This window comes from Passer montanus, unplaced genomic scaffold (assembly GCF_014805655.1).
Source record: "Passer montanus isolate IOZ18808 unplaced genomic scaffold, ASM1480565v1 scaffold27, whole genome shotgun sequence".
NCBI classification, from domain to species: domain Eukaryota; kingdom Metazoa; phylum Chordata; class Aves; order Passeriformes; family Passeridae; genus Passer; species Passer montanus.
Window position 1 is genome coordinate 5,806,044 of NW_024367372.1, and position 233,732 is coordinate 6,039,775.

General features: G+C 43.0%; 5 protein-coding genes across 13 annotated transcripts; 2 read left to right on the forward strand and 3 right to left on the reverse strand.

Moving 5' to 3' along the window:
* Positions 1-3,385: 3,385 nt before the first annotated feature.
* On the reverse strand, positions 3,386-8,095 carry LOC120503878 (atherin-like). The gene is made up of 2 exons (XM_039712912.1): positions 7,881-8,095; positions 3,386-3,682 (listed from the first exon to the last, which is right to left on the reverse strand). Exons 1-2 carry the CDS (start codon positions 8,093-8,095, stop codon positions 3,604-3,606), a joined length of 294 nt encoding a protein of 97 aa, XP_039568846.1. The 3' UTR covers positions 3,386-3,603.
* SLC25A29 (solute carrier family 25 member 29) lies at positions 7,932-17,319 on the forward strand. 2 transcript variants are annotated; one of them, XM_039712590.1, is made up of 5 exons: positions 8,030-8,127; positions 9,677-9,720; positions 11,704-11,738; positions 14,243-14,326; positions 14,956-17,319. In XM_039712590.1, exon 5 carries the CDS (start codon positions 14,989-14,991, stop codon positions 15,697-15,699), a length of 711 nt encoding a protein of 236 aa, XP_039568524.1. In that variant the 5' UTR covers positions 8,030-8,127; positions 9,677-9,720; positions 11,704-11,738; positions 14,243-14,326; positions 14,956-14,988; the 3' UTR covers positions 15,700-17,319. The 2 variants fall into 2 exon arrangements, with proteins under 2 accessions (XP_039568522.1, XP_039568524.1); XM_039712588.1 differs by lacking the exon at positions 11,704-11,738 and having other exon boundaries at positions 7,932-8,127.
* Positions 17,320-23,834: 6,515 nt separating this feature from the next.
* Positions 23,835-50,140, reverse strand: YY1 (YY1 transcription factor). The gene is made up of 5 exons (XM_039712441.1): positions 49,064-50,140; positions 39,991-40,153; positions 30,613-30,673; positions 27,991-28,149; positions 23,835-26,864 (listed from the first exon to the last, which is right to left on the reverse strand). The coding sequence occupies exons 1-5, from the start codon at positions 49,758-49,760 to the stop codon at positions 26,682-26,684; spliced, it is 1,263 nt and encodes a 420-aa protein (XP_039568375.1). The 5' UTR covers positions 49,761-50,140; the 3' UTR covers positions 23,835-26,681.
* A 7,753-nt stretch (positions 50,141-57,893) lies between these two features.
* Positions 57,894-78,592, forward strand: DEGS2 (delta 4-desaturase, sphingolipid 2). Of its 3 annotated transcripts, none has more exons than XM_039712751.1 (3): positions 57,894-57,940; positions 69,717-70,459; positions 76,301-78,592. In XM_039712751.1, the coding sequence occupies exons 2-3, from the start codon at positions 69,743-69,745 to the stop codon at positions 76,442-76,444; spliced, it is 861 nt and encodes a 286-aa protein (XP_039568685.1). In that variant the 5' UTR covers positions 57,894-57,940; positions 69,717-69,742; the 3' UTR covers positions 76,445-78,592. The 3 variants fall into 3 exon arrangements, with proteins under 3 accessions (XP_039568685.1, XP_039568684.1, XP_039568686.1); XM_039712750.1 differs by lacking the exon at positions 57,894-57,940 and adding an exon at positions 60,969-61,101; XM_039712752.1 differs by lacking the exon at positions 57,894-57,940 and adding an exon at positions 61,613-61,658.
* Positions 78,593-81,577: 2,985 nt separating this feature from the next.
* EVL (Enah/Vasp-like) lies at positions 81,578-199,848 on the reverse strand. 6 transcript variants are annotated; one of them, XM_039712745.1, is made up of 14 exons: positions 199,515-199,848; positions 149,484-149,652; positions 142,428-142,605; positions 99,749-99,812; positions 96,644-96,705; positions 92,374-92,603; positions 91,600-91,721; positions 89,390-89,450; positions 87,376-87,442; positions 86,035-86,101; positions 85,868-85,930; positions 83,634-83,700; positions 83,199-83,256; positions 81,578-82,183 (listed from the first exon to the last, which is right to left on the reverse strand). In XM_039712745.1, the coding sequence occupies exons 2-14, from the start codon at positions 149,616-149,618 to the stop codon at positions 82,146-82,148; spliced, it is 1,212 nt and encodes a 403-aa protein (XP_039568679.1). In that variant the 5' UTR covers positions 149,619-149,652; positions 199,515-199,848; the 3' UTR covers positions 81,578-82,145. The 6 variants fall into 6 exon arrangements, with proteins under 6 accessions (XP_039568679.1, XP_039568677.1, XP_039568678.1 ...); XM_039712743.1 differs by lacking the exon at positions 199,515-199,848 and adding an exon at positions 199,048-199,242; XM_039712744.1 differs by lacking the exon at positions 199,515-199,848 and adding an exon at positions 158,107-158,253.
* Between the last annotated feature and the right edge of the window lie 33,884 nt (positions 199,849-233,732).

Consider the following 233,732-nt stretch of genomic DNA (forward strand, 5'->3'; position numbering starts at 1 on the left):
AGCCTCTGATACCCATCCTAACATGATCAATACTAATTCAGGGATCTCTGCCACCAATCTTTGCAAGCAGTGTGCACTGTCCTAGTGCAGCTATAGACCCATTTCAGCATCAGCTGTTCAGTCCTATGTTGCCTCCAACATTAACCTGACTTTTTCCATTGTCCCAACCAGGAGAAAAATTAAAATCTAAGCCAGAAGTTTCCACAGCTTTTTCAGGAGCACTCTCAACCTTAACAAAGAGTACTCAAATAGCAGTACTAACAGTACCAGGCTCTGAGTATCATAGGAAGTGCACAGTCTCACTTATCACCTGCCTTATTTGTTCAGCAGCCACAGGAGTGTCCACTTGCCAGAGTTAATAGGAAGTTTCTTTACAAGCACAGTGGTCATCCTGCCAAGCCTGTTCTCTCAGTTTACAAGAAATGGGTGTCTTTACTATAAGGCTGTTGCAACAGCTACATTCCATGTAACAATTGGAAGCCCACAAATGACCCAGCAGGAAGCTGCCTTGAAGACAGACCAACATATTAAAAAATTGTCCAGACATAAACCTTAGTGCCTACTCTGTTAAACAGCTTAGCATAGGTTTAGATTTAGCTGGACACCTTGTCTCCCAGTCACTGACTTTGCATGTGAATACAACTTGTGCCAGAGGATTTTAAAAACGTGATGTTGAAAGTATATTTTTATACCTTCTGGCAGTGAAAAGCCTTTAGCCTCATAGAAAGGTTCCTGTAAGAACAGGGTAACTTAAAACAAAGCCATAAGGCAGGAAAAGGAGGTTGTTCTCCTAGTTCTGCCTCCTGTTCCCCTGGGCTAAATCAGTATTACCAGTTTCCTTATCTATAAAATAGGCATAATTGCACATTTTTACCTCACAGAAACAGCCTGAGGCTTAGGTTATACTGTCTGCAAATTCAGGCTGGAAAAATGCTATAAAGATGCCAGTTACTGAGTTTTTATCTTCCTTTCCTGAATGATTTCCCAACAGTTTTTGCTCAGTGTGACCAATCACAAGTGTATTTGCTGAGTGACTGAGTATAACCTGCAGAGGAAAGATGGGTAAAGCTGCTGGGCTGGTAGGTAGTTTTTAGCTCAGGTGACTGGACTCAGTGCCCACTCTTTTATCTCAGCATGCCTCTTTGTGGTCCCTGGCATCTTCTCACTGTGATGCTAAATAGCAGCTGGGTTCTGCTGGAGACCTGCTCTCAGTACCTCTGGTGGCATGGGCATGCAGAGTCTTCTGGCCTTCTCCAAGGAAGGCCAGCAGCTAAGAAACCTGCTCCACCTGCAGCAAATATAAGAGAACATAGTCCTTGCAATACTTCAAGTACTTTGGACTCAGGTCCTTGCCCAAACACACATTAAAAAATGTAATTATAATTTCTTAGCCATCATAGTATTGTCACAGGCCAGAGACAAAGACGGGACCTGTGGTAAGAGGAGACAAGACTCAGCATGGGCTTGTGTGGGTCTACCCTCTCTGAGACTTCTTGCTGACTAGAAAAATGACAGAAAAGGAGAAAACTCAGCAGTTTAGTTTAAAAAAGCCCCCAAAGTATGTGTGATATTTGAAAACAAAGACAATGCCAAGGAAAAGACTTTGGAGTAATGCCTATAGGCAGCTTTTTCTGGTTTTTTGGTCTGTTCATTTCTCATCTGCTTCCAGGGAAGCACCCAGGGGTTTGCTGTGGTTTTGTATTTCAAACAAAGCACAAGACAACTGACTATGAACAGGGATAGATTCCTCCTCAGAATGAACAAAAATGTTGTGGACTGTTTAGTGTGCAGTTATGATTCTTTCTCTTCTACAACACACCAGTAACCCAAACTAATCCACACACACATGCAGCAGAGGCTGAGACAAACAGCAGAAGGTGCATGTCAGAACTTGGCCAATTCTGCTTAAACTGGAGAGGGGCAGGCTTTCCAGAGGGTATGTGTTCCCAGTAATAAAAATATCTCCATTTCACCAGGATAAAGCATGGAAAATTTGAGCTAGACCAAACTTTTCAGGGAACCTTACAACTTAGAGCATTCTAAGCCACTCCTGTCCCCCAGCACCTCTGCCTCTGCTTCTCACAAGCTCAGCATTTCAGGTATCAGCCAAGGCAGTTGTTTATCTGCCATGATTTCCCCGGGAACAAAAGAGGTCTCACATGCTGGGACCCTGACCAGGACCATTTGGAGGATCACAAAGCCCCTAGCCATCAGCAGATCTGGAGGCAAGGCAGCTCAGTTTCAGCAGCACCCAGCTCTTGTACAACTGCATCAGTTACATTTCATGCTTTGAAGCACCACTCTTATCAAGGGATTCTATCAGGTTGGGAAGTTTCAACATGATATACAGTACCTTTGAAGCCAGTGGGATAATGACGTCAGAGAATACCCCAAAACCACCCAAGGTCATAAAGTTAATGGATAATAAAGGCATCCAGTCCCCTGAGAATAATGCCTTAGCTGCTCTGCCTTCAAGTACAGCTGCATCAAGAGGTGCTGGAGTATCCCCCTAATCTGACTCAATAACATAACATTGAGTGGGATGATGCAAGCAACAAGTAGGACAGCAAACACAAGAATGTGTAGGAAAACAAAGAAAATGGACCTGGAAAATAGACAAGGAAAATGAATCCACACAAAGGTACCCAGTGAATTCACCTGGGGAAGATTATTTTTCAGACAAAGGGGTGCTTCTATACAGCAGCTTGGTGCCTGCTTGTTTCCTGTGTACAATGTGTCCCCATGTTTCTCCCATTTCACCATTTGGATTTATTTGTCTCTGCTTTAAATGCCAGCCATTCTGTAAAGCACTCAATCATCAAGTCTGGTTGTGCAGCTTCTGGGAAATGCAAGGTTTTTCTTCAAAGCAGTTTGCTGCTATAAATGCAATGTTCACATTGCACATGGTCTGAGTGCCACCCATGTTCACATAACATGGGGCACACAGAGAGAGCTGCTGCCCCACGGAGACTCTGAAGAGTGATTCAGGGAACCAAAGAAGGTGCTAGGAAGAAGCTCAAAATCCAGACACAGCTCAAAATAGAAAGAGAAACTGATGCATTTTTCTGGGTAACATGATGACAGCTGAAGCTGTGATGATGCAGCAGTTAACCTTAGAGGTTAAGGAAGGGTCTGAGGGCCCAAGGCTGTGTGAAAGAGAATTCCCATGCAAGGTGGTCCCAGAGCTGGCCAAGCCTCAGCAAAGCTCTGGGGAGCAAAGGGAACATTCCCTCATCCACCACCCTCCACATTGTAGTGGGACCTTTCTGCTGGGATGTGGCCAATTGTTGATGCCAAATTCACAAGCAAACAGAAAGATTTTGTAACACCAGAGTCAACAATGTATATTTTATTGCATGCCACTGCCACCAGAATTTCCACGAGTTCATCACAACTCCACATTTTTGTTCCTTTCCTACTTCATTGTGCCCCACTGTTTCATGCTATACTTACCTGCAGTGTTTATTCTGTCACACTGCTTGCTCTCTGCCTTTTCCTGTTCCATTCCCTAGTTTCCTGACCCCTTGAGCAGGTTTCAGTTTGGTGGCACCTTCTCACAGATTTCCCCTGTGTGCCATTGAGGACAGCAGACAGCCAACAGGGTCACTTCTTGCCAGAGGAATGAGGAGAAATTTCCTCTGCTATCTCACCCTTCCAGCATCCTCTGCAAAGCCTCTTCCGCCTAAAAGACAAAGGGACAAAGGTAAGAGGTTTTTTGAGGCTTAACTTGGATTTTGTTATAACCTTTTCTGTCAGACACACAGCAGTGCAGCTGCTGTACATGCTGGTAGACTCTATGTGTTTCCCAAGTTGCTCTGGGCTCTTTCTTTTCTGCCTGCTTTATTTGAGGGGCCCACGTTTGGCCATGCAGCGGGGAAGCTCAGTGCTCCCAAAGAAGAAGAAAGCAGGAAAAGCACAACCCCTCACTCTAGCTCTCCAGGGGAGGCATCCCAGCAGTAAGTTGTTTTGGAACAGCCTCAGCAGAATGAGAAGGAAGGCAGGCACAGATGAGCCTGATCCATGGAGCCTGAAGGGCACAAGGGTCCCAACAGGCATCTGAGTCACACTCTGAGCCAGAGGCATTGCACAGCAACAAAGCAGACACAAGATCAGACACAGCTTCTGAAAAAACTAGGAAAACAGGCTGAGGAAAGAAGAGAACCATTAAATCTGGTTTCCTTCAGTGTCAGGCTAGCTGTCCTCTCCAAAACCATATCTATACTGCACACATATGGCCCTGAATGAATATTCAAAATACTCCCCAGCTGTAAGAGCTCTAACACTTCCTTCCATTTATCACACAAATACAAAAATCTCTATTGACTCACTGTCCCAGCCACACACAACACTAATAAACTCATCCACATTTACACAGCACTGCCTCACAAGTGTAACTTGAACTGAAAACAAAACAAAACCCCAAGAAAGAAAAAACGAACAGAAGACAAAGTCCCCAGCGGGACTGAAGCCATGCTCATGCCTTAGTGAACCAGCCCTGGACATCTCAGACTTTGTACCAGTGAGCCCTTGATGTTCTCTGCACTAGCACATAAAGTGACTGCCACCCCTCTGAAGTGCTCCAATGGGGTTCAGTAGCATTGAATAAAACACTCTGTAAAATTAAATAAAGCTTATTAGGAACAGCTCAAGCATACAGGAACAAGACAGGCCTTGGGAGATTGCAGCAACCTGGGAGGGGCTGCACAAACACCAACAGCAGGATTAGAATTCAAGTGATCTTGACAAACTGGAAATACAATCTGGAAAAAGCAATTTAGCATGAACAGCTAGGAATGACTACAGAAAAAAACCTGGGAACATTGTGGCACACAGCTGATCTACCAGAAGGGACCTGGAGCACATCATGTGTCACAGGCTGCCATAAGTGAACAATACCATATCATGTTATGTTATATGTTATGTCATGATATGTTTTGTGTTATGTCTCTTGTGAATGTCTGATCTCATATTCATATTCAGTGAGCAAGAGTGTTGTCTGTAAATACCCAGGGTAATCTGCCAGAGCTCACTCAGCAAGGCCTTAGGGCTTGGTTCAAGGAACTCCAGCTGAAGAAAGAGGGACTAAGAAGATTCAGAGATCAGAAGATAATTATTAATATAATTCAGAGAAGAAAAGACTAAGACTGAAACCATCTTCAGATAACCTAGAAGTGCCCTCAAAGAGAGAGGAAATGTTTTTCCTGACCACTGTGAGCAAACATTAGAATTACAAAACCACTTCTGCTAGAGAATTCCTCTGAGGCAGATTGCTTGGGAGATCAGAGGATTTGAATAACAGATTAAAAATGGGAACCTTTTAGGCAAAGCTGATCCTTCCAAGCCTTGTGCTACAAGACAGAGACCTATAACCTCTGGATTTTCACCTACAAAATTCTGCACATGGTTATAGCTTCCCCCATGGATCCAGGGTATACATGTCACAGAAACTCACTTCCACTTATACTTGAACAAAATGCTTAAGGAAAAAGGACTGGTCAGGGATTTCTGTCTGGTCTCAAGTACTGTCTGTAGATGTGAGCTCAGTAAAACCTCAGGCTCCTGTTAGGAGGTGGGTGATAGAGCAGGAGTGGGCAACTCCCAAAGCCATTGATGCTGTGTCAGAGGACAGGACCAGCCCATCTACCTGCTCCCCAGTGCCAGCTGGGCATCCCCAGGTAGGGCAGGCATCCCCTCATTCCCAGAATGAGGGAACTCAAAGCATCCTAGAGACACCTTGGTGCTTGATTCGATTTGATGGTAGTGCCAGCTGGGCATCTCCAGGTAGGGCAGGCAGGTGAATGAGAGAACTCAAAGCATCCTAGAGACACCTTGGTGCTTGATTCGATTTGATGGGTTTTAGAGATGGGAAGGAATGAGGATTGGTTTGGAAGACATGGGTAATGTCAGAGATTCATTGAATGTTTTGCATTTAAATCTTGTCTGTTTATTAATTGTAATGATAGTCCAAGAGCTGCTTAATCTGGGACAGAGTCTCATTTTTTTTTTCTTCTACTACTAGTTTCGGACCTCTTTGAAAGCATCCTTGTCTTTGTTCATTTGTTTGTGTGCTTTCTTTGCACAGAAGGCAAAAGCTGGATTGATTTTCAATGTGTTATTCCACTGCAAGATTTTATTGATTTTTTATGGAGCTGCTTCACCTAAAAAAATCCTGCCATACCATGGAAAGTAATTAAAAAAAAAAAAAGAACTAAATCCACTTATCTGCTTTTCCATTCTGCTTCTGGAATTTACCCTCTAAAATTAATTTAGACTGTGCAGGCCCTGAAGAAGATCCTGTTACTCTAAGCAAAGCTGGAATAGGCTACTTATTGTTCTAGGCCACTGGTATTCCCCTTTCTCAGACATTGCCTGCAGAAATAACGAGCAGCTTAAACAGGGCTCCCTTTTCAAATTGTCAACAGCTTGAGTTCCCCATTTAAGCACTCTGGCATCAGGGCACCCTGAAGCCAGGCAATGTTAGCAGGAAAGCAGAATTAATGCAGAACAAGAAAAGCCTGCGGGGAGGGAGAGGCCCCGTGTGCAGGGTGAGGTGCAGCAGTGCTGTGTAACACTGAGACCCAGGGCTCTGCAAAGCCCCATGGGCAGCAGGCCGCTCCTTTGTGGATCTGACCCCCAAAGACAGGGTCTCTCATTCCCACACTTCCCATTGTGCCATGGGGTCAGCATTTGGCACAAGGCCCATATCTGCTGGTGCAGCCCTTCCTCCCCTCTCTGGGACAATATTCTGGGGGAAGAGTCTGGTAACAGAATCATAGAATGGTTTGGGTTGGAAGGGACCTCAAAAACCATCCAGTTCCACCCCCTCTGCCATGGGCAGGGACACACACCTCTCACTAGAACTGGTGGTTTGAAGAGCCATTCAATTTGGCCCTGAACACTTCCAGGGATGGGGCACCCACAGTTTCTCTGACAACATGCTCCAGAGCACTGCCAGCAGGTTGAGGAGGGTGATCCTGCCCCTCTACCCAGCCCTGGAGTGCTGTGTCCTGCTCTGGGCTGCTCAGTACAAGAAGGACATGGAGCTCCAGGGGTGAGTCAGCAAAGGGCAGTGAAGTTGATCCAGAACAGGAACACATCTCTCAGGCTGATGGAGCTGGGCCTGCTCAGCTTGAGAAGAAACCACTGAGAAGGGACTCGGTCAATGTCTCTGAGCATCTGAAGGGAGGGTGTCAAGAGGATGGACCCAGGCTCTTATTGGTGGTGCTGAGCAAGAGACAACGGGCAGAAATTGATGCACAGGAAGTTCTACCTGAACATGAAAACTCCTTTACTGTGCAGTGATTGCAGACCAGAACAGATTTCCTGGAAACGGCCTGGAGTTTCCCCTCAGCGAAGGTATTCAAGAAAGCATCTGGATGCAATCCTATGCCACGTGCTCTGGGGTGACCCTGCTTAAGCAGGAAGGTTGGACAGGATGACCCACTGTGGTCCCTTCCAGCCCAAGCTGCCCTGTGAAGGTCTCACTGGAGCTTCTCTTCTCCAGGCTGAACAGCTCTGACTCTCCCTGCCCTTCCTCGTAAGAAGTCTGGCAGGCATTTTACCCCTGTTAAAAGGGGACACCCTCTCCAAAGGCCTCATGCTATCAGCTCCTCAGGCTTTCCAGCCACAAGCACCCAGGGACACCCCTCCTGGGAAGCAAGGCCCCCCAGGACAGCCTCCCCGGGCACCCAAAACAGCTGAGGAGCTACTGATGCTCCACGAGAGGGAAGCTCTACTCCCTCCACCCTCCAACCACCACCTCCCCAGCCTCCCAATTTATTTTTTTTTTCCCAGCCTTTCCTTCTGGTTCATTACGCAGCCGTAGCAGAGAAAGAAGTGACAGGTTGAAGGCGGGGGGGAAAGGGAGGCGCCGGAGGTACCTCGGCATTCCCGGCGCCGGCATCTCCATCACGCCCCTCGCCGGGAGCCGCCCCCGCGCTGCCGCCAGTGCTGGGGGCGGCCTGGGGGGAGTTGTCCCTCGGCCCCCGCCCCCGGAGGCGCGGCCCGGCCCCTCGCACGGGTAGAAAGGGCCGGGCGGGGGCTGCGCGCCCGCAGAGCGCGGAGCGGCGGCGCGCAGGGCCCGCGGTGCCGGCATGGCTCTGGATTTCCTGGCGGGATGCGTTGGCGGTGAGCGGAAAAAAATAATCGTTAAAATATGGTGGGGAAGGGGGAGGAAAAAGGGAAAGGAAAGAGAAGGAGAGGGGGGTGAGAAGAAAAGAATAGTTAAAAAAAAAAAACCAAAAAAAAAAAAAAAACCAAAAAAAAAAAAAGCAGAAAAATAGCTAAAAAAGGAAAAGGGGAGAAACGTAAGAAGGTAGGAAATAGAGAAGAGGCGTAGAAGGGGAAAGAGCGAAACGCTTTTAAAATGCGGAAGAAAGGCCGGCAGGTCGGCGGGCAGGGCTGGGCCGGCGCTGTTATTTTGGGAGCCGAGGATGGTGCCGGGCCGAGCCGTGCCGGGCCGAGCCGGGCGGGGAAGATCTCGGGGTGCGCTCCGAGCCCTCCGCGGCCGTGCCCGAGGGGCTGGGAGGAGCGGGGGATGGGGGCAGGGATGGGGATGGGGGTCTGGGCGAGCACAGGGACAGCGGGAAGGTCGGGAACCCCGAGCTGAGCACAGCGACCCCGGGCAGCTTTAAGATGGAGAGGGGCGAACACGGACACGCGTCCCCGCGCGGCTGCGGCCGGCCTGCCTGCCCCTGCTATATTTAGCGGTTATTGAATTGTGCTCAGGAGACTGATTCTCGCGTCTTTTCGGGCATTTGCCCTTGCTGTTTTTCTCGCCAACCTGGCAACCATGGTTTAAAATTCCTTTTTCCAGCGTCTCTCTGATTTCGTCCTGGCGCTCCTTGCCCTGCCAGGGTTCCCCCGGGATCGGCCCCCGCTGGCCTTTCCGTGCCGAGCACAGTGCACATTGCTGTTTGTCTCTCTTGGCCCGTGTTGCTGGCCTTAAACAAGCGGGGCTGCAGCATCCAGGGGCAGGCCCTGTGCTGCTGCCCGGGACAGGGAGGGCAGCTCCGCTCCAGGGACGTGGGAAGGAGCGCGGACGGTGCCAGCGGTCACTGGGGATTGCTGGGTCACCCTGCAGGGCCAGGGCACTCACTGCTCCGGCCTGTGTGTGCAAAACCCCGCGTTCAGACTGGTGTAACTAACAGGCCTGCATGTGGCTTCTAAAATGTCCTTTGATGCTAGAATGAAGCAAAGGTTTTCAGTAATATGTGATCCCTCTGCAGGTGCTGTTGGAAAGGCTGTAGGCAGAGAGCATTAATGCTCTGCTGCCTTCAGAGATGTTCACGTGTTTTCTGTGCCTGCACAGAGCTGTATGTACATGAAATATTGTGTTTTAGAGGAAACCTGCATTTTCTGCCCGCTGGATTTGCCTTGAGCTGAGGCCAGGAGTCATGGCTGCACATTCCATATGGTGTGGCAGGTCTGTAGTCACACAGCCCAACCCCTGCCTGGGGCTCAGAGCCTTCCTGGGAAGCACAAAGGCACCTGGTACTGGCCTGGAGGTTCTAAATTGTAGATCTCCTATCTCCTGACTTGGTAGGATGCTCTTTAGCTGGTTTGCCAACCATGGTGTGCACTCACACCTCAGGCTGGTGGTCCTGCTTGGGCTACTGCAGCCCCAGACCCAGGAAGGAACTCCAGAGTAATAACCGTGGCATTTATTGCATTTCAGGTGCTGCTGGTGTGCTGGTGGGACACCCCTTTGACACTGTTAAGGTGGGTTGATTATGAAATATATTCACCTCTAAGTAGAAAACTTAGTTTCTCCAAGCAGTGGGGGAGGAAGAAAAAAATCCCCAGACACTGTGGGAGTGTAAATCTGTGTGGGAAAGCTTGGAGCAAGCCTCCACAAATACTGCTTTAGATTCTTCAATCTCCAGCTCTTCAAAAGTGAAAACTTAGTAACATAAACCTTGGCCTTAAACTGCAAATTTAGTACAGTAACAATGTGGTATTTGGAAATACAACTTTGCATTGAACTAAATTTTGTTCTAAGCTTGCTTCTCTGCAGCTGTTCAACACTAACTGCTGAAACTGCCTCTCCCTGCATTTGTAACTCAAACCCACTTTGTTAGACTGTTGGAAGATTGGTGTTTTGTTTTCCCCTCAAGCTCTGCTATTACTCTTTAATTTGTAGCATAGGTGGAAATCAATAAAAATCCACACTATGGAGCTTGTCTGGAGGCTGTTTCCTCCAAGTATTATTATATATTTTTATAACTTTCCAACTTAAAATTGGTTTCCTGATGGTTAGTTGTGTGTGTTACATACACTTCAGCTACTATAAACACAGGATTTGAGAGCTCCTGGAGGGTCCCCCAGCCAGGGCTCTCAGAAGTCCAAGCCCATTTTTCAGAACAGAATGACAATTAGTCATCTTTTGGCAGCCTTATCCCAAATCTTGCACTGCAGAATGGAAGGGATATCAGTGCATTCCCTGCTAAAGTAATACATCAGGTCACTTGACTGCAGCAGACAGCATGCCACGTAGTAGATCTATCTTTGGAATACCTTTACCTTGCTGAATTTAGATATGCAAATGCTGAGGGCCCCATCACATTCTGTATCCTAGAGCATGGTTAATTCACTACAGAATTCCTGAGTTAGTGGATATTGATCCTCCTTGCAAGCTTGCAGTGCAAGCTGATAAAACAGTAAAATCTGTCTTTCTGTTGCTCAGAATGTGGTACATTTGACAGTTAAATAATTCAGCTGAATTCTAGAATATATTTTCAGGCATAGCATCATCCAGACTTGCACAATTTTTATTATGGTGGTACAGGGCCAGCTGTCTCTTTATCTCCCGTCCTGCCAAGTTTTTCATGCTTAACTGAAGGTGATCAGTCATTTCATTGAATCCAGTAAAAGTGCTAAAATTCTATGCTCAGACTAAAGGTAACCATGTTTGGGTTTTAGTTGGTGGTTTGTTTGTTTTTTGTTTTTTGGTTTTTTTTAACTGGAACAGCTTCTGTTGCATGAAGCTGAACATTTAACTGTAAAAACTGAAGCTCCCATGCTGGTTTCAGCAGATGTATCATTGCAAAATAGATGTATCAGCCTGGGAAAAAAGCATCTCAATTCACAATACAGCAAATAATTTCTTTCTAAATGTTTTTTGAAATCCAGTGTGACACATTATATTTTCATATCCTTTAGAAGGTATTGTACATGTTTATCTCTATTTTGTTAAAACAAATACTAATGTTTGTATTATTAGCTGGCATAGCCACCAGTGTATGTGGAAAAACTAACCACCCTTTAAGGGAAAAAAAAAAGACATTGCATAACTTGTGTATGTATATGTGTTAATTCTTAACTTTTTATTGTTCTGCAGTGTTTAAAGGGCTAGCTGGTAGTCACCTTAGACTGTGCATTTTTAATATAACTGAACAATGGGAAAGCTCTGCTTTGATAAGCCAAAGTTTTAAGTCTGCCTTGGCATTTAAGCTCTTTTGGGTTTTTTCTGGCTGGTGCTCGTGTTTCACAGAGCTGGGAGGGGGATGGTGGGACACACAGGGAGACCTTAAGCTGGTGAAGTCACCCTGCAAAACCTGCAGCTGAGCTGATCTCAGAACTGGCAAACTCTTTATCCCTGGTTTGTTGATGTAATGTATAAAATTGCTTTTTTGCTTTTAACTGCCTTTACTTTCTGAGCTAGGGGCTGTCTTCATTAACAGCAAAAGTGTTACTTTGTTGTAGATGACAGATAAGCCTCATCACGGGAGAGTTACCTAGTAAGTATAGCCCAGGTGAACACTTCTGTTTCTCTCAGTCTTAATTTATTCCCAAATGTATTAGTTCAAGTAAAGAACTGAAAGACTTATGAAGCTTTTTCCCTTTTTAATTTTAAACTGATGTGTCCCTCTTCTACAGCTATGGCATGGAGGGAGCGGGGTTTAAATATCCCTTTTTTTTTAAATGTAGTTTTATTCTGAACCCTCTTTCTGCTGTGCATTTCTGGCTGTATACCCTCCCACACACAGTGCCTCTAAAACCAAATCTCAGGCACACTGCTCTTGAGGTCTTATCCAGTACATATTCCCGGATGATGTTTTCATTGCTCAAATACTTTTGAAGTCACTGATTTCCCACATTATTAAATGCTTGGACTGTTTTGATGTAGTGCTTTGGCTTTCTTTATTTAGTCTTGAGTGCCTTTATGCAAGTCTTTAGTGATGTGAAATTACTGGGTGTTCTTACTGGACCTAAAATGTTAGTAACAATATTTTCCCATAAGAAGGAAGCTAGAATACTGGGCAATGAAGGGAGCAGGTGGATGAACTTTGCACATGATTCATCTTTCCTGTAGTTATACACACTAGAGAGCTTACTGAATATGCCATTAATATGCATGAAAATGCAAGTTTCAGGTGCACTCATTGCTGTGGCAGTCTGCTGATGTGGGTACCCGTGTGTGACCAGCACTGTGCTCAAGAGAAAGAGAATTTTAATTCTTAGACCTGAGGAGTCAATGCTCCAAATATTCTACCCTACAGTAAAGCTTAATTGGTTAATATATCATAAATTATTTAGACAAAAGTAGAGGGAGCTGTGTACCACTAGGAAACTCAGCCCATAGATATGGCTAATTCTAAACTATTGAACACAAGCAGAAAAGATAAAGTAAGAAGGTTTCTAAGCTCCAAAGCCCTTAATGTGTGGAAGTCACAGACAAGGTTTGAAACAGTAACAGTAAATTCTACGTGGAGTAAAACCTTTGTTTGTGCAATTGTGACAGCTTGTTAAGATTTGCCTTTGCTTGTGGACCTGCTTCTTTAACAGTTTTGACAGTCTCTCTACCCCCAAAAGTCACTTGAAGTGACAGAGGAATTATTTTCTTTGAATCCTACTGTAAGCCTGCTTTTAATGCTGAGATGTTGCAAGACCCAAGGTGATCTCAGCCTCCCACCATGGCTAGCATACACTAATGTACATACTGAAACAACAGTGAAAACTAAAGTTCTGATTTACAAAGCATGGAATAACCTGTTGGAGGAAAACCACTAAAACTGTCAATTTCTTTTTGCTTTGAAGGAAGTTAACCTGAATATAGGATTCTGACAAACCACCTCCATAAATTGTTTTCTAGACACACAGATGACAGGTCTTTCATTGCTGTGGTGGTGGTTTTTATTACTTTAGGCAACCATGAAAAAAATAAGTTCAGGAATCTTTACATAGATGTAAATTTTTTTCTTTGGCTCTGAGAGACTGAAGTTTTTTGGCCTGGAGTTTGCTGCCCTGCAGCAGCATTACATGGTTGATAAGCTTCTTTTCTGAAGATCATTGCAGCCCTCCATGCAGGAGATCAAACACAGATTTATAACTTCATCAATCCAGAAAAATCAACTAAGCTCATTGCTGAGTGTAGAGCTTTGCCTGAGCTAGGTAGAACTGAGACTCTTTTAAAGTGTGCTGAGGGCAAATAAGCATGAAAAAACAGAAGTGAAATTTTCCATTTTAGGTTAAAAAGCATCCAGACAAGGGATCTCCTAAGACAAACAGCTACAATACCATTTATCTCTCCAGCAGAGCATACTGTTTCAGTTTTGGAAAGGTTAATTGATTGCTAACATCTAAAGGCTTGAAGCAGCTACACCCTCACCAATTGCTTGCATTCAGCAGGCTAAAAAACTAAAATAGACTAAAATTTAAAAGGACAAATGGCTTTTTAGTCCTTCCCTTATGCAAAGACAGACATCTTAAGAGTCACTGCCCAGCTACCCTCTGGAAAAAAAAAATCAGATCTCAATGAATGGGCCCCAATCTGGCATTTAGAAACACTATGGGTATTGTAGAAAGTTTCCATCCCTTTAAAATTATTCTAATCTCATGCTTGACTTGCAAATAGTTTTTTTAATTAAATTGTCTCAGGTTTGCACAGGTATTCCTTAGTGAGAATAGCTGCTATTCTTGGCAGCTAAAGAAAGTCCCTATTGTAGCCTGTACTGGAAAGCATCTGTTTGAAATTCTAGATGTCAATGTACCTTTCCACTAATTGGTTTGCTAATAGTTACAGGAAGTTAATGATCCTCTTCCCCTCATCTTTTCACTCCCCAACTTAATTCAAAACACACAAAATTTTTCAAATTATTGTGCCACACATGGCATTCCAGTGTCCAGCCCGTGCTCTTGCATATGCATTGCTATAGAAAATCTTCACATAGGTACAAGACAGTAGCTTACCCTTTAGGCTCTTCCTGATGTACAAATTGGTATCTCACACAACTTTTTATAGGTTCGTCTGCAAGTTCAAAATGTAGAGAAACCTCTCTACCGTGGGACTTTCCATTGCTTTCAGTCCATCATAAAGCAAGAATCTGTAAGTACAAAATTATTGCTTTGTGTATTTTTTTTTTTAAATCTTTGTGTATTTTGGCTCAGGAGGGTGGGAAAGCTGTTAAAAACAAAGCTGACAAATGTTGAAGATCAAGAGATAAAGCATGCTCTGAATCTCCACTCACTGCAGGGCAGATATTGTAGTCAGAACTTTGCCAGAAACTTTGGGAAGAAGATCACTAAGTCAGAAGATGGTATTTTGAGACTAACTTTTTCAATAAAATAAGAAGTTATTTAAATAACTAGTTTTCTGAGAATCTAAGCAATGAGTGCAGAAATTGGTGAAGTGTTTTTGCTACTGCTGAAACTTTAGGACCATTGTTAAAAAGCTGACTTTAGGCTTTAAGTAAGCTACTTAAAAAGAAAAGGTATAAAATTTGCCAGAAAACTTATGTCTGGGTGGAGCAAGATTATTTTCTGAATGTCTTCAACTGTATTTTTGTACTGCTAAATTGCTTAGATGTTTGTGTCCTGGGCAAAGATTAAATTCTTATTACAAAACAAGGTGGTTCTGATGGGGTACAAGGGAGAGCTAGAAAGGCTGTGCTCTGCAGTTTGAGGAGGTTATCCACACCACTGCTAAAAAGGGTTTTTCCTCCCTTCTTCCATTAGGCTTTTGGACTCTATAAAGGTATTGGGTCACCAATGATGGGACTGACGTTCATTAACGCGCTGGTGTTCGGTGTGCAAGGAAACACCCTTCGTGCCCTGGGCAAAGACACTCCTCTCAACCAGTTCCTTGCAGGGTCAGCAGCAGGAGCCATCCAGTGCATCATCTGCTGTCCCATGGAGCTGGCAAAGACAAGGATGCAGCTTCAAGGAACAGGAGAATATAAACTAAAAACGAAGAACTACAAAAATTCTCTGGACTGTTTGATCAAAATCTATCAAAAGGAAGGGCTGAGGGGCATCAACAGGGGCATGGTCTCTACCTTCATAAGAGAAACCCCGAGCTTTGGCTTCTACTTCCTGACCTATGACTGCATGACTCGGTATTTAGGCTGTGAAGCTGAAGACAGTTACGTTATTCCCAAGCTGCTGTTTTCTGGAGGGATGTCGGGCATCGTCTCGTGGCTCTCCACCTATCCCATGGATGTGATCAAATCGCGGCTGCAGGCCGACGGCGTCGGGGGCGTCACGCAGTACAGCGGCATCCTGGACTGTGTCCGCAAGAGCTACCGGGAGGAAGGCTGGAGGGTGTTCACCAGAGGTCTCACTTCCACCCTTCTCCGTGCTTTTCCTGTCAATGCAGCTACCTTTGCTACTGTCACCGTGTTCCTAATGTACATGAAGTCAGAAGACAACCTTCCCGAATGCGAGCCGGGTCCGGTAATCCATCAGCCTTCCAGTTTGTGAACCTTCTCTTTGTTCTCCTCTTCCAAAGCCCAGCTGGTTGGGTTTTGTGAAACTTGAACACTTGACCCACACAGGTAGTGTAGATTTATGCTATCTGTATAAAGAATTCCTAAATGTATCCAATTAGGATTTCATCTCACTACTTGTATAAACAGCATCTTGCCTTATTCAGGAGTCCACATCTAGTAGTATTCAAGTTAGAGGGGGACCTGCCTTTAGAAAGTTGCTGTTGTGGCTCCAGAAAAGGCTCTGGAGAGTGTTCTAGCACCAGAAATCGAGTTTTCTTTCACTCAGGTTCTGAATGACGGAGTTGAGTTGAATGCAGAAATGTTTTCATGAAAGAAATACTCATTTTGAATGTGACAGGAGTAAGTGTACTCCTCTAAGGTGAAGAAGGGGGAAGAAGTTTAGTGGTGGAGGCATTTTGCAGGTAACCCTGAACTGTAAAGGTATGGACTAGCATTCAGCTAGTCCTGTGTTTTAGTTTCCCTTTGCTTTTATATGTCAATGGTTTTAGTAGCAACTTTGTTCATACTGATTTGTAAAAAACAAACGAATTTGTACCTAAGTTACTCCCTGACCTTTCAGCTTTGAATAAATATCTTAAGCACAAAGTTAGCATCTGCACTCAAATGCACTTGTTCTTTAAATCTCAAGGCTTGTAAGGATTTAGGGAAACTCAAATCTAGTAGGACTGGTGTTGTTTGCCCTTACCTCTTTCTCATTTGGTGGTGCACAGACTGCATTGAGTAGTTCAGTCCAGTGGACTTTGTTCTCTGAAGTTAATGCAACTTTGCACCACTTCTCCCAACATGCTCCATAGCAGCCAGTGATGTACAGAAGTCAAAGTCCTGCCTGTGGTATTGCACAAAATGTTTGTGAGTGCAATGTTAGCTTAGCAGCTTGAAGTATCTTAGAAATACATACATATTTAGGACTGGAGGTTTCATACCTTTCCAGAAAAAAGGGGTGTAAGTGTCCAAAATGGTTGCTGTTCAATACACTTGCATTACGAATTTAAACAATACTGATTTTATGTATTTAGTTACAGTGCTACTGGAAAGGAGACTGGAAAGGGTTTTAGAGAATTTTCTTGTTACGTTAATCTGCTGTATTTTTGTTACCAGTCTGTTGAAGAAGAGTTGAATTAGCCAAAGAGCTATGAACAGTTATTTAAGATTTGAGCTAAAAGCTACACACATTTGGCACAAAGAGCCAGGAGGGAGGACTATGTGTGTGTTAGCGATGTTTTAAAACATATCAAACTAGTTCATTAAGTACAACTTGTTACACTTTTGGTTGGGACAAGTGCAATATGTGTTTAATATATCTATGAATTTTCTAAAGAAGCGTTATTTCATAGCATTTTGCACTGTAACAAAATATGCTGGAGACACCTGTAAAATTGGTATGTCTTTTTATACCTTGAAGGTATGGTGGATGTTTTAGTGCCTACTTGCACTGAGATTCAAATTGAATGTTAAATCTGTCTACTAAGCTGCATATGCACAACAAATCACAGCAAAGACCATTTACACCTTTGTACAGGAGTATGTCAATCCTTGTATATATATTGAGGGAATAAATTTTTTTTTAAATTTTCCCTTTGATTGTTTGAAATTTGGTGGTTTGTTTTTTTTTTTTTTTTGTTTTACTCAGATGTTTCTTTGTGTTCAGTTAAGCTTGCATGAGGATGGGGTTTCTGTTTTTTGCCGGGGAAAACTTGTTCTGTATTGTATTCTGCCTTGTGTGTACCACTGGGAAGGGCAGGGCCTTGCTCTGGCTTAAGCTCCACCAAAGAAAGGAAGTGCCTGACCTCACCTCTTTAAACTGACCTTTCCTCTTCTGAAAGAACAATCCTGCTTTCAGAGCCAAAGAGCTGCCCCTATGCCTAGGCACTTCCTCTTCTGCATTTATTTGCTTTCATCTGTGCTGATCAGCACCAAGGCTGCACAACTGGGGAAGACAAGTCTTGGGTCCATGCAGGGTCACATCCAAATCAGGAACCAGATGTCCATAACTTCTCTGGGCAACGTGTTCCAGCACCTCACCACTCTCACAGTAAAGAATCTTTCCCAATACCTAATCCCCATCTACTCTCAGTTTGAAACTGTTACCCCTTATTACTCCACACCCTTGTAAAAAGTTCTCCCCATTCCCTGTAAGTCCCCTTTAGGTACTGGAGAGTGTCCCCAGAGCCTTCTCCTCTCCAGCCCTCTGATCTTTGCGTCCCTCCTCTGGACACACTCCAGTGGGTTCATGTCCTCCTCTTCAGAGGTTATTTCAGGTACTGGCTCCACTAATTAATCTTAAAGGGCAGATACATGTGGCTGACACCAAACCCTGTCAAGCATCAGTTTCCTGGCTCAGAAAACAGCAAGGCCACCACCTCTCCACCTGACCGTGGCCAGGGTCAGTTCCAGTCAAGTACCTTTTGTTCTCTCAGCAGGAACAACAACTATGGTCAACACTGAACTATGGAACAGAAACAAATACCTGGAATAAGCAAACAGTGTCTCCTCAGAAGACTAATATCATTAAAACAGAAAAAGGCTATATAATGTTTTACTTGCAGTGCTTACTAAAGCATTCTTTCCAGAAATTCATCCATCTGGAACTTAAATAATCAGGAGCAGACACTGGATATTACTCAACAAGCCTGAGAAGAGGCTAAAGTCAGCTTTCAGCCTAGTCTGATGTCACTTGCTTGAAATCCACGTGACTTCTAGCTATTAAATCAAGCTAGACAATAGCCTCAGCATTTTATATCATGATACAGTTCTTTTTCCTGATCGATTTCTGAGCTGTGAGCCATTTCAGACAGAACTAAGTCCTGCCTTCCCAGATCCCCATTTCCACACCATTATCAAGCAATTCCCAAATAACTGAAGGGATTAAGAAGGTAAAAATCACTGAAAATGAAACTCACTATCAAGTCACTCTGCCCTGTTCTTAAACTAGATGTCATACCCAACATGTCCAACTAGGAAAAGAGGGGGGGAAAGTACCCATGTACACTACTGCTTAATTGAGTTACTACAGTAGAACTAGTGTGAAATCTATATATCAGGTCTGTAACATGTCGAGATTTTTGTCCTCCCTGCCTTGTCTTTGCATATCTGCAGTGATAGGACAAGGGGTAATGGCCTTTAGCTGAAAGAGGACAGGAAGAAATTAGGAAGAAATTCTTCCCTGTGAGGGCAGTGAGGCCCTGGCACAGGTTGCCCAGAGAAGCTGTGGGTGCCCATCCCTGGAAGTGTCCAAGGCCAGGCTGGATAGGGGTCTGAGCAACCTGGTCTAGTGAAAAGTGTCCCTGACCATGGCAGGGGGTGTTGGAATTAGATGATCTTTAAGCTTCCTTCCAACCCAGACCTGGGATTCTATGATAAAGCTTTTCATACGGTTGAGGTCAAGGGGTAGCAAGAGATTCAAGGGATGAAAACCTGTCCATTGCAGGTGCAGCACTGGCAGCATACTGGGGTGGTTGAGGTCAAGGGGTAGCTAGACTCAAGGGATGAAAACCTGCCCATTGCAGGTGCAGCACTGGCAGCATACTGGGGAAAAGACTAAGACACAAATGTTAACATTGACCTCGCAAAGAAAAGAGGTGTTTGTTCTTTGAAATTAAATGTATTTATTATTATGCTGGACAACAGGTGTCAACAGTTTAATGTTAGCTGCTGTTAGCCCGACTTTTAATCCATGGATAGTAAAAGAACAATTTAAAACCCAGAAGTGTGCCAAACACTATTAGATTAGGAGAATGTGCAGTTAAACTCCTCTTCTGCCACAAAAACTGGCAGAAAAAATAGAAGCTTACCCAAGCCAACATGCCCTATCAAACATCACAGCCATGGAGACAGAAGGATCTGAGGGACTCTGGGAGGCACAGCAAGAGAGCAGGGAAGCAGAGAACTTGCTGGGCCGAACCTAAGGGAGACAGCCTTTGATATCAAGGGGAAGCTAATTGTGCTTTACATGTTCAGGAATTTAGGCCTGTCCAGGGGAGACAAGCAGAGGAAAATGAGCCATTTTCATCTTCCCAGTGCAACTGGTTTGCAATTTTTGTATTAGTGTTGTCCTCACAAACTGCAAAAGTGGTTATCACCATGAGAAAAAAATGACATAATATGCACAATAATACATAAGAGAAACAGTAAAAGCTTTTCTACTTATAGTTTATTACTCATTTTTAACTGAGTTGACCTAGAAAGTGATTTTGAGCTGTACAGGTTTATGAATAAATAAACTGAAATCAAGGCAAGGTCTGCAGTGTACACTAATGCCCTATAGATTGATATAAATGGAAGAATGTCAAGTTCTAATGTTCACAAAATATTCTTAGGGTCTATAAAGTGTAACAACTAACACAGTCAAATTGCTTAGTTGTCATTCACTATTATAATTTATTATGACTGTTTTTCTTACTGAAAGAAGCACACTGCATTTTTATTGACAGTAAAATAGACTTGTACTATTTTAGCCACATCCATGTGTCAATAAAATACTAAAATCATAATGAAGCCTGACCTCAAGGTCTGCACCATTTCCTACTATATATCAGAAAGAAAGAAGTGTTGCTCAAGTAATTTGACTTGGCCAGATTAAAGGTGGTATGAAATAAACAGAATATTCTTCTAGGATCTGATCTATTTTCTTAAGCAGGGATTTACGGTAGATCAGGAATACTTCAGTGCTGCAATCAACCAGGCCATACACCTTCTTCCTTGAGAACTGAGGTATTTTCACTTAGGAAGAATCTATGAGAGGTGCTTTTCAAACAGGTCAGTAATGAAGTTCAAACTTTTTAAGTGCAGTTAAAGGAAGTAAATGTAATCATTACTTCTACCCTTAAGTTAATCCAGGCAGTTACCTGCTTCTCTGCCAGTTCTTAACTGAGAGACTGGACACATTTTCATTTCACACTGGAAAAAACTGAGATTAAATCCCCTGTCCCTAACCTATGCAGGAGGATAAAATAAAAACAAGCAACCAACCACACAAGAGGAAAACCTAAAGACCTCTTGTATGTATTACTCCTTACAATCAATTTTCAAACCAGAAACATTTGTACGCCCTTTGAAGCTGTGGGAGTCACTGGATTCATATAAATCCATTGGAGGTTCAGTCAAAGCATCAGGTAAGACTGAAAACTGAAGGATTCTATATCAAAAGGCCAAATTTTGTGTTTTGCTGAGAAAAAAATACATGTGTTGAAAAATGGGTCAAAGCATAAGCTGCATGATGCCCCATGCGTGAGGCAGTCAAAACCTTTGTAAGCCAAAATTGGCATGGGCAAGGTCAGTGAGGTCCTTGGCAAGTCCACCTTGCAGCTCTGAAGGACACCTGACTTTGTGAGCCCTTAAATCAAAACACTAAGCCACAGTTTTCCACAGATTTGTCTTGCAACCAGTTCCTGAGATGAGCTTTAGCCAAATGGCATTAGGACCCATCTGGTCAGTAAGGCCTTTTGTGTATGGATTTGCCACTGTTTAACAAGCAGTACATATTATGCCACAGGCTTCAGATGCTCTATCATTTATCTCAAAAATATTAGTTATTGACATTCTTCTGAAATACTTTCTGTGGGGCAGCTCCAGGGAGGAAAACAAGTTACTTGAGATCTCTGATGCTCTGGAGAGCAGCAATGCAGGACTGCAAAGAAACGTGGATGCTGTTGTGCAGTCTCTGCAATGGCCTTGCACACATTATGAGCAGCAACAGACTGAAGCAAAGGCACAAACTGCCTCAGAAGAGCTTGGACTTTTCAGGATGCCTCTGCTGGAGAGAAGCAGTGATGTTTTACAGGTCCAGCAGTTAACCAAAACAACCACTCACAGCTGAAAGCACAATCATTAACAACACTCATCACTGGATTTCCACATTACTCTCTATTTAATATTTGATGAATGTATGTATATATAACCCATGTCATACCCAACAATTTTTATTTATAGTCTTTTATTTTCAATGCCTTGCTGGTGCTTTTAATGAATGCACACGTAAACTCAGGACTCTCAGAAATCAGCACACAATTGTAATTCTTATTCTTCTCAGTGGTGTGTGGGCAATTTGCTCTTTGACACTGGCACGCTGCAAGTCTGTCAAGGTCCACTGAATGCCACAGGACACACACTGGACCTCGCAGGGGCACCCTGACACTGCCATTCTGTCTGCTGTGCAAACAGGCAATCCACTGCCATCTCCTGGCAAACTGCTGCCCGGGAGCTCCTGAACCGAAACAAAGCACTGACACAGATGCCAGCTGACACCAGAGCGATTGCAGAGGAATCACACTTAAACCTAAAACATCACTTAGAGAGTGGTGGCAAAAGAAGCACACATAAATCCTGCAAGGACGCCACAGACTCTCCATCCCTTTCTCTCCCTCCCAAAATTCACCAACATTAGGACAGAACTTCAGGCTTGCTGCCGAGGAGAGCTCCCAGCAGACACAGGAACCTGGTGAGAACAGCAGCTCACAAGAGTATCATGTCCAGACCATGACACACAACAGAAGCTGTGGTACCCAACCAGCACCCAGGCTTAGAGCTTTTCTCTTAGAAAAAGTAACACAAGACTTGGAGAACCCTAAAACGGAAATTGTCTAAAACCCAGTTGCTCTAACGAATCTTATTCATTTACCTAGAGCAAAACAGTGTTTTTTCTGCCACTTTAGGGGAAACCAGGACCTGAAAAATTCACTTTAACTCTTATACAGAATCTGATGTGCTTGCCCCAAAGGAAATTCAACACTTTCCAGGCAATTTCCAGTGAAAAGGACTGAAAAAAATTCTTAAGTTAAACTGCCTTAATAATATAAGATCATTGAGAGTATACATAAAAGCTGGTTTGCTTTAGGCAAAGGGAATGAAGTTGAAAAAGTACCACTGATTCAATTAACTTACAAAATTAAACCAGTAGCCACCCAGGTGACATTTCAGCATTGCTGTAAAACCATCAACACACTCTTGCAACTTGACAGTAGAGCAATTAATATTATTAAACTGAATATTGAAATACAAGCACATACAGTCCTGCTCTGCTTCATGCCTACCTTTACAGATCATTGTGCAGTTGTTTCTGCTCCTTGTGTCCAGCAGCAGGGTTGCACTCCCTCTGCTCTACTTCACTTTCCCATTCTTCTGCCCTGGGACTCTTCCCAAGGAAAGTGCTACTTTTTAAAGTATTCCATTTACACAGCCAGGAACAAGAATACTGAATATTTTTATTCCTGCCTGCAAAATTCACACCCAATATTCAGTTTTGAAATCCACCCCAGATTCCCCTTGGTAGACTTAGTTGCTCCAGGAACATGAGTGCAGTAAAGCTCAATGCTGACACAAACATGCTTTACTCCTCTCTTCACACCATGATTACACAGCAGATTTTAGAAGGTGCTGTACAGATGAAAAACTTATTCTGAAATGCCATTATTATAGATGGCACAATGTAGACAAACATTATATACCAACCAATGCCAGTAGCAGCTGCCACTTGACTGATTAAGACTTTCCAGACAGATTTGCCTAGCAGCCCTCATGAAAATTCCAGATTTTCTCAAATTTCTCCAAGGTATTAAGGAAACACTTGGAAGGATGATATTCAGCACATACTGTCCTCAAGTTCACACATCTTAAATTGAATAGAAAAACCAACCAGCCCCAGTTTTTCCAAGGCATACTGACAAAATATCCCATGAGCTATGTAATGAGCACGTGGAAACACTTGTTATTATCACAGCCATGACACTTTGAAGGGATTCACTTCCTTCAAACATTTTAAAGCCTCAATATTTTTGCCATTTCTGGTAATTATTGGATCTCTTGCTTTTTACCAACTGTGGAAATAGCAGAGAGAAAGGATCTCCACCTACCTTTACAACTAAATTATTGTTGACAAGCTGTTGTTGTGTTTAGTATTTGGCTTTGTTGATTGACAATTTGCAGCCACTACAGGGAAAAGTCAAAATGCACTACACTCAATTCCACAGTGACCCTCTTCAATCAGGAGAGAACTAGAATTCAGAGGTCCTGGCATGCTGTTTCACTAAGGATTTATTCTCTTAGCATTTCAAATCTAAATCTGAAGTCCTCCTACAACCTTTTCAAGAAACACTCCACAAATAATTAGTATTTAAGTTGTTTGTTTTGCATTTACTGACAGACCATAAATAGATAAAGAAAAGTCTCGTCAGTTCTACCATTAAAGCTGGTCTGAGTTTGCCCCCTTTCATTCTGACAGCAGCAGAACCAAACAAGGTATATGTGCAATCAAATCAGCAGTAGAACATGTGGAATGAGTAAACATGGAAATTTTTTGCCAGTTTTAAACCCACATTTCTATCACCCCTCATCTTCTCCTCCCCTTACCTGAACTTGCTCACAAATTGGTGGTGCAATGCAGGAACTCAACAGCACGCTGGGAATGGTGGTTTCAAAGTCAGCTCTGTGGCTATTCTCAAATCCTGTAATTTCTTCACTGAAAAACCTTGAGGAAAACTCTGGAATCAATGAAGCAGGATGTTTTAAAAGCAAGGTGTGCCAATTAGACTTTAAAAGCTTAAACAAGTTACAGCAGGTGCTCAATGGTTGTATTTATTCATACCCAGTACGGAATTAGGTACTTACAAAGCAAGACCTTTCAAGCTACTGAGTGCTGCTACTTACACTCAGGAGTATGTTGAGTGCTACTGATTTGAGGCCTAGATGGAAATGTCTCTGTAATCAGATGCAACAGAACCAGAGGCAATAACTGTTACAGTTCCCAGTTGGTCCTCAAATCAATATTAACATAGCTTACTCTCAAATGTATGTTCAAAGTAACACAGTTCAGTCGCTAATGTATGTTCAAGGATGAAGTACTGACACCTTGCAATTCAATAAATGATTTTATGACACGGGAAAGCAAACTACTGTGTAAGCCTAACACCATCACAGATACTGCTTAAGAAAAAATATAAGGTCAATTAGAACTAGACTGAATTAATTTTATTTCCTTCCAAAAAGAATAGACACTAATTTAACTGTATACAGAATTTAATTTAACTATAACTATACAAGTTTCAGTATATTGTCCTGTTCAAAAACTGCTTATATATAAAAGAAAAAATACTGCCAAAATTCTAACGCATACTTTACAATTAAATGTCCCAACTTTCTTTCTACTCCTAATAACCTCAGACTAGAGTTGCAGTGTTCAGATTAACTTATGTATGGATGAAAATTCCCTTGGTCTTAAGTGCAGTTTCTTTATTACCCATGTTTTTGCCACTACCACCAACACTGGACTCAAAATTCTAAGTTTTACAGTATTAGCAATGAAAACGTTGATGAACCTTTTAAGAACAGAATTCAGAAAAAGATTAACAACACTTTTTACTGCATTAAAATATGTTACATGCCTCTAAAAAATAACTTATGCATTTCTCTGCATTTTCTTCTGTTTATTAATCTGTCACATTTTACTATAGTATCTGCTAAGTTTTCTTTGAACACTTGAACAAATGAGAAGTAACCACTCTTAGTTAGACCATCAAAACTCAACTCCATCTAGTTCTCTTAGAACTTCAAGTTCTTGTTTTGAAACAAAAGGTGTCCAATAAGGTTCCAAGAATTTTTATCATTACACTCAAGCAAGTTAGCCAAAAGAAGAAACAGTTTCTTTTTTTCCTGGTATGATCAGCCAAACCCTAGCATTCCTCCACTTTCTATTGTTACTGCATTTAAACTGCCAACATCCCTTACCTTGACTAAAAAAAGGTTTCCATTTAGTTATTTCCTGTACTGTTTTACCTAGTTGCTGTCCAGGCACACAGAACACTCCCCACTACACTGCCAAGTCTCCAAATCCATCATTCCAGTTAATGGAAGTCTAGGTCACTCAAAACCAGAATTACAGTCAGCAATTCTGTTTAGATATACCACCTGATGTGGTATTAACTGCATCGCAAATCACTGTAATTGAATGCAAAGTAAAGGAAACTTGAGTTTATTTAGCTTCCAATTTCTGGGAGGTCAAGAGGAACTAGAACTGCTCTGGACAACAAAAGAAAGTTGACTGCGCTTACAGATCATTTTCTGCCAGATTCTTTCTTTAGGACCACTGTTTTATTGTTGTCCTTTCTATTACATGGGGGATGTACATATTATCAGGTGTTAATAAACGGTCAGTGCCTGTACAATACATTCTACAACTGAGCACCACTTTCCGTAACTGAACAGGCAAAGAAATTACACTGAACATCAGCATCTGGCAGTATTTCTCCAAAAAAAGTGACTAAAATGGGTTTAAATTGATTAACACTATTAAATCACATCTAATATTTGATACTACATGATTTCATTACAGCTATACGATACAATTATACAAAATGTGTTAACATCAAAGAATACAACCAAAATTAAGATAGCAAACAAAACCTATATAACTTTTCTTTCTTTACAGGAAAATACTTTTGAAGTATGCATGTAACTGCCCATTCTTTTAAAGAAAATCTACCGCAAGCAAGTTATCAACCTCCAGAAAATCACACATAGCATTACTACGCATATCCCCAAAAAGTGTACAATATGCACACTTGGAAAATACAAAATTAAAAAAAATTGTAAGCAACAGGTGAGCTTCATATTTATAAGAATGTGAAAAGAAGTCCAATTTTAGCACTGTTGTATAAAGAATTGTCTTTTCTGATGCAAGTTCGTGAGCTGACCCGTCCGGTTGGGGCCACACTTTACAAAACACCGTGTTCTTGAAACGCGGCTACAGACCAAGGTGGATCATCTTAGCAATGTCACCTTCAAGTTTTCTGTGTGGTTTTTTTTTGCTTTTTATTTACTACTTATCAAAACACGTCCTTTAGTTTTGTAGGGTCCTTTTTTTTTAAAATTCTTTCCTAGAAACAATATACAAAGGGGAGCGTATTTCTTTCCAATTGATTTTCCTGTAAGATGCTTTGAGTTCGAGAACGTTCTCCTCAACTTTCACTGGTTGTTTTTGGCCTTAGCGTGTGTTAAGATGTGAGATTTCAGGTTGGTTGATTGCGCAAACTTCTTATTGCAGCCGTCAAACGGGCAAACGTAGGGCCTGTCGCCAGTGTGAATTCGCACGTGTGTGCGTAAATTGAAGTCCAGTGAAAAACGCTTTCCACATCCTTCAAATGTACACTGTTGGAAGGAAAAGAAGCACTCTGTTAGCTAGTGGAACTCATCTGCGTCATGGAGCAGAAAAACAGTCTTCTCTAAATCACTAGACTGCTAAACATGAAGCCAGAGGCTGAAAATTGTTATGGGTGAAGCTGTGGGGAACCCCTGTGAACTGCACTACAAACTGCAAGACTTCAGGATGTAGTATATATCCAATAGCATATGTTTTCAAAGAGGGAAATAAATGACCTCCAGCTTGCAAGCAAGCACTTCTACTAAAGACACCTCCTCTGCATGTACCTACACTGTATGACAAAACAGAAACAGGATTTCACACCCGAACTTCCCCCTTTGAGTGATGATTTGCAAAGACTTTCTCATTTTACCTGCTTTACTTTTAAGACGGGCTTGACGTTTAGTGCTTGACAGCACATTTAGTGTTACTTTGATTTACCACACAGAATATTCAGTATTCTGTACGCAATATGCAGTATTCTGTATTCAATATTCAGTATTCATCCAAGTGAATGCCTGAGGACTGAAAATCAAGTTTCTGAAATAATTTATTGTTGATTATTTTAGAAAAGACCCACATATCTTAAGTATGTTCTGGGGAACACATATGTGCTGAAGACTAAGAATAACTTTAAAGATTTACAGGGAGTATGATATGAAGAAGGCAGGGGACCTCTGGTGGCAGACGCCCACGTGAATCAATATAAATGGAAAGAGATTCAGTGACTTCATCATTTTGTTGAAAACTGATTAACAAACCCTACTGAAAATTAGTACTCTGAGGTAACTACCTGAACAAGCAGCCCCAAGTTTCAGTTGTCCACAGGCACTAAGCTGAAAAGATGATGAGGATAGACATTTTCTTACTTCTCTAGTAACTGCAGACCTCATTTTTAAAGAGGGCAACTTTACATCATCTTTTGAAAGGTATCTCCCACGTACACTCAATTTGCCAATTTCTAAGAGCAGTCCATGTAAATAATTATATGACAGCCTAATCAACTCAAGGGCGCTCCCAGTTTGTCAGGTGCCTCATCTGATTTTAGAAGAGCCCTAGTATGCCCAAGTCCTGAGGAAGCCAGGGTACAGCTAGGGTCTGCAGTGTTCCCAGGGAGGTGGTGGCCAGCAGTACCTGAAAGGGTTTCTCTCCGGTGTGAACTAGCTGATGCCGCTTTAGTTTCGAGCTCTCCACAAAGGCCTTGCCACATTCTGCACATACGTGTACTCGAGGGCCGTGAGTGTGCAGATGCTTCCTCATGGCAGAGTTGTCCCTGAACATCTTTGTGCAGCCCTTAAAAAGAACAGTGAAACTCAATTAGTAGATAAGCTAGTTCTCATAAAGAAGGTTTTATCTGCTACAGTACAAGCATTTTAAATGCTTTTATATCCTCAATACTTTCTTAATAGTTGGCCCTGAAAAGAACAGCCCTTACATTTACTTCTTAAAAAGCAATACAAGAAAAACTAATCATTTGAAAAGCTGACAAAATAAAACCTAAACCCAATCCCAAACCCTTTCCTCATTCAGTATTATGAACCATGTGCAGTCAAATGAATAACAGGACAGTCTTATGGAGAAGATGCAGACTCTGACAGAAGCAAACGAAAAAAAAAACCAAATAAAAGCACTTAACAGGTTTCAGAGGAAAAAAGCAAACACAAAACAAAAGTCCAACCAAAAAAACAAAAGACAGAAGGAGAGTTCATGGATACCTATGGTGTACTCTTCGAAGTGCTATACTCCGAGAACTACAGTACTACAATATATTAGTCTCTAATACACCACAGATCATTCCCTAATATCTACTGGTATGTACACCATCTCCCAACATTCTGTCCTCTTCCTTCTCTGTCCTTCCCATTTCTGAGAAAAAAAATGGAGCAAGAGGGTTTCCAGCATGTAACAACTTACAGGAACTACCTTGTCCAAACTGGCAGCACAGCCTGACCACTACCCCCTTGAGACAGAGAGTGCCACTGCTGCTGCAGATTAAACCTACAAAGTGATACTGGGCAGCAGAATACAGCACGAGCTAGTCACAGCTCAATCCAAAAGCAGAAGACACATTAATTCAGGTACAGCACAAATAGTCTTAACCTGGGGGTCAACCCTGCATTGACAGAGGAATACCACTTTTGATTTCAGAGTATATTTAAGCCAGCAGTGACTTGAGGCTCCATTTACCTAATCTTTCTACATTTTTTTTCACTTCTTAGTGACAATCAACAAATATCTATCATGTTTTATAAATGTCTTCCTCAAGGTTCAAAATCCCTCATAAAATCCTATTCATAATCATAAACCCTATCTGTACTACTAGTGATGCTGTTTAAACTTTTATATATATAACACTAGTCTGCCAACACCCCTGTGTTATGTTAAAATTTAACAGTACCTAAAGGACTGTAAAACTGCTAATCTTAAATTCTGCAGGCTTTTTTTTCATTTCCTACACAAATACATTTAAATAAACTTTGTTTCTTACAAAAAAGGTGAAATGTCACTTTCAGGAGTTCTCTCTTCAGGCACTAGGACCTCTTTGGCTGATTTTGAAGTGTTGTGCCATTCGCTGCACAAAGCAGAAGTGGGTGGGGCAAAGCAGTGCCAAAGTAAACAGACCATCAACTTTTTTTGCCTTTATTTCTAAGTTCCTTCTTGCCTCTGAGGGAAGCAGGTGCAGCTACAATATTTTTCTTTTGTTAAACTGAATTAAATAATAAATGCATAAAGCCAACAAGCACTACAAGATAGAAAATGGAAGGATAGAACATTCTTTCCCCCCCCCATTTAGATGAAGTTGAGGCTATGAAAAAGTAAATCAAAGAAATGAAGGTAACATTCCTCAGTATAGTAAAAAATAACTGTTCCTGTATCTCTGCATACTGTATTACAAAAAAACATGACACTTTCAGAATGTGGAGAATTGGAAATCAATATAAGCACAAAGAGGAATTCAGAATTTATATGAATTCAGAAAATTCCTTATACCAGAAAGTAGCCTTCTATTCATGCTCTCTAATAGATAATTCTAATAGCTATCTGCCCTGATTATTTGCTTAGGCTCACACTTATCTAGACCAGAAGTCAGCAAGATTGTGTTTGTCTTTTTTAGTCACAGACTAAAATCAGCTAAAAGAAGCACTACAAAAGCTGGATAATGCAGTAAAGCCACAGGCTACCAATCTAGGTGACTGGCAACATTTATTCAAGACAGAAGCTTCCTTGCTACCAGAGGGTCAGAATCGTATCTCAAGGATGCCTGCCTCTCTCTTTCATGATGATGCACTTTCCAGCTCTGTGGAATGAAATTCAGAGTGTTCCAATAAAGCTGACTTTGGCATCTGCACCATAAATTGCTGATTCCTGATCTAGACTCCAAATCTGTCATAGTTTCCAAGCAGAGGATATATAGATCTTAGGAACGTACTTTGAACAGCTTTCAGAACATTCTTTCAAGTATGTATTCTTGGGTGTCGGGAAATCACAACAGTAAAACCAGCATGTTAGGGACTGTGCATCATGGTTACCAGAAGATTAGGGATGCACTAACCTTAAGACAAGGAATGGGAATAATATATTATTCAGTGAAAGGTTTTAAAGGAAGCCTCTAGAGAATGACAACTAAAATACATTTAACTGAGTGTATAGTATTAACAGTAAGATATTTTAGTTATTCATTCTCAAGAGAAAACATCAATACAAAATTCTGATCTACAAATTACTATCTACTCAGAAGCTGAGCACTTCACTTACTTTGTGAGGACAAGCTATCGTTCGTGGAGCATCATCTTCTTTAATTTTTCTTGGTTTCATTCTTAAAGAAAACAAAAAACACAAGTAGAAACACATTAGTAGACAGCTCTTCTCCCCAAAAGTGCCTACATAATGAGCATATTTTATCCCCCAGTATTACATGTGTCAATGGTACTCACTTTAACATTTTCAAAACCTTCATAAAAATATTACCAGTATAATTCAGCATTTGGAATGCTCTGCTTTCCAGAAAGACCTCTCAAATACAGAATAAGACATTTAATACCATCTTCTTAATCCTCTGAATATGTGGAAATTGAGATTTTTTTCCCTCCTGACATATGCTAATTGCAATTAGGAGGTTTTGTTTGAAAACTCCATTTGTGCTGTGCCAGTACCCATGTGACCTATTTAGCTTCACTTCCTCTCCATCCGTGCAGTAGGACATGAAGGAGTATAGGTTCAATCATTCTACAGTATTTCCATCACACAAGACTTCCAAAGAAAACTCTACAGAAGCAGGAAAGCAGAATCAGGTAGGTTGTGGAATCTACACAGACAACACAGACATCCATTTCAACCACAGAAATGCTAATTACTCTTACTTTAAGGCATTGTGCACACAGATTCCATTCTTGGCAACTGACAAGAAGTCACCAATTTACCCCGGGTCACTGACAAGGATCTTCATTATTTTATGGGTGCCACTAACCTCCCTTGCTACATAAGGAGCCCAGCAAATTATTGCTAGTATGTGTTAGGTTTATTTTACATACAGTAAGACTCTGTACAAAACAATCCTGAACAGTGTTATAACAACCATCTGTCAGAAGAGCCAGATGTGATTCTAGGGATCTGCATTGCACTTTCAGCTGTCTTTATTTCTCTAACTTGTGGTGCTGTGTTCAAACAATTAAAAAGAAAAGGTTTATTTCCATCTAACTATAGCAGTAGGTGGGTGTAAATAAAGGGACCTCCGTGCAGCTGAGATTCCCTCAGGTGAGCAATGAGATTTGGCACATCCCCAAACCTTGCTGTGGAAGCAGAGCTGGTGTGCTCATGAGGGTTACTGAACTGCTTTTCCTGGCAATAGAGCACATGGCAGTTCTGTGTGACAAGGTGCCTACATATCATATCTGAAAGTTAATCCACAGGTTTGGTGGTGTTCCCTAGCCTCAAATAGAAGGAGTAGCTTGACATCAACAAACTAACTGGAATTATCTGAATTCCAGTTCTGGTACACACTCTTCTTAATGTTAAGAAGGAAAAGTGTCTGTTGCTATCCATGACAGTTTTAATCCTCATGAGTTCTGTTTCTGGAAACTGATATAAAATAAGGTTGGGGGAAGAGATTTCCAAGCAATGCATATATATGTACTTTTTTACATCCCTTTTTATTAATTTATATGAAAATAGCTAAACAGCAACTCTTAAACACTCAAAAACTTCCCAAGAGCTGTAGGGAAAATAAACTAAAATGCCTCCATTCTAACCACAAATGCAATTGGTTTCTGCAAGCAGAGTGCAGACTTCTTTGGTACTGTCACACTCTTACGGCTGAAATCTGCTTTCACCTTCTTCCTTCACATGGACTGCTGAGAGCAGTGAAAAAACTCCCTAAGAAGTCCTGAAGACCCAGGAAAATCATCTTACACTGCCAGTGGAGTGACATGTGACAGACAAGTCTCCCATGGCTCTGGCAACCATCACTGGTCCTGACTCTGAGTCCTTTTCAGTACTGCAGATGTAGCACAGTTCAAGTGATCATCTACAGACTAAAGCACTTGACAGCCACTTCACAGACAACACTAAACCCCAAGGATTTAGAGGCTGCTTTTGCTCTTTTTTTAAGTGGGCACTTGGGAAACTCTTGCTTGCCTCAGCATCTCCAGACTACACTTGGCAGGTACAGAGCTATCCTGAAGAACACTACAGTCTCCTGCAGGGTTACAAACACATTTACAGATATTAACAGTGGCTTGCAAATGGGTGTAAGGTGTTTGTGTTGACAAAGCTCCTCTTGTGCACCACAACCAGCAGTACAACTAAGATTTCATCAACTTAAGGGCAGAAACATTCGGAATACAGCAAACTACATCTGTTCCTGTACAGCAGTCTCCTCATTATCTTAATTTTCACACAACTATCTTTTCCAAGACTACAGAATAACTCAGTTGACCTTACTGATTAGACTTGTGCTGTTTTTAGTTTACATAGTCTCTTTGAGTAAAGTAGTAAAATACCTGACTCCAAACAAGTTACTGGGATTAACTGACTGACTGCATTCTCCAGTGAGGTCCAGACTCAATAGTACCACAGGTACTGAGGCTGTAGGAAAACACACACACACAAAAGCTGTCTTTACAGGACCCCTACAGAAAGCTTTCAATTACCTTTAGGATGGGATTCTCCTTATTATGCCTCTGTGATTTCAAGAAACAGGAAAAGGGACAGAAATGAGCAATTGTTAAAATGGTCACAGAAGAATGATTTGACAAGATGGGACAGGAGAGAACAGTGTGTCATGATTTAATTCCATTAGAGAACAAACATCCTGAGGAGACAAAGCTGGTGCCAAAACTACCTCCTTCTAATTCAATCAACCTGTTAAATGTTGGCTGAGTCATCCTCCAGCCCCCAAAAAAATGAAGCAAAAAAAAAAATTTCCTAGGTCTGAGATCTGTGTCCCTGACATGATCGGATGAGTAAAACCACTATTGTTCCAAAGTCTTAACTGGCCACCTGTAAAGGGAGTGACTAGACCAAGAGAACTGCTAACAAGAGATGTGGCAAATACCTTTAGTGGGTAGTGTCTGCATTTTCAAGCTTTGTGTTAAATTCTCTTCCTGGCTCTTGTATCTTACCTCCGATATTACCTCACTCTCTGAGAAAGAAATGCTGCAACAGTGTCATCTCTAACAGGCTGCTGAGGTAGAGTGAGAAGGAAAATACCCTGGGCCAGTGCAGGAAGGAAGCCTGAGGAACCAATTCCAGGTGAACTGGATGGTCAGACACGGGACAGACTGCAGCATCAACACACACCTTACATGTTTCAGTTCAGTGTCTGAGCGGGCAGAGAACATGAGTGTCCAACCAGGTCTTTTTAATGTTCAGGCTTTGTTTATAAATTAAGCAGCATCAGCCCAGTAGTATACTTGAACATTTGGATACAAATGACAAAAAGGTTCAGTTAAAAAATGAGCAATTTTACATCTTCTCGCTCTTCATGGAAGCACAGCAAGTTAAGCCTAAAATGTGGAAGAAGACTCTGCTTATGCACAGGGTTCCACAGATAACCAGGATTATCAACAAAACAGCAGCAGTCAATGCAAAAGAAGAGATGTTAAATAGAGTTCAGGTTGTATCTCAGTGCCACAGGCAGGAGGAAGCTGGTGGGCCCTTTGTACACCTGGATTAAAGGCATGAGGGAATGAACACCACAGGCACAGCTATCGTAGATCACTGTGTCAAAAAATGTCATCCTGCTCACAAAGCTGCAGAAGCCGTATGGACAATCCCTCAGAGAAGAATTTTAAGACTTACATATTCAAATGTACTAGAAAAAAAATGTTTTGGTCTTACTTTAAAATTAACTTTCTGCAAAAGGAGACCAGACTAGAAACAGTACCGTTGATCTTAATTACACTGGTGCAGGTAGCTCATTCTGGTGGTGGTCAGACTTTTGGCTCCCACCCAGTAGAGCATCTCTACCAGCTCCATCCAAGTTTTCTTAGCCTGAAATATTAATCAAAAACAACACTCTAACAAATATCACTATTTAACACAACTACAGACACACGCATTAATACTGGGGCGGAACTTCAGAAACAGCTGCCTTTGCAGAAAGTCAATTTACATGGCAAGACCAAAATCTTCATTTCTGCTGTGAGTTTACATGCGTTGCACCTAGGAGAGACAACTGCAAATCAATTAACTGTGACAATCAGGAAAGGTACCTTGTACCTTTTGGATCAAGTCACTGGGACACTGCAGTTAAAGGCTATGTCTTAACTTGCACTAGGGGAGTAGAGGGAAGGAATGGGCGACAGCAGAGGAAGCAGGAATGCATGCAACCCAATAGCTTTACAGAATGAGCTGCATAAAAGCACAGTCCCTTGTCCATGCATAAGGAAAACTGAGTGAAATCACACATATTAAACCACTCAGTTTCTAAAAATAAAGAAAACAATATTGTCACTGTGCTGTATCTGAAAATTAAATCTAACTACTTCCTTTCATCTACACAGCTGAACTGAGAGTACTTCACCCTAAGAGAACCTTAATCCCCATCCCAAATCCCTGTTCAGAACCTACAGACTTGTCAACTGATGTAATTTTTAGAGTCAGCCATAGAAATGGTGTTAAAGCTGGGAAGAAAGGAAATATAATTCAAATAACAGTATAGAATTTCCCCCTTGCTCCATAATCTCCCTTTTTTAGCCACTGCTAAGGAGTTTTGTGTTCTCAGCTCCCTTCTGCTCCCTCTATACCTAAGGTTAATCTTAATAGCTTTACTCTTTCTCTCTCAGGCAACTCCTTTAACACATCCTAGAGTTCTCTCATGACCAGCAATGATATTCACCTGTGATGGCCACCCCTCTCCACCTCCCCAGTCAGAGGTGGAGGAAATTATTCCCTCTCAATAGTGTTACAGGCACTGCTGAGGAGCTCCCCTCATTCTGCCATTCCCCTTACAGTGCCCTGCTGAGCAGAACCAAGTTGAGTGTCACAGCCCTGTGCTACTGCAAGAGTTTATTTGTGCTGAACTACTCCTGGAACTGGCTAGACTGGCTTTTGGATAAACAAGATGAAAGGGGAGTGGCACAAGGTGTCCTAGGAATCTATCTACATTCAACCCAAGAACAGCCAGTGTCTTACCTGCTTCAGTCACAGTTAAGAAGAAAACTGCCATAAGAAGTTCTTTCACTCCATGATTCTGCTACTAGGTTTGTCCCAGTTATGAGGAATATCTCATGTGTAAACAGGGACACTGACCTGTGCCGTGGGGCACAGAGCAGGAGGTGTCCCCTTCCCTAGAAGAATACTGGGTAAAGCAATTGCCATTTTACTGCCCTTTAAGCTTCTCTGTAACAAGAACAAAACCAACACAAAAGCATACACCTTATAAAGAGGCCTAAGTCGTAAATCTGGATGACCAGAAGGCTTTGTCGCTTCTAAAAAGGGTGTCCTATTTCAAACTAATGCAGTTTCCTCTCTTTTGTTTTCTACAGGTTTGGAAAGCAGATAGAAAGGAAGGCAGTTCTCACAATGGCTCTCCTTCAGAAAATACACCAAGATCAGCAAAAAAAAAAACAAAACACAAAGAATAAAGTTTTTACCACCAGGACCCATTACTGTGCCAATTTCCCAGCTACAGGATATTCCTTCTTATTTCTTTGTTTTACTGATGCCTGTGTTCTGCTGTCTCAGCCTGTTCAGTCATGTGTTTGGAAGACAAGAGGGAGGGAGGGGGCAACCAGGGATATCCTTTTTGGTGGGTTGCTTTGAGGGAATTTGCCATATGCACATTATAGAAATATCCCTACTACCTTCCTAAGTTTTCATTACCAAACAGCTATGATTTCTTCACAGCTAACTACTGAGCTATCATCAACTTACATTTGGACAAAGCATTTTATTCCACTTGAAGGGATTCCCAGTTTCCCAGTCAAAGGTATCAAATGAAAATATGGTGATTTATTAGGTTTTGTCCTTCTGAGCCGATCATTCACAATTAACATTTCCCATTTTGGTATGACTGCAAGAGAATTCCACCTTTTTCTTTTTTATTGTGTTTTCAGAGCATGCTAGAGAAAATTCAACAGAAGAAAGTAATCTGCAAAAAGTGATAAACTTCCAGCCATGTGTAACTTTTGGTCATTCATCTACACATTACTGAACATGTCGATGTTCTGACACAGCCTATTTATTCACAGTGTTTTCAATGGAATCATAGAATGCATAAAAAGCTTTTCCAGGAAAAACTGTCAGAGTTCCAGTTAAAGGATTCAGATTCCTGCTACATGACTCAATGACATATGCTCTAAACCAGGCAGTGAAGGACAACTGCATTGCAAGAGACACTGCAAGCGCTCACTCTGTGAGAGCCACCAAGCTCTGAGCGCTGGTGGCACTGCAGCTGCTCAATTACCACAGTTCTGAATTATTTTTTAAAGGCCTGCAGAGCTACAAACAACTTCAAACATCAGGTTTGTCCCTGCATTACCTTTCACTAACTAGATCATGATCAGAATACCAGAACCTTGCTCAAAATCTACTACCACTAGAATTCAAGCTTTTTCTGTTTAAGCTTAGCCTCAGAACTTTGTTCCTAATAATCAATGCAAGTATTTAAAATCAATTTATCCTTAATCAAAATAAGTTGCATTTGTGATAAACAGGGGATGTAGCCTGGTTCAGAGGAGGTAATTTCTACAAATGTATGGTGAGAATCCTTCCTGCTTTAATGAAAACCAAAAAGCAACCCTACATAACTTTCTCTCAGCTACACACAATGCACTTAGCATACAGTTTTACTAGCCAGTTCACACTTCCTTAAATGTGGACAGTCACAATTCTTTTTTTCAAATAATCTAAATACAAATTTGTAATTCAAAACCTTACAGGCATGTGAAGCCACTTAAGTTTAGAAGCAATTTTCAACTTCATGTGGTGCTAAAAGTTTTCAGAATACAGCTACTAAAAATTTTTAGCTTCTGAACTGTAAAGCAATGAGCAATGTTTGGCAATCTCACAGAACTTTATACTAAACAAACACATTCTTTTAGCATGAAAAACTGTACTCCTTGAACCTCCAAAGCCAATTCCGGCCATGTAAACCCAATTTTTTCTTCCAGCTTGCCATGCAAAGTTCCTAGTGATACTGCACACAGCAAGGTCAATAAGTCAACTGAACAGTAGTCTGAATCCATCTTATTAGTTAAGGAGTCCCTTCAACACAAGAGGACAAGACCTTAACAAGAAATATTCAAATTCTAACACACCCTCAGAAAAATAAACAAACACAATAATTTAAGACATAATATACAACTGTAAGGCAAGAGTAAAAGTTTGACAGTCACCGATTCTGACCAAGAAATCAAATAACTTTTCTTAGAAAATGCATTAAATTCTCATGCATCTACAGTTAAGCTATGAGAACAATTCTTCCCAGGTTTTGAGAAACTTGGGGATATTACTAAAGGTGATATCCACGCAAGGTGCTTCCTCTACCACCACACATTCATCTTCTGACTGAAATGGATTACATTTTATCTGCTGTGAGAAAAGAGGCTGTACACATAAAACTGAATCTTTCCACTACATGCTACAAATTCCAGCTCTGGAACTTCCTAGAACATTCTGAAATACTATAAATATAGAAAAGTAATAATTTTGAAATGTTGCCAGCAGCCACTATTTTCTCAATAGAAACCTAACTAAAACATTCCACAATATTCAGAAATATGCAGACACATCTGATAGAAGCAGCCTGGTCATTTCAAGAACCCCAAATCCTGACAACCATTTCAAATATTCAACTCAATCTGAAGAAAAAATATTCAGTATTTGCATGGAGAATACCCAGCAAGAAACTATTTCTGCTTCCTAACAAAAGAGAGCTATTCAGTACTTCAGTGTCTAATAATACTATGTACACTCAAGAGTATCACTTAAACATTTGCTTTCAAAAAAATTTTATTAACTCCTCAGCAGGTCCCAGAGAACATTACAGTAACTTTGATAAATGATAGTAAAACATAAAGACTATCAATAGGTAGAACCATCCATCACTTCAGATAAAACCCTGTTTTCAGCTATTTATAATGTGCTTTTATACATTTCCAGATCAGACAGTCTGAAGCAGGACGCAAGCCCTACAGAACTATTTTACCAGGAGCCCTCAAAACTCATAGTTCAATGGCTTCAGTGAAAGTAATTGTGGGATGAGGCCGTGCTGTTATTCCTGCAGCACAAACACACTACAGAGTAACAGGACAAAACTTGTAAAAAGCAGCAAGATCAAAAAGGTGAAACTGGAATAAATGCAAATGTCACTATAGGATACGAAACAACACAATGCGGACTTGCTGCTCTTTTCAGGGTAAAAAGGGGAAATTTATTTTCTGACTCCAACATTTATAGATTTCCAAGTGACAGTGGACTGGAGGGTGAAAGTGCCACCTCTCCAATGACACTGGACAAACCAACAGTCCATCAAATTTCTCCTCCTCCATAAAAGAATGCAAAACAATAAGTTATTTACAGAAGTGTGTGAGAAAGTTCGTTACAAGAATGTAAACATCAGAAGGCTTACAAAAACTTTAAAAATCAGAGAGACATGCAAACACTGAACGCCAAGATCCAGCTAACCAAGAAGCCAGACCATCTAGCAACTACCTGGAAAAAGGTACAGTCTCTCACATGACAACATGTCATCCTTACTACCTAGCAGAGAGGCAGTGTACCTTTTTCTCGGTAGTTACTAGTTGTACCAGTCCACCTGCTCTGAGCATCAGAACCGCGCACCCACGCTCTAAAGAACAGCCAGCTGCTACAAAAAGGAAAATGAATGTGGCTTTACAGGTGTTTTGCTTTCATGTTGGGAAAACGCGGCAGTGTCAGGCAGAGGCAGCCTGCGGCCGTGCCCAGAGCGGAGGCACGGCACGGCACGGCACGGCACGGAGCGGGGCCGAGCCCGGGCCCGCGGCTGCCCCCTGCTGGCCACGGTGCAGCGGAGCCGGGCCCGGCACAGCCCCCGCCCCGCCCGAGCCACGGCAGCACCGCCGGAAAGGAAAAGTCACCTTGGCACCCAGGGCAGCCTAGTGATAGCAAACGAGCGACAAAGTGCGTGATTTCAGATCTTCAGCTTAAGGAGCAGGTGAAAAAGAACAGGAAGTGGAGTTGCCAACTGAATCCTGTAGATTTACTAATTTGTACTGAACAACCCCAAGGCAGCATTTCACTTATCGGATCTTTAGGTGCTCAGGAATTTAAGGCTACTCACATTAAAGAAATATTCTGTCATGTAAAATCACAGAATTGTTAGGCTTGGAAGGGACCTCTAAAGACCATCTAGTCCAATCCCAAGGCAGGGTTACCTGGAGCAATGAGTGATGCAGTCTATCAATTAATGCATTTAGGTCCTGTCTTACCTAATGGAACTGGAGACTGGAAGACACTGAATAACTCAGTGCTGAATATAAAACCCTGTTATTTTAGTTCAGAACACAGTGGCTGATGCTGTGTTAAATCCCTTGTTTTAGAAGATAATTAAATGGAATTATAAACCATAGTAAATATACCGTTTTGCCTAACAGTTTCATAATTAAACCAGTGAAAATAACACCATTTTAAAGCTCCTTTCTTCCTACTTACCTAGCAAATTCAGCCAGTTGCTTGGGATCTGAGAGGTCAATGCCAGGTATTCCACCAGGAGGAAGTTTCTTCCCTGTCATGTATTCTGAGTAATCTGGAGGAGAATTCTCTCCAATGATCTGCTCTTCCACCACTGTTTCATGGTCAATATCCTTTTTATCATCTGAAATACAAAAAATACTGAATTCAGTACATACTAAAGATCAAAACAGCATACAATTATTAGGCTACATCTGAATACAAATTCACTATTGCTGCACATTGAAAAGAATACACTGCACTTCCAGATTTCCACACTAATTGTCAAGAGCAAAAAGACACCCATACAGTTACAGCCTGAAGAACACAAAGAACACAGTGGGTGAGGAAAAAAAGCAGAAACTGCATATCTACTTTAAGCACAAACAAATATAGAAATTAGTAGAACAATCCTATAAATGTTGGCTGCCCTTGAAAGATAATGTACTTTTCCTGAAACAATGCCTAAATATTGATTTCCTTAACCTCTTCAGGACTAATCTTCACTATACCCACACTGATACTCAGCAGCAGTCCCTAACTTTACAAGCCTATCAGAAGAGCAGCACTTACCCTAAGATGTCAGGACTACTGATCTTTACTTCAGAGTCTTCAGACTTCCCTAACTTCCAACAGAAGTGTCAGAGAGACAAGAAATTAAAAAATAACTGCTGATAGGCTTCAGTACCTGCCTGTAAAATTGAGTTTTTCTCAAAGACTTGCAGACAGATCTCAAAGAAAGCAAATAACTCAAACTCATGTGTCTCTCTCCCAAGGGGGCTTCTTCCTTCTGTGGCAAAGGCCAGCCTGAACTCTTTCCCACTCCACTATGTAAACAGCAGACTGGGATTATTCAAAGCTTTGATCTGCAAGCCAGTTAAGATACTCTTGTTTGCTCTAGAGCTCCTCCTATGAATTTGTGCTCAAGGACTGCAGTGAAATCAGGTGGAAGACCTGCTGTTGCTGTCTACTCACGTTCATACCTTAGAAAACACTGTACCATGCATTCTATCTCCTCTTGCTATTTTATAACAGAAACTGAGAGACACAAAAATGAGAGAACAGAAACATCCATCTATGTTCCTCACTGCAGTGTTCACAGCAGCAGAAAGGAAGACACAGCACCTACCCTGTTTTCCACCCTCAAATACACCTGGGACAACAGATGTATATATGGCTGTAACTACTCAGCTCAATGTAATACAACTTGACAGTACTTCTCCTACTACGTGTATGGAGAGAAGATTCTGGAAATTGTTTTATACACAAGAGGCTACACAAAAATAACAGGAAGTTTTATTTTACATATATTGTTTAAGCAGTGGAAACACAAGGTGATAGGACAGAAATAGTATTTCACCAACAAATAAAAAAAAGATAGGAAAACATAAGGCAGAAAACAAAAGACAAAATGTTTCGGGATTTTTCCCCTAAACAGGAACACAGGAAATAAAATTAGTCATTACTCAGTAACTTAGGCTAGGGAAGAGAGAACAAGGCAAACAAATAAAAGAAATATACCAGAAACAAATTTCTATTCCATTTGTAATGCCTGCTTTTAATGTTTGCCACCAAGCTATTTCTAGAAATGTTACTGCTAGTTTGAGGTTTAATCTGATCTACCAGATCAAATAGCAGTTCATGTATATTCCATGGTGAAAGAGGAAAACAGACTCCAACGCTGCAAAGACAGAAGTGTAAATAAGAAAATACTATCTGCAGCATTATACTCAAACCACAAAACTGATTATTGACCTTTTTAGTTGCCCACTCACCACCACACAACCTTTCAGATCCTACCAGTGCTTTAAAAAAACAATTGAATTCACCTTAAGCGAAGATTATATGTTAAGTTTTACAGCAATTGAAGGAGTTACCAATTCAAGTCAATAAGCCTCTAGTTTGGCAACAATTTGTTCTAACAGAAACGTGAAAAAAGACTGGGAGCTCAGAATGACACAGAATTGTTGCAAAGCTAAACGTGACACCTTCTCTGTGCTTAGACTAGAATGAGATCAGCTGCCCTCAGTGTGGCCATTTCAACATCTACCTAGAATGTCATCAAACAGTCAAACTGCACATTCATAACACACTCAAGTTTTCATTTCCTGCCTCACATCAGATGAGTCAACTAGGAAATTCTGTATACATTCTTAAAGATCATCTTTCTTTCTCCAGCACAAAGGTTTGCTATTCCACAGTGCTTTCTTGCTATTTGAGGACCAAACTGAAAGCCAGCCTTCAGTGGCTTTACCTCCCAAAAGCCTGCCAACAGAAGTCAATTCCACAGCTATATAATTCCACAGACTACTGGAGCAAAACACAAAAATAGAATAAAACATAAGAAAAATGATTGTTTAGTATATTAACAGTTATATGAAAATAAAAAACCCACTACATTTTCCTATAACAAAAAACTCCATCTCTACAGCAGCACACACTTCCAAAAACAAATTTAAACCAAAACAATAAAATACAAAACAGTTAACCTGAAGTGTAATGTTAGGCTGGTACTTCTGCAAATGTAGCAGCAGACTTCAGTACCTCTTTAGTATCATGACCATCCTGTGACATTATCAAGTCATTGGGGAAACAAAACAAAAACACACAAAAGACCCCCCCACACTTTTGGAGGAAGTCTGGAAATTGAAAAATTTTACCAATGTCCTCTATACACAAATTTACTTTATTTGTGATGGCCTATCAACCTGGACTAGGCAGCTCAAAGTCTGGAGGGTAAAGTGCAAGCAAACTTTCACTCGGGCTGATCTGATCATTCTCACTGCAAGCTGGACAAGTTAACTGTTTGTTGTTTTTTGCGTTCAAGCAAGTCCTAATGCCCACTACAAGCAAATTACCTCCCCCTTTTCCTCTCATGAAGCACCAGAGAATCAAACATACTGCCTCCGAAGCAAAGCAAAACACAACACAGACACAACCCTGAAATTGCAGTGACACCTCTGGATGCCACCCATGTGAGTTATATACAGACAGAACCACAGAGCCAGTCAGGTAAAGGAAATGAAGTACTATATATACTGTCTGATCTACTTTGTTTTGTCCCTTAAAACCATGTGAGACTAGAGCAGACTCAAATATAAAGCATTCAGCTGTAGCACTATTCTTCCAGATCCAATGCAGCTTTCTGACTGAACTTGAAACACAATTTTAATGGCCTCCCCCTACATTCTTCTATGCCAACTTGCATTAAGGCAGATACTTAGTCTAAACTGGGTTGTTCTATTCTCGGACATACCGTAACACACCTTCATGTTCAGTGTCCTTCCACATGCACATCCCTCACTGCTCCCTAAATACGGGCAATTATACATCTTGAACCAGACCCACTTAGGCCCTTCATAGCAAGTATGTCAAACATTTTTCTACTAAGATCACTGGAAGTTCAGTGTTTAGCCAGATGTGTCTTGTGACTACTGGTGAAACAACCTGAAGTTTTAAGAGAACCAAGCCCAATTATTGAATGAAGTAGGAAGAACCAAGATGACTGGAATGAAACTAGTAACTCCATGCAACAAATCAATAACAAAACATGGCAGAATCTGCTTCCCAATACTTTACTGATCACATCTTGCTCCTATGCTACAATTTCTCCATCTCTTACAGCCCTTCTATTACACAGAAAAATCCACCCACCTTGGAATCCCATTATTTTGTGCATTTCTTGAGTTGCACCTGACAAATCTGGAACTCCCCAGCTTGCTAAGATGACCCTCAACTCTCAACCCAAGAAACTCTGTCATTATTTTTTCCTCAGTTTTATTCTTGATTTTCCTTGTTATTCTTGATTTCATCTAAATTGCCAAATCTCTGAGCCATCCTCCTCCTCTATTACTGAGCAGGGAGAACGCACTGTTGTTCAATCAGTTTTCATCTGAGGAAAACAGAGTGCAAAAGAGAACTTTCGAGATACACCTGGTAGCAAAGCAATGACACCTGATCCTACAGCTTCCTCCTCGAGGCACCAAATTAAAAGACATTCTACTTAGCCACTAAAAGGATGAACATTTAAGCTTAAAATATGATCACACATTTTAAAATTTAAGTTAAACACATTTGCTTTTAGGAACAGCTGAAAAGCAATTACAGGATAAAGGATGTATTCGGCAGCTGTGCAGTACCAAGGCTCTGTGGTAACAGCTTGGTTATTGCTACCACATTGCAATCTCCTCAGGCAAATTAGTTCATTGGTCATGTTTGGAAGCAAAGAACTGTAATTAGCTTGTTAAATAATACAGTTATTTAGCAGACACTTCTGAATGTTAAAATTCCATTTTGCACAGTATGTCATTTTTTAACCTAAACGGCTGCTAGGTTACTTTCCTTCTGACGTGCCTTGCACACAGATGGAGAACAGGTTCTTCTTTCCCTGTGTCACCCATCTCTTATTTCACACCACTGAGACGTGAACTGACAAAACCAGTGCATATATCAACAGTCATCATCTGACTCCAGCACTTCTGAGACTGTGCTGAAGCACTGTGACCTTCTGAATGGTCAGCACAGGAGTGACTCGAGTGCCCCAGGGAAGGAACCAACAGCAGTTTAGAGGATTGTAGTCTGAAGGTGGGCTAAGAAGCAAATTAACTGAGTCATTTTAGATGGTGAACCACATTTGTGTATTTCACTTTCAAAACTGAAAATACATTTAAAACAAACGCAGAGAACAGTCTACCTTATCACTGGAAAAAATGTCAGGGCAGATTCAATACTTAAAACAGAAGCCTGTATCATTGTCTTAATCGGAGTCAGAAACAGACCGTCATCTTAATATTTTAAACTGGAGAATCACTTTCTGCCTTAATTACAGCAAACTCTGTAAGAAGCTCATTACCTATCTGACATTGCAAAGCATTTTGGCCATCCCTGATACAGCCCCACAACTGAACTAAGTGACTCATCTATCATTTATACTACATAAGACAACTGGTCAGACAGCAGATGGTTATTTTTCTCACCCCTGCAGTCTGATGAAGTAAAATAAAAACCTTTCTATTTTTTGAGTCATTGAAAGTTCAAGAGATTTTGAAGAACCTTCTAGAAACCCAATATGAACTCCCAAACTTCCAAATAAGGATCCACAGCACAGGTTTCCTGTATTATGGAAAATAATTTCCAAAAGATACATGTAACTTCTGTGTCTTTGTCTTTCCCATCTAGGGATGGGACTTGAGCAGTTTAACATCTGTGGGCAATATTTGGTTGTGCTACTTCAGCCCTTAGTTTGCAGACTATGCTTACAATAACAGTTTAAGCCAACACCTATTTCAGGTTTGGAAGCTTGACAGAATCATTACCTAGAAGATGTAGTTACACTAATCCATTTTTTCATCTTTGAATTTAAGCCTCAATTGCTTGAAATTTCCAGCATTTGGTGCAACCAGCATTTAAGCACCACCTTCCCAAATGTTCCTGCATGCAAGAATCAGTTTTGCAAGCACCATCTGACAAAGTGATTTCTCACGATCCTTCCCCTCCCCCTTCACTATTGTGCACCCAACCTGGAAAATCTCACTAAAGACAACGATTCAAGCTGAATGCAGCAAAGGTACAAACAAATTCCACTTGATAAGAACATTTTTTCTAGTACAAACTGGGGCGTCTCACTTGGACTAGATGCAATTTATGTAATTTTCTGATACATATATTTGATATAAAGTAAACACACTACGAGAATGTGATTGAACTATCCACCATATGCCCTCTTCAACCCTTTCAGAAATACACCTTCATTCACTTCTTACTTCCACGAACACATGAATAAAGACAAATAATTGTATTCTTAAGAACTGAAATTAGATCTGAACTAGAACAAGGCACTCATGTTTCAAACTAAACACTTTAATCATGGGTCACAAGTTTGATATCACCATAGATACCAAGGTGATAAGAGAAGTTATGCGAAGTCAAAATTGTTGCCAACAACAGTACTGCAATTTCTGAGAAACCACATAACAAGACAAGAATTAAGTAGCCCCCTTTAGTCACATTGCTATATATTTCACAGATTATTTCTACACATTTCAAGAGGCGCTACAAGACATGTTATACTCATTTATGGAAAAAGATTTATGATTGGTTAAATTTAGTACCACCCCTGTACAAGCCAATGTAGTAGCACCAGCAAACAGTAACAAGGAATTAATTCACATTGTCTTCCCACACTGTGGTGAGCCAAGTAGCCTTCTTCCCAATTCAAAATCCCATGCACAGCAATATAGGGCTCATTGTTTTGTCTTGATGCATGGCCTTATTTATCACTTGTCTTTTGATTAACTTTTCACTTAGCTTTTAAAACAGTCAACTGAATCAGCATGCAAGCAAATCTTTAATTATGTCAAAATATAGATTCAAACCTACTACATTCCTTCAAAATAAAGTAGTTTGATTCTTCAGGGAAACTTTACAACTACACTTTTGCAAGCCAGTGATTCCAGGTTTTTTGGGCCTTTATTTAGTTTGAGGTTTTTGGAGGAGGGTACTCAGGTCGGGGTTTTTTTGGGTTTGGGTGTATACCCCTCTGCCTCAAGTTTTGGTTCTTTTTTGACTTCTCTGACAACAATTCAGCCTCTGATGTTTCAGGAAAAAAAGGCAAAATAATTTTAAATTTTTTTTTTTAATAGAGGAAAAAAAATACCCAGCATTTGACCACATAAGCCCCCTTTAAATAAATAAAGTGCATATGACAGTGAAAGAGCCTGTCCAATATTCTCAGTAAAACTTCACAACACTCTCAACTGAGCAGGTTATTACCAAGGCTGTTTGAAGCTGGCAGGTGGTGTCTGCATGCGCAAAGAGAGGGGAACTCAAACTTTTCCCCCATATATTTGATTTTGCTTTTAGAACAGCATTTTTTGGCAAGTCACGTCAGACTAGGTATTCTTTATTCTTCTGCATCGTGGATATAATTGAGTTAAATGTAGCAATGTACTGTCCAGTAAATTATAAGTGGGTATCATTGCTACTGAGCTCCACGGTCATGCTCCTAAACAAGAAAACCACCAAAATCAATAAGGCTACCTTTGATATAAAAGCTGTGTATGTGGGAAGACAAGCAAATTTATTGATTATACACATGCTTCACTTTGGCCAAGTAATAATTAGCATGCAGTCCTAAGGAAGCATCCTATCAGGCACTCTGAATTTCCGAGTGCAAATGCATGCTAGAAATTGTCAATTGATCTCAGCGAGGTCCTGCATCCTGCCAGCTCATGAGTCATGCAGCCACTTGCATTCAGCGACCTCCAGCCGCTTCCACAAGCCAGCAGACCATATTAGTTTCTATTATCTTTTATCTTTCTTGGATGGTCAGTTCTAATAAAACTACTAGCAAGGGAGTTTATTCCGTTTCATACAGTGATACAGAAGCACAGAGAACACCATCCTAAACAGTATATGGAAAACTCTTCAGCAAGAAGAACTTCAATCAAACTCATTGGGTTGTCAACTCACATGCCAATACTGTCAGATAACTCTGTGAAACTTGCTAAAGTAGTCACCTGTATTTAAAACAACAGCAAAAATCCATACCACTGTGCTTTCTATCTTTATAGGCAGGAGAACTCAGCTGTCCAATACACCTTCCCTTCTACACCGTCCTTTCTACACAACTTCTAGCCATGTGCAAGCATCACAGAGTACAAACATTTTCGAGTACATCAAAAGCTTCAAGAGTATCTCTATCTTACTAGACCCCTTCTAAAAAATTCGAAAGAGCACAAAAATTATGATATGCAAGACAGATTACCAACTTACTATTCAAAAAACACCCATCAATTTAAATATTACGTGAACTGTATTATCTGACCTCTTTTTTTTCACGTTTATGTAACTTATGGACAGAACTCTATTTTTTACAAAAATTATTGCCGGTAGCAATGCTCTGTAATAAAAAAAAAAAAAAATAAAGTGGGTAGGGCATGTGCATGTCAGCTTTACTCCAAGCCCCATAGATACTAAATACCTTCACAAGATTTTACTGCCTTTAAAAGACACTCCTACACACACAAAAAAAAATCCTCAAAAAACCAGAATCTCCCACGACAAGGTCTCCCTGTGCCTACTTAAAAAGCTTATTTAAAGCTCCAGACCTAGCCGAGGAAAAGCCCGACGGTTTCCGAGCGCCAGCCAGGAATTGCCCCTTTCCTCGCGCGGCTCCCAGGGACGGAGGCCAGCTCCGGGGCCGCCCCTCCCGGCCGTCACCCCCGGCACCCCTCGGGCTCTGGAGGGCCGCTTGTTTGCGGCCGCCCCCTCCGAGCCGGCGGGAGGCGCGGGCAGCCCCGCGGGGGCGAGGAGCCGCTTCCCCTCGCCGGCACGGCGGGCTCCGGGCGGGGAGGCCCCACCCACCGCAGCGGGCCGGGGCCGGGGCCGGGCGGCCCCCGGAGGGACCGCACACGGTATTTCGGGGTTCGCCGTCCCCGGGCCGGGGAGCCGCGGGCTCGGGGCGGGCGAGTTTTCGCTCGCACATCGCGGTCACGGCCCGGCGCACACGCCTCACCCGCGGCCGCGGGGCGGGAGCGGCACGGCAGGCAGGGAGCCGGGGAGGGGCGGCGGGACGGGACACGGGGGAGAAGGAGGACAGAGGGCGGCGGCGGCCGGGGGAGGGGAGGGAGGGAGTGCGAGGGGCAGGCGCGGAGCGGGCCCCGCGGGGAGCGGCGGCGGGGCGGGGACGGGGGGAGCGCGGGGAGGTTCGCCCCGCACCCCGCCTCCCCCTGCTGCAGAAACTACGCCATTGCGGCCTGGCCCGGGAGCCGGCGGCGCTGCCGCCCGCCCGCGCACCCCCCGCCGCCGCCATCTTGGCGGCCGCCGCCATGTTTGCCTCCTTCCCCCCGCCGCGGCCGGGCAGGAGCGGCGGCGGCAGCGCAGACCCCGCCATCTTTTCGGGGAGCCGCCATACTTGCCCTGGCGATGAACATGGCGGCGCCCATCGCACACATCAAAACATGGCCTCCCTTCAAAACAAAACTGTCCCGGCCGCACCGCGCGGCCGCCGGCGGGGCCCGCGGCCCAGGGAGGGAGGGGTCCGCAGCACACTTACCCGAGGCCCACATGGTGACCGAGAACTCCCCCTCCAGGGTCTTGATCTGCACCTGCTTCTGCTCCCATTTCCTGCCGCCGCCGCCCTCGGCCCCGCCGCCGCCTCCCCCGCTCAGGTAACTCTTCTTGCTGCTCTTCTTGCCGCTGCCGCCCTTCTTAACGCGGCCTCCTCCGCCGGCCGAGGAGGAGCCGCCGCCTCCGCTCTTGCTGCCAGCGGCGGCCACAGTGACCAGGGTCTGCTCGATGTACTCGTCATCCCCGGCGGGGGCCGGCACGGGGATGAGGATCTGGTCCTCGAACCCGTCGTCGGCCCGCAGTCCGTCCGAGTCGTCTCCCCCCACCACCTCCTCGCGGGTCTGCACCAGGATCACCTCCTGGTGGTGGTGGTGCAGGTGGAGCTGCCCCCCGCCGCCGCCGGCCGCGCCGCCGCCCGCCCCGCTGGGGTCCCCGTCCGACACCAGCGGCTGCAGCGCGATCATGGGCTGGTGGTGGTGGTAGTGATGGGGCGGGTGGTGCGGGCCGCACTCCTCGCAGCACTCATCCTCCTCCTCCTCCTCCTCGTCCTCCTCGCCACCCACCACGGTGGTCTCGATGGTCTCCACCGGGATGGTCTCCACCTCGATCTCGTGCAGCTCCACGATCTCGGCCGGCATCTCTGAGCCGTCCGTGGCAATGTACAGGGTGTCTCCCGAGGCCATGGCGGGGCGAGGGGAGGCAAACAGAGCTCCGCGGGCGGCGAGGGGGCTCCGGTCCGCTCCCCTCGGCGGATGGTGGGGCTCGAGCTCCTTTCGCCTGCCCTCCTTCTCCTCCTCCTCCCCCTTCCACACAAACACCAGCGCCTCGCAGCCAGCGACAGGCAGGGAGGAGGGAGGGAGGGAGGGAGGCAGCACCGCCAAATCCCGGCCGCGCTCCCTCGCGAGACTTCCGCCGCTGCCGCCGAGACGGACCCCAGCCCCGGAGGCCGCTGCCGCCGGACTCGCCCCCCCCGCCGCCAGGCGGCCAATGGCAGCGCCCGCCGCGCCCAGGCGAGAGAAGCGGCCAACGGGGGCGCGCCGTGCCGCAGCGCCCCGCCCCCTCTGCCCGCCCCGTCCTATCACGGGGCGCTGCGAGCGCGGGGCGCACCTCCCTCCCGAGCCTGGGACGGATGGACGGGCGGGCGCCGAGCTGCGGCCGAGCCTTGGGACGTCTGAATGCTACAGTTGAGCTGTTACCGGCACGGGGGAGTTTTCCCCTCTCCTCCCTTTTTTCCTTCTGGAAAGCCCTTTGGAGCGGGGAGTGCTCCCCGCGGCGCCGCTTTCCCGCAGCCGTGCATGGCGGTGCGCACAGACGCGCCGGGGGCTTGCGGAGCGCCGGCTCCCGGTGCCGCCCCCAGCCCGGCCATCAGCGGCCGAGTGCACGAGCTCGCGTGCCGGGAAACAGCGTTAAAATAAGTGAAGCGTTGCAGGTCAATCACCGCACAAAATTCCGCTATCCCCTCATTTAAGCCATCCAGTGTTGGCATTTGCCTTAATTATTAACACATCTCTCCGTCCCCGAACTGCGTTGCTCCCCAGAACCTTTCCAACAGCAGCACAACAAACAGTTCGTGCCTTGCAAACGCAGCAGCCCGGCGCTCCAGTCGCACTCCGCTTCCTTCCCCTTCTGCCAGCTGCTGCAGGACATCCCTTCCTTACCCCGTCATGGATCTGCCGCGTGCAGAGCTGCCGAGGGAAAAGTAACACTCGTGAGTGTGTTGCGTTTGGTTATTCGCTTTGTCGGGGGTCGGGCGTAAATCAGGAGCCGAATTTTCGAAGAAGCAGCTGCCCGTCTTGATGTGACCTAGCAGATGTTAAGGGTCTGAGATGAGGAGCTGTGGACTAAATAATCTGAATAATTATAAATGTTGTCTACAGGTAGCCAGAAGTCCTTCAAAGGGACTGTGTTAGCTTCAGTCAGACGTTAACGTGCTGGTGGCTCTACAAGTATGTACATTTTTTTTAAAAAAAGGACGTTTTGGATTATACAAAGTAAATTAGTACCATCGAAGGTGAGGGTTTTTAAAACAAGCCTCACAGGCTTTCTGTACTCAGGGCAAGATTATCTCCTCTTTCTCACTCATTTTTTCCCAGCTGTTATATCACTTTTCTGTCCCCTTGTTAACTACATGTTAAATACAAGTGATTTGCCTCATAAGTATTTCAACGGCTGCTGCAAATATTCACTCCATTTTAACCTTCACTTTTCAGTACAGCATTGCTTTGTTTGCTCATATCCCAAATTGCCACCATATAAAAACTGATAAAAGGTTCCTGCTAATAAATACTTTTTTCTTTTGCCTTATCATCAAGTGTTCTCCAAGTCAGTCTAGTCCAAGTCTCAAGACACCAGTACTGAGCTTTGCCCTAATGATGAGATTAGGAAATACTTTCCTATTAACTATTGGAAATAGTTAATTTACTTTCAGAGATCTGGAATTTCCTTCTCTCCAGTCATGCTCAGCACTCCCAGTTTAACAAACTACAAGACATAGTTTATCATGGCAAAATTCTCACAAACTGAAAGGCTGTTTTTAGATCCTGTAAAGAGATTTCCAGGACTCTACATATAAATCTGCCTCTCTGTTTATAGCAGGAAGGACAAGTGTACCAGCGTGGGAAAAATGGTTCTGTAGCTTTTAAGAACAAGATTTCAAAATTAGTATGAAGTCTCTGTACTCCCTCCATAAAAGTTACATGTAATTAAAAAAAAAAAAATAAAGTGAGTCGTTTTGAGGTACTTTTCTATTTTTTTAGGAGAAATACATCACCCAGTTATACTTTCTATTCTAAGCCTGCATTCAGAAAATATTATAAATAATATAATATATGTCACCTACATGTTAGACATGCACTCATTTCTGCTCTTAAATTCCCATTTGAGTTGACAGTGGCATCAGAGCAAGTGGGACTGGGCCTGAGTGGATTATTTTGGGTGAAGGGTTTTGGTTTTTTTTTTGGTGTTAGTGTAAATGAGCTTTGTCAAATACAAGAACAAAGTCACAAGTTTCTCTTGTTTATAGAGATAAACATTTTTGTTCAGGTCAGCGATAATAGTTAAATAATCTTGCACAACCTTGTTTCATTTTTGTGGTTTTCTTTTTTTTTACTGCAAGCAATTACATAATTTCAGAAAAGGCATTTTCAAGTTTGTAAGTATCACAACCACCTCATTTTCAATTGCGTTCTCTTTATCCTGAATGAGATGATTTGCTTAACTTACGTTATTTTCCATTAACAGCTGGACAAGAAACCACAGCAACAAGGAAAAATAAAGACCTGAAAGCTGCTGAGTGAAAAGGTGTTAAAAAGAAAACTTTGTCCCCTATCCAAATAGCAGCAGAATTTATCCCCTTAATAATCTCTTATCATCTTGCCCTATGCTCCCCATGCTCAGAACTCCAGTTTGTTTCCTAGACACATTTGAAAAGCAAGGCATAAAAAGGTTTAATTTAAAAAATGTAAAGCATCCATTGGAAATAAAAGTTATTTTTAAGCATCGTGTTTCGGAATATATATTCTTATATTCTGTTATATTGTTATATTCTGTAAGCTCTAGATGCCTCAGATTTAGCTGTTTTATTGTGGCAGAGGGAGAGGGTGAGGGTATTTTTCCCTGCTTTCTTCCCTGAAATCTGCTGCAGGATATTGTAGTCCACCACCAGTCTGCAGAAACCAGATTTCCACTTTTCACATGCACACACCCACCAGCACTGTTTTATCTCCACTCTCTGTTCTTGCCACTGCAAAATTCCTGGTAATAGTTTCAGGTGCCAAGCACACCTGACTGAAAGAACAAAATGTCATGGGTTTTCTCCTGACAAAGCCAGCTTCTGCTCTCCTCACAGCCTTCCTTTCTTTTGGATTGAACTGACTCACACACCTGCTTTTCTTAGCACCAGAATGTGCAGGGAAAACCTCAGGATTCAAAGAGATGTCAACTTCAAAGCCAGCACAAACAGTGTAGTAGTTCTGTACAGAAAACGTTTGGACAGGTTAGAAAGCTACAGGTTACTGAGAAGTCACCTCTTTTCTTTTTGCTGCAGTGTTGTAAAAAAAGTAGTGCCATCCACATTTACCTGAGCCAGTACCATGCACAGGAAAAGGAAGGCAAGAGAATAAAGGAGAGGAAGGAAAAAGAAGATGCATGCTCTCAAAGACATTTTTTACACCTCTGAACTTCCTTCCTTCAGCTTTTACATATACTTGGCATGAAGTACTACAGAAGATTGTGTCTGCTGGGTTCTCCTTTTAGGGTGAAGAGGTACATCCATGTCCGAAGTAGAAAGTTCTGCAGGCAGGTTACTGCTGCCATGTGCACTGATGGCATACAAGGATAATTTGAAAAATCATGTTTTGTTTCAATTAACCCCAAAGAATACTCAGCTGAATGAGAGACATTGACTTTCTCAGTTTCACAGGATCACAGAAGAGCAGAGCTGAGATTGCAAGGGATTTCTAGACAAATTCTAGTCCAAGCCCCAGCTCAAAAATGGGGTCAAATAGAGCAAATTGTTCTGAGCATGTTCAGCCAAGCTTTGAACATCTCCAATAATAGTGACTCCACAGGCTCTCTGGCCATGTTGGACTGAAAGAAGCTCTTAAGTTTAATGAAAACTTTGTATATTGCCAGTTTGTGCCTGTAGCCTCATGTTCTTTCACTGGGCACCACTAGAACATGGATAATTTTTTCTTTTTAATTTAATTTAATTTTTTGTAATTTTATTTTGCAATTCCTGGAATGCTTAAAGCATTTGTTAAATGCAGACTACCTGCAGAGAAATCAGCAGTGCTGCTCATAGCACAAGAAGATATAGGGTGCTTGAGGCATTCCAGCGCCCTGTTTGGGAGAACTCTTACAACCCATCTCAGATAAACTTAGCATATCTCTCTATATATAAATATGTAATATACACCATATATATGATCAGCAGATAATGGTCAGTACTCAACATCATTAGCCACTCAATCAATATTATGCTTTTGCTCTTGTGTAATTTTTTTCTTGTGGTGAACTAGTTTGCAGCTTCCAGAAGCACAGTTATCACTGCTGTGCAGTCCAACTTTGTGTATAGTATCTGGTTGTGTGATATTTATATGAAGAGCTGTTTCTTGTTTCATACTGCAGAACTAATTGACCCTTAGCTGCATCTAACCCAAACTAGGTAGCTCTTCTTTTGAAAATAATTGCTTGGCAAGTACAGAAGTCTGCTGTATTTTAAGAAAAGAAAGGTCACAAAAACCAAGTTAATCTTTCACAAAGTAGAAGTGAATTAACAAAATCAATGCTTGTTTTCTAAATATTGAAATGATTTTTTTGTGGTTATTTTTTTATTCTTATTCCTGCCATCTTCATTTCACACCAAAACAAAGGGAAGATATTTGAAGTGTGAAACTTGTGAAATAAGTGAGGTTTTCACAGCCAGCATCTACAGCCTTCTCTCTTGCCTCTAGCAGGGTTAACACACCCTTTTCCTGATTTGTTTACCCAGCCTTTCAAATTCACTGGTTTGGAAAATTCTGATATCCTATTTTTCCTTCTCTTTCTCACACAAATTATTCATCTAACGTTTAAGAAAAAAGAAAGATTACCCCTCCCATTGTAAGCCAACACCAATCACTAAACTGATAATACTTACATATCTAGTTGAATATGTGGCTTGGATAGCTTTTCAGACATTTCACACTCTTTTGTAAAGAAGACCTGATAGAAAGTCACTTACTGGAGGAAAAGAAAATCAGTAGTTGATAATAAAGGGTACTCTTGCTAACACTTCTTAAAGACTTATCAAGGACTAATGAATAAGTTCTGCCAATTCAAGATAGCAGGTTTTCCTTGTTATCTTCATCTAGAATGGCCTATTAACCCATTTAAACAGGAGAAGTCTTGAAGAGAAAAAAACCCCACAACCTAACATGCCTGGCTTTATGGCCCACTAGGTTCTGCTACAAATGTCATTGTCTTCTCTCCTCAGATTGCTAATTAAACATGAGGGAAATACCTGATCCCAATTTGTGTATGGACTCCTACAAAACACATTTAAAGCTTCAATATGAGCATAAGGTTCTGCTTGCTAACCATGATTCGAAACAGGCAGTGAACTCTGTGTGCACCTCTTTTCTGTGTTTCTGGTACTTTTAATAATTATTGTTTTCTTTTCTGTATCACGTCCTACTACAGATTCCCCTCTTAGTAGCAAACCAAGCAGGTAACAAAGCTACATCAATTAATTTACTGAGATTTATAGTGCTGTCCTACATTTATGGTTTTGAGGCTGAACTCAATGAGGAAAGATTTTCTCTCATCAGTCATCTTGCAGAGTGATGGAGAGAGGGTTTGGAATGCTAGCATTCCAAACTAATTTCTAAGTTATGGTCATTAATCACCCCAGTTTCATTAAACAGGTTTTTGTTGTAGGGACAAAATCATATAATTAGTTTTTCTTGCCATATGAAAGGATACATGAATCAGTGGGACTAATCCTCACTCCAGAAACGTTTAGTCCTTTAATTATAAATGAAAAATACAAATAATTGTTATGGAGTTTTTAACCTGATGATAATAAATTAAGTTTTTGTGCTCCATTCCTGTTTTCATGGTTGAGGGTATGAAACTACCCTTCCAAAAATCCTCATCTTCATGATGAAGTCATATTACACCAACATAGGATGTGTGCGGACATAGGAATAGTCCGTATCTTGCAAATTGTAGGCAACACAAAAAGCAGAAATTTCTGGGGAGGGAATACCTATTAGTTGAACCAGCATGGTACGATTTCACTCCTGCCAGCACAGGCAATGTGTGTGAACGTGTGTCCTAACTGCTCACACTGCTCCCTGGGGCCAGGGAGCGAATCTGCAGCTCCTGTTCGTGCTGATTGTCCTGCAAATAGCTGGGCTTCCTTTCTCTCCTCCTGCATATGCATCCCCTTGGGTTACAGACCCGGTGCTGCAAAGTGTCAGCTCTCGGCTTCTACTGAAGTCATCAGATAGATCCCATAGCATTAAGGAACATGTAGCCCTAGAGTTAATATTACGTTTTAAACGAAAAATAGATTGAAATTAGCAAGGCTAAATAAAAATAAATAAATAAGGTATAAAATGCTACAAGGAAAGCCCAAGGGCAGGGGTTTTTTGTTTGGTGTTTGTTTTGTTTTGCTTTTTTTTTTTTAACCAACTTAGCTAGGTTTCCATGAGGAAATAGATATTGTGACTCGACTGACAGTTTGCTAAACTGTGAGCAAAACCTTATACTCTTTAGGTATGGGCAAAGCTGAACAATGGTTTTTCTACTGTGCTTCTACTAGAAGGATTTGTAACTCATCGGAAGAAAGGCTGTAATTTTACTTTGTGAATTTATAGTCAAACCCTAGTCCATCTTGAAGGGTCTATATGTGTTGCTACAATATAAATGCTAACTCAAAATATTTCTTAAAAATAAAAATAGACTGTATGACATAATCTTGGGAATTCAGTGCAGTTTGTTATCAAAGTTGTTCTCCAACTGTTCCCTGGAGAGGCAATCCTTCCTACACATCCACACTACATAACACACTCAGCGAGACATTTTCAAGTGTTTTTTTCTTCCTCTACTCAAAGTTTAGTCTCTGACTTCAAGAGGCTGAACAAGTACCCCTCTTAACCCCGTGTCACTGCTATTGTCAGAAGTGAGCTCAGCAGCACTGAGATGAAAGGTTTTTCGTGCATCAGGTTGAAACCTGAGTATCGGGAAATACGTTTGGGAAAGCAGATCTGCGAGGGGGAGCTGCAGTGCAGAGAGCAGCGGCGTCCAGCAGGGTGAGCTTCCAGAAAAGATTGGCATCCGTGGTTACAGGGGAAGAGGGGAAGAAAAGTTTTCTTCAAGGACCCACGTTCTCTCATAATTCTGACAACTTGTCCACAGTGAACCCCTTAAGTTCTCATATTTGGATAGAAGATTACAAACGTTGTGCTGCTTTTTGTGTTTTAAATTTTTGCTGTAGAATAGAAGCCTAGTTCCCACACTCCACTCAGGAGTTCCTGTCAGGATGATTGTAAAGTTTCGTGAAATGCCCGAGATTGCAGGGATGGTGGCATAAGCTATCCATGGGGGAAGTACTTATGGTGTGTGACAGCAAATTCGTCTTGTGAGAGAAAGCAATTGCAAATCCTTTGGACAACAACATAGACCACTCCGTGGAATAAATTACTTCGTAGAAAGATTACGATTCTTTAGAAAGGCCAAAAAAAAAAAATGCATCACGAGAAAAAAAAATTGTCTAGAAGTGGAAATTGTTTCCACGTGAGCCGCCCGCCCGGGATCGCTGCGGGCCCCGCTGCCGCAGCCGGGGCCAGCCGAGCCCTGGCCGCAGCGAAGAACCCTTGGAGCCCCTCGGCCCGCAGCCACCCCCGCCCCAGCTCCTCCTAAGGCTCCTCAGCGCCTCGGTTTGCTCAGTTCAACTCTACCACACATAACCCAATGGAAAGAGAAATCCAGGATGAGCCCGGGGAGGGTCAGCGCAGGTGGGATGGGAAAACAAGCAAGGCAAACTGGCAAATGGTTTCTCCTGGGCTTGCTTCGGTGTGGGTGTGTGCTGGCGTGGCTCATCTACAAACTATGCTGCCTATGAAAATTTGACTTTGTTCAAGAAAGTACGTCACGCTGTAAATGTTGACAGTAGTTGCATCAGGTCAGAGTGATACCCAAGTCAAAATGACAGCAAAATTTTCAATAAAAAAGCAAATATTGTGGCTATGTTTTCTTCTGGTAATGAAAGAAGGTCCTGTATGCAAATAGAGAAAGTAGGCATTGCAGTAACTGAAAATACAAATCTGTCCTGGGACATGGAGCTCTTACTTCTGAGGAGAAAACAATTTATTTAGAGGTAAAATTCCCAAACAACTTTATTTTAGTTCCTGAACAGCAACTTTAACAAAGGTTAGTTGTTGGCAACCACAAGAAGAGGAGTTAAGACCTGCACACCAGGGCAGAAATAATATACCTCAAACTCCCAAGGCTGGCAGTAGTCACTAGAAGATGTATATAGGTCTTCCTGCTGTATTTACTCTGTCACCTGTCCTTTCCATGAGCAAAAGGAAGTAACTGGGTTGTATAGCAGAAATGCATTCATGTTGGGAAGCCAGCTGATGGATAAGCACCTTTGGGTGAGGAAGAGTGAGTCTGTCTGAATGTGTGCAGCTGTGGACCAGTATGTCTTGCTTCAGAGCTGTAAATCGCAGACCATGTCCTCAGTGGAGCAAAGGACTTGTCTTTTTTACCCTGGGATGCTGGAGATTAGTGTGATGTGTACTTAAAACTATGTAAACTAGATATTTTGATGGTACCTTGCACAGAGTCACCAGTTGTGCTCTTCCTCCTGAGTGTGTTAAGAATTTCCCTCAGCTAGGCTTCTCAGTAGTTCCCAGAAATCCCAAACAAGTATGGGAAATTAAATGAGAAAGGGGAGGCTACAGCTGAGAGAACCCAACCGTGTGGAGCACATTTGAACTGTGTAAAGTGTAGTGACTTTGTGAATCTGTGGAGTTCACAGTCATTACACTATCCACTAAAAGGGCTATTATTGCTAGTGCCACTAATACCCCCTCCCTCCCTTTTCTATTGTGCATTATTTTACTAGGATGCTGTAAAACGAAGGATGCCAAGTGGTCAGAACTGGGTAATACTTTTGCTAATTCTAGAAGACAATCTAAAGCTGGTGTTTCTTGTTTGTCTGGCGTCCACAATTACTCTTGAATTAGTATTATTTGTTTGGCTTTTTGTAGAAATATAAAGCATGGAATTCTGTTCTCAAAACCAGATGCCAACTCACTGGAGACAGAAAAGTTTTCTGTTCTTCTTATGTGGTCAGGCTGAGTCTGTAGTAATGAGCTACATGAAGGAGATGCTGTTTGCCTACAAAGGAGATATTAAGTTTCCATGTGTAACTTAGCATAATGCAATAGCACTATCCTATTGGACAAGCCTTGGGGTGAAGTAATATTTGTTTTCTTTGTAACTGCATGGACTGCCCCACTAATTTCTTTTTTAGTCACCTTCAGCGCACCTGAGCAGGAAGTGACAGAAGGGTGTCATCACATTTAGTGTCTTTGGCTTCTCCACGGGTACTGTCAACACACCAAAACATTTGAGCCAATTAAAGGTTTAGGCTGAGATACTGATGCATCTGCTCTCTGAACAATCCATTTATTCTGGAAACATGCAATAACTTTAACTGGGATTAACAGTCTCTTATCTGGGTTGGACCCTGCAACTTCCTGGGCAAGCACCAAACTTGTGCTGGAGCAATAGTGAGGAAACCATTGTACTTGCAGAGAGCTGAGCTGTAACAGCAAAATGGTTAAACTCCTGCTCCTGCTGCAGGTAAAACTGTTTCACTTTACACCACAGCCCTTCCACTGAACCTGCTTTGCGCCTTTCATTATTCAAGGATTTATGTTTTAAGCTGGAACAGAGCATCCAAAGGAGGGTAACAAAGACAATGAAGGGCCTTGAGGGGAACATGGTTGGGCTGGAACAGGCTCCCCAGGGAAGTGGTCAAAGCACCAAGCCTGACAGAGTTCAAGTGTTTGGACAATGTTCTTAAGCTCATCGTGAGACTCTTGTGGGTGGTGCTGTGCAGGGCCAGAAGCTGGACTCGATGGTCCTGTGTGTCCCTTCCAACTCAACTTCTGTGAGTCTGTGATTTAGACAGGGACAAAACCCCCTAACTCTCAAAAACACCTCCTAAAGTTTCCTAGCAGTCAAGCGTCGGGGTTTTGGGTTCATGCGTTGTTTCATTGTTGGTGGTTTTTAGCCCTTGGTGTCACTGTTCTACCAAGACATCTTAAATAGTTCCATTAGGCTAATATAAGAGGTGATAGTTTGTAGGCAAAAATTCTTGCTGAAAACTATGTAGATCTCATATTTTCAAGACTGTTTTTTTGTCCCTTTTCCCTTCCACCTGTAATAGGCATTTTTAAGGGTAGGATGGAATGGGGGGTTCTAGAGACTTTCATATTGAAACAGAATGAAACAAAACTGGAGCTGATCCACATGTGATGTTGTTGGAAGGACTAATGGGGCTGGGTATAATGAGTGAAGATGGACAGGAGGTCAGGTATGGACTTGCAAAAGAATATAGTGGGAACAAGGGCAGCACCTTAATTTTGGGTTTTGTGTGTGGAAACAGCACTGTGTAACGTGTAACTCTGTGAATCAGAGAGGCTAAAGAGGTACATAAGGTTACCTTAGTTTTCAGGTTAGCAAGTCCTTTGCCTGGTTTTGTTACCAAGGTAGCAGTGTGATTTCCTGCTGCTCCAGCAGGGACAGTACCTGGGAAATGGGCTGCAGACTACCAGGAGTGAAGTGTTATGCAGCCAAGGGCAGGATTCTGCCGGGATAGCTCACGAAGATTGTCAGAGCGCCAAGGAAATGTATGTCAAAATGTATGTCAGTCGTTGGTCGCCTTTGCACTGTTCTAGGTCTTCCACCCCTGGGAGGAGCTCACTCAACTGGGTTTTGCCCTAATCCACGGTTCTGCTTAGGGCTGTCTCTGGATTCATGGCGTTTGGAATACCTTTGCTTACCAAAAGCTGTGCCTGGAAGTGCCCGGGGACCTGCGGCGCTGGAGTTCCCCTTGTGCCCTGGAGCCGCCCGCGGCAGCGATGGGTGTAGGGGCTGTGCCGAGCCCCGGTGCTGGCAGCAGCAGACGGGATCCCCGCTGTCCTGCCAGCACGCACCTCTCCTGGCTGTCTCCGAGGTCCCTGCGGCACGGCGAGCCTCGGCCGCCCGTCCCCTGTCCCGAGTCAGCCCCGAGGCACCCTCATCCCGGCGGGGCTGTGCCGCTCCCCCGGTGCTGCCCGCGGAGCTGTCCCGGTGCGCGGCGGGGCGGGGGCGGCGGAGGAGCCGCCCCTCCGCGGGCGCGGAGCTATAAGGACAGCGCGGCGCGGGGCGCAGCCGGCGCCATGGGGAACTGTGTCACCCGCGACGACTTCGAGTGGGTCTACACGGAGCAGCCCCACACGCAGCGCAGGAAGGAGATCCTGGGTACGGCGGGGAGTCCGGGAGCGGCCGCGGCGGCTCGGGCAGCCGGGCTGGGCTGGGCTGCGCTCCGGGACGGGGCGGGGGGTCCGCGCCGGGACCGCCGGTGTCGGTGCGGCTCGGGCTGGTGGCCAGGCTGCGGAGAGCGAGTGCCGCAGCCCGGTGGGCTCTTGGGTGTGTCCCCCGAGGAGTGCAGCGCTCCCAACTCTCTGCCTTCTGGGGATGCCGCGGCCGAATCGAGCCCGGCTGTGCCGAGCCGGGTCACCGGGCGGCAGCGGCGACGGGGCGGCACGGGCTGTGCCCAGCGCCCGCCTGTCCCGGGCTGTGCCCAGCGCCCGCCTGTCCCGGGCTGTGCCCGGCTGTGCCCAGCGCCCGCCTGTCCCGGGCTGTGCCGCCGCCGTCGGGGGTGCTGGCGGGCGGCGGCCCCGCGGGTGTGCCCCGGGCTCGGAGCCCTCCCGCGGGCACGTGTCCCCGGCGCCTCGGTGGTGCAGGAAAGTGACCGGGCATGCGGGTCCGATCTGCTGGAGGACAATGGCAAGTCCCCGCTGCTTGTCGGGGACAAGGTACACTCCGGTATTTTCCTGCCGTACACGCAGCGTTCAGCTGCTCACGGGAGTGTGGTGGGTCGGGAGGCTTATTTTTGTGCGGGGTTTGGGCTGTTCTGGAGATCGTTTTCGAGAATAACTGATAATTCAGAATTGTCACAGGGTACTGTTGCGCATCTCCTAAAAAGACATTTTCAACTTTTTATTGATCAAAAGATTTTTGTTTTTTCTCCTCTTTTCATTTTGGTTGGGTTGGTCGTTTTTCTTTTTTCCCCCTAAAGAGTAGGATAAAGTTTTTACTTTATAACTTTTAATAACGAGTTTTTACTTTATAGCTTTAGAGCTGTTATAAAAAGCAGTGGAGCTTCTGACTGAGCTGCTGCACAAGTTATATGCTAATTAGGTGCAGTTTTTTAACTCCCCCACAATCTTACAGATTAATCCAGGATTAATCTAAATTACAAAAACATTTCCGGTATAGTTGCAGTGGTGGAATATCCACGTCCAGGTTTGAATTACATCCATGAAAGTAATAATTATTTTACTATGTAATCATGATAGTCAAATTACATCAGTATAGCAAATGATGCTTCTTGGTGTTGTGCTCCTCATCCCTTCAGCCAAGGGGACTACATTTTGGTGAGCTAAGGGTGGGAGAGTGTATGGTGGGTCTCTGCCCTTGCTGCTCATTTGTAGTTTTGGTTGTGCTGTGGAATGGGGAGTGCAAACCACGATGAAGCCGTAAGGAGGCACTTGGACTCCCTTGTTGCAGCAAACTCTTTTTAGGACTCTTCAGTGGCACACTTGCAGAGGTTTTGCCCACCCCCTCTTTAAGAACAAGCAATTGGAATCAAGGTCCATCTCCTTTACAGCTTCCTCTGCCCCAGATGTGGGAGTGGAAGGAAGGATAGAGAGAAATACAACATGGAAAGAGAGACATGAATGGTCTCTCTCTCATAAGGCAGAATGGATTATAAAGCTAGTGTCACAAATACCAAAATGCTACCAAAAGTTACTGAAACTATCATAATATATCACACAAGATTTGTGTAATGATCCTCACTCTATTATGCAAAGCCTAAGGTCACCTAGTATTCAGAGTATATAGTTACTAAAGTGTTTAGTGTCTGCTAAGCTGGAGTACACAGTAAGAATCTTAAATACATATGAACAAATATCTATATAAAACCATGCATTTTACATTTTTGTGTACAACAATGCCTTGGGGACAGCATTCCTGCTGGTAAAGGAACTATTTCCTTCCCAATAGGTTAATGATTTAGTTGCTAAGCACTGAAACTTGATTGTTCTCTGGGCTCCAGCTTTTTAAAATGGTCTCTCTCAGGCATGACTATTTGGATTTAAATACAAATGGAAATTATCTGTTAGGGGGGAAAAAAAAGGCCGACTGACAAACACATAAGGCATTTCTTTCTACACAAGTGGTATTTCCTGGGCTGTTGTCCCAATATGTTCCTATAGGGCATCTGACAGGTAAAAAAAGTTCATCACAAATTTGTTTGTCCTGGTTTAAGTGTTTGTAGCCCAGATGTCTGTAAGGTTTTTGTAGTCAGTGTCTGTGTTTGAATGACAGCTCCCTGAGTCCAGTCTCCTTACCATGGGCAGGGACATCCTTTGCTAGCTCAGGATGCTCAGAGCCCCATCCAACCTGTCCTTGAACGCTTCCAGGGATGGGCCATCACAGCTTCTCTGGGCAACTGGTTCCAGTTGAGCTGCAGAGCTGTGAGCAGTGTTTGTCAGCTGGGCTGGCTGCAAACTGGCTTTGTGCAGGACACTGCTGCACTAGATGAGGCTTGCCATTCCTAAAGGCTATAATTATACCAGCAAATAGATCAACATTTTGCACAAGGGAGAGGAGATATTTTCTCTCTTATCTCTTTGTAGTATGTAGGTATTAAAATGTAGCTTGTGCTTAGTACTGTCTGTGTGCAACTGCTTCTGACTTAGAGAGGAGATCTCCTGCCAAGCTGGCACTTGGGCCCTGATCACGTTATACGTGTTCCTGAACACGTTATTCACGCTTTTCAGTTTATGAAATGGAATTGTTTCATTGCTATTCTCTCCCTGTCTTGTTTATGAAAAGCCTGTTACTGCCTTGTGTCAGGACTGGGATTTGTGTAATGCTGCAGTAAGCTCTGTTAGGGAAAGATCTGGTTAAAACCTTCCTGATGGAAAAGTTTGTTCATCTATATCTGCTTAATCTTTCTGTATAGTTACAAAAATGCAATTAGGGGGAGATACTAGAGAGGGCATCTAGTAGAAATAGGATTTATACCTTTTGTCAGTAAAGATTTCTTGGACTGAAAGACTTTGAGAAACTGTGCTCTTGCTCAGTGGGAAGTGTTGACAGCTTTTGACTCTTGACAGATGGAAAAAATCATTGCTTAAATGCAGGTAACACCATAATCCTACAATGTGTGGTCATTTCACCTGCAAACAAGTTCCCAAATGCAAGCAATGAACAAGGTGTTGTGACATGGGAAGAGTGAGATCATATTTGTGCCATAAGCTGGATCTAACTTTATAAAATTACTGTAAGTTAGACAGAAAATATCTTGTCTCACAGGATCCTTAGGAAAGCACTTGCTTGCTGCTGAGGATGAGAGCTGAACCAATGTTGCTCAGGATAGACCAGAAACATCTGAATATGATCTAACATACAAGAATGCTTAATAGTTATTTAATTAGTTTTATGGTTAGTTATTTTGGAGTGGAGATGGTGCAAGTGTTTTGTATGTACTTTATTCTGTAGGAAGGCTGGGATGTTAGCTCATGGGGATAGGTAAAACAAACTTAAAAAGCCAAAATCCATTTTATTTTAGCATTTAGCTGATCTGAGTATAGCTTCCATCTCTGCTCTCTTATTTAGAGATTAATCTGCTATTTCTTCCAGCTGTCTCTTTTGTTGCCTTTTTAAACCTCACTTTTATGAAAATTCTGATAAGTTGTACCTACTGAAATATGCAATATATGATGTCCCTAGGTTAAATCAAAGCTCTGAAGTACACGTGCTTCTGGTGAAGAAAGGATGTTTGCCCTTCATGCTGCAGTGCGTGGGCACAGTGCTGCCCCTGAGTGTGAACATCCTCTGATGGGCACCCAGGAGAGCTGCTGTGCCTGTGCTCATGCAACTTCCCTGTGGGCATCACCTTTGAAATAAATCACATGGCCAGAAAGTGACTGATTTAGGCATTTGTGGTCTTCCATGGGAAATGTATTAAGTACAACCCAAGGCTTCAGCATAGTCCATATTGCAGATTTTTGTTTCAGAAGGAGCTGGAAGCCTTCTTTCCTACATTCCTACATCCTTTTACTCTGAACCAGCTAATAAACAAATGTAAGCAAACAGGTCACAGGTGCTGACATAGTGATGTGCTGACATCATCCACCTCTGCTGACACTGGCAGTGGCACCACTGTGGTACTTTCCCTCTGGTGGCCACTCCTGGGTGGCCCACTGCCCTTGGACCTGCTAGTACATTTAGAAGCTTGTGGGTGACAAATACAAGACACCTGTCCGTGCACAGTGGACATATAAAACTTCAGTGTAATTAACTGGGCCAAAAGTTTCTTATTATTTTGTGTACTGGAGGGGCTTTTTCACAGGAGACTCTGAAAAACCAGAAGCTGTTGTCATGCATATTGTCCTCTGTGTATCCTGCCCGTGTCTTGACTCATGCATTATTTGAATTAATAATGGAATAATAATAGAATAATAATAATAGAATAATGTAATATATTGAGTACCAGGTACATAATCAATTAGATCAGGTTGTTCAGAGCCCCAGACAACCCAGCTTTTCCAGGGATGAGGCATCTGCAACCTCTCTGGGCAACCTGTGATAGTGTTTCACCACCCTCTTTGTAAAAAATTTCTTCCTTATGTCTAGATTAAATGTCTCCTCTTTTAGTTTGGAAGTATTACCCCTTAACCTATCACAACAAGCCCTAATAGACAGTCAGTCCCCATCATTCCATTAAACACCCATTAGATGTTGAAAGGCAATAAGGTCTTCCTAAAGCATATTCCTCTCCAGGCTGACCAGCCTCAATTCTGAGCTCTCTTAGCCTTTCCTTACTGGAGAGGTGCTCCAGCTCTCTTACAATTGTCAGCCCTCCTCTGGACTTGCTTCAGCTTGTCCATGTCATTCACGGGGGACTTGGGTGTGCTGTGCTTTTATAAGCAGGTTTTTGAGCTGAGGTGCTACAAGGCAAAACACTGTAATGTCAGTAAACCGTCTTCTTTTGTTTTGTGTATTTATTTGGTACACATACCAGCTCCAGCATAGGACATGGAGTAATAAAGCTTACATTCTGTGCCTGGTGTCTCTTTTATCCGTTTTGGCAGGGACTCATAATCAATAAAATGCAGTCCAGGACAGCAGTATCACAGATTTTTTTTTTCCTACTTCCCTTTAACAAACATTTTAAGTGCCTTATGCTGAGCAGTACATCCACATTGACTGTATCAGTATGCTGCACCTGGAGTGAAAAGAAAGGAAAATTAAGAAATTAAATTTCTTCTCCTTTTACTGCTAGTCTCTTATTGATGTGGGCAAGGGCTGCTGGTCCTTTAAACCTCCATCACCACTGTCTCTGTGGGCAGCTCCTGCTCTTGTTCACTTTCAAATCCCATGTGTACCAAAATATGCAAGTGTGAAGTATGTGGTGTCACATCAATGAGAAATTGTGTCTAGTGCCATCATTGGGACTTGCCTGAGATATCTCAAGGACAGGATGAGTAGGACAGAGGATAAGTGAGAGTTCAGAACAAGTATTTGCTGTCTCTTGAGGAGGAGGAACAACAGCCAATGGCCTGTCCAGGAACAATTGCTCCAGCCCTGGCTGAGGATCACTGTAGGGCTGTGGTGAGTGCTCTTGGATCTCCAGAGAGAAGCATCAACAGAACAAAATACACAGTCAGATTAATTTGTCAGTTTAGGCACTTGGCGAGTGAGACCTGCCTCTCAAAGGACATGTAGAACTGTGGAGTCATCTCTGTGAAAAGTTAATTCAGTAAATGGGTTGTTTCAGAATTGTGAACCTTTCTGAAAATATACTTGCATTTGTTCTCTCTTGACTTGTAAGAGTGGGGAATGCTGTCTCACCACTGTGGAGCAGAGAGATTGTGGGGCTCTCTGGGCAGAGTTACTAACTATATTTACCTACTGTACTAAAGTGCCTGTGCTGCTTTGGCAGTGTGCTGACCTTGGAGACAGAAGAGTCATCCTTGTGCACTGCTGTACATCTACACCAGTGTCCCCACCCTCTCACAGCAGGACAGTGGCTCAGTCTGGACAACTGGAAGCAGCACACATGGATAACCCATCTGCTGGCCTGAGCTAGCAGACTTCCCCAGTGAGCTGGAGGCTGGAAGATGTGCTGTGCAAACACCAGAGCAGCTGGGTCTCTCCTGTTCTCATTGGATTATAAAGGGCAGAACTTGGTCCCATGCAGTCACATAACTGTAGGTGTTGTGTCCTGTCCTGTGTTGTGTGTCCATGCCTTCATTCACTGCCCAAGCCATGGTTTCTCTGTGAGGAGAAACCTGAATTTTTCCATGCCATGGTTCAGGATGGCTTTATCAGTATTAATGATAAACAGCCATAGTATTGTGGTTTGACTAGTATGCAAAAATTTACTGTTGGAGTTAATCATGTGTTGAATTTAATATTAAACCCTGGCAAGTTACTTAATAGCCGTCACCTGTGGTAAGTGCAACCTGCCTGCATTGCTGCTTGCAGAAACTGTTGCTGCCATTTGGCAACTGCTCTGGAACCTTTTAAATGGAATCTGCAGTCCTTGTTGGCTGCCACAGAAAGAAATAGGTCAAAAACTTCCATTATTTTCAAATGACAGTATGAAGCGTTTCTCATCCCATTAAAATATTGTTGTTGTTTTGTTTTGGTTTGGGTTTTTTTTTGTGTTTTTTTGTTTGTTTGGGGTTTTTTTTTTTGTTTTTTTTTTTTTTTTGGGTTTTTTTTTTTTTTTTTTTTTTTTTTTTTTTGGTAGCGGGGAGCCAGTGTGGCCTTAATTTGACCAGGCTGAGGGGCAGATTTGGTTGTTTTACATTTCATCTCCTGGTGACTGCAGTGACTTATCTCTACCAGCCGTCTGATGTGACAACATTTGAAGTGGCTTGACTTATCAAAGCATTTTCTGGCTTTTGTACAGATGACCCTAAGAAAGAGATTAAGCTACATAAAACTGCGTGCCTGTAACAGTCTTTCTGACCAGGCTGTTATATTCTTGTACTTTAGAATAAACTTTGCATAAGCAGCACTGTGTGTAAAACTAAAGCACCTATTCTGCTACTAGAGAACAACTTTTGATGTGTTAACTTTATTGGTGTGAAAAATATAATTTAAAGAATAGTGAAAACAGCAACAAAAAACAAACAAGCAAAACAAAAAACCCCCTGGAGTTTCTGGAGATTTTTGTCAAAATATTTGTCTGATTTTAGAAAGAGATGAACTTTCACTACAGCTTTCCAGCACTTAGAAAATCTCTCTCTTGCCTGAATACTTCACATGTCGACCTTGACCTCCTTATCCTCAGAAGATTTGAGTATATCTCCTTTGTCCTCATCTTCTACAGCACTTTTCTAATCTTTGTAATCTCTAATTTCTGTCAAGATGGGCTGAAGTTGGCCAAGAGGCTCAAGGGTTGTTGGAATGGTTGCAGAGCATGACCACATTAACCTGCTTCTTTAAGTAGCACTTCATCTTTTTGAGTTTCTGCAAACTTCTCAGAGTTCACTTCTACAAAAACCTTCTCTGCATCCCACACTCAGTATCTGCCACTGCTTTCAAGGTCACATAAATTACATGTATGGTCTCCAGCCTTTGTTTATAGTAGACACAGCTGCATAGATGCAGATCATTGTAACCTGATTTTATTGCATTGGTATTATACTGTGACAGTCAGATGATGTTTACTTTACTATTCATAAAATGGACCCATGAAACTCACAGGGACACTGTGTAACCTCAGGGTTCAGAATGAGTGGCTTCTTATGCACTTATCTGTGTAAGCTGCAATTAGTGAGAAATGCAAAGTATGAGTTAAAGGAGGGAGGTCAGTACGTGGCCAAGAGCCATAAGGCAGCAGAAGGAATCATGTGCAAGTTAATACTGGAAGTGAGAAGTGTGGATTTGCAAAGGGGAGATGTGAATCAGTGAACAGCACCCAGAGGATCAGCTGCACTCTGTATTTTATTTTCTTTTTAAAGGACAGATGAATGGCTGGTGAGACTGAAGATCAATAAGCTAGTCCTGGCCTGACATGACTCAGACTTGCAGGCCTAGCCCAGGTGTCTGTTGTACTGCAGTGTTTGTGAGGTCTCATGAAGCTGTTGTGTGATAATCTGTGTGGCTTTTATGCCTGCTTTTGGTATGTGACATGGGAACAGAGAAAAATTTGCCATGCTGTACAAAATCCTGATAATATTACTGACTTTACTGTGATGTTACTATGTGTGAAGAGTTGTACCTGTTGTGAGCACTGGTAAACACTCAAATAATTAGGAATTTTTTTAAAATGCTGTGTTTGTCATCTAACCACAGAGCAAAACCTGGTGAGCCTGTTGCTCAGCTCTCTCCTCTGCTTGTGTGTTTGAAACAGCAGTGTGAAAAGGGCTACAAAGAAGGCAGTTGTATCCCTTTAGTGGAAAATAACATCTGAGCAAAATACAAAAGGACATAAAAGACTTAAAAACATGACAGAAGGTGTTTCTTAGAACTTAAGTCCTGTAGGATTTGGCATATTACTCCTCATCACTGTGAAGCAATACTCATTGTGGGAAAGGCACATTATGCCACAGAGGGACCATCAGGGTATTTTTTTTAGATGTCTATATTTCACAATATTAGTCACAATGGGACATGATGCTGGAACTAGTAAAACTTTCACCATAGTGGCAACCCTACTTTGAAATTAACATTTTATAAAACCAGGGCCTCAAACATAGTGCAATAAAACCAGAGAGTCACAGAGGTGATTGTGTTCACCTAATTATGATCTAACCAAGGTTTTTTTTCTGCATTTTTCCCTTTAGCAAAGTATCCAGAGATCAAGACCCTGATGGGACCAGATCCACATTTAAAATGGATTGTATCTGGAATGGTTCTCATGCAGCTTCTGGCGTGCTACCTGGTGAAAGACTTGTCTTGGAAATGGATTTTCTTCTGGGCTTATGCTTTTGGGGGTTGCATCAACCATTCCCTGACCCTGGCCATCCATGATATTTCACACAATGTGGCCTTTGGGAACAAGCAGGCCAAGTGGAACCGGTGGTTTGCAATCTTTGCCAACTTGCCCATTGGCGTCCCCTATTCCGCCTCCTTCAAGAAATACCACATTGACCATCACCGGTACCTGGGAGGGGACAGCTTGGATGTGGACATTCCCACAGACTTTGAGGGCTGGTTTTTCTGCACACCGCTTCGGAAGCTGCTGTGGCTGTTCCTCCAGCCTCTGTTCTACAGTCTGAGACCACTGTATGTGAACCCCAAAGCAATCACACGGATGGAAATTCTTAATGCTTTCGTCCAGTTTTCCATAGACCTCATAATTTACTACCTGTGGGGGCTCAAACCTGTTATTTACTTAATAGCAGGGAGTATTCTTTGCTTGGGTTTTCATCCCATTTCTGGGCACTTCATAGCAGAACACTACATGTTCCTAAAAGGGTATGAGACATACTCTTATTACGGACCTCTGAACTGGCTCACCTTCAATGTAGGCTACCACATGGAGCACCATGACTTCCCCAGCATTCCTGGCTGCAGATTGCCCATGGTAAGTACAGCATGAGCATGAGTGAATTGGATTTTTATGAAAGCTGCTAAACTGTGTCAAAGAAAACACTCCAAATCATAGCAACTGAGTTTAAGAAAAAAAAGGGGGAAAAAAGAGAACAGCTTTTTGGATTTGTTTCTAATTAATTGTAAGCCAGAGATTGAGAGAAATGGCTGTCAGACTGCTGTAGTATTTGGTTTATTTGATGCAAACTACAATATCTGATCCTCAGAGGGCTTGAGGAATCCCTTTTACATGATAAAATCCTCCAACAAGGCTTTAAATGTCTGGATTTACATCCTTCAGCCACTAAGTTTTGACTCTGAAAGTTTGAAGACCCATCTAAAGGCAGGCAGGTGGCAATTGCTATTTTAAATTTGTCTAATGATCAATCTGCTAACTACATTTCTTGATTAACATCAAAGAAAATTTTTCTGGTTTTGAGATGACATAATTTTTGGGGCATGTTTCAGCCTGACACAGGTAGCACTGGAAAATAAAGCCGCACTCTCTGAGACTCTTTTAGCTCTCCTGCCCCACCCACAGAAACTGAGGAGGCCTGACCTGTCATTGGGAAAGCACTGTGGCTTTCCTCCTTTGAAAGGCAAACCCCTTTTTGTTTTTGTTTTATCAGTTGTGGGAATCAAATTTGCAAAGCCCAGGTGTCTAGGAATGGTTTTCCATCTCCCTCCAGGTGTGTAGCTGCTCTTGTGTGTTTTTATGCAAGGGCTCCTCAGCAGGTGCTCGCAGAGTTAGAGGTACGTGACTTCCAAGGATTACTCCTACATACAAGTTCTCTGATGTAACAGGAAGGAAACCTCTTTCTGTGGCCTGATGCAAAGTGTGGAACTGCTGCTCAATATCCATATGAGGTGGAGGCAGAGCCTGAGGCTCAGGAGCTGTGACCTCCCCACCACTACTGACACCAAGTGCAACTTCTGTGATGGCATACCCGGGGAAGCCCTGCTCTATGGGCTCATGTTCTCCATCACAGACACACTCCCTGAGAGAAGATTCAAATAAACGGGAGATTTTCTTGTGTAGAAGAGTGTGGGAAGCCTCTCTGTAGCCTGCAATTGTGTTTCAATCACTCCTTTGCTGCTGGACGTCTGTCCTGGAGACTCTGCCTGCTCCTGGTCCAGAGGAGCTGGTGCAGCAGTCCTCACTTGGATATAAGCTCTCCTGTGAAGCACTCCCATCACTGATACACCTGATAGCTCAGCGGGGAAGTGCATGTGCTTGGCTTTAGTTTCAAATGTTCAAACTTGTTAGATGGGCTCAGATACTTAGATTACCAAAATGAAAATAGGAGAGAAGGAGGTTAGCTCAGTATCCTGCACAAGGGAGGTGAGTGACTAATTGAACTTGCTGGGACTGTTGCTCCAGCCTTGACTGAGACCTGAAAAGCTCTTCTCCACCCACACCACAAATAGTTCAGCCTAATTCCTTCAGGCAGTGCAGCAGCTGAAGTGTCTGCCCTCCTGCATAAAGAGGATGGAGTTATTAGCTGAATTTCATGGCCATGTGTTCATGTGTGTTTTGCTCTTTGGCAACTGAGACTTGCCCTGCTGGTGGAGGAGAGCAGGCTTGTCAGTCACTGTTGCCTGACAGAACTATATGAAAGACTTGGAGTCTGATGAGAGATCAATTACAAATGAAAATGCTATTAAAAAGAATTCTATTTTAAAAATTTCTATTTTCTTTGGCAAAACAGTTCCCATAGAAAATCCTTTGACCATTAAAACAAATTGGTTACTCTTTTCTGCAAAATGAGAAAAAAAATCTCTGCCCCTCTGATGAAAAAAGATAAGGAAACAGATCCTCTCTGATTAACTTTAGATCTTGAACTTCATAGCAGGTTAGAAACCGCATCTTGCTCTACTTTGCTTAACCTCCTGACAAATTCTTCATTTAGCAAAGATCTTTTTTTTTTCAGATTTAGTCTCAGATGCTTGAACTTCTAATAGCTGCATTGTGTAATACGGATGATCTCTCAGTGAGACTATTTTTATTTTTAATTATTGGCAAATAGAAATGGAGTAAAGATCTCTCTCTTTAAAGATCTATCCTGCATGATTGAGATCAGGAGAGAAATAGGATTTGAGAATAACTGGATCTTAATCTTGGAAAGTAACTAGCTTTTCAGCTTGCTTATCAGGAAAGTAAATTCAGCGTTTTCCTTTGTTACAGGTGTGTCATTCAGAACGTTCTGAGTAATGTGTTTGCCACTGGAAAGACCTTTACCCTAGGACTGTGACAGATTTGAAAGAGGAAGAATTAGGCTGTGCTCATAAGCTTATGGATATTAAAGATGAATGACATGGGTGTGCAGTAAGAACTTGTCCCACTAGTATAATGAGAGATTACACAAGAGACCATGAAATTTAACTTTGCAATGAAGGCCCTGCTCTAAGAAAAACCCCTGTAGACTTAAGAATAGATTTGTCTTTGAATGAAGTCTTACAACTATAAAATATTGCATTGTTTACCAAATGAGTAAAGAGATCCATTCTTCATTGTCTGGAGGACAGAGTATACTTATGGAGAGAGGAGGTTGGAGAAGAAGGAGGAACTCTATTAGAAGCTGCAATAAAAGCAGCAGCGTTACCAGGGGCAAACTAGTTACTCATTAAGCTTGTGGGAAAAGGAAAAGACATGGTATGAAACCAGATTTATTAGACAGACAAGACTGGAAAACATGGTAGATGTGCTGGTTTTGAATTGCAGATTTCATTAACCCTATGGTGGCCAGGAGGGCTAGTTCCAGTGCCCACCATCCTGTGGTGGGGATGTGGGACTATAGAGGGAACTTCTAGTAATAAACCTTTGAGCATTCTAAATGTAATTTTGCAGCTTTGTGTCGTAAGGATCTCTAGTTTCTGTATAGCCCCAGGACAAAGAGTGTGTAACAGCCATGCTGAAATACTAGGCTGCGTTTAGCTTTTGTACCTATCAGATATAAAGAGTATGAGTAGGGTCCTGTCACTGTGCTCCACAACCACAGAACCAGAACAAAAGTTTCAGTCCAAAAGATGTAATTTCTTGCCCTGCCACCTTGACCTACTTGAAGAAAAGCCTCAATATACCATGTGCCAAGTTCCTAGTAATGATCCTGCAGACTTTGCAATCTTTTGTTATCCTTCCATGATAACAGAATCTCAGAATGGGTGAGGTTCAGCCTCTCTGCTCAAACAGGGTTATTCTGGAGCAGCTGGCACAGGATTGTGTCCAGATGGTTCTTGGATATCCCTGGTGAGGGAGACTCTGCACCCTCTCTGGGCAGCCTGTTCCTGTGCTCAGTGACTGCACAGTAAAGAAGTTCTTCCTCATGTTTGGGTGGAACTTCCTGTGCATCAGTTTCTGCCTGTTGCACCTTATCCTATTGCTTGGTAGCCCTGAGAAGTGCCTGGATCCATTCTTTTGACACGCACCCTCCAGATACTTAAAGACATTTCTCGGGATTCCATAGAAAAATCTTTCAGAAGTCCCCCCCTCTAACTGCATTCATTAAATTTTCTCTTTCCTCTGTTCCTTATTGCAGTGTCACCTTCCCCTCTCCATATTTTCTGTCCATCTGATACAGTTGACCTGCCCAGTGACCTTGCAGTGGTGCAAGTGGTGCCTGCCTTCCTGCACAAAATGCTGGAAAAGCAAAAAAGGTTGCAAAAGCTATTGCTTGCAAAAGCTATTGGGCTGAACATAGGCAGGCTGTTTATTGGCCTCTTCTCTGGGCTGTTTTTACTCCTTTGTCACTACTACTTTTCCTTTGGAGCCAGAGGACGCAGCCTGAGAGATTTCTCCTAGGAGCTGAGTTGGTTTCTGTGAATCTCCAGCCATCTACTTCCATGTGCAAGGGGCAATATAGGAAAACTTCCTGAAGCTCTTGTAGTGGTCAGAATATAACATGGTCAAGTGCTCTGCAGGATGATGTAACTACTTAAGAAAATGTGGTTTGGTTCAGAGGGCAAGAAATAGATGGGGCTCTGGGAAAGAGTGGAATGGTAGACTTGCCACATGAACTTGAGTAGTGTAGATGAGGGCTGAACTACAGTTGAAAGGCAGAATTCAGGAAGAATTTCTAAAATGGAGGGAAGGTCTAGGCAGTTGTGTGCTAGGAAATGACCATGTCATATCTAGAGCGAAGCTTTTGAAGCTGGGTGTTTGAGCCCCCCTTTGTGTTTGCATCAGGCCTCATGAGTAACCTTCATTCAAGGGAGCTTACTGTGGAAATAGTCCTCCCTCTCATCCTCCGGTTATTCCAATTACCCAGCTGGCAAAAGGGAGGATACACTACCTAGATTAAATTATTTCTGACTGGGGTTACAGAAGGAGCAGAGAACCAAATCTGCATCTCCAGAGATCTTGGAAAGCTGTAAATCACCTCTCTTCCTTTCTTCTTTGTTAATGACTATTAACAAATATCTCTAAGGAGAAATCCTGATATTGTCTGAATATCATTGAAAATTAACTACTTTGAAGTACAAACTATTGTTTTAAAGCATGATAGAGAAAATAATTATGAACTTGGAGGTATTCAGTGAAAGACAGAATACAGTCAAACCTGAACTGAATCTCCAGCACAGCACTACCATGCCAGGAGCACAAGGAGTGTGTAAGGGACAGAGGTACAGAGGTAAAAGATCTTAATGACTCTTGTACATTATCCAACCTACTTCACAGAGAAGTGTCTGCTAGGAAGCTGAATTAATGGGGTAATTAGCAGGGAGCCATACTAGTTTATAATTTAACTTTCACTGGAATTCTTACCTTTTCACAAGCAGTCAAATGCTGTGCTAAGGTTGCCCCATTATACCTCGGGTGGTGATGAGACCCTCTTCCTGCATGAAGATTTCTGTGAAACCCTTTCTCTCTTCACTGGAAGTCTGCAATGTGCTCAGTGTAGCTGGCTTTAAAATTCTGCGGGGTTTAAAAGAGAGAAGTCATGTTGTCTAGCAAGACAAACTACTCTATTCTAGAGCTTTGTTTGTCTAGGAGGTGGAGCTGCAATAAAATCATGCCCAAGCAGTTATGTGCAAGTGTATTATAGTTAACAGATTCTGCTGCTGCATAAATGTGTTCAAAAAGCGAAGCATCTAGCTGGAGGAGGAATAATAACAGATAAGTTGGGAATCCTCAGTCCCCTGAACCTGCCAGCTTTGAAACCTCTTTGTCCTCTGGTTCTGGCCTAACTCCCCAATGATGCACAATGCTTCTCTGATGGCAACAGTCTTAAGACTTTGGGAATTGTAGCAGGGATGAAATTTTACTAGACTTGTGACCTAATAATGAATCTCACAGTATTTTTAATATCAGACTGAGGAGAACAGACCACCCCTGTGATTTTCTTTGCCTGCTGAAGGAACTCATCTCTTGTATTTGCATCATGGTAGCAGAATGCAGGGTAGAAAACAAAGCGTAGGCAAGGCTGTGTCTGTCATTTTCTCAGTTGTTAATCCTCTCTTACCCAGAACCCTCAACAGAAGAATATTACAAGTGGCAAACAGGGCTTTAAATATAGTGTGCTGGAGTCTTGGCAATTGATAAAGTGGATAAAGTATCTCATCATTGTGGAGATCCCACCACCTCTGAAATGAGACAAAATAGTTCTGACTGAAGGCAGCAATCCATCACCTTTCAAATTATGACACTGTAAGGCAAGACTTACATCAGAAATCTGTTAAGAAGTATCTAATACATTTAAGCACATCTCATTTGGCTGAACTTCAGAAGCTCACAAGCAATAACAAGTAACTTCAGGTAATGGCTGTGCTATCAGATCCGAATGTGAAGGTTGAAACACACCTGACTCTGTGCAGCTCATTCTCTCTCTTCTTCTTCCAGGTGAAGAAGATTGCAGCAGAATATTATGATAACCTCCCACATCACCAGTCCTGGATTCGAGTTCTGTGGGACTTTGTTTTTGATGACACTCTTGGTCCTTATTCAAGGGTTAAGAGACTGTGCAAGCTGGCAAAGGAAAGCTAACGGGGTAGCTCTTCCTGCTTCAGTGGTGTGTGTTTGTTCATTCCCATGACTTCAGTTTTCTGCAGACATAGAAGGATCTTTGTGTGTACTGAATTAAAGTTGGTGCATGCTGCTTATGCCAAGAGGATGGGTGTGAAAATGGAGCAATTTTAGACAACTGATGCTTTTTAATAAAGGATATTTGTATATGCAACCCTCAGAACCTAGATTAGAGTGAACTATGATTAGGTGAACATTTAGTCTAGGCTTAGAATTAACTTTCTGGGACACATGTGCCTAAGCCTAAGTTTTAGCTTTATCTGTGAGAGGAATGTTTGTTGTGTGTTATGTGTGAGCATGTGTGTGTGCATAGCTCAAGACTGGTTTCTCTTGGTGCCAGATTGGAAGTAGATGCTCTGTGTGCACAGGACTGTGGAAGCAGGGAAGGCTGGCATGCAGAAGTAAATGATACTCTCTGGAGAACACAAGGGTGCTTTCAGCTCAATGTCTTGTCTAATTAATATCTTCTGATAATTGCTAATAGCAGAAATTTTATATATGCAATGGAATATGTTTATATTTTTGTACGTCTGTAACATTATTTGTAGTTGCTGTTTGATCTTTATTCCAGAGCTTTGTCTAAACCTTTTTTGAATGAATTTCCATTCTTAGGCTATAATGCTATTGTTAACTGACAGATCTGAACTCTGGCAAGGAAAAATCCTTTTTTTAGTCTTCCACCTAGTTCCTGATCATCAGCATGGATGTGCCTTTGAGGAACTGGGTGGTCCTTTCTTACTCACATTTTCAACAGTATTCATAACTTCATGTATCTCACCTTTTTTCCCCACTGTAAGTCCTCTGGAGAAAGGACAGGTTCTAGTTTTAATTTTTCCTTGCCAAAATTATTAGCATTCCTGGTCACCTTTCTTGGTCTCCTCTATATTACACCCCTTTCTGTACATGGGAGTTAGGAGTATGTGTCAGTGAAGACATGGAGATGTCTTCATCTTCATGGTGGTATTTTTTCCTAACTGCTTTCAGAATAATGGCAATTTTTTTCTTTTGTCATATAAGGGGCACAACTTGTCATTTGGGAAGCACATGATACTCCAGCTATGTAAAATTGCCACTGATGGTGTTAAGGGGATGTACCTGGAACATGGAGATGGGGTTGTTTCTCTCTCTGTATCTCTTGGTGCTATTGACATTAACCTTCATCTCTCATTTCTACCCACTGGCATACTAAAATCTTACTGCCTGTCCTCTCCTGTTATAAACTTCTGGCTATCCTCAATATTTCTATATCATCAAAAACCTTAATCAACATAACCTTTTTCCAAGCAGCACAATATCTTGGGAGTCAGGAATTCCGATGCCATCTAGTAAATTCCCTCTAACATGAAAGCTGGCAAAATATTTCTGTCCTTACAAAGTGGTTAATAGAGAGAAATTATATATTTATATATAATTGCTGTGTAGCCCTCTAACAGTTTAGGTTTTTTCTTCTGGAAATCCATGGCTGTAACAAAGAAAAAGTTACTGTGCAGCCTCATTGGTCCCTCAGAGTATTAGACCTGGGAAGCCTGATTTCCTCACTAAACATGATTTTGTTCCTTCCTTCAACAGCACTAGATCCAGTGAGCCAGTCTGTCTGTTCACTAGGCAGGTGTGCTAACCTGCAGCCATTTGGGTTCCTCCTTCATTTCCCCATTCTCCATTTTTCTCACGCATGTGATTTTGGCAGTTGGGTAAATAAATACCCAGGCTTGCTCAGCAGATAAAGATCCTTTTTAATACAGGGGCTGAGCACCAGTTTGTTCACCAATACTGTTTTGTGCTTTTGGATAAAAAGAGCAAGAATGAGGCTTCTTCCAGCACTTCAGCCTTTACTGATTCCTCAGTGATGAACATACTTAAGACATTATATCTGAATTATTAAAGCTGCTTTTCTCCCAAAGGAAGAGGTGCTGGTGTGGGAACTTCCATTATCTTTGTATCAGTGCTCATGTCAGGAAATTTCAGGTTTTTATTAATTTACTTCAGATTTGCTGGCACTCTGATCACATATTCAATTTCCTGTGTCTTTAGCAGTTGTTCCTCAACTCTCTTGTCCAACTTAATAAGTTAATATAAAAACCACAATAAAGATTATGCTATCTTCCTCAATATGACTATTGTCCTTATCCTTTTGATGAGTGACCTTATGCTGTAAGGTTATTGTAAGTCATGCTTACTCAGCTGTTTCACGATCTGGTCACCCACCTGCTGTGCACTACTAACCTAGCCTGACACAGAGGCTGTGGTGTAACTGAGCCAACCAAAATTGTCAGCTGCTTCTTCGCCTGCCTCCCATCAGTATTTCCATCATGGTCCCAACTTGCTCAGCCTGGGCAGCCCCACATTCCTCCTGCTCAGCACTGTCCATCTCAGCAGGAACTGGCTGGAAGCCTGCAGTGCCTGCAGATGAGCAATGTGAGCCGAGTTCCAGTGTGTGGGGTGCTGCTGGAGAAGGCTGTGATCCTGTTCTCTCCACAGACACTTTTCTTTGCCAGTGATGTTGGCAGAAGGGGGTTTTTCATAACCACAGGGCATATGGGTCTGGGTTAAAAGTGTGTTAGAGCTATGTACAGTTTTATTCCCTTTCCTTAAAACTTGATCCAGATTTCCTGCATTGTTTGGGCACACTAAGGCTCTGGCAAATAGCTGTATGAGAGGAAGGATTGGAGAGTGATGTCCCCTGAGATTTCTGCTATGTAAGATGCCTATGGCCTGTTGCAGTGGCTCAACAAGCCCAGGATGAAAGGATACCCTTTTCTGCAGAGACAGCTGGCAAACTGAATTACTCTCTGGGAGGAGAGAATCCTTGGGTAGTGCCACTACTGGAAATAAGCCACCTTGCACATCCCTGTCACTGGAGCTGATGGCTGGGAACTGGCACAATGCTAGTGATGCCAGGACTGCTCCCCTGCCAAGCTTCACCTTCTTCCCCACACACTTTGCTCTCACTATAAAGTGTCCCTGGGCAAACTTCAGCTTATTATGTCGTAATTATATGAGACCTGCAAATGTAATTGAAGAAAGAAAGAAAATCCCATTTACAGCATGTGGCTGATGTTAACCCAGGGGCATGCCATACCCAGGCTGTACAACATGGTTATTACTGACCTTAGGCAGAATGCCACATTCCAAGAAAAAACATGAACCATGCCAGGCACCAACCTCCAGAACCTTAATTAGGATTACAGGACAGTTTCACAAAACAGATGTGATCTTGAAAAGCAGCAGTTTTGAACAGTACTTGCCATTATCAGGTATGCCATTAAATGGGTTTATAATGAGGAAATGCATGAGCTACTGTAAGAGATTAGAATGCAACAGAGCATTCTAATCTTTGCTGTTACTGATGTTTGTCCGGGTTGTTCCTACTGGGATGGCTCCTTCTTTTGGTCCTGGGATTGTTGCAATGTGGTGCACATCAGTGTATGCTTGCTTTAGTTCCAATGTGGAAATCTTTATCTTGCTCTTTAACCTCTCTCTTGCCTTCAGCTGGCATTAAACAGCTAACAAACACCAGTCTCAGTCTGGAGCTCACTGTTGCAGTAAACTCAGATTTCTCCCATTTCTCCCATACTTAATCTATAGTATGCCCAGACTGTGAAAACACTCATTTGTAAAAGGCATTTGGGTTGCTTTGAAGAGTGCTGAAGAACACCCCAAAACAAAACAGGTAACATTTTACAGCTGACTGCCAAACAGGACCCATGCTGCCTCCACTGCTGGGTCTCCTGCAGCAGGTTGGCTGTCCCTCCTGCCTGCTCCACCAGCAAGGGGACAATCACAGGCTCTCCTGAGCTGCTGCATCAGGCTCTGATCCTAAAAGCAGTCCTCAGGGCCTGGCTCTTAAAATAAAATCTTTATGGAAGCCTGAAGAAATGAAGGGAACTTGGAAAATACTTGACAGATTTCAATAGTGGAACTCCAATCCCTTGCTTTTGGACAAGGTTACCAGAAGATGGTACCAAGGAGACTGCCATGTAATGCTTGAACCAGACTAAGTCAAACTGAGATTCCCAACATTGCTATTGATGCCTCAGGTTTTAGCTTTTATATTTTTCAGGTTCTGTACTGCTTTAGTACAGAGCTTCATATTAAGGAATAGCAAGTTCTCTTCATAGAGTAGGGAGACAAAACAATTGCTTCTCTAGCTGGGGATCAAGGACAACCAATCCAAATTTCAGGCCCAAGGCATAAACAACAGCGGAATGAAGAGAGAAAAGTGAGAAGGATGGGACTTCATAACCTAAAACTATAATTGGACAATTAACTCCAATATGCAAATGGACCAGAACTTATAAAAGTGAGAGACCTTGTGGCCAGTCATCCATTTTTGGAACCATTTTGGGTTCATCTTGGGTGTAGCCCTGGTTGGGCTCTTGTACTGCCCAAGGTGTATCCATTGAGGCCTTTTAATAAATACCTCCTTTATTCTTTAACTCTGTTTAGCCTCTGTTCTAGGTCAGCCTTGACAAGGCATCACTCTGGTGGGAAGAATGGCTGTAAAGGAAACAATTTCATGGTATGGATGATATGACTGGCTATGCACTGTTAAGTGTTCAGTGTCCTGTACCAGTAAAGCTCAAGACCTGCACACCATTAACAAATTACTCTCCTTAAGTCCCTAGTCAGCAGTGCTGTGCCTGGGATTTCAGTTTGCATCTACCTAATACCTTTTCTGCATAAACACCTCCCTTTCATTCCTGCAAATCTGCACGAGTGCAAATGATGGGACCTGTGTATTTTTCAGTGACAGCAGGAGATGTGGTGGGACAGACAGTGGTGGCCTGAGAAGAGATTTAAGCCACTGTCCTTCACTCTCTTTGGCAAAACATTGCTGAGGTTGTGGCAGGCTGACTGCAGGACGTGGTGCTTGGGCAGCCTGTGAGAGGGCTGGGCAGGTGAGGCCACGTGTGCCCGTGAGAGAAGGCAGGGCTGCTGCACTGCACCAGCCACACGGCACTCCAGCTCTCTCCTCGTGCTCTGCAGTGCAGGAGGCAGAGCTGCCACCCTGACTGAATGAGTCTCAGTCACCTTCCTCTTACCACCAAGTGACACAGGAACTGAAGGGACAAATGAAACAAAGAAAGGCAGGGCCGTGTGGACAATAAACAGTTTATTACCAATATGAACACAGATACTGTGATGCACTGACGTACCATTTTTTAATATTGTGATAACTCTGAGACAAAGAACTTGTTGGCTGACAGCTAAACATGTCTCTTTCTTCTGGTGATGCCTCAATACATTTCTGTTGGCAAAGGATCTTCATTTACATTGCAGACTACTAGTAAAATTACTTTGAAGTCATCTATCAAAAGCAAATGGTTCACGTGTGTTCTTATCTACTACTAAAAAGAAAGGTAATACATTTAAATAAGCAATACAAAATACAAAAAAGGCTGACAAATCCAATGTGCAGTGTCAGATGAAATCTAAAAAATCCAGAAATTTAAAATTTAATAATCTTTAGATTAAGACTTGTAAAATGAAGCGAATCCAAGGCAGCAGCAAGCTTCAAAGTGTGCTGAGTCTGCTAATAAAAAGGGTGTAAGAACAAAGACAGTGCCGGTGTCCTCTCTCACCATCTTGCATGACCTTGGTACACTTAGAAATGATCCAATCTTCCTAGCATTCTTAGTACCGTCCAAATGCTTTGCAATCATTATGTTGTACTGATTCTACTCAACTCCTGCCGTATGGCTGGAAAACCAAACCAGAGAGTTAGTGCATAATGGTACATCCAGTGGGGTGGAAATCGCTAAGTGCAGAGGCTGCAGAAAGTACACGCTGCTAAAAGGATGAGTGGAGGGTAAAAGGATGAGTAAGGGTAAGCAGTCAGCTGCTGGCTTGCAAACTGCAGTACTACTGTGAGAAGTTGCATCTGTGGTGTATGTGAATGCCTCGTTTTGCACTGGAATGAACTAGGGAGGCTCTGAGGGCCAAGCTGCTGGGACAGTAGCGTATGGACAAGGGTCTCTCCAACTGCAAACTGCCTCGGAGGTTTGTGAGCACACACATCTAGGGCAAGGGCACAGGGAATGGATTTTAGCTGTTTTACAGTCTCCTCTTTTTCCCTTTCCCTGCGAATCTAAGATGGGGTGTGGATGTGCATCTTCCTATGCCCTAATGTGGCCTTCAGATGGGAATTTTGCCGTGCATTTCAACAATGGCCCTGAAAAATACCCTCAGCTGCAAACTGCAGAGCAGTCGGTACAGCTGCTGTACTTTTCAATATATTATAACAATATGGGGCTATTTGGAAAGCTGTAATCGAGTGAAAGTCTGAAATAACTCTTCAAGCATAGAAAACCTACAGAAGATTTTGGGAAGGATTTCCAATTAGCTTCCTTTGTCTCCTCCTCATCCTGGACCCGTGTGGCCAGCAAGTTACAAGTGATTTCACGCTTGCTGATTGTGATAAATTGATGTGCCATGGGCTACAGGCAGGCCCTTTCTCACCCTCCCACCTGTGAGAAACACCAGCCAGCAAATTTCTCATAGGCTGGTGGCAAAAATGCTCATCAACAGCATAATAAAGGATGTAAGTGCAGTGTTAGCTCAGATAAGGTAGATGCTTGTTCTTCAAATGTGTGTATAAATCAGAGCTGTTCACAGAAGTCTGAAAACACCAGGGAACTCTCTGCAGTTCCTATCATCTTATCTATGGAAAATTAGTCATAAAGATGAGAAAAATAATAATTTTTCTCTTTCTTACCATCAATTATCTCCTCTTTCACTTTGTGTAACTCTCTTACAACTTCCTCCAATATTTCCTGATGAGACAAAACACAAGTCAGCTGCTCAGAATTTCCTTCTAACGGGTGGAAGAAAATGCAAGTTTAACATGGTTGTGCTTGTCCCCCACCTCCATTGCTGGTCAGAGCCTAGCACTGCTAACAGCTACGTCTGCACTCCCAGGCACGGATGCAGAGGATGCTGGCATATTTACTTGCACATTTCTGTGCAGACAAAATGATGAAATAGCAGTGAGATTGTGCTCTCTTGCTGCTCACCAGCTAGCCCTTCCCTAGGCACCTAGTTATAGAGGAAATCAGAAGACTGAACAGCCATTTTGCTTGTACAGCGCATGCATGGGGGAAAATGGGTAGCTTGCCAAACCTCTAAAAGTGCCAAGGACATTTTCACTCACCTGTTTCATTCGATCAAAATCTAAGGCATCCATAGCCACATCATTGCTGCTGCTCACTGGCTTCATCCTTGAGAAATGGAAGAAAAGCATAAAAAAATCAGTCAGTTTCCTGCAATGTGCACTAAGCTGCACCCACCTGATGGTGTGGATGAAATCGACCCCACAGCAGAAGCACCTGTGTTCAAGGGCTGGACAGGAGGTTCCCTGTTGTGCTGCTCAGGAATATTTGGCAGCCAGAGAGCAGCACTGCTCCTGTATGCACAACCTGACTCAAAGATGCTGTGAATTTTTGGTTTTTTTTGGTGTTGGGAATCTCACTGATTTCAGATCAGAAAATGCTGAGGGGATAAAGCCTGTTGAACACTATGTTTTATTACAGCATTTGCAATTTGCAAGCTACATGTCTGGTTTTCTCTCACAGCCCCTCCTCTGTACAGCAGCCCTGTCCTGGCAATCTAGGCTTTCACTGGGTGCTGAAGTAATAGTAGGTTACAGCTTAGAAAAATATTATTGGGAAAATAATAACCCACTAATCGTTTCCTTGGAAGACTTCAATGAGTCAAGTGTGGCTTGTTGATAGTGCTATGTATCACAGTCATTTTTTTATTGACTCAGAAACAAAACCAGTGTGGCCTTAATGGCTAGTGCACCCAAGTGTTATCAGTCTTTCTGCATGGTATTAGTCAGTGGGCTGAGCCATGATGACATCTGATAAAATAAATTAAGGAACTAGAAGATGTTTGCTTTTGTCTTTTAATCAGTAACTCCAAAACATTTTAAAAATGTATGGCTAACAAAGGTTTCAAATACTTTGCGATCATCTTTAACCCAGACTGGGGGCTGGTGGAGATGCTGCTGCTCCTGAGGGTTGCTTGGTCTTGCAACCCTTCCTTGGGAAATCTTGACGTTTGTCCTACCATCTCACAGGTAACAGAGTTAAGAAAGATCCAAATGCCATCAAACTGATCAGGAATGGAAAAAGGTCACCACAAAGAGTGTTAGAAACCTGCCCTGCTTCCCGCACAGAAGTCTTCCAAGCAAGCACTACTACTACTGAGCACTACTCCAGGTGCTAAATTTGGAAACCATTTTTTCCCTGAAAAAAAAAAAACTGAACTCCTCCTCCTGGGATGCAATGCCATTATAAAAGATAGCTACTGAAATGTGATGGCTGCTTTAAATAGCCCATGTTCCATTCCCATTTCCAAAGAGGAAGAATGGTCTTTTTCTATTTATTTGAAGCTCATGTATTTCCTAGAATCAGCATGTTTCACTGGTTTTAGGAGAGCTGGCAAAACTATATTTTGCTATAGTAACACTGATGCATCCCTCTGAATGTTTGGTTACAGCATTTTAAACAGAGCAGCAAGTATGTGCAGATAGTTGCCATTGGCAACTTAGCTCTCTCCAGACTATCAGCACTGTTGTATACCTAACAATGTAAAATAAGTGACATCTCTTTGCAGTAAATACTAAACATTTGTAAGCCTGTGTTCTACCTCCTTATTCAGCTTATCCATCCATCTCAGTGTCAGTAACACCAGGTGGTCCTGGACCAGCACGGGAAGCAAGCCTCTCTAGCTGTCCAACATCAAACTTTGTCTCTGTGATTAAAAACACGGGTGCTCATCCTGAAGCTTGGCTATTCAAACTGTTAGGTTTCTTGGCTTCTGACACCTGCTGGTTTCTGTACCCCACGTGTCTGAAAGATCTGTCTGTGGTGGGGCTTTTTTACATCTTGGTTCTATTACCAAGTTTCACTCTCCTTTCTTATGCACCCACTCTGGTTGCATGGGTAGAATAATAACTTCCTTATCCCAGCTGCAAGCTCTTCAGATCATTTCTGCTTTTGCTTTTTAATTTCTGCAGAGGTTGAGCACTGAAAGCTTCACCTATTGGCAGGGTCACCATGAACCTGCTGTAGCAAGATGGTCCAAAATGTGATTTCCACATGGCACAGCACTGCCAGACCCGTGTCTCTGACTCACACACACATGGATGGTTTAAGTGCTGGTGCCAGCGTGATTAACATCTGTAATGGCCAAGTGAGCAGGGGGCTGCTTCCAGGGAACAAAGCTCTGACATGACACCTTCACACTTGGTGCATCGACAGACGAAGCAGATTGCAAGCGAATGGGTAAAAGATGCGGCAGAAGACGAACACTAGTGCTGAATGATGGGATGAGCCAAAGGACAAGCCAAGACACTTAAGAAGCCAGGCAGTTAGCCAGTACCTAGAAGACACGTGGGATTGTGTGGGGCTCTTAGCTTCACAGCTCTTCGCCACTGATGGGTTTCTACAGCAATGGAATGAAACGAGACATGAGTCGTGCGCGTGCCACAGGGACAGCGTGACCATCCCGCCTGCTGGCCAGCCCCAGGGACACCCCATGCAGCTCACCTAGAAAGTAATGAAGATACAGGCTTCTCAACAGAATTGCTCCTTTCCCATGGCTTCTTCCCAGAGTCTGAAAAGCAAACATGAAAAGTTAGTTTATTATTTTTGCTCTAAAAATAAAAACATCCTCAAGTTGATTGTCTTATACAGCTGCTTTCTCTCAGTGAGGATGAGGGACTTAGGAGAAGAACTAGGAAAATGAGATTGCTGAATGAGTGCATTTGCCTACATTATTGGGAAAGCATTAGCAAAAATCTGCTTAGTGATCCCTTTAATTAGGGACCACATAGTTAAACAATACTAAAAAGAAATGGAACTGGAACAGTAGGAGGAAAAGCATAAATAATTTCTATTAGGAAATACAGGCTAATTGCTGCAAGGCTTACTTTATTCAGCACAATATTTATTTATATTTTAAACTAGTCTTAGTATTTTTGTCTGCATAGTTGGCAGAAAATGTGGGTGTATGTAAAAAAGGACAGTAAGAGCCCACTATGCAAATCTTCACAGAGAATTTATTTAATGTTGTGTGCACTAACTCACAGAACATTCCCAAAAAGGTGTACTACATAACCCTTGTTGCTGAAAGTGCTTCCTATCATCCCTGTCTCCTAAAATGAACTATTGCAGAGATTTAACAAACCTATATACAAGGATTTGCTCCTCTGTGAGGTCCTAAAAAGCCTTTTAAAAGAATTACAGGCACTCCCAGGAAATCTCTAGATCTCATTTACATACACCTTTCTCCTGGCTTCCTCCCCTTCCCTTGCAAAGCACACAAGTCATGGCTTTGTTCCAAAAGGAAGCTGGAATGGTTAAATAGTCATTCCCTTGGGAGAGATTTCACTCAGTATGTGTAAAAGCCAAGACTGACACAGGGATGAATGTGAGTGCTTGCTGCTCTTCTACTCAGATCTTCCTAATTAATTTTAGGAAAAACAATTTAATCTGGGAACTCTCAGGATCAGCCTTATTGCAACAAACTAATAGAAGTTTGACATCCAAACCCCAGCTGTATAGATCAGGACATCTACACTACAAAAAGTAAAAAAATACAGCTTTTTTCTCTTAAAAGAGAATGTAATATTGAAGACACAGATCCTCAGCTACATGTCTAACTAAACTGTCTTGCAATTTTCTTGACTGTGAAGCATATAAAAGTCATAATTTCATGCTGAATACAGTTTTTAAAACCACAGGTGTTTGGGAATTTTTGTTAGTTACTGTAGATTTATGTTAGCTTCTGCACTCAGAAGTAGGACAATGAACCCAGAGTCTAAAGGTGGTGGAGAAGTCTCAATTAAGAAGACAGCTACAATGCCAGCAGTTCAATTTAATTAATACCTGATGAATTTTGCTGCTGCTGGGCAGAGCCTCGTGTACTGGTTGAAGGAGAGGTGCTAGCATCATCCTACAAAGAGAAAAACAGGACATTACTGAGTTTTAGGGATGAAGTGCAGAGTCCTCTTCTACTCTGGAGGCAGCTGCAGCACATGTGGTACAAAAGCAAGTTTCCTCCCTGTCCAACAGGCACTGTTGCCAAGGTATGGGCTCAAGGCCATTTAAACTTTAACTTTCTCACACTGGATGGAAAAATCCATCCTTTTTATTTTAGTTAATGTGGACACCTTTTCATGATTACACTCAATCACTATTATCTCTATATACCAAATCAGGTGAAATGACTCTAAAGTGCTGTTGCCTAAATAAAAACCATCCACTTCCCAAATTTAGAAACTCTATGAGATGTGGAAACTGAGCCACTTAAAGGAACATCCCACTCTTTCACCCTAAAACAGAGAGAGGAGAGAGAAGTTCAGGCACTAACAGAATGTAACTAAATAGTACTCCTCTTAAGTAAAAGACTAAACACTTAATCAGAGATTTGGACTCTTATCTCAGATTTATGTGTGAGAGATCATTAACCATTAATCCATACACTTGGCAAGACAATATTATCTACAAACCATCAAAACATACTCAGGTAAAGCATCAGCTCTGCGCTGGAAAATGGAATTGCACCCAGTTTGAAAGAACAGGAAATGTACTCAAGACACAAATTTAACAGCTGCTCTCTAAAACACTTTTCTAAACAGATCAGTGCTATTGAAAAGTTTGATTGGGGATATAAACTAATGTAGACTTTCAGCAAGAGAGAATAAGGGACAGAAAGCAGAGGCTGGCAGGTTAGAAGCTAAATGGTGCCTTTCATCTCCAAGTGTATGGTTCAAAACCACCTTTGGGGCAAGATTAAGAGCAATGGTTGCATAGCGGGCTCAACAGGCAAATCCCATGCTTGAAGCATGCCCCAGACAACATGCAGAAAATAGCTGCTTTTCTCCCTAAACAGTGAAAAGTGCTTATTCCTGCTCTTCCTACAAACCTTTTTGTTTGGGGCAAGACCTAGATTGTTTTAATGGACTTCCTACTGAACAGCTCTGTCTTTGGAGAGAACATCTCCATGCAGGCGATACGAGGCACACCGAATGCTTTATGACCTTGCAGCTGTGGCAGAAAGCCTTCACAAGGGTACTGCTAGCAACAGCAATGCTGGATGAGCAGCAGCCTGGAAAAGCACCACACTGGAAAGGTCACAGTGCAAATCCTGCCCTCTCCTAAAACAGAAAAGATCTTCCACACTTTACCAGTTCAACAAGTAAAAAAGTGTTTTCATCTGCATGTTGGACTCAAAATTGTTGCATCGAGTTCAGTCTACAGACTGAGTCAAATAAAACCACTTCTATAAATGCTTTTGTGGAGAAGAAATTAATCAAAGTTCCCCAAAGTTGTCCAAATTCTATTTCAGTTTAGTGTATCTATCATGGTCACATATTTTGACTCCTGCATTATCTAATGGTTAATGCACCATTTTCCCTTCTTCCACCAGGCACGTTCTCTGTGCACTCTGGGATATCTGAAGTGAGCTGATTCTTGCTTTTCATGGAGGTTGGCAATCCAAATTTACATTGCAGGGCTGATGGTCCACTTCAGCTTAGCTCAAGCCTCAAATATAAAACAAGAAACATGAACTTTATTTCAAGTTTACTTGCCAGAAGATTCAATGCACCTTCTTACAGGCAAAAATCTCCTGTTCCCTACAATATTTGGATTAGACCATGAAACAGAGCTCATTAACATGGTTTAGACAACACCTTCCTGTGAATAAAGCAGCTGTTCTTGTTTATAGGGTGCTGTTCCCAGGAGAGGTGGGAGCAGTTACATTCATCTTTGGATCAAATGTGCACACCCATCTCTGGATCAGCACAGCTTGGTATTGCCTGCCAGACAGTGAATGAGCACAGGGCTTTGGCTTACAAGGAATCTGCAAGAGCACAGCAGGGAGGAGTGTTTCACTTACGTTTTGGCTTTCCTCTTCCTTCTTGTCACCTGGCTTGTCTGACTGTGACGCTGCTTTCCTCCTTTGCAAAGGAACAGGAGATAGGACACAGTCAACCCTCTAGAAACAATCCTCATGGGAAGACAAGATTCAGCCTAGAGTGGGAGTTACTATTTATTTAGCTCATCCCAGGGAACATAACAATGGCTGGATGTGTTTGGTTGTGTAGTGCTGGGGTGGAGGTGAAGAATCCAGATCCCAGTGATACAACTCAGGGAGAGGGGCAAAATTATGAGGTGGTGTTTAACAGAGAAATGCAGGGTGTGGAGCATAAAGAAGTGTGATGAAACAGAAGGAGGAAGCAAAGCTGGGTATGAAACTGGGTGAGAAAAGGATGGCTTCTCTCAAGGATTCAAGAAGTCCTGAGTCCTACACAGGAGGAACAACTCGCCCCTAATCAGGGGCTTCTGAGGACCAACCCTGCCCACAGCAGCTGGCTCAGGTGGGTATTGCAGTGGTGACATTGCTCTCAGCCAGCTCCAGTGTCAGTTTGTCACCTGTCCTATATCCCACCCATCCTATATCCCACATCCCTGATCCTGCACAGAGAAAGGGCTATAGCAGTGCTCCCACATGATGGGAAAACTGTCAAAAAAGCCCTTCAAGCCAGGTTCACCCTCTCTGGGAGAGATTGGGCACCATTTCTGCTCAGCCAAGACCCCTTCTTTCCTCCAGGGTGGGAAAGCTCTGGCTGGAGACCAGGAATCAGGAAACCAGCCCACCCACCTGGTTTTCAAGTGCCTTTGGAGAACAACAGGAGATTATTGTTGTCTCAAAATCACTTCAAAGGCAACAGAGCTCCTGAGCCTTGTAGTCGCAGGACCAGCAGTGTTGGTGCTACCTGCAGAAGCTGAGTGAGGATCTGAGAACCACACTCGTTTCTGCTTCCCAAGGAGGGCCAAACCTCTCTGAGAATTAAGTGGCAAAGAGCTGTAATTCATCCACGGGGAAACTGGACATGATAGTAAACAAAGCTGTTGGTTGTTTATTTTTGAAAAAATAATGCTAAATCTTACTAGGCATTAGCCAAACTGGATGATGCAAAGAAAACCAAATTCTTGATTTTTAAGCGCTATTTAGGTTTTAAACATTACTCCAGTGGGCCAGGTGCTGAGGCTCTAGAAATCCAATTTCCCATTTTAGACCATTAGGGGATCTGCAGCTCAAGTCTCCACATGGACTTTGGTTGTGCTGAACTTTACCCTTATCCACCTGTAAACACTTCCCCTAGCAGATGTTTTTTTAAACACCAATCTGACAGGTTTTTCATTTAGTCTTGGTCCTGAAGTGAACAAAATTCAACTCTGGAAAAAACATCTCACTAAGAAAGGCTTTTGAGAAAAGCCTCACTGGATACACAACTTGGAGGATTTGATGAAAATTTGACGAAAAACCAAACAAACTAAGCAGTATGTGTTTGTAGGACACAGTGCTCTGTGGGAATTATTTCCAGATATTTAATTGCATTAATGATTTTACTAAATCAGTAATAATTTTTTGGTCTTTCTCTAATATTTACTTGATTTTTCTAAAAAAAAAGTTGTAATTATTATAAATCCAGTTAGGGAAGGTTATTCTTGATGTAGAGCAGGCCAAGAACCCGTAAAATCTATAAGAGCTGTCCAGGTATTTTAATTCTGAAAAGAAAGAAAATTATCTATTTGCTACTTTATTCTGCTGGGAACTTCTTAGAGTGTTGTACATTTATTTACTACTTTTCGAAGGATTTCACAAGGATTTTCAAAGAATCCACAGCCCATGTTCAGAATTGCTTCTGAAATGAACAGGACGTGGAGGAAAGTTAAAATCAGACCTTTTGAGTTGAGAACTGTCTTTATACTAAGACAACATTATATAAAAACTCCATCTCTGTGCACCCTACAACGCTTCATTATTTTATTCATCCTTTTCTTTCGCTATTTGCAAGTTAAAAACATTTAAATCTAAAAATATAGCATCTTACACTAGGAAATGGCAGCTGATTTTTCCAATGCAACACCTTTCACATTAAAACACCTTTCACATTAAAAGTTGGGCAATACTGGTGACCAACATCTGCAGAACCTGTCAAATTGCAAGGAAACACCCACTGCTAACCACAAAAATGACAGTGCCTTGTTCCACAATTTGCTGCAGATCTCATGGGGCTTACTTGAGATGTAAGTACAAACCTTTTTGCCAGTAATTTATTCATTTCTTCCATTAGTCCTCCTCCTCCTCCTCCACTACTTGTTCGATTGGCATCGCTCTTAGAGACCCCACTGGGGCTGGACCCTCCTGAACCATCTTCTGGCTTAAGAGAGAAATCAAGATTGGAATTAATGAAAGGTTTGCTTTACAACCACGCCTTTAATGATTATTTTTCCCAAGTGTGATCACAATCACAGTGATCACAATCACAGCCCAAAACCAGAGATAGGATGTGTTCTGCCTTGGGCAGATGACCGACAGGAATATTATTATAACCATGGCAGATCTGGGTGACACAAATATACAGGCAAATGATTAAAAACCCACAGCGTTGCTTGTTCATAATTATTTTTATGCATGGTTAAGCAACCCTTACCTAAGTGGGCAGCTACTGACCAGAGCTAAACAGTCGACACTGTTTTTTTCTGTAAGTATAGTGTAGTTTTAACCACTGAAAACAGGTGAATACACTAATGCATAGTACAATGGTGGACTATGTGGAAGTAGTGAAATCCTGGCAATGTGAGAAGTCACAGCCATTTGCTAACTCATGTTCTGAAGAGAATAAACTCTACCCAACATTTCCTGCTCAGCTTTATTTGCACCACAAAATCGCATTTAAAGGTTCGCCCAATGTTCAGCTGAGGCACGTTTCACCATGTTTCGCTCTGGGTTTGCAGACCATCGCACCAAGCTGTGCCAGGCTTTGCCTGCAGCAAAGAGCCCACGGGGGAGTCCCAGTGCCACCTCCTTACCCGCTGGACTCTCCTTAGTTTGGCACCAGCCAGAGCTGCTGCGAGCCCTGACACTGACCCATCTTCGGCGCCAGCCCCCTGGCCCGCGCCAGCCGGCAGCGGGGGCGGCGGCGGGGGAGCCGCTCCCATGGGAGGTGGAGGGACTGGGGGGGGTGGCGGAGGTGGGGGCCCCCCAGATGAAGCAGGGATCACAGCAGCACCACTGGGGTGGCCAGGTGGAAGTGCTGGGCCTGAAATGCAGAGAACAGGAGTTAGATGTGAAGCACGATGTCCTCCAGCCCACAGACAAAGTCAGGTTCCCACTCCCAACGCCACGGCCTGACTCCAGGACAAGTGGCTGATGCAAGGGAGCACCATGCACGTGAAGAAGTGCTTGTACCAATGGTCAGCCAGCTACAGTTGTGTCCTCCTGAGAGACCCTGTCACTGACAGTCTTCTCCCTCCTCTTCTCTCTGGCTGGGCTAGTGTTTCATTCTGCGTCAGAACATAAACGCTTCCCAGTTCATAAGTGGCATATTCTCCTGCTTCTCCCACAGCTTTCTATATGGAGATAATAAACTCCACAGATTTTGGCTGACATCAGTTTTTCAGGGGAATTGTGGGCTACAGTGCCACATCCTCCTTTCTGTCATGCAGAAGGTGTGTGGCCTCAGCCAGTTTTGCAGAATAACCAGGGCAGACTCCAGCTCCAAGTACCCCGAGCTTCTGCAAAGCTCCTCTCAGCCCGTTGGAAGGGCTGATGGTGCTAACTCCATTGCAGAGTTTCACCTGTCTGTAACAGGTCAGCTGAAAAAATACACCCTCCCAAGGGTATTTCCCCGTGTACACTGTCAGAACAGGCTGCTCTTGGTATGTATTCACAGCTTCAGTTGTTCAGTAAGTGTTACTTTGAAAGACAGGTGGGATTTGACTGAGAAATATTTGGAAACCATATTTAACATTAACAGGTTGTTTTTCTCCTTATCTAGGTTTTCTTATAATATTGCCTGATTTCTGTGGTTACTTCTGCCATTATTTTACACTCCCAATTCCATTCTTGAAATGAACCATAGCTGCTATTAGAAATACTTTAAACATTTCAAGCCCTCTTTCGTTCATGAACATAATAGTTAGTAATTCATTGTGGGTACATTTAATTGTAATTGCAAAACTACACCCACCTAATTAGAGGGCAGCCTCAGGCAAAAATTGAACTGAGTCAAAATAATGGAGTGATGTGAGTTTAAAATAACTGTATTGAACTAAGTGGATTTCAAGGACTTACATCAGCTGAAGGACTGAGCCTCCAGTGGTTACAGTAATACTTTTATCAGAAAGTAAAAGGAAATGTCTTAGTTTTCTTCCTTTTCCAGGCACACCACTTTAGCATTATATGTGGTTATAAACCTGAATAGATCCAAGTCACAAAACATATGCTCTGAATTGCAAATAGGCACTGCTTGCAAATTGTTCTCACTCCACAGGCTTTATTTTAGATAGGCATGAGAAATCAAGACCATATACAAAGTGGCCAGACCCAAGCCCTTGATCTGCCTCCAATGAGGAAGGTTTGCTGGAATAGTTAGAGTGACAAGCCCATAACTATACACTCAGTGAATACCAGGAACAAAGTTCTTGAATTAAATAAATTGCACAACTGCAGGGAATTCTGGGTATCTTAAACAAAATCCATGTTCTGTGTTTCACTGGTAACAGAAATACCACTTAACAAAAAGAGTAAAAATCACAACCTCTACCAGTATTCCTACACAGACAAGAAACCTACCACAGACCTGGCCTCCTGCTTCAGAAGAGCCCATCTGCTATCTTTGGACCAGCTGAAAACAGGTTCTATATGAAGGTCTTTGAAACAATTTGACTCTGCTGAATGACAAAAATCTTGGTCTGGATAATACAGTAGGAATATGCATTGCAACAACCCAGCTACGGGGTCCTGGTTCTGTAATTGTTACTTTTTGCCTGGTTCCTGGACCAGACCGGAGTGATTTTGATATTTTTCCATCCCAGTTTCAGAAATCACATAGAGCAGCAGTAGCTCAGTAGCCTTGGGTCTCTCAGCCCGTTTTCTACTGGTCAGGGGCAGTGCCAACCAGGCTTTTCGACCAGGTGACAGCTGAGGCTTTACACAGGTCACAACTCATTCAAAATCAGTACTTACTCAAGTGGGCAATGGCTGATGATGTCATGTAAGGAGGGGTCCTCCTGGGCATAGCCACCTCAGACACAGCAGCGTGAGGGGGAGGCAATGGAAGACAGTGTGACATGGGCTGGCACCACTGCTGTGCAGGACAAGGTGACAAATGGGAGGATGGGGAGGCAGCCTGGCCAGAGGAGCTGGGGGGGCTGGCGATGGTGGGCAGCGGGGAGCAGGGTGCAGCTCCTAGGTGTGGAAAGAAGGACCCATCCACACTTTTCACCTGGGTTCCTAAAGCAATTTGTTCTTCAGGGTGGCCGTTCAGGGGTACGTTTGCTGAGGTCTCCCACCCTGCTTTATCTGTGGGTGCCTTGACCCTGTCAGGTGGGACAGGAATCACGGGCAGGATGGTGGGACCACGTGGCTGCAGGACGTCACCTCTCTGCAGAGATGGGGCATTTGTGGCAGAGGGAGAAGAAGACTGAGGAGAGCCAGAAAGAGAAGAACCCCTGAGAGGCTGGTGAGAGGGAAAGTGGGAAGGATGGAGAGGTGGTGGAGACAGCGAGGTTCTCCTGATGCCTGGCATGACAGTCCTGCCATTTGGGCAGGGTGGAGGGGAGGAACCTGGGGCTGTGGGCAGCTCAGAGGCCGAGTGCCTGTGCAGGAACTGCGGGGACTCTCTGGCTCTCTGATGGGCCAGCAAAGGGGAAGGACCAGCGGGCTCAGGGACAACGGGTGCTGAAGAGACAGCGCTGGCTTGGGGTAGTGGGGGGAGCACAACACCAGAGGCAGGAGCACCGCAGTTGCTAGAGGCAGGAGGAGGAGACTGGGGATGAGAGGGGGGAGAGCATATGCTTGGTTGAAGGGTGGAAACTAAAATAACAGAAAAGACAAAAGAATAAGGTGGGTACGCAGGAAGGAACGAAACCAAGGCAAAGTGGAACGGAGGAAAAGGAACCGTGAAGTAAACGCAAACAGAAACTCAAACAAAGCCAAGAGGAGATGGTGCAGGCACCAGCTTGGGGATTTCCAGCCCTCAGCAGAACTGGAGGGGTGTGCAGAGCAGAACCCTGGCAGCATGGGATAGGCTGCATGCTCTGGTGCCAGTGAGGCTCCTCCAAACCCCACGTGAATCTGAGTCAGGATCACGAGCATCACCTTTGCACCAGGGACAGGTGCAAGGGACATGCTGAACACAGAGGTGGCCGTCTTGTATGCAGAGAGGGAACAGCCAGCAGCCCCTAGGAGCCATATCCCATTCCTTGTGGATGCCAAGGCAGGATTTTGGCTAAGTTCCCTATACAGAACAGCACACTAACCTCTGCTGAAACAAGAGTCCCGCTCTTTCTGTCACCAAAGGCACATGTGTGTGTCTCAGCTGGTTTCTAGTCAAAAGGTTTCACAGCTGAGGAAAAACATTTTCCTTATGTGGCCAGATTAACTGAAAAAACTTGCCCAAATCCAAAGCCCAAACACAAGATGGCCATCTTGGTTTGCTTGCTCTGCCTCCTTTCAAAGAGGCAAAGCCATACTTCGTAGCTATATACTATTCCTGTCATCTCTTCTCTCAGTTTAGTGCAACTTAATATGCTATAGAAGATTTCTGTAAGCTCATTAAATATATATATATTTTCCATTAAGTTCACAGAAGACTTCATGATCACAAAATCCCCAGTGAAGAGCATCTAGAGCTGTATCTTCCCCTGTGCTGTAGTTTGTTTTGTGCAGCAGAGCAATGGGGAGTTCCTGAGCACATCCAGCACATCAATCCCTTCGTGCTGACATCCCCTGGAGTCACTTTCGTGCTGGCTGTGCTTCCTGCTCTCCTCAGGGGTGTGCAAGAAGCATGGCCAGGACCCCTTGGTACACCTAAAATTCCCCTCAGCTGTACAAGTTTTGCCAAGTGCAAAACGTCCCTAGCTCCACCTGCGTGCCTCAGACCTGAGCTCCTGCAAAACAACACAACCATGCCCAAACACACGTGTGTCTCTAACTGAAAATCTAATCTTTAAAATGTAACTGTAACTATAACCACTTTTAGCAGTCTAGCTTTTGTACAGCACCCCAAAAACCCCAACAACAGCAAGAGGAGACAGTCAGGGAGAGCAGACTGTATCTGCTTGATTTGATACATGCCTGTGGTAGAGGTTCTTCTTTCCAGAGATTCCTGGCGCTGTTGCTGTTGCTCCATCACTTGTCTAAAACAGCAATGAAAAAACCCTTGGTCATTAGGTATTCCTTATAATTTTGAGTAAAAGCTTTGTACCCTGAGAAGCACTGTGTGTCTGGGGAGAGAGCTGATCCCGTGAGATGGAGGTGGGTCTGATTTCACTGCCCTGGCTGCAGTAGTGCCAGTTCACACATTGGGAAGCTTAACCAGGACATAGCCCTGCATGCACTGGACACTGCAGGGGTTGCTTGATCCATTTAAGATAAATGGATCCTCAGTGGCTCTGCACAAGGAACAGGCAGTGCCCAATGCCCAGGAGAGCACAGTAAACATGCATGCTGTTAACCTGCAGTGTGTGAGCATTGCAAGTAAAGAGTAAAGGCCATCCCACATAAAATCACAGAATCACATATTGGATAAGGCTGGAAGGGAGGACTGGAGGCCATCTGATTGAACCTCCCTGCTCAAGAAGGATCCTCTGAAGGATACAATCCACAGGATTATGTCCAGACAGCTTTTGAATATCTCCAGAGAAGGAAATATTCAAAATGACACAGTCCAGAACCTTTTATGGATAGGGAGTCCAAAGCACTTGTAGAATATTAGCATATTAGAATGAAAATAGAGCAAAGCTTCATCTGTGTTTTGGTGCTGACTGCACAAAGCCTCTGTTGTCCAGGTGCACATCCAAGCCCGTTTTGGCACTGGCCAGCCCAGCACAGCTGTCCCTGTGGCTGCAGCAGCACCAGCACCCTGTGCTGCCCCTGCAAGCCCCGACCTCAGCTCTGCCCTCTGCTCTGCCGGCACCTTCCCAGGAGCTGCCAGTGCCCGCCTGGAGCCCGGCAGGGAGAGGCCGGGGACAGCTCTGCAGGGATGTGCAGTTCCAAGGGCCCATCAGCAGAGTCTGCTCTTGCACGCTGGACCGCTCCTGCGGGAAGGGATGTCCCTGACCCCTGCCACAAACCCACCCTCACCTGGCTCCTCCTGAAAAGCCTGACAGCTAAAAACCAGACTGCTTGCCAGGCTTCTTGGCGAGTGCATGGATATGGACTAAAGATTTCAACAATGTTGAAACACAATTCTGAATTTACCTTGCTGAAGCATTTGGTAATAAAGTTCATTACTATTTTCCTCCACAGTTTCTAGGTTGAATTGGCCCTAATTAATTTCATTTATCTTTAGACCAGTCTTCACAGCGCTGTTTTCTCTTTTCTCAACAGCTTTACTTCATGGCCTGTACAGTAAAGCAAGCTCAACTCTAAGCAACATTTCTATTTTGACTCCTTGCACAGTATTTTAAGACACCTCCCTGTTACATCTTTACTTGTACTTTCCAGAGTCTGCAATGCCGAGCAATTCTATCTTATTTATATACCAACAGAAGCTTCCAAAATAAAAAATAGTCCATAAAAATAAAGTTATATTATGTGGAATATAAAGAATATTTTAATTTGCAAAACAAATTTTCCGTGTTTCACATCTAGTTCAATATATGGTAAAGGAAAATACATGATTGTGCTATGGAGGGATCAATCCTAAAGTGGTTTTATGTTCAGAACATGCAATCCATGCAATTTCTAGAATATTGCAGGTTTCTGAGAAAATTATCGTATGTGCAAAGGTGAATGACTTTTGAGAAAGTCATAGTTGATTCAACTGGTGTCATTTAAGCTATGACACTCTAGACCAAATAAATAGAAATCTTTACTTCAATACATACCTTAACTCTTTCTTGATTGTTATGGATGCAACAGCATCAATTGCACTGCTAAAATTTCAATTGTTAACACATGTAGTAAGAATTTCCTGAGCATACTGTCCCCTACCTTAGCTTAGCATTTATTAGCAAAATTTGATGATGAAGACAACTTGATACATATATTTTCCTGATTAAACCTGGGGGAAATTCTAGGTTTATTTAGAGAACCAACCTGGAAAATTCCAGTCAGAAAGAACAGGAAAGAAATATGGGTCAAACATCCCCAAATCATTAGAGCTGCTGCAGAACAGATTGAGGTGCAGGGTGCAAAAATCCAAAAGAGGGGTTAGCCACTGCCACTTGAAGTCACTGGGGTTCACACCAGCCCTTTCTGCCCTTGGTCAGAAGCAGTTTATGTGTGCCAAATGCACCCTCCCACACATGCTAAAAGGAGAAGTTCTTAAAGTCTTAGGAAGTCAAATTTATTCCAGTTGAACTAAATAAAGACTGGGATTGGCACAAGGCTACTTAAGGAGTATGCAAGGGGAAAAATACAAGAGAGGACAAATTACACTCTGACTTAAAAAGATATTCTTTAAACATTTGTGTAAAGATCTCTAAAAAACCTTTTAAACAGACAAATTTGCAGGGTAGATACCATAACTAAATTTCCTTCCTGCTTACAAGATGTTAAAAAAAACCCCTAGGCTTAAAATTGGGTCTGCTCTATGCTTAAAGAATGCATCAGCATAATTAAAGCTGAAAGTCCTCTAGTGCAGATGCAGTAATATCTAACTGCATCTACTGGCATATCTTATTCTACTCCAGTAGAGCAAAAGGAGCTTTCCTAGGGCCATGTGCCCTGTAGCAGTCAAATAATACCTACCCAAAGGGCTTTTACCATCTCTAAACAAAAAAAGAATAAATAATTTTTTTTATTCTACCACAGTTAAGCTGTGTGAGCTTGCGTGAGCAAGGGCTCTCTGACCTTTGCGATAGCTCTGCTATACCAAAGTAAATCTCAGGTGAAATATCATTACTGCTGACCCAGTCATGGGTAAATCCCTACTAAATCTCAGGTCCTTCTCAGCTATTCATAAAGGTACAGGAAACTAGTTTCCCTATACTTTCTTTATAGTTTTTGGAGGCAGGAAGACTCCTGACTACCTACCTAGCAGAGTTTACCTAGAGTGTGAACTTTGGCTCACCTTCACCCTTTAACAGTCATTACAGAATCATTAACAATCATTAGAAAACATTCAGAACCAATTTAAAATATGTATAAGCAAAAAGAACAGTGCTTACTGGTGAACAAGGACTGCATGTTCATCCAAGTTACAAGCTAGAACTCTGCCACAGCTGATTCACTCACCTTCTCTGTGCTTCCATCTCATCTGGAGATGGACCATTCTGGATCTGGCGCTGGGCAGCTGGACCTACAGAAAAAAATGAGAAGATGCTATTAAGAAAGAAAGCAAATGTGTCTGACTGAAAAAACAGTGCCACTCAGATTGTACCTCCACCTTACTATGACAGATAAACCTCAAGCTTTATTGTCTTCTCTTTGCTTCATTATTATTTTTTGCTCTTTTTCTTCATATTAGACAAATCGTTGACTCCTGTACATTTTTATTGCCACTGGGAGAATCCCGGGGCTAAATGTGGGAGCAGATTTGTCCAGAAACTTGGCACCACGGTTGCTGTAGATTACACTAATCCCTTGGTGATGTGAAGGCCTGCAGTTTTGCAAAAGTTGTCCTGCAGAAGGACAGCCCATTGCACTGGGATGCATTTTTAGCTTTGACATGGTTCAGCTCTATCCTTCAAGTATTGTTCTGTGCTTGCACAGAAATTCAACTGCCTCGCTGAGTCTGGGAGCACACATTGTGCTAACTTGTGCTGCTCTGATGCTGAGCTGGCATCAAAAGCTGCCTGATGGAAGGTGCAAAGAGATGCAAAATTAGACAAGACTTTTACAGAGGTGACTTTTTACAGTGCTGTGGTCTTCTGTTTCTGGGGGATCCACATCAAGCTGAGCTTTCACTGGCATCCACCAACAAAAGCTGACTATGCATGTGATCATTTAAGTCTCCTCACTTGATTGATCATTTAATCTCTGTTCTCAGACTTTTAATCAAGGACACTGACACTACATGCCATTTTCAGAAAGAAACAATTATTCTGAAAATAAAAATAACTATTGGTAACAATAATGGTCTTGCATTTATTACAAGGACTGTTCCATTCATTTGAGGAGGTGGGGTTCAACTGTGATTAAACAGATAAGACTTCTATTAAATCCAACAGCAATTTTACTGACAAACTGAGAAGGATGTCAGTTATGTGCAAGAAATCATTATGCCTACCTTATTTTTTAATTTTCAAATGTAAAACATCCTGCTTTTAAAAGTTATCCAACAAGAGCAAATCAGAATTAAACACTTACAAACCTAAATATGTCACTCTCAAATAGTTAAGCATATTTATCTCTGTATTCTTTATGTATTACTGCCAGGCTGAATGCTATCTGAAAACCAATTAAGAAAATATGAGAACAGGAAAGATGGCAGAAATGCATTGTAGTTAGAAATTCCAGAGCATTGACTGATCCTGAGGAATCCGTGCATATTTTTAAATGTGTTTAAGGACTAACATTTGAAGTAAGGTACACAGAACCTTCTGAAAACCAGGCCTGTGTATTCTAATTTTGGGTCTCCCAAAAATGAAGCCAGTGACAACCACTAAGCCAAAAGCTCTGACATTTAAAAATATCCTATGATTGGACATGAAGACAGTTCACTTTAATGACTCATGACAACATAGTGCTGTTTATCATAGGTCTTTGGCAAACTATTACAGACAGAAATGCCACATTTAGTAAAGATCACACGAAATGATGAACGTGGGGAAGCTGGTGATTGTTTTGGGAAGCGAGCCTCAGGGAAAAACTTAGCAAATATTTGGGAACCACCCAGCAGGCAGCTCACGTGAAAGGAGTTTAAGGTGTAGCAAGGAAACCACACGTGAGGCAGGCAGGGACAGCTGTCAGCCTGCTCAGGGGCACGGAAGGCAGGGATTAATTTCATGCTCGATTCTGTACATGCATGCTCTGCCGTGCACGTCCAGCAGACAGCTGTGAGGCTGAGGGGGTTTCAGTTCAATTGGAATTCTAGGCTTAATTCCCCTCCACATTTTTCGGTATTTCTCAGACAGAAGCAGACATGAACAGTGAGTGCTCTTGGTGATGCCACCCTCATTCGAAGATGCTTCTCTAGGTGTGCTGTGAGCTGCCTCTGACCCTGCCAGCCTTTGGGAACAGCCTCACAGAGAAGAGCATTTCTCAGCACAGTGACCAGAAGAGTTTTGCTGCTGACCCGTTTGCAGCTTCACAGCTGCTGGGAGCCACAATTTTAGCAACTAATTAAGGCAGGAGATACTCTGCGAATGTCTGTGTTTCCTCGCTTCGTTGCTTTGCAATAATTAACCACGCTTTTATAGAAGCATCTTGTGATTCAGCTGAAGGCAGATTTTGGGAGCACACAGATGTTTTCCGTGTTTATTTTTTCTCCTCCTACTCAACCACCCCAGCAGCCACTCTGCCCTTCCCAGCTGGCCCTGCAGACAGCCAGGGGGAACTCCTGGCACAGGGCACTGCTTTGTGCTGGGTGTGGAGCTTCCCATGTGCCGGCGGCTGCTCCTGCACTGCTGCGCAGAGATGTCCACGTCTGGAGCCAGCCAAAAACCAGAACAAAGCTGTCCCTGAAGGAAAACCCATGCTCTAGCTTCCACTCGTGCCAGGAAGGCACGGACTCACAGTAACAATGCCATCCTTTCTCTCCTGCTGGACAAGCTTCAAGCAATGTTTCTTTTCCCTCTTTTACTTTGGCTACAAGTGCAAGCAGCACTCACTGCATACCCTTAGAAAAAAGTATCAAACTCGTTTATTTCTCTGAGCAACCGGTATTTTGTGCTTCTTCAGTACTGCAGGTCCAATCTACTAAGACACTTTCATTCATTATACAGAATGGAAGCAGCCCCCGCTTGGGGCTTTTGCATCTCCTACAGCCTCCATGGTGCTTATGGACCAGTGTGGTGACAGCGGTGGGCTAAGGAAAGGGTCCAGAGTCAGAGCTGAATTAGAAATATATATGAGCTTTCAATTCATGATAATGAAAATTTTTGTTTTACATATGATGAAAACATGATGATTTCATGCAAAAAATACAAAGCCCCAAAACCACAAACAAACAAATTAACACACACAAACCCCCATCAGATTATGGGAGGAAAAGAGGTGCCAGAGAGACACACAGCTCTTCCTCATTGTTTGATGATTCCAACATATACTTGGATTGTGGGAGACTCTGGTTCAGCCATTAGGTCTGATCTGTCATTGTTTATATTCTGACAATGTGACATAAACTGCTTATCCTGACAAGAACAGAAGAAATCTTTCCAGATTACAACTTTCTGCAAAACTTTTATTTCCAACAGCAATATCTTTCAAATAAATTGGCACTTTCTGTCAGAAAACCCCAACATATCACTTGTTGAAAGCATTTCTGACTGATGCTAATCCCATCGTCCCTGTTCAGGTACAGCCTGGGCTGGTGTGCCCACGCTGGGACTCAGCGGGGCAGGGTATTTTTTGGGTTCACCGTGACCCCTTCTCTTTCCCCTGTGCACCTGGAGCTCTTTGCTCCCGGCGGTGCTGCTGCCCCACTGCCAGCAGGCCAGCCCCACACTGAGGTGACATCCCTGGGGGCTGTGACATCCCTGGCTGCTGTCCCCGCTTCGGGCAGAGCGGGAAGCGCTCTGTGTCCCCACCGGCCGCCACTTCCCCATTCACAGCCTGCCTGTAATTTTAGCTCCCTTGCCGCTGTTGGGCAATCCCGCTGCTGCTGCAGAGCCTCTGTCAGCACTTCGACACCTGCCCTGCCCCGGGGGCCCCAGCCTGGTGGGCACTGCCCGGGCAGGAGGTGTCCTGGCACAGCCACACTGCAGTGGGGACAGCAGCGCTGGTGACCGGCCGTGCTGCTGACACTCCCTTAAACTCATTAGTAGAGACAATTATCCTGGACAAAGCGCTCATCTAATTAGCCTAGATAAAGCCCGTAGATAAAGCAGGGTGTCTCCACTCGGGCCCAAGTGAGTGCGGCCGGAGCTGATGACACGGCAGGTCGGGCTGACCTAACTTTCCATGGCGAGCTGAAGGACTGAGGACCGGGATCACGGCTCCCTGCAGCTGGGCAGAGCCACGGGGCCACCATGGTGTTAAAAACCAGAGCACGCTGCGGGCGCTAAAGTGATTTCAGCATTTATTATTATAAAAAGGCCTAAAGCGAGGGGCCCCGCGGGCCAGCAGGAGCGCTCCCGTCGAGGATGCTGCAGTGCTGGGTCTTCTCAGCAGCGATGTCCCCGATGGAACGGCACGGGTCCAGTGGGTCAGACGTCCCTTTTTACCCTGTCTTTTGTCCCTTTGGATTGGTTTCTTTTTGGATCCTTCATTTTTATGAAGGTTTAAGGCTTGACTGACCCAGGACAGTTCTGTCAGTGGGTCAGACGCCCCTTTTTAGCCTGTCTTTTGTCCCTTTGGGTTGGTTTCTTTTTGGATCCTTCATTTGTATGAAGGTTTAAGGCTTGACTGACCCAGGACAGTTCTGTCCAGGCTGGCTCCTTTCGCTTGGGGCGATGAACTTTGCTTAGGTGTGTTGAGTACCGTACTTCTTATAACGACCATTTTAACCCCTTTTACCATAACCAAACTATCAGTACATGCTTAACTATTATCAACTACTTTACAACAGTTTCTAACCTATTTTTCACAATGGCACTCCTGTGACAGGGGGCTGGGACCCCACAGGTCCTGCTCCTGCCTTGTTTGGTTTGATGAGCAGCAGCACCACAGCAGAGAGAGGAGCACACCCCACGAAGGGAGTACAGTGTCACAAAGAATGCTTTCAGGCAGTTTGTCTCACTCCAGTTAAACATTAACTTGAAATAGAGTTTCAAAGAGTGTTACTCACAGGCTGGGCGCCTCAACAGCATTTTAACAGAGTACATTAAATACCTTCTATAACATCATTTACACATGGACCAAACTTCTCCTCTGAGAACTGCAAAGAACTTTATCAGCCTTAATTAAGCTATGAGGCAGAAGTGACTTGATTACACCCAGGCCGTGTCTGCGCAAATAAAATTTGGTTGCATCAATTTACCTACAGGTGAGATTTGCTACTGACACAGTCAAAATTATGTAAAAGGTCACCTAAGGCATTCTTATTCTGATGCAGACCAAATTTGGTGTGACCTGAGGCAAGTAGAGTGCAGGAAAGGAGTATTTCCAACTCTGTGCCAGAAAACCTTCTCTAACCTCTCTTCCTTGTTCCTTGGTGACCAACAGTGCTGTAAGTCTGTGGCAGAGCAAAGTAAAACACATCTTCTTAAAATCATCCCCAGCAACGCTTTACATAACCTGAGTTTACCTTATATCACACTGGACAAGGAGCAGTGTCTATCAGGTACCAACTCTCAGCTGAATTCTAGAAATTCCTGTCTTAGAAGCTATTAAAAGCACCATTCCCAAGATTGCAACTGCTTTGCTTTTATCTTTTACTTCGAGATTACTTTAATCTAACATGAAACAGGCCCTGCTTAAAGTGAAGTAAGGGTGTGAGCACAGGGGGTCTGTATGAAGTCTGTTAATTTGAACTAAAAACTGATTTAACATTCAATGCTGAAACTTTCTGATGCAGATAAGATTTAAGGACAGCGACAGAGCTGGAAAAACAAGCCTTGTATTTAACATGGGAATGCCCTGCCCTTGCATTAGTTCACACCTCTTCAAAGACATATGTACAGGTGCTTATGCTGTGCAAAGTCCTTTTCTTCCTGTGTTTTTTTTAGCAAAAATCAACAGATGGAATTGCAAGGGTCCCCACATGCAGAACCACACAGCTGTGCACGTGCACTGAGCAGGATGGAAGACATGAGAGCCAGAGGGGAGTTACCAAACAAAAAGACTGTGCAAAGATCCAGTGCTAAAAGATTATTAGAAAGAAGTAATCTTCAATTCACCAGAAGTGCTACTGAGCACACCAATATGAAACTTTTGACTCAAATGCTAAACCTGGTAATTCCATTATTTTGCATAAAATATGATGGCACTTGTTTGATCCTCACTGTTCATTCATCATGGCACTGGCACAGCATTTGGTAGTTTTTCATGCTTGTGTCTTCTTTTTTTCCTCCTGCACACAATACAGATGAGACAGTGCTAGAGCAGCTCCTGCTGCAAGCAGCTCCACTCTGACAGCAGGGGTCACAATAAATATGTAAAGGACATGGCTTGGCTGCATTTATCTCAGCACCACTGCCTCAGCTCAGCAGCACAGCTTGGGTTTCCTCTCAGATAAGAAACAGCACAACCAGCTTTAAACAAGATTTAAAAATACACACAGGTGACTGTGCAAACAGGAAACCTTCCACAGTGAGATGGCTCCATGGCCATTTGGGTCAGCATCTCCCCAAAATGCAGCCTGCAGTGGTGGGAATGCATCCCCATAGTTAGGGCAAGCAACAGGGACGGGAGCCCATGTGTTCTGCTATGGGACTCCCTGTATTTTATCTGGTGACTGATCAACATAAAATCGAAGAACTGTGCAAGAACTGGAAATTATTTTCCTCTCAGCAGCTCAGCTCTAACAGGAAGCCCAAAACACACACTGATCTAGAATAGCACGAGATTTTTGCAGCAGGGGAAGATGAGCAAGGAAAGCTGCAGTTCTGCTTGGGCAGGGGAAGTGGCTGAACCTTGGTTCCTCATTTCCCAAGGAAGTGTTTTGAGCACCTGATCTTGGGGATGGCAGCCCAAGGGAAGGAGATGGCTACACACCCAACTGGATCAGCCCAGTGCTGCTGACCTGTGCAGCGCTGCCTCTCCAAGAACCAGAGAGAAATTCTGGCAAGGTGAATGCAGGAAACCTCTGTGAGGTCAGAAAAAAATGGACCTTGAGCATCCCAGGGGGGTTCTGTTTACTGAGCTGAGTGCTGAGCAAAAGAGAACTAATTCAGCAACGGCTTGATTATGCATTGCTGCTATGGAGGTGGGCAAGGCAGCCACCTGCCAGGCAGCTCCAGCTGGGGACTGCCAGCACCTCCCTCCTTGGCAGGGCTGACGCAGGGCTCTGATGCATTTAGAGAAGCAGCCTTGTTTCCACAGGCAGTTTCACGATAAGTTGGATCCCATTCACAGGCATCCAACTTAATTGATGACCAATGCTTTTGTTAGGGGAGCTGCCTCTGGCTCTGAGAAAAATGTTATGTGCATAGAAAAGTATAGGAAGAGTAATTTTACTTTTTTATCATTACAAAAAGGGGGAAAAAAAGAAAAAAGGAAGGACATCATTGAATTTCTAAGGGTGTAATTTCAATATTGGTGGCTTTATAAAGACGCTCAGGGAAGATGATGGAAGATGTCATCAATCAGTGCCAGAAGTAAAAAAGTAATCTATAAAATTCAGGACCATAGATTATCTTAAAAAAATAAAAGAAAGTAAATTAACCCCACAGTTACTAGTAGCAAGTAAACAAGCCCCAAGTACTTCTGTTCCCTCCTTTTCTTGATTGTTCTTCAGAATGTGCATCAAGCCTATTTTCCTGAACATCCAGGATTGAAACTTTCAATAAAGGTGAAGATTATCTCATAATCTTTCCCTCTAGGCAGTACTGGAGCTTTAAGAAAAACACCAAATACCATCAGAATCTCATTAAAATCAAGAGCACAGGCCTTCCTGAGAAGCTCCCCCACCACTGCAAGGGCATTCAGTCATTGGATGTTCCAAAGAAGCTTAGAGTGGAAATCAAAACACACCGTCTAAAGATATGGTTTATATTGCAAAGACACTTTCCTGAATTTGGTTTTAGTGAGGACATGAATTGTTTCACTCCAGTATCAGTGTCCCAGCAGAGACAGGGACACTGCAATGGTGGCCTTGTGCTCTGCAGCAGGAGTGTTGCTGAGCTCAGAAAGCACTTTCCCTTGGATGTCTCAAGCCCCACACATCTGTACTGTGAAATAAAAGCTATCTGCTTTTACCTAAGTGCGACTCTGTGTGTTTCTGCACCCAAGTGCATATACCTGTTCATACTCACTTCACACTTACATTTCTTTATGCCAAACAAAAAGCAGGGATTTGATTTTTCTTCTTTTTTTGATAAAATGAATTTTTGAAGATTTTCTGACGTCACTTTGGAAAATTTCTGAAGGGGAAAAGAAGCCAGCCACTAGCGTGGACAGCAGTTCAATCAACTGGTATTTACACACATTGCTAGTCAAAAATCATCTCTGGTTTTGCTACACACATTGCTAGTCAAAAATCATCTCTGGTTTTGCTTAACTATAGGATTTATGACACATTAGATCAGAATATATATATATATGTACACACACACACCCACTGCAGCCTGGTGTAGCACTCAAGGCACCAAGAGCAGCATGGGCTATTGTTGGCCTATCTCCATATACAGCCTTGCAAGGCAAGACTCTCTATTTTCAAGCGTCTCCTTCCTGTCTCCCTATTGGTAGGACAGCAAAACCCTTCAGGAAAGTCTTTTCCACCACGTGGAGAACAGCAGGGCCTATACATGCATTCAAACACTATGCACACATAGAAAACACCATATTATAAACACACAGTTTGCATGTAGTTAAGATCCAGACAAGATTCATTTTACCAAGATTTAACTCCCACCACTGCTCTAAGGCAAGATATTAAAAACACACAGTTTGCATCTAGTTCCTGGTTAAGATCCAGACAAGATTCATTTTACCAAGATTTAACTCCCACCACTGCTGCTCTAAGGCAACTATGATGGGTACCTGTACCTGGGTAAGAGCACTGGACAGAAGAGGACTTTTCTACAAAACAAAACTAAATGGAGATATATATTGGAAGTTATGAAAAAAAACCAAAACAACCCAACCCAACAAAGCACATGAAAAAATAGTACTAGAAATAGGCAGGATTCCTTGATAATTAAGATGCAGTCTCAAATAAATTCAAGAGATAAAATATTCAAATACAGCACCTGATCCCATTCACACACCCAAAGCCAAGCTTAAGGGAAGCAAAAGTCCCACTAACTAGGGAGACCCAGAGTAAGCCCACTGATCTCTGCAAATCCTCATTTCCAGAAGAGCTAACAGGAACTGACAGTCACAGGTAGGTAGGTCACTATGGAGAAAAAAAATGGGCAAATATCCCATTAATTATAACAGGTATAAGATGCTGCGCTTTTTAATATCTGTTTTTTAAAAACCATTATTTATTCTATGAATACAGATGCTGTTCACTAGGAAGTAAAAGCAGAAGCAGCCCAACACATTGATTCAGCAGTCGCACATTCTTGCTGCAATGACCTCTCCTGATTTAACAGCCCTAACTAATGCCCGCATCTCCCCAACCTAATGGCTCATTTCTCACTAATATTATCTCAGCCTCCTACTGCCTGCCTGCCTGAATTAAAAGCAAATTAAAGACAAACCATCCATCAGTGAGCTACAACTGTAAGTGGCTTCCCAGCACAACAGGATGGCACAGACCATCTCCATGCGAAAACGAGCACCCCTTCCCCCTTCCCGCAGGAGCACGGCATGCAGCGGGGAGGTTTCCATCACCTACAAGACATTCGGCACAGGATGATGCAGTCACAGTGGCAGAGGCAGAAGCAGTGCCAAATCCATTCCCTGCTGACCATAGTATGGCCGCAGCCCGCTGAGCGCACTCCCGGGCACCCTCCGCATGCCCGCCCCGACCGGCTTTCACCAGGTGTAATCGATCCCCTCTGCAGCAGCACAGCGCGCCCGGCCGCTTAAATATTTAATTGGACCCTTTTCCTCACCTATCACAACACTTCGGGGTGTTTGAAGCCTTCATTGTCTGGACTTTCACGTAATGTTGTGAAAGAAATAAATTGTGTTTTCTGCCTCCTGCCCCAGTCAGACCTCCCTGTGTCCACCTACATGCAAGCAATTACAATAAAGGTGAAGTGTGAATAAACAGAAAGTTCAGTTGTTTTGGGGAAAAAAATGGCTTCTGTTGAACATGAAGGATCAAGTTCACTGGCAGCTTCTGAAGTCAAAGGGGTTCAGTGATAAATGTTGAGCACTAATCTTAAAATGTAAGTGTGAACAAGATGGCTCCAGAGATATGTATATGTGGCCTAAAATCCCCATCTACTATTAATATTCTCTTCATCATCCCATCCTATCTGATCTCCTCTGATCAAAATACTTCACCCTTTTTACTTTGCCTGCTAATCACTTTCCTCTTCTATATTTAAGCGTGGCAGGTCTTCCAGAGGCAATCCAGTTGAAGTTAATGGAGAGTTTGTATGAGGAGACCAAACAGATAATTTATTCACTCTCTACCTCTGCCTTACCACCTTTGATCCATTTCTTTCCCTTCTCCTTGCCTTTGCATTATTCTGTCTGCTGGGGACTTCACACAGCCTAATGCTCTACTCCTCAAGCAAATTCATAGCTGGTTTAGGGGATATATCTCCACAGCTTCAGTGACACTACTCTGATGTAGATCAATTGGTATTTTGACCCACTGAACACAGCAGCTAAGTATTTTATCTAATACCTGACTTTTAGAATATGCTGAATAACAAGTTTTTATAACTGTAAGTTACCTATGGTTACACCAGGTGAAACCCAGGTGGATCTGACTTTTAGAATATGCTGAATAAAAAGTCTAAGTTTTTATAACTGTAAGTTACCTATGGTTACACCAGGTGAAACCCAGGTGGAGCAAGTTCATAATTAGCAATGTGTCAGAGCCACTCCTATCCTTCTCAGGCAATAATTACTCATCATAACTGAGGAGTTACTCACTCTCTGTACCTGCCTCCCACAACATTCTCAGAAAGACTGATATGTAGATACTCTAATAGCAAAGCTGCTTATCATATGTTTTCTAATGCTTGCTGCTATGAATTATTTATGTCCCATTTTGAGTCTACAATATCAATACCTCTCAGGTATTCCCCACTATCAGATGGAGCACAACAAGCATTAACCAATCAATATCTGAGACAGCAAAAAAACTCTGTTAATAGCAAACTATCTTTTTCACTGTGGCACACAGATGGTGCAAACTCTACCTGTATGTGCTCATTGTTTTCTGCTTGCTGGTTTATAAAGCCAATACTGGCACTCCAGAAACAGGAATATTAAATTCAAACCTGAGTGTAAATTCAGGGTCTCACAGGCATAAATGCCAATGGTTTTGTGTAATTACATTCTGAGAATGTAAGAAGATTCAGGAATATATTTAATTGAACGAAAATGCATTAAAATTGTAAAATTGCAGGGCATGTTTTATATTCAGGACTCCAGTTTTCATAGAGAACACAGTATCATCAAACTATTTCATTCTCAGTTTTGAGGGCACTTCAAATCCTTTTTGTTCTCCTGTGCTTTCTTCCTGTATCTTACACTGAAGGACTGAAGGGAAGCATCCGGCTGATGTAAAATATCAGCTAAGCTCTCCAAAGTGTTCACTTATTCTGCAATACCATTGGAATCCCCTGCTCTCTCAAAAGGAAACTATTACACAAATGTAGGCAATTTAAAACACTGTATCAAACTGATGACAGAATCTGTAAACCCAGAGATGTACAACTTAATTCTGTCCTAAAAACACATCTAACTCTTTCAGTGACTTGTTTGGCTGAGACTATGTTACCCCATATTTTCTTTATTATTTTCTTACACACTTATCTCTGACACAGTGAGGTTGTGGTTTCTACAGGGCTAAATATGGTAATGACTAATAAAAAAGCCAAAAAACATCCTTCAAGGCCAAACAGCATCTCAGAGACTCTCAAACTGATTTTACAGATTAACAAATTCCTACAGATCCTTGGGCAGACTTACCACCTGCACAGCAAACTCCCTGCCAACAGTCTGCCATGGAGCCAGAAAACCAGTGAGTGGGTGTGATAACTCCTGCTTCCACCCCAGCCACACCCTCCCCCAAAATTTCAATAGCTCATTCAAACACAACCTGGGGCAGCACAGCCAGGGCCACCACGTGACTGAGTAAATGGCAGAGCAGGAGCTCATATGGATTGGGAACAGGTTCTCTCAGAGACTCCACCACCTCTTCTGATTCTGAAATAAGGACTGGTCTCCACAATCCCACCAGCAAGAGAGTGACTCCTTTTAAGTGGAAATAGCAGCATGGGCCATAGGAAAAAATAATTAAAGACCCTGAGAAGGCAGTTGCCCCAGACAGTATGACATGAGCCACCACCTCTGCTTCTATTTTGGATAAACAAAGTTATTACTTGCTGGACACTATCAGTGTTGGTCCAAGTTTGGGGGAGGGAAAAATCTGATATGGCCAAAACCATTGTAAAAATACTAATACCTGTACTGGGATTCCTAAATTGTGGTACATGTGCCACGAGCTGCATGCAAGTCATTTTAAAGGGATGCTCTATCGTGCAGCTCTGGGCATAACCCCACCCCCCCCAGAAATCTTGTCATTTCTTATTTGCATTACTTGACCCTCACAAAGGTTACAGCCCAGCTTGCCTGTGGCAGCACAGATGATTCCTGAAAGAGCAGCATTTTCAGATGCTGTGCACCTAAAGAGATTTTAAGTAACAATTCAATTGACCACCTCTTACTTCTGTGTATAAAAACCCTTGACCTCAATTTGAGCATGAAGCAATACCAGCTGGCTGGAAGGCAAGCACTCCCTGAACAAACTGCTCCTCTAATCCTTGCAACAGGAAATCAATTGTGAAAATTGCATTTTGACAAATATAAATCATTACTGACAAAAAGGTGGACAAATCCCTCTTGATGTCCAGCACTTACCTGGTGCAGCAGCCCGCTGGAAGAAGTGCTAGAAAAATTCTTCTTTTTTAAACAGAAGTTGGAAAACACTAATTCCACAATGTGCAGCAGTGAAAATAAAGGGCAGCTCTGATCCTGCAAGTGGTAGCAGGCAGGCAGGTGACTCTCCTACATGAAGCCTTTTGCAGGAAGGCTGTAATTATCTGGTTGAGCACCTACTGATTGTATCTGGAGACTGTGTGCGTACGAGCCAATATGCAGCTGATACAACTCATGTCATTTTACTTTCTGTACATTTTGTCCTTAATTGAAAAGGGTGCTTTCCTTTTCTATTCCTAATATCTATTATCCATGCTTGAGAAGGCACTTAACAGCACATTAGACAGCTAAGAACCCAGAGGCCGTGCCAAAACTGAAATAACACTATGAAATGAATTGAGTGCTTGGTTTCATTTTAGTAGTGTCTTTATCAACTGGCAGCCTGAGAAGGTTTGTACTTTAGAGAATTCTGGAAAACACTCAAGAAGGAGAACAATGAGCTTTTAAGTTCCTCAGCCAGACAAAATATATTAAAAAAGCCATTCTCATGTCATTGACCATATCTTTGTTGTTCTTAAGATGGAAACTCGTTTCTGTTGTTAAGAGTCAGTGTCAGATGTTTTGTTACACCTGTAAAAGCTGTTTATACTGAACCAGCCTTAATTTTTTTATATTGCCCTTCTCTGCTCTCAACCTCCATTTCCACCATCAGCTCCAAAGGACTCCTGGGTACCGTGCCAAGGAGAGCTGAAGTGTTTCCCACTAGTACAGGATGCTTTTGGGAAGGTTGCTATTCCACAGGCAATGCAGCCACACACCTTAGCAATTAGGCTGGGGTATGACTGTATGGAGCAGATTTAAGACTGGAGAGAAATCAGCCTGCTCATCTGCACTTTGTCTCTCTGGAGCTGCTCCCTGCACAGAGGCTTGGCTCAGTCCATGCCAATCCTGGACACTTGAGCTGATGGATCCTCTCCCAAATTTCAGTAGCTGCAGTGCAGGCACAACTCAGCAAGACCAACCTGGGAATACAGCACATTACCTTCAGTTCTTGTGTGGACAGCCCAAATTCAGGTGCCTGAATCAAGACTCACCCATGGGAGTGAGAAGACTCACCTGGCACAGCATCTATTTCAGAACTAGCCCCTAACACATTTCCAGTTACAAACCATTTAAAATGGGATGCAAGACTGAAGGTTTCTGCCAAGAAATAGAGAGCAAGAAGCATTCCAGGCAAATGCAAGTCTCACAGGCTAAGCCCAGAAAAACCCTGTCAACTCAAGTAAAAATTACAATTACCAGAAAATTACCTGCATTAGAGCATCTTATACTGATGCCATCCATTCTCTAGTAATATGCTCTGATTAAATCATGTCAGTGTTTGTAGTACTAAATTAAACAATATTTAGAAGACATGCTTACACTTTGCATATCTTTTCTTTGCAGGGCACTGCTAAGAGCAAAATAGCTGCACAGATGAAGGAAAGAGGAAGGCTGGTAAGCCATTTCTCATGACAGTTGCCCCACTTATAAGTTATTTAAGCTGCTGTCTGCCAGTAGCCTGTAGTATGTATAATAACAATTAAATAGTCACTAATAACATACCTATATTACAGTATGTTGCTTCTAAATTGCCTTCTGTGAAAAAAAATCAATCAATTTAACTGATGGGGAAATTTGAAGTCTGCTACACTGCTATTAGAATAATTTGGTATAAAGGAAGTGCAGGCATGCATTTGATACTTCTCAGAGGGCTTGACTTTAATTAATTTATACTTTCAATTGATTGCGGTTCACTTGAAAATGCATTCTGTTCCCTGAGAATATGAACAGGCACTTCTTGGGAAACCATGATGAACTTCTCTGATGCAGAAAGCCTGAGACCCAAGAAAAAGCCTCAAAATCCTGTAAAGAGGCTAGCAGGCACAATTCAAAGTACTTCAGCTTTGCAAACTTCTAGTTGCAACACCTCCCTCCTCAGTTATCAGCACCAGTCTAAGAGAGGGGTGGATCCTCCCTGGCCGTCTGTCTCTCCACTGACTGCAGGAGAAGCCTGGGTGAGACTCAGTCCTATAAATAAAGCTGGGATGAGCCCAGTCCTAAGAGACTAAGCCAAAGAGAGACTTATCCAAATTGCCCACAGATTCAGGGGGGGTTTGGAAAACCCAGTACCACTGCAGCTTGGCTCAGCACCCTGCTCACTGCTGTGACTCACGCTGGGTGTGCCAGAAAAGCCTTGCAGGGAGCACAATGGGAAATGCTCCTTGCAGTGAGTAACAGACACCTGTCAGGCTCCTGACTTTCCATAATGGGACCTCTCCTATAAATCAAACAGGCTTTCCCCTTCCCTATTCATCCCCCAGAATGAGGAGTGGAGGTTTATTCATCACTGAGTTTGGTGAGCAGCTTTCTGTCCTATTATCTGTCTCATTATTGAAAGGAGGCTGGCGAGGTAAATGGTTGTGAGACAACTGTGACACAGAGCACGTATCTTTTCTACCAGTATAGAGGCAAAGGACTTCCCAGAATGAGAGTTAAAAATAGCTGGTTTGCCTTAGAGGGTGTATTCACTTTGAAACACACAAAACAAGTCTAAGCTGCCACCTCTAATATGACAGGCACCTTTAGCAGCCTGCTCTCTGCCAAAATACCTAAATCCCAGCTCTTTTTTCTCCTTAAATTTTTTACCATTTCAAATTGTAGATGCTTTTCAGAATGTTATGAGAAGCTTTGGTGGAGAGAGGGCAGATGCAACCTTCTAAGTTACATTAAACCCAACGTCTTTTTTCAGACCCAAAATTATCTTCAAGGTTATTTCTTAAAATCTGCTGCAGTCCTGCCTTTATTTCCACATTTATTATACCAGTGGTGTTTCAGCTCCCCAGCATCCTCCTTTAGCCCTGCTCAGTGCCTGTCTCCCAGGTGGATTGGAGGCTGGCCACATTGCACCAAGGGCTGAGATGGCTGGACAGTCTGGTTTGGGGATCAGCATCAGCAAGGCAGCTTGATGCTTTCAGAGCAAGGTGTATCCTTTCAAACACAGTATTTTTTTTTGCCAGTGATGGTAATGAGCCAGTTGGGCAAACACACCTGGGGAAGTTTGTACCTCTGTCACATGAAGTTATTACATCAAGACAGTGGCTTTCTAAAGTATGCCTGCACTTGGTAAAGGATTTGTGCTCAGAATACCAAAGCCTTGAATGCAGAAGTTACAGTGGCTTTAATGATCTCTTCTGACTCTAAAATTCTAGGAATCCAACATCATTGCTTATGGCCTTCTTTACACCAAAGATCTGCTTGACTCTTCTGGGAATACATTAAAGCTTAAAAGCTTGCCAAGCTGAGAAAATAACCATAATATTTCCAGCTGTTTTTCCCAGAATGTTACATTAACATGTAACATAACCCTTCCCCTGGCCCTGAGCAAGCCTTGCCACTTTTCTTTCAAGCAGCTTGACAAAGGAGCACGATTGGACTGCTCCTCTTTATGGCTTTTTAAGGGCTCCCCTCTCCCAGTAAGTTTGCTCTCAGTTATTGCCAAGCCACCAAAAGATTTGGGAAGGTTTCCTTGCTGTTCCCTGATACAAGTCTGGAAGACAGCACCACAATTCACACTGATGACCAAGCAGAGCCTGCCAGCAGATTTAAGCAATAGCCTAAATAAGAACCACTCGGAACGTCATTCACCATAAAGCTGAAAAACTAGCAATGTCCCACACTTCTCCTGCATGCTGAAGTGACAAACACAGGCAGGGCTTGCTGTCCAGCTGCCAAGGATGGGACCTGGCTGAACACCCCCTCCCCAGCTGGGCACCCAAGAAACGTGAGCAATTCTGCGCCGTGCTGATGAAGTTCTTAAGTGTCACCCGAGCTGAACTGCAAAACACGGCTGCCTGCCCTAGTTATCAAATGACCTGAAATTCAGCACGATCATCTGCCATAACAGCTGCTTCCCTGACAATGAGAGAAGCTCCTGCCTGGCTGCTGAAGCAGAGCCAGCAGCAGGAGCCCAGGACCCAGCACACACAGCCTCCCACACCAAGATGCTGCTCCCACCCCCCTGCATGGCACGGCCTCAAAATGTCTTGTGTGCTTCGAATTCTGCACGCTGACTCCTTCCTCTGCAGATTTATTTTGCATCTGTATCATTAAAAAGAGATTTCACAGACCTGGTACTTCAAAGAGGGGGAAAATAATGAAACATCCTTCCCAAGGAATTAAAATGAAGGTAAGGTTGGATGTTGTCAGTTTTCTTTCTTTCTACTTAGGGTGCTGCATAAATAATACACAGCACCAGCAAATTACTTCTTTTTACAGTAGCAACCTATATAGGAACCAAACACGAAAATGATTGTACAAGTAAGACTTAAGTGCTCAATACAGGCAAAGTTAGGGAGCTACATAATTTTGACAGATGTTATTAAGATTTTTTTAGAAATGACTTGTGCTCAAACACTCATACTTTTTGAAGCTACTTTGATGTACACCAAAATATATTTTTCTATTCCACTGTCAAAAAAATCCTAATAATATATTAATAAAATTTTAGCTTTATTAATGTGAAAGTTAATATTAATGATATTTACTGCTCCTTAATAATAAAAATAGCAGAATTAAATGTTTATAGTATATCTTAAGATAATTGCTTTTGTACTTCTTCCCCAATTAGAAATGAAGAGTGAAAGTTGTTATTGAAGACCAGCCCCTCAGCTGGAACCCAAATGTTACTCCATTGAACCCAATGGACATAATTTCCTGTAAATTAGATCTTGAAGATGATGTTTTCTGTGTAGATCTGTCCTCTTGGCTAAATACATTTTCCTATTCCCTAGCTGAAATGGGAAATGAGGACTGCACATGTTCATAGTGCTCAAGCTCAGTCCTAGAAAGTCCAACAGGTTCACACTGCTAATGTTGTGCCTAAGAAGCATCTGTCTGACTTTCACACATGTAACTGGTTGTAGCTGTTGCTAGAGCTCATATGTGCATGAGCAGGAACAAAGTTTGGACTGAACATATGCCTTATTCCCTGTGTTTACTTCAAGGTAGGCTCCAGAATCCTTTCTGTAAGTGTGAATACAACCATGAATATTTGATTAGGGACACACGGAAAGAATCTGAAATCATATGGCACCAAGGATTTAGCTGAAGTATGCAAGAACAAGCAAAGTAGCTAATGTTAAATGTATGCTTCTCTTTTTCTTGTTCTGCAGCCTTGTCTGTACATCAATGTGAATTAAACAAATTGAAACCCCACACTGAGCAGCATCAAATCTAATTGCAGTGCAAAATGTTTCCCTAATGAATTTCAGTTTTCATATTTTCTCTTATAAGTAGTGCTATTGAATAAAAGCAATTTACTAATATATATGGATATATGTGGGTATATAGGGCTAATTACTATTAAGTCAGTTATTTTGGCCAATTTATGAGAGAAGACTATAAAAATAAACATTTTTATCTGTTTCAATTTCACTTGTGGGAAACTGTCACTAATGCCTTGATTTTATTTTTTGTTGCTGTTTGCTAAGTGCTGACAAATGCTGACTGGAGTTACTCCCATCCCAGACAGATTCTAATCTAGGCAAGTAACTCTCCATCTCCTAATGATGAGATCCCCTTAGTGAGGCAGGGACACCCTTCAGCCTTACTCCACTAGCCCAGATCTCCCATCAGCCTGATGGGGAGGAAGAGGAGCACTGCCAACCCCAAGCCTTGCAGTGTCCTGAGCCTTGATCTGAGAGACAAACACACAAAATACACCACGGATGGCTCAGTGAAAACAAAAAACCAGGAGCCTTCCCACTGGGACTGGCTGAGTGCTTTTGCAGCCAGAGCAGAATTCCTGTCTCTATCAAAATCTTTGCTTTTATCTGATGAAAGAATGCAGTGCTTAACACACCTTTTTAATGGTCATGTGGCTGCCTGATTTGGGATGATAGGCTTCAAGTGAAGGTGGACCCAATTCTGCAAAGTGCTGAGCTCTGCACAAGAGATGCCAGCTCGCAGCCTCTCCTGGCATTACAAAGAGCCAAGAGCACATTCCTGATGTGTGTTCAAGTCAGCACCTCCTGTATCAGTTCCCCCACATGTCCTCCTTGCCATTCAGCTTAATTCTAGCTGGAATTTTTCTAATATCTGGAGGATGCTCCTCAAGAGTGTTTTCTTAAGCCCCTCTTTCACTCATTAGCTGTGCCAGAGCAGGGGCAGGACAATTGATATTGGACAATTTGAAGTATCCTGAAGATTTATATTATATTTGCATCTTCTTGGGCCATTTTCTAGACCCTTTCTTTCATAGATGAAGCCAAATCAGCATAATTTTGCCTTAGAAAAATTTTTAAAGGCTTTTTTAGGCTGACAATAATAATACCACTAAGTTTATTATAAAGCTTCCTGCAGCAAAATCTTATTCAGCCACACGCAATCTTAAAAATGTTGCTCTGAGAACTACAGACAGACTTCTTGGGAAATGCCAGAGGAGGTGTTTGGTTTTCAGCTGTAATGCAACAGACAGTTAATTAAATGCTTTGCTAATAATAGTATCCTGTGCATGAGGAGATAAGCTCAATTACTTACTGGGTTTAAGTGGAGTTTTGCAGACATGTTGGCATATTCCTGGTAGCTAAACCAATTTTTTTAGCAATGCAATTCACTCTCCTTTCTATTTCTCTAGTTTAGATGTATCATTAATGAACATAAAATGTCACTGATGGAAAGAAATAAACAAATCTGACATTTCTTAGCTAAAGCTCCATTACTATATAAAAAATAACCATCAACTCAATACAATAATGTCAGACACTTATCACAGAAAAACCTCAAGAGAAGTAAATGGAAATCCTCTACTGACTTCAGGCAAAATTAGACAAAATCTAGGATTGTTGTCATCAAAATACATTTGCAGTCTGCATGTAATCCATGGACCAAACAATGCTGTGAAATTCAGTACTTTCAGCACATAATCATCAACACTTTTACAGTGAGCAGGAAAAATGGAATGCTCTTTGCTTCCCAGATTCTTTGGGAAATACACAGTTTTCCCAGTGTCACAACTCTTCTTAGATTAAGATATTGGACTTTTTACTCTTCACACTCCATACTCTCAGCACAGCAGTGACTTGGAGCTAGAGTACACAGCCAAAATTAAAAGCAAATTTATTGTTTATGGAGCAATAATGCCATTTGTTTCATCTCCTTAGAGCATGCCTACCCAATGAGCAGGGCCTGTAAGAGAACTATTGACACAGTGCCATGATCAAGGGACGGGATTCTTCCCCTGTACTCTGCCTTTCTGAGATTCCAGCTGGAATACTGTGTCCAGCCCTGGAGCACATGGAAAACATGGACCTGTTGGAGTGAGTCCAGAGGAAGGCCCAAAGATGATCAGAGGGCAGGAGCATTTGTCCAAGAAAGAGTTTGGGAGAGTTGGGGCTGTTCAGCCTGGAGAAGAGAAGGCTCTGGGGAGACTTTTTAGCACCTTCTAAAGTGAGCCTTCGAAAAAGAGGGATTTTTTACAAGGGCATGTAGTGATGGGACAAGGGGAAGGGCTTTAAAATGAAGGAGGGTAAGTTTAGATTAGCTATTAGGAGGACATTCTTTACTGTGAGGGTGATGAAGCAGTGGCACAGGTTGCCCAGTGGATGCTCCATCCCTGGAAGTGTTCAAGGCCAGGCTGGATGGGGCTCCAAACCACCTGGTCTAGGGGAAGGTGTCCCTGCCCATGGCAGGAGGGTTGGAACTGGGTGATCTTTAAAGTCCGCTTCAACCAAAATCATTTTATGATTTTATAATTTTATAATTCTGTGATCCACTGGAGGGTGAGGAAGAGAACTGAAGGCTGCAAATGGCACATGAGGAAGGGGCTGGGGGAGCTGGATCTTGTTTGGCTCAGAGCAAGGAAGGCTGAGGACCAATCTCACTGCAGCACCAACACCCAACTGGTTCATGATGGGAAAGGCACCCTGGAACAAGGGTCTGGTCACATAGAGAGGTTTCCATCCTTGGTGGATCAAGGCACAGAGCAACCAGACCAAATTTTGAATTTAGCCCTGCTTTAAATAGGTGCTTGGACTAGATGTTCTCCAGAGGTCCCTAAATAACTCTGCCTGAAGACACTGGGGAAATTAAGGAAGCAGGTATCACTGTCCACAGCATATGGAGAGCAAATAAAGGAACTTCATCTGACCATGGTTTTTATTGCAAAACGACTTCTCTATTAATGGCATGGGGTCCACTAAGCAGCTTCTAGATCTTAATTAAGGTCATTATTTCAAAGATAATGTACATTTAATACTTAAGTATACGTAATAATCTCCTAAGTGCTTGTCTGAATTTGAACTCTGCTGTAACAGATGACCTTGTATGAAACAAGGAACCAAAAAGCAGAAGAAGGGTGCTGACTTAATATTAAAATTCCCCACAGCACCAAGCCTCTAAAAGACACAACACTATTCTACACACCACAGCGAAATACTCCAAGCCAAAAGATTTAGGTTCCTTTAATAATAAATAATTTTATGAGATTGTGAGAACTCAGGAACTTTGGCCTTGAACACTGCAAAATCCAAAATTTCCAAGTAAGGTTAAGTGAGCTAAATGATGACAACTCCTCCAGTGCTACTGTACTTGTTCTGTGTCAAGGAAGAGCTGTTCTAAGTTGTGATTTCTCTTGTAATTAAAAGTGGGGGGGTTGGTACAGACATGGGCTTGTGTTTCAAAAAAACACTTGTATTTGGAAAGCAAAAGAAAAATGCAGAGCTAAAATTGATGGTGGTAAGAGAAAGAAAAGAGAGACTGAAAAACCAAAACAGCCATTGGCTTAATGGAACTTGACTTTGAGCTGCATAAATAAACACAGCTAGAGCTTCTTGCAGAATTTAGGAAAATGCCCTGAGCACATGAAATGTGGCGGTTACCGTAGAAATTTACATACAGTCACACATCAGACAAATCCTGAAACTCTTTTCCAGTTTAAACTCCCAGTTGAAAGCACAGGATCAGGTACAAAGAACAAACCTCTCATCCACTCTGGTTGAGACATTATTCATGTCACTCCACAGGGGTCAGCTCATGCCCTGTGATGAGTGACCACCCTCCACAGCACAGGGCTTTGCACTCTGGGAGCAGCTGGCTGCTCCACACCTCTGTTTTGCCTGTTAAAAATGTCTGTGCATGGGGAGTAGTACAGAGCAAACCTCCTTCCTCTACGGGATGTGACTGAATAAAACACAGAGCTGCTCCTTCTACCCCTGCCACCAGGTGCATGGCACCCTGGTGATGCACAGCAGCTCCTGTGAACCTGAGTGCTGCACTGCTATCTCCAGGAGCCAGCACTGCTCACTGCATCAGCCACCTGGCATGGCAAGACCAACTGCTGGTGCTTTGTGCCCACCTGGATGCCCAGAGTGCCCAGCCTTGTCTGGGGGCCAGGTGTGACCAGCCACGAGCATCCCTGCCCAAAGAGGTGTGTACCAGGTCTGACTGGCATGGGGCTGATTTTCTTCACAGCATCTCATAGCATGGGGTGACACTGTCTGAAACAGTGATGCTTAACACACCAAAATGTGTTATACTCCTTTCCAATTCCCTAAAATAGGAAAGATTAGGGAAAACTAGGAATATTAGAAAAAGGGCAGAAGCTGGGGAGCAGCTGCCAGGCTGAAATGGTAGAGGGACCTTCTTGCCTTGCATCACTCCCCTTGCATGTCCTCCCAGCTGGCTGTGGGTAACACTGCTGCCTGTTTGGAGGTGAACTGAGGATGAGGTAAGCACGTGCCTGCTCATGGAAGTGACACAGGCTCTGGGGCCAAGAATGGTGACAGCCAAGGCAGCAGGCATCCATCACCTCCACTAGCAGGTGATGATGCTCCCCTGGTTTGGGTTGTGTGGGAGCCTGCCTGGATGTGTCACTGGCATTGCTGGAGCCCAGGCAGCTCAGCCCTCAACCCCCCAAGCAGCCCTGCAAGAGCTCAGAGAGGGTGCGTGCGAAAGACTCTGACTCAGGGACAACAAAAGAAGAAAGAGTCGATACATCTGGACATGCTCTGAAAGGATGAAAAGGCAAAAAAAAGAAAAAAGAATATGCTGTTCTCAGGTCTGTGGCCAGAGGGAAAGTAAGGAGTAAAATGTTGAATGAGTCGTGGCTCTCAGCTGCCAGAGCCATTAACAGGGAGAGAACAGGATGGGTGAGGGGTTGTGCTGGAGAGAGCGCCTGGGTGCTGCAGATGGGGACTGCGGCTGCACTCAGCTCTCTCTCAAGGGCATCCTTCCTGGAGGTTCTTCCTTCCTGGTGGATAAACACGCTGCACAGAGCTGTCATGCTGGAGCTTGACATCCTGAAGAATAAACAAAGGTGCCTTTGACTGGAGATGGGAATGACAAGAAATATCGAGTGACAAGGAAAGGCAGAATCAGAAGTTCCCTTGATGATAAAGGTCTCTCCCTGTCAGAGATCACACTCTCCTCAGCAACACCAACAACTGCTGAGGCTACAATTTCACTTTCAATAAAATACTTTCATTGAAAGTGAAAGTGTGCAGGAGTGTGCTGTACAGACCTGCTGAAGACAAGGCTTGTCTCCTTCCTGCCCTGGGGGTTTAGGAAATTTGGGACAAAAGTCGGCACCTCAGTGAGTCCTCTCCAGCCTCCTGATGCCAACACTTTGTTTCTGCACTGCAGTACTGCAGTGCCACTTGGGATCCTACCTGGACAAGCAGACACGCACATGCTCAAACACAAACCTCTGAGCCATCACTTTTGACAGCTGGACTGGTCATGGCCAAGCACCATCAGCTGCAGGGAACAGACAGAACTGGTGCATTGTAACAGCAGACCTGCAGGGATCATTCTATTGTGTACCCACTGTAACACCTGAAAATAATTAATTTTCAGAATATGGGTATGTGAAAGACTTTGTGCTGCTTCTGTGCCAATGCACAAGGTGTTCTGTCAGACTTTCTCCACCTGCCATCTCTTAGTGTCCTAAAAAATGATGAAATGAAAACAGGAATTATTTTTTTTCATCAGGATCTTTACAGTTCACAAGGATTTTTCTAGTATCACTTAGCAAATTAAATTATACTTCCTTCTCCCCCAAGTCCTCCTCCAAGTGTGAATTTTAAATAAATCTTGGCAGAATAATAAATCTATTTAAATGTTGTAATTTTTTCTGAAACATCTAGTGTTTCGTGCAGAGCTTTTACGATGATTGAACTGAAAGACTGGAAACCAAAACCTATCCTTTCCTCATAGAAAAGGTTTGATTTGGACCAGCTGCATACATTTCTGCTTCCGGACTAGCTGGTGTACTTTGCTTATGTTTTCCACAAGAAATAAAAAAATAAAAATCAATTGCAACAATGAGAAATCAGGACAACCCACAGGGCAGGCACTTTGGTCTCCCTTCTGAGACCAACAGAGACAGATTTTTGGATGTACACTCTGGACCAGCCAGGGGCAGACAGAGAGCCAGTACTCACAGGCTCCAAAAAGGGCAGACAGGTTTTGAAGGACATGGAACACTTTTCACTCCCTGAGGCAGCACAAAGTGCTGAGCTGCTCAGGCCTTCTCAAATGGCTGCACAGCCATCACTTGCTCACTCCTGTCTGGACTTCTGTCCATCTGGAATGAGAGCAAGGAAACTAAGGACAAAAAAGCACGGAAAGTGCCCCATCCTCCTGCTATCCCCTCAGCAGCTCGTCACTCCATCCCATAAAACCTGACACACACTTAACCAATACTCTATACATGACTGAGCTTGCTTTACATGGTTCCATGGACTAAAGATCCCCACTTCTCCAGAGAGCACCAGGAGACAAAATGCTGCTGGAGCCCACAGCAGGTCTGCTGTCTGCTTGCTACAAAAACATAATATCCTAATAAACCAATTATTAAATCCAACTTGCCCCATTAAACTTGCAATATGCACTTGTTCTAAGATGGCACAACAAACCACCACCAATCCTCTTTGCTGAAATATGCCATCCCTTGTGTCTGGATCTTCTCAGGAGAGGAAAAAAAGAGAAATAAGCATAAATCTCACACTTTACAACTGGAAAATAAAACAAAATATAGATGCAATTGCAGATCTGCCTTCTTTTATGGTGAAATTCATTTTCTAATGGCTCTGTGAATCTCTTCACGTAGCTCAACTGCCAGAGAAAGGTGGAGGTGACCAGACAGGTCAGCTGAGTTAGCAAGCAGAGAAAGCCTCTCATGCAAGAAGCTTTAACACAGGTCATTCAGAAGAAAAACTTGCATGCTATAATCATCCCACATTCTACTCTCTTCAGTGGGAATAGATTGTATTTTATAAACATCTCAACAGACTGGGCTTCCACCAAGTGTGTAAATCAGAGGTGACCACACAGCACAAATACATTGTGCCAAGGCCATGGAAGAGAAGCAGACCTGTGAGAGTAATAATAAACAGCAACTGAGTCACACATGAAAAAAAAAATTGTAATTTTATTTCTGGCCACAGTGCAACTACTCAGAATTAAAATTAGCTAACTTCTTCTGGATGTACAATTATTTTATCCCACTGTGGTCCCTTCCAACCTTATCTATTCTGTGGTTCTGTCCTCCTGTGATTCCCTCTTTCAATCCACCCAGTGAAAGTACTGATATGTGCTTTAGTAACCATAACCATGTAGCTGTCTAATTAATAGTTATCATTACTACATTTAAAAATTAATAGTTTAAAGATATAAGCAGCAGAGGGCTACATGCAGTTATTTTTATTTTGAAAACATGGCACTGGAAAAGCCAGACCAGCTGTCCAAGGCAGGACTCAGTAGCACTGAGGGCTTTGTAAGCACCATTATTCACATGATTGTTTTACTTGCAGAGAGTACTTTGGCTGATGGCAGCCCAGATCACCCCTTCCAGAAGATGCAGCTGAGCCAGCTGGACTGGCATTTTATAAAAAGCTTCCTAAGGGGAATGTGGAGAGAAGCATTGACTTAAGCAATCAGACACAGTGTTCAAATGAGATTCTGGGGAAAAGCTGGCATCTAAACATAGAGCCACTGAATCCCAGTGTGACCAGGGACATCCCATGGCATGAAGAACACTCTGGGAAAAGAGTGGGATCTCACCTCAAATCTGTCACAAAACTTCACATCTCCTGAGGCTGATTTGCATCTCTGCTCACACAGCAACAATGCACCCAAGCTCCCCTGACCACAAATCCAGGGATCAGGCAGATCACAGCCCGAGGCAGGAGATGGCTTTACCCACAGCCCATGTCACTTCTGCCTGGCACCACAGTGTGAATCACACCTGTCTGCTCTCAAAGATTTGCTAAGCAGAGCTTGAAATACCAACGTGACGCATAAAACTACTCAGTTTCAATATTAAATACCACTTTGCAAGGGGTGGTACCTCTTGAAAGTTAGGAAAGTGCCCATCCCACTCAGGGAATGGGCATAGGGGTATGGCAAAGAGTGGAGGGTCCCACAGGAGCAGCTACACCAAAACCAGAACACAGAGGCTCTTTTGAACCTCTCACCCAGGTCAGATGTCCTTTGCAGCAATACTTACTTAGCTGGTGAGATGTGAAAGGTTTATTAACTCTTCACCTATTTCAGCAAAGCAGTTCTGAGGTCCAGGTGTGGAGATGTCTCTGAACAGTAGGATGGGCTGCTGGTGTCACTCCCTCACCACTGACACCAGCTGGGCAGGTATTTACTTTTTAACATTTAGGCCAAAGTAATACAGGTTCACATCACAAAGAGAGAGGAGATTGTAACGTGTAGTACTAAAAAATTGTAATAGAACCCTTTTAAACCTAGGGCACCAGGGGCACCAAATATTCACACCTGCTGTAGTAACATGACATATTATTAAAACACATTATCAGAGACAAGCATTACTTTGTATTTAATAACTGGTTTGCTTTTTTCACTATATTCTAATACATAAATATAAATGCACATGCTGAGCAGCTTTTGTCAAAACCTGTTTGCTTTTGGATGTGATCCTTTTAAAAAATTTTAAAAATGAACAATCTTTTGCAATCTTGGCATGAACAATTCTGTAGAAGTGTTTTAATATACATATATAATTCCAGATATATGCTGGGCTACACTGGAAGAGAATAATTATGATAAGGTTTCTTCTCTGTATCTCCAGGCTTACTAGCTTAATGTTACTTTTTCTCAATATCTGGTGAAGGCTGCCTTGCTACATCCCTCTCACAAATACTCATGGTAGCAGCACACCTCCTCCCAGGATCAAATATATATATATATATATATAGCAAGGGTAGGAGACCAGGCAAGAGCAATTCAGTGGAAGAATTGAGGCATGGAATACCTTTAAGACAGTTGTTCTATTTTTAATCAATCATCTTAGCTGAGATGAAAAAGTGTGAAAGCAATCATGAATAACACCTCAAGGAAATTCGGGGGAACAGACTCGCAATATTATGAAAAAGTGATACACTGACACTTTAAATAGAGATGTTATGAAGTAGCAGGGTCACAGCAGTCTCTTACTGTCATCAGTCACAACCAAAACAGCCCTGACCATGTTCATAAATCCTACAGTATCTAACATTTAGTGATATGGGAGTGTTTTATCTCCTTTTCTGACTTGCACGTTTTCCTGGTGAGAGCTAACTTCTCACTGAAATACCATGAAGCCCATTTCATACCATCAGTACATCCCATTACCCTCTGGCTGAACATTATTTTCACATTTTAATAATTCTTCTCGATGTGATGTCCAACAACTGAAAATCCACTTCCTTCACAGAAATTTCCTTTCCTTACCAAAGTATTGCATGAAATAGCTTTTCCCTCAAAATGCTTCCTCAGAAAATCCTGCTGCAGAAGAGGAGGCTGAACGGGGCACAGAGCAGGAGAGGGTCTCCATCCTGCAGAGCAGCACCTGTACCTGGCACTCAGTGCTCCCAGTTAATGCTGGGAGAAGTTGCATGGAGGGGCTGTGGATGCCCCATCATGGGAAGTGCTCAGGTCAGGCTGAATGGTGCTTGAGGAAACTGAGCTAGGGAAAGGTCACAGAATCACAGAACCATTTAGGATGGAAAAGTGGCTTCAGTTGGGATAATTTTCGTCCTCGTACCTGGTGAAGTGCTGTGGCATTCATATTCTCTGAAAAAATTCCTTTGCTTGGGATTTTTCTCTTGGGAAGCTGAGAGGCCTCAAGCAAAAAGGGAAACAATTTTTATCTCATTTTTTTTTCTTTGTTTTGTTCATGTGGAATGTGTTTGAAGATTGTTTACTCACAGGTGACTGTTTCATTGGATTCTGGAGTAAGTTGTTTTAGCTCTTTAGCCAATTGGTGCCAAGCTGTGTCGGGACTCTGGAAAGAGTCACAAGTTTTTATTATTATCTTTTTAGCATTCAGTAAGTATCTTTCCTGTATTTTTTAGTATAGTATAGTATTTTTTAATATATTATAATACTATAAAATAATAAATTAACCTTCTGAAAACATGGAGTCAGATGTATCATTCCTCCCTGCCACAGAGTTCCCTGCAAATACAATAAAGCGCTGTGTTTTGGATTCAATATGACAATAATGTGGATAACACAAATGCTTTGGCTGTTGCTGAGCAGTGCTCACCCTAACTCAAGGACTTTTCAGTTTCCTCTGCTCTGCCAGTGTGGAGATGCTCAAGAAGCCAGGAGGGAGCACAGCCAGGCCAGCTGACCCAAACTGGCCAAAGGGATATTCCACAGCATAATGTGTTGTGATCAGTACATAAACTGCTGGAGCTGGACTGGGAGGGGCTGATAATGGCTGGAGGATGACTTCCCAGAGTTCCTTCATACCCAAGCTGTGATTCTATGAATAAAATTAGTGTATGTGTATGTTTGTATATTGTGTTGGTGTTCTGCAGATTTTCAGGAAGGAATACACCAACATTTTCTGCACTCCTGGTGTGGGTGATCATTTTGCAGAGGGCTGGTGTGCTAGTTCCAGCTGCAATTGAGGTAATTTTCTTCACAGTAGTTAGTATGGGGCTATATTTCAGATTTGTGCTGGAAATTGTGTTGCTAATACAGGAATGTTTTAGTTGTTGCTGAGCAGTGCTCACACAAAGCCCCTCACCCCACCCCACCAGGCTGGGGGTGCACAAGGGGAGGGGACACAGCTGGCACAGCTGGCCCAAGGGATGCTCCACACCACCTGGTGTCATGCTCACCAACAAAACCAGGGGGAAGGTTGGCCAGGGGCTGCTGCTGGAGCACTGGCCAGGCATCACCCCAGTTGGTGAGCAATTGTTTTCATTTGCATCACTCTTTCTTGTGTTTTATTTCTCTCTCTGCTTCCTCTTTCCCTTCATTACCTTTTTTTTTTGTTTTGTTTTGAGAGACAGCTCTGATCATGACTGCAGTGATGGGGTGGCATGGGAAGCTGGATCCACACAACCCTGAGACAGGGGACATGAAGCACCGTTCCCTGAGGGGACCAGTAACATTAAAGGATGGGCAGCTCTGCTTTGTCTTACCAATTGTAAATTTTATTCCCTATGCAGTCAGAAATGACCTTTAATTTCTTTGAAATAAAAATCTGTGCAAATATGGTGAGTAATTTGCATACACAGTGTGATATCTATTTTTATATCAATTCCAAATATGAAAGGATATTAATGTATTGGAGTGGGCACTTCCATCTGATAATATAAAACTTCACTACAATTCAGCACAGAAATCCATCAGAAAATCTCATAACTCTCAAAACTGCTATCTGTGTTTAATTCACACAGGGCATGGCATAAAGCCTTAATCTGACATGCAAATGAACATAAATCCCTGCATAATACTCTCTCTGCACAATCACCATTGTAAATGTGCCCTCATCTTTAGTACCCCACAATGAAGATCTATTCTGACAAGACAAAGCCCTGCTGATAACTTCTGGAAGTCAGTTAATGAAAGACTTTAATGAAAGTCAGGGTCATGACAAAAGGCTTTTTCCCTCTGCAAGGCATTTCAAGCCCACAAGGTGCAGCTGTTAGCTCTCTTCTGGAGACAGTTTCATGCCAAGGATTCCTGGCTATTAGACTGGCCACAGCCCTCTGATTTTGGGGATTTAATTATTATCCCGTGACCTGCGTGTCCTGTACATGGAGCTCTATAAAAACACAGCAACTGATTGGTTCCCAAAGCATCTCCTTTCAGAACTGTATCTCCTGTGAGAACACACCATCCCAAAACAGCTGGTTTGAGGGAGAGGAGTTGGTTGTTGTTCATATTGGTTTGGTTTACTTTTTGTTTGGTTGGTTTGTTTGGGTTTTTTGTTTTATTTTGGGATTTTTTTAAAATTTTTTTTGTGCTGTGCACAAAGAAGCCAGCAGACATTATGCTTCACCCTTACCAGCAGGTCAAATTTTGGGTTTGCTCTTTTTTGAATTTTAAGTCATTGACAACATGACCAGAACACTTAAGTAAAAGCTCTGGAAGACCATCCACTACTGACAGGGACAAAAAAAGGTTCATTTAACTTCGCTCCAGCCAACCACCCCTGTTGATAAATCCACTGCAGAGGACAAAGCCTGAACAACTTGGGCCATGGAGGAAGGAACCCCAGAGACTACAAGAGCTCATCCTTGAGTGCTCTCATATTAACAGGAACTTGCAGGAGGGGAAAACATGCTTCAGCTGAAAAAATGTACAAAACTAAGATTAGACTGTAACTTCTGTAGGCACTGAGCTCAGTGAGAAGGCTGAAACGTGGTGATGAAAGCCCAGTGAAAAACATTTCAAAATCTCCAAGCAATATTAAACTGAAGAAATAAAACCACGTAATCTTAAGGCACATATGTATGGAAGATATAATGACTTTCTCAGTGTTGCAGAACAATTAAAATGAAACCCAAAAATCAGCTGATTAGCACAAAAGATACTTTCAGAATCATGTGATATGATAAAAACCCCAAATATCCAACTGTATCTATTTCTCACGTAATATGAGAAAATACCAGTTTAATTTATGTAGTGTGAAAGCTGACAATATGTTCTGCAGTTTTGTTTAAATAGCTAATGTTCTCACATTAGCTGTAAATGAATTTTGACACTAAAAATAAATGTAATAAAAATAATGTGAAATCCAATAATTCAAGATGCTGCTGACCAGGACTCATAGCTGCGTTACTGTTCCTAGTGCAGACATGAAAAATTAACTTTGGTTGAATTTTCGTGTTTAATTTAAAAATTTAGTTTAAAAACAATGTCTGACTTTGCACAGAAATGTATGGAGGTTTGATTCTGATTAAAAGATATTACTTTTATTTAAAAATGTCACATTTTCTCTCATCTTTAAAAATAAAACATCTTTTTACAGTTTTGTAATTTGCCATGAATTTGAGCTTCAAAATGGAAACACAAAAGTATGTTTAGCTTGAATTTCTCTGTATTCTGAATCAGAAAGCTGGGGCTTTGTCATTGCCTTCATGATAACCAAATATGGTCATTTACATGATGTGCATTTGAAAACAAAAAGTGAAACAAAATGTAATTTCAGAACGAAAGATACATACTTCATCTTCTCAGGAAGGTAGAAAGTTCAATTTTGATTTTAGTAAAATAAAAACTACAACCGAATGTAACACATTTCTGGAGGAAAAAAAAAAATTGGTTTCCACTAAAAGAACCTTGAAAACCCTTGGTGTGGACCTCCCAGTGAGCTCCCCAGGCTCGAGGCACTTCAGGAGCGCTCCAGAGGAAAAGCCCAGTGTGTGTGTGTCTGGTGTGTGATCGAACTTCAGAAGCTGCAGAGGCACTACAGTGTGTGTGGCAGTGTGAGCAGTGCTGCCTGCAAAGCAGAGCAGCTGCAGCTCCTGCACCTCAGCCCCCACTGGGGCACCTTTGCAGCACCACAAGGACACAGCTCTCCTCGCTGAGGTTTCTGCAATGGTTTCTCACTGTGAAATAGTTTCCCTGCCTGCTGACCAAAGCTCCTGCCCCCAGCTCAACAGCTCTGTCTGCCTCTACAATGTTCTGCACCATTTGCAGTGTCAGGGAAAACATTATTTAAAAATACTGTGGTGCTGAAAGGTCTGGCTGCAATATAATGTGATGCAAGACATGAAGTATATACAGCAGGACCCTTGTTGGGCAATTTCTGGACACACCAGTAAACTCTTAATAAGCAAAAAGAGGTGATTTGGGGGGGCACTCACAGGCTGATGAGGTAATGTAAAGCCACCCAGGGGCAATCTCCCCATAAGAAAATCATTGCAATAGCAGTAAAAACCCCACAGTTACTCTGTGCTCTCACAGGAATGTTACAGCACAGACCAAAAAAAAAAATCAAATGCCAGCTCATGTGAAGAGCCAAATATCTATTTTCAAGCTTTAGCTCTGAAGCTGAAATATCATATTTAGAATAATCAGAAAGGTCAGAGAGATGAGAAATAAAACAATCAGCAGGAAGCATAAGGCACATTTCTCTTTGGATCCTCACCTCTGTTACACTTTTCAAAATCCCTCTTCCTTCCACAAACTAGGGATAAATTACTCATTCATCTGAGTCAGGAGTTCTCTTGCTGACTCTGCCAGAACCAAGCTTTCACTTGGTGCCTTCTGCCTCCACTGCAGATCCAGAAACTTGTCCACACTCCTGGGCCATGCATCTCCAGAGCCTCTGGTTCCCTGCATCCCTGCACCTTTCCATCCCTGATCGAGGGTGCCCCTCCTGCTGCACTCTGCATGGTAACTCTTGCCAGCTTTTGCATTAGATGTGCCACCCTTGTTAGCCATCACCAGCCCTTAGTGCTTTGGCAGGCTCCAGAGGACACTGAAAGGCTCTTTCTTTTTGCCCAAGTTCAGTGAGCCCTGCTGTTTTGCTGATTCAAAGTGTTTTCTTTTGCATTTAGTAAGGATCCTGTAAGATCTGCTGGCAAAGCATCTTGAGAAGTGAAACTGCAATGTAAGTATTTGTAAATGATGCAGGGGAACCTGGGGACCCAGATTCAAACGTGCAGAGTCATTTCCATTGTGGATACCAACGGTAAGCGAAAAAAAGAAAAAGCAAATACTCCATAATCTAAAATGCCTTAGAAGGGATATCCATTAAATTTCAGGACAATCCATATTCAAACGGATTTCTGACAATGGATTTCTGATCCAACCTTTTGAACGTCCTCCTGCTCCTGTGTGCAGAGCACCAGAGCAGCACACAGGTACCTGCAGCCGTGCTCCTCAGCTTGCCACGCTGCAGGAAACGCACCATTTCTTGACAAGAACGAGCAATGCATGCTTAGCAAGCTCAAGAAGTCAAAAGAAGTGATAACCTCAGTGACTTTGACCCCAAGTTTATTATTAAAGGTGTGAAAAAAGCCAAAATACTCTCCAGTTCACCTCTCCCAGTGTGTTGGATGGCACAGCTGATGTTCAGGCAGCTTCCCAGGCACTGCTCTAACCACCAGAGGGAGTTCCTGGAAACCAGCACTGGAGAAAGCAGAGTTAAAATTCATGTTTTCTACAGAGATCTCCGGAATACTAATCAAGACCAACAGATAAAGCAATCCATGCAAATCTGATTGACGGTGATTGCTTGGCAGGGTTTGGCTTTTTTGTCAGCAGAGGTGGAGCAGAATTTCAAAGGCACCATCAGGACCTGAATCATGCTGTGTCCTCCTCAGCTGTGCAGCTGAGCACGTACAAGGGCAAAGGCTGGACGCTTGGAGGAGTGAAATCACCTCTTAGGAGATTGCTTCCTTCCTGAACTGCAGTATGGCCCCACGCTGCTCCATTCTATCACTCAGTTTGCTCCCTGCTGCGTGGCAGGGACTGTGCAGCTTGTTGGGCCAGCAGCCAGCAGCACAGGACTACAGCCATCCACCTCCAGGTGAGCCCTCCTCGCCCCAAAATGCACAATTATTGTCAACTAGCTGCCTAGCATTTAAATGGATGAAGTTCAGTTAAATGAATCCCATTTTCAGCTGTGTTGCTTCATTAGAATTAACTGGAGGAATCACGAGTCATTGCCACAAGGCTCTGGGATTCTGCTTCCACCACAACCTAGAGCTTTCGAGTCCCCGACTTGGTGAAAAATAAGATGCTGGATGGCCACAGAGAGTCACCTAAGAAGGCCATTAGCAGACTTTGTGTGAGCTGCCCAGGGATTACCAGGCAGCAGGAGAAGCTGCTCTACATGCTTTGCTGGGAGCAGCATATGGCGATTCACTTGGAATTAAGCAGACTTTCCCCTCAGCTGAGCTGCTGCCCGAGAGGGTTCCAGAGTCTGCCCCACCTCCCCAGCTGCACCACTGGCTGTCCCTGCACAGTCCCCTGGTCCTAAGCACTGCTTTGACCACAAACACCTTTTTAGTGAGTGCTGTTTGCACACTGAACTATGGCACATAATGACAGCATCGTTGCAAAAAAGAAATTCAAAACGCTAACAATTTTATCAGTGAAAAATCCTCTTAGCCCAGCAATTTATTTCTGACTTCAATCTATATGTGTGAATATCTTTCTAAATTAATTTATGGTGAATTTATCTAAATTCACTTATGGTGAACACTCACTGGTATAAAAAAAAAAAAAAAAAAAGCATGCAAAAAGCCCATCTGTTTGCAGAGCTCAGGCAGTCAGAAAAGTGAAAATCTGATGTGCACTGCTCATGTGAACACACATATGGACATGAACAATACACATGTCTTCCTGGGAGTTCTCATTAACTGTCCCAAGGAAATCCACAGAACATCACTAAAAATACACCTTATGCACATTAGTTTTCAGGTCCCTAATTTATTATTGTTAAACCAGAGGTTTAAGTATCCTTATAGTTACTAATTAATTACACCATAATTAGAAATCATTATTTCATTAATTAGAAAGTTCGGAAGAAGGTGATAGTAAAATTGTCAGGGACCAAAGAACAGTTCTTAGCATCAATCATTTACAGTCAGTGATGACAAAGAAAGGGAGAATGGGATGACTTTTGCCTTTAGGGACACCTAGTACATAACTGACTGTACCAAGAGCCTCTGTTACTGTTTCTTGAGTGCACAGACATCCCAGCTCAGGTACAAAACCCAGTGCCATAGATGCTTACAGTTCTACTCCCATTGACAGGAAAATCATGGTCACACAATTACTAACTGCTAGGAGTGGGATCACAGCTAGGGGAGTAGATAAGTTACTGTGCAGAGACAAACTATTATAGAGTCTGGCTCTTAGCTGAGAATACAGAAAGTCTATTAAATAAAAAGAAGCAACTAAGGCCTTTGAGCAAATTGATCTAGAGGAAATTGTCCCTGTCTATGGCAGGGGGCTGGAACGAGGTGATCTTTAAGGTCCCTTCTAATCCAAAAAATTCTATAAATGGTCTCCAAATGAACACTTGCCAAAATCTGGCCTATACTGCTTGCACAGAAATTACTGGACTTGTTAAATTATGATAATGAATTTTTTGCCTAAGCTAATATATTCTTCTGCCACTGACTATACTCTAGTGAAAAAGCCAAAGTGAATCTTCTGTCACTGAGCTCTGGGAACTTTTCCAGTTTGCACTAGACTCAGAAAAATGGGGGTTTGAATGCTATGGTGCAAGGGAATCTTGCTAGCACAAGTCGAAGTGTGCAAGTCTCTATTAAATCTCTCAACAATTTTTTTTCCCACACAGTTTCCTTCCTGAAGTGGCTTTGATTTAGTGCAGAAGAGTTCAGCACAGCAAAAAGCATCAGCAAAGAGGCTCAAGAGCCTTTAGGTTTATAATGCTCTTCAGAGAACAGAGGCACCTTTTGCTGCTGCAGACGTTGGACAGCGGCTCCGGCTCTGAGCGCGGTACAATGGAGTCCTGCAGGAAAGTGGCTGAGAGGCACACAGGCAACATGTCATGGGTCTTTATTTGCATAACACTGTGAGAGCACTTCAGTGCCCTGGAAAACTTTCTGCCGTGGATTCCTATCATCTGGGGGACTGAAAAACTGAGTTGAAAAAATGCCTATTTCTATAGAGCAGAATAATTCAATAACGGTTTGATACTTCCTGACAGAGGAATAATGGCAATGATATTTACAGTTCTAGCACTGAAAGGAATCTGCAAGCCCAGTTTATCTATTCACCAGCAAATCAATTCACCTCCTGTGCTCCATACAGCTGGAGCCAAGCTAATACAAAAGATTAACCAGTTTTACTCACTGCTTCTCCTGCCTGGGCCAACTTCTAGTTCTGGTTTGAAACATGTTTCTCTTAATGTGAAGTGTACCCAGGTTCCTAGAAGTTGGTTAGAATCTAATAATGCAAGAGTTGTGGGCTCCATCCCTGTATGGGCCATTCCCTTCAGAGTTGGACTCGATGATCCTTGTGAGCCCTTTCCAACTCTGATCCTGTGAAATGTCATATATTCAATTAGGAAGTCCAGTTTAACCTGAGGAGAGGGCACCTGAGCAGTTGGCAGGCAGTGGAAGACTGCAGGCCAGTGCCTGTTATTCCAGGAGAAGTTTGGTTATTTTGGAAAGATGGGCAGAGGCCTTGTATGAGGACTGTCATCCCCCTCAGCAGAGGAAGAAGTTGTTTTGGGAATTAAACACAATGAGTGGTCCTGTGGCTGAGCTGATATTTTACAGCTGGGGTCACAAGGGACTCCTGCCCTCACAGACTTTCACTGCCTGCTGCAGGAAAATAAATTCCCATCAAGTTTGCTGGGTAACAGCTCATCCCTGTCCAACTGGCAAAGGAAGGATTTTATTCCTATAGTAAGCAATATAAGAAAAGAGTCTGTATGTCACGTGGACTTTTCTGGAACAGTTTCAGTGATAAAGCAATGCAGCAGATTAAAGGAAAAAGCTCATCATCTTATTTGAATTTTCCCTCCCTCTTCATTGACTTACAAAGCACAGCAATTTAGATCAGAAACCCCCCTATCTGCACAACATTTCTGAGTGACTAAAGTTGATACTGAAACTGGTGTAGGCATGAGTCTGGAAACATTGTGAAATTTCTTTCTGTAAACCTTTTTCTGGTGTTTTTGAAAGATGTCAGTCAGAAAACAGTTATTCTCCTGGGAAAACTTTTGGGGGTTTTTGTGGTTTCCTTTTTCTTTCTTTTTTTTTTTTTTTGTATTTGTATTTTGTATTTTATTGTTTTGGGTTTTTTTTTTTATTTTTCACATGCACCAAATTAACCATTGCCTGCAGGCTGCTAGGCTAGTTTGGCTAGCCCTAGGTGTCTGACCACATGGATCATATTTACACTAGTGAGTCCAAAAGTTTGTTGTTTACAAGTACTCTATGCCTAGATTAGCAATAGGAACAATGTCTGCAATTACTTGATTGAAAGACCTGCCGCAGAATCCATGCTCATGGTTCTGCAAATGTCTCTGCCATCTGAAGTTACACACATCTTTAAATGTTATTAGCACTCTGAAAAGTAAAATTTGCACAGAGTACACCATCTTAGGGCTTTACAGTCTGCACCAACACACCTGACAGTGTGGGAAATGAGTCCACAGAGCAGCATGCAAAGCACCTTGCATGGAGCATGGATCTCTTTACCCCAGCACAGTTTTGGAACCAGCTGGCTGCAAGTGACCATTGTGTTCTGTGGTGGGTCCCTTCATTATTGATGAGTTATTTTATGTATTATGCAGTGCTGTAATGAAGATGAAGTCTTTTGTCTTCCCACGCTGTGTCCTCTGTGGTGCTGGGAAGTCTTGGAGCAATATTATCAAGTAAAATAGACACTGCTTTGTAGAAGATGAATTTAGATGACTGAATTTCCCAGAAGTTATACTTTACTGCCACTGAAAAACTGAGGGATGCAGGATTAGCTGTCAAAATGTTAATGAAAAAATTAACTGAATACAACATTAGAAAAAAATATAAAAAACCCTGTGTACACTTTTGTCTGAAATCCAGTGCAACATAATCTTCACACATTCTTCACTGACAGAAACCTTGCAAATACTTAGGGCATCTAACTAGGAGAGAGAATGTATAGTACATTCTGACCCTTTATCTGCTATTTGATGAATCAAAGCTTTATTCTTTTATTTCTCCAAAAGTTTTTCAAGGAACTTCCTCCCAGCAATAGAGACATGTCATCACTTCTGAAGGGATAAAAGCAGAATGACTGAAGGAATGGAAAAAGATACCAAACTCACAAGAACTTAATAAAATCAAGGAGAAATAATCCACAGGTTATTAAGATCTTCTAACCAGAGGAAGAGGAGTGAGGAGCAATCCTTCTGACTACCAAAACATCTTCCCTGCAGAGGCAAGGCTGGCTCTGTGAAGCTGCAGGCACAGGGCTGAACTCTGCACCCTCCATGACCTATATCTGTATTGTGTGGTCTCTAAGACACTTAGAACAAGAAAATGGCTTTCTTACAAGGAATAAATAAAGAAATAAATCACTATTCATCTTCTTCAAACCTCTCTCCTATTTCAAGCTTTCCTCCAAATTCTCTGTTCTTAGTCAGATAAGGCAGCTGACCTCTAACTATGATTAACTCTGCAATGAGCTTTCTGCATAAGGCATTTCAGCATGTGGTGTTTACATTTAGAAATGGAATTTTCATACATTCTAAGTGAACAATAACTATCTAAGTCCCCAGGGCACAGACATCAAAAGAAAAGCAGAAGTTCACAATACATTATATTCACTATGTCATAGGCAGCATTTACCAGCAGCACAGATCAGAGTCTTAATTCTTTTCCATGAGAAGAAGTCTTTAAGCTATGGAAGCCCAAGATGCCCTCAGAGCTGGTCATGCCAAGCCACAAAGCTGAACCACTGTCCCCTGATGCAACATGGGAACAGGTGTTGCCAGCAACCAGCTGGGACTCAATGTCTGAAGCAAGGAAACAAAGAAAGAAAAAGATAAAGAATCACTTTGCCCATCCCCAGAAAATGGGGGAACAAGGAAGGAGAGAAAACAGTCTCATTCCCTCTCCCCAGAAGTGTAAGCACCCACTGGGAGAAGCACTGAATTCCCTTTTCTCATCCCCAGAAAATTGGGGAACAAGGAAGGAGAGAAAATAGCGTCACTCCCTCTCTCCCAGAAGTGTAAGCACCCACTGGGAGAAGCACTGAGAGTACAGCTCCATTAAGCCCTGCAGAAAGTTACCTTCATTACAGGCACCACTGGCTTTCCTACAAAATTATGGCAGGGAAGAACTTGCCCATTTTAGCTTACTGGTGTTCTCACGTTATGTCCTGCTCCAATAACCATGCTGCCCTGCCACCAGTGATTGCATTTGGCAAATCTAAGAGGATGTAAGCCCTGAAAAACATGAAACATCAAACAGCCTGTGGGCAGAATCTGTGTAAAATTCTTCCACAGTCTCCTGAGGCAGGAAGGGGTGATGCTCTGCCCCCAGTGAAACCTGGCTGCAGATGACAAAGCAAGCTGGTGACACATTCCATTGTACCAGGTAACTTATGCCAGCGAAAGGTCTGACTTCTCAAAGTGGACAGCCACGAAAGAAAAACAATTAAATGGCAAGTTGTTTGTCATATTAATGGTCTTACTAAACGACACCATTAAAGCACTGTAAGCAAGAGATTGGTAATGAGCAAGTCAGCGTTATCGTTTGCTCTCATTTTGCAGGCTGGCTCAGGACCAACATTTCTCCTTTTGTTTGTAAGGGAGAACAGATTAAAGAGATGTATAAGGAAATCAAATTAATTAGGCACATAAATAACCTGGCAGGTAAACAACTGTGATTCAGTGAGGTAGCTGTCAACCTCTAAAGGAAGGATGGTGCATATTTGTAATATTTTGGTTTTAGTCCCATTTTATCTGATTTTGGATTACCCCTAACCCAACCATCAGCATCCTTACAAAGCACAAGAGTGAGCCAGGTCTGTGTTCACCTCCTTCAAGGCTTGCTTTTCCCACCCTGGGGACGTGCACTGGGAGAATGGCCCACCACAGCACTGAGAAGATGAACACCTGTAGGGTGGCCAGCCATGCCATGGGTAAGAGTATGTGTACATCCACTGCAGAAACACAACCAGACAGACAGTTTAGGCTGTGGCTTTCCTCCCAACTTTTGCAAACTCTGGGGTGTCACACTCCTGGGAAGACACCTGCCCCAACACTGATCTTGGCAGGTAACCTGGGTAAATACAGTCTGGCTGTAGGATCTGATTCAGCCCATTTAGCCTTTGGCATTTAACAAAGAACTTGGTTTAGTTTTCACTCATGTCCCACACGCAGTCAGAACAGAGAGATCAGTGCTTGTGGTTGTTCTTGGGCATTGCAGTTTCTCTCGTGAAGAAGAGGGACAGTACAGCAATTCCCATCACTAGCTCGTAACTGTGTGTTCATTTGAAGTGACTCAGTCATTTGAAATCATCACTACCTAAAAATTATTTCCAACTTCCCTAAAAATAGACTGCTACCATTTTTTCAAACTAATTCAGCTTGATGCACCATTCAAAACCCCACACCAGTAATTTGTGCCAAGACCAGCTATTTTCCCACATGTAAGAGTACCCTGACTCCACAACTGCTGAAGACATGATGCAGTCTCACATCTACTGCTGTCGTCTACCATGATTAATTTTAGTTTATGGAAGTGGGTGGTAGAAAGAAGGGAGAAGCAGCCATGGAAGCCAGAATCTATTCAATTTTGGGAGGATCAGCAGTACGCAATGTAATAATGTCTCAGTGGGGAATAGGGGAAAAAACTAAACTTTAGAAACAGCACGTGCCAAGCAGTGCACACAGCATATTCCAACTTCAGAACAGCAGATAGGGTTAGCTGCCCTGTGAATGGGGCAGAGGGAGCCTCTGTTTCACCCTGTGGTTTTGGTTGAGCTTTTTATGAGTGTATGAGCAGTTCTGGGTATACAAATGCACCCCTTAAGCTGCCATCCATCTGCTTAAGCACACGGGCAACTTTAATACATGGATGCATAGATATAATAAATATGTTTTTTCCCTAATGATTTTTCCATATGAAAAAAGCAGACCCTAATGCAGCATGCAGGCAGCAGAAGGGATGGAGTATGCAAGAAGTGGCAGTGCCTGAAAATATATATGGATATATGTGTTTGTGTGAATTCCTATTCACATTAATTCATGCCCACAAAAGCTTAACGGCTATAGAAGCCAGGAAGAGCAGATATGAAAAAACATTTTATACTTTATATCCATTATGTACTTTTGCTGTCAATCTGCATGCTGAGATCACTGCAGCAACAGGAAAACTTATGATGATATAAAAAGCTTCATTCTAATCCATTATCAATATGTAGCTAATATTAAAGAGAAATACCTCTGCAAATAAATTTCATAATTTAAAAACAATGAAAAACTAGTGTTTCTGGAATTTGTTTCATAGACTCAGAGGTTTTTTAAAAAAAGCTGAAAATCCCTTTAATCAAAATTTCAGTTTTTCACAAGTTCAGCTGTAAAGAATGGAACAACTGGCAATCTTTGAAACTTCTAACACTTTATGTATGAGACAAAAAGGGTTGCTGAAGACTGAATGTTTCTCAGACCATTCTTTTTTGTCCAGAAAATAAAATTTCTTATCTGTAACCGAATTAATGTCTTTGAATATGACAACTACAAATTTTAAATATAAGCTCTTCAGTATGGACTGGATTTCAAACCTGCAAAGAACACTTTTGGTGTGCTAAGGAAATTAATTTAAAAATACCCCCAAAAAAATCAAAAGGCAAATTTTTGCTGGCTATATATGCATAAACTTCTCAGAAACTTAATAGGCTTTTCAAGTGCTCAAAAATACTTTCTTAAACATACCTGTTGTTCATTGCTAGGTGTAGCTAACATAATTTAAGGCAGTTTCTTGTATTTTAGCCTATGAGCAATAAATTCTTACTCTGAGACTTGTGTTTCCACAAGGAACCTCCCTGAAGCAAACTCAAAATCCTGCAAAAACCTCACTCCCCTTGACGTGAAGAGACAGATGGGAAAAAAAAGCCCAACCCAAATTTAAGGGCTTTTGGAAGAAAGGCAGACTCATCACAACCAATCACTATACCCAAATCATAGCCAAAGTACCCAAACTTGGAGGTCTAAAAGGGCTGGTCACATCTGAGCACACAAAGAGCTCTGTACTCTTCAGACTTTCATGAGTTTAGGACTCGTGAATCTTGGCCAGATTTCCTCATGAAATCTCTTGCTGTGGCACAGCTACAGCTGAAAATGTTCAAGATGAAGAAAGCAGAATTAAGTCCTCAGTACTTCTAAATATAGCCAAGAGTTAGAAATATGTCTTGATTTTTGATGAGTTATGCATTTGCCAGAACACAAATAATAGACCAGAAACAGCAAAATAAAAAATCTGAACTCTTATATTACAAGTACACCTTTTAGTAAGATATGTTTGTGTATTGAAGGTTGTCAGGAGACAATCTCCCTCTGAAGAGCTGCTGTCCATCACCAGTGATCACTGCAGTGAAACCTGGATGGCAACACGTGCTGCAAACCTTGACTCATTGTGTTTGCAAAAGGAAAATAGGGCTGTAGTGTGTGTTTTTGCCGGAACAAAAATAAAAGACACCACACAAGGAGTGCTCTGTTCCCAGCCCAGGAGCTGCAGAGAGGTCATAAGCCTGTAACTGAGGGCAGTGCTTCATCCAGATACCACAAACCAGAAACTGGTTTCCACAGAGAAACCAGGACTTTATTTTGGCCCCGGTTCAAGCTAATGCAATGACAAATTCACAGAACAGCAAACTCCACCACAAAGTTCTTTTACAGTCAGCACAGTATTCAATAACCAAGGTGCCCCACACTCCTCTTTTGGAAAGCTGATCCACAAGAGCCAATGCCTGAAGCTGGCCCAACGCACTGGAAATACCAGCTCTGAGTCCTATCCTATCAGGTTTTGCTAATTTTACTCTAGCTTCTGTTTACTTAAAGTTTTATTCTGCCATCTCCTATGTAAAACAACATATATACAGATCCACATAAATCAGTGGGGCTACCTGCCTGCTGAGGCATTCCCAAATACCTGTTGATCTCCTATGGTGAGTAAAGACATCATGAGAAATGAGCAGAAAGGGAAATAAAATCTGAAAATGTGCAATTCATACCACAGCAAATGCTGATCTAAAGGCTAAGGTTTTTTATTATCACATGTGTTATAATGGCATAATATCCAATACAACTGCACCAGGTGATTGGTAACCAGCATGTTATATGGTCACAGATTAAGAGAGATTAATTTACCTCCATCTTGTGAGTTCATGATATTCAGAGCAAACAGCATTGCATTGGAGAACGTGGTAGCCTCTTCTTTGCTTGCAAAATTCAAGCCATAGACTTGCCGTGCGTCGCGCCATTGATGAAAGGTAGGTGTTGCTTGATTGTACTTCAGTCCTTTCACAATTGAGTAATTAATCACTACCTGTGGTTTGAAACAGGGGTAAGGATTAACAACAGCTCTGTTTTCAGTAGGGAAAAAACCCCCCAACACTTGTGTGGAGGTTACCTAAATGGGTGGAGGCAGCTCCTACATGGCTGTGTGCTAAGGCAATGCTTGTTTCAGTGACAGAAGACCCACATCTGGGGGTGACATTTACAACAGTTCAGTTCAGCCTCGGGGACTTGCAAGCCAGTTTTGCAAAATCTGTTACCTGTTCGTGTTTTCTACAGCACCTCCACAGGATGCAGCTGTGCAGATGCTGCAAACAGCTGTCAGGAGCCAGGGCCAGCAGCTGTTTCCATCTTTTGGAGGATGATCATGCACAATTGTTAGAAAAAGAGCCAGACAGAGCTCTTGGCACTAACCTTGCCCTATAGCACATACATGTTTGACTCATTGCACCAGTTTTGCTTTCCTTCTCCCACGTGTCTGATCACCACCAACTTCTTGTGCTTAGTTTTTTGCTTTAGAATCAGGCAATGGCAAACCCAGACAACCATTCCTCTCCCACCTTCTCCCTGGATGTACGTGTGGTGTTTTCCAGGTAAGGGATGACTGCAGCAGAAGGCTGGTTTTTTGAAATTAATCTGCTAAATACAATGCTCTGTTTATCCTTGGGCAGGGCACTGGGACACCCAGCTAGACAGAACAGTTGGGATCCAGACAGAAACCTCCACTGCTAAAAGTGTAAGTGGCTCTGGCTAAGGGTGGAGAGGCAGGAGTGCCACTGCACCACTGTACCACTTTGTGCACAGAATTTATGTTAGAGGTGGACCCCACATACCAGAAAACCTACCTTTTTTTTTTTTTTTTACAGTCTGACCAGTCTCTTGGAAAGTTTTCTGTTAACACTATGATTGCAACTAAAAAGCTTCAGTGTATTTAATTAGTCCAACAATATTTTTGATAGATGACTGACAATTCTTAATTCTTATATGGACAGACTTTAACAACTAATTTCAAAGATTAACGACTCCTAGCTCTGAGTTTTGAGTTTTCAGTGAATTGCCAGTTTAAACTGAGAAACATTAGATGAGCACCTAATAAGGAACAAATTGTTTTGCCCACATTAGTATTTCTGAATGATAACAGTGCCTCATTGATACAGTTAACAGATGTCTTGTAACTTTACTATATTAATGTACAAAACACTATGGAGACCAACAAAGAAGCCGCTAGACCCCAAGATGATTACAGATATACTCTTGTTTCTAGGATACATTTACTTACAGAGCCAGCATTAGACAGTGATGTAGAAGATAGTTTTTGAATCCTTGGTCTAGCTTTAGGCACAAATATGATGGTCCAGCTGTTGCACTCAAACCAGTATCATTACTAAGGCTCCATGAAAATGCATTGAGAAGCAATCAGACTACACTGCTTTTTTGGACACATTTCATTGAGAAAGTCCTGACCTGTGAGCCAAATGAAGATGCAGCCCTCCACTGGGTATGCAGGCTCCCAAGAATTAGTCCCCTGGAAATGGGAACTGCATCACCAACATGCTATATGGGGACACCCACACCAACCAGAATGAAGTGGAAACTGGTCACAGCAGAGGCATTGAACTTCCTCTTGTATCTGACAGCTTGACAGCCTTTTCTCCTTGAAAAATGAGAATGTCACCTCATTCTATTGAACAATGGGAGAGCCTGTACCAATGTTGCTCACACTCAAGAATCTACTTGAGCATCAAGTAGATTCATGACTGGGTTTCTAAACCAACACTTTTAACATGGACCAATTTTTAAGTCTTCCAACCATTTTTGAGTAGACCAGCAAGGGAAGGCTTAAGCAGTATCATTGAGGAAAAGTTTAGAAAGATTGTGAGTTTCTGCCAGGCCTTCAAAGTGAGTCTCTCACCTACTCACAGAAACCTCTGTTTCAAAGGACACCACTATCAAAGCCCAAAGAGCACCAGAGGGTGCAGTGCAGCTGTATAATGAAAGTGAGAAATTGTAAAAACCTATGCCAAAAATTGTTTAATGGAAGTCAGGTAAACTGTTCAAAACCTGCTTCCAATGAACTCCAAGGATCTGCATTGCTCTGAGGGTTAGATCCTTTTAATTGAATAGAGACAGAATGTGAGTATTGACCTTCAGTAATCATCAGGATGCCCACACATGTAATGCCTTGTCTTCAAACTCAAATCAGAGTTTACTGAGAAATTAATCACTGGGAAATGAAACTTAAAATAGCCAGACTTTCATTTTTATCTCCTTTGGCTTGTGTTTAAAGAAAATGGAAAAAAGAGGAGGGGATCTCCTGCTGTTGTTAAGAATGAGTGCACAAAGGTGTCTCGTACAGATGGTGTGGAGACTCTACAAGGCACATGATCATAATGAAGTGCTTCAGAGCAGTAATTACAATAAAGAGGGTCTGCCTGTTTGAAGCAAAGGTGTTTTTTACAGGTGCTTCTAAGGGATCTTTACTGTAAAGCTTCATATGTCACTAAGAGAGCACATCTGCCAGGCTGAGCAGACCAAGAGTTCATCTTTTAATCTTCAGTTCCAGTCTACAATAGGTGAACTGGAGAAGCTCTCAGTGAAATCTTGAAGAAATAAATCATGGATTTGTCCATGGCAAACAGTTCTTCCTATAACTCTTCCCTTAGAACGTGACTTAAAAGCTGAAACTTGATATTTTATATGCCACCTTTTTTCCTTTTCAACCCTTTTTTAGTATTTTATATCCTGCAACAATACTTACTCATATATCTTACTGACATAAATGTCTGTGTTATTTTGAAGCCTGTTAAATTCTGTATTTCAATGATCTTATGTGGCAAGGAGTTTCACAGACCAGTCATACATAGCATTATGTTGATATGTTTCAATGTTCCCATCACTAAAATGTTTAAAACAAAATGATTTGCTTAACTTCTACCCCGGACTCTCCTTCACCCTTTCACCTCAGTTTCAGGTGTAGGCTCCCTGGCAGTGACAAGGAATTTTAGAATCTGTACAAAAGGTCAAAACCAAGAAGCTCTTTCTTTTGACTGTGGAGCCTGAGCTATCAGCAGTGATGATGGTGGTGGCTGATGGGGCTCACAGGAATGGGGCTAGAGGGGACAGAGTGGGCTTCAGGGAAGCACCTGAAGTGCAAACACAGCCAGGATCATGGGAAGAGTTCCCACACAGGCTTCACCACCAATACTCTTGCTTATGGAACCAGGACAAGACAATTGCTTGTTTCTGCAGAGCATGAAATGGTTCAGCAGCTTGGGCCCTGCCATGCTGCCAGTACTCAGGCTCATCTCTCAGGGAGAAGCCATGACTGCTAAAACAGCAAGGATATAAAAACTGCTACAGCTGAGGCCAGATTCCTTACTTCTGTAGGCAGGCCCAAACCTGATGAACTTCTAGTAAGTTACAACAGTGATTAATTGGTTCTTTCTTTTCAAATACTGTGGTTAGCTTATATCACAAGAATTCCGTCCCTGTTTCAGTTTTGGCTTGGCTTCACATGTAAAATGTCTCACCTTCCCCAAGGCCTTGTTTCTGCATTCACTTCTCAGCTACATGAACACACCAGCCCCTCAGGAGATGTGATTCACTCTGGAGTTGCACCCTCCTCCCTGCCTGTTTGTTCAGCTCGTGCCTTTGGGTGATGAGATCATGCTGAACTGACATCACTTGATGTAAAGTCCTAATTTTAAACCTTCACTTGATCAGGACTCCGGAATGGGGAGCTACTGCTTTTTATCTTTGTGAACTTCTTGCATGGTGACTGAAGTTCACACATGTCACCTTTACAACAGGCCAGGTAACAACAGCTGGCAAGTCACAACATGGGTGTGAAAGACGTGATTGTGACTGTTGTCTTCAAGAATCACAGAATCATAGAATTATTCAGGTTGGAAAAGACCTCAATGAACATATCACCTTTACAACAGGCCAGGTAACAACAACAGCTGGCAAGTCACAACATGGGTGTGAAAGACGTGATTGTGACTGTTGTCTTCAAGAATCACAGAACCATAGAATTATTCAGGTTGGAAAAGACCTCAATGAACATCAAGTCCACAATGAAGGCCTGAAGGAAACATCAAAGCTCACGTTAAGCGATTATAACTCTGATCTGGCCTCACTTTCAAACCAGCTCTGGCCCCTGTGGCGGCTTCAAAGCTTCAAGCTTGCACCTGGGGTTTTCTGAACGCTCCTGCTTGGGCCAGCATGAGGCTGTGCAAGGCTGCACCTTGTGCAGAGCAGAAAGGGGAGCTCAGGTCCGTAACCCAGCGCCGCCGCCACACGCAGCGAGCACCTCCCAGGCACACACAGGGAACCTGAGCTGGCGGCCACTTCCTGGGGGGAGAACGATGCTCCAGTTCTGCTGCTCTACAAACCATATTTGTCTGTGGTGAGCTCTTCAGACACCGTCAGTTAGAGAAGGAGATAAGGTGATAAGGAGATAAGGTAAGCTGAACACGAATACAGCATCATAAGCTACAGCACACACCCCAGAAAAGGGATAGAAAACAGAAAGACAGCTAGACAGAGACAAGACAAGGAACCTACAGAAGAAGATATGTGGAAAATATGTGGATATAAGAGATATGTGGAAAAAGAGGATGAAAATTATAGAGACATACTATTAAAGGTGTAATATAAACCAACAAAATTAAAAGGGAAATAAAGTTAGGCAGGGATGAAGCCACAAAGATTACTCTAGTCTTTGCCTTGTCAAAGAATTTGTAAGAAAAGTTTAAATTGTTCCTTCATGGTATTGCTGTATTACATATTTTAAACTAGCTTCTCAACTCTTCAAAAATCTGTGTAGCTTTATCATATGCTAAATCACATTTTAGCTGAAGATTGGTCCTTGTCAGATAAATATGTCTTTTCTGGCAAATCAACAGCTTCACTAAAGCCTCAATTTCAGTGAGATTTAACAGAATCTGAGAGCAAGCATGAAATGGCTTGAACAGAGAATTATTTTAACTGAAATTCATTCCTATTCTCTTTAAATGCAAATACTTAGCAAGCCTAGCAAGCTTATGACTCCATGTGAGACTCATGTAAAATATATTAGATTCTGAATCTTGAGACTTTCAGAGTGTTCCTTTGAATACTACTATGCTACACGGTCTTGACTTTATTCATAATACTGGATTTTTGCAATCATATTAAAGGGGAATTCTTTGTTTCAGGCAGTTTTAGGCGACTAAGGTAAGTGACTATACTTCCTGTTTATTTGAAAGAGGATTTTTAGTGTTTAAACTCTAGAGAAATATATTCTTCTACCTGTTTCCTTCTGAACTGAGATGATTTTTAGATAGCATGCAGTGTCTTCATAAGCTGGAAATTTGCAAGCAAATAAAATATTGCAGCTAATGCAAAGCATGTTTGAAGTGCAGCTTAAGATTTGACTTTTTAATATGTCTTACTCTTTAAACTGCATAGTCGGACTAAGACAGACCTCTGGTACTTAGTCTCCCTTACATATATACATATTGACTTTATGACTTCTGCTTCTTTTACACCAGTTATTCAGTTCCATCTTAGACTGCAGTCACATGAAAGTCATTTACATTCACCTGCTGGCTATGTAAAATAAAGAATTTTCTATTTCTGAAAGGAACTGCTTTCATACATTGCCTTTGCTCTACAGAAAAGAATAAAAGTAGTCACAAAACTTTTGGCAGAAGTTTCAAAAGTGCACTGCAAAGAGCTGAAAACTGTGCTTAAAACCCACCTATTTTTGTTCTGCTTTTCCTTTTTCAGAATGATGACTGTGTATAGGTGTGGTGTAGCAAAGACATTATCACATCCAGTCAGCAACCTGAGCAACTTTTCCAGCTGGCCCAAGCACCTTTACAGCTGTCAGCTGAGGATCATCAGCATTTCCACAAGAAGATGAATCCATACAAAATTTGTGGCAGCTGAGAGGTGGTGGTGCCCTGGTTCCTGCTCTCTGGGTTGGCCTGACCTGGCTCAGCTTGGCTGGATTTGCCCTGCCCCTGCCAATGTCACACCAGGAGCAGTGCTCGCCTCACCTTCCCAGGGGGCAACTTCCCACTTTATCCTGATCCTTGTGCCACACAGAGGGCACAAGATGAGCACAAGAGGTGGGCAGGCTGGACTGCCACTGCCAACCAGCCTCGTGCCAGCACACGGGGGGAGGTCTCAGCTCTGAAATTCCTGCTCTAAAATGCAGGTACTGCACCACTACTCCACTCAAGTAAACTTTTGTTTGGGGTCCAATTGTGACACTCGGTGTGGGAGCTCGGGGGGCACGTGCTGCCCAGCACACCTCGAACCAGGCTGCTGGAGCCACTGGGCTGAGCATCAGGCTTTGGGGGCCAACAGGGGTCTGATCCCAGTTCTGATAATCTAAATCCCCTATTATTCCTTTAATACACAAGGAGGTCCTGCAAAATTAGTCCACTGTAAATCAGATCACAGTGTGCACCTAGGATTTTAAAGTGCATTACAAGCAACTAATTGCTTATCACAGCAATGTAACAACCACTCTTCGTGGGACAGCAGTGCAGAACAATTGATTTTTACTTCTATTTTTAATATAGTACTAAGAACAAGTAAAAAGTAATCTGGGGGGAGCTGAGAGCAAAACCTGCAGAGTGAATGAGACTCATTTCACAAGAAAAAATTGGGGGGGGAGGGGGGAAGAAATAACATTTAAATCTCTTTGGCATCTACCAGGCATTATTTTTTCAAATAAGCAGAAATAATTTATGATATATTGTGTGTGCAAAAAATTATACAAAATCCGAATTGCTGGAGCATAAACAGACTAGGTGACACCTTGCAGGGAGCAGGAAATGTTGCATTAGGTATAGAATTGAGCTTACCAAATGAGATCAAAGGTTAATTTACAGGAAACTTGATGTAGTTACTCACTTGTTGATCCTGCAGTTTAACTCCAACTACCCTGAAGGTGTTTGTGGCCGTGTTGTGGTATATGTTGATTCTGCTGAATCCCTGCTGTCCAGGTTTGATTGGCACCCATTTCTTACTGGTATCGTCATAGACCATAACTGAAGCTCGGGCTTGGCAAATACTCTGTTCACTGGGGAGAAAAACAAAAAATCAGGAAAGAAAACAGTGATTTTGCTGCTTATTGCTTATTATTTACAACTTCTAAAGCCAAAAAAACCCAAAACCCAACAGAAACTATCAGTACTACATTCAACATATGCTTTATAAGAGATCTGCTGGTCCTTTGAATGCGATCTGTTAAATTAAAGCTGACATGTTATGTGTTCACAGACTTTAAAACCTCCTGTACGCTGCTGTTTTGAACCAATAATCTATTTTATATAAAACATTAAGCCCTGAGAAATAACCTGCATCACATAAACATTATGAAAACTGTCCAACAGCATGAATGCTCTATTTATTTTATGTATCTATTGGCAAGCAAAGCTTTTTACATTTGCATGAAAACCTACCAATATTTTACAGCTTGTTGACAAAACAAACGTGACACCCACAGCTGAGTTATACATTTAAAACTGGAAGCAAGCAGACCTTGGAGCAAAAGCCATGTTAGGTAAACTGAAGAAATCAATTAAGTTAATCCAGCTGACGCCTAATACCCAGACCCGCTGACGCACTTGGAAGTCCCAGAATTCACGGAGCAAAACACACAGGAACACTTTCCTCCTTCATCCTAGTAGCAAAGAAAGTGGGGAAGGGGAATCCACAAACCTGGATGCATGCCAGCATTAAAGTATATAACCACTGTTTTGTATAGTATAAATAACTATTTTTCTCCTTTATAGTCACAGAAATTCCTTAATACATTACCTCTTGTTTATTAGTCATATCCTGACTAATATTCATATAGAGAATCATAATAAAACACACCCTTCAAGGGCAATAAATGCCACTGGCAAATGCTGTAACATGTCAATACAGGTCAGAATTTCAGTTCCACTCTCCTGACCTCCCAGCCACTTTTCCTACACCAGAGGAAATACAAGTTGGAGAAAAAAAATGAATAATGCAAATTTTGGAGATTTGATGTCTTTAAATGTAATAGGGATTTTTAACAAGCAAACAGTGCACCTTATGATGCATTTATGATTCAGTTAGTGCATCTAAATGAAACTATGGAAATCTATGTCCTGCAAAAACTTTAAGTTCATGACTGTCCTGTTAACTTGCATATAGGTATATATATCTCCATTCCTCAGCCCTAGCCATATTAAATAATTTTCGACAATGCAATAGCAAGTGGTTAATCCGCTTTGCACACAAATCCTTTTCCTCCCTCTTTGTTTGGGTTTGCCTCCCTAGCATGGACACACACACACACACACACACAGAGGAGAAGATCCTGGGTGATGCCAAACCATGTTGCTGCACTGCACTGCCACTGTGCCAAATTACACCACTTGTAAATTTTACCAACTGCTGCACACCCAAACCTGCCTGACCCCATCACTGTCATCATTTTAATGAAAGGGAGCACATTACTTCAAGTATTAAGAGGATCTGGGTTGATTACAGCAGCAATTTTCAATCTTTTCTGACCTGTGGGTCTCAAAAAGATTTCCAAGGCAGATGTATCCCCCATGGTACACTAAAGCCTACTGACTCTGGCTTGTTTTGTCAATCACTTTGCACAGCCTCCAGGTAGCCCACAGACCTCCTCCAGGCTGTGAGTAAGAGCCTGGAAAGTCCTCACAGCATTTACAGAGGGAGCAATGATGCCAGCAGACATCTCTATAAAGAACAAGATAGGAAAATTCAAAATAAACTGTATTTTTATTAGATATTATAGAAACAGCTAAATTCTGTTACCAGAGCAATATATTCAGATTAGAAGGACAAAATATTATTTTATTTATATTGTTCAGAATTCATAAAATACAGCCCATCCACCAGTTGCTATTGCTTTGTGAGGTACCTGGAGAACAGCTGTGCCTTTGCTGATGTACTTACCCAGGAAACACCTCTCCCTCTTGTTTTTTAAGGTAAGCTAATGTCTTGTGGCAGCTCCTCCATATCTGACACGAGCAGCTGAGGGATTTGAGCTCCTTCCAGCCTGCCTAATCCTCCAACTGCTGCAGGAGCTGCATCCTGGCAGCAGTGGCAGCATTGCCTGCATCCTTCAGACCTGCTGGGGGACACTCAGTCTGCCTTGGATTCACAGATGGGGAGAATGGGAGAGAAACAGACCAGCAAACAGCAGCTACATGGATTGCCCTTGTCATATGGAAGTGGAAAGGCAAAAAATAATCCCCAGTGCAGTCTGGTAGGTGGATGGTGGCCACCTGCCTTTGCTAGCAGAGGTGGGGGGAGCATCAGCTGCCAGAGCACAGCAATGCTCTGCCCAGGAGCCCAGGGGCTCCAGGAAAAGGTTATTCCTGGGAGGGTCACACTCAGCCAGTGTGACACCACGTCCATCTCCTCAAGCCTTGCCAAGCACTACAAGTCCTGCTGTACACTAAAGTAAGCTTCATCAGAGCAAGGCTAAAACCCAATACTGTCTCCATTTCAGATGAATTTTGAAATCCACAATTACAATGAGCTGCTAAATTAGTCAAAATTAATTAAATTATCCTCATTTACAATAACCATCCAGACATGGGGGCCTTAACACAGCATTGCTCACAATGCCATGCCCAGATCCCAGGAGATACAGCAACTTTGCCTTCAGGCTTTGCTGCCACCAAAACCAGCAGCAATGTGGCTGAAACACAGATGCAGACCTCAGGAGCAGGGTTTGATCCATGACAACCAATTGTTACTGTGACATAAAGCAACAACACATCGAGCTCGATCCCTGCTCTCCTGCAGTCAATGGAAGTTTTTCATCATTCATTTAAATGGAAGCAGGATTGAGCCTGTTATCTGGCCTCCAGTGAAATAACAGAAAGGAACATAAAACAGCACACCAGGGGAATCCCTTCCTGCAAAGCACTTCATCAATCTTTCAACATCCAAAATGCCTCCAGGGACCCATTGCTAGCTTGCTGTCTCCCCCTAAATGGAGTGAGACAACTCCAGGAGTTTAGTAACTCTTTATCCTGAAGACTTTCTACTCTTCCTATGCATAAAAGGCACAACTGTCCCACTGCTGCTTTAAGAGGCTACAGCCCAGAAAATGTTCACTTTCTAAAGCTCATTGAGAATCTCTGTATTATTCTCTGTACATTATTTTAAACACAAATCAAGCATCAGTCATTTCACGAAGGTCCAGCAAAATTTTTGGTTATTTTTAGGACCATACATCACTGATACTTATGTCAACTACATGTGCCAGGTAATAAATGTGCTTAGTAACACAATTCTGAGTAGCCACATTCCTTCTCCATGATAAGAGTTTGTTATATATTAGTATTCACATGCAAAATTATGCTTGCCCTCTTCTAGAACTTGCTTTATTTTCCTAATACACAGAAGTTACTAAAAATTTGGTATTGATGGAGGTCCATCAAAGTTCACACACGTCAAATATCAGGAATTCTCTTACTGATATTTTATTTTACATTAAAATGCAGTTAGACTTATCCACCTGAGTTCCCATCATAGGTAATTATGTATAAAAATATATAAAAATTGAATCATAGAGAGGTCTTAATTACAAAATTGGTCACGTTTGTGCACAACATCTACTCCAATTTGCTACATTTTACTATGGGGCAGATTAAAGATATCTTATGTAAATGTGGAGGGGAGGGAGTTCTTCCTAGGGACCCCAAATCTTAATATTCACCCCTGTTTATTCTGAAAGCATTACATCTGTGGGATGGCAAACCTCTGCACTAGTACCATTTGTTTGACTGAAGTTAAAGAAAGTCTGCTTAGTTTTATTCACAGGTGATATCTAAAGTTGAGTGCTCATAGTTGAGATTTACAGAATATTGTTTCAATACTACAAAACTGTAAATTAAGAAAAAAAGTTTGCGGATAATACTGTTTGTTTCATTCTTTGTGACACATTTTGACCCACTGCCATCCATCTCTCTCTGTAAGATTAATCTTCAAAAACCAGCAGATTGGTTAAATTGGATTAAACCCTTCTTGAAAGGGTCAGCATTGACCTTTCTTGCTCAGCCCTGGTGAGAGTGGGCAGACACTTTGAGACAGTGATGCAGGGAAGGTGCCTTTGTCCTGCAATAACACTGTCTCCTCTTTCACCCATTCAGAACCTGAAAATGCAGTCCTTTCTTGCTGGCTTCTAGTAAGCATATGATTACCAAGATCTATAGCCAAAAAAGAGCCACAAATGGAATAGATAACACCAGGAATCTTAGGAAAATACCTGCATTTTTTGTGAATTATCACATGACAAGGCAGTGGTTTGGCATTAGCCCAGTGAGTTATCCAAATATACAAGCAAATAGCTCAAGCTGGAACTACAAAAGACCTGTCACAGAGAATAAACAGGAAAAAGAGAGCAAACCATAATGTTTGGAGAAGAGTCTGGCTCTGGAGGGAATCTAAGGCTTTTGCCTCTCGTTCCAGACTGAGGAAAAGTCGAGCAGCCAAGCTGCACTGTGCTCCCTCACTGACCTGTTTCCTCTACTTACACGGTTATCCTCTTATGAATAAAACTTTTTCAGAGCTTGGTACTGAGTGACTGAGCCACCTCTGACCAGCAGCCCCGTGCAGAGCCTGCCATGGCACAGGGTTATCCCAGTCCTACCCTGGACCCCCTGTCCAGCACCAAACCACCCAGAGGTCACACCTCTGGGGCAATGGGAGAGGTTTAAACTCTTTCTGCTAGAGCCAGGACAAGGTCATACAGCTTTTGGAGGGTCACCAAATCACGCTCACAAAAGGTGTAACAAATATCCATGACCAGCTAACTTTGGGACCAAACACCTAATTCTCTGGGCTTTGCTCCAGCATGCCAGGTGGACCTGGACACTTCCACTGTCCTTATTTACAGACACAACTGTGTCCTTGGGACAGACACTCCCTTAGCATAAGCTTTTTCCCTCTGAAAGCTCCCTGATAGAAATCAAGATCTCATGCTTTGAACTGATTACAGATCTACCTTGTATCAAGCTGCTCATGATTCTTCGACCTTCAAAGATGCTCTTTTCTTGTATTCATAGAAAAGGTAATAGCTATTTATACAAGCATTTACCTTATTTTTCATTTCCAGCTCCCATATGTCCCCCCTCAATATTTTTATTATTAATAATTAAAGTTATTTTAAACTGATCTAATCACTCCTCTTGGTGTGAGAAATTGTTGACATTACTTAGCCCTAGGCTTGCCCTACTTGAGAACGAAACCTCAGCCCAGTGAATATGGGAGAAAATGCACAAGTCATTTAGCACATCTTACTCTACTTGTTCACTGAGTCTGCCACAGGAAGTCACATTTGTGTGGTTAAACGTGACATGCAAGAAATTGCTGATGCTGATTTAAGAAGCTGACAGAATACTCTCAATGTCAGCTTAAACAGCTAATGTACACCCAAAATCCTGAACACAGAGATGTTCAATCTGTGCAGTACAGATTTGTGTTAACCTCCGAATCAGAAAGCTACAAGTCATGTTCCTGCAGCATTTTAAAGTGTACTTCAAACACTAATATATTAATTTGCTAAACATTTTAATAGCTTTCACTTTAATAAATATAATAACGACTGGGATGCACTGAAAATGTTTCAGTAGTGACCTGAAACAATGGACATTTCTCTCTGACCACTGGATTTGGAGAACAAGAAACCTGAGAGCCCCAGTCAGGTCATTTAGGCTTAGATAGAGACCTCAGCTGAGATCTGAACTCGTTACAGATAAAGGCTCTCCATCCTTCCCACCAGACATTCACCAAGAGAACAAAAAACCTGAGAGCCCCTCTGAACACAAGACAGGTCATTTAGGCTTAGATAGAGACCTCAGCTGAGATCTGAACTCGTTACAGATAAAGGCTCTCCATCCTTCCCACCAGACATTCACCACCAGCCCTACTCATGGCCCCACTTCTCCTTGGGAGCATCATTTCCCCAGCACAATGTCAGTCATACTTGTGACTCCTGGGACCCCCTGTTTCAAAGTCTACTTCCCTCTGCAACCAAAGTTGCAGCACAGCCGGTGTCACCATCGTTCACCTTTGTCCCAGAGCCCTGGAGAACTTCCTCAAGCAATGCAGCAAGACCTTATAGTGAAAATACAGCGTTAAGCCCTTGATCACACCAAAGGGCAGCCCCATGGGGGCTTTATATCCAGAAAGGTGCTTTTAGTCCTCAGTGACATGCAAATGCTTGACTCTTTTATAGCAGATATTTAAATACTAGCAGTCACACTCTCATATATAATATGGAGGTGCCACAATGACTACCTCCAGTTGTTTTCTGAGCTCCATTTCCTGGCATTCCCTGAAAAAACAACCCATGGACCCAGTGGTCAGAAGTTCTCAATTTTCACTCACTCCTGGTTGCATGCCTCTGCAGAGAGACCTATCCAACAGTGTTGCCCTTGCTCCAGTCAGCCTGAAGTGAAGCCCAGTTCCCAGAGAAGCTGCTCTTCTTTGGTGTCCTGCTTATGCTTGCACAATCACCTTGCAGATCTTTTGGTGCTGGAGTTTGTCTGCACTGACAGCTGGAGACGAGCCTTTTGCACCGAGCATCTGCTGAATGTGCCTGGTCATCACCTTTCTCCACTCTTAAACTCTAGCATCTAAACAGTTTAATACTAAATAATTACAAGAAAATAGTGAAAATATGAAGCCTCCTTCATAAGGAGCTCTCAAAAAGACTGACGCTGTTAAATAAAGTCATGACACACCCGCAAGACAAATACATATTTTACAGAACAGGAAATGGAAATACTGGTACCTACAGGGCTATTAAGAATAAGATGAACACCAGTTCACCTCCATAAGGAAGAATATTCAAAAGTTACTTTCTGTTAGGAATAAGACATTAATTTTGAATTGTCCCTTACTACATTGGCATACCCAGTGGGAACTGCCTTGTGCAGTATCTGCTGCAGATACCCACAGCAGACCTATCAGCTGGAAACCAGAGAAGAGACAGTTTATGAGGCACCCAGGTAGCACCCAGGTTGCACACTAAGCCAGACGAGTTGCTAAATTTGGGAACACACACAATATCCTGGCATGACCAGAGAAACTTGCATAACCTTCTGTCACCAGCCAATGCTCTTGAGCATGGGAAAAGTGAGAAAAAATACAAAAAATTATACAGTATGCAAAACATGACTGCAGTGGAATAGATGCTTCACCTGGGTCTGACTGTCAGCCCAGAAGAGCTCAGTCCTCAGCACTGCCAGCCAAGGTCTGTGAGAACCCTGACCTTGGTGTCCGCCACCGCACTTAAATACAGCACATCTGCCAATCAGTGCAGATTTGGGGCCAGCAGAGATGCCACAGATTGATGCCCTTGTAAGCCAGCACATCTGCTTAGTTTGTGTTGCTGAGATTTTTAAACCATGCAGTGTTAATTTTAACCCATCCCTCTTCTGGTAGGTTTTGCGAACTGAAGCGTAAGAATTCAAATGACTCTAAGGGGAACTCCAGCTATCAGCATCTCAGCTCAGCATGTTAAGAAATGCTTAAAGAGATCTACTTTGCAAAAGGCACTTCACTGAGGAAGTGGTGTGATTAAGCAAAGTGCCATTGCTGCCAGGCTATGCTCCAGGAAACTTTTCCTTCCAAGTTCCAACAACTGACTGCTAATGGAGTCTCCTAATGGAGGAACTTCACTGCTCCATTAATGCTTTGAATCATGTAAAATTTCTTTCTGTGAAGTGGGGCTCACTTCCAGGTTTTACACACCACCTTGAAGATACACTTTGGGAGTTGCTAAAAGTAAATATCAAGTAAATGCTTAGAAGTTCCTAAAAATGAGTCAAGTAAATGGCCTGGAGAAACACCAGGAACTCAATTAGACAAAAACTGTAAAAAAGCAACTCGACTGGATCAGGTTGCTATTAATATAAACTACTTCCCTTCCCCCTTAAATTACAGAAATAAAAGCAAGAAGTATCTAATTTTGTAAAATATGAATTATGCAAAACCTGAAACTGAACTGTCAAGTGAAAATACATGACTGAGGGCACTCACTCATGGGCCAACCATATCTGTATTTCAGGAGAACGATACCTTAAAAAAAGGCTTTGAAAGATTATAATCATAACTACCAGGAAAGGCAGACTCGAAAGTGAATACAGGAAATCAACATAAAGATCTTTCATTAAAGCTGGCATCACTTTGCCTTGGTTTCCCTTCAATCCCAGAAGAAATGTAAATAAACCTGTGACAATTCCCCTCGAGCTGATGGAGGCAGATCAGGAATGAAGAAACAATCACTTCATCAAGTCAGCTTCTCCCTCACTACCAGGGGATGCATATTCCTGTAGCATTGCCATAAAAGCTTCATTACCATTTTATACAATTATAAATTATCCTACCAGGCTATAACCAAAACACAAACCTTCTGTGTTTATCACAATATGTGCTCTCCTTCACATCCAGTCACATTAATTCTGGCCAACACAGTCCCTGCCAACAGGCACAGCCCCCAGATACTTACGTGCCTGCCATGGAGGAGGACCTGGTCAGGCAATCCCACAGAGGTATATGCTCAAAGCTGGCACGTGTGCTCAAATCCAAACAGTCTCTTTCACCTGAGCAGAAGACAAATTTGGCAGGGAGACAAGCCAAGAGTCTCTATGAAGGCTTCTAACCAAAAACAGGAAAGGGAAGCGCTATTGAGAGAGCAGGAGGGCAGGAAGTAACACTTATACAGCAGGGGCGGGGAAGGGACTTTAAAGAAGAAATGTATTATTTCTTATAGCTGATTTGCTGAGCAAAAGTACAAACAATATAGATTAAGATTAGATGTGCCGTTGTTGCCTCATTGGAGGCATGGATATTACAAACTTTTCGCGCATTTTCTCAAGGCACAGGTTCACTGTCCAAGAAAAAGCAAAAGCAAATAAAGCTCAGACCCAGAAAAAAAAATGCTGTTATTCATTTATGGCACGGGCGTTTACACAACGCAGAACCAAACCCAGGGGCCCTGGTGGCACCAAGGGCCCTGCACCACCTGGCAGCCAACCTGACATCCTGCTGAGGTCCAGCTCCAGCCCAGAACTTTTACTGACACGGCACAGTGCAAATTTTCTCTCTCTCCCCTACTTAGACACCTTTTGCACATCTGCTCAAGATGAGCTGGAGCAGAGGACGCAGGGTGCAGACACCAGGTAACTTCCCAAAGCACCCCACAAACTGCAGAGCTTCTCAGCTCTTGAAGAACTGCTGGAAACACAGTCAGAAGCCATGATTTTACCATGGAGGCACACAGACTTCCCTGGGAGTCAGCATCAGAGGCTCTGAACTCTCTGCTAATGAGAAGAAAACCTGTAGAGCCCTGAGGAGACCAGCCCTCAGGAGATCACACGATTCCTGACATCCTTGCCGTGCTTTCAGAGTGCAATGTACATTTGTAAAACCTTAGATCCCTGCTTAATATAGCAAAAAGAGAGATGTGTAAGAAATAAGCTGAATTTGGCAAGGCACACCAGGTACACAAACCCTTCAGTTCAGTTTCTGCTGGGCAGCAAAGGCTGCAAACACCGCTCCACCTAAGCAGGGGAGCAGAGCACTTTTCACCTTCACTGTTTTTTCTGTTACAAGAGATTACTCTCATGGTCCAACTGAAAGACCTACAGAAAGGACTGCTGAAATGGCACCTAGTGAAAACATGGGTGTCAAGATCTGGCTGCTCTCACAGCTGGTAGTACATCGCCTGCTCAGTTGCTGCTTCCAGTTCCTCTGCAGAAAATCTCTGTATGACTGAAGAGTTTCAGGTTTCTGATAGGGGAGTTTAAAAGCCAACAACAATTAAAATTCTTACTGACATTTAAGCATAGCTTTTTCTGTAGTGCTTTTGTTTTTCTCTCTTTTTATTTCTTTCTGTTTAATGAAGCATTTTATTATCACTTGGGATTTCAATTTGGCTGCATTCTCCTGATACTACATCCTTTGCTTTGAGATCTGTGTGGATGGTGGGCACTATCTTGTTTCACTCAAAAATTTGTGCTTTTCATGAATTTAAAGTTTTTCAAGTGACAGTTCCTCTGTATAGCTCACATGTTGCTTAGACAATAATTGTAGAGTTAGTGCAAATAGTACTTTACTGCATGTATTAGAAAAGGACATAGCCTGAAAAATGCATCTCCAAGTAAGTACAGACAGAAATCACTAATGGCCCCGATCAGCCTTGCTGGCTCCACTGTTCTAGGCAGAAGGATGCAGGAAGATGAACTAAGCAAAGATCTCAGGAGCCTTTTTATTTCTCTGATGTGTCTGAGGTAGATATGGTCACTGATTTGGGGGAAAGGAGACAGCATTTATGAGGGAGAATAGTTTCCCTGTGAAACCAAGCAGATATTACCCTCTTTACACACAAATATCAGCTGCAATATTATCAGCTAGAAAACGCTGGTTTTAAAGATTTGGTTCTCCTGAACAAACACCTTTGAGCACACCTGGAAACTCCCAACCTCCCCCCTCCTGCTAGCACTGTGCATGCTGAAGGCACAACAAAGAGCAGGTCACTACTGACACATCCAATGTCACCCTAGGAAATAGTGACAGTGAGCAGGACAAAGCCCAGGGCTGCCTTTCTATGCCCCTGTCATAAGCCAAATTAATTTCACTAAGCACCACAGCATACATTCCAGCAGAAGTGCCTCTAATCACCTCTTTGCATTGCTAAAATGCCTCCATGGCCCTGGACTAGAAAGGGAGCACTTAGAAGGACACAGCACTCTGTGACAAATGACACATAAGACCGAGTAGCTGACTTCTATCCAGTCCTCACAAAGAACCATATGCTGGATAAACAGATTATTTCAGTCATGTGTTGAGATCTGTGTGAGCAGATCAGGATTCCTAAACACAGAAGTGAGGCTTTAGTTGCAATTAAGTGAATATTCCCATAGGTTTGCAAGCAGCACGTCTGCTGGCCATGTACTCAGCTTTCATGTTCCAAACACTCCCAAGTCTTGGATTTGCTTTCTTTTGGAGAGTTTCATGACCAGATGAATCGTGATTTGTATAAGACAATAATGTTATGTATTTTTAATCCTTAGAGCTATAGGCTGAGCCCGAAAGGTGAGTGCCTGAGCCTCAAAATGACTCATCTCCAAGCACAAAACCCAGCCTATTTTTAAGAATGAAGTGAAGCACTGTAGAATGTGTTACTTATACTATTTAAAAAATAAGTGTCACAATCATAATATAAAACTGTACCCACTTAAGAGTTATTTGAAGGTAGACATGATTAAAATATTTTTTCTTAATAAGCACGTTTCAGACTTTCCAAATAACTATTCCCAAATATATATCTGTTGCGTTTAGTTCTGTGTTATCCTCAAAAGGCAACATGTTATATTGCACAAATTTCAAAATTTGCATATGGCAAGTCTTTCATGTAACGATTTCATGATTAAGAAATCTGGAAGTTCCCAGTGAAATGGTACACTCAAATTTCATAAACTACAAGACAGTTTCATGAATATATGCACAAATGATATGTAACAGCATATAAAATATGCAGTTATATATTCAGATTTGTAAATCTAATTTCACAGCTGTTAATAGTCTTTGAATGTAAGACATTTCCTCATACACTGAGATTTGCAACTATTAAACATGCTGATGAGGCAAAAAAAAATTCCTTATCCTCAGAAAGTTTAACCCTGTATGTTAATATTTGCTCTTGCTCTCTCAAATCACTTTTTTTCCCATGCTTCCCACTCATTTGAAAGGAGCACGAGAGAAACCAGACTTTAACTATTAGAAGAGTTAAAAATGTGCAGTGAGGTGAGATACCAGCTGCCACTTCAACAGCAAAACAACTGATCCTGCACCAAGCATATTTTACAAATGAGTATTTTTGGGGATATTAATTTAGGATGCAATCCCATCACTGCTGAGGTGCAAGGAAGCCTTTCCATGGACTTAAGAGGGACTAGATTTAACTCTTTGTATAGATCCACTCAAGTACTGATAAATAAACATATGGCAGGAAAAAAAATCTTTTAAAGGCCACAAGTTATGGGATTTGGGAAGCCCTATTTTTTCCTTCTGGGAAGCCCCTGGCTCTCAAGTCAGGCATTGCCCTTTGCTAAGATGATTTCATCTCACCCTCACTCCACAGAGGGAACAGCCAGGACTCACCTGCTTCCAGGGGGATGTTTGGGCTGATGCAAACAGCTTAGGTATTGCCTCAAGGAAATAACTGTGTTGCAAAGAATTAACTCCGTGGCTGCCTTCAATTTTCCTCTCTATAAACTGTGATGAGCAGTGGGCAGTAAGCCCAGACCCCACGGTAAGCAGCATGGAACAAGTTACAGACCATATGGAGAGAAGTAAACTGCCACTTCATACACAGGGCATCTATAATGCTTTTTTGCTTGAGTCAGCTAATTGCACATCCGCAAATCAGCACATTTATAACAAATGGAGCATTATGATATCATGGGAAATCTATTTAATATGATCAAAGTCTGCCAGGAAAATTTCCCCTGAAATTATGAAAGTACTTAAGAGTCCTGAGTGCCGGGGACATTTTACAGTCCTTATTAAACAAACATTTTCCCATTGTTTCATGGCAGCTGGTGGTACCAAGGGCTGTATTTTCCAAGGCTCCATGACAGCAGTGTCACTGCAGCATGGCATCTCCCTGCTGCAGGCAGAAGGCACCTCTGTATCTATAGCTAGAACCAGCCCCACCACCCAGACCTGCTCCAGAGCAGCCAAAGAACAGCTACTGCTCCCAGCAGCACCTCAGCTCAGGCATACCATCTCCTTTCTTTTCCAGAAGATGAGATTTACAGTGTTGCAAATCCCCTTCTGTACTGCAGATTTTAAGGGGTGTGCTTAGCTTTTCCACATAACTTTTTTCTTATGTTAAAGTTTAGCAATGCCCTTGATCTAAAGAGCCATTAGAGATAGTCTGAGTGTAAATATAAACTTACTTGGGGTATCAGCTGAAAAACATTCTCATATTTATGCCACCAAGCACATGCTATCCCCCAGTATTGCTCCACAGCTGATGTATTTTCACCTTCAGCTTGCATTTTTTCTTAAACTTTAGTAAACATGTTGAGTGGCTTCAGCAGCTGTTGGCAGTGGTCCTTTCAACTGCCTACATTACTTTTTTGTAGCTCTTGATTTATGGGGTGGTCATGTAATTTTCTGAGGTTTGTATTTGAAACAAGAAATGCCAACTTCACAACAGTCCCAAAGGAAGACCAGGAGCTTCTCACTCAAAACTAGCTCTGCCTCAATTCTGGTACTTCCCTTAGCTATTTAATGCTATCCACCAGTAAGAAATGCAATTCAAGCATGCTGCCTTACTGAACAGATGAGATACTTGTATCAGGAGACATCCCTATCACATGTGGTTGGCACCATAAGCCCTGGAAGGGTTTCTATCACAAGCCTTTTTGAGGCACATGGGTGGGTGAGGTACAGCCTAGCAGGTGTGAACATAAGGAGAGGTTTTCTAATGTAAGGGGTGCTGGAGTAAAGAAAAAAGCATGTTAACACAGCTCATGAGACTGGAGGGGGAGCAGCTGCCCAAAAAAATGATCAGAAATCACACAAAAGTGTATTTTTATCACTTGCAGTTCTCTAAAGGCACATGCCTGTCTGATGTTCAGGTCATATAATTTGATATTCATTGGGAAAGCACTTTTCAAGACAGCAACCCCATCCCTAAAAAGTTAGAGCTCAAAGTGAAGGCTGTGAAGGCTCTAGAAGGTGAGGTTCACACCAAGATGAAGAATGCCTGGCCTTGTTTCCAGCCTTGTTTCTGATATTTATGTTTCCTGGAATAGGACAGGTCGGAAATAATAGCTGACTTACAGGCACAGGGAAACTTCAGCTTGCAGAAGGATCCCTGAAGGTGGAATGGGTACATTCAGCAGTTTTTCATGTCAACTCACCACACCTTTCACTGCCATGTAACACAACGAGGTGCACACATGCAGGGAAGCTCTCTCCTTTAAAAGCATCCATATTCCTTCCACATTTTTTCATGTCTTAGAACAACCCCTTATAGCATTTAACAGGAACTGAGGTAGTTTTGCATGAATCAATACTTGCTTTATCCTTGCTGAAGTTGGTGGCAAAATTCCTATTAGCAATTAGCCATTCCAGCTGCAGCAGCAATTTATCTTTTATATCATCTGTGTCATCAGTTAGGCAGTAGAACAAGGTAAATTATACTGGTCTGTTGAAGCCCCATCTTAAATCCAGTGTTTGCAGTGATGGACAATGAATGTGGCCCTGATATTTGCAGATATACTTTGGTTGGGAAAAATAACAAATCATTGCTGGGCCCAAACAATAAGCTGCACAACTGAGTCACAGTGTCAATTTAGATTAAGTATCTTTAGTCTGTTAAAAAGTGAACATTGCAGATCTGACTGTTTGCAGTGTTCCATCATGGAAAAGGTGAAACCCTCTTCAAGGTGGGCATAAAACAGCACCAAATGTCAATCAACTCTACGCAAAAATCCATATTAATTGTGGCAATCAGGAAGGTGGGAGGATGTCTCCTAAATTTCACAAGAAGAATAATTTTCAGATTATTTTGTAAAAATAAACACAAGGACAGCTAGCAAATGGAGATGTGTAGTACACAAATCCTTCTTCCAAAACTACTGACAACACTTATTAAAACAAAAATTATCCTGGCAGCCCCTTCTTTTCCCCCTTTCTCTCCTTCGATTATTTATTGGCAAAGATTTTTCCCATTGCCTGGCAGATAAAAAGGTTTTCTGAGTGCCAGAACTGAAACAGGATCCCTGAGCACATTTGTGCACCAGACTTGTTTGTGCACGATGTTTGTCAAATAATAGCAGAAGTATTCTTGCTTTACCATGATTTTTATCCTTTTTCTCCCAGCAACCTTCCCCTCTTATCTTGTCCAAAATTATTTTCTTGACTGTGTTATGTCGTCTGTGACTTTCCCATCACCATGCAGGGACACCACAAAGTGCCACTTCTCAGGAGTTGGGCATCTACTAACCAGGTGCAAGTCGGCAGTGAATTGCTGCTCAACCTGACTGTGCTCTGCCTTCACCTCACCCAGGACACCAGACTGAATCCCTCTCCTCTCCATCCACTTGGTGAGTGTCAGAAACCAGCGACTTTCACTCCCCTGTCAAACTAGGCTGACTCTTCTGAATCTGCTGGTCAGCTACTGGGAAGGTGATAGAGAGAAGGAAGAGGATGGGCAGACAGAGGGGTAAAGAAACTGCATAAAACTTATTTTCTTAGAAGAGCAAACCAAAGACAGGTTGGTAGGAGGGTCTCCCAAAGAATTGCTGCTCACCACCACTGGTACCCTCACCAGTTTGTCCATCTGATGACCATCAAACCCTCCACAATGGCATGCACAGTTCTCTTCAAAATCAGAATTATAGACTTTTTTCCAAAAGTACAACTTTCTAGTCACCTGGCATTTTTTCCACTTCTAAAACATGTAGGGTTTTGTCAGCACTTCAGACTTGTCAAAAGATAACCCTTCCATCCAAAGCTTAACAAAAACCTTTAGCCCTTGAGCCATTACACAGAGTGGGAGTGTTCAGCAGTCTCTGTCTGTGTCAAGATGTGCTTTTCATAATAATACACTGGGTTTATTATGACACGACTGAAATCTTCAAAACTGTCTTTTTGCATTACTGATACAATGTTTTGGGGGAAAAAATTAAAAAGAGAAATTAAAATCACTCACAAGTCAACAAATTACAGGAAGGTCAGGTAAGAGAAAGGATACAGAGAATGGGGAAAGTTTCAGTAGTAACTCAGCTCGCTGTTCCTTCTAATGGCTTTTTGAACCTTCTACAGCTCCATCATCTCCCAAGATCACAAATTCAGACTGAAGTAAGGTCATGGAGGATTTCTAGGGAGTCAGAAAACACCTGCAGTGCATCTTCCATTGGACCAGTCTTAAGGCAGCCCAGCCTCTGCAGGAATGCTAACAACCACAGCCAAGTGGGATCAAAAGGCAAATACAAGTGCATCAACCATTATTTCTCAGCCCCAACAAGAATATGGAAAGCAGCCTTCAAAGCTGCATTATGATTAAATTATTAATTTTAAAAACCCAAAACAACACAAGAGTTTTGAAAGATTCAATAAATTGCCATAGTCTTGGATGTCTTGCCCTACATCACGGCCTGGCTTCTCTCTAAGCCCCAAAGGGCTCATCAAAATCAAGAGCAATACAGAACCCTTCAGTCAGTTCACAGCAGTATCCCTCACAGTGAACTTTATAACTGGTGTGTTATCAGCTGAGCAATGTTGCAGTATTATTTGGTCTGCTGAAACCAACTCCCCAAAGTGCAAACAGAATAGAAACCAGGCAAAGCTCTCAGTTGTCTCTTGGGCTGCACACTCAGTTTAGGCAGCTGCAGCTTAGTGGATAAAGCATTGACCTCCAAGAGCCCCAGTCAAATCCAGCTCATGTTCCCATGAAGGGCCCTGGAACTGGGTTAGGGAGCATAAGCTTCAAAGAACCATTTTCTTTAGAACTGATTGCATTTTTTGCCATGAATATTTCTTCAATATTTCCGCCTTTGTTGCCTGTCTCATCTCTTTCTGCTTGGGCTTACTGGCTTCTAACACCAAGACTATGGTCCTTATTCACTTGATAATACAACCATAGCTGGAAATCAGACCATGGGTTTGGGGAATACTCCCCTGAAATACATGATACAAGAAAACAGAACTTCCCTGCCTCATTCTGATAGTATGGTGGCTCACACAGGGAATGGTTTCCACCTCCCAGCTTGGTGTTACATAGCTAGTGGACTCTTTATCATTTGCCTGGTTTTCCATCCCTTCCCATATATTTTCTGGATAGAGTTGTTTTGCTCTTCAATACTCATCCCACCTACCCCAGAATAAGAGAAAAGAGAAAACAGAACACAGCAAGAGCTATGAAATGGTGTGCCAGCACAGCCAGATACCTCGTTCTTCTTGGTTTTCACTTCCACTGACACTTAGAGTTAGGTTCACACCATTTAAAAATGAGAATAAGAATAAAACATGGTGATAAAGAGGTTTTCTATATTTTGCTTTCTATGCAGGCTCTCTTGGTCTGTGCCATGCCTGAGGCACTGTGCACACTGTTGCCACGCTCAGTGCCCAGCTCTGATTTTGGAGTCTCGAGGCACTGCAGTTTTTAATAGAACCCCTGCAGAAAAGAGGCAGAATACTTTTCACTCTGCAGCATGCACATCCACACTCAAACTGGCTCTGGGACCCAACATTCCCTGCTACATCAGTATCACACTTGCTGTGTTAGCTGGTGCTGAGTCAACTAAATAGCCTCTGGAGGAGCACAAGGCTCAGAAAAGACAGGGGCTTATTGCAAGTTCCATTTTACTGGTGTATTTCATTCTATTCTATTCCATTTGTGCCCATTCAAGACAGTTTGGGGATCAGTCTTCTCAAACTTAGCATCACCACCATCTCAGTCAGATGCTAAAAAGGAGACTCATACTTTAAATGTGTCTGTGTTTGTCTTAGGCCTCAAACATTATGCAAGATGGAGTTCAGTGGATGGAACCCCCTTGTCCTGGGCAGCAGAAAATATGCCCATGGCTGGAACCAGCGTGGTACCTTCCTTGCAGTCTGGTACCTTCCTTGCAGTGTGGTACCCTCCTTGCAGTGTGGTACCTTCCTTGCCACAGCAGCACTTGCAGGTCCAAAGAGGGGAGGCAGATCATGGTTTTATCAGAAGCAATTAATAGTGGCCTCTTGATTTAACTGGTTGCATAAACGTACAAAGGAAAAGGGAGTGTGATGCAGATCCTTGGAGGGCTCTTGGGAGCCTCCTCTGCTGGAATGGAAACTTTGTGAAACCAGAGGATGAGGGCAGGGTCCCTCTTGTAGAGCCATGACACCGAAGAGCCAGGAAGCAGAGGGCTGCCTGAATGACTGGAGAGGGGGTTGATTCTAGAATGAATGAGAGGGGGTTTGTAGACTTAGATTAGATTTTCCTCCACTTTTTCATCTGTACATTTTATAAACACTTGCAATTCTATCATCCACTTCAGTTGCTACAAATAAGTACCTTCACTTACATTTTGACATAACCCAGCTTGAGACAAGGTTAGTTTCCAGGTGCCACGCTAATATCACAGTGCTCCTCAAGCTAAATTACAGCTCTGTTTATAACTGTGAAGCTTTAATGAGCACCCAGCTCATTATAATAAAGCATAACACAGCGTGCAATGAAGTGTGCCTTCAGAGACACTGCATGGAGTTGTGTGAGAGCCAGCACTGCAGGCTGAGGAGAGAGGAATGCTTCCTGCTGAGCAGGGCTACCAGCAAATACCAGGGTACAGCCAGCGTGGCTAACAGCATATCTTCAGTGTGAAACCTGTGGAGATTCAGGTTTCCAAACCAGCAGAGCTCCCCAGCTCATTCCTAAAGCTACTGGCCAACTTGGTAGCCATCTGTGACCCTCTCTGTGCCTCCTTTGTTCAGAGGAACAGAGAGCATCAATTTGACCAAGAGTCAGGGTAGCCCTCAGGAAATACTTGTACGAACTCAATAGCAGCCAAACTATTATGCAAACTAAGAAACTTATATTTATGTATGATCTTAAATATTAAACTGTTTTATGCACACACAACAGTCAAAATTATTTCATGCTTTTTATCTGCAATGTTATGGTGCACATTTAAGGACATTCTTATGCTGGAGAAGAAAAGAGGAATTAGTATGCCTTAGTCTTTCAGTTTATATTCAATATGAAGTGGAAAAACAAATTGAAAGTCATTAATTCATAGGTCTGTGATGCAGTAATGAAAACAAATTAAGCCCAAGTCCGTTATTTCAGTTTCATTTGGTTTTCAGCAGTAAGACTGGGATTTCTAAATATATGTTAGGTAACACTAAAATCCAACAGAAACTTGGCACCTGGTATCTTGTATCTGAGCTTCATTATAGGAGCAGTGTTTATGTTGGATGTGTGTTGGATGGTTTAATTCCAGCCTACTGAAGAGCAGCCTCCAGGTCATAGATCTGCTGCAGCTAATTTGGCAGAAGCAGCACTGTCTCTTCAGAGAAGGACAACATAAATCTGCAAACACAGCTTCTGTCTGGGGTAATGAACAGCTTTAATTTCCTGCAGAATGACAGTCAATGAGCAAATGTAAAAAAACCCAAACCAACCAACCAATCAATAACCAAAAAAAAACAAAACCCAAAAAAAACCAAAAACCAAACAAAAAAAACCCCAAAACCAACTAACCCAAAGAGCCATGGTAGTAAAGCACAGATCCTCCAACACAAAATCTCCAGAGCTTCAACTCCCCTGAGATGTCAGTGCTGAGGGCACAGCAGAAAGAGAGAAGAGACTTTTTTCTCTGCAACACTGAAAGCATTTTCAGCCATTTCAGGTTTCCACCTACCAACTCAATGCGATGAACCTTCTCCCCTCCAGTTAAAAGCATGTTTCAGCACCTTGCAGGGGTGTTCAGGAGGTGGTTTCCTTTCCCAGATAACCCTGGGAGAGGCAAAGCATTTGAGCAGTGCTTTTGGCAGGCAGCAGAGGGAAGGCAGCAGGCAGAGCCCTCCACATCATTCTGTTGTGGAGGAAGCAGAATATCCCAGCCCATACCCCAGGGACCAATTACAGGCAATTCCTTGGGCAGGACAGCCCCAGACTAACAAGAGATGCCCACCAGTGCCAGAAGGCTTTGGGCATGCTGTGTGCTCAGGGTGGGCTCAAGGAGGGATGATGGAACACTGTCCTGTATGCTCTCCATGTGCTTCAGGTTTGCTGGAGGGCAGAGGCAAATGAATATTTCATCTGTAAGGAGTCACTCACACCACCCTGGTCTTTGTGTTGGCACATGGCATTGTAGGGAAATGAGCAGGAGAAAGGAAGCACAAGTGGCTATGACAAATGCTAATGAGAACAAAAGACAGAGAAACAATACCCAAAGCTTTTCCTGTCCATCTTTGCTTGGCGCTGTTCTTCAACATGCTCCTCTCTGAGGAGGAAAGATTGCTGTGATCTCCTCTCTACTGCTGGCACTCTCCTTCCAGAGAAACAAATAGCTGAATTAAAGCATATACAGTAGCTCATGCCAGTGTTAGCTTATTTGACTATTAATTACTCTAAGGAAAAATCCTGCTGTTCTGAAATCTGAGCATTTCCACTGGAGACTCACCAACTACTTATCCACTAAAACTCAAGATCACAGAGACAAAAAATGTTATATAAAAAAATCAGTTAATTAAAAATATATTTAAATAAAATTTAAAATATTTTTTTAAATTAAAATAAAAATGTTAAGCCCATAGTCTATTTTAAAATATTTTTCTATGTATTTCCATAAGGTAATTTCAGTTTTGTGAGATGCATATTGCATTGGACGAGATGCAATCAAAGACATCCGAAAAACAAATGGGATGATCTGTAAATACCAATCATATTTTTCAGATGTTCAGGACAGACAACCCTATTTTCTTGATCTAAAATGGAAGATTCATCATTATGCTAAAATTATGCTAAATCCTAATTAAAAACAAATCAGAAGAGGCAAAACCAAACTGGTGCCTCCAGCAGAGAACCCAAACAAGGACGATGGCAATTTTATTTTGCATCAGTTTTAAGGAATAACACTGTATTTCTCTACTTTTATAACCTTCTACAACTTACAGTACTATTATAATTTAAACTCTCTGGAAGCCCACACTTGTGTGTGAATAAAACTAAAGCAATGCACTCTGGCACAGAGGCCAGACCTGCGGCCAGCTGGGATTGCTGGGGCAGGTTTGCAGAGGCTGAATCAGTGGAGAGACAATCTCTTCTGTGTATTTCCCTCTCTGCAGTCAGCAAAAATGCCCCTCTCTGAAAACAGCATTTGTAGGTTGCCACAGGATAAAACAAACCTCAGAAACATAAATCAAGCTTAACAAAGGAGCTTCTTCTTAACATGGCTAATGGCTCGGGTTCCTCCACAGACAAAGACACTGTTTGACCTACTGCTCTAATTAGAGGAGTAGTGATGTTGACATTTGTGTTGTAGAAAGCAGACATGCTAACAGCCAGAGGGAAAGCTGTCAGTGCCTCTAAAGATCACAGCACTCATGCCATGCACGATTCAGCCTTTAAATATTCAAATAATCAATTCAATGCTTAACTTCTTTTACTGATAGTAAGAAACAGCTCCCAAATCAGAAAAAAAACAACCAAACCAAAACCCACTAAAAACCAACCCCGACTTCAATCAGTATTATTCTTGAAAGATTAACAGGCAATACATGAATAAGTTTTATTCTGCTGAGTGTTTCCTTTCAGGTTTATATAATCCAGTTTTGTCATGAAGAAACACAAGCAATTTATACTCTCTGGGCTTTTCACTTACTATTAAAACAATACCAACCACCAGAGACTGAGGTTTGTACATTCATATGTGTCAGGTTCACCAAAGCAGAAAAACAGACACCACTGCTCATTTATAAATACATGAAATGTGTTTTAATTTAACCCTGATCTATTGCATCCCATTCCCTTGACATGAGACGCACCATTGCAACAGACAGGCAGTTCATGTCTTACAGATCAGAATCCCTGCAGTAAATCTCTCTGTGAGCACCCAAACACCCCAGAATGACAGAGAGCCCGTAGTGCTGCAGCTCAGTTAGCTCCAAACCCCCCCAGATTTTTTCCCCAAGATGATGTTGATGTTCCCAAGCCCACTTTTACTCAAGGTGAAGCTGAACACGAAGTATGACAGACTGACAAAAGGTTTTGTACTGCAGCCCAAAACCAAAGTTTTCCACTCTCACCACCTCTCTCCCAAGGAAAGGAATCTACAGGCACAGAGATGGAGAGAGGCTCAGCATCATTCATCACATCCCACAACATGACACTGGCTTGACAGAACCCATCCTTGACACTTTTAGAGCCTGTTTTGTAATTAATTTCTGTAAGTGGATAATTGACTCATTAAGCTGAATTAGAGCAATATGATAATGCACAAACCAAAAATGCCACTATTATTTATCTTGCTGCTCAGTCCAGCCTTCAAAGCCACTTCAATACAATTGCTACTGCCAATGACTTCTGAAGGAAACAATTTAACATGGAAGTCATGTCCAAGCTTAAAAAACTTAAGAAAAAAGACATACAATGGTATACATTTTGTTTATATGTAGACTGCACAAAATGCTTCCCATTCCTTTCTTAATGCTTTTAATTTTTTCCCCAGCTTTTTAAAACTGTTCCACTTTCCTTTGCATGACATCCCATGTGGGCAGTATTGCTCTAAGGGAAGGCACATGTGATCATCCCTCTTCCTCATACAGCTCCAAACACAGCACAAGGACATTTATATATATATGCGTGTGTGTGAAAGGTAACAAGATGAACTTAAAAAGCATTATGGTGAAGGGATCTGTGAGCCTCCAAATGTGCTTGGAGGGTAGATTATGAGGAGACACCCCTGAACAGCAGCAATGCTTTGGGTTGCTTCAGTACAGTAAAATCTATAACTTTGCTTTTGATAATCAAGAAAAATCAAGCTTGAAATGATTCTTGTATAAAGAAGATAGGGAAACAGAGCCACAGTACACTATCCCAGCAGGGGAGGGAAAGTTAACTTCATGTCATTCACTCTCCACTGCACAACTGCTGCTGCTCCCCATCGATCTCCACAGTAATTGTAAGTAGCCACAGAAAGCCATTTCCAGTGCCAGGACAGTGCTTACCAGAAGCAGTTTTGCTGTTTACAACACTTTAGGGAAAAAGAAGAAGGCATGCAGAGGAAGGAAAGAGATTCTTCCCCCTCAAATTTGTTTTATACTGACAGAAATCCATTGATTTTGTAGGAGGTTTTTTTTCTCATTTGCAAGGACAAATTCTACTCCATTCTGTGAAATTCCCTGCTCCAAAAATCAGACTACTTAAGCATAATTTTGGGGCTCTAGAGGGAGATTCAACAAACACCAGGGCATAGGGTAGACACAAGTATGACAGCAACAGGACATGGGGCCACAGCAGAGGGTTTGCATCTGGCTGGGCAAGCAAACAGAGCCAAGGTGGGCGACACAGCAGGTACATCAGAACCTCAAATGGGTGAGGTCAGAAATGCAGAACTCCTGCTGTCCATGGAGTGACTCCTCTACTCTCAGAGGAAGGTCTCCTAAAGAACAGAGCTGAGACCATAACTTTGGAGAAGGGGACAAAAGTAACAATCACTTTGGAGCCAACAGAGAGAACATTTGGGTTGAAAGCTTGTAGATGAATACTGCAGTCGAGAATTTAAATATGATGTTAACACCTTCCCTGAACATTTTCAGGAATCGGCCTGTGAAAGGACAGAATCAGCCCATGTAATGCTCCCATGCACTGCTCACTTAGGACTTTTAGACAACAATATGGTGGTGTCTGAGACCTACCTGCCACATGTCACCAGTCACATCTCTCACAGGCACAGCAGGCTCAGCACCAGCAAGGAAAGAAAGCCATAGTTATCTAGAACATTTGCAGCTCCTGATGGATCTATAACACGCTATGGTGAAAGGAAATAAACACTATTCCAGCACTGCAGTGAGCAATTGCACAGCTAAGTGTTATAGTTACAACACCTGATGTGACAGTGCTCTACACATCCCTGAAGGGACAAACCACCACGTGGAAGAATACAGGGAGGAATCAGCCCCTTTTTCAATTGGAGTTCCAACAGCTTTGGAGATTCATTGAACAAATCTCTGTACTCTCTGCTTGCTGTTTATCAGTTTAGCATGTGACTGGCAATTTCCAGGCATTACTATAAAGCAATTAATTTCTCTAGACAATAGGAGGGAGCAGTAGGTTTCTCCAGAGCCAATACTGCTCCTGCTCTTAGGCTTGGCTAAATGCAACCCGTGCAGACTGTGGCAGCTGGCAGGCTCAGCCAGAAACCCTGCTGTGAATTACTGCTAGCACACACATTTGGGTTTATTAAGCCTTTCTTCCTCCTCCAAGTGTTATAGTCATGGTTCTTGAGTAATCACAGGCATTGTTTAGAAGCATTTGGGGAATGAGTGTTTGAAAAGCCCTTGCAAGGTTCAGCTCAGAGCTGTTCAGCTTAGGAATCCACCAGAGATGTACCTGCAGCCTGTGGGGTCTGACGCTTCAGGAGGGATTAGCCTCAACTCCACAGTCCCAGCTGCTTCCTCCAGGGTGTCCCCTTTCCCTGTCAGGATCCCCACCCATCCTCTCTGCCCTGGAAAAGGTCTTCCCTGACAGAATGGATGTCCAAATTCAGATTAAAGTATTGTGTGTGCCTGCAGACCAGCTCAGCTATGGAATGGGGACCACATGAACGGAGACCCTGAGCCTGCAGCCAAGTGGGAAGGGGTGGGAGAATACACAGGAAGAGTCCTAAGGGAGGAGGAGGGACCAGTGCTGCTGGACGGGGTGCAGGATAACAGCAACATGGCTGTGAGCCTACTGCCCTGCAAATGGATCTGCTCCTCCTATTGTCCTGAAATTTCAGGCTTTGTTCAATGGTGTTTAATTAAGGTTTGAAGCTTTCTCTTTTTTTGCCCCAAAACCAGCGTTGAACAACAATGCTTCTGATTAGCCAGCAAAAGAGGTGCCTGTGCTATTGCACTGAAAGCCATAAGGCATCTGTAAAAGCTCAAAAGGTACCAGTCTGGGTACCAATCTGATGTAGTAAAGGAAAATATGTCATTTCAGGCTCATATATTATAGACCCAAAGCAAATTACCTGCTGATGTCTTTTTATAGCACTGATGGTGGGGGTGGAGTAATGGTTGCCAAAAGGAAACCTGCTTAGCCTTGGGAATCAACTGATGCTCCTAAAGCCAGGAATCATGTTGTTGATGCTCACAGAAAATGGAAATTGATGACTGTAATCTCCATGAGCAGGATGGTGGCTGCTCTAAGGCACCCCTGCTCCCCACCCCACGTGGCATGGCCATCAATCTGATGTGTGTTGTTAGCACAATGCAAGGTTGCAGACCACTGCTGGAAAAGGAAATAAAAAGTCCACAATGAGCAATTGCTGAGGGAAGCAGAGAGAGGATGGCGATTTTTGTCAGTTCACTGGATGACCCTTGAGCAGTTCTGAAGTTAACACCTGGGTGTGAGAGGGACACGAGGACGTTTCTGTCCCTACAGCCACACAGTGTGCTTCTCTCTGCCTGGCCACAGCCCCGGTGCAGCTGCTCCCACAATTGCTCAATGACGGGGGAAGAGCCACAGCGGAGATGACCTTTAGTGTGGCACCAAAGGGTTTCCACTCAAACCCAGCCCAGCTGAGTGCAGGATGGGCTCTGCAAGAGGCTGGCACTCTGAAGGGATGGCTGGAGCTGGGCAGGGGGTGCTCTGTGCCGTTCCCAGCTGCAGAGAACATGGAGCACACCGAGCACACCCGCGCTCGGCACTGCCCGCTCAGGGCGTTCGGGGCCGCCTCCCTTTCTCTGACTTTCTGGAAAAGACAGAATCAGGCCAGCTAACTTTTCTCCATGTGCTGTATTTGCTGCCAGCAGATTTCCTAGCATGTGCACAGGCACGGCAGCAGCCAGGTTTTGCTCATCCCCCCGTACCCCTATATTTCCATGGATAAATAACACAGCATACATCAAGATAAATTTATCTTGGGTGTAACCTCTGGAATGTCACTGTAGTAAAAACAGAATTATGTGGGCCATAGAACAGATGAATCCATGTCACTGGAGAAAATAATTTCAGATGCATTTCTCTCATAATTAATAGCCACTAACTTTTTCAGAGGGAAGAAGTGTTGAGAAGATTTTGCTAAATGCAAGCTTAAGAGAAAACAGCACATTGATTTCAGAGAATAATTTTCAAATGCTTGTAATGATATGATGTTCTTCTGATATGTAGTTCTCAAAACAACCCCAGGCCACAGTAGGTGGAGACTAACATATTGATTTCATTGAAACAGACAGAGTATGCATCCCTTTGAAAGCTGGCCTTACCCTTTCACTTTTTCAGTCAGTAGCAGAATGGCATAACAGGAAAGAATTTCTAAAAATATCCACTGTGGCTGATCCAGCTGAAAATATGTTCTGAAACAGCTCAGATGACATAGAGAGTGATAGAAACACTCAGAAGCCCAAAGTAAGACACACAGGTTGTGTTCTTTCATGCTGGTGTTGGTAGACACTGCTGCAGTGTTAATCCTTTCCATAAGAGGATGGTTTGTCTTTCTCCCCAAGTCCAGCAGCAGTGGCACATTCTGCTTTCAGCAAAAGGTCCTGAAAGGCTGCTTTGCTCTTAAAAATGAAAATGAAGGGACTGGAGAAGACCAAATCAGCTTATCCTGAGCATTGTTTTGTAGTGAAAATTTACTCTCCAATTGCACTGAGATGCTGTGGTTGAACCTTTTCCAGTGTCATCCTGCACAGAGTGGTCCCACTGCCAGGGCTGACTGATCTTGCTTTCCATGTCCAGAGCCAGGTACAGCATCGAACCCAATGCATTATTCAGCTACCAGATCTCACTGCAGATCTGGCAGCTTGCTAAGGCACAAAGGTTATTCAGCACACATTATTGCCTAGGGATCATTTGCCTATTCATAGCATGTCATTTACATTTTCTGGGTTTTTTTAGCAAGGCTGTTCTGTGGATAGTAGATATTATAGTAAAACATCAAATACATATCAAAAACTCATCAGCTCTTGTTTTATTTTTGCAGATTGGAGAGTACATTTCAGGACAGCATGAAGCAGATGCGTAATTTTTTTATCCCTTGTAGTGGTCTCAGTCAAAGAGCAAGTGGCCGTTCTTTAAATCTAATGCAAAATCTATCCAGCAACAGACATCCCTCCTGCATCAGAGGCACTTCTGAGGATATTGTAAGATATCCCCATCTATGCATTTTTATACCCAGCTCTTCTCCTCAGAGATCCTTCTACCCATCTCACAAATTCATTTTGCATCCACCTCACACATCCACACCAAGTTCAGTGTCTGAACTTGCATCTCAATCACTCTGCAGTCAATAGAAAGGCTTTCCCCCTCTCCCAAACTAAGGCCGATTGATATTTTCATCAAGCTAAATTTGTTTAAGTGAAAATTTTAGACATAAAGCCACAAATAAGAAGTCTAGAAAGAAAATCACAGAAATATAGCATTATTTTGAGGTCTGCAGACTAGCCCTAAACTGCAAAAACTGTTGTACAGGTCATAAGTCCTTTTTACAAAGTAGAAAGTAAAGAGTTTGCACAACCCTAAAAAAAAAAATCCCGTTCCTCCTGTGAAATCTTAAGTCTTTTAATGTATGCTGTCCTCTCTGTGTGGACTCCTCTGCCTCTGTGTATGAGTTTATCGCTGCCTCAAATGCCACCAGAGCATCCCATGTCTCCAATGGAGCAGGAACTCTACCACAAACAACTTTTGAAGGTGTGAAACCTGTCCCAGTGCCTGATGGCCTTCTGGAGTTTTTCCTTTGGAGCCAGCTAGAGTGAAAACCCACTCCTGCCACATGCAGCCTCTGTTTTCCAATTTTGTTGAAACTGATCTGGGACCAGCCCACATCACTCGGATAGTTATTTCAGAATCAGGGAAGGGAACAGAGAAGAGAATCCTTCCCCCTCTCCTAAATGCAGGACCATCCATCAAACAGGACTCCTCACTGGTGGCACCTCTCAGGGACACAGTTAGGAAATGTTTTTCATTATTTGCCTCTTGGCTGATGTGTACTGTCTTTGCTTGGGATGAGCAGGTAAAGAATGTGGTTTGTGACAGTTCTTGCCACAGTGGTTTTACTGAGGGTTGGTTTGGTTTTTTGTTTTGTTTTGTTTTAATGAGTCTCTTCTATCTTGCTGTCAGTTCTGAAGCAAGTCTTCCTGCACCAAAAGCCTAAATTTTCCATTGCACAGAGACATGAGACTACAGCACCCAAGCCTAAATGCTACGTGTGGTTATTTCCAGCTGGTGATGCTGGGAAGCTCACCCAAAGCCACTGCAGGGGTGAGTGGTGAAGCCAGAGTCACCAGGAGCTCCAGACCAGACTACAGCACAGCCATCATCCTCCTCTGCTCCCCCTTTGCAGTCCAACCACTATGTCTTGTCCCACCCCAAGCCCTAGACAGCTACACATGGCAGAGGAAGGGAAAAAGAGAAATGTAAGTTCTAACAGGTGACAACTACAGTGTCTGAGCTTTTACTGTCTGCATGCTGTAATTCCTAACAAGGCTTCTCCATAAAAAGAAAAGCCTTTTTAATGATGCTGAGGATTAAACCCCAGTTAAACCTGACAATGAAAAGCTTACTCAGAAACTCTGATTTACTTCTTGGGGATTAATGACACTTGAAAGCAGAACAAACCATTACACCACAATAAACAAGCATAAAGAGAAATCAGCACATAATGGTGATTTATTTCTCTGTACAGAAAACAGAAAAATTGAACTGTTACAGATGAATCAAATGAAAACCATAGTTTTTGGCTATAAAAAACCTTTTATTTCAAATTAATGTAGCAACTAAGCATTGCATTCCAATTTGGGAAACTTTAAAACCTTTCTAATAAAAGCAAAGGCCAGTTTCACAGGGGGACTGCAGAGTGTCATTTCACAACCACCGAGGAAGCTGCCTTGGCTCTGTGCTGCAGATCTCTGTCCTGGCCAGCTCTCACCTCTGCAAGTGAGAAAGTCATGCAGAGGTGCAGTGAGCTGGGCTGCTGCAGCCTGGGTACCACCTCCCTGCCCACTGCCCAGGCTCCTTCTGAGCCCACCTTCATTTCCAATCAGGCCCACAAGTTCTTGCAAAATCAGCAAGTATTAACTATGGTGTAAACCAGTACAATTAATTAAAACAGGGTGTCCTGCACTATTGCCATTTTGGTTCCCATTTGTGCTTTTAAGTTGCTTTCCCAAAGGAAACTCTTACTGGTTGGAAGAAACTTAGTGCATTCTTAGGTGATCAGCAGAATACATGATTTACTATTAAAACTCAATAAGCAGTTACACAGGTTAACTACACTTGTATTCAGAATTTTAAATTTTCACATTAACTTAGGCAGAGAATGAATGACACATGTTTTGCATTTCATAGGGGTTTTTTTCTGGTTTTGATATTTCACACTGTGCAGCAACGGAAATTTGAATTTTAATTCATAGCACACAGGAATAAGTTACATAACTCCCTAAGTTCCATCTAAAAATTAACTTTAAAAATACTGCAAAATAAATACAAAATATCATCTGCCATAACACTGAGCTGACAGACTTTAAGCTTGGTCTCCTCCACAGCTTTAATGCTACCAGGCTGTATTTTTATTCATAATTAGAACATGGAGGGGGAAAGAAAATAAACTCCAAAACTTTATGCTCATTCTATTCAGCCTGCAAATTTTGAATTCACGTTATTCAGCCAGGACAGGAGAACTAGCAGGAGTTAATGCAGTCCTCTCAATACTTCTGTAGGAAGAGGCTTTGGTGGTTCAACACTTAAACACGAACCACTTTCTAACTTCCACCTCTTCTGTAAGTAGACATTCTTTTTAACTTCAAGAGCCAGCATGGGGAACTTTCTAAAATATTCTTAACTGAAGGCAGATTTTAACAATTCTTTTTAAAATATATAAAACCAGCAGAGAAAAACCTTCATCCATAATTCACAATTAATGAAGACACTGATTTCTGCTTTCATCCATGATTTTCCACCTGATGCTGCTCCTAATCCAGTAGAACTTTCTCCCAGTCTCTGAAGGCTGCTCAGCCATACATTAACATGTAGCTATAGAAGTATCTCAACACCTGTAGCAAGACTTCAAGGAGAAATCTCTCACATCTCCCACCTTTTCCAAGCAGTGCTCAGAATAATGATCAGGTAATCATTGAAGATTTTTGAAGGCAGAAAATAGTCTATTAATGACTTTCTTGGCCTCCAATTTTTCCAACATCTGTTCTTCCTGCTGTGTTTCATAATTCAAACCCCTTAAAAAAAAAAAGTCCTCATTTTAACCACACCTTCTGAGCATGTCATTAATAATGTCCCACTAACAGAGACACCAGGATAAATACAAATAATTTAATACACACTATTCAAGATCAATTTTTAATCTCGTTAACTCCATTACCTTTTCTGTTTCCCATTTGTCTTCTTTAACTGTCTGCTTTTATTTATCCAATCATAATAAACCCTGAAAATAAAGATTTTTCTTTTTATTTCTTAACACAGTCAATGCTAGACAGGTGATTCCCTCCCATCTAAGCAGACTCATGCAGCAATACTCTTGCTGGAGGTGTAAGACTGGTCAGTCCCTTCTAGCTATTATGACCACCTGGAATAACTCTAAGGGGTCCTTCAGCAGGACTTGAAGATGGAGTTTTACCACCAAAATACAATGCCCAGACAGTACATGCAGTCCAGTCCAGGACTTGACAATCTGCTGCACCAGGGTCCTGTGCTTTTCCAGTTCTTCCCAGTGTCACACGCTGGGGGATGCAGCACCACAGGCTCACTCCCAACACTTCCACACTGGTGCCAGCACAGCCCTGCTCTACCTGGGTGCCACAGGAGTTCACCTGCCTCTTGCAAGTTCCCCACCAGTCTTTTTGAAAACCAAAGGCAGCATTTGCCTTCTGGAACATCTAAGACATTGCAATACCTGAGACTGTGGCAAGAAGGCAAATTGTTCTGGGGTTACTCCAGACTAGCAAAAGGTGTGTTTGTACTTCTGATCCTTGTGGCAGGAGGAAGAAGGGAAAAGATCAGAAAAAGAAAGTTGGGGAAAGATGAGGGGATAGATTGCTGAGAGACAGAAGAGAAGGGGACATTGCTGGTTAGAAAGAAAACAAGTGGGTTTTTTTTTGGTGTTGTGTTAATCTAGTTGTCCTGGGTGAAATCCAGTGGAGGCTGGCCAGCTTCCATTAGCTAAGCAGCCAGCCCACTGCATGTTCTGCTTGGGGATTGTTGTCTCATCTCTAGAGGCCCTCAAGACACCTGCTAGGGCTCTCTGCTACCAAGGCCAAGCATTGCACACCACTGAAAATATGCTTTGTTTATTCAAATGGAACTTCAGCAGGCTGAGGAGCTGGTGGACTGCTGTCAACAGCAGTCAATCTGTTTACCCAGAAAACAGGTGCAATGGAAGCAAGGGCTCTGCCCTCCCTCAGCACATAGCAGGACACTGGCAGCAGAAGGAAAGGGAAAAACCCCCAGGATAAGAGCAGTCTGAAGGATCAATAAGGCAAAGATGGAGATATTTCAATCTTCCCTCCCCAGCCCCTTTTTATCCCAGAGGATAAGATCCCACATTCACTCCTGACTGTGAGATAAGATGATGCTCTTTGGCATTAAGATCTTGCTAAAAAAGATGTATTTTTAGGACATTTTCCAGTGCAGTAGTCTCCTTCTGGACCACATCCCAGCGTTTTTCCTGCTCCACAGCCCCACACTCCAGCCATGCTGGATGACTGGTCACACATCAGCTGCAACTGTGGGATCCCAAGCTGTGAGGAGCCTGTAACACGCTGTCCAGAGCATGAGTCACTTGTTCCCCATGCAGGCTGCACACAAGGGGACAGGCCAGCCCTTGTTCTTCTCTTTAACCACTGCATTCACTCAACTTGGTTTGGAGCTAGCCACCTCTTCCACAGGCAGGCAGCACACCTCTCTCTGAGATAGCCCCTGCTGGCAGACATGATGTGTTTGGGAGGAAAGGGAAGGAGCAAGAAATCTCACCTTGCAAAGAAGGTTTTGTGACTTAAGTTCATTCCTCCAACATAAGCAATTGGAGAGAAACACAAGTCCAGAGATTCCACGCCTGGTCCTCTTTAGACAAAAAGCCAAAGAGATCCCAGGAGCAAATTGCCATGCCATGACTGCCAAATCAGAACAAAAGTACCAAGAAGAAAGAAGAAAGGCTTCTTGTGTGTCCCCACAATTCCAAATACAATACCCACAGGACTCTAACACATGCTAGAGCAAGAGTATAAATGGATGTTTAAATAGACTGTTGTCATCTAGTACATCTAACAAATCTAATCAGAAGTAACAAATGCTGCTAAAAGGCTGTTGCAGTGGCATCAGATGTAGCATTTAGGAGTCAATTTACAAACACTATCAGTTTCTTTCTTCCTTTTTGGATGTGTTCTGTTGATATTTCGTATCAGGTTCTGCTCCTGTCCCAATCCCTGTTGACTTCAGTCTGTGACCATGAAAACATCTGTCTGTCAGATCCCCTGCTTCCTAAGGGCAAAAGGGTAAAATTCACTGGTAAGAGGTGCTCAAATACCAATCCAGTGGATGCAGCATGAAATCTCAAAAATTAACAGTAAACAGAGCAATTTCCTGGCTGCTGCTGTGCCTCATGAGGGCATTCGCAGGCAGAAAACTGTAGTGGTAACAATCACTTTCAAGCACAAAGATGCACAGGAAATGTTAGGCACACATTTGAATGTGTGATAGTTAAGGATGTGACACAAAGCCTGCCGAAGCCAGTGGGTCTGAGAGCAGTCTTAGAAACAAAAATTTAGGTACTTTGTAGGAAAAAAAAGGGAAAAAAAGATCCATGATATATGATCCATGACTGCATACAGCTAAATACAGCTAAAGAGAACAGCTTTTCCTAATTATATTTATCAGGAGAATCTTTTTGATTTAAACACTTGCATAGCTATAACAATGTTATCTAATTTTGGCAGAGTGGAATGGAGTAGACTGACTAAAATTAGGTTTGCAAACATGCACTAAGAGACACAAGGCTTCACATGACTCATCCACATCTCTACTCACTGCCTCCCTGAGAGACTAATGGAGGGATCCTCAACAAGGGATCCTCAGCAAGGATGATAATTTTCTCAATAAAGGCAGGAGATTTAAAGTAACCATGTTATGAGCAATAAGAAGATACTGCATTTGCCTCAAGGCAGCACATTCATTTTCAGCAATAGAAAATCTCTTATGTGGAGATGGTACTTCTAAATATTTTCCTGAAAAGGTAGTTAAATCTGAATGAATGTGTTAAAGCCTATATATCCTCACCTCTTGCCACTGACTGGGAAGTCACATTATAAAACAGTGTGACAGGGAAATACAGACATAACTTTGTCCAGGAGGGGTCATTCAAAAGAAAACCACCTGAGTAGAAGCTGTTTCCAAAAGAAGAGTGTTGCAACTTTACTCCAGGAGTCTACCTATCCCCATTTTTTAGACAGTGAATCTTTTTGCCCAAGACACCCCAGTGTTAGCACAAGCCTAGGAAGAAACCCAGGTCTTTCCAGGCCCTGCTCCCTATCCATCCACCAAATCTTTCTGAAGCCCATCCTAACTCTGGGTCTCTGTAACAGTGGTGGGAATAAGAATAAACCTGACACTGCTCTGCACTGAAATGGTGAAGTTGCTGAGCTCAATACTTTCTACTTTCATCCTTCCAGCTCAGAGAAGAGCTCCTACATGCCATACATGCCTCATGTCTTCTAAAGGCTGGGAAGACACAACACTGCTATAACAAGGCTCTTATCAGTTTCTCCAAGACCACGCAAGCAGGCAGCAGGGATCCAGCACTCTGAGACACAGGAGGTCCCTGTGATGATGAATTCTAGAAAAGGTAAGCAGTTAATCAACACTGCACTGGCTGATGCATGCTGGTATAGGAAAGACAAACTGTTTAACTGACAAGGATGGCAGAAGGACAAACACCGTGTCCTTCCTGCAAACAAGAAGTCTGACTTCCAGTTCTGTGAGTACAACTCAGCCAAAATTATCATGGCACTAATAAACTGGCATCATGCCAACTCAGACACAAAGTTCAGCTTAGCTGGGTGCTGTCTGACCAGGTGAGCTTCACAGTCTCTGCACCACCCCTGGTGCCAGGAAGCATCAGACAACAGCTTAAAGATACACAGGCAACCACTGTCAGCCCCCCTGACAGCTGCAGAAGGTCTGACTAACACTTTGACTCAATGATAGATAGCTGATGGGCAGGGAATGCAGGCAGAAATTGCAACCCTGGGGCTAAAACTGGTGAACTGGCAGTTGGAGCAGCTCAGGGATGGACATAAAATGTACTTTTAGTCATGGGCTAAACTTCTGATACCACTTACCTATCTAGCTTCTATTCCAGGCTAGACTCCTGTAGCTTTATTCCAGTAATGGCTTCAAATTGGGCAGCCAGGAGAGGGAATAAGAAAATACCTGATCCTCCCTCTCCCCTCAGGCTCTTGGGTGTCTTCTGTTATGAGCTCCCACCTTGGGAACCAGGCAATACAGAACTGCCCTGGTCTTTGCATGGCCAGGGTGGGCTATGAAGAGCTTCTGATGCTGGAGGCTGCACTAGAGAACAGGCCTGTGTAAAGCAGGGGCCTTGTGATAATGAGGAAAGTTACTATATCATTGATTTAATTGGTGTAATTGAAGGCACCATGCCTCTTTTTATTGTAGGAAAATGAAAGAGTCACATCTCATTCTCTCTCCCACCTTATACCCAGAAATATAATGGCACCAAGATTTGACTGACTGGGAATAGCTCCATTTTCTCTGCAAGCAAAAAGTCAAGGAACTTTGTAGTTTTTAAAACGAAAACTGAGATTAGACCTGACATTTAGAAGCTTCCAAAACTGGCAGGCCCTAGGGCCAGGGACTTTGCAGTCCCGAGAGGGCAGCTGTGCAAATTCAAAGAAATGAAGTGCAAGGAAATTGCATAAGTTGACCTCCTCCTCTGCAGCGGAGAGAGAAAGCCCAACACTTCCATGCTTCACTGGGCAGGCATTCACAAAGATGAGTAAAATATTATGATCAAAATGTCTCCACAAGGAAACTCACGGAGGCAGCTGGTCTCCATCCCAGCTTAAAAAATTCAACTCTGCTGGTCCTGTAGAGGAGCAGGACCCTGACACAAGCATCTTACCTTCGGCTTTCTTTTCTTGTGTGGCTGCACAACACTTGTGTCTGTAGATGAATGAAGCCTCTTTGCACAGCCACTGTCATTTCACTTGCAGTCTCAGGCAGCAAGCTCACAGAGCAGAGCTGAGTCCAGCAAGCCAGTGAATGCATTTTCTGTCTTAAGGAACTGCAACACAGCATTTTCTGCCAGAAAGAAGGCTCACCCGAGCTCAGCACCTTTTTAACACATGCTTCCAGATGAAAAATATCTGCCACTATAATTAAGGGTAGGGTGCTTCACTAAATATTTCTTTTGTCAGCCATTCATTTGAAAACATGAGTTTGTTGCCACATTATGGCATTTCAATATTGGATTGCCCTCAACCAGAACATCTGTGTACTTCACCAGCTGCTTTAAACAACTGCCTTCTTTAAAACTAAGTGAAACAGATTATGTGTTTTATTACAGTCAGATTTCACTGTGAAGTTCATTGTCTCATGTGACACAGTTGGCAAGAAGAGAATTATCAATTCACTTCCAAATTAAACAAAAAACCAAAACTCAAACTTCTCTTATGAAAGGAACAGCAACTGCCACCTTATAATTGCAATAAAGATGTTATCACTGGAAGATTTAACATTATTTACATATTTATCTGCTTAGTATTTGCTAAGACATTCAGAAGCATGCCCCAGAATCCCACAGGTTCAGTCACTCTGCAGCTGGCAATACCAGGGAAGAAGAGATCAGGTCCTGGGACATGTGGCAATTGTAGCCTTTAACTCAACACAGGCTTGGTTGGAGTAACTATTAGCTCAGGATATTCATGTGCACTTTCCAGTGCACAGCAGTATCTCTCAGAGGAGTGAGATGCAAAAGCTTAGTCAGGTGTAAGAAGGGATATGGGATTTCTTGTCCCAGAGCTCAGCTTTTAAAACGAAAAGTCATCAGGTATCCTTGTGACAAAGGATTTAAAATTGGATACAATGGGCACATCTGCCCAAGTTTCCAGAAAGCATAAGCCATGTTTAAGGTCCATCCATATTTCTTGTTATTTCAATGATTAATGAATTATAAGCCAGATCCAGTGCAGGAATAAGGTAGTACTGCATGGAGAACATCTTCAGCTAATCTACAAAAAGCACAACAGTTTGAGACTTTGACAGGATCATGTAAACAGGAGCACAGGGATTATTTCTTGAAGGGAATTTCCTTTTCAGTGTTTGCAAACTACTGCACCAGTGAAACGAGGCTGCTCTAGGATGACATTTAAAACAAAGCAATTCATAAAAACAAGTGGTTTTAGGCAAATGTCAGCTATCCCAGCTTCATTAGCTAATTGATTCAAAGCATAAAGATAGTAAAACCCAAACAAGATGACAAAAGTTACACTGTCAGTGTAAGTCACAGACCAGGAGATCAGATACACTTTGACACATCCACTTTTGTGTTTCAGGTATTTAATACACCAGGAACCTTTTGAAATCCCCCAAAAATTCTCTCCACAACTTCTCCAGCATCCCAAAGGGCAGAGAGGTAGAACATGAAGGAAGCTATTCTCAGTTTTCCTCATCTGCATGGGTTTTACTATCCAGGAACAGCAGTCTTTGGACTTTTAAATACATCTTTCCCTCGGAAAGCTTCATGACAGCACAGAATTTCAGTAGTTTGGGTGCTATTATATATACATAATCAAGCCAAAGCACAACAAAATCACAGGGCACATCATACAACTTAACACAGAGAGAGAGCTTTTATAGACAGCCTGTATGGACACACAGGAGCACATCAGTCTGAGAATACTGATTTGGGTAGCCCTGTAGAAGTTGTCTTCAGATGGCTGTGTAAGCATTACAGGCACTGCATTCAAAAAATATTTCAAGGAGAATTTAAAGTAAACTGAAAGAAAAAGAACATCCCAGGGGATGTGGTAAGAATCAGGGTAACAATGAACTGAACCCCTAAAATGCTTCCTATAAGGGGGCAGTAGGTGTTCTTGTTGGAAGAGGTGCTTGTACCCAATCAGGAGTCAAGTTCTGTCTTGACTAACATCATGTTTTACAAGTTTATTGACTCCATTTCCTGCAATAAAGAGATGCATTCAAGCAATAAACCAAATTCAAAGCTGTGGTCTCACCCAAGTCAATAAGGCAGTACCTGGGTCATTCCCATGTTTCTACTCTAGAACTGTAGTTAAATCTAATGGACATTAAAACATGGGCCAGAAGCTGAAGGAAAGAAGGTAAGCTGAAAAGTGACACATGCAAAACCCCAGTATAAAAAAGACAAATTCCTGTAAGCCACAGTTTGAGCCAGACAAAATATTAGGGCCTCTTACACTCAGTTCTGAGTTCTGCTTCACCTTGTCCAGTCCAGACAACCTCTAAGTGTCAGTTCTTCATTTGGACTCCCTTAAAATCAGAAGAAATAAAAGTGTTTCTGGAGCATGCTTCATCTGCTCCTAAAGTAGGTGGCTAAAACAGGTCAGAGGAATCACGTTAGCAGCAGTTTTTTCTCTCCATTGATTACACAAGGAGCCCACAGGGACCAGGACGGATGTAGACAATCAGAGTTAGGAGAAATGAAGCTCATCCCAGACATCTGCACAACTGCATCCACAGCACTACTAATCCTCTCATGGCTGAAAGTGGGACTAATTTCCACTGCAGAAAAAAGACAAAAGTAGAAGACAACCAGCTTTCTGAAGAGTGATCTCAAATGTGAATTCCCAACATGGCAAGGTCTTTCCATTTCAAACATTTGAATTAAGCTCATGGGTTGAAAGAGTCTGAGCACGTTCCCTATTCCCAGCACCACATCTAATCTGGAATCTGACCTCTGGCATTTTATTTAACCTTACTTTTCCTACTAACAGCAAAGCAGGGGTAATTTTAACATCTCTGCCAGAACGCTGAGTTACTTGATGAACATCTTTAAAGTGTTCTGGGATTTCTGTGCTCCTCATCAAAACAGTGATACTATTAACTATTATATGAACACTATTATGATTACCATTACAAAGACAGCATTTTTCTGATATTTACCTTTAAAACAGCTGATACTAATTTTCATGTGCTTTTTTTTGAACAGTCCTTCTCAGTCACATTCCCATGCCTATTTCTCTGGGATTTGTGTCTTCTGATCTGACACTTTGCAGGTTTATCACCAAATTCCCTTTTCCTGTTGTCTGTTAAAGTCATGCACTAATGGAAAAAAATCATTCTTTGCTTTCTGCCTAAATATATCTATATAGAAATAGATCTCTCCATTTATATAAAAGCCCACACATTCTGTCATTAAGTGTAGCAGACAAATAGATTTGAATTGCAGTAGTGTAAATAAACATTCAGCCTTCTCACAAATCTAATGGGCAGATATAAATAAGTCCTGTCTAGAAGCCACAATTGAATCACTATACACAGTAACTTGGGCTAGAAATCAAAACAAAGTGTCATTATCTCCATCCCCTATACTCACAACCCCAGCAGGGAGATTTCAAGGAAATTGCTCACATAATACAAACTTTCATTTACAGAACAATGTAGAAACACACTTACAAAACTATCTCAGTGTGTTTATGTACATATATACACATTCAGTCATGTTTCAGAGGGAAGGCATCCTTGGATGGGGGAGAGCCCTAGAGCAGGGCTTGGACCTCACTCATCAGTGCCACTCCCGGGATTTAGGACACTCTGGACCTCAATTTCTCTGCCTTTAATAACTGGTCTGGGGACAGCTCCCCATGTCCATGGGCACAGAGGTACCATGTCTGGCAGCAGCTGCACTAAACCCCAGCATTAAGGACAAATAATCAGCTCTATGGCACAACTGTCAGATTGGATCCCCCCTTGAATCTTCAGTGATTTGGGACTTTATATTAGAGTCTGCATGCTGGACACCAACTAAGGAAACCCAGATGACTCCTCCAGCCCAAGCTCCTGGATGGATGGCTTCCCTTGATGTGCATTTCTGGGGATTGCAGTGAGAGGTGCAGTTCCAGCCAACTCAGGGCACCTGCACTGCCCCACGTCCCCACCAGCTCTGTCCCCGCTTGCCTTGGCTGGCTTGAACATCGAAGTAAAATTCAAACTGACAAGCAACACCTGTCTCCACAGCTATTTTCCACACCCACCTACATCTAGTCCTTGCTTCATTGCCTTCTTTAAAGTTTAATAAAGGTTTCAGTGAGCAGTCTTAGTCAAGTTGCTGACTCTTTTTTTTAATGCTTCCATGACTGAGCTCAGACATCAGAAGGAATCTGGGTTTAAGTAATCTGCTCACAAAGAAAGCCCTGGAAATATGCTTTCTGCTCATCATCACCTTAAACCACAAGTGCAAATCTGCAGTACGGTGCATTTTTCCTAGGTAGAATCATGAGGGCATGGTTTTGCTCCTCTTGCATTGGATTTTCTCAAAAGCTCCTCTCCCAGATGGACTCTGTAAATCAGGATATATATCTCAAAATGCATTCTTAAAATTCAACTTCCTATTCATGGTACCCACCAAAATGCTCAGTATCATCCTTTTGGAGTACAGAGAAACAACTAAAAGATGCAGCAGTTTGTAGATTAGTTGTTTTAATTTAAACACATGTAATTTACAAGTATGCAAACTGACTGTAAAGATTTGAAAACTTCTGAGAAATTCTGAGAAAGCACCATTAACTTTACTTTGGAATCATGGCCAGCTGAGTGCTGTACTTGGATCACAGCATATACTGGGGAAGCTGATGGGCTAAAGGCCCAAGAAGTAATATGGTATCAGGCTCTTGGAGTTTGGTGGAACCCCAAGGGTGTCAATCCCTGTGTGTGACACCAAGGCAGAGCTCAGGCTCTCACCCTCACCATCACCAAGCCAACCTCAGATACTTCAGACAGAATAAACCAAAAAAGCAAAGGAAAACACATTCCAGACCTCAAGAGCCAAATTCTGCATCTACAGGGAAAACCAGTCTGACCCTTTGCTTTCCCCCACCCACACACAAGAGCAGCCAGCTGAAATCCCCAGGATTTGGCAGTCGAGGTTATCCTGATGCAGACCCGGAGCACACAAGTGTGCCTGGAGCTCAGAAGGAACGTGGGAAGCTGCAGGGACTGAGCTCACACCCACACCCAAGGCCTGTGCATTTGCAGGCACAGATGTGACCCTTTCTGGGGAGAGACAATTGCATCTGAAAGGAGCAGAACTGCAGTGGGAGCTGAGGTGATGACAAGTGTACTGTGTCCCCTCTGAACAAACCTCTCCACTTCCTAAGTCTTCATGCTAGGAAACCACATTGTCTTTCAGGATTGATTTTTCTCTTACTTCGACCTTCAAAAGTAGGATATTGTTACATCTTGGTCAGCAATGTCAGGATTTTCTGCAATAAATCAGACATCGTTTTCATGTCAAATTACCCAGATACCTTACATGGGCTGTGCCCTGTGGGTACTTCATTTTCACCTTCTTCTTTAATAACACGTTTTCTTCCTTCTCCTTTACACACTGAACTTTATAAATAGTTTAAATAAATGCCTCTCCTTGTTTAATGAGCTTGTGCTGTCTGAGTGAGCTTTGAAAATGCCATTGGTTATGTGGAGTAGTTAAAAATTACCATAGGGGAGCTACTGACATGAGTGCATTACCTCTTATTAGTACTAATAATCTTGCCTAACAAGCCAGTAGAGTCTTTGAAGTCTCATCCTCAAGCTTTGAGATTGATCCTTTTCCAAAAGTGGTGGTGGTGGGTTTTTCCCCATCCTTTATATTACTAGTACTTAGTACTCCTAAATCCTGTGCTGCTTCTCTTGCAACAAAATTGCCCCAGTACCATAACAGGACCAGTCCAGTTGCACTCTACAACAGTGTTAGAGCCAAAATGCCTGCTCCACTCATTCTGCAATACACACAGGCAGACTTAGAACCACATTTTCCACACTCTCCATCACTGAAAAACAAACAGAAACTTTCAAATCATTCAAACACTCCACATCTATGTGAGCCCTTAAAGACAAAGGCCAATTTTCTACATAAATAGCATCCAGCTGGTCCTCCTCCCTGTAATAATCAGAGCTGATACATGCTCTTGTGAAAATCTGATCCATGTAAAATGCATTTTTCTTCATTTTTGAAATATGGTTCTTAGATTTCCATTCCCCAATTAAAACAAGAATGTGACTTTGATCTCAAATAATTTGCAATGCATGTCAAAAAGAGTCTTATCTGTTACATCCATGTTAACATCACTTCATAAGAAACAGCTCCTTGGCAAACAGCAGCTAAGCTGTGATGGCTGGGCAGAACAGTGTTAACTACACGAAATGGCATCAAAAAGTGCTGTCTCATGAAGCAAAGACAATCTGCAAAGCTGGCAGGAATACTTATTTTATTATAAAAATTCGTAGAGTCTGAAGAAAGAACAAGCTTTTTGATATAAAACCATCCTCCAGTCTGAAAAAAATAAGTTTCAATCATCTCTTTCCCTAAATTTTTACCTGTCTTTTTCTCCTTTTATCTCCTTTCAGCCTGTTCTTTTCTCTGTCTCTTTCCCTCCCATGGACAAACTTAATGGGAAGTTAGTCTGAGGCTTTACACCACAAGGATTAAAATGGATCACAGGAAGAAGCCCCATATCCTCTATCTGCCTTATGAATAGCAGAAATAACAAGATAGCAATTTTATCCATTTGGCCTTGTTGCACAAGAAAAGGCACGAAGGAATTCAGACACCCGTGATGTCCTGTAGCTGAAAATATGGACAAGGACAGAGATAATGAGCATCTCTGGGAGACACCAGGATATTGAAACCAAGCATCCACCCCTATGAAGCAGGCACTGCAGGCAGGAAGCATTGGGCAGCAGCTGTTTTCCAAGAAAGTTCAGCTGAAATGCTTCAAGTCTTTATAGACTTCATACTAAGGCTTAGAAAACACAGGACTGAGAATGACTTGCTCTAATGGATGCCCATAGGTGGATTAAAAAAATTATCATAAATTCTGTTATTTAAAGAAGCCATCTGTACTCGTGTTTGTTTCAATTTTAAAGACTGACATCAATTTCCATGTGCCTTGATAACTACCTTCAGTTCTGAAAAGTGTGTCTGGATCCTCATTAAACAACAGCAGACACTCTTGTTTGTAAATATTACCACAAGGTTGGTTAAAAAAGGAGGGAGGCCAAACATGTTTTGGAGATGAGAGAGAGAGAGTTAAAAAAAAGGGAGAAGGGGATAAACATGTTTTGGAGATGAGAGAGACAAGATAAAAATGCAAAAACATGCTATCATGCCTAGAAGGCAAAGGGAACAGAGAGGAAATTCCTTGGGTTTGGAAATGAATTGCACTGCAGATCTCAGGTAGGTGAACCAAGCCTTTGGCACCAGTGAGACTGGTGCCCTGTAGGGTTTGCAGTTCAACAGGAGAAAAGAAGGGAACCACTCTTCCAAAGACAGCTCCCTGTTTAAGGCACTAAATACACACATCACAGACAATTTACACTGATTTAACTGTGACTGGAAATTACCTCCTACATAGACAGTGGAGCTCCTCCAATCCAATGAATATCCTGGGATAAATCTCCTTTCATATTTATATTTGGGATAAGAATATATGCCCAAGCATCAGAATTTTTCTCCCTTAAAATCTGGCCAAACCTGACTCTACCACCTCTAACAAAGAGTCTCTATCTATTTTCCTCTTCAGTAGAAATACTTCAACATAGCCACTATGAGAATAGTGTGTGCTTATCTTCATTTCCAGCAACAGCATTCTCACATTACTTTCTTAGAAGCATTTCTCTCCTTCTCTTCAAATGCCTGTGTGCTAAACCACTGAAATATGTGGCAACTGCAGTGTCAGTTGTCACAGGGAAAAATATGTCAGCAAAAACATTTGATTCAATCTGCTGTTAAAGGAAGCAACATTTCCTCAGGGTGTATGCCTTGTGTGGATAAATAACAACTGTCCAAAATCCAAGGATCTAAAATCAATTTCCAATATCAAAGAGCAGATTTGAGGCAATCACCTTCAGCAAAAGAAAAATGCAAAAATAACTCCTTTTCCTCCTTTTTTATTTTAGTACAAGTTGGTTTTGGAAAAAAATAAATATTAGTCTCTCAGTCACAAAATGAAGGATGAAGGATTACATAAAGGGTATTGTAGATCTCATTGGGACCATAATTTTCCACCCAGGCTTCTGCATTTTCTCTGATGAGATGCATTATATGGAATATTAACATTTCCATATTGAACAACTAGACTTGCCAATTCCTGCAGATAATAAAAAACTTCTGTCTCAACAATGTGTTTTTACCAAATTTCATGTTCAGCACAAAAGGACATCAGCCTCTTGGGAGAGTCCAGAGGAGGTTGTAAAGATCATTCAAGAGTTGGAGCACCTCTCTTGCAAAGACAGGCTGAGAGAATTGGGGCTGTTCAGCCTGGAGAAGTCTCTGGGGACACCTTACAGCACCTTCCAGAACCTAGAGGGGCTGCAAGCAACAGGGAGAGGGTCTTTCTACAAGGGCATGGAGTGATAGAACAAGGAAAGTGCTTCAGACTGAGAGGGAATGTTTAGTTTAGGTATCAGGAAGAAATTTTTCACTGTGAGGGTGGTGAGGCACTGGCACGGGCTGTCCAGAGAAGCTGTGGCTGCCCCATCCCTGGAAGTGTTCCAGGCCAGGTTGGAAGTTGTTTTCAGTAACCTGGTCTAGTGGGAGGCGTCCCTGCCCATGAATGGGGGGATTGAACTAGTTGGTCTTTAAGGTCCCTTCAGCCCAAACCATTCCATGATTCTGTGAATTTGTGAGTATCCACGAGAGGACAGAAGGGAGAACATAAGCAGCTGGTGGTTCACTGGTGGACACTATTGCAGAGAAAGCACTGAGCAAGCACTGAGAGACTTGGCCAGCCTGCAGCTTCCAGGCTCACATATTATTTGTGGTTATTTTTTAAGCACCTACAGGATATTTTGAACATGATATACATTTGGAGAGTTCAGCTATGCAGGTCAGAAGATCCTGCAACTAATTATGGTCTGCCAAGATACCATCCTTGAATTTCCTTCTTTTTAAACCTGCTTTCTCCCTTTCATTTTAACACCTTTTGAACTCAGAAACAATCACTCCTCAAATTTTTCCCCTCTTGTCGGAAAAAGATTAACTACACCATTTGGCGTGTTTTTCACTAGCTGCTCCCTCTAACCTGGAAGATCAGAGTCACCAACTTGGAACAACAATTTGTTCCACTTTTCTGTAGTGCTGCAATCCCATTACACCTCTACACAGAAGCTACACTCCTGTAGCAACTTGAAATAATCTTTTGGCAACTCTTCTGATGCTTCTTACTCGTCAATATGATCATATTTCTTGCAGCAAGGAACAGGAATCCTTTTCTATTGTCACAGATTCACAGAATGGTTTCAGTTGGAAGGGACCTTAAAGATCATCTAGTTCCAATCTCCCTGCCATGGACACCTTCCATGTTCTTGGGATTGCCCTGAACCAGGTGCAGGACCTTGCATTTGGCCTTGCTGATCTCCATGAGGTTCACATGGACCCACTTCTCAAGTCTGGCAAGGCCCCTTCCCTCCAGTGTGCTGACTGCACACAGCTTGGTGTCACTGGCAAACCCACTGAGGGTGTGCTCAATCCCACTGTCAGTGCTGCCAGCAAACATGTGAGCAGTGCCAATTCCAACACTGACCCCTGAGAGCACCACTCAGCACTGGTGTGCACTCTCACATCAAGCTGTTGACCACAGCTCTTTGAGTGTGACCATCCAGCCAATTTCTCAACCCTCGAGCTGTCCATCCGTCACCTCTCCAGTTTAGAGTCAAGGGTGCAGGACAGTGTCAAACACTGGCACAAATCCAGGCAGATTATGACAATCACTCCTCCCTTATCCACCAACACTGTAACCTCACTGAAGAAGGCTTCCATATTTGCCAGGGACAATTCACCCTTAGTGAAGCCATGCTGGCTGTCACCTCACCTACAGCTTCCTAAAGCTGCTTGACTATTCAAATTGCAGTGTCACTTCTGAAAATTGGGATTGTTTAAAAGGCCTCATTTTTTAGGAATTTTCAGCAGGAAAAGCTACTGCAGACAGGCCTGCATCCCTTTGTAGCACCAGCCTTTTGTCCCTTTGATAAATCATCTTACTGCTCGTTGGGGAAGGAGGAAGGAAAAACCACCTGTCTTTTACTGTAATATCTGTCTTTACAAAATGCTCATGCTTGTCCTTTATACAGTTCTTTAATAAACATGCCAGGTACCCTGGAGACATCTACACTGTCAGCAGTGAAAATACAGAATCATAGAATATCTTATGTTAGAAAGGAACCATAAGTACCATCGAGTCAAATTTCCTGCTCCTTGCAGGACTACCAAAAACTAAACCATGTGACTAAGAGCATTGTCCAGGCACTCCTTGAACTCTGACAGGTTTGGTGCTGTGACCACTTCCCTGAGGAACTGTTCCAGTGACCCACCATCCTCTCAGTGAAGAATGTTTTCCTAAAGTCCAGTATGAACTTCCCCTGCTGCAGCTTCACTCCATTTCCTTGTGTCCTTTTGTTGGTCACTAGAGAGAGGAGAATGCTGCTCTCAAAATCAGAGCAGGCAAGTGATGGGCACCTGCCACCAGAATTCATTTTTGCAGAATCACGTTAAAACCAAAATTCTTCACTAATGTAGTGTATTCAGGTTGGTTTTTTGTTGGTTTTTTTTGTTTGTTTTTTTTTTGACAGCAGCAAATGCAGCTTAAACATCAGAATTCCTGTATGCTGATCCAATTGTGCAGCTAAACTCAGCCATGAAATGCTTGTAGGCACAATAAACTCAATGCCTTCATCTGCCCAAAGACACAGGGATCACCTGCTCCCAGAGGACACCTTCCAATGCTGCTGTTGCCTTGGGGATCAGCAGGTGAGAGGCTCTCCCTAAGGTTGGTTTTTTTGCTGGATTTTTTTTTGTTTGACAGCAGCAAATGCAGCTTAAACATCAGAATTCCTGTATGCTGATCCAATTGTGCAGCTAAACTCAGCCATGAAATGCTTGTAGGCACAATAAACTCAATGCCTTCATCTGCCCAAAGACACAGGGATCACCTGCTCCCAGAGGACACCTTCCAATGCTGCTGTTGCCTTGGGGATCAGCAGGTGAGAGGCTCTCCCTGCACCATGGCAGCCAAATGCTCTACGTTCATTCTGAGCTTTGCTTTCTATTCATCGGTGGGTTTCAGCTCCTCTGCTCAGAGCCAGCTCTCTCTTTTGAGAGACTCATCTTCCTTCCTGTAGCGTTCTCAGTTGTGCTGGTTGGATGGGGGAAGAGGAGATGTAGTTAAAAATACTGCGAGGCTGTGGTGGGCGGTGTAGCAGAAATAGACAGACACCAGCTCACTGCAAAGAATACCAAGTAATATCCCAGAAAGATAAAGGCATAGCAACAAAAGAAAAGAAAATGCATTTGTGTTCTGCCACTAGAGAGCTAAATCTGGGTGGAAGATACCAAATGAGGAGTACTGCTGGTGGCTAAGTGCACCATCTTCCTGATGGCTTCACGTGCAAAGTCATCTTACAGCAGGGTGGTCAGCAGCAGATCATAAAAGCACGGCTTATGGACAATCCTGCCTCAAATTATAGCCCAAATGTATGTGATGTTTGGGGTTTATGAAGGCAGTGCAGGAATCAGCAATAAAATGGGCCCAACCCACAGCACACAGAAACCAGAAACCCATATGGATTGAGAAGGGGCTTAGCTCCATTAACCCTGCTTTAAAAGCAAAGTTTTTCAGGGGATATTAGGTTCTTTCCAAGAGGAAGATAAACCAAGCTTGGCTGATACAAGAAGCTGTGAGATTATTCTATGGATTTACTCCCTATTTTTCAGAGGCTTAAGCCTCTCTTCATGCAGCCAGTAACCACACAGGAAAGATTTCATCCCGAAGGGCTTTACAAATAAGTTTTTCACAAACAATACACCAGAGTCACTTACAGTCTTTAAGTGAGAGAATTCTTCAGAGAGGTCCAGCAGCTGCTTAACACTTCACAAAAATAACCTGGCACCATTTCACCAGAGAAGTGATGATGGCTTCATCAAAATGAAATCAGGGGGGAACTTGGGTGGCCTGATTGCAGGGATGCCTTTTGGCATAGGCTCAGGGTGCCACAGCCCATACCACCCTTCTGGGGAGGCCTGCAGGTCTGGAAGGGCCAGTGGAGACAGAAAAAAAAAAGAGCAGAGTAACACAGAGAGATGTCATGGTTGGGTGTGCATGAGCAGGCAGTGCTGGGATCACCAGGATGGCTGTGCATGAGCAGGCAGTGCTGGGATCACCAGGATGGGTGTGGATGAGCAGGCAGTGATGGGCTCTCCTCTTCTGGGGACACTTGGGTACTCAAGGCCTGTGGGTGCCCTGGAGGATGGAAACAGCCCTGCTGCTGCAACACACACATGGCATCAACTTCAGGCAAGAGTCAAGGAGAGAGATGAGTGCAAGCCTGTGTTTTGGGCACATGGAAGACAGGGACCTTCAAAAGAGAGTGGGGCAACCCTGGAGCCAGGGCCCTTAGGCCAGAGTGCCCTCTGCTGCTACAGCCACTTTGCTTCCAGGAGCCCATGGCAGGGAGGCTTCCACCCCACTGCTCAACTAGCCCTCGTTTTAATCTTTATCTTGCAAGACTTGTTTTGATGCCATCAAAATCTAAAATAGCCACAGGCACGAGAATAATCATACCATCAAAAAAACCCATCAACACGCAGATGCAACCTCAACAAAACACCATGGAAATTCCTAATAACATAAATGCCATTTAAATGCTGCCATACAGAAACGCCAGCCCTACCAGTGCAAAATTTAAAAGAAAATGTCTAGCAGTCTGCACATCAGATGTTAATACTATTTTCAAATCAAGTCTAAGACAGGATGACACATAATTTAATAAGCCTAATGGGTGTGTAATCAGCATTTGACCATTCCTGCCATAAAACTAGGTGTCATTCTGGCCCAGGATGTCTAGGAAAGCCACTGAAAGACAGCTAAGGCTTTTAAAGCAGAATTTTAAAAACATCTTTTTTTTTCCTCATTGTAGATTTATTGAGAATTTCACTCAATTAAGAATAGGACCCAATGAACTGGCAGAAATACAACTCTGTGGGCACAGTAAGTAGCACAGTAAGTTTGGGGCCCATTTGCACCTTAATTTACTGCCAACAATCAGCAATGTCAAGATTCCAAGCAGCTCCTGACAGCCCTGACAACAGCAGTTACACAGCATTATCTAGTCTTCCAGTAAAATCCTTCCCCTCAGACAGCATTCATGCTGCATTTCACAACAGGAGGAATATACACAGTCAGCCTGGATCTCCTCAGCCCTTGCAGCTGGAATCAGAACATTTTGGGGAGTGGGGGTGTCCTGTACCTGCTTTTGCTGCTTTTGCCACCACTCACACATAGAACTGAGCAGCAAGTCACAAAATAATGGAAATTCCCAATATATTTGCCCAACAAAAGGCAGAAATAATGTTAAGAATATATAATCTGAGGGTAGAAAGTTTCATTTTAAGATATTTGATAAAGAATGCTCATTGTGTTTAGAAAAAAGAATCCATTATCTCCTCTAGTTACATACTTGGTCAAACAAACCATTTTTTGACTCAAAAAGAAAGGTATTTTTAAGATACATTATAGAATAACAATATACAGACAAATGTATCATAAGATGATGCTTAGTGCTGTTTCAACATTGTCACCATTTTATCTGGACAGTTTTATAACACAAGTTATAACAACTGAACACATTAGCAAAAATTTTTTTTTACAAAAAGTGAGACACTCCCTACCCCACAACTACTGACCAGAATTTTTTCAAGTCCAAACTGCATTAGGAAAATTATTGTCTGTTAGTGAGGGTAGAAATTCTATTTTGTGTCTTCAAATGTCTGTTGAGGTTTTAATAGACCTCAATACTTGCATAAGGATGGAGTTATACTGGGGGTGGGGATGGAGGAGGAGAGGGGGCAGAGGCAATACTAAGCAGAACCAATATCAAATAAAAAGTGCTAATTTATATTCTAACAATCACAGTTGCTCAAATGTTTGCAAACTACAAACCAACCCCAGCAAACTAAACAATATTCTTATTTTTAATATAATTCATACAGAATTCTGCAGCAACAAGGTTATAAAAAAGACATGTATACTCTGCAGCAGCATAAAATATAATCCTATGTACAATCCAAGCATCAATTTTCTCTTCTCTATCACCATCAGTATTTTATCTTGAAGGAGCATCTGTCAGATTCTCCAGAACTAAAAATAGCAAAGACCCTTTTAAAGAGAACAGTTTCTGGTTTATATTTATAACTACCCTGTACTCGCTGTTTCTGGCTGCATGGCTATGAAATTTGTGCACGATATAATCAATTACCCAGCTTTGCACTTCATCATGCAGTTAAGCTACCGTCACCTGCAACGAACCCTCCAAGCACTTTTCCCCATGCACAGGGCAGAGAATCTAAAACGCAATAAATATCTGCACATTGAACAACTAACTGTAGAGCTGACTGACATTACACAGCAAAAACCCTGTGAGAACAAAAACCAAGCACACTGATGTATAAAACAGAGAGCCTACCTGAATTCTTCAAATGCATACATGGCCTAGCAACTACACAAATGCTCTGAAATGTAAAATAATCTTCTTAACGTGCAGAGGACCATTTAGTTTGTCAAACTGCAGCAAAATGCATAATGACGAGACAGTATATTTGGAATATTCTGAGGAGAAAGGGTATGCAGATACTGGCCTGCAGCCTACAGCTCAGCCAGCTGCTGACAAGCAGCAGCTAACAGGAAAAGGCGATAGAGTACCATGTGATCATTCCTGCAAGTCTGATTAATGCAGTATACTCCAAGAATACAGGCTGATATCTTTATTATTCAAGCCAAATAAGTCAAATACGGTACACGACAGGGTTCACAGCTAAATTATCATTCACATGCTACATCAAAATCAGCAAGCGCAAGCAGAGGATAATAAAAAACTAAATATATATCGTAACCAAAGAGATTAATTAGGCCCATTCAAGCTGATTTTCTTACCTTGTAGTGATATTTTAGTCTGTTTTTATTCATCTAAACCATCAGAGATGGAACAAAAGACTGCATCCACAAACCTCCCCTTCCATGAATGCCAGAACATTTAAAGTAGTTTATCTGCTAGAAATCATTTCCTCTGTAGTCTATTCCCAACCACTTTAACTCCTTCAGCCCTGAACTCATTGCCATAAACCCTGTTTGCAGTGCCATGCGGGCTTTTTTGGGTTTGCAGGGTTAACACCAAGAAATCGCAGCAGTGCAACTGAACGAGGTGGGATAGGAGCCAAAGGAATCAGATCTGCGAGATCACAGAAGGGAGACAGGGATGAGCAAAGTTGAGCATTTCGTGGCATTGCAGTGTGCAGGCGAGGATGCTTCAGCTGCCTAGCAACAGCGCACGCAATCTCCATGGCAACAGCGCAGCCAGCGCAGGGGGCAGAGCATCCCTGCGCACCCCAGGGGCGACACGCGGGGACAACCTCGGTGGCACGGCCACCCACCCCGTGCCGGCCCCTCCCGGGAAGCGGGAGCCGGCGGGATCAGCCCCGAGCCGCTGCGGGAAGCGCACGGCCACGCTGCTGGAGCGGCCCGGCGATGGAGGCACCTCTGCTGCTGGAAACAACACGGCAGCGAGGCGTGCAGAGCGCAAACACCGCTCACAGTGCTGGGGAACACACCCCACAGGGCAGGAGCCAGAGCTCCCATCCCCGGAGCAGCCCCTCGGAAATTCTGGACCTGCAGGAATCACACTCCCATCACCCGTGTGCTCAGGGGTTGTATGGGTGTTAGCCATGAGACTGGGGGGACACTGCCCAGGCAACCAAAGTCAGCCTCAGCATCAGCCACCACAGCCTGGGGCCACCCAGGGGTGCCAGCACTGGCCAGAGACAGGCTCTGCCAGTCACCTGCAGGCTAGAGAGCAGGTGAACGGTGAGGACTGCTGGAAATGAGGAGATTCAATCCTGGGAAATCAACCCCAGCCCTGGGAAAGCGAGAGAATGGGGCAGTGGGAGACCATGCTGCCTGGGAAAGTCACAAAGCTCCCTCTGGGGCTGCTCCCCTACTCGACTTGTCTCTTTCACTGCTAGGGCTGGTTTCTGGCACAGGGAAACACATGGAGGATTTTGGCTGGAGTTTGAAATATCCAAACCCAACTACAGCTCCTGAGGCTCACTACGCTCTAGGGCAATGGCTGTCCCATTGAGCTGTGGGATTTGGAGGCTGGAAAAAGCATCCAAAGGGTACAGACTGCCACATCTCCTAGACACAGTGACTGGGACAGGCCATGGTAACTGTGGCATCTGATCTCATGCTGAGAAACACAGGCAAAAAGGGCTGGAATGAAAGGAAAAGGCACTCATGGCAAAAAAACCCCAGCACTGGAAACAAAAAAAAAAATTCCACATTTATTTGAGATATGGTGTTTTTAATGTAGTAGTGACCTTGGCTTTCATTTTCTTTCCTTTAAACAAATGTGATAGTGTTAAGTGACAATAAAGGCACGCTGTAGGAACACTAAAACACATGCAGTCACACCATCTGACAGAAATTAATTCTTCCACAAGCATCCAGCACGAGCAGGACTGCAAGGTAGGTGATTCTGGCTACAGCCTAATAAAAGATTAAAACTGGCAGAGAGGAGAACAGCGCAACCATCAAAAGAAGCCACCTGCCATATTTAGGCTGAACTTAGCACAAGTATGCTCACTGTACACAGCACCCAAGCAGCTGGGCACAGGAGAGGCACCCCCTGCAAGCAACTGTGCTCCTGACCTTGCTCCTTTATACCTTCAGAGATCCCTCATGGGGAAGGACGGAATTCTGAGGAAATAGTTTTATGCCTTCAGAGCTAGCCAAGATCCCTCATGGGGAAGGACGGAATTCTGAACTTCTGTTTTTTCATGCTCACCACAATTTTCCTCTAACTTGAATCAAGTGGAAGAGGGCTGGTGTTTCTTTTTCATGCTGTTTATTTAAAATAAAGCATTCTACTAAATTAAGAGGAAACATACTGCTTTCCCTAAGCATTCTTCTTGAAACAAAATTGACAAAAATCACTGTCTGGTCTTCCAATCTCTGCAGTTTCTCAACAGCCACAATGCAAATAAACAGTTAACTGTTCAAGTCAAGGCTTCTGTCATCAATGAGTCCACTGTGAAGGACTAGAAAAGCAAACATCCTCCACAAAGTTTTCATATACAGCAGAGGTCAGCTGTTGAAAGGTTTTATTAGGATAACATTTTAACTTTTTTTTTTCTTGGCCAGCACTTTCACAACAGCTGACAGCATTACACACAGAAACAGCAGGACTTGTATCATGTGAGACAACCAATAGTCTCAGTTCTGGTTAATTAATTACTAGGATTCCCATATTCAACAGTGAGATCTGAGAGCATCATGTCCATGAATGAGGCTCAGCATGAAACTTTACCAAACAGAACCCACAGGAGCTTCAGAAAGTCACATGAACACATGCAATGGCCAAATACACAAATAAATGCAAGGCTACAATGCCTCCTTATAACTTTTTAGCAATGACTGTAACTTCCTGTGCCATGGGCCAAACTGAAGGTCTTGAGAAGCAGACAGAAATTGTGTCAGAAACCACAATCAGCAATGAAATTTTCCGCAAGAGTTGTTTATTCCCTTCCTGGCAGTATAACCGGTCCAAACATTTGATGACAAATGCCCCTCACTTTACCAAAAATTGAAATTATGTCACATGAAAGAAAAATTTACTAAAGATTGGGTGGGAAAATTTATGTAATGGGAACTGTGGGACCCAGACCCCACCTTCTGACCAGAGGCCAAAACGATGTGACACTGAGTGTCCCTCCCACTGAAGACAAGCAGCAGCTTTTGGGAAACACTTGGCAGTTTAGTGCTGGGCTCTAACAAACAAGTGAGACTGTAATAGAAGTGGTTATCCTTGATGAAAGCTTGTCAACAAAGCAAAGGATGCACAAAAAGCCTGGAAATATGACAAACCAGATCAAGGCAGAGGTTACTGGTGACATTTCTGGCTTTATCCAGTATTTCACTGCCATCCAAGGGCCTCATGCTGATACTCTGCTAAGAGCCCGGTTTCATCACATGTAACATCTTGCATTATTGTTATTTAGTGTATCAGTGTATCAGCATTTGTCCTCCTGACCTGAAATTCCACCACAGCCTTTGCCAGATGCTTGGTGACATTATCTGATCACAAACAGACTGAGATACTTTAATGAAGTTATTCCCTTATTCCCTTGCTCAAGAAAGGAAGAAAGCCACTAACACAGTGGACTTCTGTCATTAAGCCTGCATTACCATTATGCTGAAGTGACATTCAGACCACTCTAAAAAAAACCCTGCAACTGTGCTGAAAAATTCAGCATTCGCTTCAATTCATGAGGAAGAAAACAAAAAGAAGGGAAATGAGCCAACGAGAGCATATCTAATGAGTGTTCATTCATTGCATCTTCAAAATTTCTGCACAGTGGAGAATGTGGCAATCACAGGCAGCATCCCAGAATATGCTGAAAAATCTCCTTTTGACAGGATTGTCTCCGAGTTCAAATGTCTTTTTTGGGCTTAAGAAAATGAGATTTTAAATGTTTATTGAAATAGAAAAGGAGTGGCTACCTTAGTTTGTTCAGGTAGTGGGGAAATTGTAAAAATAATTGCAGTGCCCTTAAATTTACAGAGCAAGGATGCATTCAGCATTAGAGTATTGACTCAAAGCTTCAGCTGTTAAAGGGGAGGATGGGTGGGGCAAAAACCAACTTTTTTTTTCCTCCTTTTATCAATGGTATTTCTATTATGTGTTGCCTTAAAATACAACGTGAATTTTGATGCACAAGTATAATCCAACATATTTCAGGCTTTTTTTCACTCTCAGGTTTTCAGGTTGACCATGAAAGTTTGATTTTCTGATGTTAAGCTTCAGCAAAAAATCCTACCTCATTTATATATCTTGGAATTATCACAGAATATATGCACAGAAAAAATCAAATTTTTTTCCCTTTCAACTTTGGTCCAAGCATGCTTCATGCTTAGCAAATCTCAGGGCTTGAGATTCCTGACCACAGGATGGCTGATGCCTTCCCCACAGCTCTACTCTTATCATTCTGGGAGTATCACATACCATTTTGATGAGCAGACACCCTGTACCAGGTGCAGCACACAGCAACTCACAGGGCTGAAAGGGGATTTTTTCCACACACAGCCTCATCTGCCTTATTCCAGTGCTTCAGGGAAGATGCACTGGAGTGAACCAGAGAGAATGAGGTTCTTACTGATTTTCTATCAGCCCTTGGGGATAGCATCAAGTCACAACTAGCAATCCAACAGAACTCAGCCACACGGGGTGAAAACTAAAAGCTCCATACGGATTATTAAGTTATTGATCACTGCAACAGTGCCTGAAATATCCAGTCAAGTGTAGGACTGTGTGGTGCTGGCCACCATAGAAAGCTCAAAAAGCAAAAGCAGTTTACATAAACAACAGACAAGATATAGGAGATAAATTCAATTTAGTAAAAGAAGAAATTTGGTCAAGCCACCAAACATCTAAAAACTACGATTCAGTCTGTATACATTGCAAATGTTAGTTGATGTGACCAGGATTTGGGTATTGATTCCTGTTTATGAGAAATTATTTAAAATCATACAAAATGTAGTGACAGAACAAGGGACAACTGCTTCAAACTGAAAGGCCAGTTAAGAATAGATATTAGGAAGAAATTCTTTCCTGTGAGGGTGGTAAGGCACTGCAAAAGGAGAAGCTGTGGATACCCCATCCCTGGAAGTGTTCAAGGCCAGGCTGGGTGAAGCTCTGAGCAACCAGGTCTGGTGGAAGGTGTCCCTGCCCATGGCAGGGGATGGGAACTGGATCCCATCCTAGATCTAGCTTAAGGTCCTTTCCCACCCAAACCATTCTATGACCCTACTGATGAAAAACCAAAAATCCCTCCCAAGGAAATGGACAAGCAAATTTGAAGTGCAAGGTAACAATGTATTATTTTTCCTACACAAACAATTATCAGCTTTTTTTTCAGTTCAGCACAGATCAATTTGAATCATGCTGCAGCCAGAAGTCTGCTTTGTAATAATAAATTACACTGCCTCAATATTCACCTGACAGCCACAGTATATTACAGCAGCTACATCTTTGCTGATTAGTATCTGTAGAAACACAGAGCAGATCACAGAAGACACTATTAGGGAAAATAAAAAGAAATACATGTTGTAAACTTCCTTAAAGCTAGCTGAAATTAGTCAATTTGACTTTTTCCAAGATATGAGGTATCAAGTGGGAGGAAAAGGGAAGTTAGATGCTACAACTTGACCACCATCACCACTATCAAGTGAAATGTCAGTGGAACTGGAAACAGTGTCTGAATACACCATGGTCATCCACTAAAGGGCACTTCCCAATAAAATATTTGGACACTTCTGTGGGGTGTACACCTCATATCTCAACAAACACACACCTATGTGCTTCAGACATGAATACAGATACACATACCACCACAAACACCCTGGCTTCTTGTCATCTCCAAGCAAGCCAGTGGCCCAGATCTTGTAAGGGTCTCACGTGTACAGTGGCATGCTTGCAGTCAGAAGCAGCAGCCACCACAAAGCAAGCAACCTCCCCCACACAACTGGGCACATAATTGCCTGAATTTGTGACTCATTATCAGGTATACTGGCAAGACAGAAGTTATTCTGCACAGGGAGTACCAGTGTCTACTAGACATCTTTGGTAAACATTAGAAGAGTATTCCTAGTAACAACTGGGTCTTCTTATTGGGAGAGACTGAAACAGCTAATGGATTAAACATTTCTAAATCCATAGAAGGGCTTTTGCCCACTGGAGCAAACTGCAGAGAAGCAGGTGCCCACCTGCAACCTTCCCCGAAGCCCACACCTCCCCAAAAATGCCTGACTCCAGCTGATAAGCTGGAATTTGGACTGTGAGTTTATTCTGCACAGGGAAGACCAGTGTCTACTAGACATCTTTGGTAAAATTAGAAGAGTATTCCTAGTAACAACTGGTCTTCTTATTGGGAGAGACTGAAACAGCTAATGGATTAAACATTTCTAAATCCATAGAAGGGCTTTTGCCCACTGGAGCAAACTGCAGAGAAGCAGGTGCCCACCTGCAACCTTCCCCGAAGCCCACACCTCCCCAAAAATGCCTGACTCCAGCTGATAAGCTGGAATTTGGACTGTGAGGGAGCACGAGATAAGATAATGGGGATACTACTGTTTAATCATCCCAGGCCTGGGGAGAGGAATGTATCCACAAGGGGTACTGGAAGCGGGGCTGGAATGCTGATGGCTCAGACACTGGGGGAAGCTGCTGATGTGCAGAGGGGGTGAGCCCAGCCCTAGGGCTCCAGCTGGTGTTGAGGGAGGGCAGGACAGAGGCAAACCCGCCAGGCAGGCCCTGTCACCCCGTCCTCACTCCAGTGAGCTCAGCTCTGCTAACCCCTGCCAGGCGCTACCGGGACAGTCACACGTGGCCTGAAGGTTTTCATCTCTGCTGATGGCCAAAATGAGCCACAATGGACTCAACTGCACTGACAGAACACCTGTGACATCTTTGAAGGTGTCAAAGACACCAGCAGCATCCCCTGATACACACTACATCATCCAGCTTGAAGTCCCTGCCCCAAGAGAGCTCCTGGGTGTTCCCACCTGAACCTGACTGAATATAAACCCAATGATGGTGTGGTCTGGGCATTTTTCTCCACTGCCTCTTTAGGACTGCCACCACTACCACCTCTTCATCAGTCTGAAACCATCACTTTGACCAACAAACATCAAAAAAACCAACCACAACCAGGCCTCAGCATGAGGCCCATGGGTGGTGAGATCTTTCTATTCTTGTCCTTTCTCTCTCTTATACATTTCCTTAAGTGATACTTTAATGCTTTCATATTGTCATGTTGCTGTAGATAACAACCAAAATGGGTAAACATCTGTTTTCCTGTGCAACCAAACTGTTCTACAATGAACCCTACATGTCTGCATTTACAGGCACTGAGCATTCACTGTCATTTCCCTCCATTCTGCCCCAAGGGATCTATTAACAAAACCTGGGCTACCCTTGCCTTCTGGGGTGGGTTAGAACACTTACACCTCTCCACTCTCTAGTTAGACGGTAGGATGTAGGCAAGAGAAAAATGAAGGCTGTTTTACAGTTCTGCTCCTTGGCCAAAAGTAACCTCACTGCAGCTGATAAAAGTCCATGCTAAACTATCTGTAGAGCAAGCTCTCTGCAGCACAAGATCACAGCACCCAGGACTTGGGAGCTGTTGGCTTATGGGGATTTTACATACACATCATGTGAAAGTTCAGAATGGATCAAGGCCTGGAATTTCATCTGGAACATAGAATTATATTTATGGTTTGGGTTGGAAGGGAAGGTTTGGGTTAAATATCATCTCATTCCAACCTGTGCAATGGGTGGGGACATCTTCCTCTAGAACAGGTTGTTCCAAGCCCCATCCTACATCCTTGAACATTTCCAGGGATGGGGCAGCCACAGCTTCTCTGGGCAGCCTGTGCCAGGGCCTCACCACCCTCACAGTGAAAAATTTCTTCCTGATACCTAATTTAAACATGTCCTGTTTCCATTTGAAGCCATTCCCCCATGGCCTATCATTACAAGCCCTTATAAGAAGTTTCTCTCCAGCCCTCCTTTAGCTGCTGCGTGTGGGGGTTATTCAGTATAAGGTTCTGTTGACAGAGAATCTGCCAAACCTGAGCTGCATTGCTGTCACATCAGCATGTGTTCTTCCCCTTCTTCCTACAAAAAAACTGGAGAAAAAAAAATCCCACAGATTTTTCTTCCCTTGCATCTGATGCAAAAGACATTAGAATAAACATGTGCAGGAATTATTCACACACACTGTAGAATTCTTTGTTCAGAAACAGTTTCTGACAGCAGCACCAGACCTAAGCTGTGGCAATTGCAGAACATTTCCTCACTCCCATGAGAACACACAAAGTTCTGATTCCTTCAAGGCTTCATTACACCCTAGCACTCATCAGCACTTTTACACACTATCCCAAATTGCCTTGCTGGCAGGAAAGACTTGCCAGTGTGTGGTGCCACTGGAGCTGTGCTTCTAGCCAGAGGAAGGTGACACCACTGTCACCCTGGCCAGGTTCTGGCCTATTCTGCATGAACAAGTCTTGCCTCCAGTAAGGCTTTTGACATCACATCATTATAGACACATTCACCACTGTGCAAAAATACACAATGGGGGAGTAAAGAAGACAGTCAGACTCTTCTCAGAGGTGACAGGACAAGAGGCAATAGGTACAAATTCTGAAACACAGGAAATTCAATTCAGAAATAAGAAGAAACTTCTCTACCATGAGTGCTCTAACATTGGCACAGGCTGCCTAGAAAGGCTGGCATCAGCATCTTGGGAGATATTAAAAACTCCTTAGGACAAGCTTGTGAGCAAGGGTTGGACTCGATGATCTCTAGATGTCCTTGCCAACCTCCACAGCTCCTTGGCTCTGTGAGCAGGACCTTCCCATCCCTTGGGCACTGAACAGTTTGCTCCTGAAGTGTGTCTGGCTGCTGCAGCAGATGTTCCACAGGCAGCACCAGGTCATTCCCACAACCTCTCCCCTTTGTGGTAGCTCCTGTGGAATTTTCTTACTGACGACGCCTGCTCCCTAAGGAAAGCACACACAGGGGAGGAGCACTGCACATCATCTTTAACCAGAACCACTGACACAGTGAGACCACAGTGCTGAGACTTCACACTGCCTCATTCCTTTAAGGCTGGAGGAAAGTTAAGGGTGGCCACAAGTATATTCTACAACCCAGGAGAACCTCAGGGGGCTTTTCTCAAAAATGCACGTGGCTTGGCCACGCTGCAGAGAGTCAATGGATATGTGCCAGCTTTGCCAATCTCCTTGCAGAGCATCACTAAGACCCAATATTTCTGAGCAAGACATAGCAAGGAGAAATGTTTTATGATATTCTATGGCAAATCAAAACCAAAGCTGGAAGCTTGTGTTTCAAAGTATTGTTATGAATATTTTGTTTCTATCCCTCATTTGTTCTTCACGTAAAAAGACTGAAGATTGAAAAATTGTGTGGTTTCGGGTTTTGTTCAAGAAGCTGAGAAATATCACAGCTCCTGTTTTTTTCTGCTTCTGCTGGACCCATTGAAGGGGGTCCACTGGCTTTTTCACTGAAACAGTATTAAGTCTGACACTTTAATTAAAGGATGTGCCAAAATGAACACAAAAATGCCTTTTTAACATAAGCTGCATGTTGCCCTTCAGAGTCAAATGCATGAAAATTACAAAAACCACACCACAGCAAAAGCCTTTATACAATCCATAAACCCAGGCAGCATTTGGGTTTATGGATTGTCTGAACATCATCATCCTTTCAGTTTCCAGTGGTAGTAGGGATGAGAGTCAATTTCCTAACAAAAGGACAAGCAGTAAAATTCATAAAAGCAAAACACTAACAGAGACCCCATGTTAGGAAGAATTTGTTTTGCGTTTTATAACCAGAATTTTCCATGCATCTCCCGATCTTCCTGTATTTCCTCTAATAAGAACAGGATTTCTAAGGTGGTGGCTGGAATAGTAAAGCCCCACTGTTTCCTTCAGGACTGTGTAGCAAAGTTACTGATGAAGTCTGAATTGTCATTTTGGGTCTGCCAGCCCCCAGACCTCTGCTCTATGCACAGTCTGAACCAGTCTTCAACAAATCAAAGCATTACTGTGACCTGTCCCAACAGCCCAAAGCCCTGGCCAGCCAGACCCAGCCAGAAGAAACCAGGACAGCTTGGGAGGAGGGGCAGAGCAGGAGGTCACACACATACACACACTGCTTGCCCAGCTGTAATTGCATGGCTTATCATTTCTCAACTGAATGATCCCCTTTTTTCACTTTGTCTTTAAAAAACTGCCTACTTAGCCTATACAACCATGATTAACTACCTGTGGTGGAGCTGGTAGCATTTTTACAGCCAAGTAAGGAGCAGTAGCACAAATTGCCTTACACTACCATGAATCCAGCTTATTACAACACCAATTGCCTCCCTACCTGTGCTGAGGGGGCCCTTTTCATCACTTAGGCTAGACTAAGAGGCAAGCCACACAGAACACATCCAATCTGTCCCACAGTCAGGTCACAACCTTGGCAAAAGCAATGGGATACACGTGTGTCCATCCCAAAAGGAGGTATGCAAGACCAGGCAAGGGCAGAAGGGGAAATCAGAAGTGGGTTTTGCAGTCACGGTGGTCTGGCTCTAGTTCCACTGACTCGTGTTTGTACACCAAACCCCACAGCAAACTGCAGCAATGCTCACAGCTGAAACATTGCCTATTCCCATTGCCACCCTGCCTAGCACTGCTTGGGGTTCAAATCCAGGCTCTCAGCATGTGTACAGTGTCTGGCATCCAGCTGGGCTCTGGTCATGGCCATCAGCCCTACATCCAGCACTTGGATACTCCAGGTCATTTGAAATGGAACTGGAGACAACTGGCTCCTATCTCCAAGTATTAATTATTTGTTCAAGAGTCAAATCCTACTTCCCTCATCTTTGGAGGGAAAGAGAGGTGAGCATGACCTGTTCTTTAACATGAGATACATTTGTCTTTTCAAGTATGAATGACTTCCTGAAGCAAATGGTTCAGGTCATCCCAGATAAGCATCCTAGTCAAATCCCAGCTTAGCTAATTTCTAATGAATGAAACTACAGAGTAACCAGTGCCTCCCAATGACCTTGAAAAGGAGGACAGAAATAGCAAGGCTCTGGAAATCAATTCACAAGACTCATAAAATGAGAAATGATCACAAACCATCAAATACTATCCAAAAATTATTCCCCTTGCTCCTGAAATTCCTTCTGTTTCCAGCCACAGACAAGAATCCCCATTCCTCAACATTTTTAACTCACATTCCTCTCTCAGAGCACTGCACATCAGCCTGGCACGTGCTCCTTCCAGCCTCACATTCCTAGAGGCACTCCCCACGTTGGCTGCAAACAGCTCAAGCTCTCTCAAGTTTCACAAATCTCCCCATCCACTGCCATGGGCACTGCCCCTTTTGCTACCTCAGGCTGGTATCAGATGCACAATATTAAGTGACATTAGTACTATGCTGGACCCTAGGGTTGCCTCTGCACCAGGTTCCCTGCCCTCTCCCCCTGCCCTTTCCCCAAAGACTCACCAGCACCAGCCAGTGTTACCCCTGCCATGGCAATATCTGCAGTGCAGGGCTGGGAGCAGAGCCCAGCCTGTGCAGCTGCCTCCCCACCTCCTCAGGAACAGAAAGGCACTGGGCAGAGCAGAGAGGAGCTGAAATGTGTGCTGGGTCACTACAAGCACAGGAATAGCAAGAACAGGTCAAAGGAAACCCGGCCAGGATGCTGGAGAAGAGGATTCACTATCCTGGGCAGAAGGGTATTTTGTAGGAAGCAAAATCTGAAGGACAGGTGCCAGTCCCACAGCCAGACTGGGCTGACCTCACCCTCTTCCCACAACTTCTCAGCTTCCCCCAAACCATAATGATTTGAGAGTAGTGTTGATGCTTGAGGGTGTCCTTTCTGGTATCCATGTTGTGACAGATCCACGTGGCACTGCCCACCATTGTGCCCCAGGTCTCCAACATCAGAGTGGCCTGAGGGCCCTTCTCCCTTCAGAATTCACTAAATTGTACAGCTTAAGTCTCTGAAGTAATTTTATATTCCACCTCTATATCATATAGACAGGGGATTCAGAAACAGACACAGTGATTTTTAGGTTATAATCACACCTTTCTTCTCTAATTCCCCTTTCTCTTTCAACTACCTCCTCTGAAACCCTTTCAAAATGCTGCTGAGATAATTCCTCTCCTCTCTCTTTCTCCCCAAACAACTCCAAGTCTAAAATGCTTCTGTCTCTGGCACTCTCCCTTCAGTTTATTATTTATCTTTATCATGTAGACTCTTTTATCCCACCACAGTTCACAGGGTGTTAGGAACATAAAGGAAATGTTCCCAAGGAGTGTAATGATCACAAGTGTGATGTCAGACCAGATTATTCCTAAACATAAAGGAAATGTTCCCAAGGAGTGTAATGATCACAAGTGTGATGTCAGACCAGATTATTCCTAAACAATTCCACACTTACATAAACAGAAGGCAACACTCAACAAATGAGTAGTGAGAAATAAAAAGGGCATAGAGAAGTAATTATGACAAAAACATATGAGTTTGCTCAGGAATACTGAAATACCAGGAATTTTTCATTTTATCTTTGAAAACCTGCCTTTTCTCTACATACTTTGGACAAGGGAGGTCAAACGGGTTGTTTGGCCTCTTTTGACCAACATATTGGCTCCTCCTCAAGCAAATATTCCTGGGAAGGAGTAAAAAAGTCACACAACACTTGCAAGCTACCACTGCACAAACCCAGGAGATTCCTCACTGAAGAACCATATTAAAGAAAACTGTCACAGAGCCAAAATATTCTCCTGTGACAGCCAAGCTTCTTGCAAGTTCCCAAATAAGGCCATGGCTTTAAAGAGTATGTCTTTTCAAAGGCTCATTGATTTTCCTTGCCTCGTGAAGAGGCACATTGTTTACATGTCTGGGTGTGCTGATATTCCAACAGGATGAGATGGGCACAGCTTGGGGTTTCAAAGCCTGGCTTGCAGAGAGAATGAACCAAATAACCACAGAAAGCTTCTAAAGGCTAACAGCACTGCTCTAACCACTGTTTGGGAGTGATTCCTGGTGCAAACTCAAACTAGAAGGTGTGAAGATGCTAGCAGGAGCAGCCAGCATTTCCTAGCAGTCTGGAGATAGATAATATTACATTCCACCTGACTTTCCAAAGTTCAGAGGCTTTTGCATCAAAGTTAGGGGTCTTGTTGAAGTTCAGGACATGTTTTGAAGAATTTGTCTGTTCTTCAAACACCAGATTACTCCTATTCAGAGAAAGAAATAAATAAAGGAAAAAACACTTTGGAATTAGATCTGTTGTATCTTTGCTGTATCTAGCTCATATTTACCATCCACTCTTCTCCTCAAGGCTCTCCATTATTTTCAACTTGGAAAACTGGAGAGTTGAAAATGATTGGGTGCTTCAGTTCAAGTTTTACACTTGAATCACAGCACTGTTCCACACAATTCTTTGAAAACAAAGTCCACCCTTATAAAACACCCTTCACAAAGACTGGCAGGTCTCAGCCACTCCAGCTCCCCCATCTTCAGTCATGGTGTGTCCCTTCCCTTAATAATCATACAGTAAAAAATATACTCACAGAACTTCAAGGCCACCAAGAGAAAAGGAAGCAAAGCAGTCAGAAAGTGTGTCAGTAGAGCTTGTGTGTATTGAGGGCATGAGCTTCTCTGCTGATGCTGCTCTGTAGTACTACTGAGGCACACAGGAGACAAAAAGCCAGAGGGAAAGAGTACAAGCCAAAGCCACCCAATACATCACAGCTGTACCTAAACACCAAGAAAATCAAAACTGGTGGTGTGTGACTTTAAAAAACTCCCACAAAGCTCATTTCTTCTGTCTGTGTAGCCCAACAGTGTGGGTGGGAGCAGGGAGTCTCTTGCACAAAGGTTGACCTGAACTGAGTTCCCACCCTCTCCACCTTGATCACATTCACACTCCTGCCTTCACTGTGGAGCACCATGCAGCCACAAATCAGGTGAAAAGGTGACTAAGCCAACAGAAAAGTGATGAATTTCCTTTGCCTGGATTAACAAATTAACAAAACATCCCACAAAAAAATGCCCATGAACTGCCACATGAGGAGAGCAGTGGGAAAGTCCTTCTAGAGCCATGGGGGAATAAACACACAATTACACCAGTTTAGGCCTAACTAACAAACTGTCCTGTAAGGTTTATCTGCATGAGAAAACTCTAGAAAGGTAATCTGAATTAACATTTCTGTAATGAATGAAACCACATTAGATCCCTGCAGACACACTCATTATTAATTAAATCAACCCTATTTAATATTTGGTATCATTTACTGTGATGTGAATTAAGCTTAATCAAATTAAGGTCACCTGAATGCTGAATCAGAAAATATATACAATGATTTAATTTAGTTTACCTAATTTACTTTACTTTCACATTTTTTGGTGATTTGGATTAGTTTTCCTTCAAATCCTTGTTCAGACAGTTTTAGAATGGAGAGAGACAGCAAAAACCTGAGGAGATGCTGCAAAAATTCTCCCCATAATCAGCAATTTTGAGCTGTCAATGAATTCACCCCCCAGGAGAGGGGTACTTGAAGCTGTGCACCCCACTGAGGACACACTGCCAGGGCTGCTGCATGCTCAGTCTCCATGGAGGTTCTGTCTTCACTGAAGTTCCTGTGGTGCCTGGAGGCTGGAGAGAAAATCAGACCCTGGAAGTCTTCACTTCATCCTCCTGCACTGCAAGAGCTGAACAGATGTTGATGGGCCATGAGAAATGCATGTCCTGAAGGAAAATGCAACAATCCTCAAGGAAGCTGAGGCATTTGATGTGGTTATTTTTTAAATAGCAGGTCACGAAAATATTTGACATGTTTTTCACTGTTGGGAAAACACAGCAGTTATCAAAGTTCTTGTTTGTAATGAAATAACAAAAAAACATAAAAGCCTACTTCCTTAGGCAGACATGTTAAGTTGAGTTGCCATGTTTATTCATGTTTTAAGGTCTTCTCATTTTGCTTACCCTGCTGCAACACTTAAAAAGTCACCACTGCGTCTTCTAGCAAACTCCCTTCACATTCCTCTTATGTGACTATACTTTTTACCATTAAAAAGATTTTTCTGTCTACACAGATGTGTAGACAAATGCACTCTGTCGTATTTAGGGCACCAGTCATCTAATATTTTCTGTGATGCAGGTACCATCTGTGAAACTGAACTGCAGCTCAGGCCTATCATGCTGAGATGGGTGTTGGGAAATCAGAGATGGAAATTGATATTAGATTATAATCCTACTGCATTCAAATAGAAGTCAAGGGCTCTAGCAAGGTCAGACTTAACCTTTAATACCCAGGCATACCTTTAAATGTTTTTTCAGGGAACCTTCAGCTGTGTTGTTTGTTTTTCAGTGTCCACTCAGGATTATCATCTTTTAAGGGTCACAAAAGGTGTCCAAACCTCTGAAGCAAAAGGATGATGAGGAGGCCCTGATAGCAACAACAGATGACAGCTGGCATCAGGGTGCAAATAAGGTTGCAGTGACAGACTTTGACCAAAGTGACAAAGAGATCAGAGACTGGAGACCATATAAAGCATACTTGGGTGAGGAAAAAGGACTATTCTTTTAGCAATTCAGCATGGAAGTCCTTAGCAAACCACTGGGTTAATCAGACCATGCAGTGATCTAAATGTGAGCTCTTGCAAAGATGAAATCAGCACTGCGAGGAGGGTCAGACACAGAGCATCATTTCCACTTGGGCTGTCCTGCTGTGTTGTGGGGCATCACAGCCTTCTCTGCCACTCCCTCTGGTGCTGCACACATTCACACAGCTCCTTGGGAACTGATTCAGGAGACTGAGCCAGCTGGAAAGTGGGAGAATTGACTAAACCAGACCTGCACCAGTACCCAGGGCAGCAGCAACATCTAAATGCACAGGCAAGGCATTCACCCTGCACACCTCTGAACACACTTCATAGCCTGAGAAATGTCCCTGTGTGCCTTTATTGCTCTTACAAACTTGTTTCCACATTCCCTTGCTTGCTGGCTCAGTGTCCCCTCTGCTATTTCTGTAACACTCTCATATTTAATACCATGAAATTTTAAAATAGTATGCTGGCTCAGGCTTTTTGAGCTCCTGCAAAGAGTTGCAGTCATGCAGTTCCAGCACTATTTTTATTTAGCAAGCCAGGACAGAAGAGACAAGCAGACCCTTGCAGCTCACCCTTGAGGAATATAAAACGAGGAGGCATTCCCTGGGGTCAACACAACAAGTCCTGAATGACACCCCAGTAAGAACACACACATTCAGCTACACTAAACACACTGACCACCTTTCTGTTCCCTTCTTATTTCCACTTTTGCTGGTGAACCCCTGAAAGGGAAGGACCCACCCCACCTGCCTCACGAGGATGGCTCTGGCAGCCCCAGCCCTCCACACAGATTCCCAGCACACCTTCTCCTTGCACCACCTCCCACCTCCCCTGCTCCCCCACGGGCTGGGGTTGTTTCTGACTTACTGACAGATTTTCAGGTAATAATTGTTCATTTGGGGTGGGGGGAACATTTTAAACATGATGCTTATATTCCTATTTGTATATGTTAAAGGCGAGGACTTCCATACTGAGGACAGGAATAACTTTTGTCTCCCCTCCTAAAAGCTACAAATTTCCCCTGCTGAGTTCTGCCCTAAATGAAGAAGAGAGCCTTCACAGCTCCATCAGACCCAACCCCTTCAACACTTGCATGTACACTTAAATTTATCACGGTCAGTGGTCCCAGCACAACGGCCATTAGGTTCCCAAACACCAAGGATGCTGCTCCCAGTAATAAGGTCAGGAATGTGTACAAGTCCTTTCAAGATTAAGACCTTAATGCTGTAGCATCAGCCAGCTTTCTCCCTGCCTCCAGCATTAGATGTGGGCAGCTGAAATCCCCAAGGATGGAGGCTGATGGCTCCAGGCTGACCTGCAGGTACAGGCAAGTGCCTCTGGCCTGCTCCTGGCTGTGTGATGAACCAGACATCCCTGGGCATCACCCCTCACCACAGCAGCCTTGGAGACAGCTGTGTGTGGTTCTGCATGCTGTGAACTAACATTTGACAGCTCAGCACCAAATAAAACAAATAAACATAAAGCCAAGAGACAGCAGGTCAGGCTCTGGGAGGATCCATCATGACACTGGGCTGCCAGTGGAATCTGAGCTGGTGTTGGGAGCTGTGGATCACTTTGGTGACAGCTGACAAAGCAGCACCTCTGATGGACAATACTGCACGTGCCAAAGTGTGATGAAGAGATGTAACTCCTTATTCCACCTACTCTAAGATGGTTCTTACTACCAGACAAACAGGGACAGATAAAGGACATTTTATTAAGCATACAGGTAAAATGAACATGTTTTCTCTCTTCTACTTACTAAATAGTCAAATAAATTAATTGCCTGAGAAGGCTACTTTACTTAGGTGATACAACTCTTACTTCTCAACAGCTGTGGGATCAAAAACAGACTTACATTCACCTAAGTGATGTATTTAGTTAATGAAAAGAAAGATTAGCATGCAAATGTGTTGCAGCACTCAACACTAATTCATGATGAAGTCATAATATTAGAGCTACCTCATTCTGTCAAAATATACTCGTCCAGCATTTCTCTCATTTTGAATCAAAAATCCTTTTCAAAAAGAAATTCACAGATTATCTCAAATCCCACTACTGTCTGGCAGGTGGGAGCTAGAATGACAGACAAAACAGCCATGTAATAAAATAATTTTAGTGTCAAAAGTATTTTAAGTGGGTAATAAGAACAGTAAGGAGCTAACAGGAATAGGTACACACACAAACTGCATGAAATACGTGCATATGGGGATGATTTTCACCTGCCTTGTTTCTGATTTTTTAAATTTTTGTAACCATTTTTTGATCTCTCTTTTGATGTCCTCTGGACTGTGAACCATGAATTGAGCAGTGCTCATCTGTTCAGTGCTGAAGACATATTCCTACTCACATGTAACAGACGTTTCCAACTGCAGCTTTTACACTTGAATTTACTTATTTGAGCTATCCTTTCACCCTGAGCACTCAGCAGCCCTGGGTGTGTTCAGCTGCTCCTGCTGCATGCAGGCACACACCCTCGGAACAGCGCTGCAGCCAAGCTCTGAACCGGGTACAGCTGTGGAAAGAAAAGCAGCCAGCATGCAATTAAAGGGATTATGGTGGCCGTGGCCCTGCTTCTGTTAATGCCATTTCACTGTATTTTCTAGACCTCCTCATTACTGAGGGAGTGGCTTTTTGACAGGGGATAAAGGAAGGAAGCTACACACGTGCTGACTAAGAAGCAGCGAATGATGGGAATGGGAAAAGAAAGGGGAGGAAGGAATGAATGGATGGCAATACATAATGAACTTTGCTGTAATGCTTAGCATTTACTACAAAGATGGTTGTCATCCTCAGAAATGCTTTTTGAACAGGAGACTCCAATCCAGCAAAGCAAGGACTTCAACAGGACCAAACTTAAGCCTTAAATCCAGTGCTAGACTGAAACCCAGCTACTTAATCATCTTAATTCCCTCTCAGGTAGGAATTGTCATGCTCCAGCAGATAAAGCAATGATGCCAAAAAGGCTAAGAGATTTAGGAGCTGCAGACCAGCCCAGGAAGGACAGCATGCCTGCACCATGGAGCTCACCCCAACAGCAAGGACTGGGCCTGACCAGCCTTGCTGCAGACACACAAACTGCTGGAGCATCTCCCTGTGCCTGCACCCGTGGCACACCATGAGTCACAGCACTACACAGCTTGCTTTGGTTTTTTTTTCTCCTTTACTCTCTTTTCACAGATAAAGATGTCTATCCATCCTGACACCTATGTGAAGCTGAAGAAAGACAGAAATACAACTGTGAGATCTCAAGTTGCAGGAATGACACCTACTGCCTGGGAAATGAACTGCTCACCTAAATGAGATCGAACTCAATGGTGAGGAGCTTCCACAGAACAAACCAGCACGTGGACATGAGCCAGCAATGCGTGCTCACAGCCCAGGAAGCCAATTGTGCTCTGGGCTGCAGCTGGAAAGGGTTGGCCAGCAGGCAGAGAAAGGTGGGTCTGCCTCTTGTCTTCATTCTGGTGAGACCCCACCTGCAGTGCTGCACCCAGCTCTGGGGTCCCCAGCACAGGAAAGACAGGGACCTGTTGGAGTGATTTTTAAAGTCCCTTTCAACCCAAACCTTTCTGTGATTCTACAAAACAGGTCCAGCCCCACTGCTGACTGTGAGGGTGATCACATGAAACCCCACAGAAAATTCAGTCAGGGAGGGAGGTTCAGTGATTTTAAAATGGTGTTTAATTCCTGATAAACAGTATATATAACTCAGGGCAGGTAAAAACACCTCCATCATGAACTCAGGTGAAAAGTACCTTTTTTGGACAGGGAACATGGTTAGTAGTTAGAAAATGCTCATCCATACCAACAGCTAGGCTACACAGTCTGTATCTCAAAGCACTAGGGAGCCTGCAGAGGAAGGGTCTGCAGAGCATAAGAGGAAGAACAGAAGCAGCATCTCAGTAAAAGAAATATTTGAATTTGTAGTAATAGAATTCCCTGAAGAAATTATTTCTTGAGCATTTCTGGTGTCAGGGAACACTGCCACAACCTAGCTTATATATACACACTTTGCATATGGAAAGTGAATTTTCTTTTCTTCTGTCTTTCTATGTAAAACTTCATGACCCAGCTCATCCTACCAAACCACAAGTGGCTAAATCAGCACAGCTGAGGGGAACAAGAATGGGAACCCAGGAGAAATTTATAAACTAACAATGAACTTGAAACAAATGTAATGCTTGAATGCCTGCATCAAGAAGGAAAGTCAAAAGTTCTGGCGGCCACATGTCTCTACAACTTTAGGACTATGGATATCCAGTGAAATGTAATGCTTCACTGGTTGTTGTTGTGTTACAGAATGGCACTCTGGATAGCCAGAAATGAGAAAGTTTCCAGGCTCAAATGTTTGGTAAGGACTTGCCCACTCTCTCTCCTCTGACTAATAGATATCCTTAATGCTCCTACAGCTCTCAAATGAGGAATAGTTTTGGAAAGACTGTCAATAATATTCCAAGCACTTGCCCAATGCAAAAATGCAAAGTCTCACAGGGAGAAGCATTTTGCAGTGCTAAATACACCAGAGATGGGGGCAAAAATAATTAAACTGTTTTCAGTTCCATAGGGTCACAACCTGGACTGAAACACACTTAGAGTGTTACTGGGTGATGTGCACACACACCTATGAACCCAAAGCTGTCACGGGAAGAACGTGCCAGGTGAACCATGAGGTTCCTAGAGCACAGGACAGGGATGTCCCCAGCAGCCCAGGTACTGGGGCACAGCCTGCCCTTACCCTGCAGAGCTGCCCGTGGGCTAACACCAGCAAGGAGATGAACCAGGCAAGGCTGGTGCTGCCGTGACTCACACCTTGGCACCCTGGCTGCAGGTCTGGGGTCACCCCCAGCACCAGGGCTGCACTGTGACAGGGACAAGGGCTTGAGGGGTGTGCTGATCAAGTGTGCCGTGCTGGTTTTCGGTCCTTTCCCCTCATTACGGCACATCAGATCAAAAAGCAGATGAAATGGAAGTCTTGGGTAGGTGACTGCAGACAAAACCTGCCTGAGGGCGAACAACAAGCCCAGACAAGGAACAGTGGCACAGCTCCTCCACCTCTCCTCCCTGCCCCTGAGAAACTGAGTCCAGGCCACAAAGCTGAGAAAAAGGAGGAGAAACACTGTGGGTCCCTTGAGTTCTGCCAAATGATGACTATGAATAAAACAAAAATATATGGGGGCAATACCACTGTACAGCTGGGGCAGGTTTTGCTGCTTACCTATTGCAGTGCAAGTCAATACCAAAACATCAGTCAGATTTTCTTAAATGTAAATAAAGAGTGGATGAGATAATTCTATGCTTCTGATTCAGCAAAAAACCCTGAAGTATTTATAACTATCTTCTCAAAACAAGAAAACCTGCAGCTTGTTCAACTTATTTTATTTCAACTTATTTCAATTCTGTAGTTATTAGGATTAAAAATTAGTTATAATTAATTTGACTTTGGCAGCAGTTTTAGAAGTATTTTCTAAAGGTCCATACTGCTCCTTACACAGCGCTCAGAACTGAGAGAAGCTACGACATAGCAATAAAAAGGAAAGAAATCACGAAACTTACAAGACACAGGAAATTATTTGAAACTGAATTGTGTTTGCACTTTGCAAAGATTTTTATGATTTCTTACAAGAAATAAATATCTAAAATATTTAAATAAATATTTAAGTAAGTAAATAAATAAATATTTAAAATACTTCCAAAGGGAAAAGCACTGTACTGCCCAAAGAAGTAGCCAGCCATGTGCAGACAGACTATGCAGACACCTTTAATTGTGACACTTTAATGGAGCTGTTCTGCATTGGGGTATCTGTTATTTAACATGGTCTGAGAGACCCAGGAACAGAGAGAAGGGACACAACACACAAACCCACAGCACTGAGTTTAACAGGCCTGTGCACATCTGAAAGATTATCTTCAGCCTCAGTCATACCACTACAAAACCCAAGACAAAATACCCAAAAAATGAAGAAATGCACAAAAAAGATCTCCAGGATCTATGCTTTATTTTAGAGAGGGGAAAAAAAAGTTGAAAGTATACAGAATAACAGCATGAAAGAGGCACAGCTGGCCTGCCTGTTCCATGGCCTGACAGTCAGGGTACACTGATGGAAACCTGGTGTTGCCAATGGAACACCACTGCTGCCTTTACATGGGCACAACCTTCAGTGGAGGTCCAAAATCTCCTGACAACAAGTTTGTCTGCAAAGGGCTTACCTAGCCCTCTAAAGATCAAGGATGAGCTAACAAAAGCAGTTTTCTGTCAGCAGCATAGTACCCACACTTGGGATTCTGCTGACCAAACCGTGACAGGCAAAGGGCTGGGAGCTTTCCTTCCAAGAGACTCTGGCAGAGCTGTGTGGCACAGACAGCTTGAGAGGCTGCAAACTTAAACACATCCAAAGGCAGGGCTGTGGAGGGTGGTCTGACAGCTCCCAGCTGACCCCAGGAACACACAGCCACACACGCCACGATGCCACAGCACACAGCAGGAGTCAGAAGGTGGCAGGACAGAGCCTTCGAATTAAACAAAAATTAGCTAAGTTACAGGCATATTGCTCCAGCTAAGAAATCAATTGCTAAGTGACAAGGTTAAATTATATTTTATAGCCAACTTGATTTTATTATCCATCTCATGGTGTGCTCCTGCTTTTCCACTGGAAACACTGAGCTACAAAGTCCACCAGTCCAGTGAGGCTGGTAATCCCAATTTTGATGACACTATAAATAAAAACATCATGTTCTCTCTTGCTTTTTACAGATGCAAACAGAAAGAAATGGTAAAGAAAGGTTAAAAAATAACACTACATACAGGCAACTCCAGTTACCCTCCATGCAAACAGAAAGAATTGGCAAAACTCTTGAGTTACCTCATGAACTGCTTAATGAACAGAAAATGGGGAGGACACTGAAATGCTCTACACATTTTGTTTATTGGTACAAATGTAAAGACTTTGCTTGCTTATGTCTGAAAACAAAAGGATTAAGAAGTATATTGTATATGCTTTCCTGTTATTAAAACAGATTTATGCTATGAATATTCAGTCCTTTTTCTCAACATGTTGCTCCATCCATTTAAACTAGAGATAAATACAACATCTTTTGCAGATTTCCAGTTGATAGCTACATAAAAACCTCAGAACAGAAAGGCTGACTTTAGCTAAACTTTAAGGTGCTCAGTGACACTGTTTTCTCCCATAATTTCTGTGCTGAACTCATTACTTTGGCTTGGATTAAAGCATGTTATAGCACAAAAAAGGAAGGAGGTATAGTTTTAATCTGAATAATCCTGTTTAGAGGTTGGTTCCATCTCCAGATATTAACTGTATGCTGTGTTTAGAAAAAAAACCTAAGTGCTTAAAGTGGGAGGCTTCCCCCCCATCCTTGCCTCAGGAGCACAACACAGAGAGCAAATGTAACTCACTGCAGCCATGGCAAAAAGAGAGATGGATTTTTTCAGGGATACATGCAAAGTGCTATGTCTGGTTTTTATTTTTAAGAATAGGGACCACTGAAACACAGATGCCTTATAAACCACAGGTATGACTAAGAAATTACAGGTTACGCCTCTGTTGACAGAATGTAAAAATTTTATTTTCAACTACAGTGATATTCATAGACATTTTCCCAAACGTGAGCTAATTTTGTTACTTCTAAGAATAAATTAATATCCCGTGTCAAATAACCACTACATTTCTTGTACTAAAGCAGTATTTTTGTGTACTAAAAAATAATAACACCTCTGCACTTCAACATTTTCCACACAGGGATCCTAATCCATTTTTGAGGCAGAACATCTATTATAATCTGTTTTATTCCTAAGGTGGCTTGTACACCCACTATTCACACACCTCATACCTTTGAGGTGAAGACATAAAGAATTATCAAAAAATGGAAGCCATCACATAAATGCAATAGTGCAAAGAATAGCACTGTAATCTATTCACCACAAAAAGCGATATAAATAAAACACACATGGCTAAGCAAATGTTTCAAGAAGGTTTTTATTAAATGATTATGTAGCCTGCCAGGGTATTTTGGAATTATACAGCCTGTATTTATTAAACAAGAATTGTTACTGGAAAAGGTTTTAGGTGATTTACAGACATATATTTACTGACAAGTACAACCTATTCAGTAATGTCTGTATATGCAAGGGAAAAAAAAAGCTGTAAAGGAAGCATTTAAAAACAGAAATCCATTAAAAAAACCCAACAAAATAATAATGTGCATTAAGTATGAAAGTGGTATTTATAACAAAAGACTACTTTAAGTGTGATGCACCTGCAGATGCCAAGTGTCACGTGGGGAAAGCAGGAAAGGGCAGCTGCACATGGACACACCCAGCAGCACACACAGGCCAGCTCTGGCTGCCTGGGGGGTGCAACCTAGAGAAGCACCCCCTCCATCACTGCCAAAAGTGAGGATATGGGGAAGCTCTGGAGCCCCTCCTGGAGTTAAGCTGCTTTTCCCTTCCAAACACCCTGTGGCTGACCTCCTCTGAGAGTGCCCTAGCTCTCCTGGTGGGGATTACTTTGGGTACATTATCATACTCTAATTCACAGTCTGTCTTGCTGGGTCCCTCTTCCAACAAAAAATGCAACCGCCAACTGTGGAAGTTCATATGGAGCAGAACATCTTCAATGGGAGAAGCCCAACATCATTGCAGCCTTCCAATCTGCCCATGGTGCCTCCCTGGGCTTATGAGTCAGTAAGTCAACTTTCCTTCTTGGGGAAAGAGCTCTGGCACGGGGCAAGAGTTCTCCCAGCTGTGTTCCCAAGTCAGCAGGAGGGAGCAAGGCAGAACTTCCCTACCATCTGTTGTGTTGATGACTTCTCCCCCGAGGTCCCTGACTTGCATTCTGACCAGACCAGGTGGGACTGATGCAGACACATCTTTTGTGTGGAACCAGGGACACACGGCCACCAGACACGTGACACAGCAGGTCTGTGTGCTTTTGGCCTTCCCCAAGAATGCAACTTTAAGCAAGTGAGAAAAATTAATGGTAATGTAAACGGCTAAAAAAATTGATGGAGCTCCAAGTCTTCAACACACACGATAGTGCCAGGAGTAAATGTAACTGTGAATGCAGGCAAGGCTTTTCTGGACTCCCACTGCACTTGCTAGGAGCAATGCCAACCCTGCAATTCAGGAATCCGGCACCACAGAAAGATATCTGGCTTCAAACTGTTATTTCCATTTTTAAGGTTTCCCAAAGCAATTTTACTTTGCTAAAGATAATTATTCAGTGGAAAAATTCACTAGTATTAAAGATGAATCAGGGGCTGGGTTGCTCCGAGATACTGACAGCTCAAGCGAACTCGAATAAATGAGGAAAGAGAGAGGTTTGGACGAGCATTAACCAAACCAAATAACATTTCCCCTCCACCCTTCCACCAGGAAATTGGGTTGGTGGGGCTTTTTTGCCCTTCCTTTCACAACTGACAAATTGACCTCGGGAAAACTACGAGCTGTAGCACCCGCCGCCTGAGGAGAGGGAGGCTGGCAGATCCGGCACGGCCCATGCTGGATGCTCTTGAGAAATATCCCATCTCCGCTCTCCCGGCGCACTCCTCGTTCCCCTCCTCGCACGCCGCTCTCCGCCCGGGGTCCTTCGCCCGACGAAGCTCTCGCCGTCCCCCCGGGCTGCACGGCCCGGCAGCACCGGGCGGATCCCGGCTGCGGGGCCCGGCATCACCGGGCAGATACCACGGCCCGGCATCACCGGGCAAATTCCGGCTGCACGGCCCGGCAGCAGCGGGCACATCCCTGGCTGAAGGACACGGCAGCAGCGGGCAGATCCCGGCAGCAGGGCACGGCAGCAGCGGGCAGATCCCGGCATTAGGGCACGGCAGCAGCGGGCAGATCGCGGCTGCACACCGCGGCAGTTTCACAGGCGCTTTCAGCCTTTTGTAGCCGCCAGATAATCTGTCAGATGGACTTAGGCACTGACAGTCAAACATGCCAAAAACGTCACCACCCACTCCTACTATCCATCCGGTGAAGGACTAGGAAGCGCCGCATTGCTTAACCTCTCCTCCGCCTTCCACTGGCACAGGAAATCCCCACCCCCACGGCGTGACACCCCGCGGCCACCGGCGGTCCCCCCGCCCGTGCGGCTGGCGCTCCGCGGCCGCGCTGGCTCGGCGCATCCCCGCCCGCACTCACCTCATCTTCCCGGCGGGGCGCGGCGGCGGCCGGGGCCGGCAGCGGGGNGGGCTCCGCCGAGCTCCTCGGCCCGCGCCAGTGCCGGTGCCGGTGCCGGTGCCGCGACCCCGAAGCTTTCCCGGCTGGAGCGGGGCACTGCCGAGGTTGGAGACCTCCCCTCTGCACCGTGCTGTCCTGTGCAGACACAGAACCGGTGATTTTGTGGGTAGAAGCAGGATTTTGTGGCATTTCCAGCTAACATCGGAGGGCAGCTGTGGTTCCTGCGCCCTTACGCTTCCCACTTGTCTCAGCGAGTGTCCCTGCGAGCTCTCTTGCCCTGCTCTCAGCCTCGTCCTTGCTGCACACACACCTTCCCACCACCCACCCTGGGAACCCTGGGCTGCCTCCAAGTCCTGTGTTTCTCCCACCCAACTCTCCTCCCCACTAACATCCCAGTCCCGTCCCTAACCCGCTGCCCTTCTCCTTCCAGTCACCTCCTGCCGGCTCCCTTGCACAGGGTGATGATATTGACGAGGTCCAGAGCCTGGAACTTCCCTTGCCCCTTTCCATGCATCTTTACCTCTTGCCATGCATCACCCAGTAGAAAAAAAAAAAAAAAAAATTATGTTGAAATAGGTATCACTTGAATACAAGGATCTGCCTTGATACAGGACAAAATTATGCAGTTGTTTCTCGGGTTTTCTGCACATAGGTCACCATAACTTGTTTGCCATTTCTCAAGAGTAAAGGCTCTTCACTCTGATTCTCTGTGGATCATCTCCCACTGATCTCTCCCAGTTCTGCATCACCCAATTTAGACACAAAACCCCCCAAACAGCCATGTAATCCAACAGCAGGCAGTGGGTTTCCAGGCAGCTGGCACGTGTGTGCACATGGTCTGTCTGGAACAGAAAAGGCTTCTGGCCCTCTCCTTCCCTCTGTGTGTCTGTGTCCCAACTAACACCGTCCCCATCACTCCCTGAGACCCACCTCCATCCACATGTGCCCTGAAGGGCAAGGGAGTGTAGCGGGCGTGGTTTTGGGAAGGTGCAGCCAGTGTGGTGGGAAGGTGGGCTCAGCCAGTGTGGTGGGAAGGTGGGCTCAGGCAGTGTGGCTGGGGAAGGTGGGCTCAGGCAGTGTGGCTGGGGAAGGTGGGCTCAGGCAGTGTGGCTCTGGGCAGTGCCTATGGTGCAAAGTTGTGTGAGGGCTCAGGGAATGTGCCCATGGTGCACAGCAGACGGTGGGACTGCACGGGAGGTGATCAGGTGTGGCACAGAACATGCAAGAGATGAAGAGCAAAGCAATAGGGGCCATTTTCCACATAAATACTTTACATTTTTATTTCAATTTCTCTGGAAAGTTTATATACTCATGCCAATACAACACTTACTGTAGTGGTAATCTATGCCACCAGAAAAAATGCTGCAAAAATTAAGCCCATGGATTTGATGCCTTACAGAGCTCTTTCACCACTGGCTTATCAAGCTTTGCTGCTGTCCACTGCAGCTCCATACCAAATAAAATATACTACAATAACAACAACAAAAATATGACAGCAACAATCCCCATGGTAGTAATCGCGTATATGCTTTTGTTCAAGGCCATGCTTGTTTAATACATATATTATATCTGCTGTTTTCAATGATCATTAATTTGTTAAAAAAATAATTAGAGACAGAGTTACTGAAGGTCTGGGGGGAGGGATCCCCCACCACTCCTGTGCCTCACAAGCACAACTCCCAGCTCGTGCTTTCCCTGTCCCATAGCACATCTGCTCCACCCTCTTCCCAAGCAACCCCACCAATGAATCTAAGCTGACTTCAGAGAGAGAGGGTCTCCTAAAGAAGCTGCTTCCCTTATATCTAAGGGGCCTTGTTTGTTTGAAACCAAAGCTTACAGTCCTTTCTTATTAGCAATTATCCTAAATCTCCTAGGAGGTACAATATGTGTTGTTTGTATAAAGAAACAATTGTGTCAGATCAGAGATCTGATTTGCAGTCTCCCCCAAGTGACAGAGGCTTGGAGAAATTCACATAATTTGTGATGAGGTTGCTGAAGGTAGTAAGCAAATGAAGAAATAATGAGCAAAAATAAAACCAATTTTCTTATTACTATCATCTGACTAATCCCTTGGAGTGTGGGTCACTGACTAGCTCGTGGGACATATGGGAGACAGCATAAGGCAGGGAGGACGCTTGTTAAACTAGAGTTTCATGGTAATACTAGAATTTAAGACTTGATTAAAATAGAAAATCCATATGTAATTTCACTGATAATCTGTTTTTTAAAAATATAATTTCCTTAAGATAGGCTTATACAGGAACAGATCAAACAGGCAAATAAATTTATGTAAATCATACTATGTTTGAAATATAAAACTAGAAAGTGTAGTTTTATACAAGCAAAACAGTCTTCTGCAAAGACTTCTATCTGTGCACCTTGGCTGCACAGCACTAAGGGGCACAAAGAGCTGAAATCACAGCCACCACGTGCCCCAGTACTGACACATCCAGCCCTGGCAGCTGCCCACAAGGGACTGCAAACCACTGGGTAAGGACAGGGGTGGCTTCTGCCACTCACCACTCTGTACCTGCACTGAGCACAGGTACTCTCTGTCCCTGGGCAAGCTGCAACACCTCACTGGATACAAACCTGTGCAGCATCTACCCTTGAAGAGGGTATTTGCCTATGAGGTGGTTGAGAAGTGATGCAGAAATGCAGAGAGGTTACTAAACTAGACAATTATATTTGCTGTTTTGTTTATTCTTACAGAAAGAAGCAAGAGAGGAAAGACAGATACCAATCTTTCTGGCCACTAATGGCACAAAAATAGAAGAGCATTAGAAATCTTTCTTGTATCAGAATCCATGAGGCTTCCTTATCAACATTCTTTGGTTGACCAGCAGATCACTGTGTTGACAGAAAGACATGACTGGACCATGTAATAATTGCTTTGCTGGGACAAATCTGACATTATATTGCAATCACAACTGTATGTCTTCTAAGAGACTTAAAGCTGGTAATTGTATTGACAGATATATAATCTTTGACTATACTCTTGGTAATTCACCTGCTCTTAGCCCAAGGGGAAATCCTGACCCACCAGGGTGCTCTCCATCCTGCTGGACTCATTGTGAGGGACTCCATCACTCTTCCCTCTTCCCATTGCACCTCTCCTTAACTGCAAATTCTCCTGCAGAGCCCAGCAAAGACCTGCACAAGAGAAGTGCTGTGCCTATGACTGCACCTTTCCCAGCTGAGATCTCCTGCACAGCAAACCCTGATGGATCTGCTGCCAGGCCCCTGGGTCCTGTTGCAATAACTGCCCTGGGGCCTACTCTGTTTGTTGTTTCAGAGATTTAGTGTTAGGAGGGGAGGAGGAGGAAGAGGATGCCCTTCTTATGCAGTCACACTGCCTGGGGCAGCATCCTCTGTAAACATCCTCCTATCACGAGCTCAAGGTCATCCAGCTGTTTTTCTCAGACACTCCATGCCATGTCCAGGCTGGTGCAGCAAGAGTCTTGTGATCATTTTTTCCCACTGAATTTGGCCAGCTCAGAGCTTTCTCTTGAAACTCTGGCACTTTCCTGTGGACTTGTCCACAAAATGACCTCTTTTCAAGGAAAGCAAATGTCCACGATAGTTTGTTTTACACACTTATTATTGGAAGGCTTTTCCAAACCAAGAAGGATTTAGCCTTGTGAAAGTCACCCTTGAAGGAATTCATTATATAAATTCATTTTATCACATACAGTTTTATATATATATATATATATATATATATGTATATTTTATTCCTAGAAGGTTGTTCCTCAGACAGCAACATGACTCAGAACTTTTGCCAAAGATGAAGTTGTACAATTTCACAGACACTTCACTAAGAAAGAAAGAACATGATTTCCAATTTCAGGCGCAAAGCAAGATTTAAAGATCCCCAAAATTCAGGGAGTTTCAGTCCTGGATGTTGGGTTTTCACCCATCACCACATCCCTATGATCTTTGGCACTATTTGGCAAAGGCTCCACCTCAGGTTTGTTGTGGCAGCCCAAAGGAGCCATGGTGAGGTCACTCACTGTCTGCACCCGGATTCCCTTAGCAATACTTCATCCAGTTCTGGGATGAAGAAGAAAGGAGGAGAAGAGAGTGGAACAAAGAAGTAGCAGAACAGTATGTCAGGTGCTAAAGAAAATAGGAAAATGGAGACTACAGAAAAATGAAGGAATTAATAAATTGGGAATTTTTATTTTTACAAGAAAAGGAGAGAAAAGGAAAATACATGAAAAGGAAAAAAAATTAGGAAATCACGAAAAAGGGGAAGAAGTAATATAGGAAAAGGCAGAGAATAAGTAGTAAAAATAGACTGTTGATATACTTTAATTCTATTTTAATACACTTCCTCCACTGAAGATGGGAGTCCAACTTTGCTTTCAGGGAGACAGTCAGTGCCTCCTCTTGGAAAGGGAGGAGCTCACTGGCACTTTTATTTTTCCTGTTATGCCTTCTGAGAGCAGAGTTTACAGTCACTAGGGAGGCTGAAGCAGGAAGCTGCAGACTTCCAGGCAGCAGGGAGGAGCTCTGCCTTGCAGGCAGACCCGGGGGACCTGCTCAAGGCCAAAGGTGACTTTCCCTCCCACCCAAAGCCAGTCGGAAGGGAGTCGGCACAGAGGGGATGCTGTGCTCCCGAAGCCAGGGGCTCTCCAGGCTGCTAAGGCTGCATGTGGCCACAATTTCTGCTGAGCAGGAGCTGCACATACGGGAAATGCCACAGGGCTTTTCACTTCGGCTGAGCCTCCTGTCAGCTCACTCTCCAACTGTTCGAGCTGCAGACAGAAACTCTCAGACAGAGCTCAGCTTCTGCTCTTTTTAGGTGCTGTAAAGAGGCCAAAACACTTGAACCTCTGGTGCAATAACTTTCCCTGTGGTTATACACTGATGTCATAAATTTGATGTTATAATGCCAATGAAAGCTGATGAAAAGGAGAAGCAGGGCAGGGAGGAAGGAACCCTAAAATGATGACATTTATCTCAATGATAAACTGAATCCAGAAAGAACAGCCAGACACTTGATTTTGTAGAGAGGAGTTCTCTTCAGGCTCGTGCAGACTGTTCCCTCTTCAGCACATCTCTGCAGCGCAAGGGCAAATCAAGGCAACGTCAAATTACAATAATCTAACGTGGCTGCAGAACTCACCCAGGCTTTTTAATTTTTTCTTTCTAACCATAATGACTGAACAGCCTGAAGGATATATCTTTCTTTATCCTACAACCTGGAATTTGGAGCAACTGTAGCTCGTGTAGCACTGACAGAATTCACAAAGCAGATGAATTTGCTTCCCTCTGGCTACATGCTTATTGTAGGTAATTCCAAAGGGCAGATTTAAAAAATGTTCATCTCTTACAAGCTCATGATAAAAACCCATTCAGTTGCATAGAGACCCAGAAAGCAGGTCACCATTCCCATGGTTCTGAGCTCAGCATCTCAGACTAGACCCAAAGAGGCAGCCTTTAAGGACAGATATGTCCACTACAAACAAACAGAAATGTCTAAATTCCTTTAGTGTAGTCAGCCAGAAGACAAACCTTTGCGAAGTTGCTGGGGAGGAGCCACTTGAGTCCAAGACATGAAGCTTCCTAACAAGACAGACAAAATGTGAAGTCCAAAGGAGTGCCTACAGCATTGGTGACACTGACAGGCTCTGTTGAAAGGAGGCCCCTTCTTCCACATTTGGCAGGAAACGAGGGGATCCACAGTGCTGTGAACCATCCTGATTGACGCAGGTTTCCCAAGTGGCGTTTCAAGATTAGCCCATCGCTATCACTGCTGCCTCGAAAAAGGTCTGTGGGACTCAGAGCTCAGGCAGCTTTGGCTGCACTGCCACTGATAACTCCATGCAAACTATCACTTAGTCTTCTGCCATTATTTAATGAATTCAGGGGCAAAGTAGTTCCATTAAGAAAAATGAAATTGCCGCAGAAGTTCATGACTAAGGAGAAACATAAATCTCTCCCAGCAGGAGCATGAACTGCTAATGTCCTCACTCAGCCAGCAGCCCCCATCCACAAGCAGACATCTGGGAGCAGTTCTGTCCTTCCCCCCAGAAGCTGGCTCCTCATGTCCCATCTTCTGGATGAGGTGCCCTGGCTTGGGGCATCTCTTGTGCAGGGCAGGCTGCTGCAGCTGGGGCTGCGTGGCAGCGACCAGACTGCCCTGGCACAGCTGTGAATCCCGGCCAGCAGTGGGAGAAAAGGATTTCAGTTCAGGCTTCCCATAATTCTGTTCTTTCCACTAGTAATTAAACTGACATTTTCCTTGCCATCTGTAGGATTTTTTGAGGATGCAATTGAGTGATCTGTCAACAGCCCCGTTTCCAGTAGAAAACAGAGCAAAAAGACTGCCTGCTTCCCTAAGCAGAACCAGAAGAAATTAAAAATGCCAACCCTTGCAAAAATGGGGCTGTTTGCCCTTGCAAGCTCTTGCACATGAATAATTCTGAAGGAAAATAATATCCTCTAATATTAAATCTTCTGAAGAATAAAAATCATCCAAACATTTCACATAGGAAATATGACCTTGAATTAACTAACCCCATATTAATTACAATAGTAAAAAATCCATTTTAACAAAATTGATCTGCTTCACAAGGAATTTTTAAAAATAATTTGAAATGATAGTGTTTTTTAATTCACCAGCATTGCAAAAACTGCTTTTACATCTATGTCATTCTTTGCCTTTTTTTTTTTTTTTTTAGTTATTTTTAAATAGAGTTACTGGTTTTTGTAGGGCTTATCTGTTGTAAATTGTTAATACCTCTCAGGTTTCAACAACCTGTCAAAACCAAGCCCTATGAGAAACACTTATGTAATAATCATATTTCAGAAAAGAATTAAAATAGTACATATCAGGTTAAGTTGAAAAAGGCTGTAGTTTTGGTATCATACAAATAAGCATCCTTTCTCAGTAAAATAAATATACTAAGACAGGCAGAAGAGGGAAACAAAACAATCAAAAGTCTCTACTTGGAAATGGGCGAGGATCCTAAAAACCAGATTGAGTCTGTGTTTATTTTGTAAGTGTGTAAAAGAGGGAGAAATAAGTATTTTGAAAGCATTTGTATTGTTTTCTGAATAGTTTAAGACTTAAGAGAATAGATAGTATCAACTTCAGTAGCTAAACACTTTGAATACCCTAACAGAGAAGCATTACCCAAACACATGCTCATCAGTTTGGACAAGTATGACAGTCATACTGTTGGAATGAGTATAGGATCCCAAAATCCCTTTGCTAAATGCCACAGAAAAGAGAAAAAAAAATCCCTACTCTAAAAATATTTCAAAATTGAAGTACATGATGCAAATTAGAAGCTGCCCACAGACAAACAGACAATCTAGAAACAATGGGACAGTGCTGGTCCCCTCAGTGTCCCCACTCAGGGAGGTGGCAGGGCAGGGAGAAAGGACTAAAAGCAGATGCACTCATTGATATCCCAAAGCACAAGTCACAGAGGAAGTGTGAACAGTGATACAATAGGAAACCAGGAACACAGCCCCAAAACTATCAGAGAGGTAGCCAGGGCCACTGGCTTTAAGAACAGGTAAGGGCAGCAACATGTGCCAGTCATGGATGCAGTCTTGGAAGCTGAACAGCAATGCTAGAAATGAAGAAAAGCAAGAAATGGGAACTGAAACCAGTTGAAGGGGAATATCTGAATGCTTGGTAGACAATAGCAATACACAAAAGACATGAAAAGATGAGTCTCTTCTTCAAGAAACACTGCACCTGCTGCAGCCAGGATGAGGGGAGGGAACAGACAGAAGCAGAAGCCCAAGTGTGTCTTCAGCCATGAACTTCAGACCAGACTTATGCTCTGTGGCAGGGCAGGAAAAGAGAGCTGCTGCAGACAGAGTGTCAGGTAAAGAATTCAGGTGTTTTTGAGAGATTAAAATACATAAAGCTCTTTCTTTATTTTATTTTGTTCTCTTTTTCTTGTAAAGAGAAAAAGAAGACACTCCTGAGAAAACAAATGAATGCGATAACAAAGAACAAGGGTGGAAGAGAGGAGAGCTGAAGATTAGCTATAACAATGGCAAAATTGTGTAGAGTTTCCTGGATAAAGAAGGGAGAATAACAGTCATCAAACGGATATTTGGCTTAAGACATTACCCACTATTTGCCAATTCAGCTAATACGTTTATCAGGTTTTCATAGAAGAACAAAGACACATTTAACAGCAAAAGTTAGAAACAGAGGAGCAGCAGAGGCACAGATGGGATGGGATTGTTGAAAAGCCCTTTGATCAGTAACCCTAGGGATGAACTTGCAGTATTCCTCATCTATTTCTTCTGAAGGATAACAGTTTAAAATGAAGAAAGGGATCACAAATGCTTTACTATATCCCAGGAGTAGCACCATGTGAGAAGGATAAAAGGAAAGGAGCCAAGCCAATTTGCAACTCCCCTTTTCTCTGCTGCAAGTAATGACAAGTCACCTACAGTTCCAAAAGCAGAAAACCTGAAAGCAACTCATTTGCAAAACCAAATTTATAAAAAACCTTAAAATCAACAGAAGGTATTGTAGATAACCAAGCATCCAGACACAATGAAAACCTGTCACGTGTGTCATGGACCCTTATGACTGGATTAACCTTAGAAAGGGTAAGGGTATTTTGCCTTAGCCTCACACACTTCAAGAAGACAGAGATTACCTCACTATTAAAAAAAGTTGTTCCAGCGCTCCTTTGGCCATTTATTTTTCACATTGCA

Excerpts from the sequence above, each read along its gene's own strand:
- SLC25A29 (XM_039712588.1), top strand. The coding sequence starts at position 8,094 with ATGGCTCTGGATTTCCTGGCGGGATGCGTTGGCG. Across the intron at positions 8,128-9,676 it reads CCTGGCGGGATGCGTTGGCG|GTGCTGCTGGTGTGCTGGTG; the intron begins GTGAGCGGAAAA and ends ATTGCATTTCAG. Across the intron at positions 14,327-14,955 it reads CCATCATAAAGCAAGAATCT|GCTTTTGGACTCTATAAAGG; the intron begins GTAAGTACAAAA and ends TTCTTCCATTAG.
- EVL (XM_039712743.1), bottom strand. The coding sequence starts at position 199,070 with ATGTATGCATTTGAAGAATTCAG. Across the intron at positions 96,706-99,748 it reads GAGATGGAAGCACAGAGAAG|ACAAGTGATGGAGCAACAGC; the intron begins GTGAGTGAATCA and ends TTGCTGTTTTAG. Across the intron at positions 85,931-86,034 it reads GTATCTTCATTACTTTCTAG|AAACCCATCAGTGGCGAAGA; the intron begins GTGAGCTGCATG and ends CCATTGCTGTAG.
- LOC120503878 (XM_039712912.1), bottom strand. The coding sequence starts at position 8,095 with ATGCCGGCACCGCGGGCCCTGCGCGCCGCCGCTCCGCGCTCTGCGGGC. Across the intron at positions 3,683-7,880 it reads CCGGCGCCGGGAATGCCGAG|GCGGAAGAGGCTTTGCAGAG; the intron begins GTACCTCCGGCG and ends TTTGTCTTTTAG.
- DEGS2 (XM_039712750.1), top strand. The coding sequence starts at position 61,020 with ATGGGGAACTGTGTCACCCGCGACGACTTCGAGTGGGTCTACACGGAG. Across the intron at positions 61,102-69,716 it reads GCGCAGGAAGGAGATCCTGG|CAAAGTATCCAGAGATCAAG; the intron begins GTACGGCGGGGA and ends TTTTCCCTTTAG. Across the intron at positions 70,460-76,300 it reads CTGGCTGCAGATTGCCCATG|GTGAAGAAGATTGCAGCAGA; the intron begins GTAAGTACAGCA and ends TTCTTCTTCCAG.
- YY1 (XM_039712441.1), bottom strand. The coding sequence starts at position 49,760 with ATGGCCTCGGGAGACACCCTGTACATTGCCACGGACGGCTCAGAGATG. Across the intron at positions 30,674-39,990 it reads CAACTGGCTGAATTTGCTAG|AATGAAACCAAGAAAAATTA; the intron begins GTAAGTAGGAAG and ends GTTTTCTTTAAG. Across the intron at positions 26,865-27,990 it reads CCGGAGAGAAACCCTTTCAG|TGTACATTTGAAGGATGTGG; the intron begins GTACTGCTGGCC and ends TCCTTCCAACAG.